We start from the raw sequence: 249,114 nt of genomic DNA, 5'->3' as shown, positions 1-249,114 counted from the left end.
AGACGCCCATGTGGGCCTGTCCTTGTCCCTCCTCCCCACCTGGCCTGGGCCCTCCTCTCACCTGGCCCCGCCTCTTCTCTACCTGAGCCCACCCCTTCTCTACCCGGCCCCGCCCGCAGGCCAGTGGCTTCAAACCAGATTTTGGTTTTTTAATTAAAAAAAATTTTTTTTAACTTTATTTATTTTTTGGCTGTGTTGGGTCTTTGTTGCTGCACACGGGCTTTCTCTAGTTGCGGCGAGCGGGGGCTACTCTTTGTTGTGGTGCACGGGCTTTTCATCACGGTGGCTCCTCTTGCTGTGGAGCACGGGCTCTAGGCACGCGGGCTTCAGTAGTTGTGGCTCGCAGGCTCTAGAGCACAGGCTCAGTAGTTGTGGCGCACGGGCTGAGTTGCTCCGCGGCATGTGGGATCTTCCTGGACCAGGGATCGAACCCGTGTCCCCTGTATTGGCAGGAGGATTCTTAACCACTCTGCCACCAGGGAAGTCCCCAAACCAGATTAACAGAGAGTCCGGTGACCCCCTTCCACTGCAAAGTGCCGCCTGCCCCTGGGCCTGGCCTATCCAGGCACAAAGGTGAACCCAAGATTTCCTCACTGAGTTCGGATGCTTCGTTCCTGGGACAGGAGGTTCTGGGAATTGCAATATGGCAAATGGCTGAGTTTTCATCTTCAGGGGGCAGTACTCAGCCTGAATTCTGCCCAAAGAACACCCACACGGCAAAATTACACTCCTAGGTGTACACTTGAGAGAAGTGAAAACAGACTCACACAAGTTCATCTACACACGTGCTCACAGCAGCCAAGAGGTAGGAACAACCCAAATGCCCATCAGCTGCCAAATGGATCAACCAAATGTAGTAGGCCCACACTGTGACGCTTAATTTTATGTGTCAACTTGGCTGGGGGGCCATTTGGCCAAACGTGAGGGTGTTTCTGGATGAGATTAGCATTGGAATCTGTGGGCTGAGTAAAGCAGACACCACCCCCCCCCCCAATGCGGGTGGGTCTCACCCAATCAGGTGAAGACTTGAATAGAATGAAAAGGTTGAGTAAGAGGGACGTCCTCCTGCCGACCACTTGAGCTGGGACCTCAGTCTTTTCCTGCCTTCGGATTTGCACCGAAGCATCAGCACCCCTGGTCTCGAGCTGCTGACCACAGATCTGGGGACTTTGGAGCCCCCATAATGGCGTGAGTCAATTCTTTGTAATCAATTTCTTTATGTCTTGATGCATCCTGTTGGCTCTGTTTCTCTGGAGAACCCAGACTAAATACAGATATGATGGAATATTATTCAGCCATGAAAAAGAGTTAAGCTACCGACACCTGCTACAGCACAGCTGAAACTCAGAAACATCAGGCTGAGCGAAAGAAGCCAGACGCTAGAGGCCACACACCGTATGGCTGCATTTGTATGAAACGCGCAGACTAGGTAAACCCATAGAGGCAGCACGCAGATGAGTGGTTCCCAGGGCTGAGGGCAGTGGGGGATGGGAAGCGACTGCCCAGTGGGGCTGGGGTGTTACGCTGGGTGATGAAACGCTTTGGAACTTGATAGAGGTGGTGGTTGCACATTTTAAATGTATTAAACGCCATTGAATTTGCTGTAAAATGATTAATTTTATGTTCTATGAATTTTACCTCAATCAACTATTTTTTTAAAAGAAAGAACTCCTAGCAGTGTTTGACCTCCCAAGAAGTTCACTGGGGTTGTGGGATCCCCACAGACGCAGCAGGACAGGCCTCAGGGGACCCATGGGTGATGAGGGACACCTCTCTGCTACCCAAATCTTTGGGGCCCTCAGCAGCAAGGAGAAGGATGCCATCTCACGTTTAAACGGGGCATGCCTGGACCCTGGCCCTGCCCATCGCTTTGCTGGCAAGGTCCTGGGTGGAGGGGCAGCTGCGGCCACAGAGCAAGGGCTCTGCCCTCCCCTGCCCGAACCTCCCCTGACCCTCAGGGACTCAACCCCCAGCCGCCCCCAGGCTCGGAAGCATTGGCGGAAGTTCTGCAGGCCCCAGGGTGCCCACCGGATGCCGAGAGGGAGTGTGCGACCCACCCGTTTATCCCGCTGGGACCTGAACCTGCTCCCGCTGCCCCGGCTCCCTCCAACTCGCCATTCTCATCCTGGACGTACAGCCCGACTCGGCCTGCTCCTCCGGCCTCGCCTTCGGAAGGATCCCCGCCTGGCCACCATGCACCTCCCAGGGAGGACACAGCCCCTCCCTCGGGGCTAAGCTCACCCAAGACACCCCTGGCTTGGGGGTCTGTCCTAGGCTGAATTGTGTCCTCCCAAAAGTCACATGTTGAAGGCCTAGCTCCCCGGACCTCAGAATGTAGCTGTGTTTGGAGATGGGTCTTTAAAGAGGTAATTAAGGCAAAGTGAGGTCGTTAGGGTGGCCCTAAGCCAATGCGACTGGTGTCGTTGTACGAAGAGGCGGTCGAGACACAGACATGCACAGGGGGAGAAGTGAAGACCCAGGGGGAGGGCGACCGCCTCCCAGCCCAGGAAAGAGGCCTCAGGAAGTCAACCTCGCCAACACCTTGATCTCGGCCTTCAGCCCCCAGAACTGTGAGAAACGAATTTCTGTTAAGCCACTGGCCTGTGGTACCTTTTTTTTTTTTTGGACCACGTTGTGCGCTTGTGGGATCTTAGTTCCCCGACCAGGGATCGAACCTTGGTCCCGGCAGTGAAAGGGCTGAGTCCTAAGCCCTGGACCGCCAGGGAGTTCCCTGCGGTACTTGTTCTGGCAGCCCTAGCTGACTAACAGAGCATACCTCTCAAGTGCCGCATGCATGTCCACATCCCCAGCAGTTCCAGCCAGCTGGCCCTGGTGCTGCCCTGGTTCCCTCCCCCTCCTCAGCATGTCACTCCAGGGATCTGGAGACGTGCACTTTTCAACATGCAAAACACATGAGGTTGACACAGAGCTGCCAATCCCTCCACCCTCCTGATGCTTCCTTCCCTCCTGACTGCTCGTGGTCAGGGGCCGGTGCGGGGGCGGGACCTTCCTCAAAGCATCCAGGGTGGTTTAGAGCAGCACCGTCCAACAGGAAGGTAATGCAAGCCACACGTGCAATTTCAAAGACTTTAGCAGCCACATTAAACATAAAAAGAAACAGGTGAAGTTTATTTTAATAATACAATTTAGTTAATACAATAGATCCAAAATATTATCACCTCAGCCTGTAATCGACATAAACAGTTAATGGGACATTTTACATGCCTTTTGCGGGGGGGTAGGAGGGAGACCGTGTCTTTGAAAGCCCCTGTGCGTCCCAGGCTTACAGCACACCTCAGTTTGGACTGGTCACAGCCCCAGGTGCTTAACCAGCACACGTGCGCACAGACACCACGTCGGACGGCACAGATTTAGACCGTCACAGTGGCCTCTCGGCACCTCTCAGCCCCGCAGGAAAGCCCGAGGCCCATCACTGGCGTGGGGTCTCCTCCACCTTGTCCCCGAGTGAGCCCCAAAGGAGGCTCTGCACCCCTCTGGCCAGAGCAGAGACGGGACCCGTGGGCGAGGAGGGACAGCATTAGGGCCCACAGATAAACAGACTGGCAGGGCTACTCCACACCAAGAAGCGAGCAGAGCGCCTCCGGCCTCCGCGCTGCTTGGGGGCCATGGGCCGCACTGGCTCTCTTCGCTGAGAAAAGGTCGCTTCCAGGGAATGTCCGCAGTGAGACCACGCTTAGCCGCGGAGCTGAGGTCCACTCTGCGGCGGCCTCGTATCCCGTCACGGGCCAATGACAAATCCTTTGTGGGTCAGCCCGATCCAGAAACCACACCCAGGAGCCCTGCTGGAGTGGGGCAGAGCTGTCATCGGACAGACAATGGAGAGCTTCCTACAGTCACTTCTTGCGATGGGGCCCCGGGCATGACAGCAAAGGATTATTCTGTTAAAGTATTTCATTCAGAAACCTAAACAATGTGGTCCAGATTGACCCCAGGGCAAATGGAGACCCAGAAGCACTGTGTCCCGAAGGGTGTTTGAAGGGTTTTGGGTCAGAGGATCCTTTCCTGCAGGACCTCTTAGGCTTTGAAATGATGGTGTGGAGCGTGCATCGCCAGGAGGGAGCGCACGCGCACTGGTTCCCAAACGGGCTCACCCATCACAGATGAAGGTGCGGCATTGGCTGGACACGGGTCAGGAGATGCCGCTCCTAGTGACCCCATCTTCAGGACGATTCAAGAAGCCACACTGGTTGCCGCCGGGCTTCCCGATCTGTGTCCCTTGTGTCTCCACCTTCCCGGTCGCAGCTGTTGCACCGCAGGCAGGTGACCTGTTGTCTCCGAGACTGTGTCTCAGGGGTAACGTGGGAACTGCTCTGAGCCAGCCTCCTGGGCTTGCGGTGGGGCCAGGACCTGTCAGGTCGCCGACGTAAACCTCCTGGCACTAGGTAAGGACTCAGAAATGGCACCGAGTTCTACAGCTGCGTTCCCTGTGCCGCCCCGGGGAAGCGTGTGTTCGCTCAAGCCAGGCAGCAGGCCCCTTTCAGGACATGTGACCATCCCCGTTCAGGACGGAAAAACCCAGGCTCGACGAGGTGGCAGTCTGAGCTCCAGAAACGTTATTTCTGTGTAACACAACACATGCTGCGTGCGAAGGGCCTCAGAGTTACATTTTTTACTTTTTCACACACCCTCGAATGTGTGGCCCTTCCTGAATCACACAGTGTGTGATGCGTTATCAATACTTATTATGAAGCTGTAGTTGTGTATAGATTCACGATATTCACTGCAAATCTCTGTACAGGCACACCTCAGAGATATTGCGGGTTCAGTTCCAGACTCCTGCAATAAAATGAATATCACACGAAAGGAAGTCACATGAATATTTTGGTTTCCCGGTGCATGTAAAAGTTATGTTTACACTAGACTGTAGTCTATTAGGTGTGCAATAGCATTATGTCTAAAAAACAATGTACATACCTTAATTAAAAAATACTTTATTGCTAAAAAACGCTAAGCATCCTCTGAGCTTTCAGTGAGTCATAGTAATAACATCAAAGATTACTGACCACAGACACTGTAACAAATATAATAATAAAGAAAAATTTTGAAATATTGCGAGAATTACCAAAATGTGACACAGAGACAGGAAGCGAGCAAACGCTATTGGAAAAATGGTGCCCATAGACGTGCTTGACGCAGGGTTGCCACAAACCTTCGATCTGTAAAAATATGCAGTATCTGTGAAGCACAATAAAGTGAGGTGTGCCTGTACCAGAACTTTTGCCACCCTGTTTTGGCATCTCTTCAATTTAAAAAACAAGTCTTGGGACTTCCCTGGTGGTCCAGTGCTTAGGACTTCGTGCTTTCACTGCCAAGGGCGTGGGTTCAGTCCTTGGTCGGTGAACTAAGATCCCGCACCTGGTTGGGGAACTAAGATCCCGCAAGCTGCACCAAAAACAAGACAGACAAAAAAAACCAAAATGAGCCTTAGAAAAGTGTGTGACGTTGGGACTTCCCTGCTGGCGCAGTGGTTGAGAATCCGCCTGCCAATGCAGGGGACACGGGTTCAAGCCCTGGTCCGGGAAGATCCCACATGCCACGGAGCAACGAAGCCCGTGCGCCACAACTACTGAGCCTGCGCTCTAGAGCCCGCGAGCCACAACTACTGAGCCCACGTACCACAGCTACTGAAGCCCGCGCACCTAGAGCCCGTGCTCCGCTACAAGAGAAGCCACCGCAGTGAGAAGCCCACGCACCGCAAAAGAGTAGCCCCCGCTCGCCGCAACTAGAGAAAGCCCGCGTGCAGCAACGAAGACCCAACGCAGCCAAAAATAAATAAATAAGTAAATAAATAAAATTCACAAAAAAGAAAAAGAAAAATGTGTGACTGTAAGCAGGTTACTTATTCCTCACCAGCCATTTCCTTACCTGTAAAATGAAAGAAAGAGAAGGACACTGCCCTGAAGCGACATTCCCCCACCCCTGCACCCTGGCCACCCCTGGCTCAGGGCCTCCCCAGCGACCAGCGACCTAGTGGGTGAGGGATGACGCCGAGGCTGTGAGGGTTAAATCACTGAGCACAGCGCTCGAGAAATCCACATCTTCCGTTGTTCCATTAAGCTCGACTCTGGGAGGATTTACGGAGAACCTATTGTGCTCCGCAGACCCCACCACCCTCTGGGGTCCAGAGGTGAACAATCCCCCAGAGAGGGCTGCAGTCTGGGGGTGCTGCAGGGAGCCAAACGTTTTCCTCTGGCTGCACTGATGCCCAGAGACGCAGAGGTCCTGGGAGGAGCCGCCAGCAGGGCAGAGGCTTGCTGGGACCAGCCTGTCTACACGGAGGCGGCTCTCTGCCTCCCCCTGCTGGCAGCGTCCCACCAGTCTCCCCTTTGGCAAGCGGGTAGTCCGCGTGGGGACTTCCAGCGGGCCAGGTGAGGCCAGGTGAGGCCAGGTGAGGCTCCGCTGTTTATAGTTTACGTCTGCACCTCACCTAACGCTCGGGTCCATCGCCTGTGACAGTGCTGTTGTCCCTTTTTACAGATGAGGAAGCTGAGGCTCAAAGAGGTAGATGACTTCCCTGAGTTCACCCACTTGAGCCAGAGCCGTGCGACTCCCCAGTCAGTGTCCTCACAGCCACCTCAGGGGTCACCTCTCCTGGGAGGACTCGGAGGGCCTGGAGACCCTACCTTGCTCAGCCCCTCACCGTTCAGACAGGGAAACCCACGCTCAGGGAGGGACGTGCCAAAGTCACCTTGCCAGGAGTTAATGCTGCAGCCAGCCTGCCGCTTGGCAATCTGCAGGTGTAGGAGTTCTTCCAGGCTAAACCCTAGGCCCTTTCCAATTCCCGATCCACGGTCCCACCAGGCCTCCAAGTCCACACCTGTAACTTAAGTCACCACCGATGCTCAGGACTCCCGCCTTGTTTGTTCCCTGGGCTGATGTGTGTGGAGCGTGTGCCGTGCCAGGGGCTGCGGATGCAGCTGGCAGCCAGAGAGCCGCGTCCTGCCCTCGGGGGTCATCCGGGGTTTGGCTCTCCCCATCAATCTGGCTCCAGCAGCCTTGCCACTCCCCTGGGGGACCCAGGGCCACCTCCTGGGCTCCTGACTCTGGCTAGTGCCCTGCCGGACAGCCCGGGGGAGGCTAAACCGATGACATCACTCCTGGCTGCTGAAAAGCCCCTGAGAGCTTCCCTTGCTCCCAGAAGTCAAGTGGAAGTCCCCTCTCAGGGCCCACAGAGCCCCACGCGACGGATGCACGCCCACCGCCTCCCAGGCCGCTGCCTGCTTTCTGGAGTCTACCCCTTGTCACTCCAGAAGTTGGTCTTCGCTTCAGCCACAAATGCTCCTCCTTTCCCATCCCTGCCTCTCCCCGCCCCCCAGCAGGTGGGATCCAGGCCTTGCCAGGTGTCCCCACCCGCACTGGGCACATTCGCGGCTGCCCAGTGTCCAGCTCCCCCAGGGGTAGAAGCCGTGCCTGTCTGTTCCATGGCCACAGCCTCGCCTCCTCCCGGTGCCTGGTGCGTGATGGGGGCCCAGCAAACGGCTGTGTGCTGCTCTAGGAAGGACGGCTCCCACGTTTTCGGGGGCCTCGTTGCAGCTAAGGAGGACACGGCGCACCTTCTCCTGTGGCTTGAATGGAATCGGCATCTTCCTGTGTTTTCTACTTCACCCTTATTGCTTACCGCCTTATATGCTCAGTACTTGGCTCAGTGATTTAAAAAAGAAAGTTCTCTGAGACCTCCTAGGTGCCAGGCATGTTTCCAGACGCTGGAGATGACAGTGCCATGCTCAGGCTACAGTGACACTGATGGTGATGACATCTACCAAGCCTGGCTGGCTCAGGGCTTGGCCTGGATATGGACGTCCTCCGGCAAGGCCCTTCGGGGGTCCAGGATGGCTCTAACGGTGTTGGCCTTATGCCCCTGGTCTGCACCCTCATTGAGGTGCCTCCCTCTCCTCACCTTCAGCCTGGCCACACACCAGCAACCCACCTGGATGCACCCCGACAGGTGCCCCCACACACAGGGGCCCGATGCCCAGGTGCCACAGAAGAAACTCTAAGGCACAGCTATCTGCGCCTCGGGACCTGCTTTCTCCTGAAGGAACTGACCCCCACTCCTTCCTCTCCAGCCATTCCATCCTCCGGAAGCCCTCCCTGCCGGCTCTTCCCACCTCTGAGGCCCTGACATGATTTTTGCCTGGACCACTCAGCCAGCCCCGTCTCACGGAGGCTGCCCCTTCTCTCCAGGACGAGCTGGGCGGGCCCATTCCCACGCCCCCAGCCTCAGCACCCAGGACTGAGGGTGTGCGTCAGGGGCTGAGCAGAGCACATGGCCTGGAGCAGGCCTGCCCTACAAACACCCACAGACCACACTTCATGCCCTGCGGGGGAGTGAGGGGCACAGGCTCACGGCCACGGGCCACCGGGCCTTCGCCTACACTGAGACTGCTGCCCGCCCCAAGGGCCCCTGGGAGGACTGCCTGGCAGGTCGGTCACAGGGATGCTGAGTGGGGACGCCCGACCTCTCCCCAGCAAGGCGCTCACATCAGACCAGCGTCGTCCAATGGGAACGTAATGCCAGCCACGTACGGAATTTTACACTTCCTGGCAGCTACGTTAAAAAAAGGAAACAGATGAAATAAATTTTTATAGTATATTTTATTTAACCCAATAGATCCAAAATATCATTTCAACAGGTAAGGCCCTCACTGAGCTACTTCACAGCCTCGGCACTGTGGCGTGGACTCTGCACTCAGCGCGCATCTTGCTTTGGACCAGCACCCTGGAAGGTACAGGCTAGTGGGAGAGGCCGACTGTCACAATACTGAACACAATGCGACAAAGTGCCGTAATGATGACGGGACAGCCCGGTTCTCTGGCACCGCCTCTGCCCATTGTCCCTCTGCCCACAGCCGTTCTGTGTCCCGTGTGTTCTGGGTAACGTGCCTGCAGCTCATGTGACTACGGACCTTGGCATGAGGAGCTACAACATTTCCCCCAGGAAAGAGCGACCGATTCTAGCCCACCCAGTGGGGGCTTCAGGGAGGTGGTGACATTTGTATCCAGCCTCCAAGTATGAGCCAGGGGAGAGGCTGGGAGAAAGGAGAGAGGAGTGGACATTGCAGGCAAAAGGAAGGGCGCCTAATCAAGACCAGCGATGGCTGTCGTGGCGGTGCACCTCCTCGGCACAGCCCCCGCGTCCCCGTTTGCCCCGACAGCCCCAGTTCACACCTGTTGGTCCGGCACATGTGTCAACAGCGCCCTCCTTCAGTCCCCAAACTGCCCAGGTGCTCACCCTGCTTAAACCCCAGGTTGACGAGGTTAAGGAAGGTGACAAAGGGCACACAGCATCTAGGCAGCAGGCTGGGTCTTAAAGCAGATGGTCTTTGACTCAGAGCCCTGTCTCCGTGGCCCAGAGGCTTGATGGCTCAGCTGTGGGCCCAGGAACCCTCTCCTGCACACCAGCCTACAGACAGAACCTGAGAGGGTCTCCACACACAGCTTAGCGGGAGGGAGGAGGGCAGGGGAAAAAAAGCCCCAAGGCCCTTGCAGGTCACCTTTGCTAATCACGGCTTTCCTTAAAGTCACCCTGTAGGACTCAACACTGTGCTGCCTCTTTAACATCCAACCCAGGGCCCGGAGGTCTCCAATTTGCCCTGGGCAGGTTGCTTTCTGCTGCTTCTGGTGTCTTCAGGTTAGAGCCCACTGGGGCTGACCACAGGGCTCCTCAGGTCACCAGAGAGGAAAGTCTGGGCTCGAGCTCTTGGGCTCTTTGAAGCTAACTTGACAGCCCTGAGCCTGGGAGTGTCAGTGCTTTCCCTCCCGGGCTGGGGGGTGGGGGTGGGTACCAGCGACACATCTCTCTGCAGGATGATTTGTTGGGACAAAGTGACTGCAGAACACAGTGACCACCAGGAAGAAGGGGACCGAGTGGTGGGGCCCAGGGTGCGTTCTACTGCATGTTCCCTAACTCTGTGTTGACACAGGCTGGGAACTTGATTTCTGCAAGGCAAATGTTAGCTTAGCAGAGTGGCCACGTCAGATGGGCTGAAACTCTCCCTGCACCCGCCCGGGGCTCTGACAGCGTGGCTGCTCCCTTGCCAGCATCACGGCAAACAAACAGAAGAACCACACTCCTTCCTTCTTCCCAAGCTCCTGGGTCGCATCAGTGACCGCCCTCCTACCCCCGCCAGGCCAAAGCATAGCAGCAGCCACTGCTAGGAGCTCAGCGGCTGGGCAATGTGTAATTGCGCAGGCACACTAGCCACCCTTCCCGCCCTCTGGAAGGCGCTGGGGCAAGCGGGGCAGGCTGCTGCTCTTCCCTATCCTTGCCAGGCAGGTGGCAGGTGAGTGGGCCGGGCCAGGCTGGCTGCTTTTTCACCTGCCTTTTCTCATTGGCAGAATGAGGGTACAAAGGGCAGCACCCCTCTTCCCTAAGATCCTCTATGGGTGGTGGGCTCAGATGTTGCCTCCCGGTGGGCGCCAGGACGGGGGAGCAACCTCAGGGAGGAACAGGAAGCTGAGGCCCAGCAGCCTAGACTGTCACTCGGTACCTCGGGGGTCGCCCTCATTCAACACAAATATTCACTCAACAACGGTTAGGGAAAACCACATAGAGATACCGGCTTCCGTCCACGGGGCATCACTGGGCACAGAGGGAACCGCTGCTCACTGGAAGAAGAGTCAGGGGCCTCGAGGGGGCTTAGGGCAGACAAAAGAGGGGCCGGGGACTGCGCGGCCAGCGCCGGTGGCGAAGCGGGGGGGGGGGGGGGCAGGGAAAGGACCGGACGAAGTATATGCCCGGGGAAGGCGACGGCCGAGCCGGGGAGGAGGCCGGGCCTGGGCGATGCGAGGCGGGACGGTGCGGCTGGGCGCTGCAGGCGGACAGGACGACCCCCGAAGCGGGAGCCTGGGCGGCAAGTGGGGCTTCGACGGGGGCCTGTGGACTGGGGGCCGGCGGCGTCTGTTCCTTCCAGGGTTCTGTGCGGAGCACACGGGCACTGCTTTCCGAGAGCTAGACGTGGAGGGAGACGAACTTCCCGGGCAGACCTGGAACCCGCAGCCGTGAGCGGCCGTAACTAGGTAACTCGCGGGCCACCGCGAGGCGCGCACGCGCAGTCCGCAGGGGCGACCGGCGCATGCGCGGTCGTCTTCCGCCCGTTTCCCAGGCTTCGAGAGTCCAACGGCAGAATGGGAGGAACGCGCCTGCGCCAGGGTGCTGCTCGGGTTCTCGGCTCAGCCGGGTAGCCGTTCTCGATCGGTGCACCTGCTGGCATCAGTCGTTCAAGACTGATTCTTCCCTTGGGTCTTCTTGAAGAATCCCGACTCTTCTCACATCCTAAACCAGAAGAGACGGGGAGAAAGAGCCGGAATAACCCGGACGACGTCCCAGGGCGGTCCTTGCGCGCCCGACCGGGCAGGTGGGCAAGGGGCGGGGCCCATGGATGGGCGGTGAAAGACGGGATGCGGGCGGGGGCGGGGCCAGGGGCGGGGCGGAATGTCACGAGGGCCCCGGCGAGGGGCGTGGCGCGCGCTGACGTCGCTGCCGGACACGTCGGCGGCGCGGTGGCCGTGGGGACCGGAGCCGGATGTGCCAAGATGGCTGCTGCGGCTGCCGTGTCTGCGCTTGTCGCGACCGCCGTGCCGTGCTCCGCTCGCGGCTCCTGAGGGGCGGGAGCCGGGGGTCGCGGAGGGGCCGGGCGGTAGCCGGAGGGGGCCTGGGCCGCCCTGCGGCGCGCCGGTGAGGGCCGGGGTCTGGGCGGAGGGAGGCGGCCGGGCCGGGCCCTGCCCCGAACGGACGGCGCGTCTCCTGGGAGCCGCCAGGGTGTCGGGCGGGGGCCTGCGGGCTGGGAGGGTTGGGCAGACCCCTTGGTTACCTGCCCGCTCAGGCCGACGTGGCCTCCACCTGCACGGGCTGTCGGGTCAGCTGAGTGGCCCCTAGCCCTGGTGGCTTCAGTGTGGGGTTGTGTTGGAAAGGCTGGAAGAAAAGCCAGACCTGCAACTTTTTAAGGAGTAGAAGCATTTAGGAAATTTTTTTAACAGTTTAGCTTGCCCTTTGCTTCGAAGGTTCTGAAGTTTTGTGTTCATTGGTTGAAAGGTTTCTACTGAGCCGTGCGGGCGATGAGGTAGATTGACATTTGAACCAAGGAACAGCCTTGTTGCGTCTATTGGTAATGGGGCGAGGTGACCAAGATGTTGCAACCGAGGTCGAGCGCTGTGTCTTATGTCAAGGGGCAGAGGGATGTGTAAACCATCCTGCCCTTTTTGTGAAGAAAGTGTTACAGTAGAGCGTCTGGACATGACACAGCCATTTAAAATAAGTTGTTGCTGCTTTACCTGAAAAGTTTTAAATGGTTTGGAGATAGTGAGTTGCTTATTAAGATTTTGTTTTAAATACATATGATGCAGATGTTAACCAGAGAGGTATTTCCCATCCCCGGATATGGCAGGAAGCAAACTGAGTCACAGACGATTGTTCCTAGGTTGATACTTTTGCAAGTTTCAGCACAGCCTGCCTCCCTGCAGTTTTTTTCCCCTGTGCCCTTTCTTAGGGTTCCAGGTGCTGTTATCTTAGAAAGATACAGCAAGAGCCAAAAAAAATCAATTCTTTCTTGTTCTTTGTGACTCATACACCCTTAATAGCATTTACTGCAGTAAGTCTCAGAATTGTATGGAAAGTTTTCTCCGGGGTAGGTGTGCAGATTTTAATGTGGTTCCTTCTTGCTTCTGTAAACATCTTTTCCGAGTGTCCTTTTTGCTCTTTGTCATTTTTCGCAGTGTTTAGACACTCCCTTCTTTAACATCTAAATGTGTATGATTCTGTACTTAGGAAAGTTGGAGTCTGTGCTGTCTTTGTGTCCGGTGTCCCCTAGTCTGATAGGTACGTCGCTTAGCAGTTGCCGTGAGGGAGACTGTGGGCAGAGCATAGACTCCCAGGTGCTTCCTGACACTCGGTTGGTTTACACACTTAACGCTTGAGGCGACGGCCCTGGCAGGAGAGGGGTGTGCTTTCAGTATCTCAGTTCAGTAGCCAGGAATTTATTTTGAAACAGGTTGTGTTTATTTCACATACATCCAAGGCAGCTTAGTTGAAGAGCTGGGGTCATGAATAATGCATCTTTAGGAAGATCAGCTGGTTTCTTTGAAGCAGTCTGCCTTTTTTAAAGTTAGGTGACTTGAGGCTACAGAATGACTTACTAGACAGAATAAAATTCTCTGTAGTCAAAAGATAAATGATATGCCCTTGCATTGTTTTTTGCTGGTGAATATAAAAAAAGATCAAAAGAATAATGTTCAAGTCAGAAGATGGTTCCAAATGAAATTGGTATATTGCTAAAAAGCTCTCAGGTGTCAGGGAGAGAAGGGGAAGCTACTTTGTAGGGAAGTGATAGTGTTTGCTTATAAAACGGTTCTTAGTCCAGTAGTTGAGAAAATAATTTTAAGGAAGTTTCTGCAAGGAAAACATCTTAAGTATAAATGTTATGTGAAATTTAGATTCTGATAAGATTTCCCTATTAAACAGTCATAGGGATTTGGGCCTCCCAGAATCCACTGTGAATAGAATTTCATAAGATTAAACCCAGAAGGGACTTTGAAACCATCATTTCAGTTCTCACTTTATAGGTGAAGAAATTGGGTCACAGAAGGAGCAGTGGTTGTGGCTGAGCCACTCAGCTGGCGCCCAGTCTGGCTCTCACAGTGACACCTGGGGAATAAATCCTCTGGACCTGTTCTCTGTGTGTGTGTGTGTGTCTCTGTGTGTGTGTGTGTTTATTTTATTTTTTTTAATGTATGCTGGTTAGTGTGGTTGCGGGTCTCCTGTTGAAGCCTTACAAGGAGGACGTCATGTCCTGTAAGATGCCTCTGATTTCGCAGAGAAGAGGACGAGGCTCTGCCTGTCCTCCCCTTGCTCCATGTAAAGCTCAGCTGTAAACGTCCTGTGTTTTAAAATGACAGCTTAGAACCGAATGAAGTCTCTGATGCTGTTCTTCATATATTTAACTCCATTACATTTGAGTGGGTTTCAAAGTGCTTGTCTGTCAGAAAGGGTTCCCTGCTGGCCTGGGACAAGAGTGTGTGTGGGCAGTAATAGTAACGGATTCATAGATTCATAGGACTCGTTTTCAGATGGAAATAGGAACTTTCCTTTGTAAATAACTTTACTCAATGTACGTTTATGCACTTTTTCTTTTGTCTGAGTATCAGAAAGATTCCCAAGGACAGAGACATTGTATACCTGCAGAAATGTGTGGGTTAAACTCAGGAGTCCTTCTATCATTTCTTCCTTTGTTGTTGACATTTTTCTGTGATGGGCTCCACTTAATCTGTTTGTGAAGGTTGTTCTGGGGAGAAGGACTGACATGCAGAGGAGGACTTTGTAAAGAGACCATGCTTGGATTTTTGTCTCAAAAGTGCAGGTTAACTATTCAAGAATATACTTAGTGTGTTTTAGTAAAAAACAAACAACAACAAAAAACGCTGTAAAGAGGATTTCTGCCCCCTTGTTTTCTATAAAGGGTTTACGGGCCCTCTGCCTATTATTGACAAGTTTTGAATAAGTCAGTTAGTCAGTTTTAAAGCAGCGTTAAGATTACTTGGGGTTTTCACTCCAGGTGTAGTTGTTACAACTCCGGTTATCAGAGGCAGCTTGTTTTGCTAGTGGTGTGCAACCAGTCATGGTGCAGAAAATGGACATTTTACAGGGTGGGATAAAAGGCGTTTTAGGTGAATACATTTTGCAGCTTATACTACTCTGTAAGGCTCTTTAATTAAAGAAAACAGAGGAGCAAATTTTTAACTTTTGTTTTCCTTTCAAGATTTAGAATTAACCTGTATGAAAAGTATGATATGCAGTCTTAATAGAGGAGTTGGCTTTTTCTCAGTCTGCGATAGTTTACAGGAAAATGTGGAGGGACTGCGTACCTGGTGACTGACGTTAGCTTCTGCTTGGTCCCTGCCAGCTTGCTGAGGGCATCGTGGGGGCGGTGGGCGTCGCCCCTGGGTATGTAGCAGGGGTACGTAACTGAATCTCAGCGAAGGGCAGCGTGTCATCTCAAAGCACTCGGCTGGCCCAGGCACAGCCAACTTCTGCGTCCCGGCCCGTGCTGTCACCCCGGGTCCTCCCTCTCGAGCTGCCCGGGACAGCGGTCCTCACGGGAGTGGAGGCTGGAGAGGTGTATCCGTCAGGACTGCATGATGCAAAATCGTTTTCAGCCTTTTTCTTCTTTCTTAGTTTTCCTGATTGCAGCCAGGACTTTGAATACATGGATTTTATGTATTGATTCTTTTTCTTTTTCTTTTTCAGTTCAGAGTAAGGAGCACCTCTATCCTGCTTCTTCTGTACACAGCACCTCATTGTGCAGGAGCTCGATCATGCAGCCTCCACCCCAGGCTGTCCCGTCGGGCGTGGTACGGCCGCCCCCGTCCGGGAGTCCTCAGAGCACGTTCTGGTCCAACAGCCCGTACAGAAGACAGGCCAACAGTAATGCACCGGTGGCCCCGATCGCCTGCCCACTGCAGCCGGTGACGGACCCGTTTGCTTTTAGTAGACAGGCGCTCCAAAATACATCACTGGGCAGTTCGTCTAAAAGCAGCCCACCCGTTGTGCAAGGCCCAGCCCCACCGTTGTCTCTTCAGCGTGCTGGTCTGCCTGGGCCACACACAAATGCCGGGGATAGCTCCCAAGGACCCTGCGAGCCTCTGCCGGGCCCTCCGTTGCAGCCCAGGTCAGATGCCAGCCCTTTTCCCGGCGTGCTGAGCCCCTCGGCACCACCTGGGCCCGAGGTGAACAGGAGAGTCGAGGTCGCTCCCGGCCCGGAGCCTGAAGTTCAGACGCCGCCGTATCCTCCTCAGTACATTCCAGGAGTGGGTCCTGACAGCTGTCGTGTCGGCCATCCACAGGCGAACACGCCACGGCCCGACAGACCCCTGAGCCGGCCGAGCCCGCACGACGGCACCGCGGCACCAGCAGCGCCCCCTTTCCTTCCTCAGCCTCGTCAGCAAACGCCCGGGCAGTGGGGGCCGGTGCACGGAGGCCCGCAGCCCTCGGGGCAGCATTACCGGCCCTGCCCAGAGGGACCTGTGCAGAACACGGTGTGCCACGCCTCCAGCGCTGCCCACTTTCCCGCTCCGTCCAACCCGCGTCAGGGTCCTGGCCACGAGCAACACGGCCCCCTGGTGTCTTTACCGGGACCCTCGGCCAGTGACGGGAGAAATGAGGCAGTCTACCTGCAAAGTGGAAACCACTCAGCAAATAGCTTTGATCCAGAAAATGCATTCAGGCAGAATTCCAGAGTTGGGAACGCTCGGGCGGGCCAGGAGTTCAGGTCGAGTCCAGGAGTGAATAGAGAGCAGTTGTCAGACCTGGCTCTCATTAACCCCTTCGCTCAGGGAAACAGCCCAGAAAGCCACTCGCACAACTCCCTGGGTGCCGGGAGCAGCTGGACCCTGCCGGAAGCGGGCTCGGGAGCGCTCTCCATGTTTTTCAAAGGAGGAGAGACAGAGAACGAAGAGAACCTCACATCTGAAAAAGCGGTCTCTGCCGGTCAGTCTGACTTTGATGGTTTCTCCCCCGGCCCGGGCCTCGGCCAGCCTCCTGCACACATGGGGGCAGGAGGCGTTTATCAGGCCTTTCTCAAAGGTTCCAGCAGTGAGCCCACGCAGCAGGGAGGAGACCCACAGCCTTATTTTTCTCAGTCTGCAGGCATCCGACACGACAAAGCAACCACTAACGCTGCCGCTGTTGACATGTGGGGTGACACGGCACGTGCGGGGACTCACGGTGCTGGGGGCCCGCAGTACGAGAACGTCGAGAACTTAGAGTTCATTCAGAACCAGGAAGTTCTGCCAAGTGAGCCCCTAAGCGCAGACCCTTCCTCCCCAAGTGCTCAGCTCAGATACGGGCCCCTTCCCGGGCCAGCTGTCCCCAGGCTCAGTGCCGTGGGCCACGCTGGAGGCGGGGGCCCTAATCTCGAGGCCCCAGATGCGACGGCGCACCCTGCGCGGTCCGAGAGCGTGTCTTCCAGTTACAGCAGCCAGAGCCACCGGGGTCTTCCCAGCGCAGCCAGGCCCCACGACTCGGGGGGCACGTTCATTCAGCAGGAAGTTGGAAAACCTGAAGATGAGGCTCCGGGGAGGTTTTTTAAGCAGGTCGATTCCTCTCCTGTGGGAGGCGAGACAGACGAGAGCACCGTGAGCCAGAACTACCGTGGCAGCCTGCCCCAGCCCTTGGCCCCGAGCCCCCCAAAACCTACAGGAATATTTCAGACGAGTGCAAATAGTTCTTTTGAACCAGTGAAATCGCACTTCACTGGAGTAAAGCCAGTCGAGGCAGACCGCGCCAACGTGGTGGGCGAGGTGAGGGGGCCCAGCGCCCACCAGAAGCAGCGCAGAGCAGCCGCTGCTGTGCCCGACGCCTCCCCTGGCAACCTGGAGCAGCCCCCCGACAACATGGAGACCCTCTTCCTGCCCCGGGTCTGTGTTCCACCTCTCACCACACCCACAGAGGCCAGTTCCGGGCTTCTGCACGCCACGGGGCCGCCCTTGGAAGCTGTGCTCCCCGCGCCTGAGAAGAGGCCCTTGACCAGGGCGCAGGGGGCTGTGAAGTGTGAGAGCCCAGCCACGACTTTGTGGGCGCAGAACGAGCTGCCAGATTTTGGAGGCAATGTCCTCCTAGCCCCAGCTGCTCCCGCACTTCACGTGCCCGCGAAACCTCAGCCATCTGAAGTGATCCAGCCTCCAGATGAGGGGGTGTGTGGCCAGCAGTCCCGGCAGCCGGGCCCCAGCCCCACCGTGCAGAGCAGGGACGGCATTGGTGCTTCCGAGAATCTCGAGAATCCTCCCCAAATGGGCGAAGAGGAGGCCCTCCCGTCCCAGGCGGGTCCCGGTTATGCCACTCTGCTGTCCTCCCCACCCACCGAGCCTTTGCAGAATCAGCCGGTCTTGGTCGCCCAGCCTGATCAAAGCTATAATTTGGTTCAGCCGGTTAATTTTTCTGTGTCCTCGTTGAATCCTAATGAGAAGAATCAGTCCTGGAGAGATTCTTTGGTGGGAGATAAGCCCACAGTAAGCAGCCAGGCTGCTGGGGGTGATTCTGGAGAAAACGCTCCTTTGTCTGGGACTCCAGCTGGCGCTCTCATCTGCTCGCCTCTGCCTAACCGTCTTGCCCAGAGTAATTTCCCACAAGTTTGTGGTGCCTCTGAAATGGTTTCTAGTCAACCTGCTAATTTGCTGGTTCAACCACCGTCTCATCCAGTTCCGAAGAACTTAATTCCGGAAAGTCAAAAGATTCATAACGCAGAGAGCATTCTTCCCGAGTTAGTTACCAGCCCTGGTGGAAGCACAGGCGTGATGTTAGTTCCACCTGTGAACAGTACATCAGTACCTGATAGTAATACGGCAAATCACTCCAGCAGTCGGGGTGAAGCTTCGGGAGCCCTCGACTTTACATTCAGTCGGAGTCTGGAAAATCCTGTAGGGATGTATAACCCGGCCCAGGCTGAGAGCCTAGCTTCTTGTCAGCAAACCGTCTCCAGTCACAGACTGCGTGGGCCTGGGGCGCATAGCCCAGACCGTTTCTACCAACAGGTGACGACAGATGCTCAGGACCAGCACGGCCCAGAGAGAGCCCAGCAGGAGCCGGCGCCTCCCCCTCCCCCTCCCCAGGGGCCCAGAGCAGCCCTTCCAGAGCCTTCAAACCCAGCAGGTCCACCAGCGCAAGGACAGCCCCCAAACCCAACCCAGCCGTCTGCAAGTCCGGCTCCAGCTGACATGGGCCAGCAGCTGCCGCCTCGACCACCTCGGTCCTCCAGCGTGTCCGTCACGTCTACCAGCTCAAGCCAGGCGGCCGCGCGGTCTGACCAGCAGTGGCTGCAGCAGCCGCCGCCTCCAGACTTGGCGTCCTACTACTATTACAGGTCCCTGTACGATGGCTACCAGCCCCCGTACCCCTCACCGTACCCGCTGGATCCCGGCACCGCCCCCCACTATTACCAGGTAGGGTCGAGCTTGTGGACTGTTGAGCCCCTGATCAGTGGCTTCTTCCTCGCGCCGTGTGCCTTGGCGGGGTTCTGTTGGTCAGTTCCGAGGTGGCCCGTGGTCAGCTGTCACGCGCTGCTTCACGGGAGGAGCGCTGCCTGCTCACAGCTTGTTCTGCTGAGCACGGCCTTTCTCTCGGACGTCCACACCGTGCACTAGCACATTGAGTTGGGTAGAATGCCTGCCTAATTTTTGTTTAACACAGCATATCCCAGCTTACGTGACAGAAAGGACCTTTGTTTCCTGTCCTGCCTATTGGCTTTCCGCAGACCCAGGGTTCTTGGTTGCACAGTTTGGGAAACTGGAATAGCTTCTTGAAGCTTCTTTGTGGTTTTGACCTCAAAACCTACCTAAGAAGCAACAAGAAAACTCTAGTCTTTCAAATGCCTCCTTCAGAATGAAATTATTTAGGGAAAAAAATTAGGTTTGGAATGTAATCCAAATGAAACAGCTAAGAGTGGTGTAATTCCATAAGCTTCTTTCAGGTACGTTGTGATAGCAGCAGCAGAGCAAGGGACCCCACTGTGCTACCCAGAAGATTCTTGCCTCTTTTCACACTGATGCAGGCCCACGAATGTCGTTTAAGTTCTGTTTAATCCTGCCTTAGTGTGAAAAAGTGATCCAGGTGGACACACGTTTGATTACTGTCCGCTTCTCACCATCTCTCGTGCTGGCCAGCATCACCCACGGACAGCGGAGGCAGAAGGACTGTGGACCAGAAGTTTGAAGTCCACTGTCTGACGTGGGGGCAGGCGCCGTGCTGGAGGCCCTGCAGTCAGAAGAGGCTGAGGGAGCGGGGCTGCCCCGGTGATGGGGCTGCCTCGTGGGCTTTGGGCATCTTTGCACATGTGGGAACAGGTACACACCTAACCCCTGAGGTCTGGGACTCCTAGATCCAGAAGGAACCCCATAGAAGGAAATTACGCGGTGCCCAGAGCCCAGGAAGGCCCGGCAGTGCATGGAGGGGCCGCGTACCTGCTCTGGGCCCTTGTCCAGCAGCTGCGTCTGCATCCCGGAGTCCCAGCCGGCACCCAGCATCACTTCTGTGGGAGCCCACTTCCTTCTGCCTTGTCTCTGTGTCGCTGCGGATTCCAGTAGTGGTTAAGAACAAGTCCATTTTACGTGATTTCTCGTCCTCTGCTGGGTGATGGTGGAGCGTCAGGCTGAGTCAGGAAGGACTGATTCTGGCTCGTGCCTGGGTCACCTCGTCTCTACTTCAAGTCCCGATGTGGCCTTAGAGCCATGGGGGTTTATCGGTCTGTAATGGGGCTGAAAGCCTCATAAGAATAGAATATGATACTCCTTTTGAGGCTGCCTGTAGCTTCAGGACCCGTTCCAGTGGACCCTCGTTCCTTTGCTTCCCTGAGATGGTGTCTGAAACGGGACCCGAGCTTGTGGGGTCGTGGCACCTGCGCAAGTGAGACCTCGGGGAGCAGGTAACAGGAGTCCTCACGGGTCACCGCAGGACCCGGGCGTGGCCCGCGGATGGCGGGCCATCTCCTGAGCCGGGCCAGGGCAGTCTGTCTTAGGGACATGGCCGTGGATTTCATTTGTTTTTTATTGTTTCGCATGAAGGAAGCCCCGCGTCTGGGGCCCATCTGGAGAGCAGCGTCTGTACCGCGAGAACTTGTGCCGGTTGCTTGATGAGTTGGCCCTTGGCATCTGATGGAGGTGTCCTTCTTTCAACAGGACGTCTACGGCCTCTATGAGCCCAGATACAGGCCCTACGACGGTGCAGCCGCCGCCTCCGCAGAGAGCTACCGCTACCCCGAGCTCGAGCGGCCCAGCTCCCGGGCGAGTCACTGCTCGGACCGGCCGGCTGCCAGGTGACTGACGTTTGTGTTGCTGGCCGTGGTAGTAACTTAGTGATTTGAAAAAGACCGTGTTTGTAAAGAATTATACAGACCTGTTTAACGTGTGTTTACGTTTTGTGGGTGTGGACAGATTATAGGATGCATCTTTAAATCGAACTAAGTGTGCTGCTGCGCGGTTACGGACGTGTCGTCAGATGGCCTTTGGTCAGACCCGACCCTGTGCAGGGCCACCAGGAAGCCACCCCTGCCCTCGTGCGGGGTTCCTCCCGGCCCGGGCAGTGGTCCCGTCGCCGAGGGACGCACACGGCTCCGTGGGTGCCGAGGCAGCTTTTCCCCCATGCAGGTCCTTTGCCGCCTCTGGTGACGGGGGGCCCTGACTCCCGGGCCAGGCAGGCGCGGGCTGGAACACGGAGTGGCCCGTTGGCAGCAGCCGCCGTAAGCCCGGGCTCCCTCCCCGGCACTGCCCCCCGGGCTGCAAGGCCCCCAGCCGCTCCCTCCCGCTTCTCTCTCCCCTGACAGAGCTCCTCTCAGTTTTGCGATCACAGATGAGGCATTTCGAAAGAGCCTTGGCATCGTGCCTTCAGCTGAGTAAAAGCTTAGGCAGGCCACAGTCCTCCCCCCAAGGGGCATCGGGGGCTCAGAAGGAAGCGCGGGGCTGCAGAGCCCGCCCGCCGTGGCTCCTCCCACGCCCCGGGCCCTCGTCTCACCGGGCCGGGTTTGCCATGAGGGTGCAAGGCTCCTTCGGCTCGTAATAGAGTCTGGGCGCGAGTGAAGACTGCGTCCACGCACCACCTTTCAAAATCGGGGCTGCTTTTGCTGCTTCCCGCGTCTTCAGTAGCTCGCCTGGAGACGAGGCCCTGCCTCTGTGAGCCGGCCCGTCCAGCTGGCCCCCCTCCGTCGCTGGGAGGGATGCGCTGAGCCGCTGGGCCCGGCGCTCTGGGAGGTGAGACTGGAGTCCCAGTGGGCATTCTGATTCGGGGAGAGCAGCGGGCAGGTGTTTTCTAGAAGCCCTGAGAGGTGAGGGAGGATGGAGGCAGGGGCCAGGGCACACCTTGCTCTGCCGCTTGTCGCCTGCAGGCCAGGTCGGGTTACCTGGCAGGGGTTTGTCGCCGTGTCCTCACCACTCACCGCTCACTCGTGGAGGGAGAGCAGCCCCTCCCCTCTCCTGCCCTGTGCGTGTGTGCACACATGTGTGCAGGCCTGCGTGGCCGTGCTGAGCTTCAGCGTGTTGTGCTTGTGCCTGGTGTGGTCACATCCCGGCAGGAGGGGAGAACGAGCCTTGGGTTTCTGCGGTGGCGTCTCTCCTGACGAGTGACCGGGGCTGGAGAGGGCAGCGGGGTGGGCGTGCTCTGGCTATGCCCTTGGTCAGGTCACTTTTCTGGAGCCCCCGGTGGTGGGTGCAGGCGGTGCACTGGAGCGCTCCCCCGAGGGCCCCCGCCCAGCGGGTGCTGCCCCTGTGGTGGTGGGGGGGGCCGGACACTTCTCAGGGGCAGCTGCACCCCCAGGAGTGAGCCATTCCCCAGGGGTACACGGAGTCACAGTTTAGAAATCAGAAGTGCCGTCAAGTCCTCCCAAGGATCTTCCTGCCTCGGAAGGCCTGATACCTGCCTGTCCTGCTCAGGGTCGGCAGCACGGCTGGGCCTGTGAAGCCAGCCTTGGTCGGGCCCGTGTCGTGAGTCCCGGGCAGTCCGCTGGAAGGGGCCGAGGGCCCTTCTCCCCACTCAGGACACACGGGGCGCGGTCTGTGTAGAGGGTGTTGCAGTCGGCGCTAGCTTGGTTTTGATAGCTCAGTGCTTTTTGCTTCTGCTAAGCATGATATCCAAAACGTGAGACCCTGCTTTTAAGCATTGGCTTTATAGCATGCAGCACTGAGCACGCGAGAAGAGCTAGTTCTTTTATGCTGAACAGCACTTAAATAGTTATTTCAACAGATAAATTTTAATTTGCTGTATGGTAGGGAATCCTGTAATCTTATCGTTGTTACTGGTTCGGATCTCCTGATTAGAATTTTTTCACAACCAAGGTGCTCTGATGAATGCCTGTTGCTCTGGGTGTAATTTGTGTCCCACTTTAAGAAGCAGGTAATTTGTTTTTTAACAGCACTGTGTGTTTTTTTTTAGGCAAGGGTATCCTGAAGGTTACTATAATTCCAAAAGTGGATGGAGCAGTCAGAGTGACTACTATGCAAATTATTATTCCAGCCAGTACGATTATGGAGGTATGTTCAGGCGTTTTCATCGGTCGATGGCCAGCAGATGCGTGTTCAGACCGTTCGTGCAGCCGGGTGCAGAGTGGCGCACTGTGGGATTTCTTAGGAAACCTTCCCTTTTAGTAGTCTTTATGATCTTAGCTCAGAGCCAAAGTAATTGAAAGTAGTCTGTGTCTAGGAATAATTATATTGCTATTTTTCATTAAGAAATTACATCTTAATTGTAACATTGTGTCTGTATCGTATTAGTAGTTTTCTTTGATTTTCCAGCAAAGCATAATTATCAGTAGTTCTAGAGTGTGTGACTTGTCCATATGTGGCTGTTTAAATTGATTAAAATCAGTAAAATGAGGGACCGGCTGCTCACTGCAGTGGCCAGGTGTGATGTGCTCCACGTGTGGCCAGAGCCCCCGCATCACACAGGGCAGGCGCAGGACGCGCCGGGTGCCACCGCTGTCTGGTAGTGTTTGCGTCTTGGCATGTGTCCCCTGCCTGGCTGTGGCCCTCGCTGTCCCAACATGGCTACCAACTTCTGCGTCCACCGGGCTCTTCCTCCACTTTTGTATTTGCACTGCTTCATGCATAATTCTGCACGTGCTTGCTCAAAGTGGTGTATCTGGTTTGCTTATAACGTTAACATGCTTTTTTTTCCCCTGCATTTGCTTTATTTATTTATTTATTTATGTTTGGCTGCGTTGGGTCTTTGTTGTTGCCCGCGGGCTTTCTCTAGTTGCGGTGAGCAGGGGCTACTCTTCGTTGTGGCGAGCGGACGCTACTCCTCGTTGCGGTGCGCGGGCTTCTCATTGCGGTGGCTTCTCTTGTTGCAGAGCATGGGCTCTAGGCGCGTGGGCTTCATTAGTTGCGATGTGTGGGCTCAGTAGTTGTGGCACGCAGGCTTCAGTAGTTGTGGCTCGCGGGCTCTAGAGCACAGCCTCAGTAGTTGTGGTGCACGGGCTTAGTTGCTCCGCGGCATGTAGGATCTTCCCGGACCAGGGCTCGAACCCGTGTCCCCTGCATTGGCAGGCGGATTTGTCCCCTGCATTGGCGGGTGGATTCTTAACCACTGCGCCACCAGGGAAGTCCCTGAATGTGCTTTTTTAAAGTAATCTAGTTTTGAGAATATTTTTAAATTTTTGTTTATTTTTTATTCAAGTACAGTTGTTTTACAAGGTTGTGCTAATCTCTGCTGTACAGCAAAGTGACTCAGTTATGCACACATATACATTCTGTTTTCATACTCTTTTCCATTATGGTTTATCCCAGGAGATTGGATATGGTTCCCTGTGCTCTACAGTAGGACCTTGTTGTTTATCCGTTGAGAGTATTTCCTGAAGCTCTTTGGATCACATTAGAGAAAAGAGATACGAATAAAAAAAAAAATTTTTTTTTTTCTTTTTAATCACGTGTGTTGAGAGAAAAACTGTCAGTGGCTGTTAGGTATCACAGTACAGGCAAGACACGGCCGGGTCCTCTGGAACAGTTAACGTTCCCTGGGGTCGTGCTGATTTTCGGGAGGAAAGTTTGGTTGCTCTCTGAGGCTGAAAGCATTCTTCAGTCCTGGGGTGGCCTGGTTTTGTGACGGCCAGAGGGGTGTCTTTTGCACATTGTACTGACGCATTAATCTCTCGCCTGCAGATCCAGGTCACTGGGATCGGTACCAGTATGGTTCTCGGTCCAGGGACCCCCGCACCTACGACCGGAGGTGCTGGTACGATGCTGAGTACGATCCGTACAGGAAGGAAAGCTACGCTTATGGGGACAGGTCGGTAGAGGAGATTTTGATGAGGAGGGCGGGTCGTGAGTCAGCCTTGCTTCCGTGTCTGTGCCCTCGGGTCTTTGTAATGCACTCGAGAGCTACGGTTGTGTCTGGCTTCCCGGGGAGCGGTCACTGCTGGGAGGAGGAGGGTGAACTGACCCTCCCGGTGGTTCTTCTCTCTTTGGGCTCGTGGAGGAGAACCGGCCTCAGAACCAGCGCCGCGAGTCAGTTCATCCTCCTCGGGTCCGGGCGAGGGGTGACCACCTCAGACGGACCCCCAGCCTGCCTCTCTAACCTCAGGCGGGGCCTGAACTTGGCCTGGGGATGCAGCGACTCCACTTGAGGGTGGGCTCTGACGAGCGCCGTCCTTAGGGTCAGGACGCGGGGCAGCGGGGAACTGGAGGGGCTCACCACCGTGTGGCACGTGAGCCTGGGCCCCGGAGGCCCCCTCCCCGAGCCCGGCCTCTGCCCCGCTGCCTCCCCAGGCCTGAGAAATACGACGACCACTGGCGGTACGACCCCCGCTTCACCGGGAGTTTTGACGACGAGCCTGAGCCCCACGGGGACCCTTACGGGGAGGAGGCGGACCGGCGGAGCGAGCACAGCGAGCGCTCAGTGCAGAGCCTGCGCAGCAGCTTCAGCTCCCGCTCCCGCCAGGTGGGCGGCCGGCCGGGCCCTGGGTTCTGGGGGCCGCCCGGGGTCCCGCCGCAGGCATGGCAAAGAGGCTTCACCTGTTTGCTCTGTGCTTTCTAAGAGTCAGGTGTACAGAGGTCACAGCGTGACTGCTGGGCCCTACGAGGCGCCCCCTCCACCGGGCTCCTTCCACGGCGATTACGCCTACGGACCCTACGGCGGCGATTTCCACGGCACCCCAGGCTTCCCGGAGTACGGCTACCCTTCTGAGGCCGGCTGGCCCTCCGTGGAGCAAGGTGTGTGTGTGGCGAGGCCCTGCGTGCCCCCAGGGGCACACCCGGGGCGGCGTCCCGAGCCTGGGATGGGAAAGAGGGAGGGACTGAGTGGTCACCAGGGTGGGAATTGGCGATGGCCTGGCCTGGGCATCCCTGCCGAGCAAGGGCACTCTGCCGCCGCGTGCCCGTCCTGAGGGGCAGCGCTTGCCATGCTGGGCTGCTGGTGCCCCTTGGGCTGCAGTTTGGCTCACAGGCCTGGGAGCTGCCCGGCCTGTCGATCGTGTCCGCTTCAGTGTGGCTCTGACCTCAGGCTCCCCTGCCATGTCCCCTTGGGCAGGGCCTCAGTGTAGCCCTGGTGCCGACCATACGGGGACATGGATCTTGGAGGGAAACCTGAAAAACTCCAGTTCGTACGCTTATCACACAGACCACATTCTCGATTTGCCTTTGAGATATTTGGTCAAATGCTGTTTCTTGGAAAACTGCAAGTATGTGAAGTTTTAGAACGTGACAGTATAAAATATAAAATAATGGACTTTCTTAAAGCGTTATTTGATTAAAAATTTCACCTCCCGTTTGGCTTGAGGTGTTTCACTCTTGGTCATTTTCCTTGCTGCTCCCTCCGATGCCCATGGTCTGAGGCCGAGGCTGTGAGGAGCGCTCAGGGTGCAGGGGCGCTGAGGGGCCACCTGAGCGGCAGGAAACACGAGCGCTGCTTTCTGTCAACAGTGCGTCCTGGTGGTTTTTAAAGGAGCCTTTTCATTTTAGAGGAGCGTATTCTCACTTTTAACGATGAGAACGTTTTTCTGACGTATGTTTAGGTTCTATTTTTTAATAGGATATTTAACAATTATTAACTACAGTTGAAAGTCAGTTCATCTTGATAATCTGTGATTCCAGCTGCATGGGCATCTTGAAAAGCTCAGCTGTTGATTTAGTTCAGAAGCATTAAAAAGTGATATACTGGTTGTTTCTTTCTCATTTTATTTAAATGTAGCTCCATCGAGACCAACTTCTCCTGAGAAATTCTCAGTGCCTCATATCTGTGCCAGGTTTGGTCCTGGGGGTCAGCTCATCAAAGTGATTCCAAATCTGCCTTCAGAAGGACAGCCTGCGTTGGTTGAAATTCACAGCATGGAGGTAATTCCACAGGGAGAAGTTGCACGTCGCCCTTTAGGTCACACGAGCTTTGCAGTTTGTCATCTTCAACTTGTGTGCCCTTGTCTGAAAAAACAAGCTTGGGAAATGTTTATTTCCGTGAATCTTCAATTCGTAGATTGTTTCGATTCTGCTTGATCATCTTTTTCCTCTCGGAAGTCAGCATTTTAAGAATCTGCTCTGGGTGTTGTGTTAGACTTGGTTTTATTGTACGTTCCTTTTCTATCTTTATTTGAATCTCTGATTTTGGAGTGAGGACGCTGTCCATGCTCATTTTACTGGTGATTCTGGAGAGTGGGCAGAGGTGCCTCCTGATCTCGGGGGGCTGGTGCAGGGCGCCCTGCTCCGTGCCCTGGCAGGCCTCTTCCATTGCGTGTACCCAGGCCCTGCCTCAGAGTTGGGGGGGTGGGTCTCACTGCTTAAACAAAGTTTGAAAGTCACTGTTGTGAAACTAGATGCCCCTACTCCGTGATGGAGGCTTTGCCTCCCCACTTGGAGGGACAGGCCGTCCTGAGGATGGCGTCCGTTACTCTGTCTGCTGATGTAGCCAGGCGGGGCGTTGACCTGCCTGCCCCCGTGAACAGCGCTCTCTCTGTCCCCACCTCAGACCTTGCTGCAGCACACGCCGGAGCAGGAGGAGATGCGGGCGTTCCCGGGGCCTCTTGGCAAGTACGTGCCCCACGAAAGCGGCCGCGGTGCCTGTCCGCCGGCGGTGCCGAGCGCGGCCTCGCAGATGCAGTGGCTGCTGTTCACCGAGTGTGTGTTCTTTTTGCAGAGATGACACCCATAAAGTGGATGTTATTAATTTTGCACAGAGCAAAGCTACAAACTGTTTACAGGATGAAAATTTAATTGACAAAGAGTCCGCGAGTCTTCTTTGGAGCTTTATTGTTCTGTTATGCAGACAGAACGGGGTATGTGTCTCCTTCCTTGTAGAGCTGCTCTTCTCGTAGGCCTCTAGTCCCGGGAGCCCTCAGCACCCCGAGGAGGGTTAGGCAGGATCTCTGTACCAGGCTGTACCGTCCAGGGGCTCCCCCAGGACGAGTGTCTCGGCCGTGATTTGGGGACGCGGGAGCCAAGCAGGGTGCGTGGTTTGGGGTGAAGGGAGGTTTCGGCTCCCCGTCGGCGGCCTGTCCAGTGCGTGCGGTCTGCCCGCCTCGCTCGCGGCCGAGTCGGGAGCGGCTCTGTGCCGAGGTGGTCGAAGTCGCTCACCTGCGGAGGCCCTTTCTGGGCCTCCCCCGACCAGGACCGGGGCTGTCCTGTCGCTCCCGCAGGAGGGTGCTGTTTGTGGTTAAGCCTGTCTCCCTTCCTGCCCCTGCTGCCCCTCGCAGACCGTGGTGGGCACAGACATCGCGGAACTCTTGTTACGAGACCACCGAACCGTGTGGCTTCCTGGGAAGTCACCCAGTGAGGCCAACCTGATTGATTTCACTCACGAGCCTGCGGCGCAAGTGGAGGAGGAGTCCGGGGAGGCCCAGCTCTCGTTTCTCACCGACAGTCAGGCCGCCACCACCCTTGAAAAAGACACGGAGCGGTTCCGAGAGCTGCTGCTCTACGGCCGGAAGAAGGTGAGCGGCCCGAGCTCGGGCGCGGGGCGGGGGGCAGGGCCCGCTCTCGGGGCGCCAGCGTCTAGAGCGGCACGCGCTGCCGGGGTCTTGTTCTGCAAAGACTGTCTGGCACCTCGTGTGTCGCGTCTCTGAAGGTGTGAACAGTGGCTTCTCCAGCGCTGCTGGTGTCAGAGACGTGCAGGTTCCGTTTTCAGGCATCTGACAGACACGCGGACTGAGCTCAGGCTGCACCCCTGCTGTGTGCAGTGTGTCTCGGGGTAAACACGTGCGCGACACAGAGGCAGCGCGTCCTCACGCAGTTAGGGTGAGCTCACCGCGCCACCGCGAGTGGGTGCTGGGCACAGCCCGGGCCCGGGTGGGGAGCGCCCTGGGGACACGCCCGGGGTTTGCTCCGTGGGGCACCTGGTGGTGCAGCCGGGCGCGGGGCGTGCACAGTTGGAGCGCCTGCTGGGCTCTGGCAGCGGGAGTCTGGCGGGCCCAGAGTTTTTGGCACTTTTATGTCATGATAGACTCAGAAAACTCGTATTTGGTGAGTAAATGATCTTAATGTGGTCATTTTACAGCTAATTGAAATCGTCTGATCTGTTACATTTAATTACCATTTCTCTGTTGCAATATGTCTGCTTCCTGGTCAGAAGTTTTCTAAGTTGTGGCCCAGATCATTTTGGATACAGGGAGGCTGAAGTAATTAAGGCCCTGTTGGTGCTGAGCACAGGCCCTCGGGGCCCAGGGGTCCCCCTGGCCTTTCTCGTGGCGGAGACGATAGGTGGGAGAAGGCGGTGCTGCCTCTCCGCTGCGCCTGGCTCTGACGGTGCGCTTGTCCTCCGTGCTGCTGAGGAAAGCGGGGCACCTGCACGGAGACCGCCCCCCGCAGGGACTCCGCGGCGAGCGCGAACGGTGGAGCTCGCCTGCTCTTCCGTTTCTGAACTGGGAACGTGTGTGTTGGAGCCTTTGGGCCGTTTGCTTTCCTCATCTGCGGTTGAGCCCTCTCCTCCTTCCTGGCCGTGCGTGACGACACACGCTCCGCTGCTCCTGTTGTTCTCAGAGGTCAGAGAACCTCTCGATGCTTTGCAGGATGCTTTAGAGTCCGCGATGAAGAACGGCTTGTGGGGTCATGCCCTGTTACTTGCCAGCAAGATGGACAGCCGGACACACGCCAGAGTCATGACCAGGTGAGGAGTCCGGGCGTGCCTGCAGGCGGGGCTCCGGGCCTCGTCAGCTTTGGGAAGCCCCCGGTCCCCATGCTCTTGTCACAGGAAGCTGGGGAGTCCCGTCGGCCACCCATGGTTGTGGGCTTGCTGGGCCCTCTTCCTCGGGCTGTGTTGCTAAAGGATTTAAATTTTTTTTGTTAACTTCAGGCTTTTTTTTTTTTTTTTTTTTTTTTAATTAATTAATTTATTTTGGTTGCATTGGGTCTTCGTTGCTGCACGTGGGCTTTCTCTAGTTGTGGCAAGCGGGACTACTCTTCGTTGCAATGCGCGGGCTTCTCATTGCGGTGGCTTCTCTTGTTGTGGAGCACGGGCTCTAGGTGCATGGGCTTCAGTAGTTGTGGCACGTGGGCTCAGTAGTTGTGGCTCACAGGCTCTAGAGCGCAGGCTCAGTAGCTGTGGAACATGGGCTTAGTTGCTCCATGGCATGTGGGATCTTCCCGGACCAGGGCTCGAACCCGTGTCCCCTGCATTGGCAGGCGGATTCTTAACCACTGCACCACCAGGGAAGCCCAACTTCAGGCTTTTTAATTCTATAAAATCTCAGCGGGGAATTCCCTGGCAGTCCAGTGGTTAGGGCTGTGCGCTTCCACTGCCAGGGGCCCCGGTTCAATCCCTGGTCCGGGAACTAAGACCCCACATGCCGCGCAGTGTGACCCAAAAAAAAAAAAAAAAAAAAATCTGCATCCTTATAGCCTTTTAAAAACATTGCAGTGTGTACACTTGGCTCAGGTCAAGCGTCAAGCCAGTCACCAAAGCGTCTGAGATGAGACCAGACTAGTTTTTCGTGTCCTGTTTATTGAACCAGGCTGAGTTAAGGCTTTCTCTGTTCGCGTCTGCCCAGGTTCGCCAACAGCCTTCCGATCAACGACCCTCTGCAGACGGTCTACCAGCTGATGTCCGGGCGGATGCCAGCCGCGTCCACGGTCAGTATGGGGGTCCTCACGGCAGCCGCCGCGGCTCAGCCGTCTGTTCAGAGCCCGCTCCCGGGAGGGCTCACCTCCCAGGCCACGAGGCCAGCGTTTCCATCCTGCTCCTGGGGCTTGAGCACTGCGGAGTTAAGACGGCAGTGTGTTCCAAGGATGAGGGTTTTCTGCTTGTCTCTGGTTTCAGTGTTGTGGAGATGAGAAGTGGGGAGACTGGCGGCCACACCTGGCCATGGTTTTGTCCAACCTGAACAACAACGTGGACGTGGAAGCCCGGACGATGGCCACGATGGGGGACACTCTGGGTAGGTCAGACGCCGACACAGAAGGCGGGCCTGGGGCTGCCGTCAGATGCTCGGGACCCCGAGACTGTCCCTCCGTCTGGGGTCTCTCTGGTGTCTCTGAGCGCTCTGATCTCCGGGAGACCCTGTGACCGAGGCCTGCCTGCTTTATGTACCTTCAGCCTCGAGAGGACTCCTTGATGCTGCACACTTCTGCTACCTCGTGGCCCAGGTTGGATTTGGGGTTTATACCAAGAAAACCACAAAGCTTGTTTTAATTGGATCAAACCACAGGTGAGGAATTGCATAGGTATAGTGGCATCCGTTTCCCTTAGAAGGGAAAAGCCCCTCCCATGGCTAACCCAGACCGGCGCGTGGAGCGCTGGCGCTTCGGTGACCCGCTCAAAGGTGACAGCCGCTCATGTCCTCCACAGTTTGCCGTTTTTGAAGTTCGCGACCAACGAAGCTATTCAGAGGACAGAAGCCTATGAGTACGCTCAGTCCCTGGGGGCGCAGACCTGCTCCTTACCCAGCTTCCAGGTGGGTGGGGCCCCACGGCTCCAGCTCTGACGGGGTCTGGGGGGAGTGGGTGCTGACAAGACCGCAGTCGTTTAGGGGTTTTATTCAAAAAACGTAAAGAGCAATGAAGTGTTTTTGGAAATCTCGAGGAGATGTTTCATCTGTAATGTTCGAGAATTAAAGCTTGCTGAATTGAGAATCTTGTTAGTATTTTGGTTCTTAATGTTTTAAGTATTAAAAGCTTTTAGTTAGTGTTTGGTTTCAAGTACTTCTCTATCAGCTGTGGACCATGTTTTGGGAGGGTGGTATCCGACCGGGACTGTGCGTGTGTGTCTGAAACGGGGCAGAGCATCGGTGCCAACAGAGCAGGGTGACTGCACTGGCGGCTCCCGAGAGGCGGTCGTCACGGGGTGCGTGCGCGTGGTGGCGCCTCGTGGTCACTCCGTGGTCACTTGGTGGTCGAGAGCCCTGACGGCTGTGTTAAGGGTGTTGAAGAGAGAAAGTGAGTTTCTCAGAAGCTTACAGTAGTTTACTCTGATGTGAAGTAGCGCAGGGAACGGGCCTGGCTCGGCTGTGGGCAGGTGCTGGGGGCGCACAGGAGGGCTGCGAACGTCCAGGGTAGCGTCAGCCTGCGGAGGGCCCGGGTGACGCTAGGGACCGGGAGGGGGCCTGTAGCACCGCTCAGCTCGCCCGTCTGTCTGTCTCAGGTGTTTAAGTTCATCTACTGCTGCCGCCTGGCTGAGATGGGGCTTGCCACGCAGGCCTTCCACTACTGCGAGGTGATCGCCAGGAGCGTCCTGGCGCAGCCCCACAGACACTCGCCGGTGCTGCTCAGCCAGCTGCTTCAGGTAACGTCTTCCTCGATGCCGCTGCCCCCGCGCGGCACGTGGGACCACGTGGGGCCACGTGGTCACGCGGTGCTCGTGACCAGAGGGCGCTCGGGACTGCCTGCTCGGCCGAGTTAAGATCCTGCGTGTTCTCGGGCAGGTAGTTGGTGTTTTGCAGTCCAGCACAGGGGCCCTTGGGGCGTCTCGTGCAGAGACTTGGAGGTGAGCCTGGGCGTGAGAAGGACCTCGCCTGCAGGAGGCCCGTGTCTCGAGGCGTCCTCGCCTCGCGCTTAGCGCTGTGAGGTTCCGGGAGCCGCAGCCTGGGGTGGGTCCCGGCTGCGGCCCCGCGGCCCCAGGTTCTCGCTCCGGAAGACGGAGACCGTGTGACTGCCCTCCCACCGGCGCCTGGCACCAGGGGGGCCGCGCCAGTACGCTCCTCTCCTGCCGGAGCTTCGTTTTTGGAATGCGTTCATGTGGTACCAAAAATGTTTTTATTACGGGAACTTCTGGACACGTGCAGAAACAGGGTAATTCAAGAACCTGTTTCCACCTGGCAGCTTCAGCAGTTAGCGCGAGGTCAGGCTTGTTTGGCGCGTGCCCGCCTGCCGCCCCCCAGAGCGTGAGCGTGGCCGGGGCGGTTGGCATCTCGGGGAGTGGAGCCCAGCAGAGGCAGGCTCAGCCCCCGCGGGTCTGGATGCCGCGGGCTCGGTGGGCCGGCGGGCCGGCGCGGTGGGCGTGGTGGGCGCTCGCGCTCCCGGCGGTCAGGGACGGGCCACGTGAGCCGCCTCAGGAAGGTCCCTGCAGCGAGGAGGGCTGCGTCTCGGATGCTGCAGGTGCGCTTGCTCCACGTCCCAGTGGGTTTTGAAGACACGGTTTGGCCGCTGTCGCCTGTGGGAGCGGGGTCTTCATCTTCGTGTGTTTCCAGGTCGCCTCCCAGTTGCGCCTCTTTGACCCTCAGCTGAAGGAGAAGCCGGAGGAGGAGGCCGCCGCGGAGCCTGCCTGGCTGGTCCAGCTGCGGCTCATCGAGCAGCGGGTCAAGGTGCGCTGGGCTCCGGGCGTGGGGCCCGACGGGGAGCCACGTGCGCGCCGGAGGTGGCGGGCGTGAGCAGCTCAGCTCTCGCGGCGCCCGGTGCCCGGGAGGGGAAGGTGCCCCTGGAGCAGAGCGGGTCCGCGGCGTCGGCGGCCGGCGTGCAGACGCCTGAGGTCCTTCTCCCTCAGGAGGGCACCGCAGCGTGGAGTCTGGACAGAGCCTTCCCCCAGCGCTGTCCCAGCTCGCCGCGCTCCGAGATGGGGCCGTGTGACGGCCCAGCGCCCGCCCAGCTGGCGAGCCTGGGCACCGACAACCCGCTGCTGGCGCCGCCTGTGCCCGGCGCTGACCACGTGGGCCAGGACGTGCAGCTGCTGCCCTCAGGTGAGCCCGCGCCACCCTGGGCACCTGCTTCTGAACGTGGAGCGCCCCTGTCTTGCTGCCCAGAGAGTCGGGGCCGTCTGTCCCACTGCCTCGGCCCTCTGCTTCCTCTTTGTCCCCCCTCCCTTGGTGAGCCCACTGGGTCTCGCGGCTTTAAAGGTCTGGCTGAGTGGGAGGGCAGTGCAGGAGGGTGGGGGGGACTCAGTGAAGGCAGAGGCGGCCCTGGGCCAGGCGGCTGCTCGCTGGGCTGTGTCGGGGTCGCGCTGCGGCTTAGAGCCCGCGCCCCGTGCTGTGCCGAGTGAGGTCCTGCCCTCGGCCCTGAAAAGTGTGTGTCCCGCTTCCCTAAACCAGTGGCAGCCCGGCAGCTTCAGCCTTTGTGCTTGGACGGTTGGTTCCTTGGCCCTCGATGAAGGAAACGTGCCCGGCGGAAGTCACTGGAGTGAGCACATAACCTCAGGCTTTCTCTTCTCCGCCGTCTCCCTGCAGCTCCACTGACGCTCCCCGATGGTCAGCCGGCCTTCCCCGCCAGGGTGCTGGTGTTCCCAGCGCCACCGCCGGCGGGCCCTGTCGAGCCGGGACCTGGCTGTGGACCCCCAGGGGCTGCACTTGGCTTTCAAGAGCCCTCTGGGCCTGATCCTGTGGCTCCGTACCCAGGGCCTGGCCTGCCGTCTGGCGCACCATCTCTCCAAGAGACTGAACATCTGCTCCCGGAGGCCAGGAGCCAGGACGCAGGTGGGTCTGCGAGGTGCCGTCTGGAGAGCAGAGCTAAATTGGCTTTGGCGTTGAAGGAGCTCACTGGTAGGAGAGACTTAAGTCATTCAAACTTGGAGCAAAGTACGTTCCTTAGTGTATACCAAAAGTTCTAGAAGCTGATTGAAGATCAGTGACTTGACCTCTTGTTGGGACGTGAGGTGGGAGTGGGTGTCCAGGGCGTGGCCGGGGGGTGCCCGCCTGCAGCCTTTGTGAACGCACTGGGGAGGCCGTGACCCTCCTTCTGGAGGGTGGTCTTGTCCCTCCCTGACCATCTGTCTCCTTGGACGGCCTGGCTTGAAAAGAGAAGCTATTTTCACATGTTTAGGAGCATTCCATTCGTGGTTTGTGACGCCCACATGGGGAGGCACGGCAGGAGGAGCTGGGGTGTCCCCACCGCGTCTCTTGGCCACGCCCACTCCCTCTGCTGTGGCCTTAGTGACGCCGGGGTCACGGGAGCTCTCATTTCCCTTGACAGGAATGATGCCACAAGAGGCACCCGGCAGAAACGCGCTGTCGGAGCTAGGAGAAGAGGATTTTGGTGGAAGATTTGCTAATGTGGTACTTTCCCACTTCTTTTTTGTTTTTTAAGCTATTTTTCATGAACTCCACTGAATAAGTACTCAAACTCTTTGTTCTTAAGTTGTAAGATAATACTTAAAATTATCAGATTATCTTTTGAATCATTTCTTAAAGAGAAAACTTGAATCCTTAAAATGTGAAGAGCTGGTGAAAACATTAATAGGGGAAAAGATAATTTAATAGTGTAAAAGTCGGTATTTTAAGGAGAAGAAATGCTCATCTACAATGAAACTACCTTGTCAATTTTAACTTTTCTAAAATGGAAAACTTCCCTGATTTCTGCATCTCTTTCTACAATAGGAATCGTAAAATTTTCAGTGGTTTTCTTAAAATCAAGATTCATTTTATCAGACATGCTCAATATAAATACCACCTCGGTGTGCTGTGATCCCAGTGATGGGGGGTAGGAGGATAAACGCTTTTATATAAACTGCATTCTGGAAGCTTCTTTACAGATACCCTGCTCTTTTTGGGCATCCCATCAGCAGGCGATTGCTGTAGTTTAAACTCTCCTTATGTGTTCCACCGTTAAAATATTCTGTCCCTGTGAAAGTAAAAATGAGAGTTTAACTGTATTGAAAACAGAGTCTCAACCCAGGGATAAATGTTTTTTAAAATGTTTCTATCTTTTAAAATGCCCACTGCCACCCCCCCTAACCAGTCTTCTCCTCGGTGCTCATACGTATCCCATCTGCTCCAGCCCGAATCCGCATCGTGAGTGCTGTGACGCTCCTAGAAAACGTTGCCCTTAAGCCCAGTCGGCCCCGGGGAAGCGGGGGGCCGCTCTCACCAGCCCCTCCTTGCCTGGCTCTGCTCACCGTAGTGACGTAGCCTCTCGGTAAAGTCTTAAGGGCTCCTGGGGAGGCGCCCCCGGTGAGCCTGCTCCGTGTTACCTTGGGACAGGGCTCCTCAAGGACGTCACAGGGCTCCGAGTCATCTCCGGGCTGGGGGAGCGCTGGCTCAGGGGCCCTGCAGCCGCCTCCGCCTCTGCCTCTGACGCCCGCGCCCGACGTGAAGAGACCTGTCCAGGCAGCCAAGGAGACCAAGGAGCCTAAGAAGGTGACTCACAGCCCCCAGCTGGGCGGGGCCGGGGGCTGGGCAGGGGCTCGGCTCCGCTGTCCTCAGGCTGAGGCGAGGAGAAGGAATGTGTCTCTGTTTAAATCAAGCCAAGCGTGTTCTTGAGGGGCAGTAAGCGTGTGGTGAAGCGCGAGTGTTTCTGTGTCCATGTCCACGTGTAAGCCCGCCAGCTCAGAGCTGGAGCCGTGCCTGCCTCCCGGACGCCCGTGGGTCCAGGGCCCGTCCACACCCGCCCCAGAGGGTGGCCTCTGCGCTGACCTCTGTCACCACTGCTCGGGTTCGGCTGTTCCCGAACTTCACGTGAAGGAGGTGCCTTCTTGTCATCGTTGTGTAGTGATGTCGATGGTGCGCGTACGCCGTGGTTTTATGTGTCCTTTCTCCCAGTGCAGGACATTTGTGGGTTTTTTTAGTTTGGGATTATTAGGAATAAAGCCACGTGAGCGTTCTCGTCTGTGTCTTTGGGTGGCAGGTGCACTTGTTTCCCTTGGGTGTGTCCCGAGGTCACAGGACAGCTGTGCGTGTGGCTTTAGCACGTCCCGCCAGCCTGTCCTCCTCAGTGGTTCACCAGGCGGCCCTTCCAGCAGCCCCGTCCTCGCCCCGGGGGCTGCGTTGTCGGCCATTCCGCTGGGCTTTAGTGACACTTTGTTGTGGGTTCGTGTGCTTCTTCTCCCTCCCCGTCCTCATCTGTGTGGGGCTGGCTCAGGTCTCCTCCCGTCCTTCGTGGGGTCCTCAGAGGTCGGCAGGCGTCGTTGCATGTTGTGGACGCAGGTTCTGCCGGATGCGCGTGTGTGCACACCTTCTCCAGCCTGTGGGTGGCTTTTAACGGCTACTGTCTTATGTAAACACAAGTGTGATTCAAAACATGCACGAGCCATGAGGTAGAGCAGGACCTTCAGACGGGGTGTGACGTGCAGGGGACTGCTCCCCACCCAGCACAGGGCCATCCACTCTGCCGCAGATTCAGAGAAACGGGTGAGGGGGTGTGGAGTTGCTGCTGCCTTTTGTGGTAGACGTCAAGTGCAGCGTATGAAGAATAGAGTAAATGTCCCTGAACCCTAACCTCTGCCAGCCTCGGAGCACGAGGGCCTCTTCTTGGAGCCCACACGGACTCCCCAGCCGTCGCCACTCCTGCGGGGGGATGTCTCAGGCTGCTCCTTTGTTGGCATTCAGACATGAAAAGCTCCAAGAGGCAAGCTGTTGTTCTAATTTTTTTTTAAGTGTGGTAAAGTATACAGAAAACTTACCACTGTAACTGTTGTCAGTGCCTGGCTCTGGGGCCTCCAGCACACTGTCGTGCACCCGTCCCGGGATGTCTCAGCTTCCCAGACTGAAGCGCTGCCGCCCACCCGGCCCGACACCCGCTTCCCGGCTCTGTGGCTCTGCCGCCTGCAGGCGCGCGGGTCGCACAGGCTTGGCGGCCCCTGTGTGTTGGGCTTGTGGCGCTCAGCGCCACGTCCTCAGGGTGGTTCTGGTGGTTTTTGTGTTCAGAGCAGCGAGTCCTGGTTCTCTCGTTGGCTGCCTGTGAAGAAGAGGACAGAAGCTTACTTGCCAGACGACAAGAACAAATCGGTGCGTCCTGCCGGGTGGGCCCGGGGGGGCCGGTGGGTCCCACAGTGGCGTGTCCGCCCGCCCGCCTGTCTGCGAGGAGTGACTCGGCTCCGGAGCGGACCTGAGCCGGCGCCTCGGAAGCAGTCAGATCCTGATTTCTGATGCTGTCCGGCTCTTGCCACTGAGTTCTCTTTTTACCTTTCACGATCGTGGCAGATCGTCTGGGATGAAAAGAAGAACCGCTGGGTGGACACGAACGAGCCGGAGGAGGAGGTGAGCCGGGGTCCAGGCGCTCGCGGTGGCCGGGCGGGGAGCCCCGCCGTGGGCAGGGGCCTCCGCCTGCAGGGGTCCCCGTGGGCTCTGGCTCGGCGCGCAGACCCCGCAGTGGTCTTTCCCTCTGCAGAAGAAGGCTCCGCCCCCACCTCCAACATCCCTTCCCAAGGCTCTGCAAGCCGCCCAGCCTGGCCCTGGAGGGCCCCCCAGACCCGCTGTGAACATGTATTCTAGAAAAGCAGGTAACGACGGCCAACCAGAAATGAGAGTTCGCTTGGGTAATTTATTTGTCCCACGGACGGGCCAGAGTTCAGCGATGATAACGTGCCCGTGAGGTGGTAGTTTGTTTCCCACCAGGAGGAGGACTGGTTTTCTGAGGATGAGTCCCCGGCGGGTGGGGGCCCAGCTCTCTAGAGAGCTCAGCGTTCCTGGGCGGACCGTCGTATCACTGGGGAGCTAAGGGCGGAGCGGATGCGATTGGCCGCGCCGTGGTGTGAAGTGGGACCCCTCCCCCGGGCAGAAGCCCAGCAAGTGTGCCCCAGGAGGGGCCCCCTTCCGGGCCCGGCCGCCCCTGGGAGCGGAAGCCTGGCCCGGTGCACTCCGGCCACCAGGAGGACGGCGGGGTGACCTTGCTCCCTGTCCCCGTGGCAGCCCGAGCCCGAGCGCGCTACGTGGACGTCTTGAACCCGGGGGGCCCCCAGCGGAGCGAGCCAGCCCTTGCCCCCGCGGACTTCTTTGCGCCACTGGCCCCACTTCCGATTCCCACACACCTGTTGGGACCAAACCCAGGTAGGCAGCACGGGAGCAGCTGTGTGTGTGCAGCTTCTGGCCTTGGCCTCTCTGAGAGCCTCTGGCCTTAATCCTCTTGTAAGAAGAACTAACTACTCACCCACACGCAGAGCGCAGAGGGCCGAGGTTCCCCTGTGCGTGTCTGCGGACTTGTTTCCCTCGGCCTGCCTGAGGACCGGGTGCAGCTCTCCCCTGGGACTCTTCCCTCTGGGCCCCTGAGACGGGGGCACGAGTGACCACCTCCCCCACTGTCCCCTTCACAGATGCAGAGGAAGCACCGCCCGCCGAGGGGGCTGGCAGGGAAGGGCAGGCACCGACGGGGGGGCCAGCCAAGCCAGAGCCCACCTCGGAGCCCAAGGTGAGCGGTGCCGTGGGCCCAGGCCGGGGGTCAGGCAGTGGGAATTTGCCTCCTGCCCCGACCCGAGAGGCGGGCCTGACCTTCTCCAGAGTCTTGTGTACACAGAGCACACGGTGTGGGTCACACGCGCGTTACCTAGTAATTTTGTCTTGCTGAAGTTTTTACGGTCAAGAGGGTTTTTTTTGAATGATTATAATGTGTATGTGCAACGCAGTCGTTCAGAGTTTGATCTCTGAGGTTGGATGGACCTGGATTTCAGCCCTGGTTCTCCAGTAATTAGCTTTTTAAAGGCGGGGGGTCGCTCAGCGCCTCTGAGCCTCAGCGTCCTGCCCTGTGGACGGGCCGACGAGAGCGCGGATCGCAGGGCCGCGGTGGGGCTCGCGGCAGGCGCTCAGTAAGGATGCGCCGCGGGTGTTGGAATAGCAGGTCCACGCGGCGCCCTTTCACGACCCCTCAGCAGGAGCGCCCCGTGGGGTGGAGCGGGCCGTCCCGGGTGGTCCTGCCTCGCTGGGTGCCTCCGACGCACGGGCTTTGCAGCAGCTGGCCTCCCTGCTGTCCCGGCAGGTGCTCAGTTCTGCAGCGTCGCTCCCTGGACCTGAGCGCCCACCCTCCGGAGCAGACGGTTCCCAGGGAGGAGAGGTAAACGGCGCCCGATGAGCGCGTCTGCTGAAGGTCTGGGCTGAGGAAGCTCGTTTTATCGTCCAGATGGCTTCTTCCTTTAAAACGAAGTTAATGGGTCGGAAAAGGGCAGCTTAGAAACTTTCTAGAACTCAGAAAGCGTTGTGTTCCTTAAAAAAGTCACGCTTGCTTCCGCAGGGTTGTCTGGGAGCTCTGGCTAGAGTGAGGGGTAGCGTGTGTGTTCGTCAGCCAGGCTCGCCCCTCTCCCGGGCTCTGCTGTCCTCGGTCCCTCGGGGGGCCCAGGCCTGGGCACACCTCCCTCCCCGCAACCAGGGGTCGTTTCCAGTAAAAACTGTACATGAAAATAGGAGTTTCAGGCTAACTCTGGCTTTTTTTCCTATCGAGCTGTACTGATTCTAACAGCGTCATAAAGCTCTTTGGAATTAAACTGCCAGCTTGGAGCAGTGACATGCATGTTGATTTTTGTATTTGTCTGTATCTGTGTGTTCTTGCTGTTTTGTAGCTTTCGCGCTGTAGTTCACTGAGCTCGTTATCACGTGAAGTGAGCCAGCATTTTCACCAGGTACCTGTGGCTGGCCGTGTGCACTAGACATGGACCGGAACGGGGTTGTCTGTCTTTCCTTTGCGATCGCTACGCTGGTCGGTCATCGTGCCCCTGGCCACTGACATTACTTGTCACCTCCCAGCCATCACATGCCTGAGGATGCAGTGTTCCTTTCTTTAGAAGTTTTTAAAGGGTGGTGTTGAATAGCCAGACACATCAACAATCGAACCGACCCCGAGAAGCTTGTAGTGAACCGACACGTTCTGTGGTTGTGCTCTTTCTGAATTGGTTTTTTCAAGTGACTAGCCATAGGCATAGCCTCAGAGTGTGTGTGAGTGTGTGTGAGTGTGTGTGTGTGTGTGTGTGTGTGTGTGTGTGTGTGTGTCAGAAGCCCACCTGGGTCAGGATGCTCTCATTTGAAAGAGAGAATTCTGTTTTCTGATCAAGCACGAGAAGGTTTATTTTAGGCAAGCAGAGTGAGGCAGTGACAGCTGTCCGGGGTCACTCTGTGTGGGAAATAAAGGAATACTTCATCTTCTCTGCGTATTGGGGCACTAAGCTTTTCCCTCGGCTTGGCAGAAAGGCTTCATGTGACTTGTTTTATTTGTGAAATAAAACGCTGGATTTTGTAGCTGGACACTTGAGGTCTAAAGTGATCGAAAGTACCTACTAAGGGCTCACACTGACACTGAGCTCCGTGCCACCTCGTGTGCATGCTCTGGTTCTAAAGCATCATACTCTGCATGTTGCTTTGGTTTTTACCATTTTTCTATGAACCATTAAATAATTAAATACAGTGTTGCAAGAAGTATCTTTGACCAGCTTCTGTGGCACATTTGAAAGTACTGATATTATAAATCCTTCCTCAGAAGTAGTGCCTGTAGTTGCACATGAAGCAAGCCGCCGTGCACTGCTAGTTGTTGAGGTGAACTCTCTGTGCTTCTCAGGCTCCCGGCGCTCACGCCCCTGCAGGGGGCCCTCCCGGGGCAGCGGTGCCCTTCTACAACCCTGCTCAGTTTGCACAAGTAAGTGCCCCTGCTGTCTCCCCGGGGCGGGTGGGAGCAGAGGCGGGGCTCCCCCGGCGAGACCCTGACTCGCCCGCTCGCCCCCTCCCGGCTCTGCCGCCGCCCTGGGTGGGGATGCCCCCGCCGCGCTCGGGGCCCCGCCGGCTCTTGCTGACACTGCTGTGGGGTGGGCCTGACTCCCTCCCCCATGCTGGCCTTGGCCTCCCTTCACCTGGTAGCTCGTGACCTTCAGGCCGGGAAGGTCGTGAATGCCTCCTTTTATTTCTCTCCCTCCCAGGCTCTGGCCTGTGGAGGACGGACTGGCCGCCAGTCTGGGGAGCGCAGCGGGGGCAGAGGTCTGCGGGGAGGTCTTGGCTTTCGGGATGCAGAGCCTCACCTGACCCCGGCCTGTCCCAAGGCAGACCTGCCCTCACCGCCTCGTGTCCCCGGCCTCGGGCTTCCTCGGGGGGCGGGCCTTCCTGCCCCCTGCACCTTTCCCTCATCCCCCGCTGCCATCTGCTTCTCCATTCCACGATTTGGTAGTTGTTTTCTTCTCTCCTGTAACCTTCGTCTTGTAGTTTATGCCTTTACAGAAACTCCTTGACTTTCATTTCAGTTGGCATTTTCGCGGGAGCAGGAGGAAGCGCCTGCGTTCTGCCCACGCCTTCCCCTGGGCGCTCCCTTGCACCCCTCAGTGGCAGGCCAGGCCACGTGCTCCCTGGGCTCTTTAGGCACCCAGCTGTTGGAATCAGCCTCACCCCACCACCCTAGCCAAGCTGCAGGCACCTTTAAAGGGAGTGCCAAGATGTGCTACTGACTTGGTCCGTGACCGTGGGCTTGCAGAGCAGAACGGACAGAACATGCCTGTTTGCTGAGAGAACGGTCTGTTCTGGCTTGTTCCACAGACCTGCTGATCGTTCCCCAAGGGGCCCCCCCCCGCCGTCGGGGACGGGCGTGCCGAGCTCAGTGCTGTCCCTGTCGTTTCAGGCCTCTGCTGCCTCGGGAAGTTCAAGGATGGGAAGGATTGGCCAGAGGAAGTACCCAGCATATTGAGCTAGAATGGTCCCTGTCCTGGATTGGCATTTGGAACCCTGAAGTGATTATTCCACCAAGAGCTCAAACTGATTGCCTGCGACTCCCGTCTGTTCCCAAATGGAGACGGATGCAGTGATTCAGAAGTGATTTATGAAGTGTCGCCAACATTAATGCCACACCTTCAGGAAGCTGGATGAAAAGAGGGAATCTGTGACTTACTAGAATCTTCCACCTGAAGGAATGATTTAAGGATCCAACATTCACAGTCATTTGAGGATGTTAGACTAAGTGAAGCTGGAAACATCTTGGCTACGGGAGGACTTTGCTTTTCAGTAACTTAAGGCATCTCTCAAAACCTAACGGTGAATTATTGCCAGATAAATCCCAGGGGTCCTTTAAGACGCTGGAAGGAAACAGTGCACCTTTGACTCAGAGAGGAACGCAGCCAGGGGTGCACGTCCAGAGGTGGTCAGCCCCCACCTCGCGTTGTTGAACCTGGAAGGATGCTTCGTCTCAAAGGAAACACGGGCTTCATTTAGCAACAGTACAGTACCGTTAGGTTTCGAGAGCGGCCTTCGCTGCTGACGTGTGTTTATCTCCTGTAGCAAAGATGTGTCCAGCCCTGCGTAATTTCCTGTGGGTTCACTAGGACCATGACGCTTCCACGCAGCCGGAGGGACTGGCTCTGCTGTCAGGAGGGGCAGCTCCGTCGCTGGGACGGAGCCACTGGGGCCTCGTGCTCTGACGTGACTGATCCGAGTTAATAAACCAGCGTCACAACTGTGACTGATAAGTTTGGTTTGGATTTTTCTCTGTGGACCAGCTGAGGCCGTGTGTTCTGGCCCGCCGTCACGGTGCAGTCCAGTTGTCTGGCTTTCCTCTCACCGTTGTGTCATTTAAGGAGTTGGTAACATCTTGAAGAAAGCGGCTTAAAGTAATTTCTTGTCAGAAGCTCTGGAATCTGATCTTTCTGCACCGAGACCTTCCGCGGCTAATACGCTGACTCGGCCTGTGAACCTGCACAGGAAGACCTCCTCCTGGTGGACTCAGCTTTAAGGCTTCATCGACTGTTCTTAAAACTGTTCACTTTCTTCTTCAGTCTTAAGGAAAAGATTTAAATATTTTAAAAAATCATTAGGAAATAATTTCTGTAGAACGCTGGGGGAACACGGTTTGTTGGGGCTTTAGTCCAAGGGTAGGGCTTGTGTGAGGGTGGGGTCCGCGCGGGGCGCTCTGGGCCACCTGCCGTCTAGGAAGGACTCACAGAACGGTTTCCAGAATGTTTCACTGATTCGTCCCTTTGGGAGAGGCCAACCTTGTCGACGGGCAGTCTCTCGCGTCCCAGGGTCAGCGCTCGGTGCAGTTCCTGGGCCGAGACCCACCTGGCGCCCTCGGCTTCCTCCTCAGCCCTGCCGGTCGTTCTCTGTGTTTGACTGCCAGCGACTTTTGATTCAAGAAGCTTCCTCTGAGGCGGGAGCTGCTATTTTTCCTAAATGTACATTGTTAAATAAAATATTTTGCGCTCTCAAGCCCTTTCACCATGTCTCCTTTTGTTGATTGGAAGCCCGTGGGGAGCCCCTGGCCTCACCTGCCCTTTGTTGATTGGCTTATAGAGGCGCCCCGGGCCACTGCTTCCCGTCTTCTGCCAGACTCGCCCGTTAGGGGCTCCTCTCTGATGGGCGGCGGGCGGGTCTGATGGGAAGACCCATCCTGATGGCAGTGACAATGAGGGCCCAGGGCAACGCTCTGCCTCCTAGGATCCCCTCTGCAGGGAAGGTCCCCACTAGACGGAGAGGAGAGCAGGGGCTTCCGGGCGCGGGGAAGACGGGCAGGGGGACCGGGGAGCGGGGCGGACGCGGGGAAGGGAGCCGCGGTGCTCCTGGCGCCCACCAGAGGGCGCCCTCCCGCCTCGCTTGGCGCCCCTGGGTCCTCCGGCCGCCAGTGGCCGCTGCGGGCGCCGGGGCCAGGGCCGCCCTGCCCGCCGGTTGCCGGGGAGCGGCCGCCGAAGCCCGCGGGGCTGGGGAGCAGGCGGCGCCCCGAGGTGGGGGCGCGGGGCTCAGTGACCCCGGGCGGGGGTGCGGGAGGGAGGAGACCTCCGGGAGGGGTGCGGGGTGCGGGGCGGCAGTCCTGGAGGAGGTGCGGGGCGGGGGCTCGGGTCCCAGGGGTCCTCAGAACGGAGTGACCCCTGGGCGGGGGCGCGGAGGCCTTGGGCGGGGCTCGAGGACTGGGCGGGGCGACCCTGGGTTGGAGTCGGGGCGCGGGGGAATCCCTGGCGCGGCATCGGGTTGCGGGATTCCCGGCGTGGGGCGGGGCGCGGGGGTCCCGGGCGCGGCTCTCGTTCCCCTTCCCCACCCCCAGCCCCGCGGCTCCGCGGCGGTCGTTGGCCCTGGGGAGCGCGCAGCCGGCCGGCCCGAGTCGCAGTCCTGAGTCAGGGGCCTTTGCCGCCCGGGCCGCAGACCCGCTCAGGGTCGCCCGCTCTCTGGGCGGCGTCTGCGGGCCGAGGGATGGTGGTGGGCTCTCAGGTGAGCGAGGCCGGGCCGCCGGGCTCCCGGGGGAAGGGGCGCGGGCCGGGACCCCTGCCAAGGCCGTGCCTACACCTTGGGGGCGGGAATTCTCAGTGGGTCGCGCCCCTGGCTCCGCACGTGAGGAGCAACCCTGTCAGGAGGGTGGCTTCTCTCCTTCCTGAGATGTTGGGCCTTCACCCGGCTCCTGGGAGGGGGCGGCGGCTCGGATGCCTACGTGCTTGTTCTTGCTGGACTGCTGCTGACCTGTCCGCTCTGTCACCCGGCACCACAGCTGTCCTCCAGGATCATTAAGTGGCATCGGGGCCCCGGTCGTGGAAGGCTAATGGCGTGGTTTTCCCTTAGGTACTTGCCGAGGACTCCAGACCGTCAGGGCTCCCAGCCATGCAGCAGCTGGCTCTGCTCCAGCTGGACCACCCCAGCCCGAGGGGGAGCTGCTGCCCTTTCTCTCCTCCGCAGCTCGCCCAGCGACGGCTGACCATGCATCCCTGACGCTGGACGTCGCCAGCAGCCCCAGGAGGGAGCTGTCTCCCGGCTCGGCCAGGCTGCCCCCGGGTGTGAGGGCCGGCCCCTGGACTGTGCCATCCAAGTTGGCGAGCCTGGGGCACTCGGAGGCCGCCTGGCAGCCCACCGCCCAGGGGCATCTGCAGCCTGAAGTCAGAATGCTCAAGGGGCAGCTTCCAAACACTGACGAAGACCTCGCCGCCCGCCCGGGGTCCCCGGCCGCTGACGACCGCCGGGGACCCAAGAAGAGCCCCGTGCTCCCTCTGGACACCCCAGCGCAAGTCGGCAACGAGGACCCACAGGCCAGGGGGAGACCCTTCAGCCCGAAGCCGCCGCCGCCGAGGCCCAGGCTGGAGCGAGCATTGTCCCTGGATGAGAAGGGCTGGAGGAAGAGGCGTTTTCGAACCAGCCGTGAGGACCTGGCCGCGAGGAATGGGGCCAGCCCCTCCGGGGTCTCCCTGCAGGACGAGGCCCCCGGGACCGCCGCCCGCAGTGGCTCCCCGCCCTGCCTGAGCACCTCCCTGCAGGAGATCCCCACAACCCGCCGGGCCCCGGGCAGCGGAGGCCCTTCCTCGCGGGGTAACTGTCTTTCCGGAATGATCAGCACTTCCCTGGACCTCCTGCACCGGGATGGGGCCTCGGCCGGGAGCACCCCCCGGCTGGCCAGCCTGCTTCCCCCACGCCCGCTGCCCGCCATGGAGTGGAACGTCGCCTCCGAGGCCCTGCGGACAGCAAACAAGGTGGACCGGGACCACGCAGACTTCCAGGCGCGGCGGCAGGTCAGGCTGTTCCGGGCCCCCAGCAGCCTGGGCCCCGGCCGGCCCCCGAGCCCCCTGGCCTGTGACGACTGCTCCCTGCACTCGGCCAGGTCCGCCTTCAGCCTCCTAGTGCCCATCCGCACCAAGGACGTCCGCAGCAGGTAGGGCCTCGGGGGCGGGCGGCATCGTGGCCTGCGTCCGTGGCCTCCGTTAGCCTTCAGAAGGCCCGTGAGAACCACGGGAAGCCTCCCCTGAAAGCGCGTGAGGTGCTGCTGCAGCGGGTCTCCCTCCACCGACCCCCATCTCCGAGGCCCTCCGCAGCTTTTCCTTTGCGTCTCAGCCCCACGGGCTCTGTGAAGCAGATGGTGGGGGTACGCACATCCCACTGCGCACTGGGCAGCCCTGTTTTCCTCCCCATTTCTTGCTCCGTCGGGGACAGCCCTCGTCCACGTGTGCAGGTCGGCCCAGGACTCCGGGGTGGGTCGGGGGACCCGCGTCCACGTAGCCGCTTTGATCAGGACCAGCGTTCAGCCAGCTGTGCCCTGTGCACGTGCCGGCACTTTTCCAGGATGGAAAGCTGGACAGGGGTGGGGGCCCCAGTGACTGCGGCTGGGCTGCCCCAAGGGGAGGGTCCCCGGGGCCCACCTCTGGCGGGGAGGGGCGCAGGCAGAGCCCGACTCACGCACTCTGCTCTCAGGAGCGCCCCGGGATTTCTCAGCGTTCGGGGCTCGGTCTGCCGAGAGCTGCCCAGCAATCCCCGCCCCCGCCCCGACCCCGTGGGCAGGGAGAGGGGCCTCGCATCTCGGAGGACGCCGGGCTTCCGGGCCTCAGGGGGCTTGAGTAATTAGTCCGTCTTGACTTCTTTATGGTTTGAAGGGGAGGTGGGCGCCACCCTTCCGCTCGGTTCCCATCTCGCACCTCTGCCCACCTCTCCCGAGCCGGCACCATGAGGGTTCACCAGGACCGGGGTCCCAGGCGCTTCTGAGCCCAACCCAGTCACGCCTACCAGCTCTCTCCTGACCCGTCGTCTCTGGGACCCTGGTGTCGGGCCACACTGCGGTGCCCACGCTGTGACTCGGAAGGCCATCCTGCGCTCTCCCCGACCCCCGGCCCTGTCCGTGCTGGGCCTGGCCGCTGACCGCTGGCTCTCACGGCCCCTGCTGCATCGGCCGGGGCTGGGCAGGTTGTTTGAAGCGCACGTCGGGCCACGGCCCTGACTTGGGGGCCCCACACCACCCACTCCCTGCCGGGGCGCCCGAGGCCCCGGGGGGCGGGGGGGAGCTCTGTCACCACCGCCCCCCGCCGCAACCTCCCATCCAGACCAGGCCTGCGCCAACCCTTGTGGACGTGGGCCCGAGGAGGGGAAGAGTGAGGTGGTCCCTGTGCTGGTGTCCTGGGGCGGCCGCAACAAAGTGCCGCAGACTGAGAGCCTTAAAACAGGAGTTACTCCGTCCCCGTTCTGAGGCCAGAATTCAGAAATCCAGGTGCGGCAGGGCCGCGCTCCCTCCCGAGCCTCCAGGGAGGGTCCTTCCTGCCTCTTCCAGCTGCTGGGGGCCCAGGTGTCCCCGGCTTGTGGCCGCCTCACCCCAGTCTCTGCTCCGTCTTCACGCGGCTTCTCCTCTGTGTCTGTCTCTCCTCTTCTATAACGACAGCGGTCATTGGATTTAGGGCCACCCTCATCCAGGAGGACCTCATCTCAGGATCCTTAACTAATTACATCTGTCTGCAAAGATCCTTTTTCTAAATAAGGCCACATTCGCAGATTCTGGGGTCGGGGGCAGATGGAAGGTAATCCTCACCCACGCCCGCCCTTGGTGAGCCCAGCAGCGAAGGCCGGGCAGGTGGTTCTGGCCGCCAGCCTCCCTCCTGCACCCTCCATCAGCGCCGGGCACTGTTTCAGGGCAAAACGGCTTCCTTTGTTAAACTAATTCAGCGTGTTTCTCGTAAAGAGCGAGATCTCTTCGTGCGTTTAAAGTATGATTTCACAGGGAAGGGAATTCCCGGGTTGCCCAGTGGTTAGGACTCGGCGCTCTCCCTTCCATGGCCCCAAGAACTAAGATCCCGCAGGCCGAGCAGCCAAAAAAAAAGTATGATCTCTCTGTTTAAATTGTATGCAATTTACGTAGACTCGCCTGTTATACATAAATGAGAAGCACATCTCAAAATCAGATGCCCAGCTTTGCTCTCACACAAGCAGCCGACAGTGGGTTGATGGGTTCCCCACCTCCAGACCCTCCATGTGTCCTAGGACACGGGTCGGCGGGCTGGGTAGGGACTGTTTCAACCGTGGGAGCCGTGTGGTCTCTGTGGCAGTGCTCGCCTCTGCCGTGGGGGGTGGGAGGGCAGCCCAGGCCTGGCACCAACAGCGCGGCTCGTTCAGGGAGGCCAAAGGGTGAATCCCAGGGCACTTTCCCATGCCACGGACTACTGGTTTTTCCCAACCATTTAAAAGCGTAGGGGACCTCCCTGATGATGGTCTAGTGGGTAAGACGCCACGCTCCCAATGCAGGGGGCCCGGGTTTGATCCCTGGTCGGGGAACTGTGTCCCGCGTGCCGCCACTAAGATGTCCGAACACCACACCTAAAAGATCCTACGTGCCGCAGCGAAGATCCCGTGTGCTGCGACTAAGACCCGGTGCAGCCAAAATAAATAAATAAATAAGTATTTACAAATTAAATAAAAGCGTAGGAGCGATTCTTAGCTTGCGGGCTGCACGCAGACAGTCTGGATCTGGCCCGGGTCAGGGCCGAGGACTGAGGAAAGGGACGCAGACTGTGGCCGTGGAGGGGCTGCTTTCTGGTTACGCTGCGGACGGGGCTGGTCTGGAGAAGACAGGCCTGCGGGCAGCCGGCTAGGAGCCTCAGCACGGTGGGGTGACCTCAAGGAGGTTCCTCCCTCCTGACGTACTTGAATTCATGTCCTACAAAGCTTGGTCAGGGTTTAAGAGTTGCTCATGCGAGTTTGTAAGGACTGGATCCTGATCTCATCTCCTTCAAAGGGATTGCTGCCTGTTTGCAAGCTAAGGTGTAGGGACTTCTTAGCAAGTTGGAATGAAAACAGCAAGTGAGACATTTGAACTTGGATTGAGCCCATGGGTTCCCCTCCCTCCTTGGGAACCTGACCAGACACGGTCCTATCACAGGGCCTCCAGGAACGGTTTTCACGTGGTTGAAAAAAAAAACCCAAGGCCGTACTAACATTCTTGCATGACATGCGGAAATTACATGAAACTCAGGTTTTGGTGTCCTTAAATGCAGTCTCGTTGGCACATGGGCATCGGCCGAGGCTGCTTTCAGGGGTTAAGCGGTGACAGACCGATGGCCTCGAAGCCTAAGTCCTGCACGGCGCTCACGAAGGAGCGGGTGTCAGACGCGGCCCCTGCACGAGGGCAGGGCCGGAGCTGGGGCTTAGCTGTGCTGTGTTAGGGCCTCTGCGACGCTGTTCGAGACTTTGCACCGTTTGCCTGCGTTATTCTATGAGAATCTCGCAGTGGATTGAACTGTCGGGTCCTGTGAGGACAGGTGTGTCACGGGCAGCCTTTACGAGCTCCCAGCGCTGGACGGTGAGGCAACGGCCGGAGCCCCGGACAAGGGCGCACGTCCCCCCCAGGTCTGCTTACCGTGCAGAAGCCCACCTCGACCTCTGCTGCCCTTCCGGGGCTTTGCCCTTAGCGGTTCCACAAAAAAGCGCCAAATGTCACCTTTACGTCCCTTCCTCTCGGGAGGCGACGGAGGAAAGCCGAAAGCCTGCGGTGTTTGTAGCGCTGCGAACACAGCGGGTTTCCCTAGAGAGCAGGGGACCTCGGCCCTGTGCTCTGTGCCGACCACGGGGTCCTGAGGGAATCCCAGCTCTGGGGGAGGAGCTCCCGACCCCTGGGAGGTGTGTCCTGCTCCCGGCCCCTCCCCGGGCCCATGTGCTGCGACCCCCCACCCCCCGGCCCCGGTTCAGTCTGTCCCGTGTCCGCAGGAGCTACCTGGAGGGGAGTCTCCTGGCGAGCGGGGCCCTGATGGGGGCAGATGAGCTGGCCCGCTACTTCCCAGACCGGAACATGGCCCTCTTCGTGGCCACGTGGAACATGCAGGGACAGAAGGTAAGCGGGCTGCCCACCCCTACTCAGGACGGCACTGGGTTCCCGCCAGGTTCTTCCTGGGGCCCCCCCAGCCTCCCTGTCCCCCGGAGGAGCCTCCTGTCCGTCACACCCTCTCGCCCACCTCTCCACCGCCTGGTGGGGCATTAATGCTTCTTTTTGCAGACACGCCGTACGTGTTTTGTTAGAGTAGTTCTAGGCTCCCAGCACATTTGGGAGGAAGGGGCAGAGGTTCCCCGAGAGCCCCCTCTCCCCCACGCGCGGCCTCCCCGTGGCGATGGCCAGCACAGGGCCGGGCCGTTAGGGTTGCCCTGGGCCTCTCCTGGGTGCGCCCTGTGGCCCCCCCCGCCCCCCCCCCGGCAAACGTGTGGGGACGTGAGTCCGCCGCTGCGCACCTTGGACTGGCGTCCACACCAGAACCCGAGTCTGTTTCCCGCTGTGTGTCCCATGCGGTCAGGGGCTCCTCCATCCCGCCTGCAAGCCGGGGCGCTTGGAGCTCAGGACATCTGTGCCAATGGGACGAGCATCTGACCGCCGGGGCGACTGAAGCCGGGCAGGCTGGGGGTCTGCACACTGATTTCTGGGGAAGCCCGCTGGACGGCTTTCTCTCCAGCCACCCCGTGTCTCCTGGGGGTCCCTTCCCACAGTTAGGGGGCTCCATCCTGCACGTGGGGTGCTCCGATTCTGGGGCCAGCCATGGGCTTCTAGACTGCGGGTGACCTGGCACTGTTGCCACCAGTGGGGTCTCGGGCCGTTTCCTGAGCGCCTCCTGTCGTCCGCGTGTGCCCGTGTGCTTACTGCCCAGAGAACCGAAGTGGCCGTGTCCTGGGCTGACATCGGGGTGACGGGCGTGGGGAGAGAACAGGGCAGGGCTGGGTCGGACGGGGCCCCACGAAACAGCGACCTGAGCGGAAGTGAAGGCAGGTGCCCGGGCTGGTGCCTCTGCCACCCTCGGGGAGCCACCAGCGCATCCACGGCGTGGCCCACACCAGGGCCCAGAGGGCCAAGGCCGGCAGCAGGTCGGGGGGTGAAGATCACCGACCGGGCGCCCGCTTCCCTCCCCGGGGCTGCAGTGAGGGCAGAGGTGCAGGGGAAGGGGCGTCTCCCCCGCCTCCCGCACATCAGGGGTGCACTTGGGGGATGGCCAGGCCCGTGGGTGCCCAGCGAGGGAAGAGCGCGGCCAAGGGGGTGGTGCAGGCTTGGCGAGGCCAGGCTCGGGGGAGGAGCGGGCGACCTGCCTGGGCCAGGGGCTCCCCATGCGTGGCCTCGGGAGCGGCCCTGGGTCCCCAGGCAGCAGGAGCCCCCGCGCTGGGCCCCTTCGGCCTCTGCCAGGCGCCGCTTTTCCACAGGAGCTGCCCCCGAACCTGGACGAGCTCCTGCTGCCGGCCGAGGCTGACTTCGCTCAGGACCTGTACGTCGTCGGGGTCCAGGAGGGCTGCTCCGACAGGTAGGGCTGCGCGCCCCTCTCCCGCCACTGCCGCCGCCCCGCCCCACGTCTCCGCCGGGCCGGTGCACCCGGGTCCCTGTGAACGGTGGCGCCAGGCGGGCCTTTTGGGCTGAAGCTGCTGTGGCCCGAGACCCCCGTGTGGGGTGAGACGTGGGCCGTGGCCGAGCCTGGACTGAACCGGGATGGTTTTCTTCTCCAACGGGGACTCGCAGAATGTAGAAGGAATGAGGTCCATCTTCTTGTAAATAAAGAGCTGCTCCAAGAGATAGCGGGGGCAGGGGCATGGCGCAGTGCGGTCCCGCGGGCTCCAGCCCAGCCCGTGCAAGGCGTCGCTCACCTCTCCTGGGTCTGCCTGCGGCCCGGGCTGTGTTGCCAGTTTACCTGCTGGGGGGCGGGGGCAGGGCCCCGGCAGCACACGGGCAGCAGCGCGAGGCCTGGCCGGAGTGGAGGGGCCCCGACTGCGCCAGGCCCTGCGGGGAAGGTGGCCTCCCTCCTGCCCCCCGGCTCTTATCAGGGGTCGGGGACCCAGCCTGTCACCGGGGGTGCAGGGGGAAGCGGGCCTCCCAGGGAGGCCCCGGGCGCGCCCTCGTGCCGCGTGTCCACCGTGCCCCACCCCGCAGGCGGGAGTGGGAGACGAGGTTGCAGGAGACGCTGGGCCCCCACTACGTCATGCTGTACTCGGCGGCCCACGGGGCGCTCTACATGTCCGTGCTCATCCGCAGGGACCTCATCTGGTTCTGCTCAGGTAGGGGCCCCGGGGGCGGACGTGCGCGTGGGGGGCGGGCGGTGCGGCGGCGTGGGGCCGTCGGGGCTGCGTCCGGCCCGGTCAGCCCTGCTCCCTCCGTGCAGAGGTGGAGAGCTCCACGGTGACCACGCGCATCGTGTCGCAGATCAAAACCAAGGGGGCCCTGGGCGTCAGCTTCACCTTTTTCGGCACCTCCCTCCTCTTCATCACGTCCCACTTCACCTGTAAGTCCCTCGCCCCTGGACCCCCAGACCCCCTGGTGGCGAGGGTCACGGTGCAGACGCTGTGTGATTAGAGCTTGCTGGGGTTGGGGGGGATCTGCCCCCAACGGACCCCCAGGCGCCCAGCCCTGGGCTCAGAAACCTGCCTCTGGAGAGGGCCCCCCGCGCTGTCCTTGCAGCTGGAGACGGGAAGGTGGGCGAGCGGCTGGTGGATTACAGCAAGACCGTCCAGGGCCTGGCGCTGCCCAAGAATGTGCCGGACACCAGCCCCTACCGCTCCGACGCCGGTGAGCAGCTTTACCTTCCCCCGAAGACGAGGCGGCTTCTGCCTTGTTCTCTGGAGGGTTAGTGGAGACGGGCTGTTCAGAGCTTTTGAGAATCGAGGTCAGAGAAGTCTGGAAAGTCGCTTGCTGACCGAAGCGAGGCCTGGCGCCTGCTCCCTGAGTCGTGACCCGTGACCGCGTGAACCCAGAAAGCTGTAGACGTGCTCCCCCCCGCCCTGAGCCCCAGCAGCGTCGTGGGCCGCCACCCGCTTCCCAGGGAGCCCCGGCCCTGTGGTGGGGGTGAGGAGCGTGGGGAGCGCTGGGCTCACGCCCTCTTCTACCCGCTCACGCCCCAGCGGACGTCACCACCCGCTTCGACGGGGTCTTCTGGTTCGGAGACTTCAACTTCCGCCTGAGCGGCGGGCGGGCGGCCGTGGAAGCCATCCTGAAGCAGGACCCGGGCGCCAGCGTGCAGGCCCTGCTGCAGCACGACCAGCTCACCCGGGAGATGAAGAGAGGTGAGGCGGGGAGAGCAGCCGCCCGGCCAGGAGGGACCCCAGGTGGGCAGGGGTGACCCTGGGCTCCGAGCCGCGGCTCTGAGGTGGGGGCTCTGCCCGTCCCAGGGTCCATCTTCAAGGGCTTCCAGGAGCCGGACATCCACTTCCTGCCGTCATACAAGTTCGACGTCGGGAAGGACTCGTATGATACCACCTCCAAGCAGAGGACCCCTTCGTACACGGTGAGCCGCCCGCAGGGCTGGGGGAGCGTGGGGGCCGGGCCTCCTGGGGGGGCTTCGACACGGGGACTCGTTCAAGGGCAGCCGACGCGAGAGGCAAGCCGGTCCAGCCCGGCAGCCAGACGGCCCCTGGGACCCTTCCCGCAGGACCGCGTCATGTACAGGAGCCGCCACAGGGACGACATCTGTCCCGTCAAGTACTCCTCCTGCCCCGGGATCAGGACGTCTGACCACCGCCCCGTGTACGGCCTGTTCCGGGTCAGAGTGAGGCCGGGGAGAGACAAGTCAGTACCCACCCCCACTCCCGGGCCCTGGTGGGGGCGCGGGGGGGGACTCCTGGGAGCACGGCCTGGTCTCCTGTGTCCTGATGCCCCGAGGGGAGCAGGGTTCCAGCCGGCCCGGGTGGAGATGGCTGGCGTAGGTTGTCTGAAGCAGGTGTCAGGCGAGCGACATGCCAGAGGGTGGGGACCTCGCCCGGACCCCTGGAACAGCCAGTGGCAGCTGGGGTTGTCCTAGAGCTGCCGCGAGGCAGGCCTGGCACAGGCGGGCGGGAGCGCCCCGCTGGCTCTTGGCGCTGTGCTGCGGCTGTGCCGCCAGTCGGGGCAGCCGCGGGGACCCAGGCCTCGGCCATCCCCACCCTCCACGTGCGGCCTGCAGCAAACGCCCGAGCACAGAGGCCAGGAGGACAGTGCCCTCCTGATGGCTCTTTCCTCCAGCATCCCGCTAGCCGCCGGCAAGTTTGACCGAGAACTGTACCTGATAGGAATTAAGAGACGGATTTCCAGAGAGATCCAGAGACAGCAGGCGCTGAAGAGCCAGCACTCCAGCGCCATCTGTACCGTCTCTTGAGGAAGTTTGCCGAAGGAGGACTGGTCACCTGCAACCCGGGAGAGCATCTGACCCCGGAACCCGGGAAGACGGAGGAGGCTGCCGTCCGGGACGCTGATGAACCGCTGCTGGGGGCTGCCCCCTCCTCCGCGAGAGCCCGACGGGAGGCCCCAGGTCCGGCGCCCGCTGCTGGGACAGAACCGCACGCCCCCACGGCGCTTCCCTCTCTCAGGGTGGCCTCCCCACACCGCAGCCCTCGTCGGTGGGCGCCGGGCTGGCTGTGAGCAGCTCGCGTGCCCTGAAGCCAGTGGCAGAGCTCGCGTGCGGGCCAGGCACCCTGACCTCTTTTATTATGTCTGCACGTCCGGATCTGCAGCCTCCCAGCAGCCCCTCAAACCCAAACCAAGAGCTGCCCTTCGTTGTCTGAGCGCCAGGCACGCCGCCGGGCGTCCGGTGACCCTGGGCCTCTGTTCCCACGGCACGCGCTAGGACCGAGCTGAGGCTGGGATGAGGACGGCCGGCCGGCGGTTCAGGCCCACGAGACCGCCTCCCTCTCCTCTCCCGGTCCATCTGGGTCCATTTGCTGAGACCGCCTCCCTCTCCTCTCCCGGTCCATCTGGGTCCATTTGCTTAGGTAACGTCAGCTACGAGCAGCATCAAAGTTAAGTGGTGCGTTTCCTGGTCTGAGAAGCTGCTGGAAGCTTGGAATGTCACACCTTGCCAGCCTGGGCCGGCCCCCACCAGCCTGGATGTCTTGTTTTCTTAAAGGGTTTAGAGTTATTGCTTTGTGTCTTAATCCATCTCGTAAAAAAAAAATTTAGGCTTTGAATGTGGGAAAATCTAGGGGCATTCAATCTAGTCTTTTAAATTATTTATTTTTCCATATTTATATTTTTAAATAAATGCATCTATTGAATCTTAAACTCTTCCTGGCCAAAGACTGAGTCCTAGAAAGAACCAGTCTGTTGCAGTGCTCTTGTAAGAAGAGGCTGTCACACTCCAAAGCAGGAAGCTCGGTCTCTCCTGGCCCCTGTGCTGTTTGCTCCGCCCACTGCCCCCAGGTAAGTGTCCGCTGAGAAAGTGCTTTTAGGGCAAAGTGAACACTTCAGACTTGAGTGAATCCGTGATCAATGATGTAAAGTCAACTCCCACGAATACCATTATCAGACTTTTATTCACCTCCGCTTCCAAAACATGGAGTGTAAATTCTAAAGCAATACACATGCAATCTTTTGATACAAATGGGAGAAATTCCATTAATGAGAAGACACAGCTAATCCCATCTGAAGAAACTTCAGGTTGTATGTATAAAATTTTGCTCAAAGAATGTGCCATTGAGCTTTGAATCAATTAACAGAAAATCTCTTTTGTTACAAAGGTTTTTGTGGTAACGGGGCTCGAAATGAGTAGGGTTTTATGGATTCTTTCTAGGCATTTTCTCTGACCCAAATCATGGAGAAAAGAGTTAACGCGACACTGACGTGTATTCGTGTCCTTGAGGGGGGGTCATCGCGTACATCTCATGGGTCCAAAGTGAAGCAGTTTACTTAATATCAGCCATTATAGACTTTAGATGAATGGGCTTCCATTTGGAAGGTTAGGTTGAAATTCAAATTAATGCAAATGAAATCGACCAGGGTCTGGAAAATCAGCTTCATAAAGAATTGCGAAATACGACCCAGTGTGAGGGTGGTTTTTAAAGTCTGTCTCTTGTTCTCTCCAACGCTCGAGTCCTGCCACAGGCCAGTCAGTCCCCAAGGGCCAGACTCGGGCGCGGGCGCCAGCGAAGGCGCACGCGGGGCCCCGGGAACAGCACGGACAGCACGTAGAGTGGGCGGGGGCTGAAAGGGTGGAGGGAAGGCCCCCCAAGTGAACGGGGCGGTGGGGGGTAAAGGGGGGGGAGAGAGGGAGAGGGGGGTGTCCAGGGGATAGGAAGCCCGGGTGAGCGCCAGCTCCCGCAAGAGGCACCTGGGCCCGGCTGGGAGCAGCTCCCAGGACGCCTCGCGCTCCCGCGCGCTCCCTCCCAGCCAGCCCAGTAACCACAGGGCATTCCTAACAACTGGAATCCACGCTGTTGGCCCGCTGGCCATGAGCCTGGGGCTCCCACCCAGTGGACTGGAGCGGAGCAGGCGAAGGACAGCAGGGGCCCAGACACCTCCCACCTGGGCCAGGGTAGGTGTGCAGTAAAGGGATGGAAATAAAGGGACGACAGGCCCCGGCAAGATGAACGGACGTGACAGAGGTGACGCTGAAACATTTATTTGACGGCCTCAGATCACCCCTCCCTCTCCCAGCTGGACAGCAGGGGCTGCACTTAGCGTTTCAAAAACTACGGCCTGGAGACGACTCTTCTCCACAAAGCTTTGTGGCGCGGTTCTGTGCAACCCGCTGGCGTCCAGGAAGCCGCCCTCTGAACCACGGCAGCGTCAGAAGGACCCAGGGCAGCCAGTGCAGGTGCCCAGGCCCCGCAGGGCCGTCACCAAAGCCCCCTGACCCTGCAGGGCCCCGCACGCGGCCTCTGTCCTTCCGCCTTTCAAGCCCGCCTCCCCCGCCCCGAGCTCCCCACCTCTGAAGTCAGGGCCTTACTATTGAGGGCAAGAGACGACCCCTCACCGGTCAAGCTGGATGGTGCCTCGCCCCGGGACCCTCGAGGTGCTGGTGTGGGTGGCCCTGGCCTCCCGGATGCAGGCGGGCCGATGGGCCCGGGGGCCTCCGAGGAGAGGTCAGGCCTCGCCCGCTCAACGACCGCCGGCCTCGGGGAACTGCGCGGTTCCCCCACCTGCCGAAACTCCTGGGGGAGCGGGAAGACTAGCCCGGCTTGACCCCAGCCGGCTGCTCCAACCTCCCCGCGCTTCCCCTAGTTTCCAGCCGCAGTGGTGGAGAGCAATCTTTATTCCACTGATTGGCACGTCCAATTCTGAAGGAATTCACGTTTAGGAAAAGTCCCACAGTCTGCACCGTCTATGAACGTCTGCGCTGAAGTCACCCCAAAGAAACGGACGTGGATGGTGCTGCCGCGGCGCCTCTACCGGAAGAGCCGGTACGTCCTGGGCAGGCGCCCGTCCTTATTCGCCAGGGCCGCCTGGACGTGCTCGTACGCGGGCAGATCGCTCAGGTCCCCCAGGGCGGCCACGGCGGGCTTCCTGCGGAGCATCGCAGAAGCAACTCTCTTGACGTCCTCTGGCTTCACGTCACCTGGCACGGGGAAGAGAGGCGTCAGGGGAGCACCCGACCCCGCATGGGTCCCACTCCTCTCCCCGCCGTGGCTGCAGTCCTGAACAGACAGAGGGGTCCCCAACCTGCCGCCGCCTCCCCACCTGCGGAGGAGGGATGCTGAGGACCCCGGAAGGTCCGGGCGCAGCCATGTGTGGACTGCACGGTGAGTTTCTTAGTAAATGGGCGAGTGTTAACTTCAACTGCATTAGGACATGCCCATCCCAACAGGCGTTAATATAATTAAAAAAGGAAAAAATACCCCTCAGCTGTGAGTTACCTACATGGCGAGTCTGCAGGGAGGGGAAAACCAAAGCCTCGGCACCGCATGGACGAAGGGTGAGGTCAGAACGAGGGGGGCCGAGGGCCTGCACACGTGGCCCAGCCTTGGAGGAGGGAACCACACCCCCGGGAACTTATTTTCTACGGAAGACGAGGCCTCAGGGAGATCGGGTACTGTCGTACTCGAGGGTCTGAGGGGCTTCTCCCAGGGAGGACAAGGGTCCGCGCGTGGGCGGGGCAAGCGCTGCCCTCAGCAGGACTCCAAACCCAAACCCAGCAGACGCCTGGGGACCAGGTCAGCTTCGCCCTGGGCGACTCGGCCCCGCAGAGCAGTAAGCAGAGCCCTTCTGGGCTTGCGGACCCCTTGGGAATCTGACGAAGCTAAGATCAACCTGTCCCCCAAAGAGTCACAAGCAAGTACAGCTTGGCATCCTGAAATGGAAGCTCAGGGCCTCCTGAAGGCCTCTCACAGGAGGCCACGGGCACCTGCCACGAGCCCCCGGGGCAGCGGTGCTAGGGCTGGCGTCTCTCCCCGCACAGCACGGCACCGGGCCACCCACTTTCCACCCACTTTCCCACTGAACCTGCGTTGAAACCTGGGGGGGTCGTTGAGAGGCCCTTTTATAAGGGGGCAAAAATCTGGAGTCACACAGGTACGGCGCTCAGCCGGCGCGGGCAGGGCCGGGAAGCAGGCCTGGGAGAGGACAAGGCTTGGGGTGCGGGCCTGCGGGGCCACCCCCACCCCGGGCCCGGGACTCACGGATGAGCGCGCACAGCTCGTGGGGCAGCTTCCTGGAGCGGGTGGCCAGCACCTGCCTCCCCACGTCCTCGAAGATGACGGGCCTGGCCTCCAGGTTCATCATGAGCATGGACGTGAGCTGCGTCTTGGCCCGTTCCAGCTCCACCTGCGGGGTCACGTGGCTCAGTCCCTGGGCTCACGCCCGGCCCCCAGCCAATCGCAAACGGCCTGGCCAGCAGAGGGGCTGACGGACGTGTCCTGGCGAAGGGCCTTCCGCTTACCCAGGGCTGGATAGGGGAAGGTGGCCCCCCGTGCCCGGGCTCGCGGCCCCGCTCACCAGCAGACCCCGCCATGTTCCCGCCTCTGTGCTTTCCGGGTCAGGGCTGGAGCCACAGTAACAGGGCCTGTACCACATTCGAAATAAGGGAGAAGTGTACGCTTCCCTGGAGTTCTTGGGTTTGAACTTTGCCACGCAGCGTGAGCAGGGAAGAACACCGAACACCCAAGCTCCAGGACCCCAAAGCTGGCCGCACGTTGGAATCACAAGGAAAACAAACTCAGCGCAGGCTCCGGGGCTCCCCCCAGATCCCGGAGCAGGGTCCTGTCAGCTATGTTTGCCGTGCTCCCTGGGAAATCCGCGGGAGCCAGCTCAAGCTGCCAGCTCTGTATCTGGGGCCAAGCTTAAGACTGCAGCTCCAGTGAGTTCCGTTCCTGAAGCCCAGCCTGGAGCGCAAGGGCAGAGACAGGGGGGCTGGTGAGAGGTGCAGGCCGCCCACCGGGGAGCTCACAGGCCTGGAGGACAGGTGCTAGAAAACACCTCAGCTGTCGAGAGTCTGTATCTTTTAAGTAAAATAACTCCTGATTTAACACAGGTCTTTATCGCTTTTGCAAGTTCAGGCAAATAATTTTTATCTCAAGGTGCCTTCACGTTAGAGGAAAACACTTTTTCTAGCAGGACGCTAACGGAACCACCAAGTGTAAATTTTTAAACACGTTTTTATTTTTAAAATAATGCTTCTTTTCCTGATTAAAAAGGGAGTATGTGGTTACTGGAGAAAACATGGAATGTGCAGAAGAGAAGCTCTGAGGGTGAAGCACACGCACTGACCCCCAGCAGGCTCACACGCTGGGCCTCTCTGCTGCGGCGTGCACGTGTGTGTGCCTGTGTGCGTGCGTGTGCACACAGCTGTCTGAGCGCGCGTCCACGTGTAGCGCGTGTGCATGCGTGTGCACACAGGTGTCTGAGCGCGCGTCCACGTGTAGCGCGTACAGAGAACCTGCTTACTGGTGCCAGTTCTGACCCAGGAAAAAAAACAAGACTTCTGAACACGTACGGTATGATAAGAAGTAAATGAAAAAAACGAGGGAGCAAAATCTCAGGTCAAAACATAAACCAGAGTCAAGAAAGAGCGAGAAAAATGCCCCGCGTGGCCCGCTCGTTCTGTTCAACGCCGCTCCAATTTACCCTCTTACAGAAGGACACAGGGCAGGCACAGGAGGCATGGGCTCGGTCAGAGCAAGCAGACCCGGCACTGGGGGGGTTCTCAGCATCAAGACCAGGGAGGACGGGCTCCCACGGGGGCAGGTCTGGGTCACCCCGGGGCTGTGCTGTCCTGGCTGGGACGCTGGTGGTGTGGGCACAGAGCACGGGCCCTCTGCCGGCCACCCCTACACCATGTTCTCTACCCATCCAACACCGCGAGGATGTTGGAAATGGCTAGGAGCCCTACTTACCACATCCACAGTTCCAGCCATTAAAACAAACTCTCTCGTGATGATTTCCACCATTTCTCGAACCTGTAAGAGAGCGTGGAGCGCGAGAGAGTGATCTCAGCCCGGCAGCTTTCGTCCCCCCGTTCCCGCAGTGAAGGAGGCCCGGCCCTCACCTGTCTGGGGTCGGCGCTGGCGTGAATGCACAGGAGGCCCGTGTCCTCGTAGCTGTGGTGGTAGGAGGTCGCGTTGTACATCCAGTGGTGCCTGTGAGGGACGTGAAGAGAGGGACACAAGGAAGGTGTCACGGCCCCAGAGCATGCTCGGCTGGGCCAGCGGCCCCGACAGAGCAGGCGAGGGCACCCAACCCACCTGTTGAGCACGTTGAGGTAGAGCCTGGTGAACATGCCCTTGCCAGGCCCGCCGGCCGAGAAGGAGCCGCCGCCGCCCATCATCATGTTCAGCACGGCGAAAGGGAGGAAGTCCCCCTCCTGCGGCAGACAGACGGCAGAGCTCAGCCTGGGCGGAGCCCGCGCAGGTGTGACCCGCTCCAGGACGCCCCGCCCGAGCCGCCCAGGACTCACCAAGAAGGAACAGCTCTCCAGGCCAATCATGATGTGCGTGAGCTCGGGGAACGGGGTGGGGCCCAGGCTGACACTGGACATGTCCCTTTCCAGCTGGAACCAAGAAGAATGGATGCGTACACTCAGTGAAAGACCACCAGGCCTCGCACGCTTCTCAGGTCAGGTGGTATATAAACGGGTCTACAGAAACCGTACACCAATGTCAGGAAACCCCCTGGAGAGGCGCGAGCCAGCCGAGCCTCGAGCCCAGGTGGAGCTCAGCTCTAATAGGAACGCGGGTTAAGGTGAAGCCCAGTTAAGGTGCACCTAACACCTTCAGGATAAACGCAAGATCGATCACACTGAAAAAAGAAATCAAAGAAAGCGTACGCAACCCGAGATCATGGCTTTACCTTGACGATGCCCCCAGTGTACTGTGCCACCGACCCGTCCACGTGCACGGCCGCCACACTGCCCCAGGCAGGCCGGGTGCCCAGGAGGTACTTCCTGGCGCATTCCACCAGGCGCTCGTGCTCTACCCCCACCCCGGCCAGCACCATGCGGTCGGGGGTGTAGTAGTTTCGCAGGTAGGAGTGAAGCACCGACTGGTCAATCTTTGCTATGTTCTCCGTGGGGCAGAAACGGTGCAGGCCGACTGTGTTTTCCCTGTAAGCGGCCTTGATAAAGGAAGCAAGAGAAACACAAGTGACAGAGGGAACGCAGCCAGGCCTCCCAGGCAAGCCGGGACTGCAGCGATCCCCGGCCAGATGGGAAAAGCCCACCAGCTGTTCGTTTCAGCTACCGTTTGGCAGGAGCAGCTTTGTGTGTTTACAAAAATAGTAAAATCTGCCTCTCCAGAATGAAAATTCGTAAGAAATGTAACATAAAAGGCTCACTCTACAGACCTCGTTACCGTAAGGATTAAAAAGTTTAAAACTTGCATAGCTGACAAATTCAGAAATTAAAAATGTCCTGCAAGGTGGCATCGGGCAGGTGAACGACCCCCCCCCAGAGCCCGGGGTCGGGGGCGAGGCCGTGGAGGTGGCCCACGTGTCCATCGCACCTCGTGAATCATCTCGGTGAGAAGGGGCTCCGGGTCGGGCCGCATGCTGAGGTCCTCCAGCTCAAACCGGACAGCCATACGCGCCAGCTCGATTTCTTCATCTGCAGAGAATCAGAGACGAGGCTCAGACGGAGGCCGCCCTGAGCCTGGGTCGCCGAGCTGGGCCCAGTGTCGTTCATCGGCAGGCACGGGCAGAGCCTCCTCTGCCTTCCTCTGGGGCAGACCTGGGGGGCGCTTGTACGAGCGACGGGGAGAGTGCCCTGCAGGCCGGGACCTGGACGACCTGGGCCTCCTCCCCTCTGCCCGGAAGCAGCCACCTGGCCCCGCTCCGAGCCGCGGCTTCCTCCCCGTACGAGGCGCTCAGGCCCAGACACAGAGGCACAGACCAATGGCGGGGGTGTGTTTCATCGGGTAACTGGAACCAGTGCCAGAAAGATCGTAATGCGGAACCGCAGCCTGGGAACCCCAAGGCCAGGCTGCTGTGAAACACAGCACAGCTAGACTGGCCTGTGTCCACTCCTAGCAGGGAGCTTGAGGTCCTGCCATTTGCAAGGCTGAGGAAGGGAATGGGCACAGAGACACAGAAACTTCTGGTAGCACGTCAGTCAGGGTGTTTAAACACCGTCTGAGAAGCTTGTCTGAAATGAAAGAACCGTTTCGCTACAAACGTCAAAGGGCACAGAGACGAGAGTCGAAGTATTCAGTATCAAGGACGTTTCTAATCGTGAGCGTTGTCTCCAGTGACCCCCCTGCTGACTGTCCCTGGTGGGTGGGCCCAAGGCTCCATAACACAGCGCCCCTCCCCCGGGCAGTGCGTCAACACACCTCCCAGCATTGCCCCTCACCCCAGGACCCCTCAAGCAGCCCAAACGCGCACCTGTTAGCCTGGGGTGCAGGACCACGTCTGCCAGCAAGCCCACCACCGTGTCCAGGCCTTTAGAATCAGCAGACACAGCATACATGGTGGTGTCTCTGGAAAAACCAACAAAACCAACGCTGGGGGCAATAAGGTCACGACAGGTGTATGCTGGGGTGGCAGGGAAGGTGGTTACGTCTTTCTGCGTCGAGGGTCAGCATACACCCGGGGCTCTTGCCCCTTTGCCATCTTACAGTGTAAACTCTTAGCAGGCAGAACCACAGCTGTGCACGGGCTAATCGCTGGAGCGGAAGACACTGTCCAGCCGAACTGGAGAGGCAGCTCTGAGCGGTTTTCACCAGCACAAGCCCCCTCTGAGGCTACTCGTGTCATCCTGCACTGAGTGTCCGCTAGGTGAACCGTCCACACGGGCACATGCCTGGCCTTAGACGGCTGGGGGACAGAGACTGACTGGCACAGTAGCTCGCAGCACGAGGCGCTGTGATCAGACAGGCGCACTGAGGCAGGGGAGACGCAAACGTGACAACCACAGGGCCACGAGGGGGGCACGGTCCGGCCGGAGACCACACAGGGCAGGCCCGGCTGCCACGTGGAGAGGAGCGAGCCCTGGAGGGGAGACGTGGCCACCAGGGCCTCTGCAGGGAAGGGGCCATTCTCGGCGGGGAAGTGCTGTAGGACCACGGGGGAGAGCAGCAGGAACGAAAGTCTGAGCTGAGAATTAGCTGGCTGCGTTGGGGCAGAACACAGGCCTGCCTGACCAGAGGAAGGGGCTCCCTGGGGAGACGGAGGATGAGATTTTTCGCAAGAACACAGCCAACCAGTCTGGCTTTCATTCACGGGCAGCCGGGAGCCACAAGTTTCTGAACAGACCTTTTTTTGAACATGTGAACATACTGCCTCCATGCCAACTCTAATTCTTGGCATTTAACCTATATTTTCTCTCTAATTTTTTTAACATTCAGATTGAAATAACCAACCGCTTAAAAAAAGTGTGATCTGGGACTTCCCTGGCGGTCCAGTGGTTAGGACTCTGCGCTTCCACTGCAGGGGCCCGGGTTCGATCCCTGGTCGGGGAACTAAGATCCCACATGGCACCCGGCGTGGACCAAAAAAAAAAAAAAAAAAAGGTGTGATCTCTGTCTGCTTATCTCACATTGCCCTGAACACAGCTTTCCAAACACGCCCCACACCTGGGCAGACAAACACCACCTGCCTTTGTCCACAGCACCCCTACCCCATCTGTGCCCCAGCTACCTACTGAACCTTCCCCACCCCAAACCGACCACTGCCTCTTCCAGGCTGAGCCTCTGCACCTGCTGTCCCCTGCGTCTGAGCCACGGCCGACCGTTATTCCACCTGGCAGGCGCCTTCAAGCAGCAGCCCCGACGTTGAGTTACCTACCGTTCCCTTCCTGACCCCCCCCACGCTCCCACCACCCTCGGCCCCTGGCTCCTGCGTCCACCAGCCGTGGTGCAGCCCTCTGCCCGATCTGTGAGCATCCTGGGGACAGGCCTGCTCTGCGTCCCCAGAGCCCAGCCAGCAGCCTGGCTCGAATGACAGGGGAGGCTTGGCCCTCGGAGCGCATGCCTCTGTGTAAGTGTTGCCACACACCCCAACCCTCCACCCGAATCTCTGCCTGGACCAGGGCTCACTTCTCACCATTCACCTCCACGGCCTCGCCGACGGGAGGGGCTCAGGGGGACTCTGACCAAGGATGAGGACAGTCCACGTGATAAAAGACGAGCCTGTACGTGAAAGCTGGCGTACCTGGTTGTCTGGCAGTCACAAATACCCCCGTGCCTCTCCAAGGTAAGCAGAATTTCATCTCTGCTGCCAAACCGATCCGTAGACTAGAAAAGTGAACAAGAGAACCTACGTGAGCCACGCAGAACAGCCTCCAAGATACAGTTTTTAAGAAAAAAACTTACTTTTGCTTTCAGAACACATTAAATCAAATCATCTTTTAACTTAGAAACCTTAATTCGTATCAACTTGGCAACTTAAGCATTTATTAAAATACCCATTTGAGAAAAGCAAACCTTGACAGATTCTTCCCAAGTATAGTATCAAAAATCACAAGTTGGACACTGACCGAAAATGCCAATTTTTCCAAAAAGTGAGCAATTCCACTGAGATATTTTGCTTCATATCTTGATCCAGAGTTAATAAGAACTGGCAATAAAAAGAAAATTGACAGGTTAAGTCAGATATTCAAAAGGGAAGATCTAATCAAGACAAACCTTTTAAAATTGTGAATATGACCAAACAGCCAAATTTAAACATATGAGAATGACAAATACGTACATTACCTTGACTCCGAAGGTTTTCACAGCTATATACGTACGTCAGTATTTATAAAATTACGTACTTTATACCTCTGGTAGAAATCTTTTAGGATAACAGAAAGGTAGAAAGAAGGAAAAGAAAACCCACCACCAGGAGAGCCACCGTTCATACTCTGATTACTAAATTTTCAGATTCTACGCCATGCTTTTTCACTCAGGATATAATTCACGAACGATGCCCTAAGTACAACTAACAGTGAACTGAAGCGTGTGCACGTTACAACAGACGGGGCCACCCGCAATGTTACCGACAGTACTTACTTCCTACTGTACAAAACTGTCCAAACTTATTTTGGGATGCCACACGAAGCCCATTCTCCAGTGTGGTAACTTTGGTTTCAAACTTTTCTTGTCCATCAACTGTAGCAAAAACAGGCTTGGGTACTCCGGGCAAGGGGGAGGACAGGGGGACGCTGGGATAGGCACCGCCACTACTGAACTGCCTGTACGCAGGGGCTCCAAACCTGAAACACAGAAGTCGGCCCGGGTACAATACAACTGAGACGGTGGGGCCTGTGGTGACCACCTAGGTGCAGTTATTTGTGTTTCGTGTGCATTTAAAGAATCAGCATCTCCTTATCTAGAGAACTGATTTCTACACGTCCCCAGAGACAACACAGAAGAGTGACCAAGAACACCACTGAGGTGTTCCCAGAGACATGCGGCAAGTTGGTTCAGGTCCTTAGGCCTCAAATGCCACCTCCATGAAAGGAGGGTTAAGTGGGTTAAGTCTGTTTCTACACACCAAGCAACTGGCCAAGCCCTGCCCTTCAACAGCCCCCTGGAGCCTAAGCGGAAACCACATCTCTTCACCTGGTCCCGAAGGCCTCCAGCTCCCCCTCCAAACCCATCTGCTAGCCGCCCCCGCCCCAGGTCCGAACTGGCCGGCTGGTCCGTTCCCTGGACACACTGGGCTCATCATCCCCACGCTGCTGTGCTCACGGTTCCTGGTCTGACCTGCCTTCCCCTGCCCTGTTCACAGGGCTGACCCTTCTCTCATTCTCCATCCCTTGGCTTAGACGTCACCTCCTCGTAAGCTGCTCCTCCTCATCCCACCTGAAGTTAGTCTCTCCTGTTTCTTACCGCCGAAGGCGGCTTACTCCCTTCAAAGCTGACACTTTGGGCACGAGACTGCCTGGACCCACTGCCTGGTCTCTGTCCCCATCGCACCCAGGACCTCACAGCGAGGGATCAACACCCATCTGTCGCCTGAATGAAAGCGCCAGTGCGGGAAAAGGCCAGACATCCAGAGGAGAGGGGACAGAGCACAGCAGTCAAGGACATGACTCTGGCGACCACAGAACCCAGGCTTGCCGGCTCGGCCTCACAAGGGGGCACGCGGCCGGAAGGGGCCGGGGCGGAGATGACACGTGACCTCGGAGGAGCACCCACGACCGCCCGGGAGGAGAGGACGAGAGAGAGGCGGATGGGGCTCGCGGTCGGAGCCCGGGGCGCCAACGGGGGAAGTGCTCCCGTCGCCTCGGGGACCGGGCGGGGGTCCCGCACTCCCAGCCCGCTTGCCGGGCGCCGCCCCTCGGCGTGGGGGAGCCAAAGGCGGAGCGTCCAGAAGGGGGGGGGGCCGCCCCAGCCCCCGGCCAATCCCCGGCCGGCCCTCGGCTCACCTCAGCCGCGAGCGGCCCCAGGAGCCCGAGCCTCGCAGCAGCCGCGTCGCCGCCAGCACCATAGCCGCCATCTTGCGTCACCGCCCACCGACTCTGTCGTCACTTCCTGTTCCGCCTCCGGGGCCCCCCGCCCCCCCGGCGCCGGCCCGAGGCGTTCAGGCTTGCGCTTCCGGTGCGCGGAGCAGAAGCAGCGGCCAGAGGTTCGGAGCAGTGGCCGAGCGGCGGGCGACGGGGGTGGCCGACTTGGTCCGCGGTCGGGACGAAGTCGGAGCCATGGAGCCGCAGCTGCCGGGCTAGGGAGAGCTGGCGCTGCGGGGCCCGCGGCGATGGCGGGCTACGCGCGCCGCCCCGGCGTCACCCCGTTGTCCCGGCCCCGGAGCCTCGTCATTCCGGACGGTGAGCGGGCGGGGGGCGGGCGGGCGTCCGCGCTGAGGTCCAGGTGAGGCGGGCGCGCGGTGAAGTCGCTCTTGTTGTTATTACAGCTCCCGCGTTCTATGAGCGCCGGTCTTGTCTCCCCCAGCTAGACTGTGAGCGCCCCCAAGCCAGGGACCTGGAGTCCCAGTTCTTCGGCATTCGGCCGACGTTTATGTGCTATGTGCCCAGTCCGGTGCTAGCTTCCGTGGGAGACACAGGTGAGAGACGAGCCTCAGGGACTCCCGGTGCCGGCACTACCTGTAGGTCCCGCGCGATAGCGCAACTCACCCCCGGCCCAACGGTGACCACTAGCCCCACCGTGCGCCGGGCGCTGGGAGTAGGAAACGCAAGTGGATGGGAGTCCCGCTCCCTGGAGCTCACAGTCTCCTCTTGGAGAACCCCCTGCCCCCACAGCCAGACAGTTCCAGTACACCATGGCAAATGCCGGCATAGAAGTAGGCCCAGTGGCAACACAGGAAACCACCTGGCTCTTTCAGGTGGGAGGATGAGGGAATCTTCATCCAGTAGGCCAGGGTGGGAAACCAGGTGTAGCCATCCTCTGGTCGCTGCAGCTGGGCAGAGGCCATCTTTAGTTCATCCTAATTCTCCCCAAGCGGCTACACCGCCTGGGGTCCAGGGTGTTCAGGGAGCGTTTAGGTGATTCTGTCAGGGTCTGAGAGCCAATGACAACCCACGAGGGCATTCAGGAGGCACCATAAGACGGAGGACGTGCGCCTGCCCCACGGGGCATCAAACCTATCGGGAGCTTTTTCAGAATCACAGATGCCAGGGCCCATGGACGTCAGACCATCTCCAGGGGCAGGAGCCCGGGGGCTTGTGCTCTGAAAGTTGCCCAGGCCGTAAGAACCACTGCAATAGAGACCGCATGTCAAAAAAAGTTGTGGTCATAAAGGCTTCCCATGATCACGGTGGGGTGATGATGTCTCTTTGCAGATTTTGCCTATGGAAAGGGGAAAGGCACTAAGCAAGGTCCATCAGGAGCCCAGAACACGCACTTTGGAGGTACAGTAGTTCAGTAATCCTTTCTTTTTCTCTCCGTCCATGTCTCCACGTGCCAGGCACGTGCCCAGCGGCAGGGCTGTCAGTCTGACAGCATATAACTAGTACACCTGGAGCCCGAAAGAGCAGGTGGGGGTGGAGCCCCACAGTCGATCCTGACCCGCGGGTGGAGGGAAAGTGGGCACAGGGGCAGGAGAACCTGGGCATGAGGAATGGCAGGGGGTGGGAAGTCACACCTGAGGGGTCTGAGGAGACAGTGGGGCCAGGGTTACAGGAGCCAACTTCATACAGGGTTGGCACCTGGGCTTGGATCACTGGTGGGCCAAAAGGGCCGCAGGGTGGCTGGTTGGGTACCGGGAGAGTGGGAAAGAGAAGGGAAAGCTGGAGAGTGAGTGGGGAAAAGGCTGGAGGCGGAGCAGTGGTTCCTCACATGGCTGCACGTGCGCTCTGCCAGCCTCCGGCATAGGCTGCGGCCCAAGCCCTTTGCATGGGAGTGGAGGCGCGTGGCAGCTTTACATGTCCCCAGGTGGACCCCATGGGCAGCAAGGTATGGGGACCGAGGGGCTGGGACGAGAAGGAGAATTTAGAATGCCCGAGTTGGTCTGTTTTATCAGCTAGCTTTCTCATTTCCCAGTGTCGCTGAGATCTGGTGGAAGGACGAAGGCAGTGTTCCCCATCTTAGCTGGGGTCATGTTCAGGAAAAAGCAACGAACAGGGAAGTTCCCTTTAAGGACCTTCAGGAGACTTTTCACGTTTGTGACATCTGTTATCATTTCAGGTGAGAAACTTGGAGATCTTGAAGAGGCAAATCCATTCTCCTTTAAAGAGTTTCTGAAAAGCAAGAACCTTGGCCTGTCGAAAGAGAATACTGACAGCAGAATTTATTCAAAGGTAAACCTAAGGCGTTGTTTGCAGTGACCTTAGACAGAAAACCCTTCCGGAGGCCGTCTCTCTTCTGACGTGCAGCGTTCCCTCCCAGAAGGCTGGCCGAGGGCTGTGGGGCAAAGCGGGGCAGCCGCTGCTCCCGGCAGAGAAGCCGGGTGGCGCTCAGAGCCGTTTGGGTCCCTCCTGCCCCTCACCTTACCCGTAGCCGAGATGGGCCTTTCTTCTTGTTCCAACGCCAGACGTCTAGGAAGAAGGGCCTGCGACGGCTCCTGAGTCAGCATCGCCTCCCTGTTTTCTTCAGGAAGCCACGAGGCACTCGCTGGGACTCGACCGCAACTCCCCCACCTCCCAGACCGTGGGGTATGGCCTGGAGTATCAGCAGCCGTTTTTCGAAGACCCGACGGGGGCTGGCGACATCCTGGACGAGGACGAGGACGAGGACGAAGGGTGGGACGGGGCCTACCTGCCGTCTGCCGTGGAGCAGACCCACTCCTCCAGGGTCACCGCCAGCACGTCGCCCTGCAGCACCTATGTCTCCTTTTTCTCCAACCCGTCGGAGCTGGTGGGGCCCGAGTCTCTGCCTCCGTGCACGCTGAGCGACTCCGACTCCCGCGTCTCCCCAGCCGGGAGCCCCAGCACCGACTTCACAGTCCCCGGAGAGTCTCTGGGGGACAGGCACCTTCGGAAGCTGCAGATAAGTTACGAAGCAGTAAGTGAGGGGGGCTGTGCGTCGGCACCCTGGTCACAGCTCGTGTCTAAGCAGCATTCTTGGAGGAAGCCTGGAGCCCCCAGTGTCCCTGATGGCCTGGGGGGTGGGCTCCAAGGACAAGACAGCCTGTGGTCTGTCTGACCGGCGTGAGCATAACCGCCAAAAAGTCACGCAGAGGGCTGTGAGGGGGTGTGAACTGGAGCAGAGGGAGACGCTCAACGCGCTGCCCCTCAGAAAAGGGTCCACCCCAGCTGGTGGCTCGGGGACAGCTTGCCCGGTGTCCTGAGGGCATTTGAAAAATTATAGTCACCTAAGAAAGAGTTACAAGATCTGAGTAAGACTGGAGTCTGGGACTGTAGTAGGCCTTTAAAAAGCAGGCAATTTTGTTCTTGGTTTTTCTCTGTACGTGGACTGTAGGGTGACTCTTGCAATATTTTTGTATATCAAGAAGTTCTAGAGCCAAATAGCAGAAGCACACATCCCTGTGTAGTGAGACACTGAGTTTCTAATAAGGATTTTCTTTTTCTACAGCTGAAAGATGAAAATTCTAAGTTAAGAAGGAAGCTGACTGAGGTTCAGAGCTTCTCTGAAACTCAAACAGAAATGTACGTACGTTTTGAGTTAGGCTTGCAATTCAAATCATCTTCTGACCCTCAAAGAAACCAATGCGAAAACGATAACGAAGTATCGGAGTTGGACTGTGCCTGGGTTTGTTTTTTTTTTTTAATTTTTTTTCTATTTCTTTAATTAATTAATTAACTTATTATTTTTGGGGCTGTGTTGGGCCTTCGCCGCTGCACGCGGGCTCTCTCCAGCCGCGGCGGGCGCGCGGGCCCCCCACCGCGATGGCCTCTCCCGCCGTAGGAGCACGGGCTCCAGGGGCGCAGGCCTCAGCAGCTGCAGCACGCAGGCTCAGCAGCTACATGTGCCTGGGTTTTTATTGTTTGTTTTGTTTTGTTTTGTTTTGTTTTAGTTTATTTAATTTATTTACTTTTGGCTGCGTTGGGTCTTTGTTGCTGTGCGCCGGCTTTCTCTAGTTGCGGCGAGCGGGGGCTACTCTTCGTTGCGGTGCACGGGCTTCTCATTGCGGTGGCTTCTTTTGTTGACGAGCACGGGCTCTAGGCGCACAGGCTTCAGTAGTTGTGTGAGCGTGGGTTTTATTGCATTAAACCCTCAGCATCAGGTATGTTTCTTATGTTCTGTGTAAAAGCGTATTTGAAACAGCAAAATCAAGCCCACTTGATGACGGAGCAGCAGAGCTGTCAGACGGCCCCAGGGCACCCCTGACCCTGCACTGACTCGCATCCAGCTCTGAGGCTGTTGCCTCACAGCTGTTCCTCCCGAGGTGCATTCTGAAACCTCGGGCTCTTGTGGTTTTTATTTGATCAGTCCAATTAAAACTCCTTATAGTTTAACATTCTTAGAATTAGTCAGGGGAGTTACCAATAACCTGGGCTTTCTCCTTCACAAGGGTGAGGACGCTTGAGCGGAAGTTAGAAGCGAAAATGATCAAGGAGGAGAGGGACTATCACGACCTGGAGTCGGTGGCGCAGCAGGTGGAGCGGAATCTGGAGCGCGTGACTGTGAGCAGACAGGCTCCTGGTTCGCAGCGGGGGAGCTGGGCGGGGCCGGCCTGGCTGGACACCGTGAAGTGTCTGGTGTGTCGCTCCCTACAGGGCACCGAGTCCTGCCCCGGGGGCACGTGGGTCTGGGTGGGCCCAGGCAGGCCGGCAGTGAGCAGGGGTCCCTCACCATGGGCTGCCCAGCCACGGGGTGGGCCCGCCTGGCCGGGGCCGCCAGGTGAGGGAGAGGGACGGGGAGGGAGGGGATGCGTCCTGTGTCCATGTTACCACATCAGTGATGCCTTTTTTTTTTTCTTTTTTTGTGGGGGGAATAACAGAAACGGGCAGTAAAGGCAGAAAATCACGTCCTAAAACTGAAACAGGAAATCAGCTTGCTCCAGGTAACTAGAGAGAGGGTCTTAAACGGTTCACGTATTCGTGAATTCCAAAGAAAGGCACCAAAGAATCTCTGCTGGGGTTTCCTCCCCTCCCCCTCCTGCTCCCCCTAGCAGATGAAGCACCCAAATCAGGACAGTGTGAGCTTTCCTCCCGGGCCTCCTGGTTGTGCCCAACAAGAGTGTCGAGGGCATCACTATACAGCGGGGGGTGGCACGCGCGCACCAGAGGACATGTGAGGTACCAGGGACAGCATTAGGCCCGTGTCCTTTAGGAGGCCTGCTACCCCCCAGTTAGGAAAGGGCATCATCCCCTTGTCACCTCTACCTAGGGTGCCTTGTCTGGTGCCAGTCAGATGGCCTTTTAGCTGCTCTCCTGTTTAGCCAGGAAAAAGTCCTAACGCTGCCACACCCGCCCCCTACCCCCCACCTCGGGCCCAGGCGCAGGTCTCTAACTTCAAGCGGGAGAACGAAGCCCTGCGGTCAGGCCAGGGCGCCAGCCTGACAGTGGTGAAGCAGAACGCAGAGGTGGCCCTGCAGAACCTCCGTGTTGTCATGAACAACGCGCATGCCTCCATCAAGTGAGTGCAGGGGTTGGAGGGGGGTGCTTAGCCGATGTTTCAAGCTACAGCCTCGTGGGGTGGGGCTCAGTGATCCTGTTCACCCCGCGGTCATACGACACATCCTTGGCAAGCAGGCCCTCCGTGGTCCACGGAGGGATAACCATTCTCACCTGGGAGGCTTGAGGGTTAACGTCAGCCAGATCTGAATCACCTACGAGGCACCAAGGTTTTGAGTGAAAAAGAATAATACTTTCCCTCTTGTAAAAACACATAAACTTGAAGAAGGCCCAAGACACGCAGGGCACAGTGAGGCTCCTGGGTGGGGTCGGTCGCCATCGCTGTGATCTCTCTCCCGCGGGGCTGAGCTCAGCGGCAGCGGTGTCCAGTCACAGCCGCTGGTAGGGAAGCCAGTCGGGTGTCCAGACACAGCCGTGGGTAGGGAAGCCCGTCTCATTTAACTCCAGTCCAAAGAGTCTCTTGAGACAGAATCTAAGATTTAAAAACTGTTCACTTTTCACTCTGGAACTTCTCTGCTTTAATGCTTCCGGGTTTTTTTGGGGGGGGTGGGGGCGGGGGGCTGCGTTGTGTGGCTTGCGGGACCTTAGTTCCCGAACCAGGGAACCAACCTGTGCCCCCTGCAGTGGAAGCGGGAAGCCCAAACCACTGGACTGCCAGGGAGGTCCCAAAGCTTCTGTTATTGCCCTGGAGCAGTTGTAGAAACCATCTGTAACATCTGTGCTTTTATTTCAGGCAGCTGGTTTCTGGAGCTGAAACGTTGAATCTTGTTGCTGAAATCCTTAAATCTATAGACAGAATTTCTGAAATTAAAGATCAGGGGGAGGAGTCTTGAGAACCACGGAGGTGCTTCCAGCTCACAGCTCTGTTTACATCCTGAAACCATTACCCGACGGATTCCAACACGCCACCATGTCTCTGAATGTGCAGTCTTCACACACAGTAAAAATATCTATCACGAGATACTAACTTCATGGCCTGGAACAGTATCATTAGCCGCACGCAGGGAGGAGCAGCTCCCGTATGCGAGAGCAGCTCCTGTGCTTCGTGTCTCCCTTCTTGGCGAGCTCCCCGCTGTTTATAGACGCTCATCATCTACTGGAAGACATTTCTCTAAAAGCCGATGATTTTTTTTAGTTACTAAACGAACACAGCAATTCTGTGATGAGTGTTTTCCATTGTCATTCTAGAATATGGACTGTAAGATAAGTTCAGTTGATCGTCTTTGCTTTCGTAAGTAGAGAAAAACACTAAATGAGCCGTAATGTAAGCATGCGCCTCAAGACGGGGGCCTGTGCCTTAACTGCCAGTGCTCAGCGCCCCCTCTGGCTCACAGACCACTCCTTCAGCTTCCGGGGGGCGGGGGGCTCCTGTGCTTGGTGACCTGAGCATGGATGCCCCACGAGGTGGTTGCCATTGTCTTCCCTCAGGGACCAAGGTCAGCACAGGCATTCCACGGTGGGACACCATCTAAGTGCACTGGAAAACTGGTGTTGGCTGGAGGGTTTTGCTACGCGTTCCAGGTGGCATCTTGTACGATGACATGTAGGATTCAGGGACTTGGAGCCTAGGCAGAGCCTTCCCGGGTCAGGGCGACGTCTCCCCAGGTGCCTTTCCAATCCCTTCCTGTTGGAGGGGAGGCGTAACATGCACTAGATGCCTTTTTGGCTGTTTTCCTATGGATGTTATTTTTTTAAATAAACGTCCTTTTTGCATCCTGTTCAAATTGACAGTTTTCTTATTTAATAAATTCTAAAATTCATATGCAGTGTCCCTTTTTTCCTAATTCAGCCCGTTCTTCATGCTTGAGAATCACGCTGCTGACCGTGGCCTAATGGGTGGTTTGTGCTGATAAAAAGCCCAGGGGGTTAGGGTGGACCCACACCTGCCGCTAGGCTCGGCCGCAGACACGCGCGGCACAGCTGCGTGTCTTGGGTGGGACAGATTGCGGTCTAGCATGGGAGCATTTGAGGTCCGTGGCTGGACTTCCAAGACGTTCAAACTGCTAGGCCCTGTGATCTCAGCTACAGGTAAGAGCGTCCCAGGAGTCCCCGCTGACCCCGCCCTTCCTCTTACCCCCACCCACTACCTTGTGCTCCTGCCCGTTGGTGAAAAGTGGGTTCCGGGATCAGTTTTCAGAGCAGACTTCAGACAGGGTGGTCTAGTAGGAGAGTGTTAGAGCGAGCCTCTCTACTGCGTGCGCTCGCAACAGGCCTGGGGCTGCCAGTGAGGGTGCCTGGGCCACAGCCCTGGGTAGAGGGCACAGCATTTATTTTACAGGGACCAGATCACCGGGCTGGAGGGCTGGGGTGGGCACAGGAGGTCTGGGTGCAGCAAGGAGGGGGGTGGACACGCAGGCTTCTGTTACACTGTTCTCTGTGCCTTTGAAGTGTTCCACAGTAAAAAAAAAAAAAAAAAAAAAAACTTCAGAGAACAATTCACGATGACTTTGTTGAACACGCATCTCTGCCTGTGCATCTGGACCCCGTGGGCTCGGGTCCCGGGCTATTACGGGGGCGCTGAGTGGGCACGGGAAGGACCGGCAACCCTGTGCGCCCCTCGCTGCAGGTCCCGCTTTGAGCACCAACCCCCCACCCCCGCCCCCGCCGCCACCCCACCTGGCTCACGGGAGGGGCGCCTGCTCCTACCTCTCCCGGCACCCTCAACTCGCCTTCCAGGACTCCGCCACCGCCCCTAGGAAGACGCCCTCACTCTGGAGGTCAGGGCCCCTCCCCGCGGGGGCGCGTCGCCGGGGTGAGGCTGGTCGTCTCCGACGGGCTCGGCGCACTGGCCCCGCACGGCCCGGCCGGGACAGTCGCGAGGGCTCGGCAGGTTTTCTCCTCGGTTCCTCAACCAAAACCCTGGACACAGCTAACGGAGAAACAGCACAGACAGGCTCGGTGGCTGCGGGAGGTCCCACCGCGGGGGAGAAGACGCTCCGGACCCGGTGACCGGGCCCCTTGGGGCCGCAGCGAGGCGCCGGCGGGCGCGGGGAGTCCCGCAGCCGGCCGCGAGGAGGCAGCACGCGCCCGCCCGAGAGCCCCGTCCCGGCGTGCCCCGCGCCTCCGCCAAGGCCTTGGAGGCGGGACTTCCGGTCTGCGGCTCAGTCATCGCTCTGCTGCTAGAAGCGTGGGGTGTGGAGGCCGGGTGCTGGCTCTGCGCGCAGGTGAGGAGCGACGGGGGAGGGCCGGGGGGTGGCTGGTGAGGAGCGGCGGGGGGCGGCGGGGTCCGCCGCGGGGCCCGCCGCGGGGCTTATCATCACCGGGGCGCCGCGGGCGCCGTCGGGGGCAGAGCGTGCGGGGCGCCCCGACGCGCGGGGGTCCCTGGGCCGGGACCGCTTCGCCGTCCTGGAGGCCTCCTTCCCGCTGCCCGAGGAGGTAGTGGCCCCGCGCCCACCCGGAGCTGCGGTCGGTTCTGCAGACCGGCTGGCTTCAAGCCGAGTTGGGTTATAAACACTTCGCATTTCAGCTTTGTGCTGCTGCGCGAGCTGGGGATGCTCTGGTTGGCGGCGGCCCTGTTTGTCGCAGTGGAGGCCCCCGTCGCCTGCAGCGGGGAGAGGCCTTGCACGGGCGGGAGGAGGCTTCTGCGTGGTCTGGGCTCCTGCGTCTGTGCTTCTGTTCCCCAGGCGTTTCCCCTGCCGCCCACTTATTCTCCCACCTTCGACCCCTTTTTAGACTTTCCACATTCTCGTTCCTAAGAAAAGAGGTCCCTGTTTCTTTAGCAAGGGTTTGTTCAGTGTCAGACAGCCCTGAAGGCCAGGTGCTGTGCTAGATGCTGGGGCTGCAGCAGGCCCTGCCTTCAGGGGGCTTCCTCCCAGGGCTTTGAGCCCTGCCACCTGGTCAGTGTGTATTTCAGTGCCCGCTTGCCCAATACCCTGTGTGTCCAGGTCTGCGCCGCGGGCAAGCAGCTGCACCTAGGGTCCATGGGCCTCATTCTTGTCCTCTAGTGACTTTGCCACTGTGGCTTCCTTTTAACGCACTGGGTGGCCAGCTCACTCATGGCTTGGTGGCAGTTGGACTGTTTTGGTGTCCATCACTCTCTCCCCCTGTGCTGGTCGCAGCCTCAGGGCAGCTGACAGAGCAAAAGCGGGAGTTCACAGGGCACAGGTGGGTGTCAGGTCGGTCCCAGCGCTCCCTGGGCCCGGCCTCTCGCCCGGTGCCTGCTTTGGTCAATCCCCTGCAGGGCTGCATGTCTGAGGGCCGGTGGGATTTCTGCACCCCCTTGGCTTATTTATAACATAACGTATGTTGCAGGCGGGCAGACGTCATGGATGTAGATGCTGAAAGAGTCAGAATATCGAAGGAGATCAGGGAGTTGGAAAGGATTCTGGATCCCAGCTCTTCGAGTATCAACGTGGACGTCTCGGAGTCGAGTCTCGACTCGGATTCCGACGCAGGTCGGTGTCCGCGCTCCTTGGTCAGAGCGGCCGTGTCTGCCCTCGGGTTCCGGTCAGCCGCAGTGTGCTGTGGTGCTGGACGGTGTGTCACCACCCCTCCCTCGTCAGCCCCCGGCCCCGCTGGCTGTGTGCGAGCACCCTGCCCCGTGGTGCAGCCGGCTGTCCTGGGAGGAGGGGCCGTGTGCCCTCCTCAGCAATCGGAAGGTTCCAGGGCCGAGCTTGCCCCTGTGCTTGAACAGTCACCGCCGCTGAGACCCCATGGATCTCTTCCCTGGGCTCAGGCAGCTGCCCTCTGTCCGAGGCCCCTGCTGCCAGGGCTCTTGCTCTGTCCTCTCCGCGTGCTTCCCTGGGCCCTGAGTGTCCCTCCCCGCAGCTCTGGCTGGAGGCCTGCCTGCAGTGGCTGAGCCGTCCAGGGCCCTGGCCTGCTCACCCCGCTCAGGCCCAGGTGCAGCTCTGAGACCGAGCCTCTCACGGTTCCCAACTGCACCAGGGCCTTTTCTCACTTGGCACTGGGGCCTCTGTGCCTGTCCTGTCCCCTCCTCTGAGTGGCTTCACTTCCCCCAGGACAGAGCTGTCTCCTGTGAAGCCTGCCCTGGTTGTCCCCGCGGTCATCGTTCTGCACGCCCGGGGGCACTCCACGTTGGGCTGGCGTCTTCTCTTTCTGGCTGACCCTGCCCTCGGCTTAGTGCCTTCTCCACACAGCCGACGGGCAGTGCTCGGCCACTGGGCACGGGCGGGGAGGGGGAGGTCCACGCAGCACACGTCCCACCCTCCGGACCTCCCTGGCCTGCGCCCCTCTCTTGTCTGCCTGGGAGATGCGCCGTGTGCCGCGCTGGCCGGTCGGTCTCCTCGGCGCCTGTGACGTCCCATCACCAGCCACCGTTTCCGTCGTCGTTACTGACACACGTGCTTGCGTTCCTGCAGATTCGCTGCCCGACGGGGACTCTGACGCGGCTGGTCCACTGCTCTTGGTAACTTCCGGCCCGAGGTGGCTGTGCCGCTGAGGCAGGCGCCCCGCCCGCCAGGGGGTCCGGGGAGGGGGGTGTTTTGAACTCACCTTGGTTTTTCTGCATTTTTAAAGTAACGCGTATTTGTTAGTAAAGAGGAAACACCCCGAAGTATCATCAGAAGTAAGGTTGCCCCTAGATATACCACTCTTAGCAGCTTGGTGTTCACGCCTCTTGCTTTCTCTGAGCTCCTGTTGGCTCCACTGACCTCAGGGGACGTGACATGACACGCGGGAGGCTGAGCGGGCTGCCTGGGTCCTGCCCCGTATTCACCTCTCTGCCTCGGTTTCCCAGTCTGTGCCGTGGGGGCACTCACGGCACCGGTCAGTGCACAGGTACCAGGGCCTAGAACAGCGCTTGGCAAGTAAGCACGAAGGTGGTGCCGCTTTTTAAGTACTTTTTGCTTACGTTGTAATTTTATGTTAGCTTGGAAAATTTTGGCAGTTGGGTTTTTGTTTTTTTGTATCAAGTCAATGGAAACAGAATTGCTTCCTATTTGTAGTAGCTGGGTGGTCCTTCTGATATGGATTTACTGTAGTTCCGTGGTTTTTAGACTCATCGCCTCGAGATAGACATTGGGGCCGGCTCTGTTTTCAGTCTTGCCAACACTGCAGCGGCCCATGTTCCCGCTCACTGCGGCTGCCAGCGAGCCTCTTACAAAGTCCAAGTTTTACAGAAGTTTTTATTGTAGAAAGTGAAAACTGCTTATTTCGTTACGCTTCGCCACCTGAGATGCATTCTTAGATAGTACTTTTTTTTTTTTTTTTTTTTATTTATTTATTTTTGGCTGCGTTGGGTCTTCGTTGCTGCGTGCTGGCTTTCTCTAGTTGTGGCGAGCGGGGGCTACTCTTTGTTGTGGTGCGCGGGCTTCTCGTTGCGGTGGCTTCTCTTGTTGCAGAGCTCAGGCTCTAGGCATGCGGGCTTCAGTAGCTGTGGCACACGGGCTCAGTAGTTGTGGCTTGCAGGCTTTAGAGCGTGGGCTCGGTAGTTGTGGCGCACAGGCTTCGTTGCTCTGCGGCATGTGGGATCTTCCCGGACCAGGGATCGAACCCATGTCCCCTGCATTGGCAGGCAGGTTCTTATCCACTGCGCTGCCAGGGAAGCCCAGAAATTACACTTAAATTGAACTGTCGTAAACTAGGGAATGTGTCCGTACGCTGTGTGGTCCTCTGTCAGGGTGGTCTCACACCAGCCCAGCGGCCAGAATGTAGCTCCACTGGGGCCCGGAGGGTGCGGGAGTGTTCCCTTACCTGCAGTTTTCCGCTTGTCACCAGGAAGGAGAAAGGTGGGGGGAGGCCAGCAATGATGAGGACGACCCCAGGGAGAAGGCACTCCCTGAAGACCCAGAGACCTGCCTGCAGCTGAACATGGTCTACCAGGAGGTCCTCCAGGAGAAGCTGGCCGAGGTCAGCCTGCTGCTGGCCCAGAACCGGGAGCAGCAGGTAGGACAGGGTCTGGCCCCGAGAACCCTGCAGCCAGGCCTCCCAGGACCAGGGCTCTGGGTCCCCTCCTCTCCAAGGGGAGGCACTGCTGCCTGGCCCACAGGTGGCCCCTTGTGTCTGCCACAGGAGGAAGTCATGTGGGAACTGGTGGGGTGCAAGGGCCCCAGGGTGAAGGACAGCAGGAACCTGCCCTCGAGTCTGTACATGGGGCACTTCATGAAGCCCTACTTCAAGGACAAGGTCACCGGGGTGGTGAGTGGTGCAGGCTCTGCTCTCGTCAGGGAGGGTGGGCAGGCTCTGTGGGAAGGGGCTCTCGTCCCCATGGCCTTCTGTGGGTGTGGTGACTTCCCTTGGATTCTTCAGGAGAGTGTTCCCCAACCTCTCTAAATTAAAACTCTGCCGGGTTCAGGGGTGGAAGTCAAGGTCTCCTCCCCTGGAAGGTGGCAGCTGAGCTCGCTGCACAGAGAAGCCCCTGGCGCGTTTCCTGGAGAGGTGGCGCACGGGCAGGGGCGTGGAGTCCTGGCAGCAGAGGTGTCCTCGTGGTTGATGGCAGTCCCGCCCCCCTCGTCAGCACTCGTGGAGTCACTGAGCCCACCATGTGCCGCCGGGTGGTGTCCAGAGCCCTTCTCAAGGCAGCGCTCTAGGACCAGGCGTCCGGGGCCCGGCCTCGCATGCGGCCGGGCTGCTCGAGAGGCTGGGGGATGGGGTCGCGGGTGCCGGCGGGGAGCACGGTCGGGTTCCATCCACGTCATAACACGACACTTTCCGACAGGGGCCTCCTGCCAACGAAGACATGCGGGAGAGGGCCGCCCAGGGCATCAAGGCTTTCGAGGAGCTCCTGGTGACCAAGTGTGAGAGCCCAGGCCCAAAGCTCAGCACTTGCCCGGCTCGGGCTCGAGGGGCCTTCACCCCGCCCTGCCTGTGCCCAGGCCTCCCCGCAGGCGTGGGCCGCCAGGCTCCTCGGGGCCTTGACCGCTGGGCCTGGTCACCCGAAGCCCTGCTCTTCCCGTGCCGGTTGGGGTCCTTGCGGTGACACTGTCGTGAGGGGCGGGCCCGGCCCCCCACCCCGGGCTCGCTGTCTGGTCGCTCCCGCCCCGTTCCTGAGCACGCAGCCCTGGGGAGCCCTGCCCGGGGGTGGGGTTGGGGGGCGCCCGCCAGCACCTTCGCTTACTCGCCACGGGCCTGCACGGGGCACAGGGGTCGCTGAGGGGGTCTGACCGGGGCACAGGGGTCGCTGAGGTGGTCTGACCGAGGCACATGCGTCCTGGGGATGACGGCACGACCGCATCCTCCTTCTTGCTTCTCAGGGAAGACCTGGGAGAAGGTCCTGCTCAGAAAGTCCGTGGTGAGCGACCGCCTGCAGCGTCTGCTCCAGCCCAAGTTACTCAAGTAAGTCTGAACGCGGGCGATGGGAAGCCACCTGCCCCCGGGCGGGGCCGGTCCAGGTTGGCGGCTCGTGATGGCCAGAGGTCCCGTTAGCCGCGCCCCTTGCTCTGCAGGGGTCACTCCGCTGCAGCGGGCGTGGCACTGCTCCTGAACTTTCTCCCATGTAAGGCAGCCGGATGTCTAGGGTGGAGCGTGAGGGCGGGGCAGGCCTGGCGGCCAAGTAAGTCATGTGACCTGGGTGCTCTCTCTGGCCTGGGCCTCAGTTTCCACCCCTGCAAGTGAGGACCATTTGCAAGACATGCATCTTATGTGTGCTGATAGCACGGTGTCTCGTGATCACGTCACAGCACCTGGGGTCAGGCCAGGGGTCCCAGGGGCTGCCCACTTTCTCACGGCTTGACGTGTGGGTCAGGATCTGTTGTGGTGACGGTTGGGTTGCTCCTCAGGCTGTAGGAGAGCTGGGTTTTCTGCTCGGCCTGTTCTGCAAACAGTTATTTCCTGTAGTGGTAACTGCAGCTCCGGCCTCGGTGCTGGGCGTGAGGGTCAGGATGTCTGGAGGCCTCGCTGTGTGCGGGGCGCAGGGCTGGGAGCTGGGACACAAGCTCTGGGACGTGGGGCGCCGGTAGTGTTGTCACCTGCATTAATATCGCCACGCTGGCCGCCAGTGTGGCCGTCGTGACACCCAGAGGGAGGGCCGCTGCTTTCTTTGCGGGCGCAAGGGCCAGGGCAGCTTACAGAGAGTGAGTGGCTCGTCTGCGGTAGCAGGGTTCGCCTTTGGACCCCGTGCTGAGTCTGTGCTCCCCGTCGCCATGCTGCGTGGTGTGGTACAGGGTGACCAGCTCTGCGGGGTGCGTCCCGGATCTGTGGAAAGGCCGAGCCAGCCCCGGAGACCCCCACGTGCCCCCGCGGGGCACAGCAGCACCGTTGGTAACCTTGGTGCCTCTTCCTGCCTCTCAGGCTCGAGTATCTGCAGCAGAAACAGAGGAGCAGCACGAGTGAGGTGGAGAGGCAGGTGCTGGAGAAGCAGGCCAGGGAGGCTGAGAAGGAGGTGCAGGACATCAAGTGAGTGGGGTCCTGCCGGGGAGGGTGTCGCGCGGGGCGAACCGAGGGCACCCGGGCGTGACCCCGTGCCCTGGCCCCTTCCTCCAGTCAGCTCCCCGAGGAGGCCCTGCTGGGCGACAGGCTGGACGACCACGACTGGGAGAAGATCTCCAACGTCAACGTGAGCTGGGGCGGCTCTGTCCCGGAAGCTGGGGTGGGGGTCAGCACCGGGCAGCGAGGCCGAGACCCGCGTGGCCGCCAGACCTGCCGCGACCCTCTCCGGTCAAGTGCGTGTCCACAGCGTGGGGTGGTTTTCGGGGCCCTCCCTGCTGGCACGTCTCGGCACCCTAGACGGAGCCCCCAAGCCCCGCAGCCCAGCAGCCCCTGTCAGGGCCCCGGCCCCGCAGACAGCTCTCTCTGTGTGCAGTTCGAGGGCAGCCGCGGCGCACAGGAGATCCGCCGGTTCTGGCAGAACTGCGAGCACCCGAGCATCAGCAAGCAGGAGTGGAGCACGCAGGAGGTGGAGCAGCTGAAGGGCATCGCGGCCAGGCACGGCCACCTGAACTGGCAGAGGATCGCCAAGGAGCTGGGGGTGAGGGCTGCAGGGCCCGGGCGGGCTCGGGGGTCTGCGGGCTGCACGTCGCGCCGCGGCCAGGGTCGTCCCTTGGAGCTGTCGAGGGTGTGGCCCTAGGGAAGGGTCCCCCCTCCACGCCTCCCCAGGCGGAGCTCGGAGGCTCCTCAGACCCCGCTGCCTCTCTGAGAGCTCACGTGCCTTCCACCCACATGCCAGACCAGCCTTTGAGTTCCGTCCAAATCCCTTCCCTCCCCGAGTTCCCGCCTGTCTCTCCCTAGTAAGCTTGAGGGAGATTTATTTTGGTGGTGTGAGAAGAACCTTTTCCTGGTTTCTTTTGGGTTTTGCTGTCTTTCTCGTCTCCTAAGGTGAGAACTAAGTTCTCACTCTCACCTCTGTCTTTAGCGATGAAGGCATTTAAGGCCTGCTTTTCTGAGAACAGCTTGGTATGAAATGTCTCCTTTGTATCGGTTTTGGAGTGGCTGTGATTTCAGTTTTCATTCCCTCTTTGGATCTTAGCTTATGAAGGAATGTGTTTTTTCATTTTTAAATACCGAGGTTTGTTGGAATCCCTTTTGTTATTCTTTAGTTTGAATTTTATGACCTGACAATGCAGTCTGTAAAAATCTCCATTTCTTAAATTTCTCACTTTTGTGGTCAAGCACGTGGTTGCAGCAGACCAAACGAAACTTACCAGAGCCATTCAAAAACAAAAGCGTGCTCTCTGCCCTGGGAGTCTGGATTTCCATATAAGCCTATTAAATGGAGTTTATTTTATTATTGAATTTTGCTCTCTGAAAGAATTGTATTGATGGAACTTGGACGAAGCCTGACATAACTGTTAAAAAGTCGTTTTGTTCTTGTGTCTCTCACAGTTTTGCTGTATACATTTAGCTGCTGTGTAATTTGGTACACTAGCTTTTATTTACTTGGTAAATGAGGCTTTAGAAAAATTATTCTACGTGCCGAGTCCTAACCACTGGACTGCCAGAGAATTCCCTTTATGTCTTTAGTTCCTCAGTGTTTTTCTTTTTTAAGACTGTTTTTGTGTGTATTTTGGCCACACCATGCGGCTTGCGGGATCTTAGTTCCCCGACCAGGGATTGAACCCGTGCCCCCTGCAGTGGAAACGCGGAGCCCTAACTGCTGGACTGCCAGGGAATCCCCAGACCGTTTTTTAGAGCTGTTTTAGGTTCACAGCAAAATGGAGAGGACGGTACAGAGGTCTCGCGCGCACCTTTGCCTCCGCACGTGCACAGCCCCCCCTGTCGTGAAAGTCACTCACCAGGTGGCACGTTTTTTTACCAAGGACAGATCTACGTTGACGTGTCGTGATCCCCCATGGTTTACCTTGGGGTTCGCACATTCTGTGGGTTTCGACGGAAGTAGAATGACGTGTACCCACCATTATCGTCTAGTACAGGATGGTTTCAGTGCCCTACGAGTCCTCCGTGCTCCACCTGTGCCTCCTTCCTCCCCCACCCCCTGGCGACCACCGTTCAGTTTACTGTTTCAATAGTTTTGCCTTTTCCAGAATGTCACGTGTTTGTAATCATGCAACATGTGGCCATTTCAGATTGGCTTCTTTTACTTACGGACGTGCATTTAAGGTTCCTCTGTGTCTTTTCATGGCTTGATAGTTCATTTCTTGTTCACGCTGAATAATATTCCATTGTCTGGATGGACCAGAGTTTATTTTTTATTCGCCTGCTGAAGGGCATCTTGGGTGCTTCCAGGACTTGTCAGTTATGAATAAAACTGCTGTGAACATCCATGTGCAGGGTTTTGGGTGGACAGAAGTTTCCAACTCCTTGGGGTAAATACCAAGGAGCACCATCGCTGGATCATTATGTTTAGCTTTGTAAGCAACCGCCACGCTGTCTTCCAAAGTGGCTGCACCATCTGCGTGCCCACCAGCCACGGATGAGGGTTCCTGCGGCTCCACACCCTCACCAGCATCTGGTGTTGTCAGGGGTCCACATCTTGCGCATTCGGATAGGGACGTAGTGGGGCCTCATCTTAATTTTCATTTCCCTGGCGACTTACTGCGTGGTGCTTCTCCTCACATGCTTCCTTGCCATCCGTATACCATCTTTGGTGAGGTGTCTGTGGGTCCGTTTTTCATTCAGGTAGTTCATTTTCTGATTGTTGAGTTTTAAGAGGGCTTTGTGTGTTTTGGATAACAGGCCTTGTCAGATGTGTCTTTTGCAAACATTTTCTCCCAGTCTGTGGTTTGTCTTTTAATTCTCTTGACATCGTCTTTCATCGAGCAGAAGTTTTTAAGTTGAATGACGTCCAGCTTACGAGTTCTTTCTTCAGTGGGTCGTGCTTTTCGTGTCGCGTCTCCAGAGGCCTCACCACCCGCACACCTCAGCTAAACGGACTGCAGGAGGCCGCCCAGCCTGCGCTCTGTAACCAGAGAGCTTGCTCTGCGGAAGAAGACAGCTCACACCACCTTACTCGGCTCTTGGGAAACCCCTTCCGCATAGGAGACGAGTGAGGGGGCGGATTGGGGCAAAAGTGTTCGCGGCAGGCACTGGGGGCTGTGTGCTCAGCTGGAACTCGGGTGGAAGCCGGGGGCCGTCGCCTTGGAGCTCTCCTTGCGAGGGTGTCCCGGACGCAGACGCCACACTAGGGACTGTCCAGCACCCCAGCCCCCTGCACGGGCGCCGCTTGGCCGCCCCTGATGGGGGCTTCGGAGAGACCGACTCAGGGCTCCAGGGTCAGTGCCACGGTGCTGGCACGTGCCCTGCAGGATACCTTCACGCGTAGACTTGTCTGAGCTGAGGCCTCCGTTGGGAATTTGAGTTCACAGTACGGTTTTGGTGCCACATACATGGGGAGCTCTGACGGTGTGTGGACCTACTTGCTTTCATAAGCCGGTGCTGGGGACCCTCTTTAGTGGGCCCGAGCCTTCTGTCGGGGGCACTCTGCACTGTCCCCCAGGGGCCTGGCAGGAGTGCAGCCTTGGTTCGCAGTCGGGTGTCCCCCGTGCGTGGCGCGTGCCGGTAACCCCCGGCCCGCCCCGCGCTGTGCTCTGGCCCCGGCATAACCCCCCCTGCCCCGCGCTGTGCTCTGGCCCCGGCAGACCTGGCGCAGCGCCTTCCAGTGCCTGCAGAAGCACCAGCAGCACAGCCCGGCCCTGAAGCGCGGCGCGTGGACACAGGAGGAGGACCGCGTGCTCGCCCAGCTCGTGCAGCAGATGCGCGTCGGCAGCCACATCCCCTACCGGCGGAGTGAGTCCCGCGCCCGTGCCCCGGTCACGGCCGTGCGAGCCGGGGGGCGGCGTGGGGGCCCTGTTGTCCCGGGCGGCCGGCAGGCATGGCGCCCACGAAGCCCCTCTGTCCCCAGTCGTCTACTACATGGAGGGGAGGGACTCCATGCAGCTCATCTACCGCTGGACCAAGAGCCTGGACCCCAGCCTGAAGAAGGGTCTCTGGGCCCCAGAGGAAGATGCGGTACGCTTGCAGGGCCCAGGGGAGCTGGAGCCTGGAGTTTAAAACTGAACTGGGGCCGGGGAGGTCGTGACTGTGGCAGCAGAGGGACTGTTTGCCCCTCTTTCTGCAGAAGTTGCTTCAGGCGGTTGCCAAGTACGGGGAGCAGGATTGGTTTAAAATCCGGGAAGAGGTGCCAGGTAGGAGCGATGTCCAGTGCCGAGATCGGTGAGTCGGACAGCGCTGGGCAAGGGAAGGCCTTGCTGGGGTTGCTTCCGTGTGGGCCGCGGGCCGGGCTGGGAGACTGGCCCAGGGTGATCTGCTGGCGGAGGAGGAGGGTGTGGCCTTGGGGGCTAGGCGTACCAGGGCTCACCTGCTCGGGAGGCAGGACAGCTTCTTTTTGAAACCGGACTTTTGTACAGGCTCAACTGGACATCCTTTGAGATCCCCTGGTTGGCAGTTTCCCTGAGCCCTATGATCTAAATTCCTCTCCCAGATCTCTGGTGGCAGGGTTTCTGGCAGGCAGCTTCAGCTTCGTCCTTTTCTTGGCTTGCTTTTTTTTTTTTTTTTTTAACAGCTTTATTCTGTAATTCACATATAATCCATTCATTTAAAGTGTACAGTTCTGTGGGTTTCGGTGTATTTATTGAGCTGTGCAGCCATCATCACAATCAATTCTAGAACATTTTGATCACCCCACAAAGAAACACTGTTCCCTACCAAAAAACAGCAGTTCAAGAGTGGGCAAAGGGGACTTCCCTGGTGTTGCAGTGGTTAAGAATCTGCCTGCCAATGCAGGGGACACAGGTTCGAGCCCTGGTCCGGGAAGATCCCACATGCCACAGAGCGACTAAGCCTGTGCGCCACAACTACTGAGCCTGCCCTCTAGAGCCCACATGCCACAACTGCTGAAGCCCACACGCCTAGAGCCTGTGCTCCGCAACAAGAGAAGCCACTGCAATGAGAAGCCCGTGCACCACAACAAAGAGTAGCCCCCGCTCGCCGCAACTAGAGAAAGCCCGCGTGCAGCAACGAAGACCCAACGCAGCCAATAAATAAATAAATTTATTTTTAAAAAAAAAGTGGGCAAAGGACTTGAATAGACGTTTCTCGAAAGAAGACTTGCAAATGGCCATTAAGCGCATGAAAAAATGCCAACACGATTAGTCATTATAGAAATAAAAGCCAAAACCACAGCAGGATGCCACCTCACACACCTGAGGATGGTTAATGTTTATAAATAATGGGAAATAAGTGTTGGAGAGGATGTGGAGAAATCAGAACCCTTGTGCACTGTTGGTGGGATCATAAAACGTATAAAATGGTGCAGCCACTTTGGAAAACAGTATGGAGATTCCTCAAACAGATAGACGGAGAATTACCACATTATCTAGCAATTCCACCCAGTACCCAAAAGAATTGAAATCAGGGACTGAAACAGAAATTTGTACGCCCGTGTTCATAGCAGCACTATTCACAGCAACCTAAAGGTGGAAACAACCCAAGTGTCCATCAGCAAATGAGTGGATAAACAAAATGCGCTTCTCATGCTGTATGGACACCAGAATGTTATTCAGCCTTAGAAATGAGTGATATTCTGATAGGTGTTACATCATGGGTGAACCTTGGAAACAACGTTTGTGTACAAGTGTTTGTGTGGATATACATACTCATTTCTCTCAGCTACGAGTGGAATTGTTAGGTCACATGGTGATTCTGCTTAACTTCCGAGGAATGACTATTCTCCAAAGTGGCTGTACCCTTTTACATTCCCACCAGCCGTGTAAGAGGGTCCCAGTCTTCCACATCCTCACTAACACTTACTACCTGTGATTCGAGCCATCCTAGTGGGAGTGAAGTGGTATCTCACTGTGATTTTGGTTTGCATTTCCTGAAGACTGATGATGTTGAGTAGCTTTCCTGTGTTTGGCCATTTGTGTATCTTCTCTGAAGAAACAGCTATTTCTGTCCTTTGCCCATTTTTAAAATTGAGTTATAAGGGTTCTTTATATATTCCAGATACAAGTCTCTTAGCAGATACGTGGTTTGCAAATATCCTCTCCCAGTCTGTGGGTTGTCTTTCACTTTCTTTATGGTGACCTTTGAAGCACAAAAGTTTCTAATCTTGCTGAAGTCCAGTTTGCCTGTATTTTACTTCTGTTGCCTGTGCCCTGGGTGTCATAGCTTAGAAACCACTGCAGATGCCAGGGCAGCAGCAGGAGGCCATCTTGGCTTCTAAAACGTCCCTTTGTTTTTATGTTGCTTTCAGGTATCTCAGAAGGTTACATTTTAGCTTGAAAAAGGGACGATGGAATTCCAAAGAAGAGGAAAAGTTAATTGAATTAATAGAAAAATATGGTGTCGGTAAGTTCTTATTTTTTGTTTTGGTTTTTTTAGTTTCACACATACTGCATACATTTTAACATTTGCATGTGTTAGGGAGTGATCATAGTAAATCTAGTAATCATCTGTCCCCGTACAAAGTTATTATAACATTACTGACTATGTTTCTTCTACCGTGTAGAGCGTCCCCTGGCTTATTTATTTGGTACCTGGAGATTTGTACTTCCTAATCCCCTTCACCTGTTCGGCCTCACCCCTCACCCCTCCCCTCTGGCAACCACCCATTTGTTCTCTGCATCTTCAGGCCTGGTGTCTGTCTGTCTGTCTGTTTTGTGTGTTAGACCCCGTGCACAAGTGCAGTCACACTTCCTCTGATTCATTCCACTTGACCTAACACCCTCTAGGTCCATCCGTGTTGTTGCCAATAGCAAGATTTCTGTTTTTTCCTTTCGTGGCTGAGCAGTGTTCCACTGTCTGTACAGACACGACGTTTTCGTTATTGTTCTCTGTCCATTCATCTATCGATAGACACTTAGGTTGCTTCCGTGTGTTGGCTGTTGTAAATAGTGCTGCTGTGAACATGTGGGTGTTAGCTTTTCTCTAAATGTTTTGGAGAATTCACCTGTAGAGCCAGCCATCTGGTCCTGGACTTTTGTTTGTTGAGAGTTTTGTTTTGTTTTTTTTTTTGTTCTTTTTTTTTTACTGATCCAATTTTATTAGTGGTAATCAGTCTATTCATATTGTCTATTTTTTCCTGACTCAGTCTTAGGTGAGTGTGCTTTTCTAGGCGTTTATCCATTTCTTCTAGATTGTCTAGTTTTTGGGTGTATAATTTTTTTGTAATAATCTTACATGATCCTTTATATTTCTGTGGTGTTGGTTGTAACTTCTCCTTTCCATTTCGGACTTTATGAATTTGGGCCCCCTCTTTTTCTTGATGAGTCTGGCTAAAGATTTATCAATTTTGTTTATCTTTTCAAAGAACCAGCACTTAACTTTCATTGATTGTTTTCTGTTACTTTTTAAATTTCTGTTTCATTTATTTCCACTCTAATCTTTATTATTTTCTTCCTTCTACTTTGACCTTTGTTCTTCATTTTCTGATTCCTCTAGGTGTAAAGTTAGATTTTTTACGTGAGATTTTTCTTGTTTCCTGACATAGGCTTGCATTGGTATAAACTTCCCTCATAGGACTGCTTTTGCTGCATCCCATAGATTATGGATCTTTGTGTTTCTATTTTCATTTGTCTCCAGGTATTTATTTCCTCTTTGATTCCTTCAGTGACCCATTGGTTGTTTAGTGGCAGATTGTTTAGCTTCCACATGTTTGTGTTTTTGAAGTTTTTTTCTTGTAGTTGATTTCTTTCTTTTTTTTTTTTTTTTTTTGTAGTATTTATTTATTTACTTTGGCTGTGCCGGGTCTTAGTTGGCGGCACGCAGGATCTTTTTAGTTGTGACATGCAGGATCTTTTTTAGTTGCGGCATGCAGAATCTTCAGTTGCAGCATGCGAACTCTTAGTCGCGACATGCGTGTGGGATCTAGTTCCCTGACCAGGGATGGAACCCCAGCCCCCTGCATTGGGAGCATGGAGTCTTAGCCACTGAACCACCAGGGAAGTCCCTCTTGTAGGTGATTTCTAGTCTCATACTGTTGTGGTCAGCAAAGATGCTCGATATGATTTTACCCTTAAATTTATTGAGACTTGTTTGTGGCCTAGCATGTGGTCTATCCTGGAGAATGTTCCATGTGCACTTGAAAAGAATGTGTATCCTGTTTGGGGGTGACATGTTCTGTATGTATGTATTAATTCCATCTGGTCTCACGTGTCATTTAAGGCCAGTGCTTCCTTACTGATTTTTTTTTCTGTCTGGATGATCTGTCCATTGATGTGAGTGGGATGTTAAAAGTCCCCTACTACTATTACGTTACTGTCAATTTCATTTTGCTTAATTCTCTCTATCTATTTCTGTGTGTTAGGTCAGTTAGGTTTCCCGATCTTGGAGAAGTTGCCTTGCGTAGGAGACATCCTGTGGGCCCAGCAGTATAGTCTTCTCTGGTCACCAGAGCTCTGTGTTCTAGGGGTGCCCCTATATGGGCTTTGTGGGCCCTTCTGTTGTGTCGGGGTCAACTACTGTGGTGCTGGTCGGCGGGGCCAGCCCTGGTACAACGGCTGTGGGCCTGCTGCAGGGAAGGGTAGGCTTCCTGCGTGGTTGGCTGCACGTCCGGGGTGGGGGAGCGGTGCTTGGAGCAGGGCTTCTGGCGGGCGGGGCCGTGTCCCCAGAGCTAATAGGCTGGAGGGAGGATTCCAGAATGGTGCCCACCAGCACTGGTGTTACTGCAGTGGACCTGGCTCCCCAAAGCGGCTGCCACCAGCGTCTCCATCCCCAGGGGGAGCTCCATTTACCTCCTGCCTCTCTGGGAGGCTCTCCACCATGGGCAAGTGTATCTGACCCAGGTTCCTTGCAAACCGCTGTCTCACGTAAGATTCTGAGTGCACCCTTTAAGAGCGGAGTCTCTGTGTCCCACAGCCCTCTGGCTCTCCCAAGTGTATACCCTGCTGGCTTTCAAACCCAAATGTTCTAGGGGCTCATCTTCCTGGTGCAGGACCCCCCAGGATTGGGAGCCCAGTGTGGGGCTCAGGCTTTCACTCCTGGAGAAAGACTTCTGTGGTGGTGATGTTCCTCCCATTTGTGGGCTGCTGACCCGGAGGTGTGCATCCTGACTGCACCGCGTCTCTACCCCTCCTACCCGTCTCCTTTTGGTTTCTTCTTTGTGCCTTCAGTTGTGGAAAATATCTTGGTGGACTTCAGACCATCCTCACGTGCGCTAACTCTGTGAGTAGTTGTACTTCTGGTGTGTCCACGGGGGGTCAGCGCAGGGTCTTCCTGCTCCGCGGTCTTGGTGTGTCCACGGGGGGTCAGCGCGGGGTCTTCCTGCTCCGCGGTCTTGGTGTGTCCACGGGGGGTCAGCGCGGGGTCTTCCTGCTCCGCGGTCTTGGTGTGTCCACGGGGGGTCAGCGCGGGGTCTTCCTGCTCCGCGGTCTTGGTGTGTCCACGGGGGGTCAGCGCGGGGTCTTCCTGCTCCGCGGTCTTGGTGTGTCCACGGGGGGTCAGCGCGGGGTCTTCCTGCTCCGCGGTCTTGGTGTGTCCACGGGGGGTCAGCGCGGGGTCTTCCTGCTCCGCGGTCTTGGTGTGTCCACGGGGGGTCAGCGCGGGGTCTTCCTGCTCCGCGGTCTTGGTGTGTCCACGGGGGGTCAGCGCGGGGTCTTCCTGCTCCGCGGTCTTGGTGTGTCCACGGGGGGTCAGCGCGGGGTCTTCCTGCTCCGCGGTCTTGGTGTGTCCACGGGGGGTCAGCGCGGGGTCTTCCTGCTCCGCGGTCTTGGTGTGTCCACGGGGGGTCAGCGCGGGGTCTTCCTGCTCCGCGGTCTTGGTGTGTCCACGGGGGGTCAGCGCGGGGTCTTCCTGCTCCGCGGTCTTGGTGTGTCCACGGGGGGTCAGCGCGGGGTCTTCCTGCTCCGCGGTCTTGGTGTGTCCACGGGGGGTCAGCGCGGGGTCTTCCTGCTCCGCGGTCTTGGTGTGTCCACGGGGGGTCAGCGCGGGGTCTTCCTGCTCCGCGGTCTTGGTGTGTCCACGGGGGGTCAGCGCGGGGTCTTCCTGCTCCGCGGTCTTGGTGTGTCCACGGGGGGTCAGCGCGGGGTCTTCCTGCTCCGCGGTCTTGGTGTGTCCACGGGGGGTCAGCGCGGGGTCTTCCTGCTCCGCGGTCTTGGTGTGTCCACGGGGGGTCAGCGCGGGGTCTTCCTGCTCCGCGGTCTTGGTGTGTCCACGGGGGGTCAGCGCGGGGTCTTCCTGCTCCGCGGTCTTGGTGTGTCCACGGGGGGTCAGCGCGGGGTCTTCCTGCTCCGCGGTCTTGGTGTGTCCACGGGGGGTCAGCGCGGGGTCTTCCTGCTCCGCGGTCTTGGTGTGTCCACGGGGGGTCAGCGCGGGGTCTTCCTGCTCCGCGGTCTTGGTGTGTCCACGGGGGGTCAGCGCGGGGTCTTCCTGCTCCGTGGCCTTGGCATCTCTGGTGAGTTCTTGATGCATTTGCTGTCCGAGGGCTTCTCACAGCTTTGAGTTCATGGTGGAGTTTTGCAGATACCACTGGAGGCCTGTGGTTTGCTCTCATCCCAGGCTGCCTCCCTGGTCATCAGCTCTTCTGCCCTGTTTTTTTTTATATTTTGGCCGTGCCACGTGGCTTGTGGGATATTAGTTTCCCGACCAAAGACTGCACCTCGGCGTGAGAGCACAGAGTCCTAACCACTGGACCACCAGGGAATTCCCATTCTGCCCCATTTTTCATCATCTCAGCAGGTAGTGGTGGTTTTTTCATTTTACAAACTAATTCATGTTCATTATAGGAAATTTAGAAGCAGAGATGTATGAAAAGAAGGAAAGGAACGTAACTCATTTCCTGTCTCCAGAGGTGGCTGCTGTCTGCTGGTGTGCTCTTGCCGGGTACTTCCCTGTGTGGGTGGCTTTCCTAGGAAGAGCCAGCTTATTTAAGTTGAGTCATTCCACTTTTAATTGAGCAGCTATTTTTTACTTTATGATGTGTTGTTATGTTATCTGTTACTAATATTTTTCTATATCTTTACACATTCTGCATCCTAGTGTTATTTTCAGTAATCGTGATATATTTCCTTGGGTAATAGTACGCAGGTTATTCTATCAGTTTTCTGTTAGTGGACAATTTAAATCGCTTCTCATTTTTTGTTACAGGGGTGGAACGAGCTGAGGGTTCAGTGGCTCAGTCTTTGCTTATATTTGTAACGTTTCCTTAGAGGGAATCCTCAGACGTAGCAGTGCCAGGTTTGAGGGTTCTGTCACACGCAGTCACACTGCCCCGTAGAAGCAGTGCCCCACCAGCACTGTCTGGCAGAAAACACCAGATAATTTGAAACGTCCGGTTTAGAAGCCTGGAATACCAGGTATTCAAGGGCTGTTTCACGTAAACGTGGGTGACTTTTTTCTCATGGTTGTGTGTTTGCTAGAACTTCCCTCGGGCTGGTTTTCCGTTGAGAGTCAGATGCCTGACTTCTCATGGAGCTGCTCGGGTGTGGAGCAGCGTGAGGGTTCTGACGGGACACGGTGCGAGTCTGCTAGAGGGGCCACCAGCGTGTGGTGGAGAGGAGCCCTCTTCTCCAAGCTGCTAAGCTTGTGTTGTCAAAACCTGTTTGTAAAAAGTAACTTCCATGTTGTTTTGCTCTTGTAGGTCACTGGGCAAAAATAGCCTCTGAACTACCCCATCGGACGGGCTCCCAGTGCCTCAGCAAGTGGAAACTCATGGTCAGGGTGAGGCTTTACTAAAAGTCAGCCGAAGGCCCCAGCCCGCGGGGGCTAGCGTCACCCCAGGCGGGGTGAGGGGAGAGCGGCTGGCGGGCGAGAATGGGGGCGTCTGGCTTCCGGCCGTGGCGTCTCTTCTTCCAGGCGGCCGAGGGCAGAGGGCGCCCGGCCTCCCTCCTCAGAGCAGCGGGAGGGGGCTTCCACCCAGCACGCCCAGCCCCCTCGGCCCCCTGGAGGCGCACCTACTCGAGGCCTCTCCCTAGAGGCCTGGCCCGCCTGCCCGCTGTCCCCCGTCGCTGAGCCCTGGGGGGCTGGGACCTCCAAGTAGCCCTCCTCCTACAGAAGCGGCAGCGGCGCAGGCGGGGGCGGCGGCCCCCCCGCAGGGTGCGGTGGAGCTCCAGCAGCGGGGACAGCGGCACCACCAGTGGGGACATCAGCAGCAGCGGGGACAGCGAGGACTCGGAGCCAGAGGCGGCCCCGGGGGCCCTGGCAGGTGGCCAGGCGCTGCTGCCGGCACAGCATGCGGTGCCTGACGTGGCCCTGTGGGTTCCCGCCCGGCAGAGCGCCAGGGAGCTGTGGGGAGGGGGCGCCGGGAGCTGGCCAGGACCCTGCGATGCCTGCCCCCGCCCTCCCAAGGGCTCCAGCGTGGCCCAGGGTGGCCGCCGGGAAGCTTGCGCCACGGCCTCAGCCCCAGCAGAGCCGGCGGGCCAGGCGCGGACCCCCTGCAGGACCCAGAGCGCCAGCCTGAGAGGCGTCGGATGCCCGTGCTCGGCGGACGCTCGCCCCTCGAGCTGCATGGGGCCGGCGCGCCAGGTAGGCACGGGCGGGTGGGAGCTCTCCTGCTTGGGGTCAGCGAGGCTGCGCTCAGGGCTGGGGGTGGCCTAGGCTCGCGCAGGCATCTCCTCCCTGCACGTTGCAGCGTGCGCTCCTGACCCGTCCACTCGTTGCGGAGCACTGCCCAGGCAGAAGCGTGCTTCCTGAGGCCGGCCCCTCCATTTCCCCCACCTTGTTGCTTGCTTTTTTTTTTTTTTTTTGGCCACACCGCACAGCTGTTGGGTCTTAGTTCCCCAACCCGAGGATTGAACCCGGGCCCCGGCAGTGAAAGCGCTGAGTCCTAACCACTGGACCGCCCGGGAATCCCCCAGCTTGCTTGCTTTCAAGGCTCCGTGGCAGAGCTGCAGGGACAGGGTGGGTGCCGCCCCGAGCTGCGGGGCGGGAGGCGGGCGCAGCGAGGACGAGCTATCCCTTCGGTCACCTGAGTCCAGGGAGGCCCCTGTGGAGGGTCCTGCTGTCCGCCTGCTCAGGTCTGACTCAGCCGGTCACACGGGGGCATGTCCGTGGACGTGTCGAGGCCCTGGGCCCAGACACGGCTCTGGCCACGTCTGGGTGGCGTCCACGTTGGGGGCGGCTGTTTTGTGCTGGGCGAGGTTGGAAGTCCACTCTCTGACACCAGGGACAGTGGACGCCACGGCCCCCATGCCACGTGGGATCATCTCTCCTTGAGTCTGTGACTGCAGGGCCTTAAGCCCCAGGGTTTGTCTCAGGCACGTCGTGTCATCAGCTCAGGGAGCTGCCCGGAGGAACGGGGACTCTGTTAGTCCTGGGTGTGGCCGAGCTGGGCAGCTTCTTGGAGCCCAGCCTTAGGGACCCCGTGCCCTCCTCTGAGGTCACCACACTCCAAAGAGTGTTTCCCAGCGGCCCAGGGCACAGGTATGGGGCACTTTGGGGTCTGGGCAGGGAGCCGTGCATGTGCCCAAAAGCAGCAGCCTCCCGTGGTCTGTCAGGGTGGGGACGGCCACTCGGGGTCCCTGGAGACAGCGCTGCAGGCGCTCAGACCAACGTGGCCACTTGGTGCCAGACGCGGCGCCCCAGGCGGCCAAGACCACCCTGATGCCCAGCACCCGTCCCGTCTCCCATCCCCACCCCACTCCGGCACCAGCAGGAGTGGAGGATGGTGAGGGTGGGCGCGTGGCTGTCCTGCAGCTGAGCCTGGCCAGGAGCCCCAGGGCCCTTCTCCCCCCACAGAAGGAGCTGAGGCAGCCGCACCTGCGCAGCGCCGCCCCGGGGCCCACCCCTGCTGGCGGCGGTGGCAGTGGCGGGGCCAGGCCCTGCGTGCGGCCGCTGTGGCACAGGACCAGGCAGCGGCGCCAGGGACACGCCCTGCAGAGGAGGCTCCTTGAGCACCAGCTTCTGATGGCCGTGAGCCCGTGGGTGGGCGAGGTCGTCCTGCCACACGCTCCCCGGAGGCCCGCCGTGGCGCACAGTCGAGGTACTGCCCGGGGGCCCCTTCCCTTCGGGAGCCTCCCGTGGGGCCCAGGGGTAGAGTCGGTCGGGGAAGGGGGACTGGAGGGGACCTGCAGGCACATGGAGGTCACAGCTGCCCTGCCGGGGAGGGTGGACAGGGGAGGGGACCGTCCGCCCAGTGTCGACCTGGTGGGGGGTTTGGTTTTGCCTCTCCCGTTCTGCTTAGCACCTGGTGGCCGGTTCAGGAAGTGACCAGACACTCAGGCCTAAGCGGGAGCATCTTCTCGGGATTCTGAGTGCGTCGGTGCCCGCACGTGGGTCATACTGTCTGGGGGGGCAGGACTCTCGGGGCTCAGGAGCGTGTGCCAGCCTGCCAGCAAGGTCCTCACCGTTCTTTCTGGTTGAACGCGGCGGCAGCTGGGTGTGGGTTCTCTGGGGCCCCTGCCTGGTGCTCAGTCTCTGGGCCCCTTTGCACACGTGCCCTTGTCCCCTTCAGCTGACGGCATCAGGAGGCGGCTGCAGGGCGCCCACCTGGCCAGCACCCCGGTGTTCACCCTCTTCATTCAGGTAAGAAGCCACAGATGCACAACTTTTTTTCTCTTGTGCGTTGCGTTTTTGGTGGAGTTTTGAAGTTTGTGGTGGATTCACTTAAAGTCCAGCTTTTTAAAGTTGTGGATCCTTAAAAATGGCTCTTCCGTGGCCTACGATTCTCAGCGTTCAACTCAGCGTGGAAGGGGCAGCCATGGGGCGGTGTCCCTGCCGCCGTCAGCTAAGCCCTGTGTGGGAGGGTTTGGGCGCTGAGGGGAAGAGGGTCCTGGCCGTCCCGAGGGGCTGGGTCAGGGCAGGAAGGCGGCAGCACTGAGGCGGCCCGGAGGACCCGAGTCCTGGCTAGGGCCTGAGCCACGTGGCCACAGCCTCAAGGGGCTGTGCGGGCCCAGCCCGGGCCTCTGGGGCGTTGGGTCTGCTCCACGAGAGCAGCTGTGGTCAGCGCTGGCCTGAGTCCTTCCACAGACACTCTCGTGGCCTTGGCCCTGCAGGGGGTGGGGGGCCTCCGGATGGGCAGGAAGGCCTCCTGTCAAGTGGTGTCGTGTGTCCACGTCCCTCAGTTGTTCCAGATCGACACAGCTGGCTGCATGGAGGTCGTCCGGGAGAGGAAGGCCCGGCCGCCCACCCTGCTCCAGGCTGGTGCCCGGGACTCGCTGCCCCTGCAGGTGAGGAGTGAGGGTGAGTGCCAGGCACGGGCTTCCCTGGTTCCCGCCACCCTTCCCTCCCGTCCCAGTGGCACAGCCAGCACGGGGCAGATGGTGCCTGTCCAGCCGGGGAGAGAGGCATTTCCGGGTCCGCGCAGGCCGGGGCCAGCCCGAGACGCCCCTGGGAGCCGTCTGCCCGTCTCCCGGGGAGGTTCTGGGGCCCTGAGGGGCTTTGAGGCGAGTCCAGGGGGTGCAGGGCCTGCGCTGGCACTCAGGCCCACCTGGCTCCACAGCGTGTGTTCCTCCCGCCTTGCCGTACCCACCCTGGGTGGAGCGTGGGGGCCACTGGGCGCCTGCTGCCCTGGGCACTGGCCCCGCTGGGGTGGCAGCCTGGTGCCGGTGGCCAAATCTTTGAGTCTTTCCGCTCGGGGCTGTGTCCCTGAGCCCGGTCACCTCGGGAGGAAATGACAAAACAGTGTTGCTGGTCGGAGGACCAAATACGGTCCTGTGGTGGCCCATCCAAGCCATGGACCCCCGTGCCCTCCTGCCTGGACAGCCAGGCGCCCTGCCTCTCCCTGCAAAGCCCACACAGCCCTGACCCCGCCGAGATGAGCTCTCCCAAGGGTGCCTTTGGGTGGAGTCGCGTTGGGGGCGGGGCGACAGGCTAGTGGTGGTCTTGGTGGGGGTGGAGAAGTGGGTCTGGGCCCTTGGGGACTTCCCTGAGGCACTGACGCTACTCTGGTTTCTTTTCCAGGTACCCTCGAGTGCCCAGAACACCCCAGGTACTGCCCATCTGCCTTTCCCTTTATCTGGGTGGTTTGTGTTTAGTGGGGAAAGGGCCTGACCTGTTGCAGGTTTTGGATTTCGGTGCCTCGCGGTGGGTCCGTTTTTGTTTTTTTGTTTTTTGGGGTTTTTTGGTTTTTTTGGTTTTTTTCAGTTAATTAATTTATTATTTAATTTTGGCTGCGTTGGGTCTTCGTTGCTGCGCGCAGGCTTTCTCTACTTGCGACGAGCGGGGGCTACTCTTTGTTGCGGTGCGCGGGCTTCTCATTGCGGTGGCTTCTCTTGTTGCAGAGCACGGGCTCTAGGCGCGCGGGTTTCAGTAGTTGTGGCACACGGGCTCAGTAGTTGTGGCTCGTGGGCTCCAGAGCGCAGGCTCAGTAGTTGTGGCGCACGGGCTTAGCTGCTCCGCGGCATGTGGGATCCTCCCGGACCAGGACTCGAACCCGTGTCTCCTGCATTGGCAGGCGGATTCTTAACCTCTGCGCCACCAGGGACGTCCTGCGGTGGGTCCGTTTGAATGCCCCCTCAGGGAGGAGGCCTGACTGGTGTGGCTGGTGGGGCAGCGTCTGGTACAGGCCTGTCCTGCCTGTGGCCACCAGTCTGCCCACACCAGCAGAATCGGGCGAGGGTCTGGGGTCCTGAGAGGTGACGCGCAGGGAGGAAGGCAGTGTAGCCAGCAGTCCTTGTTTGGAAGGTGTTCGAGATGTAGGGCTGATGCGCAGGGCCGTCGTGGGCTGGCCTTCCTCCCGGGCCTGCCCTGGTTGGGACAGGAGCATGGGGGCTCAGGGTGCCATGCGAGGGGAGGTCTGGGGACGTCCGGCCAGGCTGACGTGCCCCTCTCGGCCCAGATGCCAGGCCCAGCAGCTGCCCACTGTGAGGGCCCTTCCCCTGGGACGCATCCTATCTTGGGAGCTCATCGGCCAGTGTTCTGTCCTCCCTGCAGACTGCCTCCTCCAGAGCGTGCCGGCCCGAGGAGCTGCGAAGAAGAGCACCTGCTACACGGGGAGTGGAGGGCCGCAGGCCTGCCACGCGGAGTCCACGCCGCGGGCACCCCCGCAGGCTCCGTGCGGACCCCGGCCCAAGCCCAAAACTGTGTCTGAGCTGCTTCGGGAGAAGCGGCTGCGGGAGGCCCGAGCCAGGAAGGCTGCCCAGGGCCCTGCGGTCCTCCTGCCCCAGGTGCTGGTCTCCTCGCCTGTGGTCTTCCAGCCGCTGGCCCCCCAAGGCCCCACAGTCTCCAGTGCCGTGCTCTCTGGGCCTGGGGGCCCTGTAGCGGCCAGTTCAAGTGCGTTAGGCTCTTGTGCCTCAGCCATGGAGGAGAGACCCCTGACGCTGCAAGCCTTTGCCCTCGCTCCGGCCTCCACAGGAGCCTTGAAGACCCCGGCTGCCCGTGCCGCCTCCAGGGCCCCAGGTCTGGGCCCCGGCCAGGTCCCTGTGACCTGCCGGCCAAGCAGTCTCGGACAGTCTCAGGCCCCCGCCACGTCCCGGAAGCCGGGCGTGCCCAAGGCGCCACCCTTTCTCCCTGCAGCCCCCAGCCCCGTTCAGCTGCCTATCCAGCCCCTCAGCCTGACGCCAGCTCTGGGCACGCACACGGCAGCCAGCACCCATCTGCCTGTCACCTGGGTGCTCACAGCCCAGGGGCTGCTCTCTGTGCCTGTGCAGGCGATGGTGGGCCTTCCGAGGCCAACAGGGACTCCTGACCCCCACGGGCTATCGGTGACTCTGCTGCCCTCCGCGACTGCGACTCAGGCAGGCCAGGGCCCCAGGCTCCCTGGGCAGGGCCACCCTTGGCAGCCCCCACCCAACACGGACACACAATCAGACCCTGCCTCCAGGACAGAGCTCTTGACCCTTCCGACGCACCCCACATCCCAGAGCCCTGCGGAGGTGGACATGGCCCACGGCCCTGGGGGACTCTCCCCTGGAGAGGCCCAAGTGGCGGGGGGGACATCTGTACCCAGGACATCCTCCCAGGCTACGCCCCTGGCTGACGACTCTGAAGCAGGGCCCTCAGGGCCAGGGGAGCCCAGGAGGCCTTTGGGCCTGGAGAGGCCGCCCCCGCCCTGGTCCAGGCGTGAGAAGAGTGCCCTGGACTTGGGCCTCCTCTCCCAGGAGAGCGAGGCAGCTGTGCGGGAGTGGCTGAGGGGGCAGCGAGGGGTGCGTGTGCCCCCCCTGGGCAGCAGGCTGTCCTACCAGCCCCCCACGCTGTGCAGCCTGCGGGCACTGTCTGGCCTCCTGCTCCGCAAGAAGGCCTTGGAGCACAGAGCCAGCTCCCTGGTGCCCAGCGGGGCAGCCGGGGCCCTGCAGGCCTCGCTGGGGCGGGTGCGCGCGCGGCTCTGGGGCAGCCCCGCCTACCTGCTGCTGAGGGTGCGCTTCCTGGCGGCCTTCGCCCTCCCCGCGCTCCTGGCCACCCTCTCCCCCCGCGGCGTCCCCACCACCCTGTCGGTGGCCATGAGGTCCAACCCTGGGAGTGACAGTGACGACAGCAACCTGGGGGAGCTAGAGCTCGTCGACGGGCAGCCAGGGGGCTCGGCCGGCGGTCCCCGGGCGGCCGCCATGCCCGCTCAGGTAGGCGGTTGCCGGTGTGGAGGCCTCGGCCCCTTCCCCACGCCGTCCGCATCCCCCGGGGCGCCCTCACCCCCTGTGGGTGTCGGCCCCCACCCGGAGTACAGGGGGTAGGAGCAGGGGGAGGTCGTGGCAGGGGGGCCGGCGGCTGGTTTCTGAGGAGGAAGAGGCCGCTCCGTGCGCCCCGTCGCGTGCGGACTCGGCGGCAGGAACCTCACTGCCAGCATGGGGGTCCCGCCACCCAGGCCTCGTCCACAGGAGCAGCGGCCTCAGTCTCCGTGCCCCCCCCGCCCCCCGCGTGCACGCACACACACCCCTGGGGGGCTGTCTGTGCGCCTGCGCTTTGTGGGGTCCGTCCAGTTGCCGGCTCCAGCACGTCCACGTCCAGAGTTCTCTAAGCTGTGGAGGCAAAACCACCTTAGCTGTTTCCTGACAAGAAACCTGATATGCACACGTGTGAAGGTGTCCCCTGACCCGTGCACCCAGGGAGCCCCTAGCCCCTGTTGCCTGGGCTGAGCAGGAGAGCCGGGTCGCCTCAGGACAGGGAGGGCCGCAAGGTCCCTGGCAGGTGTTGCCCGGCGAGCAGGCGGTGACCCCCCAGAAGCAGTCCCTCGCCTTCACGCGGGGTGGCCTTGCTGCCGGCCTGGTAGAGCCGGGGCCGGGGCGGCGGGGTTGTCACTGGAGCTGTGCCGGTCCCGCCTGCCCGCGGCCTGGCCCGCCTCCTTCCCGGGAGCACGGCCTTAGGAGTCCGGGGGGCTTCTGGACTGAAGCAAAGGCGAAACACTGCTGGGCCCTAGGGAGTGAGGGCAGGAGGGAGGCTCGCCGTCCCCCGTAGCGTGTGCAGCCTCCCAGGGCCCTCCATCCCTGCCCGGCCGGCCCAGTTTGGGGGAACCATGGCATAGGTGGCTGGCTCTTGGGGGGCTGGTCAGAGGGGGTTGGAGTGAGAGAGGGGTCAGGGGAAAGCCAGAGCCCGCGTGTGACCCCAGGAAGGCGGCACCTCCTGTTCCATCTCCGCGGGGACAGGTCCAAAGAGCTACCTGTCCCTCGCTGCCAGCCCGTCCCCTGCCCATCCCGGCTGGAGGGTCACTCTTGTTCTCCTCTGCCTGGACTTTGTTTCAGGGAACGCCACACCCCGCACGGGCCTCTGCCCCCTGCTGCCCGGACAGTCCTGATGACCTTGACGTGCTGCAGACACGGCGCGCCCGGCATGTCCGGAAGCGGAGGAGGCAGGAGTGAGTGGCAGGGTGGGGGACCCGGGCCCGCCCCCAGCTTGGCTCTGGGCACGTGGGGCCTCCGGAGCTCCCCTCCACCTGTTGCTGTCACGCAGGGTGGGGTGTGGTGCATACAGGCCACTGCGGGCAGGGTCTTGGAGGCCCTCCCCTCCCTCACTCTCCCCTCTCCCACTGGGCTCCACACCCCAGCCTCTGCTGCTTCCCTCCTGCCGGCCCACGTGTGCCTGGGGCCTTGGCCCTTCCGTCCTCTCTGCTTGGCCCTCTTCTCCCCGTCTGTCTGCAAGGCTTGTCCGCCCCTGTCCGGGTCTCTGCTCGGTGGTCAGCTCCTCAGAGACGCCCTCCCCGGCCGTTCTAAGGTGGCATCGCTGTCCCAGTGCCCGTCTGCCCTCGTGGCACTTGCCCCTCCCTGATACCCGATGTGGTCCATCCGTGTATTTGTCCGTCGTCTCCCCCGGAACGTGAGCCCGTAGGGCGAGCATAGGGTCCCCAGTGCCCAGATAGCAGGCACCAAATAGGCCCAGCATGGTCGGTTTTCACACGCTGAGCCCCGGGCCGGGGAGGGTGTCGCAGAGGCAGGAGCTGGGTCCTCTAGCACAGTGCGGGCTGCACTGTGGGCGGTTCTGGGTCCTGGGCTGGATGGCTAGAGCGGGAGCAAGAGCCCTGGGTGGGTGGGTGGGGGGGGGGCTGCAGAGGGGATGCTTGGGGTGGGCCTGCTTAGAGCCCACTCAGGCTCCAGGGCCAGTCCTCTGCACAGCCCGCCCCGTGGACTGCAGGTGGCCACCAGCAAGGCCTCACTCCACCCCGCCCTGCCCCACGAGGCAAAGTGCCGTCTCTCTGCGTTCCCACCCGTGGGGTCCGGCTGGGGCCAGGACCACCTGCCATCAGGGTGATCTTGTGTTCCAGGACTTCCCAGGGCCGGACAGCCACTGCTGCTGCCGACAGGAGGTGAGGCTCGTGCTGGACCCAGGCGAGCCTGCCCGCCCCGGGAGGCCGGCACCCAGCCCGCGGCAGAAGGGCTCTGCCAACAGTGGCCGCGTCGTGACGGGCTCGGCTGGTCCCCGAGTGCAAACCAAAATATCGGGAGGAATAAAGAAATGTCCTGTTTCTTAATTAAAAGCAAGCCACGCGCTCCTGGCGGTCTCGTCCTGAGGTACTGGGCGGTGTGCAGAGGGGTTGGGCCACCCCTGGGTGTGTGGGGAGTGCGCCAGCTGGGCCCTGGGGTCCACGGAGCCCCTGCACACTTGGCCTCTGGGGGCCTGTGGAGGGGGAGAAACAGAGGGTTACCCATCTCACGAGAAACGCTTGTGGCTCTGGCCTTCAGACTGGGGGGCCGCTCCAAGCAGGAGGCAGCCCAGCACCCACCCAGGTGCTGGTGGCCCTCTTGGTGCCACCACAGGGATGGGGCGGGCCCACTTCCTCTGCCATCCAGACCACACAGGCCGACCCAGGCGGGTCCCCAGACCAGTGGCAGACTGTCTACCCACAGTCCCCACGGCAGCCCTGGGCCAGTGCTCTTTTTATTCTGTGCAGGCGTTTCTTTGGCAGGAGACCGAATCCCCACGGCCTCTCTGTCCCTCTTGTCTGAAGGAGCTCGGGTTTGGGGGTTTGGTTACACCCTCCGAGACACCGGCTTTTCCTGGAGCTTTGTTCTTGCACACTACTCCCCTTTGCTTTCACCTTATTAGGGAAATTTTCCAACACAGAGAAATGGGACAAGTGTGCCCAGCGCGTGTGTCCTGCCCCCCCCCCCACCAGACAGCAGTCACTTGGGGTCACCTGTCTCCCCTTTGCCTGCACCCAGACACCACACGTCACGTCACACAGCCACAGGCTGACTCGCCACTCTGGGGTGTGTGTGTTTCACTTTGTGCCTGGTACTCGACTCAGCAATTCCCATTTTCCTTGTGATTTCCTCTGACCTGTGGGTTATTTAAGATGTTTGTTATTTAATTCTCACACACTTAGTGATTTTTCAGATGTCCTATTACCGCTTTCTAGTTTGATTATGACGTGGTCAGAGAACATGGCGTTGTTATTATTTAATTCATAAACACACCATGAGGAAGACTCCTTTCTTAGCCTCATGTCATGAAACAGGAAACACTGGGTCACGGAGGGCCTGGCACCGGCCCTCTGCCCGCCAGGTGCGCAGAGCCGCAGCTCCCACCACTCCTGTACCAGGACTCCCCCCCACCCCCCACCGCCAGACCCTCCAGGCTGGGGCAGGATCCCCCAGAACACGGCTCCCCCAGGGGGCTGGGGGCCTGTCCACGCCTGGAGGGTGACCTCGGGCCTCCTGGAGGCCTGCGGGGAGGCCCGGCCACTCGGCAGCACCTGGTGGTGCCAGGATTCCCCGGGTTTAGCCTACTGACCACCATGAGCCCAGGAGGCAGAGGAAAACCCTGGGGCTGAGGGGCTCAGGACCCTTCAGGAAGGGAGCCAGCAGCGCTGGTCAGGCCCCTGCCCACCCAGCTGCAGCCCCTTCCCAGACCTGTTGCTCAGCCTGGCAGGTGGCAGCGCTCTCGGTTCAACCAGCGAGGCCACTCTGGTGGGGCGGTGGCCTGGGGATTCCCCTGGGGCCCTGCTGTCGCTGTTGCGTGGGTCCTGGTGGAGAGGGGCTGCTCCCAGGGAGGGACGGGCGGAGCCAGCTGCAGCGTGGGCTGGCAGCGAGTGGGGTTAGGCTTAGGGGCTGCAGCCCCCCCCAGCCCCATGCCCTCTTTGGACACCACGCTGCAGTCCTTACGGGACCAAAGTGGACCGGACGGTGGCTTGGCCTCGTCCCACCCTGGGAGAGCCACGGCTCTAGCGCTCCCACTCCGCAGGGTCGGGGCTGGGTCTGCAGGGTGGGCCCCGGGGCGCTGGCGCTGGGCGGGCTGGCGGGGAGGCGGGGAGGGGGGGTGGGGGTCTCCGAGCGGGAGCAGCTTTCCCCGGGAAGAGGCGGCTTCCACTTCCCCGTCCCCGCCTCCCGGGGCCGCCCTGCTTGGGCGAATCAGAAGGCAGCGCGGGGATGGTCCCCTGTGGGAGGACGGCCGGGCCTCCGTGGGGTTAACCAGACCCGTCAGGAAGTGCACGGCTTTCCTCCGGCTCCACCCTCCCTCGGTCCCGGCAGCCGGCAGCTCCTACCGCGCATTGAATCGGGCGGCCCAGGCTGACCGCCAGGAGGACCCCGAGGTAGGCGGGCCTGGTGCCCTTTCCTCAGGTGGTTGGGAAGCCGCTGTGGCCCAGCTCGGGCTTGGGGCAGGGAGCGGGGTCTGGAGCAGATACCCCAGGCGGGCGTCAGGTGGCCTCGCGCTGCTGCCCTGTCCCCTTCACAGCCTCCTGGTACCTGCTGGTCACTTCACTGGAAATAACAGCGGGGCACCGTCAGGTGTGGGACACGTGGACATCCGGCTAGGAAGGCGGGGACTGGGCCAAACACTCCAGAGACCCCAAGTTGCTGGTGGTTTCATTCAATGCTTTGTTGCTGGGCAGGCGGGCTGGCTGAGGGCAGCGCGAACCTGCTGCCAGCCGCATCTCCAGGAGGGTGGCCCAGTCCCTTGGGGCTGGAAGCCGGTGTTTCCCACACAGGTCAAAGGCTCAGCCTGCGGTGGCGGGGTCAGGGTCTCTGCCCCCACCGCGGGGAGGAGGCCACCGCGTGGCCGCTGCCGGCTCAGCCTGGCCCTGGAGAGAGTGGTTCCCCCACTGGTCGTGTAGAAGGGAAGAGCGGCGGGTGGTTCCAGCATAGACGGTCCCCTATCGGAGAGCTGGCCTGACAGTCCCCAAGAGCGCGGCCAAGAGCAGGCCTCGCCTGGGAGGCAGACAGGAGCCTGGACGGCTGGTGTCCCAGAGGCTGGAGGAGGCATGGAGCCGCATTCCAGGCCGGCCCCGGGCGACACAGCCACCCCTCCCAGTGCGCCCGGGCCCCGGCTCTCCCTCTACCGTGGGCCGTCCACAGTCACCCTTCCTGGAGGGCACCCTGTCACCGAGCCTGACCCGGAGCAGGCCGGCCCGGCAGCTGCTAGGTGGCCGTTGCATCACCAGCTTGCGGAAGGAGAGGCGGGGACGGGAGTGGATGTGAGCAGGCACTGTCCTGCGGGGAAGGAGGAAGTCCCGCCAGCACAGCCTGGCGCCTCGGGGGCCAGGCACTGGCCAGCCGGGGGCTGGGGCTGGAATCCCTCCCCCATGTGCCAGGGGGGTTGTGCCGGTAGGCGCCACAAACAGTTCCGTGGGTAGGGAGCAGCCTCCCGCCAGCCCCGCAGCACTTTGGGGTGCTCTGGGGGGACAGGGCCAAAGGAGGGCCATGGTGCAGGGGGGCGTGTTCTCCTAGATGCCACCTGACCCTGGAGCATTTCCACGCCGTTCCCCACGCTTATTGGGGTGACCCGCTTATTGGGGTGACTCGGGGAGAGAAAAAGCCCAGGGTGGCCAGAGGGGCGGGAGCAGGGCCGTGAAGGGCGCCACGGGCGAGCCGATGGGAGGGAGCGGGGGCTTCTCCCTCTCTTGGCGGCCCCGCTCCTGGACGCCCCTGGGCTGGGTTCCTGGGCTGGCTCTGCCCAGAGCCCTGGCGGGCGAGGCGCAGGCCTGGCTCCCGGCAACGCCTGCTGCTCAGCCACGGCCTCCCTCCCAGCCGCCTGCCCCGGCTGCGCCATGTCGGACTACGAGAATGAGGACGAGTGCTGGAGCGCCCTGGAGGGCTTCCGGGTGAAGCTTATCTCCATCATCGACCCCGCCCGCATCACGCCCTACCTGCGCCAGTGCAAGGTCCTGAACCCCGACGACGAGGAGCAGGTGCTCAGTGACCCCAGCCTGGTCATCCGCAAGCGGAAAGTAGGTCAGTGCCCGTCCCCCACCCCGTCCCCCAGAGGCCCCCTGCCCTGTCTGCCCGCAGCTGTGGTGTTTCACGCACAGCTGAGGCCCCGGGAGAGCCGCCCACACCCCCACCACTGCAGCCTCTTGGGGTTCTGCAGCCTTGCGTGCCCACGCGTGTCCTCTGGGTCGCAGGTGTGCTCCTGGACATCCTGCAGCGGACTGGCCACAAGGGCTACGTGGCGTTCCTAGAGAGCCTGGAGCTCTACTACCCACAGCTGTACAGGAAGGTCACGGGCAAAGAGCCCACCCGCGTCTTCTCCATGATCATCGGTGAGGAACAGGACACGGGCCTGGAGGCACAGGGCCCGGATGGAGGGGCAGGGGGATGGTGTGGGTTGGAGCCGGCGGCCCCCTTCCCACCTGGTCCCCTCATGGATAAATTGCGTATGAAAGAAAGGGAGCGGAGCCGTGTGTGGGAAGGGTGCCAGCTTTGGGCCCGGTGTGGGTGTCGCTCCCATCCCGCTCTCCTCCCAACACTCGTGGAGCGAGCAGAGGCTGAAGGAAAGGGGGACCTGAACTCCGGAGGGGGGAGCAGGTGGGAGGCGGGGTGCACAGGCTGATTCTTGGCTCAGAGCCCCTCCTGCCCAGAAGACCATGTGAGCCCGCTAAAGCCATGCCCGAGAGGCCAGGCCTGCTCGCCCCAGCAGCCTGTGAGGCGGCCCCGAGTCGCGTCCCCTGCCTCTCAATCAGGATGGTAACAAAATTTGACAAAGAGGGATGGACACCCAGGCCCTGGGCTGCCCTGCCTTGCCCTGGGAGGGGGTGGGGACAGGGCTGGGGGGTGAGTTCATCTCCGGGACGGGAAGCAGCCGCAACCGGGAACTGACCGCTTGGCCAGGCTCCGCTGGAGCCGCTGGTCCTCAAGCGGAGGCCCGGGCCGGGCCGGGTGCACCGTGCACCATCTGACGCCCTCCCGGTCCGCAGACGCCTCCGGGGAGTCGGGCCTGATGCAGCTGCTGATGAGCGAGGTGATGAAGCTGCAGAAGAAGGTGCAGGACCTGACGGCACTGCTGGGCTCCAAGGACGACCTCATCAAGGAGCTGAGGGTGAAGGACAGCCTGCTGCGCAAGCACCAGGAGCGTGTGCAGAGGCTCAAGGAGGCCTGCGAGGTGGGCGGCCGCGAGCTCCAGCGCTGCAAGGACGAGAACTACGACCTGGCCCTGCGCCTGGCCCGCCAGAGCGAGGAGCGGGGCGCCGCGCTCATGCGCAACCGCGACCTGCAGCTGGAGGTGTCCCGCGCGGCGGGCAGGGCTGCTGGGGCGGGCGGCGGGCGCCGGGGTCCCGGGCGGATGCTGACGGCCGGTCCCACAGGTCGACCGGCTCAAGCACAGCCTCATGAAGGCAGAGGACGACTGCTCGGTGGAGCGCAAGCACACGCTGAAGCTCAGGCGCGCCATGGAGCAGCGCCCCAGCCAGGAGCTGCTGTGGGAGCTGCAGCAGGAGAAGGCGCTGCTGCAGGCGCGGGTGCGGGGGCTGGAGGCCTCCGTCCAGGTGGGGCCCCGGGGCGCGGGCCGGCGCGGCGGGCGCGGGGGCGCCGGCCCGGGCCTCCCAGCCCCGCTGTCCTGCCGCCCTCTCCCTTCGCACCCACAGGAGGGGAAGCCGGACCGGAGCAGCCCCTACGTCCAGGTGCTGGAGGAGGACTGGCGACAGGCGCAGAGGGGCCTCCAGGAGCAGACCGCCGCCATCTTCTCCCTGCGCAAGGACCTGCGCCAGGCCGAGGCCCTGCGCGCCCGGGTACGCGGCGGGCGGGTGGGGGCGTGCGCCCTGGGCCGACTGAGCGGGGCTCCACGCCCCTCCTTCCCCCTGCCTGGAGGCGAGGGCCAGCCTTCCGCCCCACCTGGTGCCCGCGCTGCCCGGGCACGTCGGGGCCCAGCTTCGGTCTGGAGCTCCAGGCCGGCGGGGCCGCAGGCGGTTCGCTAACTGCCGTCTCCCGCAGTGCACGGAGGAGAAGGAGATGTTTGAGCTGCAGTGCCTGGCCCTGCGGAAGGACTCCAAGATGTACAAGGAGCGCATCGAGACCATCCTGCAGCAGATGGGAGAGGTCGCCGTCGAGCGGGACCAGGTAGGGGCCACACAGCCCTCCCGGCCGCGGTGGCCTCTCAGGGATGCCGCTGTCAAGGTGGTTCTTCAGAGAGCGCTGACAAAAGCAGTTCATGCTCGTTTAAAAACGTGAATGCTAATGAAGTTAATCCCCTTCCTCCACCCCTGCCCCACCTGCTGCCAGCAAGTCCACGCTCCACCTTCTGCTGTACCTGCCAGACTTTTTTCAGCGTACGTGTAGTTTCATTTTTGTTTTACAAAAGTGGAAGCTTTCTGACTCGTTTTGCAAAGACTTCTTTCGCTTAAAAAGCCACGGGCGCCTTGGCCGGCTGCACTCTTCTGGGTGGGGAGGCGGCGCCCCAGCGCAGGGCTGCACCTGCTTCTTCGTTTCCCATCACTTTCCTGTCACGGCTCGGGGTCGTTTCTGATCAGCCACAGCTGTCGCTTCAGTCACTTTCTGGAGGGTGATTGGCAATCTGTATCAGGAGCCTGAAGAGGTAGATTCCTTTTCCCCGGCAAACCCACTTCTAGAAAGCCGTCTCGTGGGAATAACAGAAACGCAGAGGAAGCCCGGCAGATGCGTGCTTCCCTCAAGGCCATGGGCAGCAGTGCGGTCTGGGGCAGCGGCTGTGAAATGGGCGCAGCTCACCCGATGGGACAGCTCCTTCCCGGAGCTGCCCGAGCAGAGCCCCCTCTGCCTCGTGCATGGCCGGCAGGGGCGCGCAGGCTCCGGTGGCACCCAGGGCAGGCTACCCCCCCAGGGACGCTGGGGCCTGGCCGCCGAGGTGAGCGGCAGGGTTTTCTCTGGTGGGTCCCGAGTTGGAAGCTGGCACAGAAATTCAGGATGTCCTGTTACTAATCCAGCCCTGGCTGTCGGGGTCGATTGAGGCAGGGCTGTGGGTTAGCTTCTGGATCATTGCTGGACGCGGAGGCTGGCTTCCTACAAGTGTGCCTCGCAACCACAGCCTCCCGGGCCGGTCACTGTAGGTCGTGGGCTGGCCTCCTGGGCTGACCTCAGTGCCCCTGCCGTGGGGGACCGGCTTGATAAAGCCTGGGGCGTTGGTCTTAAAGAATGTTACACGTCTGTCAACAATCACGTTCTTGATATCAAGCTGTACCCAGGAAGTACGAAACGTGCGTGTGGGCATGTGAACACGGCTGAATGTGCCCGGAGAGCAGGACTTGAAGACCCTGCAGGGTCAGCAGGGGTTATTCCCAGGGGTATATTATCTTCTTTATATTTTCTGAACTGTCCACACTTTCCATCCTGAGCCTGTGTTGCATTTACAACCCCCCAAACACGAATGACATCCTCGGATGAGAAAGGGGAAGAGGCCAGCGCCGGCCCCGCCTGTCCCCGGCCATGTTGCTGGAAACCCTCCCAGGAGCATTGCTAGAAATAAGGCGGGCTGTGCTGAGAAGTGAGAGAGCCGGGAGGGGAAACGAAAGACCGGGGGGCTGGGGGGGCAGGGAGGCGGGCCGCGCTCTGCCGGGAGCCCCAGCCAGAGCCCCCTGCCGCGGCTGCCCTGCCCTGCGCTGCCCCACAGGCCATCGCGACGCGCGAGGAGCTGCACGCCCGGCACGCCCGCAGCCTGCAGGACAAGGACGCGCTGCGGAAGCGGGTCCGCGAGCTGAGCGAGAAGGCGGACGAGCTGCAGCTGCAGCTGTTCCAGCGCGAGGGCCAGCTGCTGGCGGTGGAGGGCCGCCTCCGGTGGCAGCAGCTGGAGACGTCCGTCCTGGTGGGCCTCCCCCGGGGCCTTTACGGTGTCCCTCAGTCAGAGAGAGCCATGGCTCTGCCACGGTGGGGCTCTGGGGGTGCGGCCACATGGGGGCAGGTGTGTCCCTAGAGACTGCAGACCCCGGAGGAGGAGCCGCCAAAGGGCCTGGGCCTGGCCTGGCTCCGCCACTGCTCTGCCGCTGGCTCGGCAGGTCCCCAGACGTTCCTGAGCCCCTCCCTCCTCTGTAAGGTTGCCTGCTCCCCGAGCCCTCATGGAGGTGGGCTGCAGGGCTGGCATAGCTCAGGGCCCGGCAGGGTGTGTGTGTGGGGGGGGAGGGGCGTTCTGGCCAGGGGCCAGGCCCAGCCATGGCCTGGAGAGGGGCCTCCCTGGAGGGCGGGCTGGCCTGGGACCCCACCCCATGCCCTCGAGTGGCTCGGTTCCCCCACAGCCTGCCGACCGACCCCTCTTCTGTGACCACAGAGCTCCGACCTAGAGGACGGCTCACCGAGGAACTCCCAGGAGGTGAGTGTGACTCTGGGGGCGGGCCCAGGGCCAGCCTCACCCCGGACTCCCGGCCCAGCCTCTGCCGGACCACAGTCCCATATGGGTCCCTCAGAAGCTCTGGGAGCTCAGCTCACCGCCGGCCATCCTCCCAACGCCCGGCTGGGCAGCGTAGGTCCCTCCCTGAGAAGCCGGCATGGGGGTGACGGTGGTAGGGCGGGCAGCGCTGAGGGTCAGGTCCTGGCAGACTGGTGGTCTGACCAGTTGCCCTGTCTCTCTTGGGAAGCTCTCGCTCCCCCAGGACCTAGAGGAGGATGCCCAGCTCTCAGACAAAGGTGAGGAGGCGAGCGGCCTGTCCCGGAGGAATCCGGCTAAGGCCTCCTTCTGGCCTCAAGTTGGCACCCGTCCTGACCTTCAGCACGCACACCGCATGACGCCGGTGCCTGGGGACACATGCCCCAGCCCTGGCCCATAGACCTCCACAACCCCACTTCACAAATGGGCACACTGAGGCTCAGAGGGATAAGCAACCCCCAGGGGTCCCCAGCCAGCAAACAAGAGCCCCATTGGAACCTGGGGCCCAGGCTTGCAGGTCCACATCCCAGCTCCCACCTTGAGAACACGCCTGGCCATTGGAGCCCGCTCAGGCCCCGGGATTGCAGAGTGGAGGCACCCCGCCCTCCAGAGCAGGGAGCTGGGGAGGTAGCCACTGCCAGGAAGCAGAACAGAGCGGGGAAGGAGGGACAGCTCAGGGTGACTGGGGCCTTAAGTTGGCAGGGGCGGGATCCTTCTGCCTGCCTGGGCACAGGACAGGGAGTGGCAGGGAGATGACCCAGCGGGGATGACGAGGGGCTGGCTCTGAAGGTGGGTGTCAGACAGGAGTTTGGGAGGATGGGGTGGTGGCGGGGGCACCACTGCAGAGGTAGCATGTGAAGCCAGACAGACTTCCTCAGCGTCAGGCCTGACCCCAGCTTCTTGAGGGGGGCTGAAAGAGGAAGAGGCAGCAAATGGAGAAGTAAGTGGTTGGTCCCTCTGCTGCTGCCCAAAGACATGAACTTGAGGCCAGTGAGCCCCGACGTGGGGACAGGCGGGCAGGACCCGCAGGGAGCGAAGGGGAAGGGACCGGGAGGGGAAGGCTGTTGGCCCAGCCATCCTGGGAGCCCCAAGCCAGGGCTGGTGTGGCCCCTTGCGGGAGGCGGGGCAGGCTTCAGGGTCAGAGGCCAAGGAGGAGGGAAAGACCTGGGCCTGGGCCTTTCCCACCGCAATGTCCGCAAGACCTGGAAGCCACAGTCGCCCGTCATGGACAGTTTAGGGGAGCCAGCCCGTCAGAGCACTTTTTCTGCGGGTCCTGAGCCCTGGGCCCATCCAGGCCCCGGCAGATGTGGAGGGAGCCCAGCAGCCTGCAGTGTTCTGCTCCCAACGCTGCAGTGCCCCAGCCCCTGCCCAGGGACGGGGCGCAGCATGTGCTCCGGGAGCCAGGAGTGGGAAGTGAGGTCTCTGAGCCCCAGTCCCCATGTCTATACAATGGGAATGCTTGCGGGGTCCAAGTAAGGACCCAGAAGGTGGCACAGGACGGGCCTGGGCTGGGGGGGTAGAGGTACTGGCGAGCGCGATCCTGGCAGGTAGGCAGGACCAAAACGTACAACTCTGCCTTGCAGGCGGCCCGGCCATCGAGGAGAGCCCTGAGCAGCCCTCTGTGGCTCTGCAGAAGGAGCGGCTTTCGCTGACCCCCGAGGTAAGGCTGCCTGGGGTCCCTGGAGCCCTGGGAGGCCCCTGGTGTGGGTCTCAGTGTGAATGATAACGGGGAGAGTGGTTCCTCTACCTCGACGCCTGGGGGGTGATCACAAGGCCTCTGCCCATGGGCTCCTGGGGTGTGGTGTTTTGGAACGTGAAGCTGAGCCCCCTCCCTTCTTGGACGAAGCAGCGGGAGAGGGGGCAGGGGGCAGGGGGCGGGCCCATCTGGGTGGGGCGCAGCGTTAACCTGGGTGGGAACTCGGCCTCACTGTCCACTGCACGGAGCCCGACGGCAAAGGGGCCGCACCGGACACTGCAGTAGAAGGAACACTGGCCTGGTGGAGCCCATCCCCGCTGGCTGCGCGTACGTCCCAGGCCAGTCCTGTCATCTGAAAGGCGGGAGAGCGCACCCCGCCTGCCCGGCCCCCAGTGCGCAGCCCCAGGGGCGGGCGTGGGGCCCACGCGGGTGCTGGCCGGAGCCTGAGCCTCGCCCCTCCTGCAGGACGCAGGCTTGAGCGGCGGGGAGCCCCCCGAGAAGGAGAAGGGGCGGCGGCGTCTCAAGGAGAGCTTCGAGAACTACCGCAGGTGGGCCCGCGCGGGCGGAGGGCGAGAGGGGCTGGGGGGCGGCGGCCCCCCGCACACCTGCGCCCACTTGCGCCGCCTGGGTCTCCCGCAGGAAGCGGGCCCTCAGGAAGATGCAGCACGGCGCGAGGCAGGGGGAGGTGGACTGGGAGAATACCACGGGCAGCGACAACACCGACACCGAGGGCTCCTAGCCGGCCCCTCCGTCCAGCCGCCCGTCGTGGGAGGAGGACACGGCGCCGCCCGGGACCTGGGCGCTGCCCCGCTGGGCCGCCTCTTCGTTGGCGAGCGCGGGCTTGTTCTATCTCTGTGTGATGCACAAGCGTGCTGCAGTGTTAAAAATGCAGCCCCGTCAATAAACGACCGCGGTCCGGACACCACCGCCTCCGATGGTCTTACTGCCGCGCGCACCCTCCGACCCCGCGCCGGCCAGCGCGCAATGCCTGCCGCCAGGGGGCAGCAGAGCGCGGCCCGCCGCCGGGACGGAAGCCGAGCAGGGCCGCTTCCATCGCGTGCCCGCTTCCGAGACGGCGGCGGTGTGGCCTCCGCGGGGCGGGGCGGTCTCGGCTGAGCGGGGCGGCCGGCGGGCGGCATGGTGCGGGCGGCGCTGGGCCTCTTGCCGATACTGTTGAGCTGCGCGCGGCCCCGGGGGCCCGGCCTGAGGTGGCTGTGGGGGCGCGGGGCCCGCCTGGAGGCCGTGGGGAGAAGGCGGGCCTGGGGTTGTGGCTGGCGGCGCTTGAGCTCCGAGCCGGGACCCGGGCCGGCGCACTACCAGCTCGTCTACACCTGCAAGGTGGGCACGTGGCGGGGGTGGGGCCGGGCCCGGGCCCACACCTGCACTTGGCGCTGGACGGCGCTGCGGGACGGCAAAGAAGGATGGGGTTGTCCTCGGGAGGCGGGGTTTTCCAGGAGAGGGGTGGGGCTATCACTCGGGGGGGGGGGTATCCTTCTGGGAGAGGGCGGGGGCATGCGGAGGGGTGTGGCTAATTCGGGGGGAGGGGCAATCACGGGGGGGCGGGTCCTTCTGGGAAAGGCGGGGGCGGGAGCAGGGCTTCACGTTCCAGTCTCCACCAGGTCTGTGGGACCAGGTCCTCCAAGCGCATCTCCAAGCTCGCCTATCACCAGGGTGTGGTCATTGTGACTTGCCCTGGCTGCCAGAACCACCACATCATCGCCGACAACCTGGGCTGGTTCTCGGACCTGGATGGGAAGAGGTGAGGCTCCCTGGGAAGGGTTGGGGACAGAGGTCTGTATTCCAGTGCTGGCCTGGTCCATCCTGAGTCTGGAGCCCCACGCAACCTCCCTGGGTGGGGTACCGTCCTTCTAATGAGGATTACAGAGCCCACATTTCCAGCCCAGCTTCCTTATCAACACAAGAGGTGTAGTTAAATTTGAAATTCAGATAAAACACAAGTAACTTTTTAGTAAAAGTATGCCCAAGATTGGAACATGTTTTTATTTGCTAAATCTTCCACCCTAGATCAGCTCCTTCCGGCCTGCTTCACTGCCTGACTTCTGCCCTCACTGACAGCCTCTGGGGGCAGGTAGGACCTGGTTACCTGTCAGGGCCACGGGCCTGCCCTAAAATGAGGGTGTCAGACTAGGTTGACTCTTAAAAGCAACAGCTTGCCTTTCACTCTGTGGTTCCTTCACCCTTGTAGGCACTCCTTCCTGAGTGCCTGCTATGGGGCAGGGATCCTAGCATGCAGCTTTCTTGTCCTGTGCTGACACTGGCTGGTTGACTGCACCAGACTTGGGGGGGGGGTGTGAGGTGCAGTGGTCAGGGCCCTGGGGCTGCAGGGTCAGCCTCGCCACCTTGTGGAGAGCAGTGGGGGGCAGTGGTCAGGAGCCTCCTGGCTGCATGGCCCTGATGCCACACCAGCACAGGGTCTCATGTGCTCGAGACTGGCCTGGGGTGCCCTCGAGGGACCAAGATGCAGGACAGCTTCGGGGCCTGGAGTGTCATGGCACTTCCCTCTTTCTCAGGAATATTGAAGAAATCCTGGCGGCCAGAGGGGAGAAGGTACACCGAGTAGCTGGCGAGGGGGCCCTGGAACTCGTTTTAGAGGCTGCAGGGACCCCCAAATCCACCACTGCTATGGAAGGGGCTGAGGACCAGGATCCCACGCACTCTGGCAAGACAGAGGCCAGCTGACCCACCTTCTGCCTTCAAGAAGGGTGCTCCGGCCCTGAGCCACTCTGGACTTGCCTGTTTCTATCAATAAACAGCCATCACTTGCAGATGCTGGGACCTGGGGCTCTCCTATCATCCCTGCTATTGGAGTCAGAGTGACTCACAAGAAACCCCCCCTCCGGGCTGCAGGCCAGGGCCTTCTGTGGCTGCTGGCCGTGTCTGAGTGGGAAGGGGCTGGACGTGGAGTCTGAGCCCCTCCTGGCTGTGGCTGTGTGGCCTCGGGCAGGTCACTTTGCCCCTCTGAGCCTTTGTCTTCCTGTCTGCAGATGAAGATGCTCACGGTGCCACCTTGTCAGGAGTATTAAGTGGAAAGATGGGACTCAGGACGGGCACGGGGTGGCTCAGCACCGCCCCAACCCCAGTGTCAGGGCCCCGATCTTTTTTTTTTTTTTGCCATGCCACACGGCATGTGGGATCTTAGTTCCCCAACCAGGGATCAAACCCATGACCCCTGCACTGGAGGCGGGGAGTCTTAACCACTGATGGTCAGGGAAGTCCCAGGGCCCTGATCTTGATGGCCAGTTAGCCGCTGTTCTTCCTGGGAGTGGGATCAGCACACCCAAGCCCCGCCGTGGGTCCTGCCCCTCTGGCCAGACACAATCAGGCCCCGCAGATCCCTCTGTGCCACCTGCCGTCCCCTTGATGCCCCCTGGATGGCACTGGTGAGCCGGTGCCAACCTCAGCCCTGACCCTTGGCCACTGGCCAAGCCAAGTCAGCAGGCTGGGCTGCTCCCCGTGGCTGCAGGCGGGCCAGGCGGCCAGCGGAGTGGGGGCTGGGCTGCTGTGTGCCTGGTGGTGGGCCGCCTGCCCCGTGCAGTGTCCCCCTCCCCGGGGCTGTGCAGTTTGTCTCCCAACCTCGTTTGACCGCCTTCTCAGGATGTTCCTGTGTTTATGAAAGCATGTTTATTTCCAGAAGTGTTCTGGGCTGTGTGACCTTCAACATGAATCACCAGCCACAATCTCACAGGGTCCCCGCAGGATCCGAGCTCCTGACGGCCAGCCCCGTCAGCACGGGCCTCGGCATTGTTCTCCAGGCGCTGGCAGCTCGTGCTCCGACTCGAATACCCCGTTCTCCCCGTGGTGAACAACCCCCTATTATCCTGCTCAGGGCCTCCTGTGACATTTGCGGAGTCAGTCACGGAGGACGAGCCAGCCCCGGGCCTGCTCCTCCGCAGAGGCCCCGAGGGACCCGCTGGCCTTGAAATGCCAGAGCAGCGGGGCCTCGCTGCCGCCACAGGGTTGGAACCAGGTGTGGGGAGGCCCAGGGAGCTGGCCGGACTCTGAGAATGCAGAGCGGACCCAGGAGGGCCACCCAGGCCAAGCCCTCCTCCCGTGGGCAGTTTGGACATGGGTGCTCGCCGCATCTTTTTATTGTCTGCTTTCTGACGTTTTGACGTCTGGGCCCTCTGACCCTGGAGAGCTGGTCAGTTCCTGGACATGGTAGGGCGAGTGCACCCAGGGCAGGTTCCGGACAACTCGGGCAGCCCCTTCACCCAGAGCCACTGAAGACCTTCTCACCAGCCGAGCAGGCCTGCTGGCCCTGCCTCACTGTTGCTTCCCACAGAAACCACAGGAAAGGCTCCTGCCCACTTTTCCTCCCCTGCCTCCTGACCGACCCTGGTGCCTCCCCACGTGGCCCCCGCCCAGCCGCCATCCATCTCCAGTCCCTTCTCAAGGTGCCCCTGGCTCTTTCCACCACCCCCCCCAACTATCTTCCCTCCCTCATCCCCGGCCAGGACTCTCTCCAAATGGTCAAATTAGGGTATCTGGGCCAACCTCCTGTGATCCTGTGACGGCATGTCCCCAAGCGAAGTCTTCTGAGGACAGCTTGATAGGCAACGCTGGGTTCGAGGACATCAAAACAAACTTCTTCCTGCAGGACTTCTCAGAGCCTTTAGCGTCCTGGCCTGGCTGTGAGCCGCTGAGAGGCACGGCGCCCCGCCGATATTTGCTTCCCGGAGCACTGAGAACTCTCTGGGGTGGGGGGTGGGGGCTCTACCCTTCCCCGTATAGGCCTTGTTCTCACCCACCCTCCCTCTTCTTCACCTCACCCGAGAGAGGCTGCAGGATGGCAGGCTCGGTAGGGAGGCCTGGGGCTCCCCGTGCCCCGCTCGGAGGCTGCCCCACACTGCGCTCCACGCCTTCCAGCAGCCTCGTCACGGCACCACAGCTCCTCTGGGAGGGGAGCGCGGGGCTCAGGGCTGAGGCTGGGCTTTGGAGGACACTTGGGCTCCTACACCAGCACCCTCACTGGCTGTGTGTCCCTGGGACTGCCGCCTCACCCCTCTGAGCCCTAGCCCCGCCCCCACCCATAAACGCAGCAGGGACCGAGCCCATGTGCGGGGGTGGGCGGGAGCAGGGGCAGCCTGGCGGGGCAGGAGGGCGCTGCTCCCCAGCCCCAGGCCCTTGGCACGGTGTAGGCTTGCTCACCCAGGTGAGGGAGTCACTGGGCCTCTGAAAGCACCAGCACCTCCGCCAGCCCTCATCCTGACACAACAGCATTCGCTTGGCAGACTTTATTTTTTTCGGGAAAAACAGAAGAACAAATGTACCTCTTGGGTTGGAAAGGACCCCTTGACAACATGGCAAACACACGTGTGAGCAATAAATACGCACGTACATTCGGGTGTGTGGGGCGGCCAAGCAGGAGCCTGTGCTCTGGCCTCTGCCCCCACACCTGCCGCCCTACCCTCGCCCTCGGGGGCCCCTCCGCCCAGAGCGCCCCGGGCTGTACCGAGGGGCGGGGGCCCGGCGGCCTCCCCACGCTCAGAGAGTGGGACCGTGGGGCTGGGTGAGGCGCCACGCAAGAGAAGGGCCGCCTGGGGGCCGTGGGGCTGCGCCTCGACCCAGGAACGCTCCAGGAGAGCTGGAGGTGGGCCCTGCAGTAGGCGGGCTGACACGGGGGGTCTGGGCGAGGGCACCGGCCACGGTCTCCCCGGGGGCCTGTCTCCTGCCCAATCCCGAGGGCCGACTCACCCCACGGGAGAAGGCGTGATGTCATCTCACCCCGCGGTGGGGTTGAGGGCTGGGTGCTCGCCACGGCCACAGAGCTGGAGCCCTCGCACCTGCCGCCCACCCCTGGCATGGTCAGGGTGCAGACCCCTACCGGCTGGTATTCCCAGAACCGGGCCGGCTCAGTTCCTGGGCTCCTGGGCTTGGAGTTGAGGAATGTGGAGCTCACCCCCTTCCCTCCCCGCCCTGCCGGCTCAGGACCACGTGCCTGGTGGGGCTGGGGACTAAAGTGCCAGGGCCCGGGGACCCCACGTAGGGGGCACTGCCTCCACTGCCTGGTCAGGCCCCAGGCTTTCCGGGACTGGCCTCCTCCTCCTCCTCCAGGCCCGGTAGGAGGGAGGGGAGAGGGGCTGGGAGGGGCCGGGAGGGGACCCTCCCCAGGGGTGAGGCCGGACTGGGGCGAGCACAGCTGGGCCAGCTTCAGGAGGACAGAAACGCCCGTGCCGCTGGTGGCCCCAGAGAAGAGGCTTCAGAGACACCTTTGGGGGTTGGGGGTCAGCGGGGTTTTCACATTTGGCCGGGCGGGGGTCAGGGAGAGAGCGTGGAGGTCTGGACAGCACCGGGCTTCGGGGCCGACATGCTGGAGGCCCGGCCTGGGGCAGGGGCGGGGCGACGGCAGGGCTGGGCGGGGCAGGCCTGCAGGAAGCTGCGTACCTCGAGGGGCCGGCGCAGGACCGGAGTGGGCCCTGGCCCGAGCCTGCTGCCCTGGGGAGGGGACGCCACGGGGGCCCGCGTGCCCAGCGTCCGGCTCAGTGAGAAGGGCTGGGTGGCTCAGAGCCTGCCCTCAGCTGTGGCCTCGGGAGGATTTGGCTTCTGAGGGGGGACTGTGGACATCCTGGACATTTGGGAGCTCCCCCCGGCCGCCGCCCCGGTCCAGGAGCGGGGGTGGGGCGGGCCCGGCTGTGGGTGCGAGGCCTTAGCTGGCGCCGGGCTGGCACTGCTGCCGGGGCTCGGGGGGTCCGCCCACCTCCTCCGGGCTCCCGGCGAGGTCCACCCGCTGCTCGTCCATCCGCTTGGCCTGGACCCTCTGGATGAGGCTGAAGAAGTCCTCGTCGGGCATGGTGGGGCCGCGGGGCAGCACGTCCGGCGGCGGGCAGCGCTGGTCGTCGATCCTGGAGGACTGCGCAGACATGGACACGCGGGTCGGCGGCCTCGCCTCCCCAGGCCTTGGAGGGCCCAGCCCAGCGCCTGGGCCCGGCGCTCAGAGGCCCCGGGGACACCTCGGCGGCAGTGCCAGCTCAGGAGGGCCTCCCTGGGACTCAGCTCCAGGGCACAGCGGGGAGCCCTGATCCTGCGAACGGCCTACCCGGCGGGCGAGCTGCTGGAGTGGCCTCCCAGGCCTGCTCCTAAGGCCACCAGACCGTGGTGTGTTCACGAGCCCCAGGGACAGGGCGGGGCCGCAGCTCCCGGAGCTGGTGGTGCCGAGCGCCCCAGGGCCCCAGCGGGTCAGGGGGCCGAGCGGGTGCTGGGCCTCTCTGCAGGGTCTGGAGCGGAAGGGCCGGGAGCCGGCGGAGCCTGTGGAGCGTGCGTGCGTGTGGGCGGAGCCTGTGGAGCGTGCGTGCGTGTGGGCGGGGCTCTCGGTAGGGGCTGGTTTTGAGGCTTCTCGGACTGGCCCGGAGCTGCACTTTCCTCTCCTCTGTGGGAAGCAATGTCACAGCTGGAAACTTTCCAGCTTCCTGCACGGGGGCTGTGAGGCTGCCCCCTCCCCAGACATTTCACTGAGGGTTTCCTGACCCTAAAACCCCACCTGCAGTTCTGCCCCGCCCAGACTGGTGGGCGGCTGCACCCCATGGCGTCGGCCAGACCCCTCCTGCCCTCTGTGCTCTGGGGGTGCCGCCTGGCCCTCGGTTTTCTCCATCCGGATGTGGAAGGCTGGAGGAATACCTGGTGACGCGCCCGGCTCCAGGCTCCTACACCGTAGGGAGGGGTCCGCCTGAGGATGTCCTGGGGTGACCTACTCAGGGGGCCCAGGAGGCGGCCCATGGGTCTGAGCACCCACGGGCACTCAGAGACACCGGCCGAGCCAGCCTGGGGTCCAGTCCCCCATGACGCACCCTGAGACGGAGGACCCAGGGCCCAGGCCGGCCTGCGTGGAGCCTCCCGGGGAGGGGCCCTGAGCTAACCGGGGCCGAGGGGCTGGGGGACAGGCGGGACGAGGGTGGCGGAGCCCCCGGCCGCCCCGGGCTGCAGGCCCACCTGGCACTTGATGAGCATGTTGAAGAACTCGTCCCCCAGTTCCTGGGGGTCCCCGTCACCACGCAGGTGGCCCAGATTGTTACGGGTGATGCGCAGCCCGGGCAGGCTGCCCACGCTGGCCCGCTGGTCGTCCAGGCGGCGGCTCTGGGAGCTGGCGATGAGGTCGAAGAACTCCTCGGTCTGGGGGGAGGCCGTCAGCGAGGGCTGGGCTGCGGGGCACAGGGGGTCAGGCCCGGGGAGGCAGGGACCTAGCCCACTGTGCCCCCGGAGCCCCCAGCAGCCTCTCTGCCGACCCCAGACCCCAGCTGCTCTCAGCCGCTCCTGCCGTGGGCCCGACGCCCGCCTTGAGGGCCTCCAGGGGGTGACGGAGGAGAGAGCCTGGCTTCCCACACCCGCTCCGGGACCGCTGCGCCCTGACACGGTGTGTTCCGGAGGGTGGGATGATTACACGTTTCCCGGGATGCAGCTTTGGGCAAGGCGGGGACATGGGGCTCACGGTGACAGGGGGCACTTCGCAGCTGGTCCGCCCCGCCCTCGGAACACTGCAGCGGAGGGAAGGGACCGGCCCCGGCCCCCGCGGGCTCACCAATCCTCTCCTCCAGGGTGGGGGCGGCCGTGGCTTCAGCAGCCGCGGGCTGACCCTCCTCCAGGGGACAGCGCTGGTCATCCATGCGGCTGCTCTGGAACTTGCTCAGCAGGTCAAAGAAGCACTCCTCGTCGGAGGATGGGGCCCGGGGGATGCTCTGGGGGGCGGGACGGGCAGTCAGTGCTGGCTCTGGGCCAGCCACAGGTGGCCCTGCTGTGGTCACCAGCCCCTCACAGACCCCCGGACACAGCTGAGTGGCTGCTCGGCTTGGGCCGAGGTCAGGACCCTCCTCCCCCACCCACCCCTCCGGCTCCCAGCACCACCACCGCCCTCCCTTCTCTCCTCCCTGGTGTCCCCCGGGGGCCCCTACTGGGCACTTGTGTCAGCCCCCTGCAGCGAGTGCCACCCGTGCCTGTGCAGCTCTGGAGCCCCAGCACCCAGCACAGCACTCACCAGTGTCTGCTAAACAAATAAACGAGTGAGTGACTGACTAGGCCCTTGGCAGCTCGTTATGCACACTGGAAGTGGCCGGTGCCAGGGCCCTGGCAGCGGTGATGGTGGACCCAGAGGTGCCAGCAATGTCAGGTCATACCACCAAAGGCAAGGAGCCCGAACTGGGGAGGTGAGGGCTTCTGTGTTCCCAGTCCCACCCCTTGTGGGGTTTGGACAGTTTTATAAGGTCCCCGGAGGATAGCAGATGTGTGGGGCCCAGGCTACAGAGACAGTGCTCTCATCCCCCAGCCCCTCCCTCCGCGTGCTGGCCGAGGTGGGAGCGTGGTGGGCCAGGGTCTGCTCTGGGTGGCTGGGGAGAGCCAGGACGCCAGGCTGGGGGCCCTGGGTTGGTGGTTGGACCACAGGGGCTCTGGAAGCTGCCCTCAGTGAGCATAAGTGTGCAGCCTGGGGGCTTCCCTGGTGGCGCAGTGGTTGAGAATCCGCCTGCCAGTGCAGGGGACACGGGTTCAAGCCCTGGTCCGGGAAGATCCCACATGCCGCGGAGCAACTAAGCCCGTGCACCACAACTACTGAGCCTGCGCTCTAGAGCCCGCGAGCCACAGCTGCTGAGCCCGCGTGCCACAACTACTGAAGCCCACGTGCCTAGAGCCCGTGCTCCACAACAAGAGAAGCCACCGCAATGAGAAGCCCACTCGCCGCAACTAGAGAGAAGCTCACGTGCAGCAACGAAGACCCAACGCAGCCAAAAAAATAAAATTAAATAAAATTTTTAAAAAAAGTTACATTAAGTGTGCAGCCTGGGCAACGGGGAGGGCTGACCTTGGGGTAAGCCAGCTGACCCGGGCAAGTCCCACTGCTGGGTCAGGATGGGGGGAGGGGCCGCAGTTCTGAGGCAGTGGGTGGGATAGGGTGAGACCAGGTCACTGGGTCAGGCTGAGTCCCAACTGGCAGGGTGGCCTTGGGCAAGCCCACTGCCACCGGCCTCAGTTCACACCTCCATGGAGGGCATGGTCTCTCAGGGGCTGCCCAAAGGGCAGGACCAGAGCAGGACCACCCCCGGCGCCAGCCTCACCAAGCCTGGTCCAGGGCCCTGCGGGCTGACGGCTGGATGGAGTGGCTTCCAGAGAACACTTTGGGTGCTAATTGGCACCCCACCCCCTCCCCCCTCGGAAGCTGGTGCCCCTGCCCAGCCCTGGCCTGTCCATCTCTTGGCTGGCTGGCTGGCGGCCGCCTTGTTGCTCAGAGCCCTGTCTGAAATGCGTGACCCCCAGAGCTCCCGACAACCGATCACCAACCCATTCCACAGAGGAGACTGGGGCCCAGGAAGCTGGCCCAGCCTGGGCTCCCAGAGCACAGTGAGGGCTTAGAGCGGGGCTCAGGCCGTGGGGCAGCGAGGCGTCCGAAGGCCGGGAGGACCCGCTGGCCGATGTGGGCAGGGAGGGGCAGCCGAGCGGGTGGTCCCACCGACCTGTGCCGGCAGGTGGCAGCTCGGAGGAGACCCCACCGGGCTCAGGCTCTTGGGTCGCACCTCCCCACCCCCTGCCTGGCCAGGGCAGGTCCAGAGTCAAGGCCGGAGCCGGGGGTTCAAAATCCACCCCTGAGGGCTCTGCTCTCCTGTGGTGCCCAGGAAACCTGCAGGGAAGGCAGAGCCGGTGCTGAGGGGCCCACAGGGGCCTTGGCCAGGGGGCTGCACCTAGTCGGGGCCTCCTGGGGACCTGCAAGCCCGGCAGAGAGTGGCTGGGGACCAGCGTCAACCCATGAACCGGTGGGGTCTACGTACAGGTGCCTCCCCCAGGCGCTCGTGGGCTCTGCTCGCAGGCTGGGGGGCCCCCGGCTCCGCCAGGTGTGGGGTGAGCGCAGCACCGTCCCCACTGCAGGGGCAGCCGTTGCTCCCGCCCCCGGCCCAGCGTCTGGCCCCAGCCGGGCTCTCCCAGGTGAACCGTGGGCCAGGTGAGTGGAGCCAGGCCCCTCCCAGGAAAGGTGGGACCCGGGGGTCCCACTCCACTGGACACATGTGTCCCCAGCACTCCTCCAGCCTCCCCTGGGCTGCAACTTGGGCTCAAGAGAGGCACCTGAGGGAGAAGGGGATTTGCTGTAGGCCTCTCATGGCGCCATCACCACTGTGGCCAGGGCTGGGCTGAGGGCCCCGCCACGGTTGTCCAGACAGGCTCCCGAGGCGCTGCGCCAGAGCCACCCCAGCCTGAGACCTGGGACTGGCCCGGGGCCTGGCAGCTCTCACCCTCCCCGAGCCCGGGGCCACCTGTGAAGGGCGGGCGCCCCCTCATGCAGGGCACTGCTGACCTGGGACCACGGGCACAGGGGGAGGCCCACGCCCCTCGCTCAGGACAGCGGCCTGCATCCCAGTAGGACACGTTCAGGGGACCTGGAGGCCACCCCATGTTCCCTCCCCTCTCCTCTGCCTGACTCGGGCTCCCTCCGCCCGGAGGTCAGAACTCCTTGAGGCTCACTCCAGCCCCACCGCAGGGGTTTCAGCCCATCTTCTCCCCGGGAAGAAGGAGCCAGCCCTGGTTGCGCAAACTCTCCATCCGCCAGGCCCGGCTGTCCCCTCCAGCCGGCCTGGCCAGCTCCTCGGGGCTGCGGCTGCCCTGTCCCGAGCTGCCCAGGATGGGGACGTGCGAAGGCAGGTGAGTACGGATCAACACACGGGACTCACCCCCACTGAAGTGGCCCGGGCGAGGCTGCCGGCTGACCGTCCACCCGCCCCGGCCCCCCAGGAGGAGCGCCCTGCCGCCCGAGTCCAGCTCCGACAGGCCGTGAGCCTCCGGCCGTGTCAGGGACCCCCACTCACGCGGATCCGCAGCCCTGCCCGCCGGCAGCCAGGTGGATTTGGGTGCTGGGCCACGGGGAGCCCAGGCAGGACGCCAAGGCCCCTGTGCCACTGCCCTGCCTGCGGTGCCCGGTGCTGCCTCACCGCAGAGACCCGCAGGCCCTGTTAGCTTGATGCTTAAATAGGACCCAGGGCGAGCGCCACTCCCCGTCCCCGCCCACCCGCACTGCGCGCGCGCGCGCGCACACACACACACACACACACACACCGTAAACACTCGGAGATGGATTTCCCTGAGCACAGAGCCTGTGGGCAGTCCCAGCAGCAGGGCGAGGGGATGAAACCTGTCTGGGGAGCACTTTCTCTCTGACAGCAGCCCCGGCCTCCTGCCCAGCCCGGAGAGGAGCCAGACGGATCGGTGTCCTTTCCCATTCTGGGCCTCGATGGCCGCGTGGCCTGACACCCTTACCCCCTGCAGAGCCACATCACCACACACTAGCCCCCTTGGCTTCTGCCTGGCCCCAGACCAAAGCCCCTTGGCCGCAGTGCCCTCCCTGGCCTCCTGCTGCCGCCTGGGTGTCCCTTTCCTGCTCTGGCAGATCGCGGAGTCAGCGTCAGCCCGGCCCTGGAGCCAGCAGGAGCTGACCACCCGAGGCATCTGGGTAGTCCCGGCAAGAGAGATGAGGACAGGACAAGGACACCAGAGGCCCCTCTTAGGGCCCCCTCTGTCCTGCTCCTTCTACAGTGGGTTCAGAGCTGCCGGCCCCTTCCATTACAGCCCTGGGGACAGAGGGCCACCACCAGCAGCCTGGGACTGGCCCTCTGAGGCCGCCTCCTGTCAGGTGCCCGGGTGGGCATGCGGGCTCAGCCCACCATCGGGGTCTAGGCCTCCAGCTGGGGCCAGGCTCAGAACCCTGTCGTAGGAACTTTCTCCAAAGACACCAAGACACCACCATGGCCGGAAACCTTGACGTGCTCTCTACGGGGGCCAACCTGTGGGTGCCAGGAGCTGACCCTGGCCTAGGAACCCCAGCCCTACCATTCCTAGCTGGACGCCCTCGAGCCATTTCCTTCGTACGCTGAGCCACGGTTTCCCCCTTAGGGCTGCTGTAAACAAGGCACACGTGACAAGCCTGAGCCTTGACTGCCATCTATTTGGTAGAAGAGGTCCTGGAACTGCAGTTACAGGGACACAGCTGGGCCAGAACTAACAGATGGGACGGGCAAGCGATCTCGCAGTGCTGGTCTCTGCCCGTGGCAGCCGCAGTGCGTCTGGGGGGCCTGGCTCACCTCCCCAGGCCCTGCCTCTGGGGCCCAAGGCTCTGAGGCCCCCAGATGGGAGGGGGGGGATGTACGGCTTTGCCTCGGTTGCCTCTTTGGGAAGGCTTCCAAAACAGCCCTCGTGCAGGGAGGCTGGTGTGGCTTGGGGATGCGAGAGAATCAGAGAGACAAGTCTCTCTTTGCGCGCTCCCTGCTGCGGGGCAGGGTGGGGTGGGGGGGCCTAGGCAGCTGGGGTGCAGGCGCTGCCCCCCTCGCTCAGTCCCCGTTTCACAGCATAAACAACGGGGTGTGGGTACGGACACCGCCATCACCTGGTAAGTATGGTCCTGGGTGAAGCCGGGCGGTGGGGGCTATGAGCACAGGCCAGGCCTCTGCTCGGCCCTGGGCAGGCCCTTCCTACTCCAGAGCCCGCTGTGGCTCCCCAGTGCCCTGGCAGGGGTCCTTCCCTGCCCAGGCCCTCTCTGGCTGGGCCGACTCCAAGACTCCCCCTGACCTTTGGGGCCGGCCCAGCCCTGCTCCCCATGCCCGGCCCCAGGACAAGTTCTCGGGCCCTCAGACCACACCCAGCCACCCTCCTCAGATCCCGCAGCCCCCGCTGTGCTGGTGGCAACACCCTTGCACTGCCTGGGCCCTTGCACTGCCTGGGCTCGGGGTCGGGGAGGGGCCTGACGGGGCCTCCTGCCCCAAGCAGGGACCCCGTCCCCTTCCCCAGGCCCCTGTGCCCTCCCCCACTCACCCCACTCCCCGGACACAGACTCTGGCCATCCTCTGGCCCATCCAGTGGGGCTGGGGTCAAATGGGGTCAGCGGAGGCTGCCCCAGGCTCACGGGAAGACGGGTGCAAAGCAGTCATTTGGGGCTAAGAACGCCCAGCACGGCACCCACGCCCCTCAGAGGCGGGGACGGTGCTGATTAAACCCTTGGAGGGAACTATTTTTAGAGTAACTCTCGGAGGTTTGGACACAGGTGTTCTGTGCATGGGGGGCTCCAGGCTGACCTCTGAACCTGGGCGTGGCCGGGCATGTGCCCCTCTGTGCCCCCCGTACCTGACCCGCTCCTGAGAGCCTGGAGAAGCCAGCCAGGCTCCTGGGCACAGTGGGACACCTGCCAGGCAGCAAGAGACCAGGTCCGTCCCTCCAGCCCCCCCGTCCGTCTACTCGATCACTGGTCCACCCACCCCTCAGCCGTCCATCCCCACCCATCTGTCCACCAGACCCCGGCTGTCTGTCTACCTCTGTACACCGTGTCCCCAGGACGAGGCTGCTGGCTGGGCCCGAGGACCTGAGCCGCACCCCCCAAGCTGTCCTGCAGACCCTTCCTGGGCTGCCTGTTGCCCCACCACCACCAGCACGAGGCCTCCCGTCCGGCTGATGAGTAAACCCTGTCCCTGCCCGGGGTGCCCCGGGCTTTCAGCAGGCCCTGTGCCCACCAGGTCCCAGGGGACAGCACAGGGCCATGACCTCAGCTCCCTGGAGAGGCCCGGCCCGGCCTCCAGGTGGGCTGTGCAGGATGGGCAGTGGAGCCCCTCACGGCTCCCCGTGGGCCCCCGGGGAGAAGTCGCCTACCGTACGAGGCACCTGCACCCGGACGTCCGCGCTGTCCAGTGGGGAGTGGCCACCCTCCTGGGGCCTCCTCTCAGCAGCGTCCGGCCCTTCCTGGTACTTCCTGCTCCTCACGGGGAGGGGGAGCAGGTCCCTGCCCGGCCCCCGCCAGTCCCCCGCGGGGTGGCTGTCTCCATTCTGCTCCTGGGGAGGGGGAGGAAGGCCGGGCGTGGGAGGGGGCCGGGCCGCCAACGCTCCCCATCCCAGGACCCCAAGAGGGGCTGAGCAGATGCAGTCAGCCCCGTTTCACTGGCCCACACGGAGGTGCTCAGGGGCCCGAGGAAGACAGGGAGCTGCCGGCAGCCTGGGGGCAGGGAGAGGCGGGGCGGGGCCTGGAGGGGCTCTGACCACCCCAAACACCACCTGCCCACACTAAGCGATGGGTGACCGTGGGCGGCCCTGAGCCTTGTCCCCCCAGTGGGTCCCCGTGGCTGTCCACAACTGAACCCAGTGTACACTGGAGGGACTGGAGGCTCCGAGAGGTCAGGCCACTGCTCCTGGGCCACACAGCACCCCCCTGGCAGGTACAGAGCGGCCCCGGGGCCCCCAAATCTGTCTGGGGTTTGTCAGGCCCCCGCTGCTCCACCCATAACAGCTCTGCTTCCCCCGGAGCAGAGTCCGAGTGAGTAGGGAGCAGACAGGAATGCGGACCGGCCAGGACACTGGGGGTCTGCAACACGTAAGGACCCGGGGGCCCGGGTGGCGGGACCATGGTGAGCGGGAGGGGAGCAGCCGCCGGTGCTGCGGGGTCTCCTGGGGCCCTCTCTGGGCAGGTGGCCCGTCCAGGGTCCTGGGCCGCACGGGGCACATCTGTCGCCCCTGGCAGGGAAGTGACGCAGACGGGAACCCTGGCGGGTGCTGGCAGCTCAGCAAACACTGCGCCAGCCTCATTATCCCGCTGCCCACGCTCTGCTTCTAATTGTAGGCGGCTGTCGTTGGCTGCCACCTGCCCCCACGTGCCCCGGCCGCCCGCCCCGAGCCCCACTCACCCGCTCCAGGGGGAGCCGCAGCAGGTCCCAGGTTTCCGCGCTCAGCCTCTGTGTCCTCTTGGGCCTGGCCCCTGCAAGGCAGCAGGCCCAGTCAGCCGGCGCCGACCCCGGGCCTCGAGGATCACGAGCTTCCCACCTCCCAGCCCACGTGGGGGCCAACGCGGCGACTGCACGACCGCCGCACCCCCGACTGGACAAGCACGCAGGCATCCAGGTGGGCCTGGCCGCACAGGGGCCAGGTGGGGTCTGGCTTCCGTGCCCTGCCCCCGTTAGCTCCAGTTCCCGAGTCCTGGGCCCGGCTCTTCCCGGCTCGCCTTTGCTTCCACTGTTCCCTCTCCTTGGATATCCTTCCTGCGTCTACACAGCCACGGGCCTCAGCCTTGGCTCAGCTGCTCCCCACACCCTGTGCCCGTACCGGGGCAGCCCAGGTCCTCCGGGGGGGCGGGCTGAGTGGGCTCTCCTCTGAGGGCTGGGCCTGGCAAAGCCAGGAAGCGCAGTGGGCAAAGTGACCGAGGCCTCTGGCGCCAGTGGACACCCTGGGGGTCGCGTCTCAGCACCACTGGCCTTGGACCAGTCACCCACCCTGCGGAGCTCAGCCCCCTCCACGCCCCACCCGCCCCCGTCAAATGGTGCCAGCGGACACACTGCCCGCAGCGCAGGGGGGCTGGAAAGCATCTCACGGCCCCTGGTGCGTCTCGGGCGCCCAGCGAGCTGCAGCCGTGGATGCAATGGTTCGCTCTCCGTCTCCACCGCCACCGCCCGCCGCCCACGGCTCCGCTCGTGAAGCTAAGCTGCTCTGTGGATGCCCGCGGTGCGGCGTGGGGAGCTGGACCCAGATCCCGCCCTGTCCAGCCCCGCGCTGCGGCCAGGTGCACACGCCACAGCGAGCGACCTCGAGGGGTGGGCGGGGAGCCCTCCACCCGGCCCCCGACCCCAAGCCTGGCCTGGGTTCTGGGCCCACACCCACTGTCTGGGACACGGTCCCCAGAAGGGAGCCGGCTCTGGCGGTCAGGCGTTCAGACCGGCCCAAACCAAACATCCAGAGCTTCACAAGAACTAACTGGGCAGGTGGCCTGGAGCGGCTGGCTTGGGCAGCCGTGCCCTTCTCCCTGTCCTGGCCTCCAGGCCCTGAGGAAGCCACACCCCGTCCCCCTGCCCTCCTAAGGCCGAGAAACGTGCCAGCCCGAGGTGGGGACGCAGTGATCCTCGGAGGGGCGTCGGCGGTCGCTGTCCCGGGAGCTGGGGAAGGAGTGGCCACAGCGGCCCGACCAGGTGGCAGCCGGGCAGGTCCTAGAAGCGTTCCCCCAGGACTAGGCCAGCTGACGGCCCCCTGTCCCACCGTTTGGCTGTGGTGGTCATGCGGGCCTGCCGTTGCCCCGCCCCCCAAGAAAACAGCCCCTGGCTGGCAGGCTTCTGCCAGGCCCCAAGCCAGAGGGGCGCAGCCTCGGGGCACACGGCCCACCCACGGGTGAAGCAGAGGAGCAGAGGGGCTGGGGTCCCCCCGCCCACCCCCAGCGGCACGAGGAACGCAGCTCTGAAGAGGAAACGAAGGAACTGGCCCCGAACCAAAGGACTGGGGACCCCTCGCCTGGCGGCCCTTACCCCACCCCGCCCCCGGCCTGCAACAGTCCTGCTCCGGCTCCTGCCGCCCCAGCGGGGGGCCTCACTCGCTGCCCGACCCTGTCTGCTGGGCCCCGGCCCCGCACAGCTCCTCCTGCCCCTCCACCATGAAAGGTCCCTCTGAGATGCAGCCCGTGCCGGCTCCAGGGCGGGTCCCTCACGGCCCATGTGGACAGCGGGTGGAAGGCCCTCCGGGCCTGGCTAAATGCGTCCTCTGTCTGGAGAGCGCGTTCTGAACCCAGCGCTTCCAACGGCCCCTGGGCTGAGCCCGCCCTGACTGGGGGCATTCAGGCACCACTGGCTTCCTGCCCCGCCCGCCCGAGAGTCAGGCCTGGAAACTTCCCGAGGACGGCGCACCACGCCTGGCCTGCGCGGCACCCTCGTCATCCTCTGTCCCCACCAGGCGTCTCGACACACTCTGTCCCAACCCACTGGTTTCCAGCTGCCCGGCCTGGTGCCCCCGACTCCCTCCTCACGTCCACTCCCTACTCCTGGCGGCTCCACCTTCAGAGCCGACCCAGAATCCGAGCCCCTGAGTCCCGCTGCCTCCCTGCCCAGCCTTGCCCTGTGGTCCCTTCTCCATGCAGGGGCCAGAGAGATGCCCCAAGGATCTGGGTTAGATCTTCCTCTGATGCTGGACCTGCAAAGGCCCCACTGCTGTGAGGGTGGGGCTTACACAAGGGCCCACGGCTCCTCCCTGGCGGGATCCCTCCTGCCTCAGGGCCCTTGCACGGCTGTTCCCTCCACCAGGACTGCGGTTCCTTCTCAGGCTCAGGGCTCTCTCTCTCCACTCCTTCAAGTCTTCACTCAAATGTCGCTTATAGATTGAATATTCTGCATCCTCCCAGATTTCATATGTCCAAGTCCCAAACTCCAATGTGATGGCACAGCAGGTGGGGCCTGGGGATATGATTAGGGTTGGCTGAGGTCATGAGGATGGGGCCCTCACAATGGGATCAGTACCCACATGAGGAGACCAGAGAGCTCCTTTGCTCTCTTCCCCCAACACCCTACCCACCCCATCTGTAAACCAAGAGGCCCTCACAGAACCCCGCCACGCTGACACCCCGCTCTTGAACATCCAGCCCCCAGAACTGTGAGAAATAAATGTCCATGGTTCAAGCCGCCCAGTCTGTGGGGTTTTGTTACAGGGCTCGAGCTGCCACCCGCTGCTGTATTTATGGCCACACCCTGCCCCACCCAACTTTCCTAACCAGCCCCCAAAGCACCTGAAACATGTGATTCTCTTTCCGCGCATTTATCATTTATCACTGCTGTGGCCCTAGAGCTTAGCAGGGCTTAGCATACAGTAGGTGCTTTAAGAATGGTGGAATGAGTAGCTAGTGTTTACTGAGTGCCTACCGTGTAAGGCCCCATGGGCAGTTTCATGCACTGTCCCTTCCGGGCCGTCGCCAGCATAAGAGGTCCTGGCCACCCTCCCAGGACTTTGGACACAGGGGCTCAAGAGAGGGTGACCACTTGGCCAAGGCCACAGAGCCCAGAGGGGTAGAGCCAGGGTCAGGACAGGGGGAGCCGGGGCCGTAGGCGTGCCTGCACGGGGCAGGCGTTACAGCAAGTCAGGCTCACCTGGAGAGCCCAAGAGGGTCCAGCTGAGAGTGGCTGGAGAAGAGTCAGATCTAAGGACAGATGAGGGCCCCTGTGGCCCCACAGCCTTGATCTGTCCATCACAGGTGCCTGGCACGCGGGTGGGCTGCAGGCCACTTGCTGAATGCACAGATGGCCAATGACGTGTCTGCATCTTTAGCCCTCCTGGGGACACGAGCTGTGCCCCTGTCCCTGCCAGGTGCTCTTCCCAGGATGACCAGTGGGCCTGCTTCCCAGATGGGGACACTGAGGCACAGCCAGGTCGCCACTTGGTCTGCCAACCAGGACACGCGGAGCCAGGGCCAGAGCCCACAGCCTAAGCAGCCGCTCAGACATCACTCCACGAACATCCCAACCTCCCAGGGTGGCTGGACGTGGCGTCCAGGGACTCCTGCTGCTCTGGGCCCAGGACGCCCTGAGCAGGGCACAGAGGGGGAAGGGACTGAGGAGCAGCACAGGTGGGGGGGGGGGCAGGGCAGCCCACACCCTGTAGGCAGGCAGGGGGACGTCCACCAGAGGGGACAAGCAGGCAGCCCCGTGGGGCTCAGCACCGACTCCCCCATCTTATGCGCTGACCGTGCTGCCATGTCAAGGGGGCGCAGCGGGACCTCCATCCAGCATGAGCCCCCGCCCGGTGCCCTCCTGGGGTGGGCAGGGTGGGCACAGCAGGTACCCTGGGAGAACTGACCCTGACCCAGGCAGCAGTGTCAGGGAGGTGCCCCGCCCACCCAGACTCACTCTGGGACCTCTTAGCTGGGGTGGGGGCAGCGAGGGCCGTGAGGGTAACACGTGGACTGAACCCAGCCAGGCTCTGGGTCCTCCAGCTGCATGAAGTGCCAGCCACCCCCAGGCCCACCGCCCACCACAGGCCACACCTGTGCTGCAAGGCCACGCCCACCACAATGGCCACACCCACCGGCTCCCTCCTGCCTCCCTGACCCAGCCCAGGGCCTCCCTCCTCCCCTGGAGATGCTCCTCCACCAGGGCTGGTTAAGGGCCCTCTGGGGGCTCACCTGGCCCCCTTCGCCCACCCCTGCCCACTGCCAGGCTCTGGATATGCAACTCCCCCACCCCCGCCCCCACCCCCCAGGGACAGTTTCCAGAAGACAGGCACCCGGCTTTCTGGAAACCGGGCCGGCCCACCACCCGCGCTCACCACGCCCCGGAAAGAACGAGTGAACGGACGGATGAAGGAATGACGCCGCCCCTGCAGAAAGCCCTGCCGTGGCCCGCTCCACAGGCCCTGCCCGTCCGGGCTCACCCAACCGGGGGTCTCCTCCGAGCAGGGCTCTTCTCCAGGGCCGCCTAGACTCAGGGCGCTGGCCCACCTCCAGCAGCTGCATCCCAGGGCCGGGGCCCCCAGACCTGCCTCCACGGGCCTCGGGAGGCCGTTCCGGCCACCGTCCTCCCAGGAGGATGGCCTCTTCCCAGCGTCTGCTGGCGGCCCGGCGCCGGCAGCCTGGTGGGAGGAGGCTTCCTGGGGCCCCGGCTGGGAAGGGTCTGGGCCCAGGGCAGAGCAGAAGAGCCGGCGTGGGGAGGACAGACGCTGCCTTGTTCCCGCACCCACCCTGCGCCCCCCTTTCCTCAGCTCAAAGAAGGAGGAAAACACCAGGAGAACCCGGGGCTGGGCCGCGCCTCCGCGGGAGCCTTTCCAGACGTCGGGCTCAGCCCTGCCCCCACCTGCCGCTGGGGTTCCCAGAGGGTGGCCTCGCAGGGCCAGGCGTGCCAGGGGCTCTGGGCGGAGTTGCCCACCCTCGGAAAACCCCGGCCGGAAGGGCAGACACTGGCCTGCACGTGCCGGGGCGGGGTGGGGAGCGAAGGGGGCCACACTCCATCCCATCCCCACCGGCTACAGCACCCCCAAAACAAGGGTGGCTGAGAGTCCCGGCAGCCCATTTCCTCCCTTCCGTCTCAGCCTCTGAGCGAGGGTGACGGGTGCCCCCATCTTCCAGGACAGGCCACTGTCACAAATCCACGAGCATTACAGCACAGAACCCCGGAGACCTGACACCACAGTCGGATGGATGGCTTCCCAGCCTCGTCCTGGGCGGGCCTGGGGGCTTTGGAGGCTGGGGAAGGTGGGCGACCCGGGAACACAGCCATGAGGGGCCTGGGGCTGGACTCTCCGAGGACTCGAGAACCACAGGTTGGGGACGGTGTGGGCTGGGAGGGAGGGGCAGCTAACTCCCTGCCCAGAGCCTGCCCCGTACCCACCGGCAGCACGGGAGGCCAACTCAGGGCGGCCCCCTGCCCCAGCGCCCGTATTTACTGATCTATTTGCTTGGCGGCGAACGTTCTGTTCTTGTGTGGGTAGCGTCACTGACCTGTACAGGGCGACCAGCAGCCCGTGAATGAGGTCATTACAGCAGCCGTGGCTGATCCGCGGACCTCGGCTGATTAGTACCCGGCTCACGGCTCCCTCGGCCTCTGGCTGATTTGGCCCCTCCCTCCTGCCAGCAGCCCCCTCCCACTCCATCCCTACAAGAAGCCCTCCCCCAGGCCCAGCCCCCAGCCTGGAGGGGGGTCGTCAGCCCCAGAGGAGTGGGGTGGCTACGGAGGAGCAGGGAGGGACCCCTTTCTCCTCGTGCCTGCCCTGGTGATAAACCTGGGGGGTTCAGGGCGACCCCAGGGCCTCACTGCCCCAGAGCCATGAAGGACTGGCCTGAAAGCCCCTCTGCCCGCGCTGTGTCCCGCACCTTCCAATCTCAGGATCCCGACTTGCCCCCAGCACCCTGTCCTTGCCCACCCCACTGTGAGCTCTGGAGTGAGCTGGTGATGGGGCTCAGATGCGGACACCCCCCAGGGACAGGGGCTCAACACCTTATGCGGGACCCCTTCCCTTAGCTGGCAGCTCTGTTAAATAGTCTCCTGTTTGAGGGCGGAGCCCATTGGGCCCCAGCGTGAGCCAGTACCCCCTCTACCCCGGCAGCCCTCCTGCCACCCCCCTGCCCTCTCAGGCCCCTGCCTCTCAGGCTGAGGTCTGAGCCCGCGGGAGAGCAGGACCCCACGCCCAGCCCAGGAGCTCACCTTGGGCCTCGTAGCCGGCCAGGTCTGGCTTCTCCGCGGCTGCCGGGCTGGACAGCCGGCCCAGCGCCAGCTGCAGCTGCGCCACGTTCATGCGGGCCGTGAGCTCCCCACTGCGGTCCCCGATCTGCAGCCGGGCAGGGCCAGGTCAGTGGGCTGCGAGGCCCCCGGTGGACTCCCACGGGGCAGTCACGGCCCCGGGTCTCCAAGGGCACTAGGCCCACTGCGCCCCAGAGGTGAAGTCTGGCGGGGGTCCTGGGGGGGGTAGCCTCACGTGCCCCTGAGCCCCGTTCACACCCCAGCCCAGCCGTGCCACGTGGGGCCCTCCCGCGGGCAGTCAGCCTGCACCTTTCTCAGCCCCGTGCCCGCCAGGCTCCCGGCGAGGACCCTCGCTGCAGGGAAGCCACGTGCTTATCCAAGAGCAAAGCCACGGCAAAGGCAGGTGGGGGGACCCCACGTGGAGTTCCAGGGCCCCTGCTTGTGCTCAGAGGGACGCAGGGGCCGGTCCTGCTGGTGGCCCAGGCATAGGGGCTTTCCAAGCCAGGACCTCCCCTGACCCGAGCTCTCCTCCCCACCTCCACCGGGACACCGAAGGGCCCTGCCCGCCTGTGGACTTGGGGCTGTCTGTGGCGGGTCTGGGGAGCGCTGGGGAGGGAGGTGACCTGGCTCTGCCGCTGGGGCTGCTTCCCAGAGGTGGGTGGGGGCTGAGGAGGGGACCGGCCGGGAGCCGGGGAGCCGGGGCTCACCCGCGCCGACCCTGTAGTGCCCAGCCGTGGGCTGCCCTGACCCCAGCAGGAGGGTCCTGGGTGGACAGGCCCACTTCGCCAGGAAGGTGTCTGGTTGAGGGGTCCCAGGGGAAGATCCCCCAGGGGCGGCCGTGCCTTTGTGCCCCTGGCAGGTCTTTCCACCCTGGGTGTCGGGCGGAGGCATTCCATGGCCCAGCCTGGCGCACTTCCGTCGGGGACAGAAGCAGCCGGTGGTGGCTGCTGAAAGGTGACACTGACGGTGACACTGACCCTCTATGGGCGGAAAACAGGCCCCACGCCTCCCTCCCGACCCCTTGGCTACAGCAGACAAGCAGCCATCAGGTCTCAGAAGTCACGGGGTGGCTGGGCCCCTTCGCAGCAGGTGGCGCCAGCCAGGAAAGAGCCTAGAGCACACAGAGGCACCGGCCCATCTGGAGGGGGCTGGGCAGCACCGGGGATGGGGGGCTCCAACGCTGGCGAAGGCCAGGGTTGGGGGCTGAGGGGAGGGCAGGCCCGGCTCACCTCCTGGGAGATCTCCAGGTGCTTCTTGGCGAAGGTCAGGGCCTGTGCTGGGCTCCCCATGGACACGTAGGCGTTCCCCAGGCTCCAACACGCCCGGCCCTCACCCACTCTGCCAGGGAGGGAAACTGAGTCCACGTCTGCACCCCAGGCCTGCCAGCCTGCCCACCAGTCCAGCCGTCCCAAGCCCCCAGCCTCCGGGTGGTCAGGCCCATCACGAACTGGGGATGGGGGGGGCGGGGTGCTCCGTGGGTGGTCCAGGGTCCCTGGCGTGGCCTTGATTGCCCCCTAGTGGCCGGTGAGGCTCTCACCCCTGTGGCTCCCTGAGCAGCAGTGACCTCATTCCTTTGATCATAAATTTTTAAATGGAGGTATAAACAACGTAACATAAAGTTAACCACTGTAAAGCGCACGATTCAGCGGCCCTGCGTACGTTTACCGTCTACGACCATCGCCTCCATCTCGTTCCAAAGCATCATCACCCAAAACAAAAACCGCAGGCCACTTTAAGCCTCCCGGCAGAGCAGCTTTCTAGAAGACCCCTCCTCTCCACCACCCACGAGGGGCCCTGGCCTGTGGCTCTGAACCCTCTTGCTGCCACTGCCGCCCGCAGACCTGCGTGCACGGCTGTGTGTTTAGGGGTCTTCGGTCAGCCAGTCTGTCTCTCTGTAGAGACTGACGTTTACACAGACGTGGAGAGAGGGGGGCACGGGGGCGTTCAAGGGGGCAATGGGCCAGGCACTGGGGCACAGCCCCCCCCCAACCAGCTTGCGCCAAGGGTCACTGCGAGCAGCTGGCCCAGCGTCCACTGGTCTCAGCCAGTCCCACCCAGTGGGCGGCATGGCCAACTGCTGGAGGAGGCTGAGCCCAGGCGGGGCCGCCTCACGCAGGGTCCCTTGGTGGTCGGCGGCAGAGCAGGGCCTCAGACCCAGGCCAGCGAGCCTAGGCCACTGTAATCAGCTTGCTGTTCAGCCCGGGGGCCTGAGGGGCGATCGGGGCCCCCCGGTGTGGGCGGGGCGGCGCGCGTCCCTGCCGCACGCACCTGTCGGCCAGCTCCTGGGCGATGAGCAGGTGCCGCAGGTGGTACTCGGCGGCGCGCTCGTAGTCTTGCAGCAGCGTGTACGTGTTGCCCAGGCTGTAGCAGGCCTGCGCCTCCACCGCCTGGTCCTTGAGCTGCCGGGACAGCTGCAGAGTCTTCCTGTGGGGGCGGGGGTCACCCCAGGAAGGAAGGTTCCAGGATCCCCCTCCACAGGGGCCAGGGCACTGCTCACGCTCCCCCAGCGCCCCTTCCCAAGGGCTATGTGGGGGGCGGTGGGGAAGCAGCCCTTTGGCCCCGAGGCCTCCAGCCCCAGGACCCCACTGGGGGTCTCTCTGGGCTCCATCGGTCGCCCTTCCGGGGTGGCACAGAGCCCCCCGCATGGCCCCTGGGGAGGCTGGGAGGGCAGAGCTTGGGGTGGGCGCCTCCTTGGCCCAGGGTCCAGGCTCCCTCACCCCCCTAAGGCCCACCCGCTCCCTGGCTGGGCGGTGGGGGTGGGAGGGGTGCTGCCTACTTGTAGTACTCGGCGGCCACATCGAAGCGCCCCAGGAAGATGTGGGCGTTCCCCAGGTTGCTGTAGGCCCTCCTCTCTGCCGCCTTGTCTCCAAATTCCTTGGCAATGGCCAGGCGCTGAGGACACGGACAGATGGCCCAGGTGGTCACGGAGCAGCCCGGGACCTGATGCAGATGGCAGGTGCTGCCCCCCGCCCCACTGCCCAGCACGGCCAGCCTGATGTCCGTGCGCCCAGAGGGGCAGCCCCGGGAGCCCCGGCACCAAGCCCAGACGAAGCGAGGGGGCTGGTGGGGTGTCCCGGCCGTCTCGCTCCGACCCTATGTCGGGGCCACCCCGTCGCTGCCACCCGCTCACCTCCTTGTGGAAGGTCGTGGCCTCCGTGAAGCTCCCCAGCAGGTAGTGGGTGTTGCCCAGGTTGCCATAGGCCCTGCCCTGGGCTGCCCGGTCGCCCAGCTCCTTCACCAGGGACAGGTTCCTCCTGGGGGCCGAGTCTGTCTGAGCTGTGTCCCTCCCAGCGACCCACCCGCCCAGGCTAGAAGACGCTGAGTGGAGGCCTGCACACAGCCCATCCCCGGGTCGTGCCCCCAGATGAGGGCGGCTCTGCACGGTCTGAGCTCCAAGGCTCGGGTCAGCCTCCCCCCCGCCCCCGACTCTGGTTTTCAGGTGCAGCCTGTGCCGGCCAGGCCGAGGACAGGGGCGGGTGGGGGTGAGGAGGGAGCCCACCCAGGTCCCCGCGTGTGCGGAGCGTGGGGACAATCCCGCCTGCTCACTCGTAGAACTCGGAGGCCCGGCGCAGCGTCTCGCGGACGGCAGGCGGCAGGTGCCCAGGGTCCTGTGCTGCGTTCCAGGACAGCTGCTTGCCCTTGGCGTGGTACACGTTGCCAATGTTGTAAAGTGCCCTCGCCTCCCCGACCTGTGGGTGACACTGAGGTTGGGGGGGGGGGGCGTCTCCAAAGCCACAGCCCCCGAGGAGCCGGCCGCTCAGGCCCTGTGCGCACAGAGCTGGTGTTCCCATCGCCTGGTCCGCGGTCCCCGCTGTTTCTCGGGCCCCGAAGGCAAGGGCCTGGGGGGTGGCAGCACCAAGTCTAGACACTGAGGTAGGGGTCACGGGGAGGGAGGGACCTGTCCCCACCCCTCCTGGTCACCCAAGGGTCAGGGCTCTGGCTCTGCTCAACCACCTCCGAAGGTGGCCTGGGGCGAGTCAGTCGCCTCTCCGCCGCAGTTTCCTGGTCCACACAGGGGCAGGGATGCTTATCCCACAGGGCCGCGGCGGGAGGACACAGAGCAGGGCTGTCACCGCTGCTCGAACGGTGCTGCCTCTCCAGCCAGGTTCCTTCCAGAGCCGGCCCCCACCCCCGTCTCCCTCTGGCCCCAGGAGTGACTGGGGGTGTTGGTGGCTTCAGAGGGGAGGGCGGGGAGAGGGGAGCTGACATGGAAGATGGGAGCCCGGGCCTCAGCCCCACAGTGTCGGTGTGAGCCAAAGTGCCCTCGTTTCTGAAGGGGACCGTCGTCCCACGGGAGGAGCACATGGGGCTGTGAGTGGTGTCACCTGCGGCCCCGATCCCAGACCCAGACGGGGCCACAGGTCAGGGGCCGCCACCCACCTTGTCCCCCTGCTCCTGGGCGATGTCCAGGTGCCGCTGGCAGCAGACAATGGCCTCATCAAAGCGGCCCAGCACCTTGAGTGTGTTGCCCAGGTTCCCACTGGCCTTGGCCTCCCCCATGCGGTCACCGATGGTCCTGGAGGGCAGGAAAGAGGGAGGGGCTGGACCAAGGACTGGCGGGACCCTGCACCCAGCAGGGAGCCCTGGTGACGGCGACAAGGGCCTGGGAGGACCGGGAGCCCACGGACACTGGGATGGTGCTGGGCAGGGGTCCCGCGGCGGGTGGGACCAGCTCAGGACCACTTCTCTGCTAGGCCAGTCTGGGGGAAGGGCTTGCGAAGACCGGCCTGGAGGCAGGAGAGTTGGGGGCCTGGCAGAGGGAATTAACCATGCAGGGTGTATTTGCTGTGTGTCTGCCGGCGCCACACACTGGCTGGACGCTGAAACCAGCGCTCACCAGCCGGAGGGGAAGGGCCTGAGGGAAGGGTGGTCGGAAGCTCCGCCCCCACCAGGAGATCTGGGGGCTGATGGGGTGGGGGGGGGGTCCTGCAGGCCTGAAGGAGCAAGAGGGGGCAGGGAACACGCAAGGGGAGGGTGTTCCGAGGAGGGACAGCAGCGGGGAAGTTCTGGAGGCCCGAGGAGAACGGAGACACTGGGAAATGGGGGGGGGGGGGGCGGGGAGTGGGTCAGGTGGGGCTGAGTGGGCGGGGCCAGCAGGAGGAGGTTGGTCGGGTTCGTGGTGAGAGCAGGGCTGGGGGGGGCCCCCAGGGGCAGGGCGACTCTGCACAGGGCAGCTGGGGCAGCCGAGCTCACCGAGCCAGCAACAGGTCATGCTTGTGGTACTCCAGCGCCCGGGCGTACTCCTTCAGGTAGAAGTAGGCGTTGCCCAGCTGGCTGTAGATGGCACTCAGCGTCTTCAGGTCCTCGGTGCCCACCTGCACAGCGGCCTCAAAGAAGGCCACGCCCGCCTTGAAGTCGCCAGCCTTGCACAGCCGCTCACCCTCCAGGGCCAGCTCCAGGCACGAGGCTTCCATCCTGGGCGGGGGGGAGGGGTCGGGGGTCTCAGCCTGCCCCTCACGCTCCTCCACGTCACCACTCGGACCTCGGGGCCAGTGCGGTGCCCGGGGGCGTGGGCGTCAACCTCTCTTTGGGTGAATGCCCAGGTTGGCACACGGTGCGGCTCACCTGTGCCACAGCCTCACGGCTCCCCTTCCCCACCCCCACGGCACCCGGCATGAATCTGCAACTGCGGCCAGACCCTCGCCCAGAGGCGGCCTGCAAACACCACCTCCCTCCCCCAGTCCCAGCTGCTGGGGCGAGGGGCCGCCCCTGGGCCAGGCGCTACCTGCCACCCTCCAGAGTGGCTCCGGTGGCCTGGGGCAGGCCCTGATCCCCGCTGAGGATGACGGAGGCGCACAGGGTCAGCCAGATGGTCAGGGCCACACAGGCAGGATCCGATCCCAGCCCCTCCCGGGTCCTGCATCCTGGAGCAGGGCCCCCACCCTCCAAGCTCTGAGTGGGGGGGGGGGGGCGCTGGGGACTCGGCCGTCACCTGTCCTCACCTCCCATTTTCTGGCGGGGCGTGGCTGCATCTGAGTCGACGGCCTGCGCTGGGGCCCAAGGGGGGCTGGGGGCGCAGGTGCAGAAAAAGCCAGGGAGAGGGCCCCCACCGAGGCAAGCGGCCCCTGCCACCCCGCACCCACTGAGACCGCAGGGCAAGAGCAGAGCAGCCCCTGGAAAGGCGGGAGCCGGCTCTGGGCCGCCCCATTATCCTCCCCTTACTCCCATTGCTTTCGGATGTCATCAGAGTTCAAGGAAAACCTACAGACAGTAATTTATAATAAAACGTGCGCACCAGACAGCCAGCTGCACCCCAACGCGCTGGCCCTGCTTCGTTGTTAGAATCGTGCAATGATCAGGAGTTACTGGAGGGGGGGAACCAACGCATTCCCTTAAAAAATGAAGTTGTTTAGGGTAGTGTTTCTCAACCGTTTCTTTTCTTTTTTAAAAAATAAATTTATGTATTTATTTATTTTTGGCTGCATTGGGTCTTCGTTGCTGCGTGCGGGCTTTCTCAAGTTGAGGCACGCAGGCTTCTTGTTGCAGTGGCTTCTCTTGCTGCGGAGCATGGGCTCTAGGCGTGCGAGCTTCAGTAGTTGTGGCTCGCAGGCTTCAGTAGTTGTGGCTCGCGGACTCTAGAGTGCAGGTTCAGTAGCTGTGGTGCACGGGCTTAGTTGCTCCACGGCATGTGGGATCTTCCCGGACCAGGGCTCGAACCTGTGTCCCCTGCATCGGCAGGCGGATTCCTAACCACTGCGCCACCAGGGAAGTCCCTCAACCGTTTTATCCAAATGCCCCTTTGATAGAAACCACAACGCCCCATTCACTCCGCTCCTGCGTTACCAACAGGGTACTTGCATTTACAACGATAGCTACACCTCAAGAACAGGCTGGGGTGAGGCTGGTTGAGCCCCTGGAGAAGCTGGGCCCAGCGCCCCGCGCCCCACAGGCTCAGCGCCTTCTGTCGGCACCTTCACCACGCCCCTTGTCCACTCACGACTCCCCAGCGTCGGGGCCACTCCTCCTGGGGAAGTGGGCTCCTCCCCCCCTGGAGGATGCAGGGCCCGCACCAGAGGACCCCGCCATCTCCCCCACCCCCGATTCAAGCAGAGCCCCGTGGCCTCTCAGAGAGCCGGGGTCAGGGATGTGGCCTCGAGACCAGGATGCCAGACCCTTTCGCCTCCCGCCCACGCCACGCCCAGTCCTCAGCAGCCCCCTCGCCAGCAGCTCTGGGAAGGGCCCTCCGGATGCCACGTCGCAGGAGCCCACGGGCAGCCCCGCTCCACCAGGGCCATGCACGGGGCTCCTTAATTAAGGCCTGCGTGCCCCTGCCCAGCTGCTCCCTACACGGCTAACTGCCCTCTCCTCCCGGGGACTCAGTCTGACACGCAGGTGTTTTTGGAGCCCCGCTGGCTCTGGCAGATCTGAACACAGGTGTGGCCTCCCCCCGCCCACCTCCCTGCCCAGACATGTGGCGTCAGTGGCTCAGAGCAGAGGAGGTTTCTGGCTTGGGAAGGGCCCGGGGCCTAGAAGCCAAGGGGGCAGGGGCGCAATGTTGGGGTGTCTGAAGCAGTCTCCTGGAACTGCAGACTGGGAAAGCTAACCAGGCCTGCACGTGGGGAGGCCACCTGGGGAGGCACCAGGCGGGGCGTCCCAGGTCAGAAGCCCCACCCCCTTCCTTGTCCCAAGAACCTGCGACTGCATGGTGACCTCCAGCTCGGACCCATCCCCTGCCGCACCTCTTCCTCTGCAGGTTGCGCATCTTCTGCACGTACAGCCACAGCTCCAGGCCCACGGGCAGCAGCAGCGGGCGGGGGCGGGGGGCGCCATACACCACTTTGCACACGGCCTTCTCAGCCAAGCTCAGGGCCACAGGCGGGCCCTCCGTGGCGGCAGCCGGCATGGCGGGGCTCCGGGCCTCTCTCCTGGCCAGCCAGCCCTCGCCCCACCTCGGCGGCTGGTCCTGGGGGTGCGCCGGCCTCAGGGCCCCCTGCATTCCCCCACCCCAGAGCGGTGGGCTGAGGCTCTGGCAGGTGGCCCGGGGCCTCCCAGGGCCTGCGGTGGATCTCAGGGGATCAAGGGCGGCTCAGAGCCGGGGATCAGCACCGTCAGCGAGGCGGGCCGGCGGGCGCCCAGAGGGAACCTGTCCACGCGCCCCCCTCAGGGGCAGGCGCACGGCAGGGGAGCAGCGGCTGCGCCCCCGTCCCGCTCACCCGGACTCTCACCCCACTCTGGCCCTGGGGCCGGCTCGGGGCCAGAACCCCGTCACGCAGCGCAAAGGGGCACCAGGCACCTAGCTGGCTCCAGGTCAATGTCTGTGAGCGAAGGAGAGGAGGAGGGACACGGCGAGTGCGGCCCCCACCTGGAGAGCTGGGATTCGGCAGGGTCTGCGCTTGGCTCCGCCCCATCCTCCTGGAGGCCTGTCCCCCAACACCCAGCCTGGCTCACAGCAGCACGTGGTGCCCAGCGCCCGGCACGCAGCAGGGTCAACAGGTGGGCACAGAGTCCAGTCACCCTGTGAGTCCCCCGACCCTCTGGGGCACTGCTGGGGTTACCAGCACCTGACCGTCGAGGAGTTCCAGGCCCCAGGTCTAACCCGGCTGTGGGGCTGGAGGGGCCTGGGGCCAGCCGTCTTGGGAGGAATAGACACCCCCCCCCCCCCAGTTCCTTTCCTGAAACCACCAGTCCCCTGGCCACCTTCTCAGCCCGGCTCCCAGCTCCTCCAGCCACCACGGCTGATGAGGCGGGAGTGACCATCTCTGGTCAAAGGGAGAAGCCTCTGGAGTAGCGGGGATTGGTGCCAACGTCCAGCTAGGGAGAGGGGGCCACGGCGCTCGGTCAGGGCAGAGCAGTGGTAAGCCCAGGCCCCTCCCCCCCCAGCAGCCCACCCCAAGGTGCTGCTGCATCCCAGGAGCCCCTAGGTTCCCACGGGGCTCACAGAGGCTCTCTCTGCCTCACTCGTAGGCGGCCCCTCCTGCCAGGCCACTTGCCCGTCTCAGCAATGGGCCTTGGGTGGGAGGGGGCTCAGCTAGGCTGAGCAGCTGGGAACCCTGGGACAGGAAGGGAGGTGCAGCTCTGGGGTCAGAGGGGACTACAGACCCAGGGTGGGCCCAGCTCCCCAAGACCATCCTGGGGTCTGAGCAGAGGTGGGAACCCGAGGATGAGTAGGAGGGTGTGGAGGTCCAGGGCAAAGGCCGCCCAGGACACAGGACCCGGGGGTCAGCCTCAGCCCAGGAGGCCCAGCAGGTGCTGCCACTCTGCGGGGTCTGGGAGGGCCGAGACCTGGAAGGGGCTGGATGGGTGGATGTAGAGGTGGGAGAATGAGGTCCCAGGCTGCCCACCCGCCCACACCCACCAGGCCCTGGTCCCCAGGGTGTCCAGGCCAGGGCGTTCTCCTCCCTGCCCGGAGGCCTCTGTCCACCCTCCGGGGAAGCTCAGCTGAGCGGGGCAGGGCAGGGCCTGGACCACCTCCTCCTTGCGCAGCTCCTGTCAACAAGCTGAACCCTCAAACTCTGCACAGTCACATCAACCCCATGCCCCTCCTCCGCCCCCCGGGGCGGACCCCCAACACCTGCACTGCAGGCCATCCTCTCCTCTCCTCCGTGAGACCTGCCTCCGCTGGCCAGGCTCACTTCCTTGTTCAGTGAAGAAGATTCTGGAGCCTGTCTCTCCACACTGCCTCTGCAGGCCTGTGGGTATCTGTGGGTGCTCGTGCTCGCTGGGGATGCACTGGGGCTGCAGCAACCCTAGGTCACCCGCTTCAGTATCGGTCTGCCGAGCTGGCCTTCCTGCCCACTGCCCACGCCCCCATGCTGCAGGACTGCAGGGGCCTCCAACAGGCCTGTCCACCCAAGGGCCTGACAAGAGCCCTATTGTCAGGGCACGAGATGGGGCTCCCTGGGGCTCTGGGCCGGACTGGCCAGGGCTCTCAGGGCCCGGGGCTGTGGTCTTAGCTCCCCCTTCACCAGCCTCACCACTCAAACTCTGGGAGGGGGCAGCCTTCCACCTGGGATTTGCCACCTGGACTAAATAGACGCTTAAATTTTTTTTTTAATTTAATTAATTTATCTTTTTTGGCTGCGTTTGGTCTTCGTTGCTGCACACGGGCTTTCTCTAGTTGCGGCGAGCGGGGGCTACTCTTCGTTGCGGTGAGTGTGCTTCTCATTGCGGTGGCTTCTCTTGTTGCAGAGCGTGGGCTCTAGGCGCGCGGGCTTCAGTAGTTGTGGCTCACGGGCTCGAGAGCGCAGGCTCAGTAGTTGTGGCGCACGGGCTTAGTTGCTCCGTGGCACATGGGATTTTCCTGGACCAGAGCTCGAACCCGTGTCTCCTGCATTGGCAGGCGGATTCTCAACCACTGCGCCACCAGGGAAGTCCGATGCTTAACTGTTAATCTACAGTCCTCCACCTCCTGGGGAGAGACCCGGCCCACCACTTCAGCGGCCTCAGGGGTCAGCCTGCCCGCCCCAGCCAGGCCCCGTCCACCTGTGAGATCTGCTATCCAACACCACGACGGCCCAGCGCATCTCTCCTTGAAAGTGGCTGACCAGGGTCAGCCTTCCCAGCAGCCAGACCGCAGTGGCCAGGAGACAGGGTAGTGTCTGCCAAGCTCCCGCCACCTGCCCACTGGCTTACCAGTTAATGAAGTGATTATTGACTGCCCAGTGGCCGGCCTTACTGCTCTGGTCACCACACCAGCCCCACACCCCTCCCACCTGTCTGCGGCACCTGAGACAGCACCCCGGGAGTAGCCATCAGCCCGGCCCCGCCAGGCCCCTACTGCCCTGCTCTCTGCCCCCACGGGCTGTCCATCAGCACTCCTGCCCCACCTGCCTGTCTCCCCAGATGGCACGCCGTCCTCTGGTGCCCACCAGACTGCCGAGGCTGGTCTCCAAGCCTGGCCCCCGGCGCCCACCACCGAGGCTCACCGGCCAGGGGCTGCGCCCCCATCGGCCCCTCTCTCTGCTAAATGCCAGCGTCCCTGTCCAGGGCTGTCACCCACACTGGGCCTCTGGGCAGACGCTCCAGGGCCCTTGCTCACCGCCTGTCCTGCCGTCCCCAGTGAAGCCACACCGGCTCCCCTTCAGTCTGGGCGGGGGATCTAGGAGCATCGTGGGACAGGCAGCCTGGGAGAGGCGGGAATCACTGGAGAGGAGGGGCACGACCATCGCCCAGCTCTAGGAAGCGCCGACGGGCACGCTTCTAAGGAGCCGCGGGGTAGGGCCGACCGCCATGGCCACGTGGCGTGGGATCCCCGTCCGGGCGCCTGCTGACGGGGCACGCCTCTAACGAGCCACCCCACGGCGGGGTGCTCGCGGCCCCAGCTCTGCCCTCCCAGCCCCCAGCAGGAGCACTCAGCCGCTGGCCTGAAGGGAGCCAGGAGGCCAGGAGAGGACGGCCTGTGGCTTCCCCACTTTCGGGGGCTTCTCGGCCACCTGCCCATCCCCCCACCCGGGCCCCTCGGCACCCCCTCCCAAACCCCTGCTCTGGGGAAGCAGGCCCAGGCGCAGCGGACTGGGGCTCTTGAGTGTTAACCGTCCCCCACCCCACGAGACCCTGCCCACTCCTGCCTCCCTGACCCGGTGGCCTCCCCAGGGCCCCATCTGGGGACACGGTGGGCTCATGAGCACACTCACGCTCAGGCCCTTCTCCGTGTGCGTTCTAAGCCCAGTTCCGCCCAGAACCCGCTTTGTAAGAACTGAACTCACGTCGCCAGGCAGCGGTGTGGGTGTGAGGACGGGGAGTCACCAGGAGGGGCCACGGCAGAGGGGACCGGGCCTGGCCCCCCCACAACAGGGCTTCTCGCAGAACAGCCACCCCTGGGGTGCCCAGACCGAGGGGGTCCTGTCTGCGGGGCATCCGCGAGCCGGCTGCCTGCACCCCCCGCTGCCGCGCCACAGGTGGTCTTCCCCGGACACGCAGGCTCTGCGGGGGCAGATGACCTTCTGAGGGCGTCTCGGCAGCCTCTGAAAGCCAGCTCCGACCAGGACCGGGCCTGCGCACACCCAGCCGCGGCTACACGCTCGGCTCCAGACCCGCACGGGCCTCCTCACGGCCCTGAAGGCAGGCGTGTGGCCGCGCCCCCCAATCTCTGCCGGGCTTGTCCCTTCGAGCTCCACTCAGGGCTCAGCTTGCAAGGAACCCAGGCCAGGCTCAGGGCCCCTCCCAGCGCTCGCTCTGAGCTCTGCCCCTGCCCAGGGACGGCTCCCCCAGGCCAGGGTCCTGTCTGGTGTGTCCCCGCTGGGCCCTGGTGCCAGCCCACACCCCCGGCTGCCAGGTCAAGCCTGTGGGGAGACTAGCACGATGTGGACCCCAGGCTTGGCTGTGCAGGGTCTCCCAGGGCTACAGCGCCCCTGGACCTCCTCCGCCATAGCTCCCCTACACACACACACACACACACACACACAGCCGGTGGCTGCCAGATCAACACGTGTCATTCTTCCAAAATACCCCCTCTCCATCGGAGAAACGACCCTGGGGCAAATGCAGCCCCGCACAGCTCTCCATTCCCAAGGCGGGGCCATGGAGAGGGTCCTCTAGGACAGGCCTCCAGCGTCAGCTGCCAACAAACCCACTCACACGCCCCTCCCCCTGCGTGGGGCCCAGGAGCCAGGCCGGGGGCTCAGCGCTCCATCCCGAGACCACACAATGGGGGCTGTGTCTCTGGCCAGCAGCACAGACCAGACCAAGGTGGGAGGGGCCCCAGAGCCTCATTCTGCACATCGGGGGAGGGGGGGCACCCAGCAGAGGTTTGCGGCCGCTGCTGGGCTGCTGGGTTGCTGGCCGGGCTGGAGAATCCTCGCAGGCCAGGCTAGGCCCCTTGAAGGCTCAGCAGCCCCCAGGTCTTAAGGATGGCCGGGGGGAGCCAGGATGATGTCCCCCCAAGTCGGTGGCCTGTCCCCACCGTGGGGAGCCGGCCCGCCTCCAGGAGCTGCAGTCAGTCAGCGTTCCCGGCCCAGCACTCATGCCTGCGCCACTCTGCCGGACACCTGCACACCAGTGCCCGTGCCCGCCTGGGCCAGGCCCAGGGCATCACCTTGTGGCACACCCTCGACAAGCCTGGAGTCACCAACCAGGCACGCGGCCCTGGCCAGGGCCACCCTGTCATCCCTGATGCGCGTGGGGCGCAGAGCTCAGACCGCTGGCATCACCCATGAACCTGCCGGAGGCAGGTGCCTCTTCAGGCAGGCGCCCACCCACCCACCCACCTAGCTGGCTGGCTCTGCAGCCCCACGCCAGCCACAATCTGCTGGACCACAGGCACCTGGTGGGCTGGTGGGCTGGTGGGGGCAGGGCCCCACGTGTGACACATCCTGGTCTCTTCAGCCATACCATGTGCCCCTGCCCACCCAGTACTCAGGCCATGGCAGTGGGGAGGTGGTGCCAGGCTTGGGAGGGAAGCTCCTGGAGCTCCCACCACATGCCTGCTGTGCCACAGGGCCCAGCTGCCAGGAGAGCAGGGCTGTAGAAGCTGCCAGTCTCCCAAACCCTGGACACCGTTTGCGAGGGGGCGATCCGGGAGGCGGCAGCCCATCCCAGCGGCCCACGCTGCCCACCCGCTAGTGCCCTGGTTCTCGAGGGCGTGGGCCGTGGGAGGCCCAGCGCCCACAGCCTCCGACCCCCTCCCCCGGCACCCTCCCCACCCCGCGCCCCCAACCGCCGCCGGCCCCGCTGGGAGGGGCGTCCCCGCCACGTTGCGCGCTCGCCGCCGCCTTTGTTCCAGGCCGGCCAATCCCGCCTCCAGCGGCCCCAGCTGCCCGGTCCCCGCGCGGCCCCGCGCGGCCCCACCGCCTGCCCTGCCCTGCCCACCTGGAGTAGAGGCGCCGGGCAGGGCCGAGCAGCTCGTCAGCGGCGGGCGGGGCCGGACCCGCCATGGGGCCGGGGGCGCCGAGGGCCAGGTGCCGCGCACCCCACGCTCGCACCGCCTCGCGCCGCCCCGCGCCGGTCCGCGGTCCGCTCTCCGCCGTCCACCGCCCGCCAGTCGTCCGTCAGTCCGCGCGGGCGGGAGGCGCCGAGGAAGTGATGTGCGCGGCGCCGCCCCTCCCGCCGTGGCCGTGATGTCACCGCCGCCCGAGGGGGAGGGGGCGCGGGCCGAGCCGCCGGTCCCTCCCCCCGTCCGCGCGGTGGGGGGAGGGGAGAAAGCCGGGGAGCGGCCCGCGGCGGGGAAGGGGCGGAGCCTTTGAGCGTTCGGCTGGCGAAGGGCTCAGGAGGGTGCGCCCCCAGCCCCCCAGGGTGAGTGCAGGGGCGGGGCCTGGCGCGGCCTCGCTTCTGGGGGCTTCTGGGGCTTGCGAGGCCGTTTGCGTGGCGGTGCAGCCCTGCTGGCCTCGCCACCCCCGTTTCTTCCCCCCGTTGGAGGCCTGGCCTCCCGCCTCTGTTTGGCAAGTGACCTCCCCCACCCCTTGGTGGTCCTCTGCCTCTCCTCCAGTCCGGCCCCAGCGTGCCTCAGCCCCTCTCCAAACTGGCAGTGGGGTGCAGGCCCCGGGGATGCCCCTCTAGCTGCTTTAGCGAGTCTGTCCCCTGTGAGAATTTGCCCATGTGGGAGGATGGAGAAGCATTTACCTAGGCGTGTGTGTGGCCTGGCCCCAGAAGCCACGATCCTGAGAGCACGCCCCCCTCCCTCTCCCCGTTTTTCACTTCTGAGACCTTGGGTTGCAGGGTCCCACCTACCAGCCTTGGCCTTCTCAGCTGTCTGTGAAATGGGGATGGCTGAAAACTTGGAAGGATGCAGGTAGAGCAGCCGGGCCGTGCCCACCCACCTGACTCGAGTATCCCAATGCCAGGCCACCTCCTCCCTGCGAATTCCCGGGAGCCCTGGTGGCCCTGACCGGTGACGTGGCCTCATCTCCACCCCCTCGGCTCTGACTGCTCTAGGGTCTCACTGGTTCTGTCCCGCTGCCCTTCTCAACCTCAACCCCCCTCCCCCCCCACCATGCAGCCAGAAGACTCCAAATCCTGGAAAAGTTGCTGTGACCGAATGGGACAGGGACAAGTCTGGGGGGCAGGAAATGGGCTACTTTCCCCGGGAGCACCCTGGCGCCTATCTGGAGAGCTGCCCTAAGGTCAGGAAAATGCCATGGCCACCCCAGCCAGACCCTCGGCAGAGCGCAGCCCCCAGGACGCTGGCTTCAGGCAGAGGCAAAGGCCGTGAAAATAAACACGAGGTAAAAAAGGACTGTTGGTCCCGAGCTGGTTTGTTTTTCCTGCGGAAGAGGCAGCGGGGATGGGACCATCTGTGCCCAGAGCGCAGTGGCGGCGGCTTGGCCAGGTCACCCTCCCCCCATGACCACAGGAGCTGGGCAAGGCCTTGCTCTCGGCCTTGGCCGCGGCCGCCGTCTGGCCCCTGCAGGGTGGGTGGTGCAGCGGATAGGGGCACCACCCTCGTTTACGGCAGCCCCAGGCCTGCGTCCTTGGGGAACCCCTGAGCGGGCCTCAGTGTCAGGGCAGGGGCTGCTGTGGGCCCCGCCCGTTCCAGGCCTAAGCTCAGTGTCCCCAGGAGGCCGCTGCTGTGAGCCCCCTGCGGGTCCCCTGGGTCTGTGGCCCGGTGCCTCATACCAGGAAGGCCACCTTCATAGTGATGTGACGTGAACGGTGGAGTGAGGGAGCGATTCCTGGCCCCAGAGTGGTCCTGCAGGGAAGGCATCTTCTTTCTTCCTTCCTGCGAGCGGGGATACTGGGGAGCTCAGGTCCCGGGGCTGGAAGGGTCTCAACTTTCTATCAGAGCTTCCCGGGGGAGCTAGAACCCTCTTGGGGGTGCTGGGCAGTGAGCTGGCCAAGGGCTCCGGCTCTGAGTTAGGCCATCCCCACCCCCACCCCGCTGTGTGCCTGGTACAAGTTGCTCTCCCTGTCTGAGCCTCGGTTCTGCCACCTGTAAATAGGGTTCAGCAGCCCCATCCTGCCGGGGTTGGGAAGGATCATGGGGTCTGGACCGTGATGCTCACTGTGCCTGGCACACAGTGAGAGCTCAGGGAATGCCAGCTGCCCGTGCCAGGGCTCCTGGCCCCACTGGACCCCTGCAGGCGGTCCTCGCCACACGGCACAGAGGTGTGTCTTCTCCCATCCAGAGACCCGATTGTCTGCCATCGAGAGGACCCACAAAGGAGGGTGGAATGTGGGCAGGCACCGGGCCCAACATGCATTGCCCACGTGGCCACCCAGTTTTGAGACCAGGTGTGGCTCGGCTCCACGGAGAGCAGGGGGCTGCCAGGTGACAGGTCTTGGGGAGCAGGAGCTCCTGGGGGCACCAACCCTCCATCACCACCTGCCCCTGCTGGCGCTGGACCCGTCTCTCCCCGCCATTCACTCGGCTGCTCACGCCTCCCCGCAGCCTGCCAGGTGCAGAGACCTGCTGCCCGCACACACCTGGGCTCCGTGCGTTCTGTCGTGTAAACTCCCCCGTGACGCTCGGTGCACCAGCCCAGGCAGAGTGTTTCCTCAGGAGGCTGTGAACACAGCCCCCGCCTCCTCCTACCCACACCTCCCGGGGCCCCCTCCCCACACAAGGCTGCTCCTGCAGGGCTCAGTGGGGCTGGGATCACCACCAGGTGCCACTGGCCGAGGTGCCTGACCTGGACCTGAGGAAAGAGGTGGACAGAGAGGGGAGAGACCCAAACACACAGGTGCATGCACACACACACGCACACATACGTGCTTAAGTAAAAAGAGCACTCATTTTTACCACCATTTCTAAAAATCTCATTACCCTGAGAAAGAGCTCATTCTTCTGCACAGTTTTAGGGTATGTGCCCCCATTGCCCCAAGGCCCCTAAGACATCACCCACAGCCCCTTGGGGCCTCAAAGTCCCTGGAGAGTGGGGGCTGCAGGGTGGACAGCAGGTGTTGCAGGAAGCCCGGAAGGAAACGGTCTGTCCACCCACGGGGTCCTGAGCACCTCGCTGGGAGACGACACACATCCAGGAAATGGCTAGAGGTGTGCGTGAGGCTGTACGCCACTGTGTCTTCGAATGACACCTGGCCATGCGGCATTCCTGGGGCTCTGGCTGGCAGCTGTTGGCTTTATCACCCAGTTTATGCCCCCAGGGCCTGTGGGGAGGAAGCAGGTGCTCATGAAGCAGACCCGCGCTCACTTGTCCATGGCGGGCTCGTCCTTGGCCTGTATGATGGAAACCCCTGCCCCTGCCCGTCTGTGCCCCCAGGCCTGTGAGTGCTGGAGAGAGACAGAGACAGAGACAGAGAGAGGGAGAGACAGAGAGAGGGAGAGAGACAGAGACAGAGAGAGGGAGAGACAGAGACAGATGGAGAGACAGAGACAGAGAGAGGGAGAGACAGAGACAGAGAGAGGGAGAGAGACAGAGACAGAGAGAGGGAGAGACAGACAGAGACAAAGAGAGGGAGAGGGAGAGACAGAGACAGAGGGAGAGACAGAGACAGAGAGAGGGAAAGACAGAGACAGAGAGAGGGAGAGACAGAGACAGAGAGAGGGAGAGACAGACAGAGAGAGGGAGAGACAGACAGAGACAGAGAGAGGGAGACAGACAGAGAGAGGGAGAGAGACAGAGACAGAGAGAGGGAGAGACAGAGACAGAGGGAGAGACAGACAGAGACAGAGAGAGGGAGAGACAGAGACAGAGAGAGGGAGAGAGACAGAGACAGAGAGAGGGAGAGACAGAGACAGAGAGAGGGAGAGACAGAGACAGAGAGAGGGAGAGACAGAGAGAGGGAGAGACAGACAGAGACAGAGAGAGGGAGAGACAGAGACAGAGAGAGGGAGAGACAGAGACAGAGAGAGGGAGAGAGACAGAGACAGAGAGAGGGAGAGACAGAGACAGAGAGAGGGAGAGACAGAGACAGAGAGAGGGAGAGACAGAGACAGAGAGAGGGAGAGACAGACAGAGACAGAGAGAGGGAGAGACAGAGACAGAGAGAGGGAGAGACAGACAGAGACAGAGAGAGGGAGAGACAGACAGAGAGAGGGAGAGACAGACAGAGAGAGGGAGAGACAGACAGAGACAGAGAGAGGGAGACAGACAGAGAGAGGGAGAGAGACAGAGACAGAGAGAGGGAGAGACAGAGACAGAGAGAGGGAGAGACAGAGACAGAGAGAGGGAGAGAGACAGAGAGAGAGAGGGAGAGACAGAGACAGAGAGAGGGAGAGACAGAGACAGAGAGAGGGAGAGACAGAGACAGAGAGAGGGAGAGACAGACAGAGACAGAGGGAGAGACAGAGACAGAGAGAGGGAGAGACAGAGACAGAGAGAGGGAGAGACAGAGACAGAGAGAGGGAGAGACAGACAGAGAGAGGGAGAGACAGACAGAGACAGAGAGAGGGAGAGACACACAGAGACAGAGAGAGGGAGAAACAGACAGAGACAGAGAAGGAGAGAGACAGAGGAGAGTGTATTTGGGCTCCAGGTTCCTGGGATGGCTCCAAGCCCCCCAGGCCTTGGGTGTGGGGTGGGAGAGGGAACCTTTTAACAACAGCCTAAACCAAACAGAATTAGGAAGGCGAATCTGCTGATCCAAATAAATGCTAGGAAGCCCCCCAGACAAACAGAAAATGCAGTGGGTTTCTCCCTTTTGGGGGTTCTCTGCCCACTGGCATCTGCCCATTCCAGGAGTGTGATGATGGATCGTGGACCCAGACCCTCTGGGGAGAGAAGCCAGGCCATGCTGTGGTGAAGAGCCAGATGCCTGGGCTCACATTTCAACCCAGGCAAGTTCTGTCTCTCTGATACTTACCTCCCAGGCTCGCTGGGAGGCTGGACCCATTGGAACTGTGACAGAAGGCACAGTAAGTGCTGGTTAAATGCTGCCTGATGGGGCGAGGGCCTCCGTATTAGTCTCCTAAGGCTGCTGTAACAAATGACCACAACTGGGTGGCTTAAAATGACAGAAATTCGTTCTCTCTCAGCTCCGGAAGCCAGAAGAATCTAGGTGCTGGTGGGGTCCCGCTCTGTCTGGAGAGGGTCCAGCAGGAGTCCTTCCTGCCTCTTCCAACTTCTGGGGCTCCAGGTGTCCCGTGGCTTGTGGCCAAATCACTCCAATCTCTGCCTCTATCTTCATGAGGTCTCCCCTCTTGTCCCTGTGTCTCTCCTCTCGGTCTATGTTTTCTCTCCTCCTGAAAGGACTTGCCTTGGATTTAGGACCCACCCTAACTGGGGATGATCTCATCTCAAGAGCCTTAATTTAATTTCGTTTGCAATCACCCTTTTTTCCCAAATGAGGTCACATTTACCATTGTAGGTGGATGTCTCTTTTGGGACCGCCATTCACCGCACTACACCCAGTTCTCAGTATGCACTGACAAGGTTGCTACGTAACTTGGATCGTGTAGCGCAGGTAGTTTTGTAGTCTTCTGCTCCCAATGAACATTTAAAAAAATTTTTTTTGGCCCCAGCTGCACAGCATGCAGGATCTTAGTTCCCCTGAGCGGGGATCAAAGCCGTGCCCCCTGCAGTGGAAGTGCAGAGTCTTAACCACTGGACCGCTAGGCAAGTCCCTCCCCATTAACATTATATTACCTGGACATCACAGACACAACTGGGGGTGGAGGCTGTGTGACATTCACCTTATAGACATGTCACTGCTATGTACCAGGTCCTTACTGGTGGGCAAAAGGCTGGGCAGAGCACCTGTGTGCTGCAGGTGGGCAAGGACCAGCTGGGATCGCGGAAGCTCCTGGCATGGGGCTGACACACAGATGCTCACTGACTGATGACAAATCCTCTCTGCATTTAGACCCCGCCCCCCACTCATCTAGAGCATAGGGCAAGTGTGGGGCTTGGGACACAGCAGGGCTACTCACGAACTGGGGCCCCAGCCCTTCTCCGGGCCTCTCTGTTCTCTCTCAAATGGGAGCCCGGTGAATGAGGTGTTGCCTGCGAAGCCCTTGGCGTGGCCCTGGATCACAGCAGACATGAGACTCGTGTGTGGGACCGATGGGCCGGGAGTTTGCCTGCCCCTCTGGGACAGGTGCTCCATTTGACAGCAAGGCCAGAGGGAGCCCAGGTGCCTCTGGGGCCACCAGGCTGGGGGACAGGAGCAGGCCTGCTGGCTGGGAACCTGGAAGAACAGCTGGAACTTGAGGAAGGTCCCTGAGCCCTGGGCCCTGCAGCACCCCTACCCTCGCTCTCCTTGCCCCTGACCTTGGCCCCTGAGCACTGGATGCTCATCACCTGTGCGCCACCTGCCACACCGGGGGTGTGGCCACAGAGCCTGGAGCACACCTGGTCCCCGGGACACCCACTTGCCCCTGCGGGAGCCCCCCACACCTGCCTGAACACCCTGCCCCCCGCCAGGTGTGGAGGAGGCGAGGCCCCAGCCCCCAACCCTCCCCTGCCCTCAGACACCGTCACCCCCAGGCAGGCCTGGAGGGGGGACGTGCCGCCCCCAAGTCAGGCTGGAGCTGCAGGAGTGCAGAGCCGTGTCGAGGGAGGAAGGAGGGCACTCAGGGGACGTGCGGCCACTTCCCGGGGAGGAGGGGAGGGCAGGGAAGGCAGAAGGCAGGGTGCCGAGCTCAGGGGTGCCCGGCACCGGGAAGCAGTGTTGGGAAGGCCTGGGGGCACGGGACTCTGGGCAGAGCGGGAGGCGGCCAGCTGTTCAGGGCACACTGGGCCCTGGAAGCCCTACCACAGGTGTTCTCAAGAGGTGCTATGCACCCCTTGCCCTTCCCCGCCGGCCCACGTCTGGACTTGCCTCCCGGGAGGCGTGAGGCACAAAGCAGGCGTGCAGCCGGAGGAGCTGCCTGCCTCAGCGGGGTCCCTGAGCAATGTCCATCTGTCTGTCCAGCAGCGATGAAGTGAAAGGAGAGCAGGAGAGTGGGACCACACTCCTGCCAGCCTGGCCCACACACCCACGGGGGTCTCCTCCCTGAGCCTCTCTGCCCAGTGGTTCCCAGCCTAGGCAGCTGAAGGTTGCCATGGAAACCCTGCATCCTCTTCTGCGCCCTCTCCTGGCCCTTCTGCTCTGCCAGCAGCCTCCTCTCCCAGGCCTGTGTGTCCTCAGCCCAGGGTTAAAAAGGGCAGGGTGGTAGGACCATTTTCATGGGTTGATCCTTCACAGTTGCCCTGGGACAAGGACAGTGGGTCCTTTCCCTAATTTCCGAGTCATCTGGTCAGTCCCCTGGGGAGAGGGAAGGACCCTGGGGAGGCTGAACCCTGAGGCCGTGCATGGTTTTCAGGTTGCCCTGGGTGTGAGGCCTCTGTGTCTGTGGTCCTAATTAATCCAGGGGCGATGGTTGAGGTGTACAGGGACGGCAGCCTTAATGGAGCAAAGCACGTGAGGCCCTAGGGAGCCCCCAGTCGGAAGAGTACCTGACCCTCCTGCCCCTCCCTGTGGTTGGCACTGCCTTCCCTCCTTCAGACCGCGAATCTCCCAGGATGGGAGCATGGACATTTCCCAAAATAGCTGTGTCTGGCCCCAGGTAGCTGAGCGGGGAAGCAACAGGAAGGAAGGAGGGGGGGTGCTGGGGCATCCCTCCCCAGATACGGGGCCCCAGGCCCCAGGGTCCCTGCAAGGCTGGTCAAAGCTCAGAATCAGGGCAAGGAGCCTCTGTGAACCATCAAAAAGCCCCTTAGTGACCGGGTGGCCCGACTGGGCCCAGCTTGTGGTGGGCATTCCCTGCCATGTCATGTCTGGAGCCTGGCCGGGCATCTGTCTCAGGGCCCAGTAGGCATGTCTCTTAGTCAGCTCAAGCCGGGTAACAAAACACCACCAACTGGACGGCTTAAACAACAGACATTTATTTCTCACAGGCCTGGAGGCTGGACGTCCAGGATCAAGGCACCAGCAGATTTGGTTCCGGTGAGGAATTCTGGGCTTGCAGGTGGCCGCCTTCTTGCTGTGTCCTCACGTGGCCTTTCCTCTGTGCGTGCACATGGGGGCCAGGAGACAGAGCGTGAGCTCTCGTGTTTCCCCTTATTAGGACACCAATCCTATCGTATCAGCCCCCCTTCCCCATGACCTCATTTAACCGTAATTACTTCTTTATTCCAAATACAGCCACACGGGACCTTAGGGCTCAACATATGGATCTGGGAAGGACACACATATTCAGGCCACAACAGGGTGAAACTCTTCCTCCGATGGTGTGGCCTCCATGCAGAGCCCGGGGCCTGGGCCATGACTCTCCCTCCCTCTGGGCTCGCCCCCAACCCCACAAGCCTTGCCCATCACAGATGCGGGCAATGCCAGCCTGCCTGCTGGGGGCCCTTTCCCGCTCTGGGTAGCCCTCCACGCTGGCGGCCTTCTGCGTCACCGGGGAAATGGCCAGAGCACATCCCTAGGCGTGGGCTGCGCTGCCTCCAGAACCCGAGAGACTTGCCAGGCATGGTGCGTCCCTGTTCCCGGCAGGAGGTGCAAGATGCAACCACCTGACCTTTGCTTGGAGGGCACGCCCGGGGACACCCCCCTCCCCTGGACCTCTAGAACGTTCACGGTGTGGCAGGTCTTGCAATCTTTCCGAGTCCTGGCTGTTCTATCTGCTGCCGCTGGAGGCCGCCCTCTGGAGAGCACGTGTCACCCCGCGTCTTGTCCGGCCAGCCCAGCGGCATCGCGCCCCTGATGAGCTGGGTCCTTGTGATGCATGTGGCTCAGGGCAGGGAGTCAGACACAGCCCCAGACAGCCCTGCAGTAGGTGCCGTGTGCATCCCACGTGGAGAACGCCGTCTGTCTCTGAAGGGGAGGGAGGCTGCACCACACCGCAGGGCCTCGTGTCCCTGGGGCCACGTCACCCTGCCCTGGAGGCTGCGGTCGGGCTCCACGACCTACTCCCTTTCAGCAGGGACTGGGCTGGAGAATGAAATGGAGGTATGCTGGGGACCAGCCCCCCGCATCCTTCGGATCCTCCAGGAGGGCACCCGTCTCCCCGTCCCCCTACCCTGGAGGTGATGCTGCTTTTGCTTTACTCTCTGGGCCATGGAGGGGAGACGTTTCATACCCTTAACCTTCCCGCCATGATCACAACAATAGCTCTTACCCCACAGACCACGGATCCCACGTGGGGTTTGTGAATTCTACATCCGCAGACTGCGGAGGGGACCACCAGGGGGTCTGTGACCCAGCGGACCCGCTCTAAGCTGGACCGCGGGCAGAACTCTGTTCACTGCCTGTCTGACGGGGTTCTCTGGGCCTCAGTGTCAACCCTGGCCCTGTGTCCTGATGTCTGTACCATGTCTGCCATTCCCTTTCCCAGTGCAGCTACCCCAGGTGCCTCTGGGGAAGGCCTCTTACGTTTGTCAGAGTAAATTAAGGACGGATGACCGAGAGGCGGAGGGTGACTGCCCCAATAGAAATGCCACAGTCCCTGGCGTGGGTTTTGGCCCTGAGCCAGTTTTCAGATCTGGAACCCGTGGGCTGAAGAGGTGGCCCGGCGGCCAGGAAAGTTGTCTCAGTGTTTGCATTGACGCATTTCCTTTTAACAAAGAAAAAAATTAGCGTGTTTTCAGTCCTGGTGCTTTTTGGATCTGAAGTCCGCATCTCAGAATTCCAGCGAGAGGTGTTCTGCACAGGCCGCTCAGGGCAGCGACCAGACAGCGGGACCCGCCAGGGGGTTGCCAAACGCCTGGGGGCTGAGTCTGGACAGCGGATGCACTGCTGCCGCCCCCTGGAAGTGTTGGGGTCTTTGTTGGTCGACTTGGGGCTCTTTGTAGGCTCCAGCCACCGTGTCCAGCCCTCAGGCCAGGTGGAGTCTCCCCACCTCTCCGGCATCGATGGACAAAGCCAACCTGTGTACACACCTGAGCCCATCCATCTTCAGGTGCCAGATGCCTCCTGGCTCATGGCGGCCGAGGCAGGCCCAGGCAGGGGTGCAGCGCTCCAGCACCACACCTGCCGACCGCAGGGGTCGGCGCCCTGTGGATCCTCTGGCCCAGGGTCCCAGCCACCTCCAGTGTGGTCTTTCATGGAGGGTCCAGCTCCAGTCCGAGGTGACCTTTCCAGGTGCCTGGCTCTCCCGGGACAGCGTCCAGCAATTCCCCAGTGGCTGAGGGCCTGCTGCCCCCCCCATACCACTCCGGGGGGCAGACATACCCCTGAGTATTTAAGAGGCCAGGCTGCTCTGTCTCCGTCCCTAAATCCAAACTTCCTGAACACCAAGAGGAGTTTCTTCGCAAAAGACTGTTTTTCTAGAGTTTTTTGGGGGAGGGACGTAACTATGGGGGGGGTGGAGTGGTGGCAGGAGCAGCAAAGGCCTGTGGGACAGTCCCCTGGCACCCCCGTAGGGGGCTGGCTCCCCCTCCATGATGGGGACAGGGCGCCACCTGCTGGTGCGGCCCCATAGCCGGCTAAGTTGGCAGCTGGGAAGACCGGATGTTCATGGGGCAGCCCCCGGGACCCCTGGGCACCCGCCCTGCCCCCCTCCCCCGCAGGCCTGTGGTTGGAGCTGGATGGGGGGTGACGGGGGCGGGGGGGAACAGCACGCTCTTCCCCACACTCACCAGCAGCCTTAGTTGGAAAACCAGTGTAAGGCCACAGGAAAGCGCCACCTCCCGTCGCTCGGCCGAGGCTGCCACGCCGACCCCGAGGACGCGAGGCGCTTTGCGGTTTGTGAGTTTGGTGTAACCGGACCGCGCGGCGCTCTGTGCCTGCACACACGTCCCCCACCCCGACCCACGCACACCGCCCACCCGGTCTCCACGCCTGGAGGGCTGCTCTGGAGGTGTGAGCTGTCCCAGTGACACACGCCTCACGTCCTGTGTCAGAAGGGATGGCACTCGTCCACCTCCAGGCCCCCTGCTCCCAGCCCCCAGAGCCCCGGTGCGGGGTGCGGGTTCTGGGGAGGAGGGCGAAAGCGGGGCTCTGGGCAGTTCCTCGTGCCGTAGGGAGGGTGCCCCATGTGCGTACCTCCGCTCGGGTGGGGCTTTGGTGCAGGTGAGGCCCCTGGCGCCTGGCACGGGTCCTGCAGGCTCCCAGCAGCCTGGAGGAGGAGCCCGCACTGTCAGAGGGACGCCGGGGGTTTCTTTGGCAACGTCGGGGCGGGCCTCTCCCCGCCTGGCCTCCCCGGACCTGGAGGCCTGGGTGCCCGGGTCCTGGCGCTCTGCTTGCTGCTGGCCTTTGAGCCGTGGCTGCCGCCCCGCACCCTCCCACGGACGGGGAGGCCTGGAGCCCTGCAGCGGGTGAGTCCTCTGGGGTCCCTGCCTGGGCCCTGCCTGGCCTCCCCAGGGCTTCCTGCGGGCTTGGCTGAGCCCAGAGCAGTCACCCTCCTCCGCCCTGCCCCCCTTGGGAGGGGTCTTCCTGCCTGAGGGCCCCCTCTGAGGACTTGGGACCTCCTGGGGCAAAGCCGTGCTGGGTGTGTCATGTCCCCAGGCTCCTTTCCCAGGGCTGCCGGCTGCTCCTAATTTGGGGGGCCAGGGCCGAGGGCGGGTCTCTGCTCCGCGTTGTGTGACAGTGGGCAAGGTGACAGGGCCAGGTCACCTGGGGGACGTACTGGGCCTGTGTGTGCATGTGTGCTGTGTGTCTGTGTGGTGTTGTTTGTGCGTGTCTGTGTGTGTGGTGTATCTATGTGTGTGTAGTGTGTTATTTGTGTGTGTGTGTCTAGTGTGTGTAGTGTGTGTGTGTGTCTCTGTGTGTGTGTGTGTGCACGGCAGGTATCAAAGGGCAAGCGTGTGCCTCTGAGCAGCAGGGCGCAAGTGCCCAGGTGCCCTTGCCGTCTGCACGTCACTTCCCCGATGTGCCCGGAGCCTGGGTCAGCCTTGGGACGGCTTCCTCTGGCCTCTCAGCCCCTGTGCCCCTTGGGCCCCGGCTGCCTTGTGGCTTCTGGGCGAGGTCTGCTCCGCTGGAGACTCTCGGTGTGGCCGGGGCTGGCGTGGGTGTGTCCCCTGCGGGGCCGCTGCTTCCCCAGGGCTGCGTCTGGCAGGTGCCATGCCAACGTCCAGGCCTGTGCCAGCTGTTGTCGCTGCCGCCTCCTCTGTGGTTTCTGACCCTGGGGCCCCGGAGGCTGTGAGCAGGGTGGTCCAACTGTCCCCAGCCTGCTCAAGCCTGCTCAGGGCTGGCTGTCCTAGGGACATGGTGGGGGAGAGTAAACAGTGTGGCTGATTAGAGCAGAGCGCGGCCGAGTCCCTCCCCACCCGCGTCCCCACCCGACCCACCAGCCAGCCCGGCCACTTCTCACGGTGCAGCGGCTGCGGGTGCGGAGCATGGCATGCCAGGCCCCAGGCCAGGTGGCAGCGAGGGACAGAAACGGCTGCCCTGGTGGGTCCCAACTCTCTGGCCTCACGGTGCAGGTGTGTCATGGGGGCCTGGGCTGGGCCGGGTGGGAACAGAGGTGCCCGGCTCTCATTTCTCAGTCTGTGCCCAACCCAGGGGGCACTGAGTACCAGGTGTCTCCTGACCCTCTCGAGAACCCTGCCAAGTGGGGGCTACTGTTGCGCCCACTTTCCTGATGAGCAAACTGAACGACCTGCCCGAGGTCACCGGCAAGCACCTGGCATGTCTGGAGTCACGGCTCTACCTCTGCGTCCACCACGTGCCGGGCAGGGGGGCACAGGCCGCTCGGTTTGCTCTTCATGCAGCCCCTCCCAGCCGAGAAGCCCGTCCCTTGTGACCCCTCTCAGACCTGGCCGAGCTTGGTGTGGCCCCGGGGACCCACGTGTGCTGTGTCTCCCGGCCCTGGGGGTGTGGCCGGCTGTGAAGACCCCCGCCCCCCGGCTTCCGACCCTGCCGGGCCCAGGACACGAGGCTGGGGCTGAACCCGAGGAGCGGAGCTGGACTCCTCCCGCAGGACCGTGGGCGGGACAGCTGAGATGGGATCCCCACGCCTCCCCCTGCCCCGACTGTGCTGGGGGCTCCCGAAGCCAAAGGCATCTGCACACAGGCCACCCCCATCCCCCAGCGGTCCCCACCCCGTGGGGGGCAGAGGGACGGGGCCCCACTCACAGGGAGCTGAGGCGACTTTCTCAGAGAGTGGCATCAGGCCGGCACAAGCCAGGGAGGGCATCAGGCCGGGGCGCTGCGTGTGCCACACCCGCTGGCTGGCGGGGGGCCTCGGTCCTCACGGGCCTGCGGCTCTGGGCTCAGCTGCGATGCTGCCGGGTGGGCGGGCCTGCACGAGGCTGCTCCTCGCCCCTGGCCGTGGCCCCCGCCCAGCAGCCTTCTCGGAGCCTCGCGGAAGGCGACCCAGGCGGGAGCTGACACTGCCACTCGCGGCCACCCAGCTGCAGCCCAGAGCCAAGCCCAGCGGCCGCTGCAGCCGGGCAGGGGTGACAGGAGCTGGGGTCCTGGGCAGGGAGGCCGTTGGGTTTGTTTCCAAGTTCGCCACGCACTTGTTTTCATGATTTTGCTTTTATCGCCAGTAGAGGGTTTAAGCTGACGGCCCGTCATGTTTACGACGTGGCTTCTTCCTGGAGGAGGAGGTGTCCTTGACCCCTGGGGGCAGCTGAGGCCCTGCTAAAGGGAACAGAGGGCCACCAGGCCCAGCCATCAGGAGAAACTTCTTGTGTCTAGGCTCCGGCTGCTTCTGCTGAGAATGCCCCTTGCCCTCTGCCCTCAGGGGAGGAGGGCTGGAGAGCCCAGAGGACCCTGGGAGGACACCCCCCGGGACCCCAACTGATGGGGGGGCCTGAGGGTGTGGCGGGGAGGAAGGCCTTCAGTAAAGGGGCCAGGTCTCTGCTTCGGAGCGTCACCCTGAGGCCGCAGCGCAGGCGGGGTCCTTTCGCGGGGTGATGGGCGTGGGCTCTCACTCTTGCCAAGGCCGCCGAGGGATTCTGCCCAGGGGTCGGGGGCTCTTTGTGAACGGAGGAGGCGGAGCTGTCTCTGGGCGCCCCCTCCCCTATCCAGGCTCTGGGGGCCGTGTGGGGGACGCCCTGGTCGTTCCTTACGATGTCGCCCCACCCCCGAGGGGGGCGGAAGGGGGCCGTGTGCGCGGCACAGCGCAGGCGCACGCTGCTGCCTGCAGCTCTCCGGGCAGGGGCCGCCTTCCCGCGCGGCCCCAGGTCAGCTCCCTGGGAGACCAGCCGCTTGCAAACGTCCTAAAGAAACACACGGGTGGGACCTGCTCCGTTTCAGCCTCCCCGGGCCAGGTGCCCAGTGGAGCGGGCGAGCCCAGGCAGGGCGGGGCTCCAGGCCAGGAGGACGGGGCAGGGCCGGATGGCGGTCGCGGTGCTGCCGGCAGGGGGACCTGGCCGCAGAGGTACGGCGTCCGTCTGGGCCACCAGGTGTGGTTGAGGGCCCTGGAGCCAGAGGCTGGATCTGGGGTCCTGCTGGCTCTGTGCCCGCCTCACCCCGGCCCCAACTACAGGGGAGGCTGCGCGGGGGTGGAGGGGGCACCTCACATTCCAGGCAGGGTCTGTCCGGGGCGACTCCCCCTCCTGCTGGCCGCTAAACGTGGGGCTGTGTCGCAGTGACCAGAGCCCCGCCCTGCGCGCTGCCCAGACGGCAGCGTCCGCAGGTGTCCCCGGTTCCCCAGGACGGGTCCTTTAGAAGGAGCCTCGAGGACGGCTCTCCATTCTCCATGCCCGCCTGGAATTAGGGGGTCCTTTGCTGCAGACCCGCCTTTCTCTGGGCCCCCCCGCCGCCGCCGCCGCCGCCGCCGCTCTGGAAGGAGTGCCTTTAGGGCAATTCCTAAAATGAATGAGTGTTCCTAACCATCTCAGCCCCTCCCTGAGGGCCACTCCGCAGGGCCCTCCTGTGGGAGTGAACTCACCAGAGGCTCACAAGACCCAGAGACAGGGTGGGGTGAGGCCTCTGGTCGCCCAAGGTTACCCTGCCAGCTGGGGCGGAGCTGGAGGAGGAACCAGCTCTCCTCCTCGGGGGACCACGCTGAGCCCAGGGCCAGCAGATGGCAGCGGCCGTGTCCCCCTCACCGCACTGCCCTGCCGGGGCGGTCGAGCAGGTGATAGGAAGCCCACTGGAGCTGGACAGGTTGGCATGCTCTCCTGGCGCTCAGGCCTCTCCAGCCTCTATCTCTGTGGTCGAAGGGGTGCACTGAGCACGTGCCAGGGAGAGCGGGAAGCCGCCGCCCACTTCCCCCGACCAGTCCCCACAAGCCGAAGCGTCAGGGCCGGAGCGCTCAGCCCCTCGTCCATCTGCTGGGGACGTGGCCAGGGCTGGTTCCTCTCTCCCGCACCCGGACTCCCAGGCTGACCCCACCCGGAACTGAACCTTGAGCCGGACACCAGCCTGGGGCTGAGCCCACCCCTGCCCCTGCTCATCCCCGCCCCCAGGCCCTCACGTCGTCCCTACTCCAGCCCAGGCCTAGCCTGACCCCCAGCCCTGGGCAGCTCACTCACCACGCACGGCAGCCCTTAGCCCCGGCGCCCTGGGAGGACTGGAGTAGGGGGGCTGCCTGAAGCCCCGGCAGGGGACTGAAGGCCCTGGCTCTCTGTCACCGAGTGACACGGGGTTATTATGCTGTCACAGGGCCGTCCGGAATTCTCACCCCCTGCTGAGAGGCAGCGCGTTGGGAAGGCCCCAGGCTTTTGCCAGCCCAGGGCCCTGCAGCCCACTGTGCCCACCCAGTTTCCATAACCGTCCTGAGGGTTCCCATCATGGGCCAGGGGACCAGGACAGACCGGCATCCGGAGCTGGGCAGGAGCCAGCTTGCCTTGAGTGAGGATGGATGCCGGGCTGTAGACCACGGGGCTGCCCTGTGAGAGCACCCTCTGACCCCAGGGCAGGTGGTGATGGGGGTTCACTGGCTCCACCCTTGCTCCCGGCCGTGCTGCCGTGTCATCCTTGGTCATGGGGATGCCGCCCACCTGCCCGGGGAAAATGATCCAGCCCCGCCCCAAAGATAGATAGAGGCAGTGCCCTCTCTCCCTTGGGGCCCCAGGGAGACCAGCCGTTGGGAAGGCCAGAGCCAAGTCCAGGTAGTGTCTGTGCCGACTTGGGTGCATGTGTCAGCACACAAGGGCCGAGACACTGCTGGGGAGGTGGCCACGCCTTCCTGGAGCGCAGCCAAGTTGGTGTGAGGAGCGAGGACCTGGGCCGGATTGCCTCTGCTGCGTGCCTTCCCCAGAGCCTGTACATGAGGCTGATGTAGTGCCCACCTCAAAGGGGTGTGGTCGGGATCCGAGAGAGAACGTCGCAGCACTGCCACCAATGGGGGGGTACTTTTTATTGGCACCTCCCACCTTTCTCAGTCTGAGACAGGAAAATGGGGAGTGAGAGGGCGCTGGAGACAGTGGGGGTGCATGTGAGATGTTTTGCTCAGCACCACCACGTCTCCGCACCTGACAGGCTGTGTCTGCCTCTCTCTCCCAAGGGAAGACAAGCTCCATCTGCCTGCAGCCGAGGATGAAGTCATGGCTGCTGTGAGGTGGCCTGAGCCCTCCCAGCAGGCAGGCGCCCAGCGGGGATCTCCCCACGTGGCCTGGTCTGACTACCCCAAGGAGCCCGGCCCCCGGGGGAAGGCCTGCAGCCTCCTGGTGTGGTTGACAGATGAGGAGGCCAAGGATGGGGACAGCTCGGTGTCATCGGGCCGCCTCTCCGGCTCCTCGGGGGGCCATGAGTCATGCACACCTCCCCACGGGACCTGGAAGGAGAGGACCCCCCAGGTGCTGGGGCCCCCGCAGCAACCCAGGGAGAGCACTCCCCGGCTGGAGCAGCTGAGGGACAAGATCCGGGCCCAGGCACGGTGGCAGGCGAGCCGCACCTCCCTGGGCACCTCGGCACCCGCCAGCGCCTCATATCTCTACAAAGCCCCCACGCCAGCCCCCCGGAGGAAGGCCCGAAAGCCGACAAACCCCGCTCCAGCCCTGGCCTACCCAGGTCAGTGGCAGCTTTCCCTGGCGAGGGACAGGCAGGGGGCGAGGGGAGAGGGCTGAGGTTGGGCTGCTGCAGGCCGGGCTGTGCTGGGCACGTGGGTGGCCCCGCCTGGGCTGGTGGCCAACTGGGGAGGCCGGTGCAGCATGCCCCGTGGCCCTGAGAGGGTCTCGGAGCCTGGGAAGCCAAGAGGAGGTAGAGTCCTCCCGGGGATGGGGGTGCATCTGAGCTGGGTGTAAGCAGAAGGAAGCATCGACTCATCCAGGAGATGGGGATGGGTGGGTGGAAGCCAGAGGGATGGTGGATGGAAGGGCAGGTGCAGGGGGCCTGGAGGGCATGCGGGAGGCGTGGAAGGGACTGGTCCCTGGGGGGACTGTGCCCTCAGGCTTGGGCATCAAGGCCATGTTTAAAGGCTTTTGAGCGGCTGCCAAACGGGGACCTTTCCCTGGACATTTCTTCACGGACTCTCTGTCCTCACAATTCTCCTTCTTTTCACTCTGCTCCAGGCTCAGGCATCTCGAGTGGGGCTGAAAGTGGAGTCGAAGACAAGGCAACACCTGGCCAGGGGCATGAGGCCTCCAGGGTCTCCCAGCGGCAGGCCTCAGGTGAGTGGCTCTGCGGCCAGCCATCCTGGCATCCCCCCACCACTGCCCCCACTGGACACTCAGGCCCAGGGTGGCACAGTTCTGGAGCCAACACTCTCCAGGCAGCTTCTCTCTCACTCTGTGCGATTGTCTCTATTAGCTTCCCACTCACAGAGGAGGACACTGAGGGTCAGAGAGGACCCCAGCCATGAAGGGGCCAAGCAGGGATTTGAAGCCAGCCCGCCATTCTCTGGAGCCCGATTTCTAACCATCAGGGAAGGAATCCAAGCAGGCCCTGCAGGGCAGGCTGGGGCTCAAAGGGCAGGGGGGCTGGCAGGGGTGTCTCTTTGCTGAGCTCTCCTGCACAGGATAGGTGAGGTCTTCCCTGCATGGTCACATGCCGGCCCCTGAGGTCCTTCAGGCTCCTGGGCTCACTGTTCCATCTTGCAGGCAGGAGGCACTGCCTGCCTGTCCCACAGATGGCCTTGGCCTGCCCGGGAGATGCTGAAGGGTCGGCAGTGGGTTGACAGACTTCCAGACGGGGTAGGAAGGGTCCCGGGGCCCAGGGAACCCCTAGACTTTGGCTGACTCATTCACTCGACAGACAGGAGGGGTGAGGATGGAGAGGCGGGCCGGAGCCGCTCCCGGGGTGGTGGGGGGGAGGGCAGCAGCATTAAGGAACCTCGGCGTCCCCGGCAGCGGGGCGCTTGGAGGGTTTTATAGGCAGGGGGGCCGTGGAGGGTTTGGGCGTTGGCGGGCTCGCTGTGTGTGCAGGGTGGGCACTGGTGGAGCAGGTGTCTCTACAGTCCAGCAGGATTCTGGAGACCCCAGGGAGCGGGGGAGAGGGCTCCGGAGCAGGGGTCAGGCTGTCCTGGAGGCCTGAGGCTTTTGGGGTCTCCAGCCAGGGTTTCGCATGGGGCTGTTGAGGGAGAATGAGGGAGACCCTTGCCTATTCCAGCGGCGCCGTGGTGACCAGGGTGGAACAAAGGCTGGTCAACACTCGAGTCGGGACCCTCTGGGTGGCAGCTACAGACTCGTTGCCGGTCTGTCCCAGCCAGATGTGCAAGCCAAGCACAGCCCTAGGTGGGGTGCGAGGGGCCGGTGGCCCGAGTGCAGCCAAGGGGCAGAACCCTCTCCCTGAGCCCAGCTCTGGCCTGACTGGGCACCGGCAGCTCTCCTGGGAGCGGGGCGCCCGCCCATCCCCATTCCAGCTGTGACTCACGCGGAACGCCCCTGTCTCTCTCCTCGGGGACAGGGGGCCCCGATGACCTCAGCTCGTCCAGCACGTCATTCTCCCTGTCCCCACATGCAGGGGCCCATCAGCCAAACTCAGGACCTGGCCACTGGTCACTCAGGGGCCTCAGTGCCCAGTGTCATCAGTCACCAGCTCCCCCCTGGAACCCTCTGGAAGCAGGGTATGGGGCAGGGCCTGGCTCTTTTTTTTTTTATTGTGGTAAAATACACATAACGTAAAGTTTACCATTTTAACCGTGTTTAAGTACAAAGTTTCTTTGTTTCTTTGGGTTCGACTCCTCTAGGAACTTCATATGAGCGAAATCCTATAGGGTTTGTCCTTTAGTGTGGGCCTGGGTCTTGAGGCCCCTCCTGCCAGTGGGGTTGGGTGCTGAGGACGGAGGGACAGGCCGAGGCCGGGACCCAGCTGCACCACGGAGGCCTGCAGAGTCCCTCGGGAGAGACTTTCCCCGTGCTCCCCAGGCCCCTGGGGACGTGGTGGGCCGGGCCCAGCTCTCACACGGTCACTGGCTGGTTGGCTTTTTGGTGCTTCCGAGACGCAGCGTCCACCCAGCGGTGGACAAAGGCGAACGAGGCCAAACAGAGCAGGGCCGGGCGCCCACACTGGCCCTCGGGCAGTCGGTCCACTCCAGTCGGCCTCTGTGCCTTCTGTGGGACTTGGATCTCCTGTCCCTGCCTGTCCAGCGGGGGCGGATCCCACTGTGCAAAGGCCCCTCTGGGTCTAGCGCTCACTCCTCCTCTCCCTGAGGAGCCCACGTCCCGTCTGGCCGGCTGCCCCGCCATGGCTTCGTCTGTGGGCCTGTTCAGTCATTTATTCATTCAACAAACATGAGTGCCGTGGGCCGGCCCTGAGCTGGGTGCAGGGGACGGAGGTGGGAGGCTACGGCTGTGCTCGGGGGCTCTCGGGACGTGTGTCCAGTCGAGGCTGCGAGGGCGGGTGAGGTGAGCCCAGCCCGCGGGGGAGTGCCCGGGGGGGTCCCATGCAGAGGGCCGTGAGGGGACAGTCAGGGGCCCCGCGAGCAGGCTGATCCCGTGTGTTGCACTGCGACTCAACCTTCTCTCCCTTCCTCCCGTCTGTCTCCTCTCTCTGAAGCTCCACGGGAAAAAACCAAAAGGATGAAAAGTAGTTCTTGCAAAAGAGAGAAGACCCCCAAGCTGCCCGCCCCTAGGAGAGCTGCCAAAGACACAGGTAGGGTTGGCCCATTCAGGGCCAGGCAGGACGTGGGGACAGGAGGTTACGATCCAGGCTCAGGAGGTGGGCACATGGCTTGTTTCTGGAGCCAGGATGGCTGGTGCAGCGCTGGCTCCGCCTCGGAAAGGCGGGTGTGAAGTGGGGGGCATGTGAGCTGGTGGTGGACAGATGTGCTTGCTTTCTCGTGACTCGGTGTCGCTGGCTGAGCTGGGGCCGTTTTGCTGCCGTCGGTGGTGGGAAGCATGTCTGTGGTCTGTCTGTCCACAGACTCCAGGCAGTGAGGTCGGGTTGCCTGTTTCCCCTGGGGTGCCCAGTGGTGGGAAAGGCTGGGCGACGTCCACTTCCCTTGGAGATGTGTCGGCTGCCTGTGGCCCGGGAGAGGTCTGTTAGGGGTCTTGGTGGTGCTGGGCCAGGCTCGCAGAGGAATTCCTAATTCAGTTGTCTTTTCCTGAGGGCTGGGTGGGGTGTTGGCGTCCAGCAAAGACCCAGCTGCCCAGCCTGGTAGGTTCGTGGAGCTCGTGGGGTGCACGCGCTGCATGTGGGTGTGTGGGGAACAGAGGGGATGGCATTCCTCCGGGGCCTTCCTTCAGCATGTTCTGGGCCGGGGAGGAGTGGCCTCGCTCAGTGCCGGACTCTGTCCGACTGTGCCATGCACTCAAGCGACGGTAGCTCACGTGACCCTCACAGCTCTCCTCGAAGGCAGGTGGGCTCACTCCCATTTTGTAGATGAGGAAACTGAGGCTCAGAGAGGTTCAACAGCCTGCCCAGGACCACACAGGCGAGCTGGGGTTGGGCCCTGACAGCTCCAGGCCTGTGCCCCCTACCTGAGAGAGCCCAGCTGTGTGTACCTGGGCCCACGCCGGGGCACCTTCTCCAGGCCCACCCTCGGGGCCTGGGCTCTGGGACCACTGTACCACGGGCTTCGGAGACACCAGCCAGAGCCCCCTGGTTGGAGAAAGCCCTGGGAGGCTGAGGTCGGCTCTGTGGGGCCCCTGGTCTCGGAGTCAGCAGCACTGGGGGTCGAGCTGTTTCTGAGCATCTCTGTGCCTCAGTTTCCCCAGGGTATGAGATCACAGTCCTGGACGGGAGTGGGCCATGTGTGGTCTGCCCACGCCGTCAGACACCGCCTCCTCTGCCCTTGGGCAGGTCGACGGTTCCAGCAGGAGGAGTACCTGTCCTCCTTCTCTGGCTGGAGGTGGGCCCTGAGTGAGGTGGGGATGTGTCGGGAAAACCTCCACTGGAACCAGAGTGAGGGATGCTGGGAGACATGGAGAAGGTTCCGGAAGGCCACTGAAAAAGCACAAAATATAACAATTTTCTGCATCACGTTCCCCGCCCCGCCCGCCGTTCCTCGGCATTTTGGTTTGTTTTATTTTAATGGCTCCCTTGAAAGATGACCTGCCTTCTGCCTGACACGGGGTCAAAAGGGCGTGCCATGGGCCGCATTCATCACCGTAACCGCCGTGTCACCCTGATGGAGATGACCATTAGTTTCTGTCAGTGACGAAGTCACAGCTGGGCTAAGGAGAGATGAGTTTGGGTTCAGAGGTCAGAGCCACAGGACTTGGGAATTGGATGAATTAGAAATTTGCTGTAGTTAACAAAAAGTTAAATCACAATAGTTATAAAATATTCATCCATCCGGGCCGCAGGAAAATGAAGCCCGATATTTAATTTCAGATTATAGCATCTCACTTTGCATTTTTTATCATAGATTAGGTCGGCCCTGGAACTTTGACAGGGCACTTGGGGACTTCATCCATTTCCACAGATTAAAAATCCTCTCGTAAAAAAATTAATTGCCATTAAACTGCTCTGTGGAAGAAAAAAATGTGCCCATCAGGACCCATTTATTGACCTGGACCCCTCTGGCGGGCTAATGGGGAAGCCAGTGATGGAGGGGCCTGGGGATGGGGGTGCTGAGAGGGGCCTGGCCAGCAGGTGGCCCCCTCCCTACGTGGTGTGGTCCCTGCCTAGGGCCCCGACCAAGGGAGTGAGGCCATTTTTGTGCAGTGCAGCAGCTTTAGGGACCAGGACGCAGGACCCTCTCTGGGGAGCCCAACCCCCCAGGTCCCACTCATAGGTCACATGTGGCAGGTGGGCAGTCCGGACTCAGCCCTGGTCAGCAGAATCCTGACCTTTCTGGGCAACTCCTGTGGTGAGGGCGACTGCTTCGCTTTTGCATCCTCGTGGCCTTGTGGGGAGGTGCTTACAGATGGCGAAACTGAGGCACGGGGAAGTTGTCACTTGCCCAAGGCCGGTGGCTAGGCAGGAGGAGCTGGGATTTAAACCCAGGTCTGGGACTCCTGAGACCTCACTCTTACCTTCCGGTGTCACCAGGGGCCTGGGGCGGAGGGCATGGTCTCAGGGAGGGGCAAACGAGGGTGCCTTACGGCAGAGACCACCCACCTATCACACCCTGCCCCCTCGACACAGCACCCTCCCCAGCCCAGACCAGGAGGGACTTCAGCCATTGGCGTGAAGATGGAGCTCCCGCAAGGGGAAGGGCGGTACAGAGACACGGCCCAAGGCCACGCCCCCAGAGGCCACCCCTCAAGAAGTACCCCCCCCCAGGCCAAGACCACACCCCCTGTAAGCCACGCCCCTGGAACAGCCCTGTGGGACACACCCTTCCCTGGGCTGGCTCTCCCTCCCCCGGAGGTGCAGGCTGTGTAAGAGTGTGAGCTTACACGTGTGTGTGTGAGCTCAAGGCCGGCGCTGCCTCTGCCAGGGCCCTTGTGGATGGGTTTGTTATGATGGTGGGACTGCTATTGGCATTTGGTGAGCGTAACTTGGGATTATGAAGTGAAACCTTGATGAATGATGTTTATTATGTGACAGCATTTATTAAAGAAAGCTGGTTTGTGTTTGGGATGGGGTGGCTGTTTGTTTCCACGCTCTCCGGGACCGCTTGTCCTGCCAACCTGTCTTCCTTGAGTCCCCTCCCCTATCCCCGCCGAGTCTCACCAGTTTAAAAACAAATTAATTTCCTCTGGCTCAGGGCAAATGATCAGCTGTAACATCGCCTTCCCCCTCGCCCTGTGTGAGCCCTGCTTGTGCTGGTGACTATCGTTACTACTGGCCAGCCTTTACTGAGCGTGTGCGGTGTTCCTGGGCCTGTGTTGAATGTTTTACAGACAAGTCTGAAGGGAGCACGTTTTATTACCCCCAAGGGTCAGAGAAATCAGGGCACGTTTCAAGGTCATCCTGGGACTCAGCCCTGCCAGGATGCTGGCTAATGGCCGGGGGTGTGACCCAATCCCCAGAGTGGCCTGGACCCGAGGGTTTTCACCCCATCCCCTCTGGGAGCGTGTGAATTGGTCTCCTGGGTCTACGTGGAGTCGCCAGCCTCCCCGTCTGGCCAGCATCGGAGGGCCCTGGGCACCTGGCTGTGTGTGCGTTTTCTCTTTAAGATTCTGAGTTGGCTGGTGTTTACGCTTGGAGAAAAGGACAAGCTCTGGTGAGGGTGCTGCTTGGGCCCCCTCCTTCCCTCCCTAGACTTCAGAGCAAGGGACCCTCAAGAGACTGGGCCCCCACCGCGGAATTAGGTACCTTGTGCCTCCGCCTCGGCTCTGCTCTGCTTGGTGTGGCATCTGGAGTGTGGGCCGGAGGGAGAGATGCCCAGGAAGCAGTGGCATTGGGGTGCGGGCCCGGCACCTCTCTCCCAGCGACCCGTCAGACGCCCTCCAAACCCCCCACCAGAGGGGGACTTTGGGGAGTCTCTACGTTTAAAAGCCCAGGAAAAGGACTTCTGTCCCTGAGAGGCACCCTTTCGGCTCCCAGAAGGCAGGGCGGGGCCACCAGGCTTTCCTGACTCGGGGACTGCAGGACAGGAGCCACAGCAGCTCCCAGGAGACGTGTCACCTCCCCCCGCGCCCCCCCCCCACTTAGTTTTCACCACATTCAGAGGGGGTGGCTCTGTGCCAGGTGCCCAGGCTCAGCCTCGAGTCACCCCGACATGGCACCTGCCCCTAGCGGGCTCTGTGAGTGGGTGATGGGCGCAGAACCAAGAGGGGGGCCTCAGGGAGGGGGGAGGGGCCGGCTCTGCTCCTCCTGCAGCCCCGCGGCTCTGGCCACCCCTGCGACTGCCTGTCTTTGCAGGACACGGCAAGAAGCTTGGAGCTGGTGAGAGTTCCCCTGTCCGCCCCCGGCTGCCTAGATCGACCTCTGTCCGCAGCGACCCGCAGGTGTCAGCCAGCGCTCCCCACCTGGCTTCCTGCCAGCAGCCCGTGACCATCCAGGCTGCTATGGCCGTCCTTCGAGACCTCCGCCAGCAAATCCAGGCCAGGCTGGAGCTGGCCCAGGACCGCCACCCAAGGCGAGGGCTGGAGCTGCGGGACCTGGCGGGGAGGAGGTGGCAGAGCCCCTGGAAGCCCCCAGACTCGCGGGGCTCCTGGAAGAGCCCTCGGGCCGTGACGGAGGGGGTGCCTGCCTCCGAGAGGGCTGGGAGCCTGCCCACGGCGCCGAGCTGGAGCACCTTGGCCAGGTGGGAGTCCTGTCCGCAGAGGACCTGGGCGGCCCAAGGACGAGATCCCTCCTTCCGGGGGCCCGGGAGCCCCATGGAAAGGCTGAACTCCTTCCCTCAGCGGCCCTGGAGCGCCTCGGCCAGGCGGGCCTCCTGTCCACAGAAGACCTGGGCGGCCCAAGGACGGGACCGCTCCTTCCGGAGGCCCGGGAGCCCCCCTGAAAGATGGGGCCCCTTCCTGCAGCGGCCCTGGAGCACCTCGTCCGGGCAGGCCTGGGGTCTGCAGAGGGCCTGGACCGCTTGTGAAGACCGGCAGGCCCCTGCCCGAAGGCCATGGAGCCCTCTGGAAAGGCCGAGCCCTCCCACCTGGCGTCCCTGGAGCGCCGCCTTCACGCAGGGGGCCAGCCCCCTGTGCCAGGGCAGGGGTCCACTTCTGACCCCCTCGGGGGAGAAGCTCGCCTGGCCAAGGCCCAGCCAGGATGCCCTTTGGAACATCCCTGGGAAGGAGAATGAGGTGCGACCCCCGCCGCCCTGCCCGAAGCCCCGAGGGCCCCTGGGCCCCCTCCACGGCTCCGAGCCCCTGCGGGAGTTCATGCGCCAGAAGACGGCGGCCTGGCGGCAGCAGGCCCTAAAGAAAAAGGCCTCTGCCACGCAAGCGCTGGAGCTCAGAAACCAGAGGCTGCAGGGCGTCTACAGGAAGCAGAGGGAGGCCGTCCCCGTGGTCTCCCAGACGACGCCCGGCATCGTGACCTTCGTCCCGCATTCTGCACAGTCCAGGGTATGTTCCAGCTCAGCCACCGAGCTCCCCCGGGGTCCCCTGGCTGTGGCAGGGCTCTGCAGGGACCCCACTGCCTCTGTCTCTGTCCCCAAAGAGGGGACCCCTGAGGGACCCAGCCTGAGACCCTTGTGGAGGCCGGGGCCAGCTCTGAGGCTGAGACAGGGCTTGGGGTCTTCTGGTCCAGCCTGGGGCTCGGACGACGTCCTTCTCCTCTGCTTTAGGGCCTGGAAGCCGCCGGAGCGCCTGTGCTGCAGTGGAGCAGGGTGACTTCCGGCATGGTGCTGGGGGACCAGGAGGCCCCGGGCAGGTGGGTGTGCAGGGGCCGGGACTGCACTTCCTGGGGGGGCTCTCCCGGGCAGGGGGTCGGTTCCCTCCATCCAGAGCTGCACGGAGCCTGTGATCAGGGCTGTGTTAGTTTTTGCTGAGGTGAGATTCCCATCACGTTAAGTTAACCTTTATAAAGAAAACTATTCAGTGGCATTTGGCACATTCACAATATTGTGTAACCACCATTTCCATCTAGTCCCCAAAAACATTTCATCACTCTGAAAGGAAACCCGTCCCCATTAGCAGTCACTCCCCATCCCTCCCCTGAGCCACGGGCTATCCCCAGTCTGCTGTCCACCTGTGTGTATGGATTCACCTGTTCTGATGTCTCGTGTCAGTGGAATCCTATAGCATGGGGCCTTTGTGCCTGGCTTCTTTCCCTGAGCGAGTTTTCTAAGTTCATCCATGTTGCAGCCTGTGTCAGGACTTCCTTCCTTGTTATGGCCGAGTAATATTCCACTGTACGATCTCCCACGTTTTGCTTACCCATGGGGCAGCTGATGGACTTGTGGGCTGTTTCCCCCTTTTGGCTGCTGTGAGTGAAATGTCTGAGCACCCATTTTCGGCTCTCTGGTGCACACACCCAGGAGTGGCATTGCCGGGTCATGTGGTAGCTCCATATTTAACTGGTGGAGGAAGTGCCAGGTTGTTTTCGGCAGTGGCCGCACCATTTTGCATTCCCAGAGCAGTGCACGAGAAATCCAGTTTCTCCCTGTCTTTGCCAATGCTTATTTTCTGAGTTTGTCTTCTTTTCCCTTGCTTTCGTTTTTGCTTTGTTTTCACTGCCGTGTGTTTTTATTTCTCTGGGGCAACCGTCCAGGAGGCCGCTCCCCCGAGCAGCATCTTGAAGGGCAGGGTGGGAGACCTTCCCCCACTTTGCTGGGGGGGATTGAGCGTCCAGGCTCCCTAGAGACTGGCCTTCCCAGCGCTTGCCCTCGCGGGGAAGGGCTCCGGGGGGTGCCCCGTGGGCTTCAGGCCGGTGCCAGCCACTTCCCGGCCACCTGCCCAATGAAGGAGGGGGAACTCACAGCCAGGCTCCTAGGGTATCATCCGCCCATGGCTAGGGGGAGGAGCTGGCCCAGAGGCTAAGGCCGGGGGTCCCCACAAGATGCCGCCCACCGGGAGCTTCCTGCCCTGGGCTCGCTCTGAACCTGGCTCCTGGATGGGTCTTTGGCAGCCAGAGTTCTGGGAGGGGGCTTTGGGCTGAACCCTTTGGAGCTCAGCGCCCACCCCTCTTTGCAGCCCCTCGATCCCCCACCCGTCCACCTCAGTGGGATGGACACCCTGCCCTGGCCCCTGGCTCCTGGAAGTCTCCCTCTCCGGATCCCTTTTGTTTCATTTGCCTTTAAAGTGCGCACTTCTCCCCAAGATTCTAGGTCCACAGGTCCTAGGTGTGCAGCTCAGTGAATGCTCGCACGCGGAGCACGTGTGTAACCTGCACTGGGGCTGAGAAACCGCTCACACCCGAGGGCAGCCCTGCGCCGTGGGAAATGCCGGCAGGGGCTCCTGGCTGTCCGGCTCCTTCTGCTGGACACGATGCTGGAGGGGGGGCTATCTCTGTGGTGGAGGGGGGGCTATCTCTGTGGTGGAGGGGGGGCTATCTCTGTGGTGGAGGAGGCTGCAGGTCCTTTATCGTGCTTCGCTCTGTCCTTTTTTTTTTTTCCACTTAAAAAAATTGTGGTAAAATACACATGACAAAATTGTAAAATTTTGTTAAGATCGTAAAAATCTTAAGCAGTTTTAAGCGCACAGTTCAGGGGCATTACGTACATTCACACTGCTGTGCAAACATCACTACCATCATCTCCAGGACTTTCTCATCTTCCCAAACTGAAACTCTGTCCCCGTGAAACACTCGCTCCCCATCCCCCGCCCAGCCCCGGGCCCCACCGTCCTACTTTCTGTCTCTGTGAACCTGATTCCTTCTGGGACCCTTTTGTGACTGGCCTATTTCACTCAGCATGACATCCTCAAGGTTCATCCATGTTGTAGCCTATTTCAGAATTTCTTTCCTTTTTAAGGCTGAATGATATTCCATTGTATGGGTGGACCACACCTTGTTTATCCATTCATCTGTTGATGGACACCTGGGTTGCTTCTACCTTTTGGTTGTGAATGGTGTTGCTGTGAACATAGGTATGCAAACATCTCTTCAAGCCCCTACTTCCAATTCTTTGCGATATACACCCAGAATTAGAATTGCTGGGTCATATGAGAATTCTATGTTTACTTTTTGAGGAACCTCCATACTGTTTTCCATAGCAGCTACACCATTTTATATTCCACCAACTGTGCACGAGGGTTCCAACTTCTCCACATCCCTGTCAACACTTGTTCTTTTCTTTTTCTTTAATAGTGCCCATCCTAAAGGGTGTAAGGTGGTATCTCATTGTGGCTTTTTAAAATTTTATTTATTTATTTATTTATATTTATTTATTTGGCTGCACGGGGTCTTAGTTGCAGCACGCGGGATCTTTAGTTCCGGCATGCGGGATCTAGTTCCCCGACCAGGGATCGAACCCGGGCTCCCTGCATTGGGAGCATGGAATCTTAACCACTGGACCACCGGGGAAGTCCCTCATTGTGGCTTTGATTTGCATTTCCCTAATGATCAGTGATGTTTAGCATCTTTTCACGTGCTTCTTGGCCATTTGTATGTCTTCTTTGGAGAAATCTCTATTCAAGTCCTTTGCCTGATTTTTCATCAAGTTATTTGGGTTTTTGTTGTTGTTGAGTTGTAGGATATATACTCGGGAGTAATCTCTGATCAGATCTGGGTTTGTAAATGTTTTCTCTCATTCTGTAGGCTGTCTTTTCATTCTGTTGATTGGGTCTTTTGATGCATATAAGTTTTTAATTTTGAAGTAGCCCGGTTTATCTATTTTTTTCTTTTGTTACCAGTGCTTTTGGTGCCATATCCAAGAAATCATTGCCAACCGTCCTTCTTCTTTCTAACAGCCACGTGTGGTCTGTCCTATAGATGCACCATAATCACCCCCTGGTCATAAACAGACGCAGTGAATAGACTCTGGGCCTGGCACGGAAGCTGCCGCTATGGGCATCCCCGCACACGCGTGTTTCCCACGCTCCTGGAGAGGGTGCCCTAGGGCTGACCCTCTTCCCCTCTCTCCCTGCAGCTTCTGCCTGTGTTTGAACAGAGCCTTGAACCCGGCTGAGACTCTGGAGGTGGGAGGCCCCCGAGATGGCTGGGAGGGCGCCCCCCTGCTGACGTCGGCCAGTTCTTCCCTGGGCCCCCTGCAACTCCAGGACCTGACCACCCACTACCCAAGCCCGGGGCTGTGCATCTACCTGGACCCCGAGGAGTCCGAGCGCCTGGGCACGCCGGGCCCCCTGCACTTCCGGTACAAGCAGGCCCGGCTGCAGGCCCTGGAGACCATGGCCAACATCCTGAAGCAGCGAATCGACGTCCTCACCGACAGGCTGCGCAGGTCCGAGGCGACAGACGCACTGGGGGGGCCCGTCCCGGGCCCGCCGCCCTCAAGCTCCAGCATGCCAGCCTGCCCCGGAGCCCTGGTGCCCAACGTGGGCGGAGGGGCACCCTGGGACTGGGCGGGCATGCGGGCCAGGCCGCTTCTCTCTACCACCTGCTTCCCGGACACTGAGACACTGCCCTGGAGCCCTGGCTGGGAACGGCCGCAGAGCGTGAGCCCAAGGGGCCACCAGGCCAGCAAGCCCCAAGGTAGGCCGGCCCCGGGGCCGCAGATGACCACTTGCCCCGTCGGTGGCCGGGGGACCCCACTTTCTCCCTGCCTCTGGGTTTCTTCTCCTGAAGGGGACGAGGGTACAACGACAAGACCACAGAAGTTGTCCCTCTGCAGCCGTTGTCACCATCTTGCCTCTGGCTGGGGGAGGGGTGGGGTCCGGTCCTGAGCCTGACGTGCCCACCACCTCTCTGCCCTGCCTCCTGCAGAGGGGCAAGAAAGCAGGACCAGGGTCCCTCCTGCCAGGGGGGTGGGGGCCCCGTCCTCACTCCCCACCGACCAGCAGACCGGTGCCCGTCTCTCCAAAGGTTTCGTGGAGGATGGGCGCTCGGAGCTGGACAAGAGGCTGACGAGAAACGTGGCTTCCTTCCAGGCCCTCAGCCCCTTCGCAGGCAGGTAAGCCTGGGCGCCGCTCTTGAGCAGCCTTGTGTCCCCAGGGTGGGTGCTGCCGGCCCGTGACGGAGCCCGTAACAGGTCCAGTGACATGGCTCCTGACCGGTCCGGGGAGAGGTGCTGGCCTCGGGCGCCTCTGGCGGGGCTGTGCCCAGTGGGCCATGTGGAAACACTCGGCCAGGCGTCCCTGTGTGGTTGGCAGTCTGGTTGTGTCTGGGGGACACGGAGACAGGCAGCCCTCCACCTAGGTCGGTGGCCCATGTCGAGTTCTCAGGACCACCCGTCCACAGCCCCTTGCACCTTCTCGTGACTTCCGTCTCCAGCACTGGCCTCCTCTGGGGTCATTCACACAGGTCCCTTTGCACGGGCCCAGTTACAGACAGATGGCCGGCCCGGGGCAGGGGCACTGGGGGCCAGCCCAGCCTGGGTCTGCAGTGTGGCCTCAGTAGCCACCACCCCGGGCCAGCCGCTCTCCTGGGGACCCTCTGCTGTTCCGGCCCTCACCCCAGGCCCCCAGAGTCTCGGCCGGCCTCCCCCTGAGGTCCAGCTGCTGTCCTCCAGCTCATTTCCCCCCAGCAGCCAGTGTCCCCGCTCTGTACCCCCAGCCCCTCTAGGAGGGGGGCGTCCTCCAGCCCGGGGCAGGTTCTGTCCACGAGGGCTCCAAAGGTTGGGCTGCGCGGGGGAGCTGCTTTCTTGTCATCTGGCCTTCCCTGAGCAGCTGTGGTCCCCAGTCTTCCCAGGATTCGGGGACATGCTTGTCTCCTTCTGCAAGGACGCACCCCTCTCCCGCCCCAAGAACTGTTCCTTCTGCCACATCGCCTGCCCGCCTGCCCAGGGGCTCCTGCAGGCGCGGGTCCCTGTCCAGTCCTCCTCACCTGCCACTGGTGCCCTGCTGGTGCCCTGCTGGTCCCCAGCCCCACCCACCTCCTTCCCTGGCACCCGCACCAGGAGGTTGTCAGACACCCCTGGCCCCCTCCCCTCTCCGCCCTGGGGCTGAAGCACCGTGGGGCAGCCGTCCCTGCCTGGTCCCCAGGTAAGCCCTCCCTGCTTGCCCTTTCACCTTGTGCGACCACACGTCCTTGTCCTCCGGGACTCCAGGCTCGACAGCTCAGAACCGGGGCGGGGGAGGGGGTTCCAGAGGAGGACAGGCCAGTGGGTGGTCTCCAGGGGGCTGGCCTTGCTCGTTGTCAGTATCGGCCGGAACCCACTGGGAGGGATGCCAGGGGCTCCTCGCCACCCGCTTCACCCCGTCTCTCCTGGGCTTGCTGCCCTCCTACGTGGGGCTGCCCTAGGGCCTCCGGGGGTCAGTGCAGATCCCAGGTCTGTGCTTAAAGCTGGTGACCTTGAGCACATTCACGGCCCCCCGCACCAGCCTCAGAGTCCCCCCTTGGAGGTGGGGTGTGGCCCCGAATCCGTCCTGATTCCCCCAACCCTGCCTCACCCTCCCTCCCCTCCCCCAGCCCCTCCCCTGCCCGGCCTCAGTGCAGTTACTGGAACTGAATTGTTGCCACCAGTAGGGGTCAGCATTGGGCTGGACTTCACGTCCTCTGCACCTACCCCCCCCTCCTGCTCCCCATCTAGAGCTTGAGAAGGGGAGACGGGTGGGAGAATTCTCCAGAGGTTAATTTCGGTGCCCTAGGCTCTAAGGCGGACAGCCTACAGCTGTGTGTCCCGCTGCTGGACAGCCAGCAAGGTCCCGGGGGCTCAGGCCCAGGAGGTGTCAAAGCTGAGGGGTGTCCGGGACCTTCCCACCAGGGGCACTGCGTCTCCCTCCCCACCTCAGCCTGACCAGGCGGGGAGAGGCAGGAGGAGGTGGAAATCATTCAGAGCCGTGCCCTGGATGGCCCAGCACCCTTGGAGCCCAGGGGTCAGGGCCCAGGGGCTGGCTGGGCCTCTCAGGCCTCCGGAAGGCTCCTGGCCCGGCCCAGTCTTCTAAACTAGCAGTCTCCACTCACTGCTTCACGGGGCTGTTTTACGGCCGTGCCTCTGGTCACCTCCCTCGCTGCCGAGTGAGTCCAAGGATGCAGGTCACAGCTCTCCTCTCCAGGGCCTGGCCCGTCCTGCCGCCTCTCAGGCCAGTTCCTGAGTCGGGGTGGGTCTCCTCCACCGAGTCCTTTCCCTGCTGGGGCCACAGTGCTCAGTGGCCGGGTGGGGGCCAAGCTTGTTACCAGCATCACGTGGTGAGGACACCAGGGCTTCCCACCCCCCATGGGGCTTGGGCCCCTCACACCCAGTCCACCCCGGCATCTCTGGAAGGAAGGACAGAGGAATGTGTGCCCCAGCTGTGTGCCTGCCGTCACCCCGCAGGCCTCCTTGCACCTCATGCAGTGCTTGCAGCAACCCTGAGGGATGTGTGCTCATCCCCATTTTACAGATGGGGAAGCTGAGGCTGGCAGAGGAGAATTGACCTTGCCCAAGGTCAGGTAGCCTGGGGGAGGACAAGCCAAGTTTCAGACCCAGGGCATGGACTCCAGAGCCCCCAGTTTTTCTGCTACACCCGTTCCCTGGCCAGTGGTTCTCAAACTGTTCCCTGGGAACTCGTTAGAAATGCAGAGTGCCCGGCCCATCCCAGCCCGCCTGAATCTGATATGCTGGGGGTGGGCCCAGTGATCAGGCGATTCTGATGCTCGCTGAAGTTTGAGAACCACTGCCCTAGAGAATCTAGACCAGTGGTCAGCAAGCCACAGCCCCCTAGACCCGCCGCTGGTCTTTGTAAATAAAGTTTTATTGGCACACAGCCATGCTCATCATTTACATAACGAGTGTGGCTGCTTTCCTGCTACAAAGGCAGAGCTGAGTGGTTTCCACGGAGACAGAGACCGTGTGGCCTGCAAAGCCTGAACACTGACGGTCTGTCCCTCTGTGGGAAATGCTTGCCATCCCTGCTCTAGACAATTGAGGGAGAAGGGCTTGTGGACTGATGGCATTCCCTTTTAAGCAGCCTTGGAGGACGCAGCTCCTTCCTGCCCTTTGTTGATCCCAGGTGGGGGTTATTGCATCCTAAGTTCTGGGTTGGGAAGGAGGGAGCTAGAGAGTCCCCCTGTCTCCATGACTACGCATTCCTGAAGCAGCCCCTGCTGCCACTGCCTCCAGGAACCCACCCCTGACCATCGGAGCCCGCGGTCAGTGCTCCTGCCCCAGCATCCCGGGCGTCATCCCAGGATCAGCCCCTGGGCCCAGCCCTCGCCTCCTCAGCATCTCTCGTCTGGGCCCCGGGCCGCTCCCTCTTCCTGGAACAGTCTTTTCACGCCACCTCCCCGGCAGGACCGTGAGCTGTGGGGTAGGGGCGGGGTGGTGGGTCACCTGGGAAGCACGGCAGGTGCTCAGCGAACACCTGTGGGGCTGGAGGAGGGCCCGTCTCCATGGTGCGCAGGTGTGGCCGGTGTCTTTGGTCACTCAAGGGCATCCTGGGTCACTGGGTGCAGGAGAGACAGCCACGTGTGCTGATGAGACGTGAAGTGAGGTGGGCTGTCGGCACCGCTCGCCCGAGCCCGGCACACACACCTGGGCTGCACACTCATCTGTGCCCCAAGCCCCTAATCCGGGCAGCTGCAGCCCACCTGTGCCCGGCGGCTCTCCCGCCCCACCTGGGCTGCTGCCCTCTCGGGGGGGCCCAAAGCCACGCCTTCCTCCTTCTCCTGTGGCGGACGTGCTGGGCAGCCCCGGGTGAGGCTGAGCTCGCCCTGATGGAGGGCAGGTCTCTGAGTCTGACTGGACCCGTTTGACCCCGGCCTCCTTGGTCATCCGGCCGGCTCAGGCCCCTCTGTGGACAGGGCGGCACTGCCGGCACGAGAAGGTGGTGCTGAGGCTGAGAGCTAAGATGTGGGCCCTGCTCCACTCCGGGCCTGGTGGACGGTCCTCCTTAGCAGATGGCCAAGGGGACAGAGACAGAGGACATGCCCCATGCCCGTCACTGCCAGAGCAGCCGCTTTGCAGGAGCAGACCCCGGGCAGGCGAGGGCTTTCGGGCAAAGGGCGCTCTGATGCTGGCCCCAGCACTGATGGTGACCGTGGAGGCCGAGCGCTCCTGCTGGGCGCTGGTCCCCCCGGGTCCGAGTACAGAGCCCTGAGTCGCCGCTCACAGACCAGGCCCTGCCGAGCTGGGAGATCCTGAGGGTGTGGCATCTACAGGCCCCGCCTGCTCGCCACTGCCCTCCTGGCCCTCTGGTCCCAGGCCCATCCCGCCTTTGGCCCTTGGGTCTCCCTGGACACTGGGTCTGCAGGAGCCCAGATTACCACCCCGCGCCCCCCAGCCCTCAGCTGTCTCCTGCCTCGAGGGTGTTCGCTGCTCACACAGGTGTTTGTGTGTCCCCAGCTCACTCGGGGCGCCAGCCACGCCAGACCCCCGCTGCGGCTCCCTGCGGCTGGAAGAGATGCGGTCGGCCGGACGGGCGGGCTTGGTCGCGCCCTGGACCCTCCGGAGCTGTGGTAAGGGCAAGCCTGTGGACAGGCCCTGGGCCGGCTGGTCGGGTGGCCAGGGAGGTCCGCTGGGGACCCCCTCCACTGCCTGACGCTCGGCACGGTTCTGCGGGTGTAGAAAGATGCTTTTCTATGTGGATAGCACCCACACATCAGTATTAAAGTTTTTTGGAGGCTTTCAGGGCCCAGCCGCTTGCTGTGTGCTCTTGCCATGCTTCTGTTGTGACTGTTTGCTCCCGCGAGAGTCAATGGCTTGTTTCATCAACAGCTCTGCTCCTGGGGCCCAGCCTTCTGCCTTCGCTTTTGAGCCGAAGGGTTTCTCCCCCGTTACAGCTGAGGAGGCTGGCCCAGGGCCCCAGGGCTGGTGCACGGCCAGGGCCGGGGGGATGGTGCTCCCGCCTGATGCCCTCCTGGGCTCGGGCCTTCTTTGTGGCAGCAGCCTGGGCCTCAGCCCCAGCGTGTGCGGAGTGGGCGTGGGCTGGACTGTGGGATGCCCTGTCCAGTGGGGGCTCAGGGCGGGGGCAGCTGGAGGGCCCTGGCACGGCGCTGGGGACCGAGCACTACTCTGAAAGGCCTGGGATGTGATCTGCCGTTTAAGCCTCATTTTTCAGTTGGTTTTCTTCAAAAGTTTTAAGAACGGGAATAAAACGTGCTCACGTCTGTCTGTAGGAGAATCGGGCACTGCAGGTGCGTTCGGAACAAAGCCCCAACCCCTGCCCCGCTCGGGAGCAGCCCCAGATAAAACCTGCACCTCCGTACGGGGCCGGCTGGAGTCGCCCATCTCACAAGGGGGGCAGTGAGGCGTGTGGGGTCAGTGGCCTGCGAAAGGCCCGGGGGCAGTTAGAAGCCCCGGGATTCCCCCTGGTGTCTGGGCGAGGGGAGGGGAGGGAGGAATTTCAGCCCTGGGCTCTGGCGTCCCACAGACCTGGGGTCGCAGCACGGGGTGTGGCAGACCCCTCGAGGACGAGCAGCCTCCCAAGGGGCTGCCCGACAGCGGCCTCCCTGACGGACACCTGCCCCTCCCTGGAAGACAGAGGGCCCTCAGGCCAGGCAGGGCGAGGGGCTGGGGCCAAAGCCCTCAAGGGGCTGCCAAAACCCTCCTGCAGACCAGGCTTCCTCAAGCCCACCGGGGTGGGGCATACGTGTGCTGTTGGACACGTGCACGTGCGTGTGTATGCGCGCGTGTGTATGAGTGTGTGCAGAAGGGGCCCCGGGGCCTCTGAGGCAGGAGGCTCTGTGCCACCGCATCCCCTGCCCGTCGCTCTGGGAGACTCTCCCAGCCTGGGGAGGGGCTGCTGGAGAGCCCCCTGGTTCCTTGGTTCATCCTCCCGGCGCTCACTCATAACAAGCTCGCTGAGCACCTGCTGAGCCTGGCACTGACCGGGCACCAGGCCCTGCCCTCAAGGTGCCTGCCTTTTGGGGAGGGTGGGGCAGGTGGTCAGAAGACACACATGTGACAACACATAGCATGTCAGGTCCTGGCCAATAAGTGCCCAGGGGGAGAATCTACCCGGAAGAGGGTAGACATTTCCAGCCCCTCCTCGTCCAGGAGGTGCGGCCCAGTGAGGAGCAGTGAGCTGCCTGGGGCGCCCAGGGACAGGCTGGGACCAGGGCTTGGGCTCAGATGCCAGCTCTCTATCCACCCCTCTCCATCCTTCTGGCTGAGCTGGAACCGGGAAACTGGGCACCGCCGTCTATTCCAGAAAGCTGGGAGAGCTCGGGCAACCCTGGCCCCTCTGGACCATCAGCTGCGCCCTGTCTGTAAAATGGCGTAACACAGGGACTCAGGGACTTAAGACAGAAAGCAGGTGGGCCGAGCGCTGCAGTGCCCTTAGCTTTCACTCCTGGTCCCCAGCGCCAGCTCACTCCGTCCTCCCGGGACGCACAGCCCACGTGCGCCCTGTACGCTTGTGTCCACCCACACAGGGTGGGCAGGCGATGCCCAGTGTGGCGGCAGGGAGGTGGTACAGCGCCTCGGGGGACAGGCAGCCCCGCCTGGATGCCATGGTGAGGGCAGAGAAGGGCATCCTCTCAACACCCCTAAGGGGAAAACCGTCAGTTGCTGGTTGAAAGGACAAAACCCCTGGATGGTGGACCACACATCAGGGGTGAGGAAGGTGCGAGCTTTCCCACGATTCACCCCCTCGAGTGGTAGCCTGGGTACCAGGGCAAGGGCAAACGAAAATTGAGGTCAGCAACCCCTTTGTGCAGAGCTGCCCTTTCCCCAGGGGTACCTCTTGGCCGGGCAAGGGGCTGGGCCATAGCCCTCCTGAGAAAGGAGCGCCTGGTGGGAGGGTGCCCGGCTGGCCACCAGGGGGCCCACCCACCCCTGCTGTGCCCTCCAGGGAAAAGAGACGGGACAGAGTGCTCCCTCCCCACCCTGCCGCCTCCCACGAGGACGTCCTCCAGGAGCCTCTGAGGTCTGTGTGGGCGGAGCTGTCGGCCAGGCCCCATCCCCCCATGACCCGCAGAAGGCCCAGGGCCCGATCTTCCAGAAAAAACAGCTGCTCTCCCAGTTCTGCCTGCAGGGAGGCGGGGAGGTAGCTGGACAACGGGCCCTCAGCTCTCAGTCCCTCCCGCGTGAGGGGGCGGAGCCCCAGCTGCCCTCACGCTGTCCTCTGGACAGGGCTGGGCAGCGCCCCTCTCAGTGCATTTGTGGACTGAAATTCTCTGACAGGGGTTCTTTATCCTGAGGCTGCAGGCAGCCCCAAAGAGTCATCTGAAATCTGAGCTGCTCCTGCCTGGAGTGGCTGAGAGCAGGATCTCAGGAGCCCGGACAGCCAAGCAGTGAGCACAGGCCAGGGTGCCTGCGCAGCGCTCCCGCCAGACGCCTCCTCCAGGAAGCCTCCCAGATAGCACTTGGGCTGGGTCAGGTGCTGCTGCTCGGCGTGCCTGGTGGGAGTGAGACTCGTGTTTGTGCCTCTGTCTCTGTGGCCCACAGGGACTTGAGAGTCTGGCTTTCGTGGCAGCTCCGGCTCCTGGCACAGTGCCTGCCAGGCCGGGAGTACTTGGGGAATATTTGCTGAAAGCATGAATGACCTCCTGAGGGCCCCTGGGCCCGGCGTTGCGTGTCACACACGACGTCTCATTGGTCTCGCCCTACCTCGGGGCAGGTCCCATCCTCATGCCCACATTCACGGAGGAGGAACCCAGTGCTCGGAGAAGCACCCATCACCACCCGCCAGTAAACGGCAGAGCAGGGATTCGAGCCCAGATGAGTCGGCCAGGCTCCGGCTTTCACCACTGGCGGCAGTGTGTCCCATAGAACTTTCTCCGATGAGAGAAATGGTCTCAATTCTGGGCTCTCCGATATGGTGCCCACCAGCCACGTGTGGCTGTGAAGCCACTGGGACGTGGCCAGTACCACTGAAGGTGGAATTTTACATTTTTGTTTCCTTTGAGTTTAAATGTAAGCAGCGCGGGCAGCTGCCGGCTGTGGTCGGACAGGGAGGCTCCGGCCCTCAGACACGGCGGCCTCACACCCAGGCGGGGCCCCGTCCGCTTCGTTCTGGTTTGAGGCCGTGGGTCCCCGACCACAGCCCTATCACCGAGAACACGCCTGTCCTCGTCCTCATCCTCATCGCCACGTGTTGAGTGTGTGTTAACCCTCACGGCCACCAGACGCTCTTGGGGGGCAGGTCGTGCTGGATTCTTGGGGCTCCTCCCTGATTGTCGTCAGGAGTTGGGGAACAAGGCCGGTGCCATCCTCTGCTCAGCAGGGTGACTGCCAGCTGCTTGGCCAGCCAGGGCCACGCCCACCTCGGGGACGGCTTGCTTTCTCCTGGGTCACAGCTCAGAACTCAGGGACACGCAGCCCGTGTCTCCCTGGTGACCTGTCGGGGGTGCCAGCCTGGCCACAGATGACCACAAACTCCCCTTTGTGGGCTGAAGCGCTGGGGGCCTCAGGTCTCTGAAGCTCCTGGGCCCCTGGAGGAGGGTCAGCGGGAACTCGGTGGGGGACTGGGCACCTGCTCCAGCTTCACCCTCTCTCAAGGGCCACAGACAAAAGCAAGGGAGGAGTTTTCCCTTCTCGAGGGAACTGCAGCTCAGAACAGACACCTTAAAGGAATTCTGCAAAGTGTCTTCATTTCCCGACGTGGCCAGTCAGCTGGGAGCAGGAGCGAGCACGCCAAGCGCCACGCCGAGTGCTCACCACGTTAGGGGGCCAGAGCCCCTGCCCCCCCCCCCCCGGGCTCGGTGCTTCAGAGTTTCCTCAGCGGCCGTGGAAACGCCCAGGAGCAGGTGTAGCCGTCGTTCACAGCTCTTCGGCCGCTCTAGCGTGGAGAGCTGAGCCACTCTGTTCTGGGAAGGAGGGCACAGTCGGGAGGAAGTTACCCTCTCGGCACACTGGCCAGTGACGACGCAGGAGCTTGTCCAAGAGCCACCAGGAGGGAGTGGCCGTCCTGCGTGCCCTCCTCTGACGGCTGTCACTGGGGTCGGCAGAGAAGATGGAGGGCGGGGCAAGGAAGGAGCCCGCCGGCCGCCCCACCCTCTGACTATAGAGTCACCCCCCACCCCCGCCTTGACCTAGGCAGCCTCCGCAGGGCCAGGATGGGTCCTCGGAGCCACCAAAGGGGAACAGACGCCCTCGGCCGCCCCTGGGGAGCCTGAGGTTTCTGTGCCCGCACTCTGGACAGTCCCAGAGATCCCAGGGAGGCCTTGGGCTGTGACCCTCCGCCTGTGTCACCGCGTACCCGCTGGGCTGGGATCGTAATTAGGGCAACCGTAAGGGCTACCCCTGCTGAGCGGGTGTTAGATCGCCTCACTACAGGGATGTCCCCGTGGAGGCTCTGACGGGCTAGCGCTTTGTTCCAGGTCACCCAGCGGATGCGTGGTGAGCTGAGGCCTGTCTGGCAGCGAAGCCTGTGTGCTTGGCCCTGGTCACGTGTCTGCAGACTGGGGTCCCTGCTCCCAGAGGAGTGTGGCCAAGGGTCAGGCAGGGCGAGCCCCTCCGCACCTGGGAGGGCGGGGCGACGCAGCAGCCTCTGTCTCCCTCCCTCGCAGGCTGCAGGCCTGCCCACCCTCCCAGGAGGTGCAGGGAAGGGACCCGCCCCAGCGTGTTTCCCTGCAGGCCCAGCGCTGAGGCTGAGCGAGGGCAGGCCGCTCAGCCGCCCCTTTTCGTGGTTTCTGCAGGTCTGCTGTCCGACATCCGGCAGAAGTCCCTGAGCTTTCTGGAGTCCCTGAAGGTGTGTCACCTTTAGGCCCCTTCTGTTTGGGCGTTGGCTGAGCGGCAGAGGCCCCAGGCAGGGAACTGTAGAAATTAGAGGGAGGGAGGAGAGCCTGGAGAGGGAGAAAGCCCTGGGACTGGCCCAGCCGAGGGGGGAGGCTGCAGGCAGGGGAGCAAGGTGGTGGGCTGGACGGAGGGGTCCTTCGGGGGGACCCTCCGAAAAGGCTCCTGTTCTTGGAGGTGGCACCGCCTGCCCTCTGAGCTGAGGACTTGCCAGGGAGCCGCGGGGGGCAGCAGGCGGGGGACCCGGGGAGCCTGAGGCTGGGCCCTCCCCACAGCTAGATGAGTGGAAGCCGGCGCCGGCCCTTGTGGGGCAGCAGGCGGAGCTGGAGGTCTGGGAGACGCAGAAGGCCCTGGGGAGCTGCTCTTGAGAGGTGGGCTGCAAGTCAGCCGGCTGACCCTGCCGGGGCTGCCACAGGCTGGCCCCGCTCCCCGCCAAGCCTGTGGAAGGCTGGCAGCGAGCACGGCTCAGGCTGGGGAGGGCATCCCGAGGAGGGCAGAGCACAGCTGCCCGCAGAGGCTGGAGGAGAGGCTGAAGAGGACGCCCATTTTACAGCAGAAACAGGACTTTTTATCCACTAGTGTCCTGGGGACCCCTGGCTGGGGTGACAGATGACAGCCTGGGCCTCCCACCTGCCCATGTCCCGGGCTTGTGGGCCCCTGAGCTTCGGGCTCTCCATTGAGCTCAGAAGCTGAGGTGTGAGGGTTCCGGGGGGATCTGCCCCAGAAGGGAAGGGGCCGCATCTCCGAGCCCGCCTCTGCCCAGCCCCCCGGCCCAGCAGCGCCCTGCGAAGGGGAAGATGGTACCCAGCCCCGGCGAGGACAGGATGTGTGTGATCTAGCTGCATGTGACGACCCTTCTGGGAAGTGACTCTTTCTTCTCTGGGTCATTGGTCCAGGGACTGTTCATGGGATGTACTCACAGTACATTTAGGGAGGCCTTCCCAGGAGAGCAACCAAACCCCAGGCAGCATGCGCATGCTTGTGCACGTGTGTGTCTGTGTGTGCATACCTGGCCCCGTTTCCCTTTCTTCCTTCCCCTTCTGCCTGTTTCCAGCATCCCACCTGCTGAGCAATTGTGGCCGCAGCAGCCAAATGCAGAGCTGTGGTTTCCTTCCCAGGTGTCCATGAAGCCGCACTGCACCCCCCTGTGTCCCATCCCCCAGGTGGTGCTCCAGGCCTGGCCATGCTCCCTCTGCTGGGCACCTGCCACCCAACCCCCACCCCTGCCATGTCCCAACAGAGAGGCCCGCTGATGGGGCGACCTGCCCACGGCCACGTGGGGAGCGTGGACCTGGGGTTTGAAACTAAGTGTGTCTGATGCCAGAACCGTGTGGTTGACCATCGGGCAGCACTGCCTCCTGCTCGTAAGGGCAAACACAGCCCACCATCCCCACCCACCCAAACCTGGGGGCAGTGAGCCTGGATGACAGCAAGAAAGCTTTCAGTTAGACACGCAGTGAAACAGCCCAACAGTGGGGCTGTGGCCGAGTAAGGAAGAGTGCGGGTGGGTCGTCTGCCCTGCTCTGGGACAGACCTGCAGGGTGGCCGTCACCATCTCCCCCAGGTCCTGGTTACAGCCTGTCTCTGCCCCTTGGGGAACAGGCAACCCCACACTCTTCCCAGGTTTGCCGATACGCCCACCTCCATCCCTCTGAGAGGTTTTCCCTGAGGCCTCTCAAGTGCTGGCCCCATGAATATCCGGCTCAGCTCCCCTTACTGCATTGTGTGTTGGCAAATAGGGGCCCCTTATATGCAGGTTGTAGGGACAGCGCAGCAAAACCTCTGGGAGTTTGAGCCCTGGCTGAGCCGGTGGGGGCAGACGGCGTGAGCGCACCCCCAGCCGGGCACGTCACTTCCCCGTGAGGCTTTGCTCCTGCGATTGACTTCCAGTTTAATTTCCTCGTGGTCGTATGAGCGTAAATATGTTGAGATGTGGGTCTATCTTGGCGGATGTTCCACGTGCTCTCGAAAAGAAACTCTGGCATTAGGCACATCAGCATTTAGGATTGCCCTGCGCTCTTGGTGGACTGATTCCTTTACAATTCTCTCCTGATGGAGTGACCCGGTCTGTCCCCCGTGACCCGCTGTGCTCTGCAACCCGCTGTGTCTGCGACTGATCTAGCCTCCCCATCTTCCCCATAACTAGCGCTGGCTGGTCGATCCTTTCCATCCTTCCACTTTTCACTGAGGTGGGGTTCTGTATCTCAGGCGTGTTTCTTGGAGGCAGCACCTAGTTGCATCTTGCTCTTTGTCTTATCCAATCCGGCAATCTCCGCCTTTAAACCGGAATGCTTAGCTATTTCCGTTTAACAGAATTATCAGTATTGTTAGGCTGTGAGTCTATCATCTTGCTATTTTCTTTTGTCTCAACTGTCCTTTTTTTTTCTTTCCCCTCTTCTGCCTTCTTTTGGATTAAACAAGTTTTTTTTGGTTTGTTTTTATGATTCCATTTTCTCTCTGCTGATGGCTTATGAGCTATAACTTACCTTAGTGGTTGCATTAGGATTTACAGTGGTACCTGTGGTCTACCTTCACGTGACATTCCACCGGCTCACCTAGTGTAGGAGGCCCTTACAGCCCTCCATTTCTTTTTTTCTGGACTCTAGGCTATTGTGGTCATGCATTTCACTTTATTTTATAATTGCACAATACATTATTGGTTTTTTTTTAATTTTTATTTATTTATTTATTTATTTATTTATGTATTTATGGCTTTGTTGGGTCTTCGTTTCTGTGCGAGGGCTTTCTCTAGTTGTGGCAAGCGGGGGCCACTCTTCATCGCAGTGCGTGGGTCTCTCATTATCGCAGCCTCTCTTGTTGCGGAGCACAGGCTCTAGACACGCAGGCTCAGTAATTGTGGCTCACGGGCCTAGTTGCTCCGCAGCATGTGGGATCTTCCCAGACCAGGGCTCGAACCCGTGTCCCCTGCATTGGCAGGCAGATTCTCAACCACTGCGCCACCAGGGAAGCCCCGTTGTTATTGTTTTAAACACTCAACAATCTTTTAAAATTTATATATCAGTATATTTATCTAAATGTATATATACACACACGTATGTATATGCATATGTGTATGTATGTGTATATGTGTGTGTGTGTGTGTGTGTGTGTGTATATATATATATATATATATATGTATGTATTTTTCCCATTTCTGGTGCTCTTCATTCCTTGCGGTCACCCAGATTTCCATCTCTGGCATCATTTTCCTTCTGCCTGAAGGACCTCCTTTAACATTTCAGGGAGTGCCGGCCCGCTGGAGACAAATTCTTTTGTTACCGAGTCCAGGCTCATACTGCTCACCCCTCAAAAGACAATACTCGAGAGACAAGTGTTGGTAGAAAGGAAAGGCTGTTTCATTCCGAAGGCCAGCAACTGGGGGGAGAAGGCAGACTCATGTCCAAAGGCCAACTCCCCATTGCCTATCAAGGGGCAAGAGCTTTTTTTTTTTTTGGCCACACTGCATGGCATGTGGATCTTACCCAGACCAGGATTGAACCCCGTTCCCCCTGCAGAAGGAGTGCAGAGTCTTAACCACTAGACTGCCAGGGAAATCCCAAAGGGCAAGAGCTTATAAAGGGGAGCTTCAGGGGTAGGCGGAGGGAGGGGGCTACGTGCAGAGCAGCACGGTCAGCTCCGATGATCAGCTTGAAATTAGTCACGTGGTGGTCTCATCAGCATCATCTTGATTGCTTCTTTTTTTTTTTTTTTTGGCTGCGTTGGGTCCTCGTTGCTCAGCACGGGCCCTCTCTTAGTTGCGGCAAGCAGGGGCCACTCTTCGCTGCGGCGCATGGGCCTCTCACTGCAGTGGCTTCTCTTGTTGTGGAGCACGGGCTCTAGAGCGCAGGCTCAGTAGTTGTGGCGCACGGGCCCAGCTGCTCCGTGGCATGTGGGATCCTCCCACACCAGGGCTCAAACCCGTATCCCCTGCATTGGCAGGCAGATTCTCAACCACTGTGCCACCAGGGAAGCCCTTGATTGTTTTAGGTACAGTTAATCCTCAGTTCCAGGGTCGGTTTGTTCCCATTTCCTTGAGGCCAGTTCTCAGAATTGCGGCAGCTTATGTCCCGGCTACAGCCTGGTCATCATGTAGTTAACTTCTTCCACCCGGCGGGGGTTTCAGTATCTATAAGACAGCTCACAGGATACGGCTCAGAATATGATCTATAGCCCTTGAGGAGGAACTAAAGGTCCTCGACTTTGTTTAATGACTAAACTATTATTATTTTGTCCTGTTTGACTACTTTCCTTTGCTTCCAGATTTTCTCACTTCTCTGATTAAATTTATTCTTTGACAAAATTTTTCTACAGACAAAAGGCAGGCCAAGGACATGGCGGGGAAGGACCACAGGGTCCTGCTCTGTTTCACGGCCTCTTGAAGATTTGGCGTGAAGGTTACGTGTGTGTGGAGGGTGGGCATTAGGCAGCCCAGACATCCCAGCTCTGTGAGGTCCTCTTGTAAAAAAAGGCCCCTGGAGCCCCTATGTGACCTGACCACGCCTGCTTTCTGTCCTCAGAGCCTGTGCAGGAACGGAAACCAAACCAGAGCCCCTCCCGGCTGCCCCTGGCCAGGCTCCACCCTTGGGACAACCCCATCCTCCAGGTACAGGAGAGGTCCCTGGGGGAGGGGCACACAAGTGGGACCCAGTGGTGGCACTGGCACTGGGTATCAGACCCAATCCTCCCTCAGCTGCCTGGGGCCATCAGGCGTTGAGGCCCACCTCTCCTAGAGCCTGCACCCAGGGGCCTCCACTGCAGGTCCTGGGCTGAGGGGGGCTCTCCCTGCCGTGGGTACCACCCACCCTTCCAACTGATATCTGCTCAAGCCCCTTCCTCACGCCTGCGGTGGCAGGTGACGGGCAGGCATTTCAACAGGTGTTTCGGGCTGGGCTGGCCGGGGCAGTGCTGGTTGCACATTTCAGGGAGGGTGGCCCAGCCTTTCCTGACCCTTCTAGAGCACAAACAAGGGCCTGACTTGGGCGCGGGGCCAAGACGATGAGAACCCCGCCCTGCCTTCGGGAGCCAACAGTCGGGAGGCGGGGTGGTACCCTGCCCCGGGAAGGGGGGCGCGACATGGGGAAGAATGAGGCAGCCAGTCCAGGAAGGCTCCCTGGAGGCGGCAGCCTCCTCCCTGGGCTGCGTGCTGCTCCCACTCGGTGAGACTGGCCTCCAAGCGGCCTGGAAGCTCAGAGGTGGTGACGCGGCCCGGTCGTCTGCCCCACCGTAGTGGAACCAGACGAGGCCTCAGAGCCCGGCGCCCGCACGGTTCAGCCACTTCACGCTCCAGATGCTGGAGCAGAGCCTGCGGGAAGAGGAGCTGCGCGCGCAGCACCAGGCCGCGCTGCTGCGCCTGCGCGAGAAGGCGCTCGAAGAGAAGACGCGCGCCGAGCTGGCCTGGCTGGAGCATCGGCGAGGGTGAGCGCATGCGCGCCGCGCCGGCCCCGCCCGCGGTCCTCCTCGCCGCGGTACTCGGGGCAAAGGGCTGCTGCGTACGGTGATGGGCGTTTCCGGAAAGTTAGACAAGACGGCAAGTACCGAAAAGTGAATACAGAGACAGTAAAACCACCCATAGTCCCACCTCTCTGAAATAATCTCTGCTCATTTTCCAGTCTGTCTTGACAGCTCTTGTTGATGCAAATGCACACATGTCTAGTTAAACAGCATTGGGAATAGACGCACATATTGTTTGTAACTTGAGTTTTCGTAGCGGTAACACAATCGCCCTAGCCGGCCCCTATAAGCTGGACCTCCGGGGGTGTCTCCAACTTTGTGTCGTGAGATGTGAACATCCCAGAGGCGATTTCCTTAAGGTAGATTCCTGGAAGTGGAATTGTTGTCAATGAGAAAGCATTTCTTAAAGCTTCTTGATATTCCCGTGTTGGTCTCCGAATAGGTCCTTCCGGTTAAGATCACCGGCAGTTTACGGTCATGCCGGGCTGTGGGTCTTCTATTCCATGATGGCTGCCCCCTCCATCCCCATCCTCTGGCTGGGCGGGGGCACCAGGGTGGGAGGCACTGCCCTCCCTTCCTCTCTCAGGCCCAAAGGTGGTCGTGAGGGGTGGGAAGACTGATAGCCTGGGCTGGGGCCCTCAGACCACCCGGGGCTCCCCGCCTGCCCACGCACGGCCGCTTCCTCCCAGTGCCCTGCTGTGGGAAGAGGGCATGCCAGGTCCACCTGGACCGCCAGACCTCGCCAGGCCTGCGGTTTTCACACCTGCTTGCTGGACCCAAGGTCAGCAGTCAGTCCATCTCCTCTCCCAGGTATCTGAATAGCACCGGCAGCTATGCAGCGCTGATGGCCTCGGCGGAGAAGCAGCACCAGGCCCTCAGCAACCTTGAGCGGGAGCTGGTAAGGGCTAGATCCACCCGGGCCAACGCCGAGGGGGGTCCCGCTGCCCTACTGGGGCTGGGAACGTGAGCACAGCGGCTGGGCCTCTCCAAGCCTCATTATGGGAAATCTGCAGCAGTGTGTGTTTCGTGGGGCTGCGGGAGGGTCTGGCACAGCCAGCACTGACCCGGCTGTGTGTGCCTGACCTCAGAGGGGATTCCCAGCTGCTCTGAGCCCCGTTTCCTCAACTGGAAAATGGGGTCAGGGGCCACTGCACTGGTGTCCTTTCCTTTTGGTTTCCTGACACTCCGTGGGGTGGAGGCTGGTGGTCATGATCTTTATACAGATGAAGAAACTGGGGCTGGGGCTGGCCTTGCTTGGGGACCCTCAGCTGGGAAGTGAGGGGTGGTGGTGGACTTGACCTCCATCCTAGATGGCCTGTGTGGACAGGGGAGGTGGGGTGGCAGGCGTGGGGTGTTCCAGGCAGAGGGGGCAATGGGAGGAGGGCAGGGAACTGCAAAGAGGGCTCAGAAGGGGTCCAGTTATCAAATGAGGTGGTGACCCTGGGGTCCTGTGTTGCAGGAGGAGACACTGGTGGACTCGGTCTGGGCCCCTGACCACTGGGGCGAGGGACCCAGCCTGCCGAGCCTCAGTTTCCTCCTCTGACCTGTGACAGCTGTCACCTCCCACGGGGGGCGTGCTCCTGGCAGGGAGGTTCTGCCGAGGGCTGTGCCGTCAGAGACACAGCAGGGGCGAGTCAGGGACAGTTTAGCAAAGGGACAGAGCCCAGCATCTGGCGAGGGAGGGCTGTAGGGGTTAGGGCAGGGGTGCAGCCAGCCTGTGCCAGCCTTGCTTGGGGGCGCCTGGGGAACGCCCGCCTTCCCTCCTGCCGGAGTCTCCTGTTGGGCAAACCCAAGAGAGGGCCAAAGTGCGTGGGGCCTCCTGGCTGAGCAGAGTGAGAAGGGCAGGGGCATCTGGAGGGGCACAGGGAGGGTCCCCGCACAGCGCCAGAGCCGGGCTTTCCCCCCGACACTCCTCTCCGTCCAGCATGTGCCGGGCCGGGGGGTCATGCTGCCGTTTTCTCCTCCGGCGGGTTCAGAGGGAGATACGGTACCTGCGGAACATCCAGCTGTTCTCCCGCCAAGAGAAGAAGCTTCTCCTGCAGCATCAGAAGGACATCCTCTCCTTGCAGAGGCCCACGGCCCTCTTGCGGCAGGAGCTTCAGGCCCGGAGCAGGCTGCCTCAGGTGGGTGCTCTCACCTGGCCTGGGGGCTCGGCCCCTGGCCAGGAAACGCTTGTCACCCGGCTGCTTTGTGGGAATGTGCGAGTCCCTTGTAAAAACATCCGTGACCCAGAATGGAAAGGGACTCTGGAGGGGTCAGGGGGAGGGCGGGAGGGGCGGCAAAGCGGGTTTCCTGAACTAGGCGGCCCTGGCCGGGCCCTGGAGGAGGAACCAGACCCCCAGTGGTTGGAAGGTGCTCCAGGCCCGGAGGTGGGGGGCCCGGGGGGAAGGGGGGTGGTGAGGCTGGAGCGGGGGCGGGGCCAGGGCTTTACTCAGCACCTGGGGGCAGTGGTGGAGGAGGGGGCCGTGCAGACTGGTAGGGGGCCGAGGCAGGAAAGAGCATGGCCTGGGCCCCTCGGAGAGGCCAGCCCCTTGGGAGCCCTGAGCAGCAAGGGCGTCCTGGCTCCTGCTGCCCATTCCTGCCGCTGTCGCGTGAAGGAGGCTGTGTGGACGCAGGTTGGGTGCCTGTCCCCAGGCTGAGCATCTGTCCTGTAAGTTAGGGATGCCGACGGTCTCACCTGGCGGGGGGGGGGGGGGGTGGGGGGGGTGGGGAGGGTGGAGTGGGCGGGGTTCTGTGAAGCAGCTGGGGTAGGTTAGCAGTTGCGCTGTTAACCTGCACGGATGACCGCCAGATCGGGGTGCTGCCTGCCCCAGGACAGCCTGCAGGAGGGGGCCCCAGGGCTGCCGGATTCCACAGCCCCGCTTCCGGCTCCAGCTCAGGGACCTGGGCGTCCTCAGGCAAGGACCCCCCAGCTCTGGGCCTCGTGTCTGCACCTGACGGGGACCGTTAGCAACAGGTTGTGGGGCTCCTGCGAATCAAGGACCCCCTGTTCCAGCCAGGTGCCCACTCTCGGGAGTGCACTGTCCACCATGCCCCCGGCCGCCCTGCCCCGCCTGCTGCCCGTGAAGCCTGCCTCCCGCTTTTCCTAAGAGGAGATGGGCCAGCTCGCTCTGTGCCGTTTCTCATAGAGTTCCAGCCCCGACGTCAAGGCCGCTCAGGAGGAGGGCCCTGGGACAAGCCAGCAGCCGGAGGGGCCCGCCCAGGCCTCCTCGCACCCCCCGCGCACCCCGACACCACACAGACCTGGCAGCCCTGGCAGCCACCGCCCCCGGAGGAGCCCCGAGAACCCGCAAGTCCCGCAGTGAGTGGTCGGGGGCAGCCCTGGTCCTGGTGCTCGCCGTTAAAAGCCTTTCCTGTGCTGCGTGGCCACTGTGTCACAGCTGCTGGGCCCTGCACACCTGGCCCTGCCAAGGGGAGGAGGGGCAGGGGCACCGGGGGGCCCTGGCTCTGCTGGCCGGCCCTCAGGGCTGTGGGCAGAGGCCAGAGCGGCCCTGACCCAGTGGGAGGAGCACAGGCAGATTCTGGCACAGTCCCAGCTGTGCCACTGGCCCAGGTGTGTCCTCCCCTCTCTGAGCCCGTTTCCTCATCTGCTGAATGGGGACAGGGGTGCCACCATCCCCGGGCTGCTGTAGGGCACAGTGCGACAGAGCAGGTAGACCGGCCTGGCTGGAGGACAGAGGGTGGTGCATGTGTGGCCACCCAGCTGCTGGGCACGCCCCTTCGAGACTGGCATGGGCTGCTCTCCCGGCCGGGACGGCTTGGCCTTCTCCCGCAGGCCTGGCCTCGGGGCTACTGGCCCTGGTTTGCAGCAGAAGAGCCTCTCCTGGCAAATGAGAGGGGCCTGGCCCAGGCTCAGTCATCTGGGGCAGGGGCTGGGGGTCCTGGTGTGGGCGGAAGCGGAGCTGCTTTTGCCATCAAGAGTTTCCTGATGACCCCGCACCGGCACCACCTCCTTCCCTTCCATCTTAATTAAAATGGCCCCGGGAGGCCCTTTTTCCTCCTAGCAAGCTTCAAAGTCCCCCAGGGCTGGCCGCCTGCCAGACTCTAATCCGAGCACTGCCCACCCCGAAGCAACAGCCTGGGGGCGAGGACACAGAAGGCAGCCCCCATCCTGGAAAGGGGCTCATCCCCCAAGAGTGGCCTTCGCAGGGAACCCACCAGCCCTTGGAGGCACCACTGCTGTCCAGCGGCCCCCTTCCAACACGGGGGGCCCGTTTTCATGCCTCCCCCAAGAAAGGGGGTCATCGCCCACTCAGCGCCCGGCCCGAGCTCCACTCTGCCGCCCTCTGAGAGTGCTTCCACGCATTGATCTACAATTCACGTTGCTATTGATCGCCCACCCCAGGAATCTCTGAAAGGCTTCCCTGGATTGACTGGACCCTCTTGGTACCCGAGAGTTAGTTTGTAGCACTGGGCGGGGAGGGCCGCTCGCCCCGCGGTCAAGGTCGTGGGGTACCCGGCTCCTATGCTCTTCTCATCACACCAGTGATGCAAGTCAGAAAGGAGAGAAGAACTGTGCATTTACCAAGAGGCTTCAGAGCACCTGGAACCCACCACGAGAGGGTGACTTTATGTTCCCGGGAGGTCCTGTGGCACGGAGGAACAAGGACCGGGTGTACTTCTTTCTTTCGTTCCTTCAAGAGAAGCTCAATGGGGCTCCAGGCGGGTCGGGCCAGGGTGCATCCATGAACCAGCGCTTGTGGGGCCCCTCCCCTCCCCAGCCCCCCAGGATGCCCTGGGCTCCCGGCCTGAGAGCCCGTGTGTGTGTGGGGAGGGTTGGTGGAGGGGTGATAAGCCTTTAAGAGGGCAGGGGGCAGGGCCTCTCATTCCGGTTCTCCTCGGCCTGGTTCTGGGCCCGGGCACAGCCCCTTCCCTTCCTCTGCATCCTTGCTCCGGGGGGCCAGGCGGGCCCGGGTGAGGCCCTGCATCTGGACACACTGGTGCTGACAGGTGCCCACCAGGTCCTGCCCCAGCGAGGTTGGAGCTGCATCCCCTGAGCCGTCTCCTCCTTCAAAGGCCCGAGACACGGCTTCTCGGCTCTGAGATGGCTCTCAGCCCGCACTCCCCTGTCCACAACCTGACATGAGTGTGAATCCCGGGGGGGACGCTCAGGGCCACCCTGGGGAGAGCAGCGAGCGGTGTCCAGTTGCGGCATGTGCCTGGGGAGAAAGGGAACAGAAGGAACGCCCAGCTGCACCTGAGAGAGCTGCGGAATGTTCTAGAACAGGCCTCCCTGGGGGCATGACCTTAAATCCAGGAGGAATCAGGAGACCTGGCAGCCCTGCTCCCCAGCCCCCTCCTTGAGGCTGTGACGGGGTGGTTTCTTGCTGCCCGTCTGTGTGCCCAGAGCTCAGGTGGGACCAGCAGGCACACGCGGTGCTGGCCCTCGGGCCAGCGGTCGGGCTCCACGCAGAAGTCCTAAGGGGGCCGGGGTTTGCCCTGCCCTGTGCTGGGGCACAGACGGAGTCTCCCTCCCACCACGCCCCGTGACATGCCCGCGCCTCGACACCCCAGCAGTGGCCCCATTTGGGGGTGTGGGCCCTGCTTGGGAAGTGGCCGGGCAGGGAGGGGCCGGGACCCATCTTCCTTTGCCCCTGTGCTGACTGCTCGGCCTCCGGCCGCAGCTGTCCCCTGGATGTGACGTGTTGTTCCACTTGTGGAACGTTCTGGTCAGGGCTGGTCGCCCGGGGGTGGGGCAGTGCAGCCTGGGTGGGCAGTTACCACCACCCCGCAATGCCTTGCAGCCTACTCACCGAGCAGGAGGTCAGGACACCCCCCTGGGCAGCTTCGGCGGAGGACGGTCACCTGCAGCCTCCGAGGCTGGCGTGGGGAGAGGACACACCCGTGGGCAGCGGCCGGCCTGACGCTGGAGGCCAGCTGGCGGAGAGCCACGGCCACATGGGCCAAGGTAACCAGGCAGGGCAGCAGCAGTGGCAGCCGAGGACAGATGCCACCCCCTCGGTGGGCCCCGGCAGCTCGCAGCAGCATCAGGCTCAGGGTCAGACAGACCTGCGTCCTGGTGGGCCTGGCCCGAGCTGCGTGATGGGGGCGACCCCGGCCTCTCTGTCCCTGTGTCTGAGCGCACAGGGCCCTGCAGGAGGGCCACCTGAGCACACCTCGGCCAACATTTTCAGACAGTGGGTGCGGGCTGTGGGCGGGTCAGGCCACCCAGACCGGGCGCTACTGCTCCCAGTGGGTACGACTGCTCGGAACAGCCGGCCGGGCTGTGGACTGTTGTCAGGCTGGTCCCCCGGCCCACAGACCTGCCCAAGAACACACCAGAAAAACTAACATAAAGAGGGCCCTACATTTTAAATGATGTTTCTGAAGCTTTTCCTGGGTCCTCACATCTGTAACTATCCAACAAGAGGGTAATTTTAGGAGCAGGTAACCACGTATTTTTCTGTCCTCACTCTAACCAAATACAAGCAGATGTTGTGGCTGTTTTGAACTTTAAGGCTGTTTTCCCGTGGCTTCAGAATTCCGGGACCCCGTGTCCTCTGCGTCCTGCGTTCTGCGCCTGTTGGCGCTGACAGCCTCTGTGCCTCCTAGGAGACCCCCAGACCAAGCCCAGCCCCCAGCCAGCAGGGGAGAAGACCCGGGCTCCTACAGGAAGCCGAGCATCAAACTTCCAGGGCCAGAGCCGACACTCACCAAGCGCAGGGGGTCCCCTCAGCCCCCGGGAAGCCAGTGTGAGTCTAGGCTTGGCCCTGCGCTCACCGCAGGCTGGTGGGGACCTGGCCTTGCTCTGCTGGGCCCTCCCATGTGCCTTCGGGTGGGGGGGGGGGCGTGTTGTCGCCTCGTCCATCAGGTGAAAGTGTTGACCCTTTCCAGCTGGATCTGTCCGTTGACGGGTCTTTGGAGCTCACTGGGAGGAGCGGTGTCTGATGAGTGGGGGTCTCCTTGGCCCTCTGTGGGGGTCGGCCTGTGTTCCTTACTGTGGTCACAAGAGCACAGGGGCTCTGTCCACAGCTACGGGACACGGACTGATGTCCAGCAGAGGGGGCCACACCCTGACCATGGCATTTCTCCAAAGTGTTTCCAGCAGGTGGTTGAAGGCAGCGGGAGCCGAGCTGGGTCGGAACTGGGGTTGGGCTTTGCCAGCAGCCCCGTGGAGAAGCCCGTCACCGTGGAAAGCTGCTCAGGGGAGCAGAGGTGTGAGGCCTGGTGGGCTGCTAGGGCTGGTGGGGCCCTGGGGCCTGGAGACGGTTTGGCCAGAACATCTTGCCCTCTTGCCGAGAGGCCCTCACTCCCTGCTGGTGCCCCTCATGCTGGGCTAGGCCCACCATGCACCCCAGCCCACGCCCACGTTCTCTCGAATCTGACCCCCCCTTTGGAAACAAAGATGCCACCTGATGAATCGGCCCAAGATCCTGGGTGGGGGCAGTATGAGGGGTCCCTCCAGGGAGCACTGCTTCTGAGTCTCTCAGATGGTGACTCCTCAGCTACCTGACCCAGTGGGGGCTGAGGCCAGAGCCCCCCTGAAGACAGGTCCCACTCAGGGAGCCCTGGCCTCTGACGGTCACCTCCTTCTGGGGGCAGACGGCTGGCAGGCAGGTTTTTCAAGCATCTGCGGTAGCTGAAGGCCCCCTGCGGAGACTCTGGGCCCAGGGGAGGAGGCTTGAAGACGGGGCTCCCTCCTGGGGACCCCCCAGGACGTCATGATGTGCTTGCAGGGTAGAGACCAGTTGGCAGGAGGACCCCCGTGCCCCTTCCTCCCACCAGAAAGCTGCCCAGCTGACCGCCTCTCCAGGTGACGCCCCTGCCCCTTGCATGAGGACCAGTCCCCACGTAAGGGGACCAGCTTCTCAGTCAGAGCCAGCCTGCTCCTACAGCCCCCGCCTCCCCACTGTTTGGACACTCTGCCTCTGCCGGGTTTTTGGTTTTGATCCACTGGTCTAGGGTCTGTGAGGTGTGGGCCCTGCCTTTCCCAGTGTTGGGGGGATGTCCTCAGCGTAAAAGGTGGTGACATCATCCCTGAACTCTCCTCTCTCTGCAGCAGCTGCAGCAGCCAAGGTGGTGGCACCCCCCACCCAGCACGAGGGCAGCCCCCTGGCCCAGCTCACGGAACCCGTGGACCTGGGCTCCGAGTCTGAGTCTGGTCCCAGCACTTGCTCGGGGACTTCGGGGTCTTCGGCACGGTCCCCCACCCCCCGCTCAGGGAGCAGCCCGTCGTGTCCTTCCCTCCAGGAGTTTCAGAAAGCATCCGCCATCCTGGTCCAGCTTTCCGAGAGCTCCGTCTCCTTGTCGGGTGGGGAAGCCGGGGACACCCCGGGCGCAGACCTCAGCCGGTCTGGGGGGCTCTCTGCTGGAGGCTCCTGGGGGTTCCACTGGGGCGGAGGGCCGGAGACCTGGGAGGGGCTGAAGGGCAGCGGGGCCGTTTCCCTGCGGGGCTCCTGCGCTGGGGCGGGCGACCCGGAGCCAGCAGGGGGGCTCCCCAACACCCCGTCTCCGCGGTCGGGCTCAGAGCTGTCCGAGGCATCCAGCGAGGTCTGGGACCCGGAGGGCCTGAGGGAACCTGGTGCCGGTGCTGGACTAGCCCCAGGGTGCTGCTTGCCCACAGGGGGCTCATCCCACCTGGAACACGCTGGGGGGCCCCTTGTCCTGCCTCCCTCCTTGGGCCCAGGGGAGGGGCAGGAAGATTCTGGAACCAGTGGGAGCCCGACTAGTGAATCAAACGCAGGAAAAGCCAAAGGGAGGTCCCCAGAGGCTGCCAACCCGACATTCCCATCCCAAACCTCTTCCTCTGGTGACTTACACTTGTCCCTTTCCTTTCCTTCGGGGACCTCGGCCTCTGAAGGGGCAGAGTTCGGCCAAAGAGGAGAGACGGGGCCTCCACTGGCCTCAGCTGGCTGCCCGGAGGGGCCCTGGGGTGCCCGCCCGAGTCCATCCACTGACGGGAAACCCCTACAGGCCCCATCTGAGCCTGAGGTCCCGGGGAGCCCACGGGCTCCTCCTGGGGCCCCCGGTGGGCCGGCAGCCCTGACAGCCGAGAGCCGGGCACCTGGGTGTGGGGAGAGCAGAGCCCCCTTTGTCCTGGAGGAAGCCTGCCCTCCCTTGGCCAGAGGCGTCTTGACTGAGATCCTGTCCCCCGTCCGTGAGGTGCTGTCCTACGGCAGAGCCGACCTCCCGTCCCCCTCCCACTGGGACACCCGCCTCCCTCCTCCGCTTCCCATCCTCCCAGCAAACGGTGAGGCCAGCCCTGCCAGGGCCCACTCAGAAGACTTCCCTTCCCCGCCGGAAGATGCCGAGTGTCCTGGGGGCTCGTGGGGCACCCCAGGGGAAGACGCCTCTATCATCACGGGAGAGCTGCCCTCCTTGTCTGAGGAGGGCCCGCCTGAGCCACTGTCCCCGGGGCCCCAGTAGTCGGGGTTCTGCCTGGGGGTGGCCGGACAGGGCAGAAGCCTTGGGGACGAATTGGGTGAATCCACTTCTGTTGGGAGGGACCAGGCCATGGGTGGCCGGTGGTCTGAACCGCTCAGCTGACTAGGGTCCCCCTTGTGTGGGAGCACAGGTGATGCCCCGGGGGGGCTCCCAAGGCTGTCAGCACAGCCCCCAACCCTATCCAGAGTGGCCTGTGTGTCTGGGGACAGTCTGGCAGCTGGGGACCCAGGGCTGTCCGGCTCTGGGCGGGGGGACCCAGCTCCGGGTTTGGGCTCAGGCCTCCGCGCTGACCTCCCGGGTGTGGAGAGAGCCGAGGTGGTGGATCTGGTCTCCACCCAGCTCACCAGAAGGATCCTGTGCGACACGCTGGCCAAGCTCTCAGAGGCGGCCCCGCCAGGCAGCCTGGCAGCGGAGGGGCCAGCGGGTGCCAGTTGTGTCGCCTGGGCTCACACAGCGGCCACTGGGCAGTCGTGGGCAAGACAGGACTTCTGAGAAGACGGGGGGGGGGGGTGGGTGCTCTGGTGACACAGATGTCTGTGATGTTGTGATTGCATGTGAGGCTGTGTGCACGTGTGAGCGTTGGGGGGGGCGGTGCGGGGTGGCTTCAGGAAGCCTGGACTTGCCCTGGGCAGGGCCACCCTGCAGAGCAGTCACCTGCGGATGGCCACCTGATACAGGGCCATCGATTGGACATAGACTGCAAATTGGCTCTGACCCAGAGAGATTAAGGTAAAAGGGTGTGCAGGTGCATCCGGAGCTGGTTGGCCAAGAAAGGCGCAGAGGTCACGGACCTGAGGGAGACGGTCCCAAGGAGCCGGGCAAGGAGCAGCTCCCACGGATGAACTTGGAGGCCATGTGCCAGGACAGGGTGCCGTGGGCCTCAGCAAAGGCCAAGAGAGGCTGTGGTGGGTCGGGGAGGCCAGGTGCTGAGTCTGGGGTCACGCCTGCACTGACACGCACCTCAGCTTTGCCTCATTGGGAAACCATCCACGGAGATGTTTGCCTGCTTCTGACTTGTGAAGGCCAAGGGCCTGGTGCCTCCATGGTGTCCAGCGAATTACTTGGGGCTGGGAGATCAGTGTGTGTCCCCTGTGTGCAGATCAGAGGAGGTGGCAGCTCAGGGGCAGAAGGTCACTTCACCTGTGGCCAGCCAACCCTCCGGCCCATCCTCTGGGGGTGGGTGGGCCCCGGCCTCCCCTAGGGTGCTCAGGACGCCTCGTGGAAGAAACAAAAGCCCGTTGCCCGGCTGGCCATCGAATGAGCCCTCTGCGACGCAGCGAGGCCCCGGAGGGTTCCAAGGGCTTCGGCGTGTGGGCCCCTGCGTGAGGTGCTCCTACAGGGACGTCCCTCGGGCCACACGGGCCTCCAGGTGTCCCCTGACAAGAGTGCCTGCCTCTCTCAGCACGAGACTCAGGCAGGCATCCGGGAAGTTAATGCTGATTCAAGCATAAAGATGATTTCCTGTGGGAAGGAAGTGGGGAGAGGCTGAGCTAGGAGGACAAGGCGAGACCGCTGGGTGCAGGCCCTCGGGGACGGGGCCCTCAGTAGGCCGGGCAGGTTGGCCCTGGGGCTGGCTCAGTGTAAGGACCAGGGCAGCTGACCTTCACGGGCTGAAGGACAGGCCACTGCAGCACCGACCTCTACCCACAGCAGCCATCCCACAAGCCGCTGATGGGCTCTGAGGAGTCCCTGCAGCTCACCCCTCACCCAGAGCAGCCCTGCAGAAGCACAGGCGCCAGGGCACAGACTCGGACAGTGGCCGGCCCTGGTATCCTGTCTGCCAGTTCCCTGAGTGTTGTCTGCGGCCACAGTGGGGGCCTGTGCCCCGCCTTCCCCAGGATGAGCAGAAAGCTGGATAGTGTGTGTGTTGGTTCTAACGTGAGAGCACATCTGAGCTTGTGCTCCAGGGAATTCACTAGAAACCAATGCAGTATCTTCTCAACATACTTGTCCTGATAGGGGTCTCTCATTTCAGTATTTTCAATATTTTTGACCTGGGTTGTATCGTCTGTGCACTTGGAAAAGTAGCTTTTCAATGAGCCCAACAATCAGTTCTTTTATAAAGGGAAGCAGCTTTCAGATCTGCTTCTAACTTCTGAGGTGGTTAGGATTTCTTGAGATGGGGCTCACTTCTACTGTGCTTGGATCTCTTGAAAGTTACTTCCAATGTCCTACAGCAATCTCTCTGCCTGTCTGTCATCTATATCAACGATCACTCATCTATTTAGTTATCTATCATCTATCATTTATGTCATCTATCAGTCGTCTACCTATACCAACTATATCTATCATCCATCCATCCTCCATCTACAATTCTCTAATTGGAAAATACATGCTTGACAGGGAATCAAGCAAACGGTGTGTTGGCTTAAAATGTCCTGCTGCTGACCTAGCTTAAGGAGAGGAACTCATTCACTTAACTACGTTTATGGACCCTGGGGAGAACCAGACTTTCATACACTTGTAGTTTTGAGTGGGCGGCATCTCCAAAGCTGGTCTGGCAAAGCTCCCAGGGGCTGCCTCTCAGACCCCATAGAATACTGCAGGGTCCCTGCGTGAAGGCAGGAGCCCCCTACAGCCCTTCACCAGGCTCCAGCCTCTGGGGCAGACTCTCAGATCTGGGTGGACCAGCTCACCAGCCCAGCCTCTGTCATACCTCCAACTCACCGAGAACAGGGTCACGGTCCCGGGAAGCACCAGCTACGAGAGTTCATGTTGATTTCCCCCCCCCCCCGATATTCCCAAGCCCACCTTAGAGCACAGAAGACGTTTGGGTCCATGGGTGAAAATGTGTGTTCATTCTCCAAGTACACAATTTCAAAACAAATTTTGGACTACAGCTTTCTTATTGATTTCTTATTAGTTTTCTGACAAAGTAGTCTGTAATTTTTTATTTTTTTCTATTTATTGCTGACCCTTTTGGCTTTACGAGGCCGTGTGAGAGGAATTATGTATTTTACACACACACGTCTGGCATGGTCATAAATCTCCCACATCGAAACCCTGCAGATTTGCCTCAAATTCGGTAGTCTCGGGTCTGGTCACTATGGGCTGGGGCTGACAGCTATGCATGACGTGTGGCCACGCCTGCAGCTGGACAGAAGGCCTCCTGGGGTGCCCAGCAGGCTGTTGTGCCCCTGGAGTCATTTTTCAGCCCGTGGCCCTTCGCCCTTGAAGGGAGTCTGGTCAAGGGGGACTCATGAAAACCCTGGCCTCGCCTTCCTGTGACAGCTGGATCCAGGGAGCATGGGGCTATAAAATGACCGGCTGGAGGAGGAAGTACGTCCACCGAAGGTGTTGGATGCATTTAATCTCAGCCAACGTCATGTGTGCGGAGCTGAGGGTTGTGGCACTCAGATATATTGACCTGGGGCAAGACTTCAATTTCAAGATTACTCCCTCCAAGGTCTCACCTTGGCTCCAATCCCTGTAACCTCTTGGGCCAATAAATCTTATACCAGCCTCCAGAGAAGTCATTATCTTTCATAGAAAATGATTATTTCTCCGTTAAACCCCTCATGGAATTTTCCTGGGATCTGTCTCCTGCAGCTTCCCCGCTCAGCTGTTCCCTCCTGCATAAAATGCCCAAAACTCACCTCCAGCGCTTTAAACCCCAAATCATCAGACGAGCTTTACGAGTCCTTTTGATGCTTTGCCCTGCGCAGCCATAACAGCCTCTCTATAACATACAGACGAAGGCCACGGGAGCGGTTGGGGGTGATGGCCGCACACCTGCAGCAACACGCCGCAGCCTTTGGGATGGTGCCTTCCCGTGCCCGGGGCGTCTGGCTCCCACCAGGCAGGAGGCGAGCACACTGGCCTTCCAGAGGGAGCTGGGGCCCCGGGGTCAGGTTGGCCTGCAGCTGGGGGACAAGGCTGTCGGTCAAGTGCTCAACAAGCGGTCAGGGAGTCCCATCCCACGCTCGCTGGCTTCCCTTCAGCAGCGAGGTCCCAGAGGGGCTGCAAGTCCCACATTTGTCCCCCGTCCCTTGTCTTATCCGCCCACCCTATGCCAGCCATCAAATGCCAAGCTGCTCCTTTGCATTTGTCCCCCAACCAGTGTCCCCTTTGCCCCAAGCGAAGTCTCCTCTCTGACACCCCGTGAGCACAGCTGAGAGCAAGGGTGGCGTTTGCAAAACTTGACTGCAGGCTGAGGGGAAAGGGCAGAATCTCACACACACACACACACACACACACACACCCTGCACCCCTGGCCCTCCCTCGGGAGCTCCCTGCGCCCCACCCCTGCCTGCTGCTCTCCTGTAGGGGCCTTTCCAGGGGCCGTGTCCATCCAGGTGGTAACGTGGGCATTTAATTATGCTAGGAGCCCACGTCCTAAGTCCTGCTCTACTTCTTCCTGGGGGTGTGGCAGGGACACCGGCCCCCATGCCTCCGTGACTACCGTCACTGCCCTCTTTACCGTGTCATTGTGAGGACACAGAGGAGAGCCTGTCCCCACCAGGCTCCATCCCCGGCACGTGGCAAGCACTCAGGAATAATCCTCCTTGTAAGTCTTCCGGAGAACGGCTGGTGTCCTTAACCAGCTGAGCCCGACACCAAACGCCGGCTGAAGGGGTGTGGAAGGCGGCACCCGCTCTGGGATCGGGGCTGCAGGTGGAGTTGTCTGCCCCCCTTTTCCCTCACCCTCGTGCAGAACTTCCCCCATCTGGGGGGGGGCACTCAGAGAAGGGACAGCTGGCCCTGCCCTCCAGGGCTCATGTCCATTCATCCGGACGCCAGCTGGCATGACCAGGATGATGACCAGGGAGGAGACTCAGGGCTGGGAAGGGGGTTCTGCCTTTGTCACCGGCGTCAGAACGGGCCCTCCAGGTGTTGGGGGCACCCGGGTTTGAGAGTTCCTCTGCCACATACGTTCCATGCATGCTTAACCACGGCACTTGGCTCTCCGAGCCTCAGTTTTCCCCTCTGTAAAACAGGAATACCAATATCTCATTTCATCAGCTCTAAGATGCAAAACTTCCCGACATTTCAATCCCTTCAAACTCAGAGTGCATCTCACAAATCTGAGAATTATCTGTGATACGTGCCACCCCACTGGCAGCACATGCAATTGCTGGGGTGGGTCTCAGTGCCCCGAAATGCAGGTGGCTCTCCAGCAGGGAGGAGGAGTAGACTTGAGGAGGGTGCCGAGGAGGGGGCGCCGGGCTTCAGCAGGGAAGCAGGGCCTGGCTAATCCTCGTAAGTTTTTACCGTTCTCAGACACAACCCCACCCCCTCGTTTGACTGTTTCTGCATTTGGCTGCATTGTACAATCAATGCATGGTTTTCCTAAGAACTTGTCATTAACTCAATCGTGTGTTCTAGGGCCAGAGGCCCTTTGGATTTGAGAAACTGTGGCATTGTTTTTAGGGTGCAGCCTCCCAGTGCTGGGCTAAAGCAGCACATAGGCCCACTGGCTGCCCCAGAGAGCAGGGGTCCCAGAGACCTCCCCTCCAACCCCCTCAGTGTCTGGATGGGGACACAAGGCCTAAAGAAAGAGCTGTGAGTGACAGTGGGACTTGAACCTGGGGAGGGAAGGGGCACGGTCCTTCCAAGTGGCCTTGAGTGTCTCCTAAGGCCTGAATTTTGTTCCCCCCAGAATTCCTATGTTGAAGCCCTAAGCTCCAATGGGATGGTGTTAAGAGGTACCTTTGGGAGGTGATCAGGGTTTGATGAGGTCATGAGGGTGGGGCCCCCACGATGGGGTTAGTGACCTTATGAGAAGAGACCAGAAAGCCCCCTCTCCTCTGTCCACACACAGCACAGAGGAAGGGCCAGGTGAACACAGGCGAGAAGTGGCCGGCCATCTGCCAGCCAGGAAGTGAGTCCTCACCAGAAACTGACAATGCCTGCACCCTGATCTCGGACGTCCAGCCCGTGAGAAATAAATAAATGTCTTTTGTTTAAGCTGCCTGCTCTGCAGTGTTCTGTTACGGCAGCCTGAGCAGACCAAGACAGTGTTCAAAAGCTAAGCCCCCCGGGCTTCCCTGGTGGCGCAGTGGTTAAGAATCTGCCTGCCGATGCAGGGGACACAGGTTCGAGCCCTGGCCCGGGAAGATCCCACATGCCGCAAAGCAACTAAGCCTGTGTGCCACAACTGAGCCTGCGCTCTAGAGCCCGCGAGCCACAACTACTGAGTCCACGTGCCACAACTACGAAGGCTGCGTGCCTACAGCCCGTGCTCCACAGCAAGAGAAGTCACGACAATGAGGAGCCCCCGCACCGCAACGAAGAGTAGCCCCCGCTCACCACAACTAGAGAAAGCCTGTGCACAGCAACGAAGACCCAACGCAGCCAAAAATAAAAACAAACAAATAAATAAATAAATTTATTTAAAAAAAAAAAAAAAGGCTAAGCCCCTCCTGGAAGAGTGAAGCAGGTGTGCAGGTGAGGCCTAGACTCCTTCCCGACAGCCTGGCCTTGACCATCTTTGCCAACTGCATGACCAGATCCTGGTCTGTTTGCTCAACAATCACCATAGGACTTCATGGCCATCCCTCCCAGCCTGAAGGCAGGGGGGTGGCGGGGGGGATGAGCCAAGCCTCCAGACCAAATCCACTCGCTGCTCCGTCTTGATCTCCACACGTTCTTCTGCCTTCTCTCCCCGCCCCCCAGCACTGCTCCTCTGGTCCCCTCCTCTCCTCAGCCCTGCAGCCGCAGGCCCAGGGCTCAGCATGTGGCCAGCCCTCTCGCTTCCTCCTGTGGGGACCTCAACCAGCCCCGACTTACCATCTGAGCCCCAGCCTCACGCAGCCAACCAGTGGCCCGACACCAACCGCAGATGTTGAAAAGGTCTCTGGAATTCAACAGGGCCAGGCCAACTTTGATCTCCACTCTCACCTCTGCACTGCTCTCCCACCCCCTCCCCTGCAGTCTTTCATCTCAGCAAAGGGCAGCTTCATTCTTCCAGCTGCTCCGGCCAAAGCCCGGCAGGCAAACGTGACCTCTTTGTCGCATACCCTGGATTTAATCCACCACGTATCCTACCCTTCATACATACCCGAAGTCTAACCCTTCTCACCAGCACCACGGTCCACCCCTTGCCTGAGCCCCACTGTGTCTTGGAGGGCGGCGATGGCCCCTCAGGGTTCTCCGGCTTCTTCTCTTCCCCTGGTTTGCTGTCCTTCTGGCACGCTCGCCCCTTCTGCCTCAGGGCCTTTGCACATGCAGTTCCTCTGCCTGGGCTGCTTGCCTCTCCTCACCTCCTTCACCCACGGTCTCCTTCTCAGAGAGGCCTTCCTGACCCCCTGTGTGCAACAGCCCCCTCCTCCTTCCCTGCTTTACTGCTTTTTATAGCACTTAACTTCACCTTACTTGTTTATTTGTTTTGGGTCTCTCTCCTGCAATGCAGACCCAGTGGCACTCAGGCTTGGCTTTGTCTCCAGGGCTTGGTGTGGAGCAGAAGCCCAGCAAATGTTAGTAAAGGAAGGCAGGAAGAATGAATGGGGAGGGGGCACAAGTGCCTCGTCCAGGGGCCCTTTGGTTTGGATCATCTTATCCAGGGTTTTCTAACCCTTGTCTGAAACAAAAACAACAAAGCTCTTTTCAGACAAAATCTTACACAGAACCTCACAATGTAAAGGGCAGAGAGAGGATTACATTGCTATATATGTAGTTTGTGTTCAGATCATATCATTTACATATTTAACAATCACGCATAAGAGTGAGGTGGCCTGGAACGTGAGAATTTGACCTTCCAGGCCAATGGATGACGGATGCTGACTCACGTCCGCTCTGTGTCCACTTCCTTTCTTTTCTGTTTTGGTCACACAGTTCAGAGAAAATCTTGATATGCATAAAACAATTAGGAATAGTAACTGAAAAAACAGGTCTGCTGTCATACTGAGCAAACAAGCCATAGGAATCTTTATTTCCTAGGTGCGCAGAGAAGTCATCCCTGAACGTTCCAAAATTTAGCTCTGTAACACATCTGAGTTTGTGCGGGTGTTTTGTTACATTTTATGAGTTAAAATCTCATATTAAAAAGTCAAGGTCAGCGTTGCAGACCCTCTGAAGCCGCAGGTAGGGTTGCCAGGGAAAACACAGGACGCGCAGTAAAATGTGAATTTCATTTCAACAGTGGATCGTTTTGAAGTCTAAGTATGTCCCATTAAATTTGCATTTCAGGTATGATACATACGTAGACTTAGAAACAACTCTCGAAAAATAACCCAAAAACAAAAAACAGCTCTCCGTTTATTTGAAATTCACATTTAACTGAGCGTCCCGTACCTTCACTTGCTAAATCTGGCGACCCCATCCCAGCTTGGGGTGGGGAGGGGGGTGTGTCTGCGGAGGCGGTGAGAGTGGGGGCGGGGCATGGAGGGGCGGAGCCGGGCGCGGTCCGAAGGCGTGGCCAGGCCGTGGGGGCGGGGCCATGAGTTCAGGGGCGGGGCAGGAGGCGTGACCAGGCGGTTGGAGGAGGGGCGAGTCGGTGCCTGGCTCTCAGGGTCCGGGACTGAGGGGCGCCTGGGAGCCGGGGCCGGGCGCGCGGGGGCGGAGCTGGGGGCGGGGCCTGGTCTCCGTCGGTGGGGGCGGGGCCTGGCGCTGGAGGAGGGGCCGGGCGCGCGCGGCGCACGTGACGGCGGTTGCCAGGGTGAAAGGTCAGGCGTGGCGCGGCACTCCCAACATGGCGGCGGCCGGGACGGCGGTGTTGGCGGCGCGCAGCCCGGGAGCCCAGGCGGGGACGGAGGCCCGAGTCCGGCGCCCGCCCCCGGCGCGGCCCTCGCGGCTGCCCCCGCTGCTTGTGCTGCTGGCGGCGGCGGCGGGGCCGGGCGCGGGCGGCGCGGCGCGGCTGTACCGCGCGGGCGAGGACGCCGTGTGGGTGCTGGACAGCGGCAGCGTGCGCGGGGCCACGGCCAACAGCTCCGCCGCGTGGCTCGTGCAGTTCTACTCCTCGTGGTGCGGCCACTGCATCGGCTACGCGCCCACCTGGCGGGCCCTGGCCGGGGACGTGCGAGGTGAGGCGCGCCCCCGCGCGGGACTCGACCCCGGCCGCTCGGCCTGGCACCTGTGACCCCCTGTTCTCCCCTCCGGCTCGCGGCAGCCTCTCAGGCTCCTTTCCCGTTGCCCTACGGGGGCATCTCGCATAGGCCGCCGCTGGCCTGCACTCCGGGGTGTATCCCCCATATGACCCGTGAGATCCAGGGAAGTCGGCCGTCTCAAGTCAGAATGACAAGAAGCCTTCTCCCCCAGCCCTCACTCCACAGCTGGGGACAGGGAGGCCTCCCCATTATCGCCTAGCTCTCCAGACCCCTAGTTTTGAGTCCCTAAGACCTTCACTAACGCCCCAGGCCTTTATCCTAGCTGTGTCCCGACGTGCATCCCATCCTCAGTAATTCCACTGCAGTGCCTAGACTCCTCCTTCTTTGAGGATCCCCGTTCCTATTCCAAGCCACTTGCCCTGTAAGTCCTTCTTCATCCTCTTCTGGTTTAGTTAGATGAGCATATAGTGATTTCTCAGTGTCCACAACATAGATGTACAACTACGCTGGAGACTTCTCTATAGAAGCAGAAAAAGACCTTCAAAGCATTTCATTGGTTGGTTCCTTGTTCATGGATACGCAGCCTTGGATAAATCTGTCACCCACCAAACTTCTGGTCATGTTCCCACACTTTATTGATGTTTGGCACCTTCCTCATGTTGCAAATTGCTAATCAGTCACTAAGCTATTGGCCTGCTCTAAATGGCAGAGTTGTAGCCAATTAGGGGTTTTGCTGCAGCCTTCCTGCAAGCTGGCCACGCTTCAGAGTGGAATGCGAATTGCTCTGAAGTGGGAGCTGGTCTCCAGCAAGAGTGGGGTTTGGCTGGACTCTTGCTGAGGTTGAGCTGACCTCTAATTATGTATTTCAGTGGGCAAGAGAGTAACAAATTGCTGGGTTCTCTTCCTGCACTTTAGTTTTACATCCAACCCTGTTGTGATTTTTTTATATCTAGACAGACTCATAACGAAACGTTAAAAAAGTCTAAATAGGGCTTTTGTGCATGATTGTAAATGATTATTTTTAGATGCGTCTCCTCTTGCCTTAGGGTGTTGGGGCCTGTTGATTCTAAAGGGTCCGTTCTTTGATCTAATGTTTTCTTGAGTCCCTAGTGTTTGGCACTGGTCAGAACTGAAATCGGAGACTATGAAACGGACATTTTACTCCTTAGTAGGTTTTTTATTTTAAGCCTTTGCTTTGACACCAAACAGAGGACTTTGCAATTCTCTTTTGTCATTGGGCGGCAGAAACACAGATAGGTAAATTAAAATGCGGGTAGCTCTGGCAAGACGTTTGTCACCTATTCTGTGCATATTTTGATTTTTTCAGTTTAGTGTCTGAAATATAAATGTTGTAAACCAGATCTGAGTGTTGCAAAGTATTTCATAGTTGAACCAGCATGTAAGGAGCCTTGAAAATTGTCCCTGGAACTCAGAAGGAAAGTTATTTTTGGAACCGAAACTAGTAAAACCCATACCTAATGGTGTGATTAACTTAACTGTTAGCTAAATAAGGTTATCTTAAACGAGTTGGACATCCTACAAGTCAAAGCAGGAAGAGCAGGCCTGAGACAGAAGGAGATGTGGCTGAGAGTGAAAAACAGCTGTGGCTCGAAAGACAGGGCAGGCAGGGGCAGGGTGAGGGGAGCGGCGGCCAGGGGGTCCTGAGAGCCAAACTGCCCAGGGGGCTCCCGAGCGCCAGCTCTAACTGGAGGCAGAGCCTTGGCACTTGGGGTCCCCAGAGAGAGCTCACCTGGGGACTTTGTCGGTCCAGCCCAGGCCTGCTGGATCAGAAGCTCTGGGCGTGCGTGAGGCCTGGCGTCCTGTCAGCACAAGCCCCAGAGGTGGAGGATTTCTGTGCTCAGGGACGCTAAGCCTGCAGGACCACTGCAGGAATGGGCCTGTGGCCAAAGGGGGCGGGAGCGTGGCTTATGAACTACTCCCTCGTGGCTGTCCACACACGAGAACGCCCCAGTAAAGGAACCCGTTACTTGGCCCTGGGGTCCCACGTGACTGGCCACAGGGCCCTTCCGGTGCCTCATTTCCGCGAAGTCCCCGTGGAACGCGTTGGGAAGAGCTGCCCTCACCCTCACCGAGGAGGCTGGCGCAGCCCCTCTGCCCAGCGCCTTCTTCTGGCCGCGGGCCGTCACGCAGGGGAGGGGGCGCCCAGCGCCCACAGGGTCCGGTCTGAGTGCAGTCATCGCTCCTGCTGTCACTGCTTTGGGCCGGCTCCGTCACTTGTGAATTGGAGTGTCCGGTGAGTCCCGGGGCACGCAGACCTTGGACTAGGCCCGTCAGCTGCCTCTTCCCACCCCTCTTGAAATGCAGTGTCCAGCCAGCTTGCCCCATCTGCCCCCCCACCCCAGTCTCGACAGCAGTGTGGCTTCTAGAAGGTGGGTGGTTACAGTACAGCCTCTACTCCCTGGCTTGAGATTGCCTGGGGCGGGGGGGCGGTCACTGAGCTAGAGGAGCACCTGCTTCCCCTGCTGTCCCCCCACCAGCGCCTCCTAAGTGGCCTCTCCCACTTGCTCAGAGTGGGTAGGGGTCTGCAGAGGGCGGGGCTCCTCCGCTCGGCAGGGCCTCTCTGTGCACAGCTTAGGGACACCTTTGTTTTCCTAAAAGATTTGGATTGAACTTTAGCTCTTCGCTGATATTTTCAAAATTTTAAAAATAATTGTTTTTCCTTCTAAGAAGATGGCTTAACAAACAAAAGGTCTACTGTTGGGTGCCAACTGTCCTCCCAGCGTTTACGTAGATCTGGCTCAGGCCTGTCACTTCTAAGTCCTTCGCGAAACAAAACCCTGCTGTGTCCCTGAAAATCCTTTTGCCCGGAGCTGTGATGTTAGCTCAGTTGGTGATGCCACTTCCTTTTGAGGTGGGAGCTGAGACACCTGTGGGGGGGCAGGCCCCCCCCCCCCCGAGACGGCCCTGAGGAGCTGCGGAGACTTTGTCGAGGCAGGAGTGTCCCTGCCAGCATCACCGGGTCCTGGTGTCCGGCCCGGCCCATCTCTCCTCCGCTCTGTCTTTGGGGAAGAGCGCCAGGGAAGCAGGGGCAGGTTTTCTGTCATTGGCCCCAGAATTCTTGATGAGAGACTCAGAGGGGCGCCCCGGAGCTGGCAGACAGGCACCCGCCACACGCCCCTTCTCCTCCTGTCCCCCACGTGTGGTCACACGGTTGAGTGGCAGGCCAGGGGCACCAGAGCCCCGACGGCTCGCTCCTGGCGTCTGCGGGGACAGCCGGGCCCCTTCTTGCTGCCGGGCCTTGGTCTCACCTCCCGGTGAGCTCTTCATCACCAGCGGTCTCCTGGTCAGCATGGCCGGAGGCCTCGTGGACGTGAACTGGACCACCTGCTGTTCCCCACGGGTCATTACCTGTGCGCCGCAGAAGGAGGCGGGACTGAGGGAGGAGGGGTGCTGATGGAATGGGAGCTCGCCTGGACCCCAGAGAGGTGGGTGGGCAGGGACGCCCCCCCTCCCTCCCCCGTTATGGGCCCAGCAAAGCCTGTCGTGGGCTCCCGCCACCAAGACTCGTCTGCAAGACCCAGACTTCATTGCGACCAGGTCCAGAGGGACACCGCTGCTGTGTGAAGCCCGCGACACTGAGTGAAGGAACCTGGTGGTAAATGCCGCTGGCCCTGCCTGGGCTTTGCAGGCGAGTCAAGGACCTTACCGATCTTGGGAGCTTTTCCTGCCTCGTGATGCACAGCCTCCAGCCAGCAGGAGCCCGTCCGCATCCAGTGGGCTCACTGCAAAGCCTGCGGGACCACGTACAGTGTCAGCTTAACCACACCGGGCGAACTCGGGGCGTGAAAGGATGCTTGAGACCCAGTCCCGGCCCTCTGCCCCGTGGCGAGGCTGAGGCAGAGTGCCCAACTCCAGGCTGCTCTGGGGGGCTCGTGTATAACGCGTGCCCCTTAGCATGAGGCTTAGTTTCTGCCTAGGCCTATGTGTCCTGATTTGCAGCTTGAACGTGGAGCTTATCTAAAAAGCCCTTTGCTCGTCCAGGAAGGGGCCTGTGCAGGGACCAGAACGTCCTCCAGCAGCTGGAATATGGGATCAGAAATCCCAGCGTCCCCCTGACTTCCCGAGGATGAGGAGGAAGAGGAGGCCATAATGGAGCTCTGGGCCTTAAGCACAACACTCGGTTGCATCCTTTTAAGCCTCGGAGGTTAATTAATCTGTACTGTAATCATTTTCTAGAACCAATTGTTGCTTGACCATAAATCAGACTTTTATAGATGTTTTATTAGAACTTGATAAGTAATGGTGAAAAGTTTAATCCTGTTAGGTTAAGTAATGTGGTTACTTGACAAGGAAACCTGAAATAAATTTTAGTCCACTGTGTATAGAAGCTTAATTGTTTCACAGGTATTTTTTAAGCCTGTGGTACTAAAAACAGACGGGCTCATGAGTGGGAGTGAGGAATGGGCGCGGGCCTCACTGCTGCTCCCTGTGGAGGCTCTGGTGGCCTCCCTGCCTCGCAGCTGGCGCGCTTCACCCCCGTGTCTAGTTGGGGGTGGCTGACGCTGTCTTGTCCTGAAAGCAGGCAATTTGCATTCGGTTTAGAGCGCTTCTCTCCTTTGTGTGGTGGGGTCCCAACAGGTGGGAGAGGCAGGAGGAGGGGAGGGTACCAGTTGAATGGGCAAAGACCCTGAAGCTCAACCTCTGAAATGGTTTGCATTTTATTTGATAAAATAGACTGTCTCCCTTTTGTGTGGGGTGAATGCCGTCCATCTGCTAGGATACTTGCAGTGGCTGCTGGCGCCTCTGTAACCGAAATTCTCCCTCATCTGCCTCCTTCCGGGCCTTCCCGCAGCTTCTTTCAAAGGTGGACAAAGGCCGCGTGAGGTGTGGGCAGGCCCCACGCCAGGCTGCTGCCTCGACGGGGCGCGCCGTCTGGAGTGGAGCCCTGGCCGCCTGTGGACGTGAGAGCCCTCGGGCCGGGCAGGGGGCTGTCCTCTGGCCGCCAGCGCGCGCCCTGCCAGAGCAGCGCCGGACTTCGGCTCTGCGTTAATCCAAGTGCGTTCCCTTTCCCGTGGACCCCGTCCTCCGGGGGAGGTGCAGACAACGAACGGAAAGCGGGCGGCATGAACAGTGGGTTGGAGGGGTGAGTCCTAGGAAGGGGAGCGGGGCGGAGGGAGCGGCGCAGGGCAGGGCCGCTGAGCGAGGGGCCCACCACGTGGGGGGACGGCAGGGCCGAGGCCCGGGGCGGGCGAGACCGAGCCGCGCCCAGAGGGTCCAGCTCCGGAAGGGGCGGGGGGAGCCGTGCTCTCCCTCCTGGCCAGCAGGGAGGAGGAGCAGCTTTCAGCCGGGGCCACACGACCTGGTTCCTCTGGAGGATCCCTGGCTGCTCCCTGGGGGACTGAGGGCCAGAGGCCCGCTGGCCGGCGGGAGTGCCGCGGGGAAGGGAGGCGCCCCACCCCGCGCCAGCTCGCTTCGTGAGGGGCTGACGGGCCTGGGGGGGGGTGGGTTGTGGAGGGTAGTAGCGCTTGTTCTCCAGAGCGTTCAGGTGTTTGGGAGTGGCGTCCAGTTGGCGACCGGGAGGAAGGGCGGCTTCCAGGCGGAGTGCACTCTGGGGTAGATGGGGTTTGGCCAGACTTGCCAAGTGAAACAGCTGGCAGCCCGGGGCTCTGTAGCATCACTGTCGCGTTCGTTTCCAGGGCACAGCTGCCGTTACCGCCCTTGGCCAGGCACTGCCCCGGTCGGGCTAGTCTTCTTCCACATCCTGCTGTTGAGACACATTTAAAACTTGGACAAAAGGGTGGGACTCGTGTCCTCTCAGCGTCATGTGGCCTCATCCCCAGGTTCCCCAAGGACCAAGTCCAGGGGGTGTACCTGTGTTTGACCTTTGCTTAATGACTGTTAGCTCAGGGCTCAGACTCAGGCTGCAGTGAACTCACAGACCTGATCGGGCAGAGATGCAAATAGCTTCTGTCCAGTGGGAAGGGGAACCCTGCTGGCGTTGGCCAGCTCTGTCTCAGCTGGGTGGTGCTGGTGGCCGTGTGCTTGGTCCTCTCTCACCCCGAACGGGTCCTTCAGTAACCAGGTCAGGGCATGTGTGACACCTGTTCCCTCTGCAATGTATGAGTCATGCTCTTAGCTTTTTGAAAATTACGCCCTGATACTGACTTAGGATGGACTCAGTGTAGGGAACCCTCATGCTAGTACATTTACCAAGCATTTCATCTGTTAGAGACGTCCAAGGAAAGACTAGGCCAGCGTAAGTTTTTCTAAAACATCCCACAAAGCATTTCAGCGCGGTCGGACTGCTCCTGAGGCACCGTTGCTTTTTCAGGTAACACCTCAGCCTTTCACTGTTATGCTGGGAATAAGCAATTCGTTAAAAACCTGGGGGAAACCAAGGTTGTTTTTCTTTTTCTTTTTCATTTTGAAGCCACTGGCAGTTGTACCCTATTTTGAAGGGCTGGGTCTACCTACTGGGTGCCTGGGACACTTGAAGGCGCTTTGGAGGCTGAAAAACCCGAGTAGGAAGATATAATCTAGGGTCTCTGTTTTACAGCTGGGGTGACACAGGCACAGAGAGACTCCTAAGTTTCCCAGCTCCTCGAAACCTGGTGGCAGAGCGGGTGTGGGCTGGACGCTCTGCCTGCAGCCGGGTGTCCTTATGCTGTCCGGCACTGCCTGCTGCATTGGGGTGGGACACAGTGAGGCTGCAGGACCTTTGGGGTCCATTCAGGGCGGTGGCCCGGTGCCAGCTTGAAGGGGTGGTCGGTGCACACTGACTCCCTCCCAGGAGGGCTCCCAGGGTGCTGGTGCCTGCGGGTGCCCACCCCCGGCAAAGCCTGATTCCCCACCCGAGCATCCCGTGTCAGGCCAAAAAGAACTTTCCACCTTTTCACTGGGAAGGTGCGAGTTGACGCTGAGCTGGACGAGTGTGACCTGCCAGTTGAGGGCGGGCTGCCCTGCCTGGAGGCTTATGAGAAAAGCACGCTTGGGCCTTCCCTGGCGGTCCAGCGGTTAAGACTCCGCGCTTCCACTGCAGAGGGCGCGGGTTCGGTCCCCGGTCGGGGAACTAGGATCCCACATGCCGCGTGGCCAAAAACAGAAAAGCGAGCTCAAGGTCAGTGTGTCATGAATGTAACAGGAGGTGGGGAGGTTCCCTGCCGGGCGGCCTCCTCTGCCTTCCCGGCTGCTGCCCAAAGGCCCAGCCTGGCACAGCTCCAGGGCAGCACGCCGGGTCCCCCTCGGTCATCCTGTGGGGACTCTGAGCTGCTTCCTCACCGGTAAAGTAGGAAGGGGGACAGTGGCCTCCCAGGCTTGGCTGTGAGGCTCGCCCAGGATCACGAGGAGCAGCGATAGCGTGAAAGCTGTGAGTCCCGAGCAGGACGGGCGAGGGGAGAGCGGCCCTCGCGGCACACGTGCATCGTGCGGGTCGGGCCTGGCCGGCCGTGGTGCTGTGGGTGGAGTGCCAGGCCCTTCCGCTCCGTCCGTGCGTTCAGGCCCGTGACGTGGCTGCGTCCTGTGGTCGAGGTGGGGTGCCACGCTCGCGAATGGGTTCCTGCCCTCTGGGGTGGCCCACGTCTAGTGAAGAGAAGGTGTGAGATGTGTTGGGAGTACAAGGATTGTCTGTACGTTTAAGAAGGGGCCACGTTGTGCAGAGGCTTTTTAAAGAAGTTATCAGAGGAAACGGCTGCTTCATTCCACGCGTGACTGTCTGAGGGTTTGGGGGGGCGGACGTTAGGGTGGCGGCGTCGGGGGGCGCTGAGTGGGAAGTGGGGCATATCTTCGTCTGGAGGCAGCAGGACCAAGCGGGGAGAAGATCCTGGTAGGACCCTCCGCCTCGGTGGAGGGCGGGCCGGGTGCCTCGGGTGCTGCGTCTGCTCTGCCTGCCTGGACGGCGGGCCGCGGGCTCTGGAGCCGCCGAGCCGACTGGACCTCGGGCGGAGCTCCAGCCCCGCCTCCTGCGTAACAGCCAGCTGCCCGCCGGGCAGGCCCCACAGCGCGTAACCTGTGAACTTGCTCCGCTTGGGAAGAGAGGCTGGTGGGGCTTCTCTTGCCCTGGTGACCGCTCCTGGGCAGGGCCAGGGATGGCCTCTGTGAGGAGGCGACATGTGCGGCACTGAGGGAGAACGTGGCCGGGCGCTCAGAGGACAGTGTCCGCCCGAGGACCAGGTCCTGTGGGCTGAGAGCCGGGCGCGTCGTGGTGGGGCCGGTGTCCCCGCGCGGGCCGGGCAGAGTCTCGGGCTGGGGTGGGCGCCGGGCGCCGGGACCCGATCCGGGTCTGCGGGCCGAGCAGCCCGTGGAGCCCGCGGTTCTCGTTTGCGGTCGCGGAGCGGTCGAAGCGGGGCCGTGCGTGAAGCCAGCGCCGTGTTAGAGTTGGGCGGGCCGGCACCCGGGCCCCCTGCGGCCTCCTCTCCCTGCGGCCTCCTCTCCCTGCGGCCGCGCGCGGCAGCCGTGCTGGGTGCTGTTTGCGGCCTCCTGCACCGGGGATCCTGGGAGGTGCAAGCTGAGGAGCGGGACACGCGGCCCCCGCAAGTACCCTGAGGTTCCCAAGTTTTCTACATTTATTTTTATAAGTAACACGTACTTATTAAGAAAAATCTGAAAAACAAAAAAGTGGGCCCAAGTCCCACCGTGAAAACTGCACCCTCGTGAACGGCTTTTTCTGTCCGGGGCTGGCTCCGTTGTGTGCATAATGTCAGCTCTTGAAGCAGTTTTCCGTTTTCTTTCTCTCTGGGTCCTAGAGCACTTTTTTTGAAGATGGAGTGAAAGCGTGCCATGGAGATTCTCGGTAAGCCCTGAAGCCCTGTGTCTGTGCGCCGGGGCGGAGGTAGCAGGAGCGCGGTGGCGGGTGCGCCCGCAGCCCGGCCGCCGGGGCGGAGGCGGCCCTGGGAGCCCGGCAACCTGCCACCCGTGCACCCTGCCCTGCGCCCAGGCCTCTGCCGCGCTAAGTGGATGAGGGTATTAACTGTTCTTCCTTAGGTCCTTGTAATGGGACACTCCAGAAAGATGTGACCTGTGATTCGGGAGGGCTCTGGGAATTTTGTTTTCCATCCATTTAAATGGCCTCGAGATGAACCGGTTTCACTGAGGCCACATTAAGTGGAACACTATTCGGTCATTGATTGTGAAAGCAGAACTTCGGTTTTTTTCTCTTTTCTTTTGTTTTTTACTTGATTCTTTGCATTATATTAACGTCGGTAAATATTTTGTATAATTACAGAGGAAAAAGGCATGTTTTTTTTTTAAGTTTTTTTTTTTATTTTAACGTGGACCATTTTTGAAGTCTTTATTGAATTTGTTACAATATTGCTTCTATTCTGTGTTTTGGTTTTTTGGCCCTGAGGCATGTGGGATCTTAGCTCCCCGACCAGGGATCGAACCTGCACCCCCTGCATTGGAAGGCGAAATCGTAACCACTGGACTGCCAGGGAAGTCCCAAAGGCATGTATTTTTAGGGAAAAGTGGTATATGAGGTGGAAAAAAAAGTAATGATTGAATCGCTAATATGTAGAAGCCGTCATGTTTGTATAATACTTAGTGATGGGTAGTATTTTCTCTCTCCTTCCAGGCATGCTTTTAATACAACCTCTGAAGTCTCAGGTCTTGGCAACACTCTGAGAAAACCCGTTTGGCGTGATTTATAACCAAATGACTAGTTTAGATGGGTGGTGTCTGTCAGAACTCATCAGCGCCTCAGGGACGGACCGTTGTCAGTTCCTACTCAGAAGTCACATGGTACAGAAGGCGGCTAGCGGGACTCGACCTGTCCCTGGCCCGTCCCCTCCGGCCGGTCCTGCCCGGGTGGTTCTCTGCTCCTCTGTGTGTCTGCAGAGGCCTGCAGCCCATCCCCCTGTAGGCGAGGAGCCAGGAAGCGTTTGGGAATCTTACTGCCCCAGAGAAAGGGAGCAAATCTTTAAAGGGAAAACCTCACTGGAGGATGTTGGGGAGACCGCTCCTTGGAAGCTGGTGACCAAAGGGACGAGCTCCGCCCTTACCGCTGGGTGAGCCGCGCCTCGGGGTCTCCAGGGCGCAGCTTCGTCTGTACAGACTGCCCCCGCCCGACGTCTGGCCTGCAGCCCTCGGGAATTAAAGTGTTGGGCGGGGGGAGGGGGGGTGTCAGTAAGAAGGAAGGCAGCCAAAGGTCACCCATCTCCTGTTGGAAGAATGCCACACCACCTGGGAACTGGCCTCCACCAAAGCTGAGATCTAGGTCCGCATGTTTACAGAAAACCCGGGGGCAGGGGGCAGTCACAAAATCCAGATGGTGGGAGACCGCGGGTGTAGAAGACAGGCCTTGTTTGGACGCGATTTAAACAAAGTAAGCAAAAATGGGACAATTAGGAAGATTGGACTCCCGACCAGATGTTTGTTGCTGTTGAAGCATGTTGGTCTGAGTTGGTGTGGTGCTGGGAGGACGCTTGTGCTGGGAAAGAAGCTCTTCCCTTTGGGAGGCGCGTGGTCGGTTATGTCGAAACGACTGGCTGGCGGCGGCCCACTTGGCACAGTTGGGAAGGGGCTCAGGGTTTGAGTGAAACGACTCAACTGTGAGCTGGTTAAGTGTTGATATTAAAGGTAGGAAAAAAAATATTTAAAACTGCTCCTTTTCTACTCCCAAGAACGGCAGCAGTGTCTGAGGGTGTGGGAAGGGCCTCGGGGAAAGCATTCGGAACCACTTCCTTCGTGTTTGCACACGGCTGTGTCTTTGGCCTGAAAGACCGGTGGCCAGACGCTGCCGGCCTTTCCTCTCGTTCGAGTGAGTACGCGGGAACGCTCTGGCTAAACGGCCTGGACCACGTGCGTCCAGTTAAACTGTAAACGCTGTCCCGGTGTCCCTGACGGAGGGCCGGCCACGGGCTGATGACAGCCCTCCGTTCCCGGCGCTCTCATCCGTCTCGGGGTCGTTTAATTCGGAGACCGAGGAGGCTGCGGGGCGATTTGCAGGTTCGGCAAACAGCGCTTTGCCGTGTCGCCGTCAGCGATGAGGGTCCCGTCCTCTTTCTCAGCTCAGCTCAGGACTGTCCCGAGGGTGGACGGGCTTGCGGGACGGCCCGCGAGGCTGCGGGCCTGGGTGGACCGTGGGGACGGGGCCGCACTGACGGTCTCACTCCTGCTTTTCAGACTGGGCCGCTGCCATCCGAGTCGCCGCCCTGGACTGTGCGGAAGAGAAGAACCACGAGGTGTGCCGCGCCTACGAGATCCACTTCTACCCCACCTTCCGGGTGAGCACCTCCTCCGTCCTCGTGGCGGCGGCTTTCAGTTGAAACCCACCACCTATGTAATCCCTGCATTTTCAGCATTTGGGGCGGGCGTCTTGAAACGTAGCGGGGATTCTGTTTGCAGAGGGTCACCTCTCGTTCCACCCCGTTGGGTTGCCCGTGTCGTGCTGGGACTGTACCCGCAGCTCCTGCTGACACCCAGCGAGGGGAGGGGGGTGAGGCCTGCAGGTGGGGGAGCGGCCGGGAGCTGCCCTGAGAGCCGGTCTGAGGCCTCCAGCCGTCGACACGCGGCGATGGGTCTGGGTGCCGGCGTGTGCCCGGCCTGCCCGGCCGTGTGCCTGGCACGGCTGTCCCTCCGACAGGCCTGTCCCTGTCTCTCCCACTAGGGGGCGGGCTGGAAGCTGAGAAGCGGACCCAGGTCTGTGTGCGCACGTGTGCGGTCCCTCGCCTGCACACGAGCGCATCACGATGACTTGACATCTCGGGGGGAAAAGCTGAGCTTTTGGAAGTGACCTCTGAGAAGCTTGGAGGCCCCCCTGCCTCTCAGCCCTCACATCCCATGCTCTCTGTGGCGCAGCGTCCCCTAAGTGTTGACCTGGTGACAGCCGCGCATCCGTCGCCTGGCTGGGCCGCGCCCACTGGTCGGCCTGGTGCCCCAGCCCCACCAGAGTCACCCTCCCCTTGAGCCCCGTGCCAAAACGTGTTCCTGTTCTATTTTCCTGTCTTAATTTGTTTCAGCTTTACACACAGGGCTCTATGTGCTGTGTGTGAGCTTCGGGCCTCCTCTTTTTCCTAACAGGACGTTGCTAGAATCACCCGCACACCGGCTGGGGCTGGGGTCCGCTGGCAGCGCGGTTTACCGCCGCGGGCCCTGAGCTGCCGTGGGCACTCACGTGTGTGTCCTGTGCCGCCTGGCGCCGGCCTGGAATGCGGTGCTGGGCCTTCCCTGCTGACGGGTGACAGGGAGTGATCACTGCCCCACGGGTGGCCCTGTCTGCTGGTGTCATTTGCCCGTTTTCCTCTCCCGCGCGTGCTTTTCTGACTGACGTACGGGAGCCCTGTGTCTTCCCGACACTCGCCCTCCTTCAGCTATGCGTGTCCGGGGGTGTCAGCACCCAGCCTGTCACTATTGCCACTGTCCTTACTGTGTCTTTTAACGAAGAAGGTTTTTAAGTTTGATGTAAAATCCTTTTGTTCTGCTCAAAGACACTTGACATAGTGCCTGCCCTCGTCCCTAGGAGTTTTTGTGTCGTTGAGCGGACGTTCCGTGAATATCTAGCACCAGGAGCCTTTAGGGGACGTGCCGTCAGCCATAGTTCCAGCCCTGTTGGGGCAGAAAATGTAGACAGCGGGGTTCCGGTTGGTACTGAGCAGCCACTCGTGAATCTGGAGGGAAACACTATCATCCACAGAAACACATAGAAATGTGGTTCGTCATCAGTCAACGTAAAGTTTCTGGAGAAGAGGGACGAAAGCTCTCAAGGATGATGGTCGTTTTGTTGCTTAAAGATTAAACGTTTACACAGACGCCAGGCAAGGCTGTTTCTTATTTGTTCTATGTTTTTCTTCTTAGTATTTTAAAGCATTTGCAAAAGACTTTACAACTGGAGAAGATTTTAAAGGTAAGGACCTAAGTGTTCTGTTCTACTGTCCTAGATTCCTTCCCTCTTAGACAAATCTATTCAAGTGAGACTAGAACACGCCCCGGATGGGTCTGGCCCTCACCCCGGCTTTGGCACGTTTACCTCGGCACCATTGGCCCTTTCTTTCCTGTAAGGGTAAAAACGGTCCTAGTTTCAGCGAGAATTCTTTCTTCTGTGCTTTGCCTTCCTTGGCAAATATGGTGGTGAAATTTATTTTCTTAAGTAAACTTTTCTGGAAAAAAGAAGAGTTTGAAAAGTGTACACATCACAAGGGCACCCCGATGAATTTTTGTCAGTGATCCCCCCCAACTCCCCCCGGGAGCCCACAGTGAGGGCAGCCTGCCTGCCTCTGAACTTGGTATAGATGGACGCGTGCCTGTGGCCTCTGTCTCCACGCCGCGTGCGTGTGTGCGCGTGTGCGTGCGTGGGGGGGGGCGCCCCCCCGTGGCCGTGTGTCCCTGGAGCTCACCGATTCCCACACTGGTTGCTGAGAGGCCTCCCGGCATGTGAATCCACGGCCGTGTGCGCTCGCACCGTCGGGGCCCTGGGGTGGGACGGGCGCTCGGCAGGCAGACGCGGCCGTGACGGTGGGTCCCGCCCTGCAGGGCCAGACAGAGAGCCGCAGACGGTGAGGCACACGATGATCGACTTCCTGCAGAGCCACACGGACGAAGGCAGGCCTCCCGGGTGCCCGTCTCTGAACCCCATTCGGTGCGTAGTGCTGTAGAAAAGGTGGCACGCTGCAAGCTGAGTTTAATTTCGTAAAGTAGAGACTTGCGTTAAGTGACGTGGGCACTGGTCTACGACGGCCTTGAAAGCACTAAAAGCCTCTTTTCCTCTTAAAAGGCCCAGGGACGTTCTTTCTCTCATTGACAACAGCGGTGGCCGTTACGTGGCTGTCTTATTTGAAAGCAACAGCTCCTACGTTGGACGTGAGGTACTGTCTGCGCCTCTTCCAGTGTCGGGTCTGTGATCAGATTCCTGTGTGACAGTAACTTCATCGCCTGATCTGTTGTATTCTCGGAATTGGCGTTTGTGTTATTCAGCAGACGCACTGGTTACAGAGAAGACTGTTGGGGCGAGGGTCTGCCTCCAAGGGGAGAGGAAGCAGCTCCCGAGTGCAGCCTGGTCCTCTGGGTTGGGGGGCCAGGAGGGACTCAGGGCAGACCTGGCCCTCAGGACGCGCGTCTTCCCTGAGGGCATTCTCTCTTTCCTAGGCGTTATGATCAAGATTTTTTCTTTGCTGTATTCTGAACTCGCAACTTTTTTGCCAAATCCCAGATTCTGTAAAATAGTGTTTCTATCGTGAATCTTTGCTTTATTATCACTTCACACGTGTGGGTCTGAAGCCCTTGCCTTTGGCAAAGTCTCAGTAAAATCCAGGTGCCAGAAGCCGGGCTGGAGGACAGGGATTCTTTACCCCAAGGTCTCCTAGGGATGAGAGAAGACACCTCACTCCGGAACTTAGCCCCGGGTGCCATGTTTCTCCCCCTCTGCTGGCCTCCCGCCTGTTCTTCCGAGATCGGGGCTCTGGGAAGGAAGTGTGGTGGTCCCAGTGGGGCTTTGGCTGCCGGCCGAGGCCCCTGGTTGGGACACGGCTCTGTCGCTCCTGAGAGAGAGGTGGTTCTGCCCCCAACTGTCCGGGTGGCACGCCCGGGGCTTGCTGTTCGTCTTTCACACTCTTCTAGCTCCTGAGATGCCACCCGGGGGTCCCCCTGCCACTGCCCCCCACCACTGTGCCTTCAGCCTCAGCAGCCCTGGACCGGGCAGCTCTGGAGGGAGGAACGGCCGACCGGGGGCGCTGTCAGCCTCCCAACGCAGGCCCCGAGGGTGGAGGGGAAGCTGGAGGCCGGGGCGCGGCCCCAACTCGCGTGGGGGTGACCGTCCCTGTCTGACGACGGTGGGCCTCGGAGGGTGCGTGAGGAGCACAGCATGGACCCCGCTGACGGTCTGCACGGGGAGGAGGCGGTGGTCCCTGCCCGCGCGACAGTCGGGGGCCTGACGGTGCCACAGAGCAGGGATGTCGGTGGCCTGGCTGAGAGGGGGTGAGCCACGAGGCTGTAGGAGACTGCGTTCGTCAGTTCCGCTTCCGGAGGACCCTGCCGCCCGCAGCGAGGGTGACCGTACTTTCTCGTTGCCCAGGTGATCTTAGACCTGATTCCCTACGAGAACATCGAGGTGAAGAGAGCGCTGGGCTGGGATAAAGCCTTTCTGCAGAAGCTCGGTGTTTCTTCTGTCCCCTCGTGTTACTTGATTTACCCAAACGGGTCCCACGGATTAGTTACCGTGTAAGTAGAGTCTGGCTTCAGGAATGTTTGTGACGCCACCGACACCCCCAGCCCCTGGGCTCTCACCGGTGTGTGGGGCGGTGGGGGAGACCTGCCGCAGGCCCCGCACGGCGCTCACCTTGCTGACACCAGCAGCACCGTCATCAAAATGCCGCTTGCCTCTGCGCTGGGTGCCTGCACACCCGTAAGATAAGCTCGGCTGAAGAGGAAGCAAGTTGAGTCGAGGCTGGGAGAGCGTCACAGGTGGGGAGGTGAGCTGCCTGCCCGGCCCCCCAGCCTCAGGCCAGAGGCCCCAGGCCAGCCTCACCCGCGTCCCCGGAGCTCTTGGCGAGGCACCGCGTGTGGACACAGCGGCGAGAAGGCGGGCGCTTTCCTCCCTCGGGGCTCCTGTCTCAGCCTCTGGGAAGTTTAGCTGGGGCACCGAGGGCGCCGCCCCCAGGAGCCTCAAGCACGCTGTAGTTCCTTGGGTGTATTTTCTAGTCTTTAAAAAAAATGGAATTCAGGGTAAGCCAGGAGGTCTTACCTAGGGCGCCCGGCCCTGCAGCAGACCTTCCTTGAACAAACTACCATCTTGTTTCGGAGAAAAAAGCTCGTTTTACATTCAAAGTGTCATGTGTACAACCTCAACATAAAATGACGTTGATATTTTTACCAATAACTGCTGCGTTCTCCTTTGGGGAACGAAAATAAGCTCTGGACCCTTTGGGGGACTCCTGAGCTACCTGGGGAGGGCACAGTAACAGCCTCACAGCCCTCCACTCCCCGCCGGTGGAGGGGCCACTCCGCAGTGCTCAGGAGCCACCGGGCTGTGAGGAGGGGCCGGGCGCTCCTTACCCCTCCCGCCCGACTCCGGACGCCCCACGCGGAGCTGGCAGCCTGTGGGCAGAGGATGTCGAAACCACAGTTTGGATAAAGCTGATCTTGGCAGATGCTCAAACCAGCGTAGTAGTACTACGATTCAGTTTTGTTCGGTGGGGATGTTGTGTTCTCAGGTGGGGGGCCAGCTCCCCGAGGCCCAGGCTTTGCCACCATCCCGCCCCGCCCAAGATACCTGCAGTAGATGCCCAGAGGACGGCTGGGCTGGGTGGTGCACGTCACCCCGGAGTTACGGAGGGAGGGCTGCTCTGAGCCTGGGGCCACAAGGCGCCTGTGGACGGGGGCCAGGCCGCCGAAGCCCGCCTCTGAGCCCACGCCCTGCCCTCCCCTTTCTCGCAGCGGGAAGCCTCTCCGATCGTTTTTCTCCTCTTATTTGAAGTCATTGCCGGATGTGAGGAAGAAATCGCTTTCATTGCCTGAAAAACCAAGCAAAGAAGACAGCTCTGAAGCCGTGGTTTGGAGGGAGTTTGACAGGTGAGCGAAGCTGCGGGAGTGTGTGCCTGGGGTCCGGGGGTCACTGCAGGGCGGCTCGTTCAGAAGCCCGCCGGCCGCCTGCCGGCGCTCGGGGATTCTCCGCGTTGTCTCCCCGGGTGGCGTCCCCCTGGGGTAGGAGCCAGCACGCGGGAACCTATGTGAAGAGAGAGGCGCCCACGCTGACCTTGTAGCGTTTCCTCCCAGGTCGAAGCTGTACGCGGCTGACCTGGAATCGGGGCTGCACCACCTCCTGAGGGTGGAGCTGGCCGCCCGCAGGTCCCTGGCCGGGGCCGAGCTGAAGACACTCAAGGACTTCGTCACCGTCCTGGCCAAGGTGCATGGGCGTCTGGCCCGGGCGGGGGGCCACGGGCCAGCCTGGGCTTGACCACGCGACCTCGCCCGTCCTCCACTCACCCAGACGCCTGCCGTGTGCCGGGGGCCTGCGGGGCACAGAGCTCCTGGCCGCGAGGAGGCGCTCGGCGGCGGGGGGCGGGGACTGCAGGGCCCTGCCTGCTGGGGGGCGGGGGGGCGAGCGGTGCCCGGGGAAGGCCTGAGGGCCAGCAGGACGAGCGGGGAGTGAGTGGGAGTGGGCGGGAGGCCTGTGCGTCGGGGAGCTGGGAGGAGAGGTGGGGAGGGCGGGCCTCCGGGCAGGGAGACGGCGGTGTCCTGGCGGGTGGCGGGTGGCGGGTGGGCCCTGGGGGTGGGGCACGTGGCGGCTGCTGTGTCAGCTCACGTTTAGCGGGCAGCGGCCGGCGGGGTTACGTTCCTGCCGAGAACTCTTGGCTCCAGCACTGAACGTCCAGGCTTGTGGTCTTTTTCTGGGCCCAGAGCCCCTGCGCTGGGCAGAGGTTGGAGCAGTCGGTCATCCCTCTTCCCCGGGGATGGACCTGGGCCCCTGTTCTGTTGGCCCAGCAGCCCTGGCCGTGGCCCTTCTGCTCTCTGACCTCTGAGATAGCCCAGGCCCTAGACACGCCCGGCCCGCCATTAGTCACCTTTGGTCTTGCGCTGGCTGCCGCTGCTGCCTCCGGAGAAGTCTGCTTCCAGAGGCCACCTTCATAGCACCTGTTGTTACCTGAGAGATAAGCTTAGTTCCGAAAGGTTTCCCTTGCCACGCGTGTGCCGTGTGCCGTGTGCCGTGTGCGTCCCTGACAAGGTGCTTCACAGCCAGCGCTTCCGCTGGTCAGAGTTTACTCACGTTGTAAGATCTTTGAAGAAACTCAGGAGGTAGGATTTACGTTTAAGGGAATAATGAGTCACCTGATTTGTTTCAAATGAATAAACGGAAACTGTTTAGACAGTTCTCACGCTGCGCCCGCAGAGGTCAGAGCCCTCCCGCTGTCCCCGCCCCTTACGCGCGTCCCGCCTGCCCGTCCACGTCGGGCGGGGGTCTTGCTCCGCACGTGCCTCGCGGTCTTCGTCCCCGTTCCAGTCCCGTGTCGTGCTGGAGGGCTCCACACGTGGGCAGAGCCTGGGAGTCAGATCAGCATAAGTTACTCTCAATAGTTTTTCTACCCTTTACTTAAACTTTAAATGCTGGTCAGTTGGTAATGGTGCTCTGTAAGCAACGTTGGAAAAACCCAGATTTTGCAGAGTTGAAGATGCGATGTTTCTGCAGCTGGGGCACCCACATCTGTCTCAGCACCGTTGTTAGCAAGGCCTCAGCCCAGGTTTCTAAGAGCTCTTTCAGCCTTGAATGTGCACATTTCATTGGCAGCATCTAATCGAAGCTCCCCACAGAAGGACTGCAGGACCGCTGGGATCCTTGCACTCGAGGCTTCCCGGGCCGCCAGCGTGGCCTGAGTGTCGACGTGTAGTTAAACAGCGATGGCACTTGTTTGCGTGGAAGCCTCAGGGGTGTGCATACCTTTTCCAAATAGTCTGACAGTCAGAGATGGCAGAGGGGGAGGCGAGGGTGTGTAAGGACAGCGGGCGGGATTAGCGTGCATTACCGTGAGGAGCATGGAATGAGTAGGCAGTGATTTCAGAAAGGCCCACAAGCCCTTGACAACGTGATAAATAAGGCCCCCAGCGGCCGTGTGGTCGGCGTCGTGAAGTGGCCGCCGGGCGTGAGGACGAGCGGCTGTGTCCCGGGTGCTGGGCGGCTGTGGAGCTGCAGGAATGGGGCCCAGTGCGGGTTTCCCCCTCGTCTGTGTTCTGGGGAAACTAGTTCCTCCAGAAACCCCCCACCCCTGTTCTCCGGTCAGAGCCTGGGTGGATTGGAGACACTTCCTCCCTCCAGCTGGTGGGTCCAGGTCAGGGCAGGCCTGGTCTCCGCCCCTGGGAGGCCACGCCGTGGAGGGCGCTTCCCGACCGGTCCCTGAGTGTGGTCTTCCCTGCTCAGCTGTTCCCCGGGCGGCCGCCGGTCAGGAAGCTGCTGGAGACACTGCAGGAGTGGCTGGCCAGCCTGCCCCTGGACAGGATCCCCTACGACGCCGTCCTCGACCTGGTCAACAACAAGATGCGGGTGAGGCAGCCCCTTCGAGGAGCTTGGGGGACCCCGCACCTGCCCTCGGCCGATGCGCCGCCAGTCTCCCTCCCCGGTTCTGCCGCCCGGTTTCCACAGCAACCTCCAGCTACCTCTGCCTGGGTCTGGGACAGACGGCCGACCGAGACGACGGGGGTTTTGTCAGGCAGTGTATCATTAGGGTTTGTTTTCTGTTTTAATTTTTAGTAAACTCATCTAGATTTCACACCTAAAGCAGTAGTGAATAAAGGCGATGGGTCGAGCTGCCGTGCAGGCCGGGCGTGCGGCCAGGGTCTTGGGCCGGCGTCTGCGGCCACAGGCTCCACGGCGTAGGCTCCCTGGGCTCTGATTCCAGCAGCCCTGTGGGTGCCGGTTTCTAGCCTTGGCCTCTGCTCCACGGGACCTGAGCCGTGTGACGGGGAAGGCGGCCGAGAGCAGGGGCTCAGACCCGCAGGGGCCGGGCCTGTGCAGTCGCCCGTGGGGACCGAGGGGCCGGGGTGCCCGCAGAGTGCAGTTCGCAGCCCCTCGGCCTTCGGCTCACTGCGTGTGAAGTGAAGATCCTGTTCATTCAGGAGGAGGATTGCCTGGCAATTGAATGTTTTTGTTATTAGTCTTCTCCTGTAAATCTCCTGGTAACTAATTCTGATTTTAAAAAAAGATGGGTGTCTTTCATGCTTCCTAGTGCTGCTTTGTCAGGGCACAGGTGAACTCTTCCCTTCTCCTCAAAGACTGGAAAAGAACGGGCCACGGTTCCATATTTTGAGAACTCCTTTAGTAAAAGAGACACTTTTTTTTCTTCTCATTTATTCGTTATTGGATTTAAATTTACACATGGTGAGATGTACAGTTGAAGTTTTGAGAGACGTGCTTCCTGTGTAACCCACTGCCCAATCAAGACTGAGGACATTCACCAACTTTTTTTTTTTTTTTTGGCTGTGGTGGGTCTTCATTGCAGCACGTGGCTTTCTCCAGTTGCCGCTACTGGGCTCTAGGTGTGCGGGCTTCAGTAGTTGTGGCTCACGGGCTCTAGAGCGCAGGCTCAGTAGTTGTGGCTCACGGGCTTAGTTGCTCTGCGGCATGTGGGATCTTCCCCGACCAGGGCTTGAACCTGTGTCCCCTGCTTTGGCAGGCGGATTCCTAACCACTGCGCCACCAGGGAAGTCTGCCACCAACTGTTTTTAATTTTAACAATTCAATTATCTCTTATTTTTTTTCTAACCCCCCCCCCCCAGATTTCTGGAATATTCCTTACTAATCACATAAAGTGGGTTGGATGTCAAGGAAGCCGACCAGAGCTGAGGGGCTACACGTGCTCTCTGTGGCAGTTGTTCCACACTTTGACTGTTCGAGCTGGGACCCATCCAGAAGCGCTGGACGGCACAGGTGAGCTGTCTCCACCTGGGCCACCCGACACAGGTGCTGCGCTTCTGCCTGCCGGAGCCGTCCCAAGCTCATGCAGAGGGTAACGCGCCTTCAGGGTGCCCGGGGTCCACGCCCCCACCCTCTTCCCTCACGACCAGTGCCTGGCTGACCCTTGGGACATGAGTCATGGGCGGGGTGAGGGAGCGCTGCCCAGGAACGCCTCTCGGTGTCAGCACCTCTTTCTTTGCTTTAAAGAACAGGAGAGTAAATGAAACACATTTGGAGAAGCGCATGGTTACCTGTTGTTTCCAACAAGTCACCTGGAGCAGCGCACACTCCTTATCTCACGGCGTCTGTGGGGCGGGCGCTCAGGTGTGGCCTGACCAGGGCCTTCGGCTTCAGGTCTCCCAGACCCTGGGCGCAGAGTGCTGGCCCGGGACGGTGGGGAAGAGACGCCCTCCCCACGCTTGCGCCCCACATGGGGGGCTATCCTTCCTCACCGTGTGGCCTCCCCATAGGCAGCCGGCTTCATCGGGGCCCTCGGTGGTGTGAAGTCCGTCACCTCTGCCATGTTCGTTTGTTAGAAGTGAGCCACTAAGCCCACGAGGGGAGGGGATGACACAGACGTGGCTGCAGGAGGTGGGACCACGTTTATATCCCACACAAAGCGCTAAAAAACGTGTTGGATTTTTGGATCCTCTCTGGACTGTGTTGTGTGTATGCCTCTCAGTTTAAGCAGGCCCCTGGCAGCCATGGGAATATCTGCTTTTAGTTTTTTATTTTATTTTATTTTATTATTTATTTATTTATTTATTGGCTGCGTTGGGTCTTCGTTGCTGCATGCGGGCTTTCTCTAGTTGCGGCGAGCGGGGGCTACTCTTCGTTGCAGTGCGTGGGCTTCTCATTGCGGTGGCTTCTCTTGTTGCAGAGCACGGGCTCTAGGCGTGCAGGCTTCAGTAGTTGTGGCACGCGAGCTCAGTAGTTGTGGCTCGTGGGCTCTAGAGCGCAGGCTCAGTAGTTGTGGTGCACGGGCTTAGTTGCTCCACGGCATGTGGGATCTTCCTGGACCAGGACTCGAACCTGTGTCCCCTGCATCGGCAGGCGGATTCTTAACCACTGCGCCACCAGGGAAGTCCTAGTTTCGTTTTTTTAATCATTCAGGTTCACTGACGTCTGTGTTAAGTCAAAGTGAAGTCTCGGGACCCCCACCGTCCAATGTTCTTTCCAGTAAAATTGTAAAATTCTTTTAAGAGTTACCTTTTGCTGTGTAACAAACGAACCCCAGACGCCGTGGCTTAAACAACCACCAGGTTTTTGCTCATGGCTCTGGGGCTCGGCTCTTTGGACGGGCTCAGCTGCGGCCTCGCTCAGCTGGCGGCAGCTGACTGGTCTCGACTCAGAAGGTCGGGCTCCCGGGTGGCACCAGCTCCCCACGGGGCATCGCCACATCCGGGAGGGGCCTTGGGGTCTGGGCATCACTTCCGCCACAGCCTGTTGCTCAGACAGGTCTCATCCAGCCCAGGTTCATGGTGGGGAGATAGAGGCCACCTGTCGGGGAGAAGCAGCAGAGGGGCATGTGGCATCTTCAGACATCTCTACCACCCCCGGCTCTGCTCCAGGTGACGTTAGATTTCTACTCCTCCGGCGTCTAGTGGGAGAGGTGGGCTTTCAATCGAAAATTCTCTTAAGAATCACACAGAAGAACACGTAGGGTGTGTTCAGGAGAAAGCGCGGGAGCCCTACAGCAAGTGAGATCAGAGCCTCAGCGCTGCCTGGCGGGACGCCGGCCGCGGCGTGGGAGCCCACGTCTGAGACGTGAGCCTCAGTTGTGGGGAAAGTTCTGCTGAGAACAGGGAGACACGTTGAAGGCGGTGGGGACAGCAGGGAGGAGGTCATCACCGGGACGCTCTATAAAATCCTGCAGAACCGATGCCGGCAGAGTGAGGGCAGCAGGATGACAGAACATACAAAGAGATCTTGAGCGTTCTTTCTCTTCGTCGCGTGAATTGCAGCAATATCCGAGGGGCCTGTGTCACGCCGAAGGAATTGGGTCAGACCGAGACCCGGATTATGTCTTGGAAGGTCTTTCCTCTCCTTACTGCATGCTTAAACCCCATCGACTAAAAGCCTGCCGCGGCCTCTAATCCCCCACAGGTAGGGGTTTATGGTTCTTGCCCACTTTAAAGATTAGGGTGGCCCGAGTATGCAGCGGTTCGGTGGGGGACGCGGGAAGGAGGATTACCCCGCCGGGTGCGGCAGATGTCAGCCAGAGGCCCGCGGCTGGGAGAGTAGCACCGGCCGACAGGGAGGGCTCCGTGTGTGCACGTGGCCTCAGGGCTGGGTGCACCCCCCCCCCCCCCGGCCGCCCTGGGAAACACTGGGAGCCAGGGGCAGGTGGCGGGGTGCGGCTTCGGGCCTCCTCTGAGTGATACGAGCAGGCCTGCTGAGGCTGACGGCCCACGAGGGCTCTCCGGGTGGGGCCAGCTTCCCGGGCCGTGGGGACAAGCGTCAGGACCGCTCCGGCCACAGAGAGAGGTCGCTCGTGAGGGCCTGCTGTTAAGACGGACTCAGTCTCCAAAACCATGTCTTTTTTTTTCCCAATTATTTTGCTGGATTTCTTTTAATGCTGACATGTAATCTGTTGTAATCTCACAGTCTCTTATTCGTACGCCCAATCCCCTGTATTAGTTGTCTGGACAGGACTCTGGTCCAGCCCTGTGCTGCTGCCCCTCTGCCGTCCTCAGGGGTCCTCCTTTCAGCGCACTGCAGGCTGCGTTATCCTGCTCTTGGGGGGATTGCTTTCTTCAGACGTCGTGCCCCTCACTCCTAGGGCCTTTACTCGGCACCCACGTCCTCCTGTTAGGGTCTGTGTTTACACCCGGTGGTGAAAACCGTCTGTGTGGCTGGTAGATGCTGGAGGGTTTCCTCACACGGAGAGGCTCGGCCTCTTTGAAAGAGTGCAGACCTTCACCAGCCTGCCACCCTGTCGCTCCCAGAGGGAGCCCCAGCAGCCGACCAGCCCGTGACCGTCGCTGCCCCTTTCGTGGAAGATCCACCACAGGGCGGGGCTGGCAGCAAGCCCGGAGGCTCTTCCTAAGGCCTGCTTCATATTCGGGCTTGTGTTTCGCAAGGATTTCAAAGCAAAACAACTGCAAATTTCGAATGAGTGGCTGCCACGGCCCCGGCACAAGCCTCTGGGGTTGCTTGTAGGGCAGGAAAAGTTGCACATGGGACTCAGGCCTGGGGCAGGCCCGGACCTCTGGGCGTGGGGCTAGGGGCTCCTGGCAGACCTAATAGCTCCAGGCCTCTGGCTCGTTCTCCTGAGGGCCAGCGCACGTCCTGGAGTGGCTCCGGCAGCTGGACACAGGCGGCCGTCTGCTCTTGGGGTGCGCGCGTCTGGCGCAGTGTCGAGGCAGCAAGCAGCCATCTTGCGGTCGCGATGGGCGTCTGGGAAGGAGCTGGTTTCTTCCCGTGTCCATGCGAGGACCCAGGGGGCTGGCCCATGGCCCGTGTCAGGCACTCAGCTCGTCCCTGGCCCCCCCGATGCCACCCCAGGCCCTGCGGTTCTAGTGGAAATAGTCCGACACGCTTTGCTCCCTCCGCAGGTTTTGAAGACGACCCCCAGGCGGTGCTGCAGACCATCAGGAGGTACGTTCACGTCTTCTTTGGGTGTAAGGAATGCGGTGAGCATTTTGAGGAAATGGCTAAAGAATCGATGGATTCTGTGAAAACCCCGGACCAGGCAATTCTCTGGCTTTGGAAGAAGCATAACGTGGTCAACAGCCGCTTGGCAGGTGAGCAGAAGCCAGTCCGCGTGGCCCGTGCCTGGGCGCGAAGCCCGAGCTGTGGGCGGCGGGGACGGCACCTGAGCTTTGCCGCCACTCTGCCTGCCCGCCTCGTGCCAGCCTGCCTGCCCGCGGGGCTCATGGCCGGGTCGTCTGCCCTGACCAGATGTCAGTTTCCTGGTGACATTGGCCAGGGAGCTGCCAGAGACAACAGCCATTCCCAGCTGCCAGTCCCTGGCTTTCCAGATTGTTCTCTCACTGCAGGGCTCCTGGGCTGCATGGAAATGGAGGCGGCTTTCCCGCTCGGTAGCCCGCTAGGCCCCTGAGTAAATTCGACAGGGGAAGACTTGGAATATAATTAATTTTCAGTAAGGAGAACTTTAGCGTCGTTAAAACCTGCTCTCAGACCGTAGACCAAGCTCCTCAGGGTGGTTTTGTTTAAAAAACTAGGGCGCATGTATTTTCTCAGAGTTAAGTAGTTCAAACTGTTCCTAAATCAATGGTAGATTAAAATTAGGCTTAAAAATAATCCACTGAGAAATAAATCTTAATAGAGATGAATAGAAAATGCCACTAAACTATTGGTTTTTATTTAATCCACTGTATTATAAAAACATCTTACAGCTAAAGCACTAAAGAGAATTGGTTTTTCTTTGGACTCGGAGCTGACCGCTGCGGCTCCAGTCACATGGCCGCGGCCCCTCGTGTTGGCCGGGTTTGTCCTTCCCCTACGGCTGCAGGTGAAGGCACTTCCGCTGTGGCGCTGGTACACACGGCTCCACGTCCAGGGTGCCAGCCCGCCCGCCCTCTCAGGGGCCGCGTGGTGACCCCGTCCCGGCAGCGCTCAGCCCCAGAGCAGCCGGCGAGGCTCTGGCCAGGCTGCCGTGTCCGGGCGCCGCCTTGTGCCCCATGAGATGCAGCGCCAGAAAGGCGCGTGTGGTCGTGTGGCTCCTTAGACCCCGCGTGTCCCCCCCAGCGCCCTCGGTCCCGCCTCCGGCCTCTGGGTTGAGGTCCGTGCAGTGCTGCGCCGGACACACTCTGGCATCTCCTCCCACCTCGGGCTGTGAATCCAAACCCCCCCGCTGGACACAGATCCCAAGGGGCGCGCCCAGGCCCTGAGTGGTGTGCGTTGCCCTCCAGCTTCTGCCCAGCGCGGCCTTTCGTGAGCAGGGTGAGCGGGCCGGAGCGGGGCACCTCCGCCGAGTCCGGAGGCCCGCAGACTGGCTGACTCCCTTCACGTGTGCTTCCGGAAGCACTCTGAGGCGGCGAGGCGGCCCCAAGTCAGGTCGGCGAGTTCCAGACGCCCGGGGAGCCACGGGCCACGCTTGCTGTGAGCGGGGCCTGCGGGAGCCGGGGGTCCGGGGCTGTCACCACGTCGCAAGTGGACGAGAGACAGGAGTTTGGAAGTGCAGCTGCGAGTGCGGGGGCTTCATGGCTCTGCCTCGAGGTCTTGCCCCCCCACCCCCCGTCGTTGGCTGACAGCCCAGGCAGCGCTCTGCCCGCGGGTGTTGAACGAGGGAGGGAGGGAGCGAGCGGGAGGGAGGGAGGGAGGGCGGGCGTGGGACAGGGTCCCCTCTGCCCGTCCGCATGCTGAGGGAGCAGCTGAAGGGAGGACAGTGGAGGTGCCCCCACCTCGAGCAGGGCTGCGAGGTCAAGGGTGTGGAGCTGGGAACTTGCCCGGCCCGTGTGGGTGTTTGGGGCGGGGTTTGGCCAGGTGAGTGGTGGTGCCTGAGTGTGGACGGGAATCCGCCAGAGGGCGTGAGGGGGGACGCGGCGGTGCCGTGCGGGCAGCCGTGCAGGGAGGGCGGGTGGGAGGGGAGCGTCGTCTGGACCCCACTGGACGGTCGCAGTGGAGGCGGTGGAGGGAGAGGGCGGTAGTGGGCAGGCAGGAGGCACGGGGGCCCGCGACGCTGGGGTGGGCGGTCAGGTGGCCACAAGGCCTCTTCACGGTGGCCCTTCCTCCTCCTCACAGGCCATCCGAGTGAGGACCCCAAGTTCCCCAAGGTTCCGTGGCCCACTCCGGACCTCTGCCCGGCCTGCCACGAGGAGATCAAGGGCCTGAGCAGCTGGAACGAAGGCCAGGTGCTGCTGTTCTTGAAGCGGCACTACGGCAGCGACAACCTCGAGGACACGCACTCCTCGGACTTGGGAGACACCGGTGAAGGCGGCCCGGCCACGGGCGAGGAGCGGGCGGGGGGCCGCGCTTCCCCAGAGCAGCCGCCCGCAGGCCGAGGTGCCGAGAGCCTCCGTCCCCCCGGCGTGCTGCCCCCCAGGCCTCGCCTGTCAGAGAGGTCGCACCAGGGGCTGGACGTGAAGCTCGAGAGTCTGAGTGGGGCCGAGGGCCGCCGGGGGGCGGGGGCGGGGGCGGCCTTCCTGGGGACGGGCTTCTCCAGCCTGGACATGAGCCTCTGCGTCGTGCTCTACGTGGCCTCGTCCTTGTTCCTGATGGTGATGTGCTTCTTCTTCCGGGTGCGGTCCAAGCGGTGGAAGGTCAGGCATCACCACCCGTCCGTGTAGGATGCGGCGAGACCGTGGAACCGCCTTCAGAAAGCCTGCAGCTTTAATCTTCAGATCAGGGATTCGGTCAACGCGTCAGACCCGGCGTCGCCTCGATGGCGCCTTCCGCTCCCCCACGTGCTCTCCCTGCAGGGGACGCACCCGGCACGTGGCGAGACTGTTTGCATTCCTGGGACCCTCAGGTGGCACCTTTCACAGATCCTAGAGCAGAAAGCCTTGTCTGCTTTTACTCTTCCAGGTCTGAAAACAGAAGTGGGGAGGCCAGGCCCCACGAGCAGAGCTTTCCCACCCGCTTTCACCTCGAGTTGCTAGACTGCAAGGCCTCGCTCTGGGATCTGGAGAAAACTCACGCCCTTCCCTCCCCTGCTGGGGCCTCCGGACGCCTCCCCTTCCCGCTGCTCCTGGAAGCCAGTGTTCTCAGTGATTCACTCGTGCTTGTGCTTTTCAGCTGCTTGGTGGTTTCTCCTTGAAGCCAGAGAACATCTCCAGGGCGCCAAGGCAGCTCAGGATTGGGGTAGGGAAGCCCCCTTAGTCAGTCATCCCAGGCTCTGCAGACGTGGAGATGAGAGTGTGGAGGGGAAGGGGGGCCGGCGGGTTTGTGGGGCAGGGTGGTGCCCTTCTAGTCTTCAGGGGCATTGTCTGTGCTTGTTGATCTGGTGACCAGAGGCTGTAAGCGAATCCTAGGCTGCGTCCACTGTGGGAGGGGAGGGCCTTTGGGGAGGGGGCTGCCCTTCGGGATCTCTGGAGGCGCCCTCGGTCCTGTGTCGTCATCCTCTGGCACCTGCAAGTCCCCGTGAGAACCTAGGGCTCAGTGTGAGGGAGCCGGTGGCGCCCGGGGCAGACTGTGGTCTCGGCCAAACTTCATTGGCCTGAAGCTGTTTCACCACGGGTCCTGGTGCAGGGCCCCAGTGCCCCAGTGCCCCAGGCTTCGATGATTAATTTTCTAACATTGAATGGTTTTTACACATTATTTGTAAAACCCAAAACATTTAGAAGTAAATTTGCCTCTGAAAATGTAAGCAAAGAAACAACAAACTATGGCAGGGAACATTTCCTTTGAGATCCTTTGTGGCTTTGTTGGTTTGTCTCACAGGCTCAGATGTATCCATGCGCGTGCGTGTGTGTGTGTGTGTGTGTGTGTCTGTGTGTGACTGTGATGGTTGTAACAGTGCTTCCCACTCTGCCTGTTCCACACTCCAGTTGTGTGTTTACTAAGTACCATTGACCATGTGGCCATGTAATGCTGATGTGACGGTTGCAGCTTAGGGAGAATAGGCGGCTGATTCCTTGAACAACTCTCATTAGCTTCGTGGTCACCTTCAGTGGGAGGCGTGGTCTGGAGGCCTCTGGGCAGGAACCAGCTCCTGAGCCGCCCCTTCCTCTTCACTTCTGTGCCGTGAGAGGTTTCTTCTTGTTTGACACTTTTTTAACCCCTGGAAGCCTTTGTGTTTTAAAAGCCAGGAGCTTGTCTTCATGGCTAAGTTGTGTGCCTGGGTTACTGAAGACACCTGTTGTTTCTTTTCAACTTGAAAACCGGGCAGATGTACAGAGAACCCAAAGGGAAATACTTAGAACCGTTAATTAAACTGCCTTTTGGTTTGTATTGAATGTCTTTTTCTCCCCTAAAGGAAGTTTCTTTCGACAGTGGGAACTGGGTGATTTTGCAAGTGTACCATCTTGTGTACTTTACAGAACCTAGTTGAAGGGCGATGCTGGCTTCCGCAGTTTATAATAATACTGCAGCTTGAGGGGCAGTAGGGCAGGGAGAGGACGTGCCGAGGTGGCCCACGGCGCTGCGTCCCGTCGCTGCTCAGAACTGGACGCTCCCTCTAGGCAAGGGTTAAGTTCTGTTTTCTAAAGTTGTAAGTATTGAGACTAATGAATATAATAGTTCGGTAATTTAAATGTATATTTATTTTTAATGGAAGGATTTTGATTAAAAAGAAGCTAATGGACATGGAAGTGTCGGTGAAATTTCTTACCTGCAAGGAAAATGAACATTTTGTATTTAAGTAAACTATAATGTGCACATTTTAAGAATAAAGAAATCCGATGTTTGAAAAAATTGTAATTCTTTTGAAGTGAGAACTAGCTCTGTAAGGGATGCGGTGTCGGGCGGGAGTGCCAGACGAAGCCTCATCTCCCTTCTCGGGTGTATGGACAGGACGTCTGAAATCCCAGAATTTCTTGTATTGAACCAGAGGCTTTTTGGAAGATGGCCCAAGGGTCAGGGGGAAGGTGAAAGATGGGAAATCGATGATAAATGATAGATGGTCTTCTTGGAGCCGAGCTGGACGGAGTGGGCTCAGGACAGCACCCTTCCTCCCACGGGGTGGTGACTGCGCTGGGTGTAAATCCTGCTCACAAGGCACCAGAGAGGCCCGCCCAGGTGAGGGAGCTGCCAGACCTCGGCTTTCCCTGGGCACCACTCTCCTGGGCCACCCCGCTCCCGCCAGGCCTGAACGCCCAGCATCGCAGTCGGCCACCAGGTGTGCCTCATGCCCACGGCTTTGCCCCAACACCGGTATGCTGCCTCCGGTTCTGAACTATGTTTTAAGTGATTTTTATTTATTTATTTATTTTTGGCTGCGTTGGGTCTTCGTTGCTGTGCGCGGGCTTTCTCTAGTTGTGGCGAGCGGGGGCTACTCTTCGTTGCGGTGCGCAGGCTTCTCACTGCAGTGGCTTCTCGTTGCGGAGCACGGGCTCTAGACGCGCGGGCTTCAGTAGTTGTGGCTTGAGGGCTCCGGAGCACAGGCTCAGTAGTTGTGGCGCACGGGCTCAGTAATTGTGGCTCGTGGGCTCCAGAGCACAGACTCAGTAGTTGTGGCACACGGGCTTAGTTGCTCCGCGGCATGTGGGATCTTCTTGGACCAGGGCTCAAACCCATGTCCCCTGCATTGGCAGGCGGATTCTTAACCATTGCGCCACCAGGGAAGTCCCTGTGAACTATTTTGATTTCTTCTCCCGCCTCCCCCCACCTTGTTTTGGGGTGGGGAGGCCTCCAGTGGTCGAGTGTGGCTTCAGGGGAGTTCTCTTGGCTGCAGTTTCTGTGAATTCACCTTCCCAGCCGGGCTGTGCCCCCGTCCAGAGAGGGCACAGGCAGCCGCTGGCACTGAGTGACCGGCAGGCACCCTGCCCTGGCCCCCAGCCCGGTCTGTGTGGTGCCGGTGTAGGCTTACCAGCCGGTAACCCCTGTCACCCAGGGCCTTGGCGCTCACGGCCCTTGGATCCTTCTGTCTGAATAGTTTCTGTTGGGGGCACCCCAGCTGCCCTTCCTCCCGGCTGCCCTGGGGGAGTGGGAGGGGGCTGTGGCCTGAGACCTGGGGGCATTGCGTGTTGGGGAGGTCGGGCGTGCAGAAAGTTCCTCACGCCTAAAGCGACCATTGAACGGGGCAGCACCTGGAGCTAGAGCCTCAGTAGGAGCCTGTGTGGAGGCCGATGGGGCTGGAGAGCCCGCGGCCTGGACGCTGCCTTCCAGGAGGCCGGGAGCAGGAAAGAGCAGGAACGGCAGGGTGGAGCACCCGCTTGGGGCGAATCCCCAGCCTTAGGGCAGGCCTGGAGCTCAGGGCGGAGCCGGCTGATGCTGCCGCCCAGGCCTGGCGGCGGGGGGTGGGGCGGGCCGAGGGACCGGGGACCTGGGAAGGTGGGGCGGCGGGCGGGGTCGGGGGAGGTGGGCGGCCGCGCGCCTCCTTCAGCACCGCGGACAGCGCCCGGCCCAGAGGCTCCCGCGTCTGGCCACGCTGCGCGCACAGGGACGCGGGGAGGGCCTAACCCTCCCGGGGGGCGTGGGTCACAGAGGAGGAGGAAGGAGCGCTGCCCGCACCACTTGGGCCCGGCCTGGCCCCGCGGCCGCGATGCTGCTGGAAACGGATCTCGAGGGCGACCGAGATCGGCCCGGGGCCCCCGCTGCCGCCGCTCTCTGCACCTTCAGCGGGACTAGGGGTAAGAGACCCGCCTGCCCCGCAGCCTCCAACCTGGGCAGGAAGACCCAGAGGGGAAAAACAGCAGGGTCGGCAGAGGCCAACAGAGGGACAGCGGGAAGGAATGGGTGCAGCACACCAAGGGCAGGGAGGGAAAGAGTCTGGGGAGACCTCTGGCGGGACATGAGACGGGAACCGGGGTGAGGGGAGGGGAGGCTGGCAGAGCCCTGAGTGGGCAGAGGGCCTGGAGCTCCCTGCGATGGTTCGGGAAGCCTGGACCGGCGCTCTAGTGTCCGTGGCTTTTTGCAGAGTGCCCCAAGAACAGAAGGGACCTCACAGACATTTCTAGTGGGGAGGGGATGGGCAGAGAAAGGGCCGCCGAGTAAATCCAGAGACCCCACGCGTCTCAGCTCCCACACACAGCCCAGCCCGGGCCTCGCCAGCCGGCCCAACTGCGCAGCACCGAGACCCCTGGGTCGGCCCACTGCCTAAACCGCCCTCCCCAAGGGCCATTCGATCGCAAGGACGTTGGGAAATAATGGAGGCATTGTTGGCCAGCCAGCCAGATGCCGAGCGCATGGGCCCGCCCGCCCCTTCCCCAGTCGGACCACACATGGCTCCTCTCAGGCAGGCCTCTGCAGCAGCTGACACTCAACGGCCGACACCCCAGCACACCCAGCACCCGCTCGGCTCCCCAGCTTGCACGCTCCTACTCTGTCCCGGGGAACAAATGCAGCACAGAGTGAAGGGGCCGGCGCTGGCTGCGTGGGGCTTTGCTCCAACTGAGACATGGGGTCTGCTCAGAGCTAAGAGGAGCTTGCTTTTCCTGCCCAGGTCCTTCCAGGCCGGCCTCCAAATTAAAGTGTACAGACCAGGCCACTGGAGGCCAGGCGGAGGCAGGGTGAGGATGGGGCATTACTGCGGGACTCCCGGGTGGAGCCTCTGGGAGGGTGGCGTCCACCTCTAGTCCCCCAGTGCCTCCCGGGGTCCCTGCCCTCGCCATGCCCCGCGCTGCCAGGGGCCCACACTGCTGTGTGCTGACTGGGGGTGACTGCAGGGGCTGGCCTGGCCTGTGGCCAGGTGCTGGATGCCCTCTGGGGTAGGTGCGTCTCTACCTGCAAGGATGGTGGATTCCTGCGAGCTCACCTGTTTGGACTGGGGGCAGGGTGTGGGAAAATCGGGCACGGGGGCTTCCTCCTGTGCTAGCAGGGGTGCTGGCGGGTGGAGGGAAGTGAGAGTGGACCCCGGCTTTCCCAGCTCCATCCCTCCTGACCTGGAGTCTTGGCTGCATCCTGGAGTCTGAGCCGAGGACACTGGGTTTCCCTCCGGAGACTCACCCTGCTTCCCTGCGCCCACTGTGGGCTGCAGTTCCAAGGGTGGGGCCCCGAAGCTGCTCAGAGCGGGAAGGTCTGAGGTTGGGTCCAGCTCCTGGTGGCTTCGCTGTGAGCCCTCGGGCGCCGCACTCACCCTCCCTGGGTGTTGGGTCGCGCTCATGCGACCAGACATTGTGACCAAGCCTCGCAGCTCGTACGTAGCCTCTCAAGTCCGAGCCTCAGCGGCGGTAGGACCCGGCTCCCTCCCTGACCCCGAGGCTACCCGCGGGCTTTCACGCCCGAGCCCAGGCCTCAGCCCTGAGCCGGCGCCGGGGCAGGAAGCTGCCGGGCCCGGTCAAGCGCCCTCGGGCAGCTCCGGCCCGGCTCCTCCCCTGAGCGTCCCCGCCCTCGGGCCGGGCACTCGGGGTGGCGTCTGGGCACAGCAGCTCTCCGCGCAAAGGCGCGCGGAGTCCGCGGACGCCACCGGCGCGTCTCGGCGACCCCGGCCCCGCCCCGCGCCGCGGCCCCGCCCCCCGCCGCTCCGCCTCCCCGCGGCCCGAGCCTCCGGGCCCCTGGGCGGCCCGCGGGCGCAGCGCCCAGCAGCGCCGGGAGTCGTTCAGACGCCGGCCCGGGGCCTTTGAGGCCGTGGTCCCGCCGGGCCCCTGGAAAGTTCAGGGCCGGAGAGCCGCGGCGCCGGGCGGCGGGAACCCATGGAGGCGCGCGGGGAGCTGGTCCCGGGCCGGGAGTCGGCGGGCGGCGACCTGCTGCTGGCGCTGCTGGCGCGGAGGGAAGACCTGCGCCGAGGTGGGTGCCCGGGCCGAGCGGCTGCACCCGGGAGGGCGGACCCCGTGGAGACCCAGAGGTCCTCGCTCCCTTCCCGGCCTGGCCACGGAGGCGGCGGGAGCCAGGGAACGCCGGCAGGAGTAGGTGCTAGGTCCCCAGCACAGCGCGTCCCTGCCTGGGCATCCCAGCAGCGAGGCTGCCTCTGGGCCCCTGGAGCTGTGTTGTCGGGTGTTTGGTCGTGGCGCACAGGCTGGGGAGTGGGGGGGGGGGGCTCCGGGTCCCAGGACCTGTTCAGGAAATACTCGCCCTAATCGGGAGAGCGCACAGAGAGCAAACGTGAGACCAAGTGACGACGGGGTAGGAGGATCTGCAAGAAGGCTGCCTGCGCCCAGACCCTACACACTTTGCAGGGGAGGAGAGTCAAATGCAAGGGCCAGCGTGGAGCTGGACCCCGGCCGTAGAACACCCCTAGCTGGGGTCTCGGTGTCTGCACTCACATGCACCTGCTCTGTTGGCCCACTCGGGGCTGGTCCTCCTACAGGAAAGCCCCCAACTTCCCGGCGGCACCAGTCTCGCCCCCAGCGCCTTGGCTTCCTGTGAACTGGGATGGTTCTCCGCGGGCTTCCAAGCAGGCGGGACCCACAGGATGGAGATGGAGGCGGCCCTGGAGGGGTGGGGAAGAGCAGGGATGGAGCAGGTGGGAAAGGGGTTACATCCAGGCCATGGGGTCTCATCCGTCTCCTACTTACTTATTTATTTATTTTCCGAAGGTTCCTGGGAGGGGTGGCCACAGGGGCTGGGAGGAAGGGGCGGGAGGGCGGAGAGAGAGGAAGGGAGGGGTGCGGGCTCTGGGCGAAACGGCTCAGGAGAGCCGGCGGGGATCGGCGGGCGGGCGCAAGGCTCTGCTGGGCCTCGCCAGCGCGGAGGGTAGGAGACCCCGCCAAGTCCGGAGTCGCCATGCAACGTAAGGCCCGGGTCGCCAGGGCTTCGCGAGAGCGCGAGGGGCGCGGCGGGAGCGGCTTTTGCCCGACGCGGGCTCCGCGGGTAGCGCGGCCGGGGCGCTGTCCGGGCCGCGGTGCTGAATCCGCGCTGCGCGGGCCTGTCCAGCCACCAGCTCTGTGCCGGGTGTCCTGGCCGCCCTGCCACCGCCGCCCGGGGTTGGGGGGCCAGGGCAGGCGGCAAATCCCCAGGCTCCACACCCAGGGCTGCGGTTTTGCCCGACGCGGGACCCCCGTCCTTCGTGGTTTCCTGGGGCTGAGGGAGGTCCCTCTCCGGCCCTCTCACCGCTGCCAGGCCAGCCTGGGGCCGGAGGAGTCCGCCGTCAGTGAGGTGAGCGTGGTGAGGTGGTGCGATATTTCTCTACGTTCCAGCTCCTGCTCGTGGCTCTCTTCCCTCCGGAGACCTTTTCTAAAGTAACAGGGAGTCCTCACCCCATGAGCACCCTGAAAAGCCCCTCGTGGACCTGTGGCTCCCTGCGTTTCCCCAGCCTGCTCCCCCTGCAGGCCTGCAGGCCCAGGGGAGCAGAAGCCAAGTGTCTCTGTGGGGAGGGCAAACTGCCTACTGTGAGCTCAGGCATCCACGTCTGAGCATGAGGGCAGCGGGTCCATGTGTCCAGTCCACTCACAAGGACCCTCACGGCCGCCCAAAGACAGGGGGGGCAGCAGCTTTTACTTTGGTGGCCTGCAGACAGGGCCACGGGGCCAGGCAGCCGCACCTGCAAGGAGCCCCTAGCCGCCATGGTGCTTAATTGTGCGAGTAATGAGGGCAACTGGGTGGCGGATGCCCCACGCCCCACATGTGCCTGGCCTCCGGTGATGGCAAGGACCCGTTATCCAGCCCAGCCTCTAAGAGAGCCCCTGGGGCGGGGGTTTCATTTGAGCTCAACGTGCGTCCTTCGTGCACTGGAAACATTTTGCAGTTGAAGGTATCTGACCTAATGGGATGGCCTGGGCACCTTCCTGCTCATGGGCATGTTTCTAAACCTAGTTTCAGTTGTCCTGAATTTCAACTGTGTGCCGGGCTGTGGACTTCAGAGTCATGCACTCCCTGAACTTGGGGAGCTAGGCAGCCGCTCAAGCTGGCTGGGGAAGAGGGTGTGCAGGGAAGGGGGTCTCCTGGCAGCCCCGGTCCCGGGAGCTGGGTGGGAAGGTGAGGCCTCTCCCTCTGTGTGCGGTGCCCGTGACCACTGGTGGCTCCTCTGCCTGCAGACATCCCACTGTGTGCTGGCTGCGACCAGCACATCCTGGACCGCTTCATCCTCAAGGCTCTGGACCGCCACTGGCACAGCAAGTGCCTCAAGTGCAGCGACTGCCACACGCCGCTGGCTGAGCGCTGCTTCAGCCGCGGAGAGAGCGTCTACTGCAAGGACGACTTCTTCAAGTGAGCCCGGCTGCCGCCTGGGAGGGAAGGGGTGGCTGCAGTCTGCCCAGTGGAAAGGAGGCGGAGAGCGGGCCACCCTGAGGGACTCCCCGGACCCCCACAATAACCAAGTCTGGAGCCCCGAAAGCCCCCATCCCCAAACCCCTCCTTTTCCCCAGGCAGGGCACTGGGGGGCCTCTCCGATGGCAGCTGGGCTACCACATTAGCAATTTTTTAAAGTAATTAATTTCGTGAATCGTTGAAGCAGTCGTTAAAAAGATAACCCCAAGTTTGTAGCACTCCATTGGACTTACTCCCTCTTCATTTTGATCTTGTTTTTGTCCTTAATGCTGGGGATGGGGCGCCTACCAGGATTCACCTTCCCCTTCCAGCACAGAGGACCGCTGTGCTCCCCAGGGCCTCCGGATCCCCTTCTCGGTAGTCTGTGCGGCTCTGCTGGAGCTGCCGGGCAGGCGACCGGGGGCAGGGCCCGGGGGGAGCCTCCCTCCAGAAACCGCCCTGCGCGGCGCCGCGTTAGCTGCTCTCCTGTCCGCCCGCCGCGCTGAGCCGCCCTGTGCGTCCCGCAGGCGCTTCGGGACCAAGTGCGCCGCGTGCCAGATGGGCATCCCGCCCACGCAGGTGGTGCGCCGCGCCCAGGACTTCGTGTACCACCTGCACTGCTTCGCCTGCGTCGTGTGCAAGCGGCAGCTGGCCACGGGAGACGAGTTCTACCTCATGGAGGACAGCCGGCTCGTGTGCAAGGCAGACTACGAGACCGCCAAGCAGCGAGGTCAGTGGGAGGCGGCGATGGTCCCCGGGGTTGGCCTGGGCAGGGCCCATCCTCCCCTTTCCTCGCCTGCAAAATGGGGCTAAGGCCAGTCGGGATCGGCCGCGGAGGGATCCTTCCCTCCAGGGTCCTCCGCGAAGCGCTCACTACGGGGCGAGAAGTTAAGCGCCTCCCCACCCCCAGGCCCCGGAGCTGGAGGTGGCGGGGACAAGTATCAGACCCGCTCCGGGGAAGCCGGGGTCTGGAGTCTTAGCGGCCGCCGCCCTTGGGAGCGCAGGGCTGTTGGTCTGCATTATGTGGATTAACTTTCCGCGTCTGAATTATCTTCCTAAATCCTTGACCGTGAAGATCCGGCCCTACCCGCACCCTTGGAACAAAGAGGAACCCGGGGGGTGGTGGGGCGGCACTTGTCAGCGAGGGGCCGAGGCTGGAGGCGCCTGCGCCCCGATCCAGGGCCGTGGGGTCCCTAGAGAAGGCCGCCGCAGGGCCGCCCCTCGCACGGCCCGGACGCCCCGCGCCGCGTTTTCTCCATCGCTCCCGGTGCCCGCGTCCCGCGAAACCCGCTGGCCTCCGCGGCCGAGACGGGCTGTCGCAGTGGCGGCGGCCTCAGTGGCCCCGACGTCCGCGCGCCCTGGGTGAGGGGGTGGGACCGCTGGGCAGCTGGAGGAGCAGACCCAGGCTCACGGCTCCCCGCGGTGCAGAGGCCGAGGCCACGGCCAAGCGGCCGCGCACGACCATCACGGCCAAGCAGCTGGAGACGCTGAAGAGCGCCTACAACACCTCGCCGAAGCCCGCGCGCCATGTGCGCGAGCAGCTCTCCTCTGAGACCGGTCTGGACATGCGCGTCGTGCAGGTCAGCGACCCGGCGCCCCCCGCCCGCCCTGCGAGCCGCTGGCCGGCAAGGGCCGCCCCGGTCCCCGGGCGCCGGCCACTCACCCGCCCCCGCCCCCAGGTGTGGTTCCAGAACCGCCGGGCCAAGGAAAAGAGGCTCAAGAAGGACGCGGGCAGGCAGCGCTGGGGCCAGTATTTCCGTAACATGAAGCGCGCCCGCGGCGGCTCGAAGTCGGACAAGGACAGCGTCCAGGAAGAGGGGCAGGACAGCGACGCCGAGGTCTCCTTCACCGGTATGGCGGGCGCGGGCGGCCCCCTCACCCGCGGCGCCCAGAGCGGCAGCCCCGAATGGGGCAGAGCGTTGGGTTGATTGACTGCAGGGGGCCTGGAAATCTGAGTGTCCTATAGGTCCTGGACTCGTTAGCCTCACGTGTAAAACTCTCGTTTATAGACCCTGGTCCCCCATCCCCAAGCCCTGTGGTCTGGCCACTGCGGACCACTGCTCTTCCTCTGGAGGGGGACAGAACCCCTGTGACCCGAGGGCCTGTCCCTCAGCAGGCTTTGTCCTCATGGGAGGGTCTGGGCTGTGACTTTGCCCCCCGGCACTTGCAGTGATTTTTAGGAAGGTGGCAGCACAATTTTGGGGTGATGAAAAGTCCGAGCTGCTTGGAGTTGGGGGAGGGTCCTCTCTGGAACCCAATTATCTCCTCCCAAACCAGGAAGACCCCCACCCCTTAATGTCCATCCTCAGAAAGTTTGTGCAAGAGACTCTTTGGCAGCATTTGTGACCTTAAGCTACTCACCTAGCCTCTCTGGGACTTAACTTGTCTGCATAATTGGGCAGTCTTGGGATCGTACTGGAACCCTGGGCGCTGACTGGACTATTCCTGGCCCTGATCCCACCAGGGGAGCCCACCATTCCTTAGGCATCAGGTGGGATTGCGCTGAACAAACTCGGGGTGGAGGGGGTGAGAGACTTGGGCTGACCTGTCGTGTGACGTGGGGCAGGTCACCCCTGCAGGGGGCACTGAGCGGGGCCAGAGGTGGCAGAGGGTGGGCACCGAGCGGCGCCCTCTGCTTCCACTGCAGATGAGCCAGCCATGGTCGAAATGGGCCCTGCCAACGGCCTCTACGGCAGCCTGGGAGAGCCTGCCCCAGCCTTGGGCCGGCCCTCGGGGGCCCCAGGCAGCTTCCCGCTGGAGCACGGAGGCCTGGCCGGCCCGGAGCAGTACCGAGAGCTGCGCCCCGGCAGCCCCTACGGCGTCCCCCCATCGCCTGCTGCCCTGCAGGGCCTCCCTGGCCCCCAGCCCCTCCTCTCCAGCTCGGTGTACCCGGACGCCGGCTTGGGGCTCGTGCCCTCGGGAGCCCCAGGTGGGCCCCCACCCATGAGGGTGCTGGCAGGGAACGGACCCAGCTCTGACCTCTCCACGGGGAGCAGCGGGGGCTACCCCGACTTCCCTGCCAGCCCCGCCTCCTGGCTGGACGAGGTGGACCACGCTCAGTTCTGACTGAGACCCCCGGCTCCGCCGAGCACCGGACTCGAGGGGTCTGGGCAGCACCGCGGCCGCTGGCTGGGGGGGGTCTGGAGCTGAGCTCTCCTGTCCCAAAGCCCTGGACCCCTGCAGGACGCAGTGCCACCGGCGGGGGACAGGATGAGGACTCAGGGAGGGCTCGTTTCTGCGGAGTGCCCCCAGCCGCAGCCCCCTCCCCTAGGCAGAGGGACTCTCCAGGCTCCCGTCT

At 61.4% G+C, this 249,114-nt stretch overlaps 12 protein-coding genes across 29 annotated transcripts; 9 read left to right on the top strand and 3 right to left on the bottom strand.

Moving 5' to 3' along the window:
• The first annotated feature begins 11,135 nt into the window (after positions 1-11,135).
• SEC16A (SEC16 homolog A, endoplasmic reticulum export factor) lies at positions 11,136-43,703 on the top strand. Of its 8 annotated transcripts, none has more exons than XR_009503817.1 (32): positions 11,136-11,378; positions 15,263-18,951; positions 20,683-20,819; positions 22,928-23,025; positions 24,652-24,778; positions 25,258-25,429; positions 25,527-25,701; positions 26,678-26,820; positions 27,446-27,507; positions 27,614-27,752; positions 28,170-28,406; positions 29,481-29,578; positions 30,459-30,540; positions 30,728-30,845; positions 31,004-31,115; positions 31,256-31,361; positions 32,048-32,188; positions 33,093-33,206; positions 33,386-33,578; positions 34,062-34,307; positions 34,804-34,886; positions 35,811-35,966; positions 37,473-37,553; positions 37,749-37,805; positions 37,936-38,047; positions 38,457-38,594; positions 38,858-38,952; positions 39,517-39,591; positions 40,094-40,153; positions 41,083-41,160; positions 41,756-42,021; positions 42,127-43,703. XR_009503817.1 is itself a non-coding variant. In XM_059926055.1 (31 exons), the coding sequence occupies exons 2-31, from the start codon at positions 15,331-15,333 to the stop codon at positions 42,190-42,192; spliced, it is 7,122 nt and encodes a 2,373-aa protein (XP_059782038.1). In that variant the 5' UTR covers positions 11,545-11,698; positions 15,263-15,330; the 3' UTR covers positions 42,193-43,703. The 8 variants fall into 8 exon arrangements, 3 of the variants coding, with proteins under 3 accessions (XP_059782038.1, XP_059782040.1, XP_059782039.1); XR_009503816.1 differs by lacking the exon at positions 11,136-11,378 and adding an exon at positions 11,545-11,698; XR_009503819.1 differs by lacking the exons at positions 11,136-11,378; positions 39,517-39,591 and adding an exon at positions 11,545-11,698.
• Positions 43,704-43,758: 55 nt separating this feature from the next.
• LOC132368122 (proline-rich protein 2-like) lies at positions 43,759-44,997 on the bottom strand. Its single transcript, XM_059926699.1, has 2 exons — positions 44,877-44,997; positions 43,759-44,771 (listed from the first exon to the last, which is right to left on the bottom strand). The coding sequence occupies exons 1-2, from the start codon at positions 44,995-44,997 to the stop codon at positions 43,759-43,761; spliced, it is 1,134 nt and encodes a 377-aa protein (XP_059782682.1).
• On the top strand, positions 44,138-55,963 carry INPP5E (inositol polyphosphate-5-phosphatase E). Of its 3 annotated transcripts, none has more exons than XM_059926045.1 (11): positions 44,138-44,215; positions 45,042-46,119; positions 49,926-50,049; positions 51,396-51,493; positions 52,114-52,238; positions 52,343-52,462; positions 52,639-52,746; positions 53,079-53,240; positions 53,346-53,461; positions 53,606-53,742; positions 54,175-55,963. In XM_059926045.1, exons 2-11 carry the CDS (start codon positions 45,359-45,361, stop codon positions 54,305-54,307), a joined length of 1,884 nt encoding a protein of 627 aa, XP_059782028.1. In that variant the 5' UTR covers positions 44,138-44,215; positions 45,042-45,358; the 3' UTR covers positions 54,308-55,963. The 3 variants fall into 3 exon arrangements, with proteins under 3 accessions (XP_059782028.1, XP_059782026.1, XP_059782027.1); XM_059926043.1 differs by lacking the exon at positions 44,138-44,215 and adding an exon at positions 44,599-44,696; XM_059926044.1 differs by lacking the exon at positions 44,138-44,215 and having other exon boundaries at positions 45,265-46,119; positions 54,222-54,310.
• Positions 55,964-56,529: 566 nt separating this feature from the next.
• Positions 56,530-66,806, bottom strand: PMPCA (peptidase, mitochondrial processing subunit alpha). Of its 3 annotated transcripts, XM_059926049.1 has the most exons (13): positions 66,701-66,806; positions 65,340-65,542; positions 64,826-64,905; positions 64,501-64,583; positions 62,734-62,828; positions 61,857-61,957; positions 61,207-61,470; positions 60,815-60,907; positions 60,603-60,721; positions 60,407-60,497; positions 60,255-60,317; positions 58,542-58,686; positions 56,530-57,481 (listed from the first exon to the last, which is right to left on the bottom strand). In XM_059926049.1, the coding sequence occupies exons 1-13, from the start codon at positions 66,769-66,771 to the stop codon at positions 57,312-57,314; spliced, it is 1,578 nt and encodes a 525-aa protein (XP_059782032.1). In that variant the 5' UTR covers positions 66,772-66,806; the 3' UTR covers positions 56,530-57,311. The 3 variants fall into 3 exon arrangements, with proteins under 3 accessions (XP_059782032.1, XP_059782034.1, XP_059782033.1); XM_059926050.1 differs by lacking the exon at positions 58,542-58,686 and having other exon boundaries at positions 57,390-57,481; XM_059926051.1 differs by lacking the exons at positions 65,340-65,542; positions 66,701-66,806 and having other exon boundaries at positions 62,734-62,826; positions 64,826-64,881.
• A 24-nt stretch (positions 66,807-66,830) lies between these two features.
• On the top strand, positions 66,831-74,025 carry ENTR1 (endosome associated trafficking regulator 1). 3 transcript variants are annotated; one of them, XM_059926054.1, is made up of 10 exons: positions 66,831-67,096; positions 67,183-67,332; positions 68,069-68,137; positions 68,913-69,025; positions 69,321-69,728; positions 70,260-70,333; positions 71,200-71,311; positions 71,629-71,691; positions 72,070-72,266; positions 73,003-74,025. In XM_059926054.1, the coding sequence occupies exons 1-10, from the start codon at positions 67,027-67,029 to the stop codon at positions 73,025-73,027; spliced, it is 1,281 nt and encodes a 426-aa protein (XP_059782037.1). In that variant the 5' UTR covers positions 66,831-67,026; the 3' UTR covers positions 73,028-74,025. The 3 variants fall into 3 exon arrangements, with proteins under 3 accessions (XP_059782037.1, XP_059782035.1, XP_059782036.1); XM_059926052.1 differs by having other exon boundaries at positions 66,832-67,096; positions 72,999-74,025; XM_059926053.1 differs by having other exon boundaries at positions 66,834-67,096; positions 72,127-72,266; positions 72,999-74,025.
• A 1,301-nt stretch (positions 74,026-75,326) lies between these two features.
• Positions 75,327-102,329, top strand: SNAPC4 (small nuclear RNA activating complex polypeptide 4). Its single transcript, XM_059926042.1, has 23 exons — positions 75,327-75,429; positions 76,517-76,659; positions 77,584-77,630; positions 78,941-79,108; positions 79,235-79,360; positions 79,881-79,959; positions 80,416-80,497; positions 81,452-81,556; positions 81,644-81,716; positions 81,963-82,127; positions 85,195-85,342; positions 85,458-85,564; positions 85,674-85,768; positions 87,810-87,904; positions 93,132-93,211; positions 93,545-94,015; positions 95,228-95,471; positions 95,943-96,013; positions 96,553-96,657; positions 97,391-97,418; positions 98,363-99,984; positions 101,101-101,213; positions 102,117-102,329. Exons 2-23 carry the CDS (start codon positions 76,530-76,532, stop codon positions 102,160-102,162), a joined length of 4,200 nt encoding a protein of 1,399 aa, XP_059782025.1. The 5' UTR covers positions 75,327-75,429; positions 76,517-76,529; the 3' UTR covers positions 102,163-102,329.
• On the top strand, positions 102,293-112,991 carry CARD9 (caspase recruitment domain family member 9). 3 transcript variants are annotated; one of them, XM_059926047.1, is made up of 13 exons: positions 102,293-102,363; positions 105,820-106,023; positions 106,194-106,331; positions 106,986-107,290; positions 107,373-107,552; positions 107,652-107,795; positions 107,998-108,123; positions 109,649-109,840; positions 110,300-110,341; positions 110,607-110,655; positions 111,979-112,055; positions 112,557-112,639; positions 112,731-112,991. In XM_059926047.1, the coding sequence occupies exons 2-13, from the start codon at positions 105,840-105,842 to the stop codon at positions 112,828-112,830; spliced, it is 1,620 nt and encodes a 539-aa protein (XP_059782030.1). In that variant the 5' UTR covers positions 102,293-102,363; positions 105,820-105,839; the 3' UTR covers positions 112,831-112,991. The 3 variants fall into 3 exon arrangements, with proteins under 3 accessions (XP_059782030.1, XP_059782029.1, XP_059782031.1); XM_059926046.1 differs by lacking the exon at positions 102,293-102,363 and adding an exon at positions 104,121-104,384; XM_059926048.1 differs by lacking the exons at positions 102,293-102,363; positions 110,607-110,655; positions 112,731-112,991 and adding an exon at positions 104,121-104,384 and having other exon boundaries at positions 112,557-112,637.
• A 142-nt stretch (positions 112,992-113,133) lies between these two features.
• Positions 113,134-114,877, top strand: DNLZ (DNL-type zinc finger). 2 transcript variants are annotated; one of them, XM_059926631.1, is made up of 4 exons: positions 113,134-113,429; positions 113,711-113,850; positions 114,117-114,180; positions 114,623-114,704. In XM_059926631.1, exons 1-4 carry the CDS (start codon positions 113,229-113,231, stop codon positions 114,629-114,631), a joined length of 414 nt encoding a protein of 137 aa, XP_059782614.1. In that variant the 5' UTR covers positions 113,134-113,228; the 3' UTR covers positions 114,632-114,704. The 2 variants fall into 2 exon arrangements, with proteins under 2 accessions (XP_059782614.1, XP_059782613.1); XM_059926630.1 differs by lacking the exon at positions 114,117-114,180 and having other exon boundaries at positions 113,141-113,429; positions 114,623-114,877.
• Positions 114,878-117,331: 2,454 nt separating this feature from the next.
• Positions 117,332-147,920, bottom strand: GPSM1 (G protein signaling modulator 1). Its single transcript, XM_059926041.1, is given in 15 exon segments — positions 117,332-118,821; positions 118,824-118,962; positions 120,039-120,247; positions 120,625-120,781; positions 126,711-126,890; positions 127,736-127,806; positions 133,988-134,111; positions 135,253-135,361; positions 136,292-136,447; positions 136,800-136,915; positions 137,154-137,277; positions 137,570-137,712; positions 138,404-138,539; positions 139,217-139,438; positions 147,770-147,920. Coding segments are annotated over 15 exon segments (2,181 nt in total). The 5' UTR covers positions 147,835-147,920; the 3' UTR covers positions 117,332-118,591.
• Positions 147,921-157,626: 9,706 nt separating this feature from the next.
• On the top strand, positions 157,627-202,299 carry CCDC187 (coiled-coil domain containing 187). The gene is given in 26 exon segments (XM_059926698.1): positions 157,627-157,855; positions 158,786-159,030; positions 161,690-161,844; positions 164,115-164,620; positions 165,121-165,219; positions 167,546-167,641; positions 168,332-168,522; positions 168,524-168,566; positions 168,569-168,706; positions 168,791-168,892; positions 171,058-171,192; positions 171,746-172,887; positions 173,109-173,194; positions 176,352-176,914; positions 177,245-177,332; positions 181,644-181,756; positions 191,495-191,580; positions 192,205-192,392; positions 193,239-193,326; positions 194,405-194,551; positions 195,557-195,729; positions 197,918-198,336; positions 198,981-199,120; positions 199,465-199,583; positions 200,105-200,181; positions 200,428-202,299. Coding segments are annotated over 26 exon segments (6,735 nt in total). The 3' UTR covers positions 201,795-202,299.
• Positions 202,300-210,441: 8,142 nt separating this feature from the next.
• QSOX2 (quiescin sulfhydryl oxidase 2) lies at positions 210,442-239,447 on the top strand. The gene is made up of 12 exons (XM_059926040.1): positions 210,442-210,772; positions 221,876-221,976; positions 223,547-223,595; positions 224,222-224,327; positions 224,463-224,553; positions 225,759-225,904; positions 227,120-227,254; positions 227,459-227,588; positions 229,596-229,718; positions 230,951-231,101; positions 234,686-234,874; positions 236,838-239,447. The coding sequence occupies exons 1-12, from the start codon at positions 210,442-210,444 to the stop codon at positions 237,380-237,382; spliced, it is 2,097 nt and encodes a 698-aa protein (XP_059782023.1). The 3' UTR covers positions 237,383-239,447.
• Positions 239,448-241,236: 1,789 nt separating this feature from the next.
• On the top strand, positions 241,237-248,882 carry LHX3 (LIM homeobox 3). 2 transcript variants are annotated; one of them, XM_059926629.1, is made up of 6 exons: positions 241,237-241,324; positions 245,606-245,777; positions 246,344-246,546; positions 247,245-247,396; positions 247,496-247,667; positions 248,464-248,882. In XM_059926629.1, exons 1-6 carry the CDS (start codon positions 241,237-241,239, stop codon positions 248,880-248,882), a joined length of 1,206 nt encoding a protein of 401 aa, XP_059782612.1. The 2 variants fall into 2 exon arrangements, with proteins under 2 accessions (XP_059782612.1, XP_059782611.1); XM_059926628.1 differs by lacking the exon at positions 241,237-241,324 and adding an exon at positions 243,326-243,419.
• The last annotated feature ends 232 nt before the right edge of the window (positions 248,883-249,114 follow it).

This window comes from Balaenoptera ricei, chromosome 6 (genome assembly GCF_028023285.1).
Source record: "Balaenoptera ricei isolate mBalRic1 chromosome 6, mBalRic1.hap2, whole genome shotgun sequence".
In the NCBI taxonomy this organism is placed as follows: domain Eukaryota; kingdom Metazoa; phylum Chordata; class Mammalia; order Artiodactyla; family Balaenopteridae; genus Balaenoptera; species Balaenoptera ricei.
The sequence above is the reverse complement of the archived record's forward strand: the minus strand, read 5'-3'. Positions and strand labels throughout refer to the sequence as shown.

Excerpts from the sequence above, each read along its gene's own strand:
- SEC16A (XM_059926055.1), top strand. The coding sequence starts at position 15,331 with ATGCAGCCTCCACCCCAGGCTGTCCCGTCGGGCGTGGTACGGCCGCCC. Across the intron at positions 33,579-34,061 it reads CGTGCAGCTGCTGCCCTCAG|CTCCACTGACGCTCCCCGAT; the intron begins GTGAGCCCGCGC and ends GTCTCCCTGCAG. Across the intron at positions 38,595-38,857 it reads CCTGTTGGGACCAAACCCAG|ATGCAGAGGAAGCACCGCCC; the intron begins GTAGGCAGCACG and ends TCCCCTTCACAG.
- LOC132368122 (XM_059926699.1), bottom strand. The coding sequence starts at position 44,997 with ATGCCACTTAATGATCCTGGAGGACAGCTGTGGTGCCGGGTGACAGAG. Across the intron at positions 44,772-44,876 it reads CGCCCCCTCCCAGGAGCCGG|GTGTAGGCACGGCCTTGGCA; the intron begins GTGAAGGCCCAA and ends CCCGCCCCCAAG.
- INPP5E (XM_059926045.1), top strand. The coding sequence starts at position 45,359 with ATGCTCAAGGGGCAGCTTCCAAACACTGACGAAGACCTCGCCGCCCGC. Across the intron at positions 50,050-51,395 it reads GGAACATGCAGGGACAGAAG|GAGCTGCCCCCGAACCTGGA; the intron begins GTAAGCGGGCTG and ends GCTTTTCCACAG. Across the intron at positions 52,239-52,342 it reads CCTCATCTGGTTCTGCTCAG|AGGTGGAGAGCTCCACGGTG; the intron begins GTAGGGGCCCCG and ends CCCTCCGTGCAG.
- PMPCA (XM_059926049.1), bottom strand. The coding sequence starts at position 66,771 with ATGGCGGCTATGGTGCTGGCGGCGACGCGGCTGCTGCGAGGCTCGGGC. Across the intron at positions 61,471-61,856 it reads TCACCGAGATGATTCACGAG|GCCGCTTACAGGGAAAACAC; the intron begins GTGCGATGGACA and ends TCCTTTATCAAG. Across the intron at positions 60,722-60,814 it reads TGGAGAGCTGTTCCTTCTTG|GAGGGGGACTTCCTCCCTTT; the intron begins GTGAGTCCTGGG and ends TGTCTGCCGCAG.
- ENTR1 (XM_059926052.1), top strand. The coding sequence starts at position 67,027 with ATGGCGGGCTACGCGCGCCGCCCCGGCGTCACCCCGTTGTCCCGGCCC. Across the intron at positions 69,729-70,259 it reads TGCAGATAAGTTACGAAGCA|CTGAAAGATGAAAATTCTAA; the intron begins GTAAGTGAGGGG and ends CTTTTTCTACAG. Across the intron at positions 71,312-71,628 it reads GGAATCTGGAGCGCGTGACT|AAACGGGCAGTAAAGGCAGA; the intron begins GTGAGCAGACAG and ends GGGGAATAACAG.
- SNAPC4 (XM_059926042.1), top strand. The coding sequence starts at position 76,530 with ATGGATGTAGATGCTGAAAGAGTCAGAATATCGAAGGAGATCAGGGAG. Across the intron at positions 81,557-81,643 it reads AAGGAGGTGCAGGACATCAA|TCAGCTCCCCGAGGAGGCCC; the intron begins GTGAGTGGGGTC and ends CCCTTCCTCCAG. Across the intron at positions 85,565-85,673 it reads GGGCCCCAGAGGAAGATGCG|AAGTTGCTTCAGGCGGTTGC; the intron begins GTACGCTTGCAG and ends CTCTTTCTGCAG.
- CARD9 (XM_059926047.1), top strand. The coding sequence starts at position 105,840 with ATGTCGGACTACGAGAATGAGGACGAGTGCTGGAGCGCCCTGGAGGGC. Across the intron at positions 110,342-110,606 it reads CACCGAGGAACTCCCAGGAG|CTCTCGCTCCCCCAGGACCT; the intron begins GTGAGTGTGACT and ends TCTCTTGGGAAG. Across the intron at positions 112,640-112,730 it reads AGCTTCGAGAACTACCGCAG|GAAGCGGGCCCTCAGGAAGA; the intron begins GTGGGCCCGCGC and ends GGTCTCCCGCAG.
- DNLZ (XM_059926630.1), top strand. The coding sequence starts at position 113,229 with ATGGTGCGGGCGGCGCTGGGCCTCTTGCCGATACTGTTGAGCTGCGCG. Across the intron at positions 113,430-113,710 it reads AGCTCGTCTACACCTGCAAG|GTCTGTGGGACCAGGTCCTC; the intron begins GTGGGCACGTGG and ends AGTCTCCACCAG. Across the intron at positions 113,851-114,622 it reads TCGGACCTGGATGGGAAGAG|GAATATTGAAGAAATCCTGG; the intron begins GTGAGGCTCCCT and ends CCTCTTTCTCAG.
- QSOX2 (XM_059926040.1), top strand. The coding sequence starts at position 210,442 with ATGGCGGCGGCCGGGACGGCGGTGTTGGCGGCGCGCAGCCCGGGAGCC. Across the intron at positions 210,773-221,875 it reads CCTGGCCGGGGACGTGCGAG|ACTGGGCCGCTGCCATCCGA; the intron begins GTGAGGCGCGCC and ends CCTGCTTTTCAG. Across the intron at positions 227,255-227,458 it reads GTTTGGAGGGAGTTTGACAG|GTCGAAGCTGTACGCGGCTG; the intron begins GTGAGCGAAGCT and ends GTTTCCTCCCAG.
- LHX3 (XM_059926628.1), top strand. The coding sequence starts at position 243,326 with ATGGAGGCGCGCGGGGAGCTGGTCCCGGGCCGGGAGTCGGCGGGCGGC. Across the intron at positions 243,420-245,605 it reads GAGGGAAGACCTGCGCCGAG|ACATCCCACTGTGTGCTGGC; the intron begins GTGGGTGCCCGG and ends CTCTGCCTGCAG. Across the intron at positions 246,547-247,244 it reads CGAGACCGCCAAGCAGCGAG|AGGCCGAGGCCACGGCCAAG; the intron begins GTCAGTGGGAGG and ends CCCGCGGTGCAG.